General features: G+C 42.5%; 2 protein-coding genes across 4 annotated transcripts; one reads left to right on the forward strand and one right to left on the reverse strand.

Moving 5' to 3' along the window:
- The first annotated feature begins 105,429 nt into the window (after nucleotides 1-105,429).
- Nucleotides 105,430-129,414, forward strand: LOC126133437 (uncharacterized). The gene is made up of 2 exons (XM_049915187.1): nucleotides 105,430-105,642; nucleotides 128,791-129,414. The coding sequence occupies exons 1-2, from the start codon at nucleotides 105,430-105,432 to the stop codon at nucleotides 129,412-129,414; spliced, it is 837 nt and encodes a 278-aa protein (XP_049771144.1).
- A 21,902-nt stretch (nucleotides 129,415-151,316) lies between these two features.
- LOC126092509 (carboxypeptidase Q-like) lies at nucleotides 151,317-243,371 on the reverse strand. Of its 3 annotated transcripts, XM_049908139.1 has the most exons (7): nucleotides 242,622-243,370; nucleotides 240,598-240,748; nucleotides 228,448-228,697; nucleotides 218,294-218,534; nucleotides 202,614-202,796; nucleotides 181,860-182,130; nucleotides 152,158-152,292 (listed from the first exon to the last, which is right to left on the reverse strand). In XM_049908139.1, exons 1-6 carry the CDS (start codon nucleotides 243,059-243,061, stop codon nucleotides 181,878-181,880), a joined length of 1,518 nt encoding a protein of 505 aa, XP_049764096.1. In that variant the 5' UTR covers nucleotides 243,062-243,370; the 3' UTR covers nucleotides 152,158-152,292; nucleotides 181,860-181,877. The 3 variants fall into 3 exon arrangements, with proteins under 3 accessions (XP_049764109.1, XP_049764096.1, XP_049764102.1); XM_049908152.1 differs by lacking the exon at nucleotides 181,860-182,130 and having other exon boundaries at nucleotides 151,317-152,292; XM_049908145.1 differs by lacking the exons at nucleotides 152,158-152,292; nucleotides 181,860-182,130 and adding an exon at nucleotides 187,323-187,663 and having other exon boundaries at nucleotides 242,622-243,371.
- Nucleotides 243,372-252,819: the final 9,448 nt, after the last annotated feature.

Here is a 252,819-nt window from a genome sequence, read left to right on the forward strand (position 1 = left end):
ATATCTCAGAATCAATCTTTGGAACGATCCCATCCGCTGCCTGACAAAGTGCTAGGCGTGACAAACTCCATGAACTCCGTACGTTTCTTAGTATTGTCAACTCAATCGTCGCTACCTTAAAGATACGGTGCAAACGCAGGCTGTATTGCATGATTGTTTTAAGAGAGCAAAGAGGAAGGATAACAGACAAACTCAGTGGACTGAGGAAGCGAAGAGAATGTTCGAGAAATTAAAAACATTGTATTGCGAATACTGCATTATTTGCCTTTCCTAACTGGGAGTTATCCCTAGTGCTATGCAAAGCTGCTTCAGATGTTGCTATCGGTTCTGTACTCCAATAAACAATTACTAGAAAAGGGAAAGTGGAAACCGCTTGCCTTCTTTTCACAGAAGCTGAGTCAGTCACAGAAGGTTTACAGTACCTACGACCGAGAACTGTCGGGAAGTTACCTTTCTGCAAAAAAAAACTTAAGTATTTACTGGAAGGAAGAGGATTTATAATCTTCACTGATCATAAACTTCTCACATTTGAAGAATCCAGGAAAAGGAAGAGCTAAGTATTCATTATTCTATAAAAGTACCCGCCAGGGTAGCCGAGAGCGCTAATGCGCTGCTTCCTGGACTCGGTTAGGCGCAACGGCCCCGGATCGAATCCACCAGGCGAATTAACGACGAGGACCGTTGTGCTGGCCAGCCTGGATGTGATTTTTAGGCGGTTTTCCACATCCCACTAGGTGAATACCGGGGTGGTTCCCACGTTCCACCTCAGTTACACGACTCGCAGACATTGGAACACGTTCACACTATTCTATTGCTTACACTAGACACAGACAGCTGGGGTGCACTAATTCCATCCGGGAGGGGGGGGGGGGTTCGGGGTGGCGGCAAGAAGGGCATCCGGCCACCCTCTGTAACCAACACTGCCAAATCAATAGTAACACGGCCGTCCCCGCGTTGCAGCGGGACAAAGGCCGCTATAAAGAAAGAAAACTAGTTTATGAAAGTATGGAAGAGACTCAATATTTCCTACTGTAGTAAGTGAGGGGAAAAAAACTCAGTCATAGTGTAAATGAGCTTTGAAAAGAAGGTGCAGGGGGAAAAAAAACAGAGCTCAGCCCATAAGAAACCGGTGAAGAAAAAGGCTTAGTACATTAAGTGCTGGACTTTCAAGTAAATAATAACGTTGGTCACACCCCTGACAAACAGTTGCTGTCAAATATTGTTGTTATTCTGAGCACTGTTAGCATATTAATCTTTAGTGTGTAGGCCTTTGCATATTGCTCAAAATTTTCTGTAATTTCGAAAAATTTTGATATGAGAGGTGCGCCATTTAGTGATGGCTGTAATGAAAGTGTGGAAGGAGGTCAAACTAACGAAGGAATGAAAAGAAAACATGACTGCTTATCTAAATAAACAAAAACTTATTATCCCATTAGAAGGGAGAATTTTGACAACGTCCCTGAAGATACGATAAAAGTATTTATAAAGATTTCAAGTTAATGGAATGTGTGGATTTGCAGATTACTTATTTATATGGTCTGTGCTTCCAGTACAACGTAGAAGACTTGGGAAAGATGAATGTGAAACAAGCAGTATTCAACAATGCAGCTTTGAAGTGTAGAGTTTGAGGACAGACAGCGGATGGAGCGAAAGAAGTTGTAGTTCGTAGTAAGGCATTTATGGCAATGCACACCATATCAGAATGTAAGATTCAATATTTAGTGTCTAGTCTTCAAACTACCGCTAGAGCCCCTACTGATAAGAGAGGGAAACACGGGAACAGGCTCTGGAAATTAGGTGATATAACCGATACTACCATTAAGCAGCATATTGTCTCCTCTCTGGGTAGATAGAGTCAATATGGATTAAAACATACAACTAAAGTCTACCTCTCTGAGGAACTAGATATAAATAAAATGTTTATTTTGTTCAAAGAGGCTTACCCAGCGATTAGGGCATTTATGAAACATATAGAGATATATTTAATACGAACTTCAGTATTTCCTTTGTGGATACTCACATAGACACTTGTAATGACTGTGATGAAAATTACAGCCAAAGTGCAGTACTCGGAAATGGGAAAAAGAGAAATAAACTAGCAGAAATAAGAGGTATTGAGCCCCAATTTAAGAATCTGAAAAACTTAAAACTATTTTCACAGATTGGCTGCCAACGCGTTTTATGAGAGCAATAAAAAAGCTAAGAAGGAATGCTGAAGGAGCGTGGAAAAGGAAGCCGTATGTATGGATTTGTGCAAGTACTTGTCTTTGCCTAACATTACAACTAACACTGTATACCGCAAACAGCAATTATCTATATATGCTTTCAACATCCACTGTTTATCAAACGCAGACAGTATTTTCTCGTAATTTTTTCCGTTTTCCGTCGTTACTTTGTTGCTTACCTTGACGGGAAATGCCTGACATGGCTATATTTTATCGTTTATCATATATGTGTTGCCATAAAAAGTAGTGATGATGTATGTTCAAGGATTCATACACTTTGTTAAAATTACTTTCACATGGCCGCGAAAAATCTTGATATATTTTGTAATTCATTTTCCGACCAAAATAAGAACTATACTCTAATTCGACTTTTGCACGATTTGGGTACAGTAGAGTGACGATTTCACACTGTAAAAATGGCATTTTCAATAAGAGGACACTCATATTTGGAATGTGATAAAAACATGGGGCGTATAAACCAGAAATATCACACAGATTTCTCTAACGACTGGCCAGAGGTGCTTATGTAAAAAAAAAAAAAAAAATGGCTCTGAGCACTATGGGACTTAACTGCTGAGGTCATTCCAGACTGTAGTGCCTAGAACCGCTCGGCCACTCCGGCCGGCAGTTCATGTCAGCTCGATCAAGGCCTTCACCATTTAGCGTTGTTGAAGCATTATCTGAGACTTTACACCAATGGACAGCATTCTCGAAGGCATTCTGCAAGCAGAACTGTCCCATTTCTATGCGTCCAGTTAGAGAACTCACCGTAGACAGAACTCACCGCGGCTTATCAAATTCAAGACGAGTTATAATGCAACGTGGGAGATTGCTGCTTTGAAATCAGCTCATTCAGCTGTAAAATCTAACGACTAGTTTGCCTGAATTTTCTTGCCCTCGAAAGATGTCGATAATTTCCAAAACTTATATAATTTTCGCTAAGATGTGTCTCCAAAGTCTAAAATGTTCTGCTTTGTATTTTCAGAACTAATAGATATATCTCATAAAAAATATCAGGATCTACAGGTTTTGGAAAAATTCTTGTGGGGAACAAACACAAGAAAATATGACTGTCTTCCTTCTGCTTAAAGTTCTCAGAACAGACAATTTTGTACTGGTTTTCAAATACAGTTCGATTCCTCTTGCAAGTAATAAAGGAGCATGCTATGCTTATGCTACTCTGAATTCATGGACTCAGCCCCTTCTTTCACTGAAAAAGTTATTCTTGCTCAGCTTCTTAACTTCTGCATTAAAAGTATGAGTAAATACGCATAACATTGTCATATATTTACAGAATATTACTGAAGGTTTGTAATCTTGCAAAAAAGTGTAAGTGTTATAGAATTATAGAATCAAGAAAATATTTAAAATGAAATATGAATCTCTTCTTCCCCAGGTTTTGGAAAAATTCTTGTGGGGAACAAACAAAAGAAAATATGACCGTCTTCCTTCTGCTTAAAGTTCTCAGAACAGACAATTTTGTACTGGTTTTCAAATACAGTTCGATTCCTCTTTCAAGTAATAAAGGAGCATGCTATGCTTATGCTACTCTGAATTCATGGACTCAGCCCCTTCTTTCACTGAAAAAGTTATTCTTGCTCAGCATCTTAACTTCTGAATTAAAAGTATGAGTAAATATGCATAACATTGTCATATATTTACAGAATATTACTGAAGGTTTGTAATCTTGCAAAAAAGTGTAAGTGTTATAGAATTATAGAATCAAGAAAATATTTAAAATGAAATATGAATCTCTTCTTCCCCAAGAACCATAGTCCTTGCCGTTGGTGGGGAGGCTTGCGTGCCTCAGAGATACAGATAGCCGTACCGTAGGTGCAACTACAACGGAGGGGTATCTGTTGAGAGGCCAGACAAACGTGTGGTTCCTGAAGAGCGGCAGCAGCCTTTTCAGTAGTTGCAGGGGCAACAGTCTGGATGATTGACTGATCTGGCCTTGTAACAATAACCAAAACGGCCTTGCTGTGCTGGTATTGCGAACGGCTGAACGCAAGGGGAAACTACGGCCGTAATTTTTCCCGAGGGCATGCAGCTTTACTGTATGACTAAATGATGATGGCGTCCTCTTGGGTAAAATATTCCGGAGGTAAAATAGTCCCCCATTCGGATATCCGGGCGGGGACTACTCAGGAGGACATCGTTATCAGAAGAAAGAAAACTGGCGTTCTACGGATCGGAGCGTGGAATGTCAGATCACTTAATCGGGCAGGTAGGTCAGAAAATTTAAAAAGGGAAATGGATAGGTTAAAGTTAGATATAGTGGGAATTAGTGAAGTTCGGTGGCAGGAGGAACAAGACTTCTGGTCAGGTGACTACAGGGTTATAAACACAAAATCAAATAGGGGTAATGCAGGAGTAGGTTTAATAATGAATAGTAAAATAGGAATGCGGGTAAGTTACTACAAACAGTGTAGTGAACGCATTATTGTGGCCAAGATAGATACGAAGCCCACACCTACTACAGTAGTACAAGTTTATATGCCAACTAGCTCTGCAGACGACGAAGAAATTGAAGAAATGTATGATGAAATAAAAGAAATTATTCAGATAGTGAAGGGTGACGAAAATTTTATAGTCATGGCTGACTGGAATTCGGTAGTAGGAAAAGGGAGAGAAGGAAACATAGTAAGTGAATATGGATTGGGGCTAAGAAATGAAAGAGGAAGCCGCCTGGTAGAATTCTGCACAGAACGCAACTTAATCATTGCTAACACTTGGTTTAAGAATCATGAAAGAAGGTTGTATACATGGAAGAACCCTGGAGATATTAAAAGGTATCAGATAGATTATATAATGGTAAGACAGAGATTTAGGAACCAGGTTTTAAATTGTAAGACATTTCCAGGGCAGATGTGGACTCTGACCACAATCTATTGGTTATGAACTGTAGATTAAAACTGAAGAAACTGCAAAAAGGTGGGAATTTAAGGAGATGGGACCTGGATAAACTGTAAGAACCAGAGTTTGTACATAGTTTCAGGGAGAGTATAAGGGAAAAATTGACAGGAATGGGGGAAAGAAATACAGTAGAAGAAGAATCGGTAGCTCTGAGGGATGAAGTAGTGAAGGCAGCAGAGGACCAACTAGGTAAAAAGACGAGGGCTAGTAGAACTCCTTGGGTAACAGAAGAAATATTGAACTTAATTGACGAAAGTAGAAAATATAAAAATGCAGTAAATGAAGCAGGCAAAAAGGAATACAGACGTCTCAAAAATGAGATCGACAGGAAGTGCAAAATGGCTAAGCAGGGATGGCTAGAGGACAAATGTAAGGAGGTAGAGACTTATCTCACTAGGGGTAGGATAGATACTGCCTACAGGAAAATTAAAGAGACCTTTGGAGAAAAGAGAACCACTTGCATGAATATCAAGAGCTCAGGTGGAAACCCAGTTCTAAGCAAAGAAGGGAAAGCAAAAAGTTGGAAGGAGTATATAGAGGGTCTATACAAGGGCGATGTACTTGAGGACAATATTATGGAAATGGGTGAGGATGTAGATGAAGATGAAATGGGAGATACGATACTGCGTGAAGAGTTTGACAGAGCACTGCAAGACCTAAGTCGAAACAAGACCCGGGAGTAGACAACATTCCATTAGAACTACTGATGGCCTTGGGAGAGCCAGTCCTGACAAAACTCTACCATCTGGTGAGCAAGATGTATGAGACAGGCGAAATACCCTCAGATTTCGAGAAGAATATAATAATTCCAGTCCCAAAGAAAGCAGGTGTTGACAGATGTGAAAATTACAGAATTATCAGTTTAATAAGTCACATCTGCAAAATACTAACGCGAATTCTTTACAGACGAATGGAAAAATTAGTAGAAGCCGACCTCGGGGAAGATCAGTTTGGATTCCGTAGAAATATTGGAACACGTAAGGCAACACTGACCTTACGACTTATCTTAGAAGAAAGATTAAGGAAAGGCAAACCTACGTTTCTAGCATTTGTAGACTTAGAGAAAGCTTTTGACAATGTTGACTGGAATACTCTCTTTCACATTCTAAAGGTGGCAGGGGTAAAATACAGGGAGCGAAAGGCTATTTACAATTTGTACAGAAACCACCTGGCAGCTATAAGAGTCGGGGGCATGAAAGGGAAGCAGTGGTTGGGAAGGGAGTGAGACAGGGTTGTAGCCTCTCCCCGATGTTATTCAATCTGTATATTGAGCAAGCAGTAAAGGAAACAAAAGAAAAATTCGGAGTAGGTATTAAAATCCATGGAGAAGAAATAAAAACTTTAAGGTTTGCCGATGACATTGTAATTCTATCAGAGACAGCAAAGGACTTGGAAGAGCAGTTGAACGGAATGGACAGTGTCTTGAAAGAAGGATATAAGATGAACATCAACAAAAGCAAAACGAGGATAATGGAATGTAGTCGAATTAAGTCGGGTGATGCTGAGGGAATTAGAATAGGAAATGAGGCACTTAAAGTAGTAAAGGAGTTTTGCTATTTGGGGAGCAAAATAACTGATGATAGTCGAAGTAGAGAGGATATAAAATGTAGACTGGCAATGGCAAAGAAAGCGTTTCTGAAGAAGAGAAATTTGTTAACATCGAGTATAGATTTAAGTGTCAGGAAGTCGTTTCTGAAAGTATTTGTATGGAGTGTAGCCATGTATGGAAGTGAAACATGGAGGGTAAATACACTCCTGGAAATGGAAAAAAGAACACATTGACACCGGTGTGTCAGACCCACCATACTTGCTCCGGACACTGCGAGAGGGCTGTACAAGCAATGATCACACGCACGGCACTGCGGACACACCAGGAACCGCGGTGTTGGCCGTCGAATGGCGCTAGCTGCGCAGCATCTGTGCACCGCCGCCGTCAGTGTCAACCAGTTTGCCGTGGCATACGGAGCTCCATCGCAGTCTTTAACACTGGTAGCATGCCGCGACAGCGTGGACGTGAACCGTATGTGCAGTTGACGGACTTTGAGCGAGGGAGTATAGTGGGCATGCGGGAGGCCGGGTGGACGTACCGCCGAATTGCTCAACACGTGGGGCGTGAGGTCTCCACAGTACATCGATGTTGTCGCCAGTGGTCGGCGGAAGGTGCACGTGCCCGTCGACCTGGGACCGGACCGCAGCGACGCACGGATGCACGCCAAGACCGTAGGATCCTACACAGTGCCGTAGGGGACCGCACCACCACTTCCCAGCAAATTAGGGACACTGTTGCTCCTGGGGTATCGGCGAGGACCATTCGCAACCGTCTCCATGAAGCTGGGCTACGGTCCCGCACACCGTTAGGCCGTCTTCCGCTCACGCCCCAACATCATGCAGCCCGCCTCCAGTGGTGTCGCGACAGGCGTGAATGGAGGGACGAATGGAGACGTGTCGTCTTCAGCGATGAGAGTCGCTTCTGCCTTGGTGCCAATGATGGTCGTATGCGTGTTTGGCGCCGTGCAGGTGAGCGCCACAATCAGGACTGCATACGACCGAGGCACACAGGGCCAACACCCGGCATCATGGTGTGGGGAGCGATCTCCTACACTGGCCGTACACCACTGGTGATCGTCGAGGGGACACTGAATAGTGCACGGTACATCCAAACCGTCATCGAAACCATCGTTCTACCATTCCTAGACCGGCAAGGGAACTTGCTGTTCCAACAGGACAATGCACGTCCGCATGTATCCCGTGCCACCCAACGTGCTCTAGAAGGTGTAAGTCAACTACCCTGGCCAGCAAGATCTCCGGATCTGTCCCCCATTGAGCATGTTTGGGACTGGATGAAGCGTCGTCTCACGCGGTCTGCACGTCCAGCACGAACGCTGGTCCAACTGAGGCGCCAGGTGAAAATGGCATGGCAAGCCGTTCCACAGGACTACATCCAGCATCTCTACGATCGTCTCCATGGGAGAATAGCAGCCTGCATTGCTGCGAAAGGTGGATGTACACTGTACTAGTGCCGACATTGTGCATGCTCTGTTGCCTGTGTCTATGTGCCTGTGGTTCTGTCAGTATGATCATGTGATGTATCTGATCCCAGGAATGTGTCAATAAAGTTTCCCCTTCCTGGGACAATGAATTCACGGTGTTCTTATTTCAATTTCCAGGAGTGTAGTTTGGACAAGAAGAGAATAGGAGCTTTCGAAATGTGGTGCTACAGAAGAATGCTGAAGATTAGATGGGTAGATCACATAACTAATGAGGAGGTATTGAATAGAATTGGGGAGAAGAGGAGTTTGTGGCACAACTTGACAAGAAGAAGGGACCGGTTAGTAGGACATGTTCTGAGGCATCAAGGGATCACAAATTTAGCATTGGGGGGCAGCGTGGAGGGTAAAACTCGTAGAGGGAGAGCAAGAGATGAATACACTAAGCAGATTCAGAAGGATGTGGGTTGCAGTAAGTACTGGGAGATGAAGAAGCTTGCACAGGGTAGGGTACCATGGAGAGCTGCATCAAACCAGTCTCAGGACTGAAGACCACAACGACAACAACAATGAATGTCTTGGAAAATTTATAGAACTGGACTTACATCATTCTCCTCCTGGACCATTCATTTGTTTTTAAGCAAATCAGTGAAAAGGCATCTCCTCGATAGATGAGACAGCTGCAGTACATTTCACAATTTTACGTCAGTGGCCATGTCTTTTATTTATTTATTTATTTATTTATTACAGGACCGTCTTGATCACACAAATTTTTACACTTCACCATTACCGGTTTCGGGTACTGCCATCTTCAGATCACAAAATATTCTGATGTAGTATTAACGTAAAGCTAAACGTGTGGGTACATACTAAGTGCTTACTATGTACTTACACTATCTGATCAAAAGTATCCCGACACATGGCTGAAAATGACTTACGAATTCGTGGCGCTCTCCATCGGTAATGTTGGAATTCAGTATGATGTTGGCACACAATTAGCCTTGAAGACAGTTTCCAATCTCGCAGGCTTACGTTCAATCAGGTGCTGGAAGGTTTCTTGGGGAATGGCAGCCCATTCTTCACGGAGTGCTGCACTGAGGAGAGGTATCGACGTTCGTGGTGAGGCCTGGCATTAAGTCGACGTTCCAAAACATTCCAAAGGTGTTCTATAGGATTCAGGTCAGGACTCTGTGCAGGCCAGTCCATTACAGGTATGTTATTGTCGTGTAACCGTTCCGCCACAGGCCGTGCATTATAAACAGGTGCTAGATCGTGTTGAAAGAAGCAATCGCCATCCCCGAATTGCTCCACAAACAGTGGGAAGCAAGAAGGTGCTTAAAACATCAATGTAGGCCTATGATGTGATAGTGCCACACAAAACAACAGGGGGTGAAAGCCCCCTCCATGAAAAACACGACCACACCCTAACAACACCTCCTCCGAATTTTACTGTTGACACTGTACATGCTGGCAGATGACGTTCACCGGGCATTCCCCATACCCACACGTTGCCATCGGAGCGCCACATTGTGTGCCGTGATTCGCCACTCCACACAACGTTTTTACACTGTTCAATCGTCTAATGTTTACGCTCCTTACACCAAGCGAGGCGTCGTTTAGCATTTACCGGCGTGATGTGTGGCTTATGAGTAGCCGCTCGACCATTGGAATTCCTGTGTGATGGTCTGGATAGATGTCTGCCTATTACACATTACGACCCTCTTTAACTGTCGGCGGTCTCTGGTAGTCAACAGATGAGGTCAGCCTGTACGCTTTTGTGCTGTACGTGTCCCTTCACGGTTCCACTTCACTATCCATCGGAAACAGTGGACTTACGGATGTTTAGGACCGTGGAAATCTCGCGTACAGACGTATGACATGCTCGTAAGTGTCATCCAATCAATTAATTACGTTCGAAGTCCGTGAGTTCCACGGAGCGCCCCATTCTGCTCTCTCACGATGTCTAATGACTACTGAGGTCGCTGATATACAGTACCTGGCAACAGGTGGCAGCACAATGCACCTAATACGAAAGACGTATGTTTTTGGGGATGTCCGGATACTTTTGATCACACAATGTACATGTTTAGCTTGTAAGTGCTTACTATGTACCTACATGTTTAACTTGATGTTGATACTACATCAGAATATTTTTGATCTGAAGATGGCACTAGCTGAAACCGGTAATAGTGAAGTGTAAAAATTTGTGTGATCAAGACGGACCTGTAAAATAAAGTGCCAAAAATATGATCACGGACTCATTTTTAGACTTTATGTCTTCAATTGACATGACAATATTGTTGCGGATGTCCTATCCAGAGCTGATGAAGTAACAATAGTGAATTATGATGAAATTGCCAGTAGCCATCCGCAAGATCAAGAACCGCAGCATCTTCGAACAAGGAACAGCTTCTTAAACTTCATGTCGTAACAACTTCCATCAGGAGAAACACTGTGATGTGACACTTCAACTTCAAATATTATACCTTACATCCTCAAGTGTTTCGTTATCAAATATTTCTCCGTTTTCATGGCTTAATTCATCCTGGCATAAAGAGTATAGTGAGAATACTAACTAGTAGAATTATTTGGTCAAATATAAAAAGTGATGTGCGACAATGGACTAAATCCTGTGTTAGCTGCCAGAAAACCAAGATCACTTGCCACACAAAATCGCAATTCGAAAAATTTGTAGAATCTGATGTGAATATGTCAGTGTTTTACACAATGACCTTATCGGACCTTTTCCACCTTGTAATGGCATGACTTACTGCATGGCTTGTATTGACGGTGTACATTCCGGATGGAAGTCATTCAACTCGAAGATGTAACAGCTGAAAAAGTAGCAAAGTCCTTCTACCAACACTACAGTGTAAGAATCGACGTTCCACCGCAATTAATCACTGACCAAGGAGCACAGTTTAGATTGAAATTGTTTAATAATATGCACATAGTCTGTGGAATGAAAATTCAATACACAACGTCGTATCATCCTCTACGCAATCACAAGATTGTGCGAATACACAGAACTCTGAAGTCTTCAGTCACAGCTCATAACACTTATAACTGGGCAGAAACTCTACCTACCGTTTAATTGGGGTTGCACACACTGTGCGAGAGAGATCAAACCATTCCATTGCCCATACGGCGTATGAAAAGACTATAAGACTTCCTGGCGTATTTTTTGAAGGGCCAACGACCAAGATTGATCCTGATTCGTTTGCATCTAATTTGCAAAAGCAAATGTTACATCTGAAACCTAGTAGACCTCACAAAGCATACCGAGATCAGTATTTGTCCCAAGAAAGCTGCAGACGTGTTCCCATATCTTCTTGAAATGTGGTGGGGTTAGAAAACCATTAGAATCTACATGTGGTGGTCCTTTCTTGTGATACTGTCACAGCAAGGCATGATAAATATTTCACTATCAAGAACGCAAACATACAAATGTATCAGTGGGCAGTCTTAAACTAAACTATCTCTTTCAAAAGAGAAGGGAATCAGAAAACGATCTTCCAGACTTTTCCCAGTACATCAACCACAACATTCCCCAGAGAACCCACCTCCAGATATCATCAGGTTATCGAAGTCAGGAGGAAGGTTTCCACCTCGATTCTTGAAGCAAGTTATCCCTGTGAAGAGTACACTGTAAAGAGTTTCTTGTAATTATGTTCTATCTTCATCACGTTCATAGCATTTGAACTTGGTATTTTTGTATCTTTTTTGTCTTTGCAGTAAGTTTCATATTTGTTTCGTTTTAATGTTGGGTTGATCTTCTGTAAGAAATTATCATCACCACTATGTATTAGTTCACAAGTTCGGTGACGGAGGGGTGGGAGGGGGGTGGGGGGGGGGAGGGGTGTAGAGACCTCAGTGGCAGAAGACAGAAATCGGAACAAAACATTTAAGCTTTATGAAGTTGCAAGAAAAGAAAAAACGGCAAAAGATGTTTGAAAAAAAGTAACATTGTGTGATTAGCAATGTACATCGGAAATTGTCAGTAAATATTTTTGAGTAATATTTTTTTGGCTTCAGTAAATCACGTTACAGGAGTTAAAGGCTCATGAAAGAAACAGCTATGCAACAGATGGTTGCTTTTGGAAGAGGTCGAATTTCCTTCAGCGATACCTACTGTCATGAACAATTTCGACAGCTATTAGTTGCAGGCAGACTTACAAATGGAGTATGCTTGTGTTGTTGGCGTCTGTTATGCCTGCCTGTTGCTATCATTATCAGTATTTTGTGGTACATTTCCAACTACTGCACCTTTCTATCATCATATTGCAAATAACCCACTATGAATATTATATTGTTTTGCTGCTTCCAGAACTTTTATTCCATCTTGAATTACACTATTCATAGCTTCTATCGTTTGTTCAGCAAGAGTTAGAGCAAAAGTAGTTTTTCCCTCTCTGTAGCAAACCATTTATGTTTTCTGCATATATGCTCACTGCGCCCCAGAAAAAAATTGCTCTCTCTGCCTCATACCCCATCAACACAAAGGCATTTCTTCTGCAACAGATAGACATAATTCCGTATTTCATATGGTATGAAGAGGCATTACTTATGATAACTGCGTTCCTTCTCACTATCTTGTTTCTACAAAATGAAGAAGTACAAATCCTTACTACAGACGTAGCAAAATTTGCATAGAAAGGCAGTAAAACACAGTGGTTAGAGTTTCAATACTCATTCAGCCACCTACTTTTCGCTGTCTGCTGAATGCTCAGAAAGTTTACAGTACATGTGCAAAACTATGATGGCATCCTGACAGTCATAGATTTTATATAATCAACTACTCATCGTGCCCCAGTCTCCCCTGTACCAGTCGCCTCATTATAGGATCTGACTGCGGATTAAAAAACAGGGATTACAGCTAACTTCACACACAGTTGACAGACTTTAACGTACTAATACACTGAATATAGGGATTTTTGTGCTGTTGTGGCCGTTGAATGGCCTGCCACCCGGAAATTTGTGCTGCTCTACAATATAACTCGCTGCGCCTTGGCAACAGGTACGTGATGTATACGCTATTCGCTTCGGCAGCCGCTGTCGTTCAGGCAAGAGATCCATCATCAGCTGCGTGCTGTCTTTCGGAAAGTTAACTGAAGTGCAGTGGAACCACTGTCTACGTAGATCAGGCTTGTTGCTTGAATTTTCAGGAGTGCCGGTAAAGTGCCATTTAGGAATGATGCATTGGTCGACATGCTCTTAATGTCAACATGATGCAGCAAGAGGAACAAAAATGTGTGCAGAACGGTTCCATGGAAGACGCTTTCCAACTCTCCCACCATCATTAATTTCATCAAAATACTTTGTGAGACTGGAAGTTTTGGCCCAAGGAAACATGTGGGAAAGAAGACTGCTATTAACGAAGCTACAGAAGCAGCGACTCTTGCAGTTGCTGCAGTAAATCCGTATGCCAGTTCTCATCAACTATAAAGAGAGGTCGGTGTCAGCCAAAGATGTATGCTCCGTATTCTTCATAGACACAAATCTCACCCGAGCCATTTTTCTCTAAATCAGGAGCTGCATGGCATTTATTTTCAACATCGTTTTTATTAATATCGTTGGGTTCTCCACCAAGACAATAGTTTTGTGGAAAAATATTGATTAATGATGAGTCAAGTTCAGATATCAAGGGTATGTAAATTTTAGAAACATGCCTAACGTTCGACGGAAAGCTCTCATTGTTTTCGTCAGGTATTCCAAAGAGGTGGATACGAAGAGGCAGTCGTATTCAGACGTACGCCGCAGGATTGCCTGATCGGGCGTTGTTTAGTCTTTCCTCTGTCGTTATGTACAACGTGTAGTCTATAAGGAGGTTCCAACGACCGTGGAAGCAACAAGAGAACGAATTACTGCTGAGTGTAAAACGATTACACCAGCTATGTTGACAGCACTGAGTTCATCACTGATGCAGCCTGTAGCGAAGTTTCACGATGCAAAGCTTCTCATTCTGAAGACACTCTTAAACAAAATCCACCAACAGTATGTGATGACACATAATAATGTATTGATGGTTTCATTTTCACTATCTTTAGTTTCACGTATATGATGTATTATTTTGGTGTAATGCTTTTTTACCAGTGTGTAAATGACTATGTTTGCAACAGGAGAAGATCCAACGGAGAGCAGCACGCTTCGTTACAGGATCATTTAGTAATGGCGAAAGCGCTACGGAGATGATACATAATCTCCAGTGGAAGACTATGCAGGAGAGACGCTCAGTAGCTCGGTACGGGCTTTTGTTGGAGTTTCGAGAACATACCTCCACCGAGGAGTCAAGTACGCATATCTCGCGAAGAGACCATGAGGATAAAATCAGAGAGATTAGAGCCCACACAAAGGCATACCGACAATCCTTCTTTCCACGAACAATACGAGACTGGAATAGAAGGGAGAACCGATAGAGGTACTCAAGGTACCCTCCGCCACACACCATCAGGTGGCTTGCGGAGTATGTATGTAGATGTAGACCGAAAAATTACTTTGATTTTCACTTCAAATAATAAATTCCATCCTTACGTTTTCCAATAATGCTATCACTACCAAATATTCCCTTGCAAGCAGCAGTTGTTCTCATGGAACATATGTTGAACATCGTGGGAGGTAAAAAAAAGAAAACTTCATTGCCGCATCTTAATGCCGGCTGAACGAGTTTCTAGCGGTGTAACATATTCGTTGGTACAAAACATGTTTATACGCGCACAAGGATGACATTGCATCCCAGCCTGGCGACCCATGTTTCCTTGGACAGTGACGCAAACTTCCAGGCAGCGAGTCATTCGACGGTCGCAAAGCCGGCCGGTGTGGCCGTGCGGTTAAAGGCGCTTCAGTCTGGAACCGCGTGACCGCTACGATCGCAGGTTCGAATCCTGCCTCCGGCATGGATGTGTGTGATGTCCTTAGGTTAGTTAGGTTTAATTAGTTCTAAGTTCTAGGCGACTGATGACCTCAGACGTTAAGTCGCATAGTGCTCAGAGCCATTTTTGACGGTCGCAAAAACAGCACAAAAATCCTTAAATTCAGTTTACTTTTATTCTGTGATTTCCTGTTAGATATACACTTACTTTGTCCCATCTAAAGCTGCTATTCTAGCGGAAAAGATAGCATAGTTCCAATAAAAACAAAAAAGACAGAGAAGTAATGAAGCTGCGGCCGGTCGGAGTGGCCGAGCGGTTCTAGGCGCTTCAGTCTGGAACCGCGAGACTGCTACGGTCGCAGGTTCGAATCCTTCTTCGGGCATGGATGTGTGTGTTGTCCTTAGGTTAGTTAGGTTTAAGTAGTTCTAAGTTCTAGGGGACTGATGACCTCAGAAGTTAACTCCCATAGTGCTCAGAACCAATTGAACCAGTAATGAAGTTGCGAGAAAGCGTTTCTCTTTTTTTTTCCTGAACACGTGCTCACTATCCGTTTAGGTGAAAATGTACTACAAATGTCTTTAAGGATCAGAATTAATTTGAGGTGAAAACGTTAGGTGCCAGAACCTGTCTAGCGAATGTGTTGGTTTTGTTCACAAGTATACTATACTCCGAGGTGACAGGTCGTGGGATAATCATGGGATAGCGATGTGCACATATACAGATGGCGGCAGTATCACGTACAGAAAGTATAAAAGGGCAGTGCATGGGAGGAGCTGTCATTTGTAGTGGGCTGATGCATGTGAAAACGTTTCCGACGTTATTAATGCAGCACGATGGGAATTAACGGACTTTCAACGCGGAATGGAAGCTGGAGCTACACGCATTGGACATTCCATTTCGAAAATAATTGGGAAATTCAATATTACGAGAACCACGTGTCAAGAGTGTACTGAAAACACCAGATTTCAGGCATTACCTCTCACCACGGACAACGCAGTGGCCGACGGCATACTTAACGACCAACAGCAGCGGCGTTTGCACAAAGTTGTCGGTGCTGACAGACAAGCAATACTGCGTGAAATAAGAGCAGAAATCGATGTGGGACATGCGAAAAACGTATCCGTTAGGAGAGTACGGCGAAATTTGGCGTTAATGGGCTGCGCAGCTGACGACGGACACGAGTGCTTTTGCTAGGAGGACGACATTGGCTGCAGCCCCTCTTCTGGCTGGTGACCATATCTACATCTACATCTACATCTACGTGATTACTCTGCTATTCACAATAAAGTGCGTGGCAGAGGGTTCAATGAACCACATTCATGCTGTGTCACTACCATTCCACTCTCGAACGGCACGCGGGAAAAACGAGAACTTAAATTTATCTGCGCGAGCCCTGATTTCTTTTATTTTATCGTGATTATCGTTTCTCCCTATGTAGGTGGGTGCCAACAGAATGTTTTCGCAATCGGAGGAGAAAATTGGTAATTGAAATTTCATGAGAAGACCCGGTCGCAACGAAAAACGCCTTTGTTTTAATGATTGCCACTCCAATTCACGTATCATGTGTGTGACACTATCTCCCCTATTTCGCGATAATACAAAGCGAACTGGCCTTCTTAGTACTTTTTCGATATCATCCGTCAGTCCCACCTGATGCGGATCCCGCACCGCACAGCAATACTCCAGAATAGGGCGGACAAGCGTGGTGTAAGCAGTCTCTTTACTAGATCTGTTGCACCTTCTAAGTGTTCTGCCAAAGAATCACAGTCTTTGGTTTGCTCTACCCAGAACAATATCTATGTGATCGTTTCAATTTAGGTCATTTGTAATTGTAATTTCTATGTATTTAGTTGAATTTACAGATTTGTTTGACTTACCGCGTAATCGAAATTTAGCAGATTTCTTTTACTACTCGTGTGAATAACTTCACACTTTTCTTTATTCAGGGTCAATTGTCACTTTTCGCACCATAGAGATATCTTATCTATATCATTTTGCAAGTCGTTTTGATCAACTGACGACTTTACAAGACGATAAATGACAGCATCATCTGCAAACCATCTAAGACGGCTACTCAGATTGTCTCCTATGTCGTTAACATAGATCAGGAACAATAGAGGGCCTATAACACTTCCTTGGGGAACGCCGGATATTACTTCTGTTTTACTCGATGACTCTCCGTTTATTACTACGAACTGTGACCTTTCTGACAGGAAATCACCAATCCAGTCGCACAACCGAGACGATACTCCGTAGGCACGCAGTTTGGTTAGAAGACGCTTGTGAGGAACGGTGTCGAAAGCCTTCTGGAAATCTAAAAATATGGAATCAATTTGACATCCCTTGTCGATAGCACCTATTACTTCATGAGTATAAAGAGCTGCTTGTGTTTCACAAGAACGATATTTTCTGAATCCGTGCTATGTGTCAATAAATCGTTTTCTTCGAGGTACTTCATAATGTTCGAATACAGTATGTGTTCCAAAACTCTACTGCAAATCGACGTTAGTGATATAGGCCTGCAATTCAGCCGATTACTCCTACTTCCCTTTTTGGGTATTGGTGTGACTTGAGCCATTTTCCAGTCTTTAGGTACCGATATTTCTGTGAGCGAGTGGTGGTGTATAACTGATAATTATGGAGCTATTTTTATCAGCATATCCTGAAAGGAACCTGACTGGTATACAATCTGTAACCGTAAGTGGGAAAACCATGGCCTGGTCAGATGAGTCTGGATTTCAGTTGGTAACAGCTGATGATAGAGTTCGAGTGTGGCGCAGATCCTACGAAGCCATGGACTCTAGCTGTCAAAAAACGCACCGTGCAAGGTGGTGGTGACTCCATAATGGTGTGGGCTATGTTTATGTGGAACGGACTGGGTCCTCTGGGGCATCTGAACCGGTTACTAACTAGAAATGGTTATTTTCGGCTACTTGGAGACCATTTGCAGCCGTTCACAGACGTCATGTTCTCAAACAACGATGGAATTTGTATGAGTGACAATGTGTCATGTCACCGAGCCACAATTTCCGCGACTGGTTTGAGGAACATTCTGGGCAGTTCGAGCGCCCACCATAAATCGCATCGAACATTCATAGGACAAAATGGAGAGATCAGTTGCTGGACTACACCGGACAAAAGGAGGTCCGAAACAATATTAGCAGGTATCCCGCAACTTTTGTCACCTCAGTGTAAGAAGGTTGAACTTACACAATTTGGAGACACATTTGGTTCAAATGCCTCTGATCTCTATGGGACTTAACATCTGAGGTCATCAGTCCCCTAGAACTGAGAACTACTTAAACCTAACTAACCTAAAGACATCACACACATCCATGCCCGACGCAGGTTTCCAGCCTGCAACCGTAGCGGAGACACATTTACTTTGCTCAATACAGACAGGAAATGTAAGGACGTCAACATTAAGATTGGTAAAGCGAGGTTACTGTCAAAAGCAGGGGAGAGAGCGGATAGGCAAAAAAGGTCACTACCGCGAGGAACTGTCTGCTGACGTAATAGAGGAAGAAACTGGAGTCGATTTGGGAGATTTAGGGGATCCAGTGTGACTAGGACCTCCCGTCGGGTAGACCGTTCGCCGGGTGCAAGTCTTTCAATTTGACGCCGCTTCGGTGACTTGCTCGTCGATGGGGATGAAATGATGATGAAACTTCCTGGCAGATTAAAACTGTGTGCCCGACCGAGACTCGAACTCGGGACCTTTGCCTTTCGCGGGCAAGTGCTCTACCATCTGAGCTACCGAAGCACGACTCACGTCCGGTACTCACAGCTTTACTTCTGCCAGTACCTCGTCTCCTACCTTCCAAACTTTACAGAAGCTCTCCTGCGAACCTTGCAGAACTAGCACTCCTGAAAGAAAGGATATTGCGGAGACATGGCTTAGCCACAGCCTGGGGGATGTTTCCAGAATGAGATTTTCACTCTGCAGCGGAGTGTGCGCTGATATGAAACTTCCTGGCAGATTAAAGCTGTGTGCCCGACCGAGACTCGAACTCGGGACCTTTGCCTTTCGCGGGCAAGTGCTCTACCATCTGAGCTACCGAAGCACGACTCACGTCCGGTACTCACAGCTTTACTTCTGCCAGTACCTCGTCTCCTACCTTCCAAACTTTACAGAAGCTCTCCTGCGAACCTTGCAGAACTAGCACTCCTGAAAGAAAGGATATTGCGGAGACATGGCTTAGCCACAGCCTGGGGGATGTTTCCAGAATGAGATTTTCACTCTGCAGCGGAGTGTGCGCTGATATGAAACTTCCTGGCAGATTAAAACTGTGTGCCCGACCGAGACTCGAACTCGGGACCTTTGCCTTTCGCGGGCAAGTGCTCTACCATCTGAGCTACCGAAGCACGACTCACGTCCGGTACTCACAGCTTTACTTCTGCCAGTACCTCGTCTCCTACCTTCCAAACTTTACAGAAGCTCTCCTGCGAACCTTGCAGAACTAGCACTCCTGAAAGAAAGGATATTGCGGAGACATGGCTTAGCCACAGCCTGGGGGATGTTTCCAGAATGAGATTTTCACTCTGCTAGTTCTGCAAGGTTCGCAGGAGAGCTTCTGTAAAGTTTGGAAGGTAGGAGACGAGGTACTGGCAGAAGTAAAGCTGTGAGTACCGGACGTGAGTCGTGCTTCGGTAGCTCAGATGGTAGAGCACTTGCCCGCGAAAGGCAAAGGTCCCGAGTTCGAGTCTCGGTCGGGCACACAGTTTTAATCTGCCAGGAAGTTTCATATCAGCGCACACTCCGCTGCAGAGTGAAAATCTCATTCTGAAATGATGATGATTAGGACAACACAACACCCAGTCCCTGAGCGAAGAAAATCTCCGACCCAGCCGGGAATCGAACCCGGGCCCTTAGGATTGACATTCTGTCGTGTTGACCGACTTTTCTTTCATTTTGTTCGTTATTGATCGTTGTATTTGGTCGTTGCGGGCGTCACATGAATCAGTTCAAGTTCGTTTGTTGATCCTTCCACTCAGTTTTTTATTACAGAGGCCAACCAGCTCTCCGACCGAACACGCTGAGCTACCTTGCCGCCTTCCACTCAGCTACCGGGGGCGGACAGGGGATCCAGTATTAGAGTCAAAGATACAAAAAGCTTTGGAAGCATAGTGAAACGTCCCCTTTGAAAAATAATACAGGGCTGTGCTTAAACTGACACACAATATTTTTTAGCGCAACGCAATCTGACTTTCAAAAATCCCTACAAAAGAATAGCCCTGACTAACATTAACCTATACCTTTCACAAATCACTTACCTCACCAAAAATCTTCGTTACTCGAACTACTGCAAAACAGCGAGCGCCACTACTGCCAGCTAAATAACAGATTCAAACTACGGAAGGCACTAACTACTGATAGGGGTAGTTAGCAAATGAAAGATTTGAATAGAGAACAAACAATGTATTTTCCTTAATATCATCAAAAGTCATAATATATGTAATTTCAAAACTCCGCCATTTCCTTCCACACATCCACCACTGCTGGCGGCTCACCTCCAACTGCGCAACGCTACGCGCTGTTCACATCCAGCTGCCGCTGCCAAACACTACAATGGCAGACAACAATGCAAACTAGCCACAGACTGCACACAGCACAGCCAGTGATTTTCATATAGAGCGCTACGTAACGTTGCCAATAAGAAAACATAAACAGCCTACTTACATAAAGAAAATAAAAACAGCCTACTTACAATAGTCAAAAAGGGCATTCCTAGCTAGATGAAGTCTACTAGTATCAGACGCTGGTCTTAATTTCAGGAAGAAATTAATGAGAATGTATGCCTGGAGAGCAGCATTGTATGGAAGTGACTGATGGTTTGAAGGAAAAATGGAAAAAAGGGACTCGAAGGGTTTAATATTTGGTGCTGCAGACGGACGAGGAAAATTAAGTGGACTGAGCCCGCCCGGTTAGCCCTGCGGTCTAACGCACAGCTTTCCGGATTTGAGGCAGTTTTCCATCTGCCTCGGCGAATGCGGGCTGGTTCCTCTTATTCCGCTTCAGCTACAGTACGTCGGCGATTGCTGCGCAAACAAGTTCTCCACGTACGTGTACACTACCATTACTCTACCACACAAACATTGGGGTTACACTCGTCTGATGTGAGACGTTCCCTGGGAGGGGGGGGGGGGGGGGGAGGGGGTTCACCGTGGGCCGTGGGCCGAACCACACAATAATCTTGAAAGACTGGTTCGGTGTGGGGCGGCGGAGGGGTGAAGTGGACTGCGGTAGTCGTCGTGGGTTTGTGGACCACAATACAATACATGTGGACTGATATCAGCGAGGAAAGGACTTTGTGGAAAACACAGACTCATACATGTTCATGTTCTTATGTGTGTGAAATCTTATGGGACTTAACTGCTAAGGTCATCAGCCCCTAAGCTTACACACTACTTAACCTAAATTATCCTAAGGGCAAAGACACACACACTCATGCCCGAGGGAGGACTCGAACCTCCGCCGGGACCAGCCGCACAGTCCATGACTGAAGCGCCCCTAGACCGCTCGGCTAATCGCGCGCGGCAAAACACAGACTAAAAGAAGGGACACGTGTTAATACTTCCATGGTACTAGGGGGAGCTTTAGAGGCCAACAATTGTAGGCGAAGAAAGAGTCTGGGATAGATAGAACAAATAATCGACGACGATGGATTAAGTGCTATTCTGAGACGAGGCGGTTGGCACAGGAGAGGAAGCTGTGCAAGACTGCTGCAAACCAGGCAAAATACTGATGGTTCCCGCCTCACCCTCCCCCTCGCCCCACCAAAAAAAGAAAAAAATGCGATTGTCCCCTCATCTCCGGGTTATGAGCGGCAGTTGGCAGGCGTGTCTCACGAACGCGTTCTGTATTGCGTGCAGTCAGTGTTAAGACGCGTCGCCAACATAGTAAGGGTGAAAGGTGGTTCTGCACGATACTAAATAGGCGTCTCCAATGAAATTGAACAAGAGGGTGTGCCTGAAATGATTAATGTCTTCAGGTGAGTGCGCTCTCCCGGGTAGCCGTGAGTGTTAAAAGGGCAACTTCCGGCCCCGGATCGAATCCGTCCAGGGCATTGACGTACAGCCTGTCTGTACATTTAGGCAATTTCCCACACTCCACTGAGTTAATACAGGGTTGGTACCCAAGTCCCTCAGTTTCTTCTACACGATTCGCTAACTGTTCGAAGACTTTCGCCCACTTTCACATGAATAGCACTACACACAGTTGGTGTACATATATTCCGTCGCAGGGGGGGGGGGGGGGGGGATAACGGGGTAGTGACCGGAGGGGCATCCGACCACCCCGTTAAATAACCATGCCGAATTTTGCGCCGATGTGTGACAAAGGCACAAGAAAATGATAAAAGTGACGGTGAAGTCTATAGGTGAGCGCTATCAGAGAACAAGCAACGTACGAGCTACACCAATAGTGGTTCTCCAAAACTAAGGGCCGGCAGTTAGTGATGCCTACGGGAACAACGTAGTAAAAAACATAGCAGCAAATAATGGTTGAAATGGCTCTAAGCCCTATGGGACTTAACATCTGCGATCATCAGTCCCCTAGGCTTAGAACTACTTAAACCTAACTAACCTAAGGACATCACACTCATCCATGCCCAAGGCAGGATTCGAACCTGCGACCGCTGCGGTTGCGCGGTTCCAGACTGTAGCGCCTAGAACCGCTCGGCCACTCCGGCCGGCCTAGGTCACAAAAGTTTGCGGTGTTATTCGTTTGTTTGCGCTATTCGGGAAACTATAGGTTGTCTTCGTATGGAACCCATACAAATTCAGACGACATCGAGTATATACAAAGAAAGGCGGTGCGAATTTTCACAGGCTTCTCTCACTGACGACAGCGTATAGCAGAAACGTCCAAAATCGTTAACTGGCAGCCACTCGAACAAAACTCGGAAGAAACAAATCAAATGTATTGTGAAACAATTCGTCTAAAAGTAAGAAATTAAAAAATATTAGAGAAACAGTTGATGCGCCTTTAAATGATGCTCGAAATCTTGGACAGCAGATGAGATGACGACTGTGAATGTTAAGTTAGAAGCTTTTAATTTAAAGAGTATTAGAAGATGTTTGTCTGGTGGAATCGCCATCGTTACCTCATTTGCTATACACTACTGCGAGCGTAATTCAAAGGCACGACAAATTTATCTCTAAAATATTTTATTTCTTACCTATTCACATTTGATCGTTTTCTTTTTCCAATTTCTTTTTATTTTCAAGTTTTGTCCAGAAAGTATGAAATGTAATATATTTAAATATCAATCGGTATTCTATTATTGTTCAAAACTAGAGCGTACGCTGGTCAATTTGATTCCCCATTTGTCCATTTCCTAGCCTTCATTTGGTTATCAAAATTCGGACAAGAATCCATTGTGTAATTTCAAGGGAGCCCTGTTTTCGCTCGGCTCAAAGTTTCGTTGACAGTAAAAATATTACACCAACGTAATTTTTATATGCAAAATAGCTAGAGCTTGAAGAAACGAAATTATTGATTCTTCATTTATTTAGCTAGTGGTAGCTGTTCAATTTTAACTCAGATCACTAATTTCCTTTTTCTTTATGCCGTGATTACTTTCAGGCAACAAAATCTTTTTTTTTTCCCTTGTAAGCTAGACCTCATCCTGGACAACTTGATAGAGAATTTGTCCATTACCCACTTAGTGATTATCTATGAAAATTCGGACAAAAATCCATTGTGTAATTTATAGGGAGTCTTGTTTTCGCTTCGCTGTATCATTTGACCAGAAAAGAAGCCATACATTTTGCGAGAACCTGCAGTACTTACAAAACTTCAGGAATTATCTGTCAAGGCAGAAACTACGAATATTCCTCAGTATTCTACGGTATCTGCCCTATAGAGGGCGTGGAGATAAAATCAGCTAATGACGCCTCTCACAAAGAGGCACAAGTAGTCTCTTTCCTCGTACACTACCTGTGAATGGAGCCAGAAGAAATGGTAATGCATAGTACAATAAAAAGTGTCCTGTGCCACATACTTCGCACTGATTCCCACAGTGGAGATGTATTTTTTTTTTTTAAATAGAGGTGGAGCCCCTCCACGCCCACACCGGCATGATGGCCAACACAAAAGGTCTACTGCCATCTCTGCATGAGGGTTAGTATTCACTAAAGTGAGGTGTCGCAGGATGTGGGTACTGCGATGTTTGCGTACGTCTGGTTAGGATTAACCATTAATACGCGCTCATCTGGAGATAGATTGGTCGAAATCTGACGAAGGGTAGCGGTTTGAAGGGCAGAGGAAAAAAAGTGCCAAAGCAAGAGCCAAGGGAAAAAAACCTCTGCGAAAGTTAGGTCGGGCGGCAAGAGCAGTAGCGGTTGTCTTGCTGCCTGCGATAGGTTGTGCAAGGATAGGCTTTGTTAGTAGTGGGAATCATGCATGTCGATACCTTGACGTTGTGCGTTTGTGCTGCTCGGCGGCTGGCGCTGGGTGCTGGTACAGAGTCCTCGTTCAGCGTCCTGCAACCTGCAACAGTTAGGTTTGTTATCGGTCTTGTGTCCGATATGTCATATACTGGAGGCACAGTGTGAGGGAGTGTTGGCAGATTGTTCGTGCGTCTGTGGGCGAGCTCGTCGGTGTCCCTGCTGTGGCCTGTTGGTCGGCTCTAATAGCAGCTGGTAGTTGCCAGTCAGTGTTGCTGATATGCAGGGGCTTACCGACGTTTGTCGCTGTTTGCGTATGTTAGTTTACCATAGGTGGTTATGCCCTAGCTAGCAGTGTCTTTGGTCGCTTGTGTTCCCACCTGTGGTTGTGGAGATGTAGGTGTGTCGATTGTATAAATATTATGGGAGAAGTTATATTTATTCTTTTCGTGACGCCACCACATTGCTGACCAGTCATTTCCATCATTTTCAACTGCAGTCCTTCCCACGTCTGCAGGCTCAAATTGCAGGGTGCAGCGAGGGTCGACTCGACGAGCAGGTAAGCTTCTAGAAGGTAGCGGGCAGAGCCAAACAGTGTACGTAGGCGTCAAGCAGCAGGGGAACAGCTGAGAACTGTCAGGCGGCACCTCTATCGATCGCCCCGGTGCCCAATCTGCGAGCGACGTCCGCCCGGGGATGAGCGCGCCCAACAGCTGTCTCGCTGATGTATCGACCGCCGCCGGTCGAAGGGGGCGGGGCTGGCCACCTACGCGCACGCGCTAGACGCACGACGCATGCGCGAAGCAAACGACGCATGCGCTTACCGGCGGCGCATGCGCGCTACAGCCGGTTATCGAGCGCCCGGCCACAGCGCTGGACTTGTTGCTGGTGGGACGCCGACCGCAGCGCGTGTCCCGGCGGCGAGCGCGTCGTGCGCGTCTTTGTAGTCCTGCCGTTCCGTGCCGAGCCGAGCCTCGGCGGGCCCGCGCCGCGAGGACTGGGGCGTGGCCACCGGCCGCTAGCGACCACTCGCCGTCGCACGTGTCGTCCCCTGGAGCTGAGGCGCCGCAGGATCTTCGCGAGGATTGACTGAAAAGGTGCACTCGGCCCAAACCGGTGCTTCTTTCTCCATCCAGATGTGACTTGGGCGCCACGCGTTTTCCGTTTCTGTCTCAGCGGTGACTCGACTACAGTGTGGTGACTATCAGCTGTCACCGCCAACTAGACTTCGAAAGTGTACGAATGGACACTTTCTACCTCATCTTCGATAAGTCGCTGCTCAAGTTCGAAGACATTGCTCGTACACTGATCCATGCGTCAAATGCCGGCTAGTTAGAAAAATCTCGTCTTTCCGCCATACCTCTGCCAAACGCCCAACGACCATTTTGGCACAATCCAGTTTTCCATCAGTAACCGAGCCTCCGTAGTGACGAAGGCTCTTGCAACAACAGGGGGCTGATTACACCTCGATCTTCCGTATGGCCTGCTCCACAGTAGTGGGGCCGTATACAGTTAAGTCGTGATCAGCTATTGTCACTGCGTTCGCTTCACAGAGCCTGTCAGTCACGGCGTTGGCTAAAGTCTTACCTCAGAGACTGATTCTCCATTTTCGCCAGAATTGACTGATGCTGAGCTATCGAGACAGCCATTTTCTCTAGTCGTCAAGCAAAAAGTCACCTTCCTCTGCGGTTCACAGCACTTACGGATTCATTTCCAACTGGTCAATGTGCTGCTGTGTATTTGCATGACGCTGGTTAATACCACAGTGACGGACATTATTTCTCACCACCCAGACATAAAATAGCTTTTCGCGTGCATATCCTCGAGTTTCGAGGTATGAAAAGACTCCATACTACTTCTGTTACCAACATTCTGTCTTCTTGGACTGAAGAAGAGCTTTAGGTATGAAGCTTTCGCATATGGCGAGTCGTAAAGAACACTAGCGCCAACACACAAAGAGATCAGCCCATATTGAAATCTGCCATATCGATTTGTACCTGTGTTGCATCTGTAACGGTGTTTATTCCTCTGTGTCTCGTGACTGAAGACATTATCATCAGTTCTTGTGATCACCACTACTGTATACTACAGGAAGTGAGTGTAGCTGCTCTTATTTGGGCTGGGATAACGAACAGTTGACCCTCTTACAGCGTACTTGATCCACGCCCTGCGGAAAGACTACCGCGCACAGAGAAAGACAACTGACAGTGGAGATTTATGTGTAGCAGTGAGAACTGCGATATTTTTGCTGGAGGCACTACCAGTACCTGCTTGAAGTTGTAGAGGCTGGATTGTGTTAGAATTGTGTTCAACACTGAATGGCCACACACAACATGCACTCTTAACTGCACAGGAATAGCCTAAATGGTGAAACGAGAACTAGAATATACCACTGCCTGAAATGTAGCAGCAAGGACATACATGTGAAGACGGAAACACTCTTCAAAGCTATAATCACACTCGAGAACAGAACTTGGTTGAAAGGCAGTGAGCGAACATTAATACTAATAAAAGCTTTAATCATTACTGCCGACATAATCTTGTTATTTCAATTGGTTGAACAATACTCGCATCTTTGCGTGTATCTTTGAGGAAATGTTGTACCAAAGACAGGAACTTCCTTAAGCGAAAACTCTGGAGGTAGGAAGAGTTTATACTGCTAATTCAACTACTGTTCGACTGTTTACGAGCCACGCTCGGGGACCTACAGAAAACTACTTATATTTTGATATTTTGGACTACTGCTGAAGCTACTACAGAGAGTTTCTGTGTATTAGCAGCCCAGTTCCTTGTCGAGTATCTGAGTCCTCTATTACGATAACTCGACCTAAAACTAGTGCTCAATATAAATGGTAGATTTACTGGAATACATGTGAAAAGTTAATTATCCATCAAATGCTTTCTGCCAACTAATATAATTCTATCAGTAGGGGTTATGAGACAGTGAAGGACATTTTGCAACAGAGAGCACGATTATAAATCCCAGCGGGACTTGTTGCTGTCTATCGACGACAGTGTAATAACTGAGATCATAATTTCATAACACAAAGCGCATGGTCTACCAGAACATCCTTTTGGAACATTAACATAGCGTCAACTGAACAGTTCAACTCCTTCATTGTCTGTAGCATCCTCAGAACGTTTCCGGTACTGAATCTGACATAAGACGACTTTTAAATCTGACAAAGAATTACGTGTTTCGTCGCCTGTCGATAATAGCACTGTTTCCGACTGAAACAAGCCAACTAATATAATTTTGTCAATAGGAACTGCGAGACAGTGACGGACATTTTGGAACAGAGAGTACAATTGTAAAGTCCCAGCGGGTCGGGAGCTAAGAAACCGACACCCTCGAGTTTTGAAGTGACTGAAATATTTACACTGATGGAAACTCCGTGCTGCAGCTGTCACCACAAGATGGTTGCTCTCAGTGATTAAGCTGAATGAGTGTCACCAGGCCCCAAGCTCTTGTTTACTTTTTATACAGGCTTCCACTGGGGCAAAACTCGGAAATAAAAAGATTTGGAGGACACCTCTCGACAAACGTCTCTCGGCGGAAATATAACGTCTTGTTTATCTTAATCAACAGCCTTTTTGTCATTTCTTCAGTACTTCATCCAACGAGGATTTGTTACTAAGATAATCAACAGAACATTCATTATCTCATCGGGCAAAGACTAACGTGAGAACTGTATCGCAAGGCATTCACATTTATTGGATTACTGAAATATCTATCCGAAATAAACTGTTATACTTGGCACATTACCTTCACTGCCTCTGCAACTGTCTGTCCAGACCTCGTTGGGACCATAGGCTCAAGAGCAGTTCTCTTCGATCTAATAGAGCGCTTTTGCCGTCTATGTTTACTCATCCTTGGAACACTGGTATTTGCTCTGACACGTGTCAGCGTGTTTAATCGCACTTTTTCGTGTATCTTCAGGGCGACTGCGTAGTTATTGACTCAATCAGACAGGGAGCTGAAGTCAGGTTGTCTGTTTGTTTAACTACCTGCAGTATTTCCGCTTCCAAACTGATAATCTAAATTTTATGACCTTCCTGGTGCATTTTCATGGCGACTACCAACTCGAGAAACTGTTGAGGTGTACAAGAGAATCCAGGTTTTCCTGTTGTACGAAAAACGACTCTAGGATTAGTGCTTGCAATACGTCAAACTGTGTTCTTTAACTTCTTGTATCCTCACAGTGAGCGGTTCTGTCGTATCAGTCAAGGTACTCAATTTTACTGGTTCTGTAAATGTGGAAGAATTAGATGCTCCCAGAACTGGATTTATCTCTTCAAGTTTTCTGTGGTTGCTTGCTGAATCGAGTATCGAGGTAAACAAGTGCTGCTTCGTAATACGTAGAACCGTATTTTGCGAGCTTTTGTGGTATAATCGGTGCATCTCATTTCTAGATAGAGGGTATCTGCTTCTAAGCCGTCGATCTGTTTATTTAAATCTTGCGGTGTCATTGTTTTCCGAAGTGACTATCAAGGGAAGAAGAGAAAGTGTTACTGGGTGGTGCAATCTATAAGTCGACTTGTATTTTGCAGCCACCTGGCTGTGGTCAGTGAAGGGAGGTTCGGTTGTAAGGCGGTGCAACAAACGAGTGAAGAATTTTTGATCTTTAATTTGCAGTCGCTTGGGATACCCTCTGTGTGACTTACCCTACAGTGCTCGTGGGGTCAATGAAGAGAAGTGTGGTTTTCTGATTGTGTAATAAGTGAGTGGTGTATTCCTGCGCCCAATATTTCGACCTTTTCTCGGTATTCTTTGGGAGTAGACACAGTGCGACTCGTTTCTGGGCTAACTGTGAAGCGGGTAACGAGAAGTGAGGCCCAGTGATGATGCAACAAGGAATCGGCGCGAGCGACGGGGCGGGCGCGATGTCTGCGGCGACGGCGGCCCCCGACGCCGCGTGGGCGTCGGCCGTGTCGGCGGAGGCGCTGACGCGCAACGTGTGGGTGCAGGCGGGCTTCATGGGCGCGCACCTGGCCACGCTGGTGATGGGGCTGGCCAGCAACATCGTGCTGCTGCGCGCGCTGCACCGCGGCGGCAGCTCGCTGACGGCGGCGGGCGACGTGTGCGCCGTGGGCACCGCCACGGCCCACTGCATCCTCATGTGCGTGCTCGTGGTGCACGTGCCCGCGCTCAACCACTTCTACGGCGTGTCGTCGCTGGGCCGCGACACGTGCCGCCTCGAGGACGCCACCTTCCTCTTCGTCGCCATCGTCACCAGCCTCACGCTGTGCGCCTCCTCGCTGCAGCTGCTCGTCGAGTCCGTCGGCCACTCGGCCACCGACGACGCAGAGTCGCTGCCCTACCGGTGCATGCTCTGGTTCCTGCAGGTGCGTACGCCACCTCACTACTCCAACTCTACGTCTACATCTTGTAAGGTGCCTCTTACGTGAGGAAGACATTTTTACCAGTTTTAATAAATGATTGTCTCTTATTGATGTATTCACGATAGTTAGGAAGTTCTGCAGTCCGTAGCCGGCCACGAATCGGAGAGCATTTCCCACGTGGCTGGCTACATCTACATCTACATCCATACTCCGCAAGCCACCTGACGGTGTGTGGCGGAGGATACGTTGAGTACCTCTATCGGTTCTCCCTTCTATTCCAGTCTCGTATTGTTCGTGAAAAGAAAGATTGTCGGTATGCCTCTGTGTGGGCTCTAATCTCTCTGATTTTATCCTCACGGTCTCTTCGCGAGATATACGTAGGAGGGAGCAATATACTGCTTGACTCCTCGGTGAAGGTATGTTCTCGAAACTTCAACAAAAGCCCGTATCGAGCTACTGAGCGTCTCTCCTGCACAGTCTTCCACTGGAGTGTATCTATCATCTCCGTAACGCTTTCGCGATTACTAAATGATCCTGCAACGAAACGCACTGCTCTCCGTTGGATCATCTCTATCTCTTCTATCAACACTATCTGGTACGGTCCCCACACTGCTGAGCAGTATTCAAGCAGTGAGCGAACAAGCGTACTGTAATCTACTTCCTTTGTTTTAGGATTGCATTTCCTTAGGATTCTTCCAATGAATCTCAGTCTGGCATCTCCTTTACCGACGATCAACTTTATATGATCATTCCATTTTAAATCACTCCTAATGCGTACTCCCAGATAATTTATGGAATTAACTGCTTCCAGTTGCTGACCTGCTATATTGTAGCTAAATGATAAAGGATCTTCCTTTCTATGTATTCGCAGCACATTACACTTGTCTACATTGAGATTCAATTGCCATTTCCTGCACCATGCGTCAATTCGCTGCAGATCCTCCTGCATTTCAGTACAATTTTCCATTGTTACAAGCTCTCGATATACCACAGCATCACCCGCAAAAAGCCTCAGTGAACTTCCGATGTCATCCACAAGGTCATTTATGTATATTGTGAATACAACACTCCCCTCGGGCACACCTGAAATCACTCTTACTTCGGAAGACTTCTCTCCATTGAGAATGACATGCTGCTTTCTGTTATCTAGGAACTCTTCAATCCAATCACACAATTGGTCTGATAGTCCATATGCTCTTACTTTGTTCATTAAACAACTGTGGGGAACTGTATCGGACGCCTTGCGGAAGTCAAGAAACACGGCATCTACCTGGGAACCCGTGTCTATGGCCCTCTGAGTCTCGTGGACGAATAGCGCGAGCTGCGTTTCACACGATCGTCTTTTTAGAAACCCATGCTGATTCCTCCAGAGTAGATTTCTAGTTTCCAGAAAAGTCATTATACTCGAACATAATACGTGTTCCAAAATTCTACAACTGATCGACTAGGTGACGAAGCAACCATATGTCGCGCGTAGTGGGGTGGGGCTCGGCGCTGGACCGTAGCAACAAGCGGCAGCCTGGGAAATATACGTCACGGGAAGTACCGCCATCTTGGCGCCAGAGTCATCGATTTTGTTTATTTATATTTAATAAATAAACTCATTTATCACAACATGAATACTAGGAGGAGCCTCTGGATGTTTATAACTATTTATCATAATTTTCCTCGTTAAAATTCACACCCGTTCATTAACAAATGCGTATCTTAGTAAGTACGAACTTGATCGGAAATCCACGGACTGTGACGAAACTAGTAAGAGATACGAACTGCGCGCCAAAGTCAGCAGTCGTCGTTAAGAGCTCTTCCTGTCTTTTTCGTTGGTAGCCATGCTCTCAGTTTGTGACATGAGTGTTTCATTATTGATCTAATAGGAATAAAAGTGATATTACGGCATTCTGAATGTTAATTTCGAGTAAATAGATACCCCAAAGTTGATCGACAGCAATTTCAGATAATTAGCTTCCACCGACAGAGACATCCAATGCGCCAATGAAGAATCTGCACGGGACGACATTTATGAGAGCTGCACCGCGCACAGGTAGGAGGAAATCCGACGACACGACCCACCAAGGCGCATCAAGGAAAGTCCGACTCACACTCGCAAATTCCGGTTGGATATGCTGACCAGTCATACTGTACGTCACATATACCACCCTCTATGGACTCGCGCTTAAGATGAGTAATAACAGTATCAGTTTAGAAGTGAGGGGATCTTGCAATCTGCACCCTGCAAATCACAATGTGGTGTGTAGTGGAAGGTACCAGGGGCGTTAGAGAAGTAATGCAACACCTTTTTCTTTTCTAAAAGCAGGTTGGTTTTATTCAGCATTCCAGTACACAATATTATTCCCCACTCTTTTGGGTACAAAAATCCTAGTTTTCAACATAATCTCTGTTCAGTGCGACGGCCTTAGACCATCTTACTGGGAGGGCGTGTATCCCCGCATGGTACCACTCTAATGGTCGGCGTCAGAGCCAACGTCTTGCTGCATCGATATTCTTCCCATCATTCGAGTACTGCTTCCCGCGGAGTGCGTTCTTCAATGCGCCAAACGTCGGCAGTTCGTGGTCTAGTGGCTAGAGTTACTGCCTCTAGATCACGATGTCTTGGGTTCGATTCCCGGCCAGGTTGGGGATTTTCTCTGCCCGGGGATTTGGTGTTTGTGTTGTCCTCATCATTTCATCCTCATCATCATTCGTGAAAGTGGCTAGATTGGACTGTGTAAAAATTGGGACCTAGTACGGGCGCTGATGACCCCGCAGTTGCGCGCACCACAAACCAAACATCGCCATCATTGAGCCAAACAGATGGAAGTCGGAAGTAATGAGACTCGTGCTCTAGGGTGGATGAGGAAGAAGAGTCCACTGAAGTTTTGTGAGCTCCTTTCGGGTGTGCATACTTGTGTGAAGCCTTGCCTTGTCATGGAGAAGGAGAAGTTCGTTTGCATCTTTATGGCGACGAATAGGCTACACTCATTTATTCAGTTTCCTGAGAGTAGCACAATACACTTCAGAGTTGATCGTTGCGCCATGAGGAAGTACATCAAACAGAAGAACTCGTTTAGAGTTCCAGAAGACCGTTGCCACGACTCTACCGCCTGACGGTGCACCATTGAACTTTTTCTTCGGAGAAGAGGTGGCGTGGCACCGCCTTATGGATTGCCGTTTTATTCCCAGTTAGAAGTGATGAAGCCATGTTTCGTCGCCTTTGACGACCTTCGCCAAAATATTGTCAAGATGAGCCTCGTAACCACAAGCATTTCCGCACAGACGGTCCTTCAAAAAAATGACTCAAATGGCTCTGAGCACTATGAGACTTAACATCTGAGATCATCAGTCCCCTAGAACTTAGAACTACTTAAACCTAACTAACCTAAGGACATCACACACATCCATGCCCGAGGCAGCATTCGAACCTGCGACCGTAGCGGTCTCGCGGTTCCAGACTGAAGCGCCTTGAACCGCTCGGTCACTCCGGCCGGCGACGGCCCTTCGTTGCTCCTTACGGTCTTCTGTTAGGACGCGAGCAACCCACTGGGCACACACCTTTCAGTACACAATTGATGGACGATTGCGTCAACGCTACAGAGACTTCCAGTTGTTCAGCGAGGTGTTTAATTGTGATCTGTCAATCACCTCGAATGAGAGTGTCCACATGTGCAAACACTGCAGAAGTGGCAGCTGTGTCCGGCCGGCTGGCCCACGGGAGAATGGACGTGTTTGCGCGACCTTGTTACGCTGATGACAAACGCATCGCCCAGCGACTCGCCGTGCTTTTCTTTGTCAGGTCTCCGTAGACATTCTGCAAGCACCTATGAATGTCTTCGGTGCTCTAGTTTTCCACCAAAAGATACTGAATGAGAGTACTCAGCTTCGAAAGCACCTCCTTTGCAGACGCCATTTTGAAGGCAGCGCCGCCATCTGTCGGAACTTCATGGAACTATAGGGGCGGAATCAGGTATATTCCACGAAGTACCAAAACAAATTACACATTTCTTAAACCGAAACTGGACGGGAAAAAAAGTGTTGCATTGCTTATTGAAAGTCTCTCGTACGTCGTATACTAGTATCATCCTCCCCCTTCCACCTCCTGCTCCAGTCGTGGATTGTACATGCGAGAAAAGACATCGGACAACGCTCATTTTTATTATTTTTGTTCTTTTTCATTTTATTTTTTATTTTTGTATTTACTTACATATTTTGGAAGGGGAGGAGCTGTTCAGTCTTCAGACTGGTTTGGTGCTATCCACGAAGAGTTCCCCTCCTGTGCCAACCTCTTCACTTTAGAGTAATACTTGCCCCCCTACATCTTTAGTTATTCTACGTCTACATAAATACTCCGCATCTCACCGTTCAGTGCATGGCGGAGGGTTACCTTCTACTACTACTAGCCATTTTCTTTCCCCTTCCACTCGCAAATAGAGCGAGGTATAAGACTTTCTAGAAGCCTCTCCACGAGCCCTAATTTCTCTTAGCTTGTTTTCGTCGTTCCTATGGTGAGAGTAGAATCATTCGGTAGTCAGACTCAAGCAACGATTCCTAAAATCCCCTCGATAGTGCCTCACGCAAATTATGTCGTCCTCCCTCTAGAGATTTCCATTCGAGTTCACGAATCATCCCCATAGTACTTTAGTGCCAATCGAACCTACGCTTTTGAACTGCTTCGATGTCTTTCTTTACGCCGACCTGGTTGGGATCTCGAACACTTGAGCACTACTGTTGAGAACAGTGGGCCGCACTAGTGTTCTTTAAGCGTCTCCTTTACAGATGATCTACATTTTCCCGAAATTCTCTCAATAAAACGATGGCGATCATTCGCCTTCTCTAAGGATTGTTTCTCCTGCTCGTCTGCATTAACTTATATTTTTCTACAGTGAAAAAAAGCTGTCATTCATCACACCAATTAGGAATTCTAAGTCATCCTCTGTTTGATTTTTTTCAGATCTCAATTTTCTTCTACAACATTACTTGCTAAAGCCGCATTTAGTACCACGGGAGTTATTCCCTGATGTCTTAACACATGTCCCATTCTCCTATCCCATCTTCTTGTCAGTGTTTTCCATATGCTCCTTCCTTCGCCGATTCTGTGAGAACCTCTTCATTCCTTATCTTATCAGTCCACGTAATTGTCAACCTCCCTCTATAGCACCACTTCTCAAACGCTTCGATTCTCTTGTGTTCTGCCTTTTCCACAGTCCATGTTTCACACCCGTACAATACTGTACATCTAACTTGGTTCAAATGGCTCTGAGCACTATGGGACTTAACATCTATGGTCATCAGTCCCCTAGAACTTAGAACTACTTAAACCTAACTAACCTAAGGACAGCACACAACACCCAGTCATCACGAGGCAGAGAAAATCCCTGACCCCGCCGGAATTTCTTCCTCATATTAAGGCCGATGTTTGATACTAAAAGACTTCTTTTGATCAAGAATTTCCTCTTTGCCTCTCCCAGTAATCTTCTTGTGTCCTCCTTGCTTCGTCCGTCACGTGTTATTTTGTTTCCAAGGTAGCAGGATTCTTACACTTCATCTGCCAGATAATCATTAGTTTTGATTCTAAGTTTACTGTTAATCTCATTTCTGCTACTCGTTAAGACTTTCATTTCTTTTCGGTTTACCCTCAATCCAAACTCTACACTTATTAGACCTTTCTTTCCTTTCAAAAGATCCTGCAATTCTTCTTTACCTTCTCTGAACACAGCAATGTCATTAGTGAATCTTATCATTGGTATCCTTTCACCCTTGTAATCCCTTTGCTGAGCCTGTCTTTTATTCCCATCGTTACTTCTTCAATGTCCAGACTGGAAAGCAGGGGCAAAGACTACAACCTTGCCCTACACCCTTTTTAATCCAAGCACATCGTTCTTCGTCTTCCATTCTTGTTGTTCCGTCGTGGTTCTTCTATATATCGTACATTACCCACCTTTCCCTGTAACGTATTCGTATTTTTGAGAATTTCGAACACCTTGCACCACTTTACATTATAAAACGCTTTTTCGAGGTCGACAAATCGTATGAACGTGTCGCATTTTTTAAGTCTTGCTTCCATTATCAAGCCCAGCATAGGAACGGCCTCACTGATGTCACTACCTTTCCGAAAGCCAAACTGGTCGTCATCTAACACATCCTCAATTTTTCTCCATTCTTCTGTATACTGAGGTGACAAAAGTCATGGGATAGCAATATGCACATTTACGGATGGCTGTGGTATCGCGGCCGGCCGCAGTGGCCGAGCGGTTCTAGGCGCTTCAGTCTGGAACCGCGCGACCGCTACGGTCACAGGTTCGAATCCTGCCTCGTGCGTAGATGTGTCTGATGCCCTTAGGTTAGTTAGGATTCAGTAGTTCTAAGTTCTAGGGGACTGAAGACCTCAGATGTTAAGTCCCATAGTGCTCAGAGCCATTTGAACCATTTTTTTGTAGTATCGCGTACACAAGATATGAAAGGACAGTGCATTGACGGAGCTGTCATTTGTACTCAGGTGATTGATGTGAAAAGATTTCCGACGTAGTTGCGGCCGCAAAGAGGGGATTAACAGACTTGAAACGCGAAATGGCACTTGGAGCTAGAGCCATGGAACATTCCATTTCTGAATTCGTTAGAGAATTCAGTAGTCGCAGATCCACAGTCTCAATGGTGTGCCGAGAATACGACAGTTCAGGTATTACTTCTTTCCAGCTATAACACAGTGGCCGACGGTCTTTACTTGACGGCCAAGAGCGTGGGCGTCTGTACAGATTTGTCAGTGCTAACAGACAAGCAGCGCCGCGTGAAATAATCGCAGAAATCAATGTGGGACGTTCAACGAGCGTTTCCGTTAGGACAGTGAGGCGAAATTTCGCGTTAGTAGGCTATGGCAGCAGGCGACCGACGCAAGTGCCTTCGCTAACGGCACGACACCGGCTTCAACGCCGGCCGCGGTGGTCTAGCGGTTCTGGCGCTGCAGTCCGGAACCGCGGGACTGCTACGGTCGCAGGTTCGAATCCTGCCTCGGGCATGGGTGTGTGTGATGTCCTTAGGTTAGTTAGGTGTAAGTAGTTCTAACTTCTAGGGGACTTATGACCTAAGATGTTGAGTCCCATAGTGCTCAGAGCCATTTTTTTTTTTTTAACCGGCTTCAACGCCTCTTCTGTACTGGTGACCATATCGGTTGGACCCTAGACAACAGGAAAAACCATGGACCCAAGTTGTTAAGAAGGTACTGTGCAAGCTGGTGGTGACTCCATAATGGTGTGGGCTGTGTTAACATAGTATAGACTGTGTCCTCTGGTCGTGCTGAACCGGACATTGACTGGAAAGGCACGTGTTCGGCTACTTGGAGGCCATTTGGAGCCATTCATGGATTTCAAGTTTCCAAAAAACGATGGAATTTTTATGGACCGAGTGCAGTGGCGCAGTGGTTACTACACTGTGCTCCGTCTCTAACGGCCTCGTTGTCGATGGGTCTTTAAACACTTGTCTCCTGCTCCTCTAATGTTTATGGTCGGCAACGCGCCACGTCACCGGAAGGGCAATGATTCAAACCCGCGTCCGGCCACCCCGACTTAGGTTTTCTGTGATTTCATAAAATCACTTCAGGCAAATGCCAGGATGGTTCCTTTGAAAGGGCACGGCCGGTCCCCCCTCCCCCCCCCCCGCCCAAAAATCCTTCCGTAACCCGAGCTTGTGCTCCGTCTCTAATGGCCTCATTGTCGATGAGTCGTTAAACACTTGTCTCCTCCTCCTCTAATGTTTATGGTCGGCAATGCACCGCGTCACCGGAAGGGCAATGATTCAAACCTGCGTCTGGCCATCCTGACTTAGGTTTTCTGTGATTTCATAAAATCGCTTCAGGCAAATGCCAGGATGGTTCCTTTGAAAGGGCACGGCCGATTTCCCCCCCCCCCCCCCCCAATTCTTCCGTAATCCGAGCTTGTGCTCCGTCTCTAATGGCCTCGTTGTCGATGACTCGTTAAACACTTGTCTCCTCCTCCTCTAATGTTTATGGTCGGCAATGCGCCACGTCACCCGACCACAATTGGTATGTAGAACATTCTGGACAGTTCGAGCGAACTACTTGGCCACCAGATCACCCGATGGGAATCGCATCGAACATTCATGGGAGTTAATCGAAAGGTCAGTCCGCGCACAACATTCTGAACCGGCAACACTTTTGCAATATGGACGGCTATAGAGGCAGCATGGCTCAGTATTTCTGCAGGGGACTTCCAATGAGTTGTCTCCAAGCCACTTCGAGTTGCCGCACTATGCCGGGCAAGAGGAGGTCCGACACGATATTAGGAGGTATCCGATGACTTTTGCCACCTCGGTGTGTATTATTCCTATCAGCAACTTGGAAGAACGAGTTGTTAAACTAACTCTGGGAGAATTCGAGCATTTATCTGCGCTTGCTGTTTTCGGAACTGTGGGGATGATAATTTTTGAAAGTCTGATAACATGTCTCTAGTCTTATACATTACACAAGTCAACTTGATTAGTCCTTTGTTTGCCATTCCGAAGTAATCAGCCGAAACTTGTGAAATGTTAGCAATATGTGAGATGCATGTTGGGAGAAATGTTTGAGGATGACCGAAGCTGGATTGTAGTAAGCAGGTCCAAATAGATGCAATTTGCAGTAGTTATGCAGAGATGAAGGATCTTACTGAGGATACAGTAATGTCAGATCAGTCTTCCACCTGAAGGCCACAACAACAAATGCTAGAGGATGAAATAATTTCTTGACGCATTTAGCAAAGTGGGCACTACGAATTCTCTGAGTAAGTGTCTATACGTTGCACAACACGTTTTCTATAGCATCTCCCTCCGCGATCTTTTTGAGCATATCTGTATCACTCTCACATCGACTAAGAAAACCTGTGACGAACCATACAGCTCTCATCTGAATATTTTCTTTCTCTTATATTAATCCAACTTGGTAAGGGTCCCAGACTCACGAAAAATAAGCAGGAATTGGTCGTACAATATTGTTGTAATAATTTTTTGCCCCCGACATTTTGTCACTGATAACCTTAGAATTTCAAAGCTTTTATCCCTAACAACATTACAGAAGCTATGTCAAATTGTAAAGTACGACCTGTTTCCGCTTAATCCTCCTCTTATCTGCTTTCAACTGTTACCTCTCCTGTGTGAAGTCTCGTCTCTTAACTTTGGTGACCTTGCTACGACCTTCGGCTGCTACAGACGCATGAACTATGCGCATGTAGCCCAGTCAATGAAGGACAACTAAAGAAAAAGATCATTTAGTAGAAAATTTTTGTACAGTAGCAGGATGGAGTGTCGTGAACATCGTATTTAAAATCCCAACCGGTGGGATCTGAGCGTGGGAGTGGGGGCGTGTCTAAAGGTCACTTTTTATGTTGTGCCTCAATAACTCTAAAACCGCGGCCTTTAGCGCAAATATTTCGCAGTACAAAATTAAACTACATTAAATTTCCTAGGCCCTATTATTTTTTCCTGTAGGTATAATAGCTTCCGCGTTGCAGGATATAGGGTTTTGATGGTACAAAATTTATGTTTATTGTTGAATGAACTGGGTTAAGAAAAAAATATTAAATATATGTGAGTGCCACTTCTAAGTGCAGTAGAGCCTTATTAAGGGATAAATTATGTTTTAGTGGTGTAAGAGGGGTGGAGGACAGAAGTGCGATGTTGCCAGATTGAGGTCATGCGGTTCCCTCCTTCGTAGGACTCCAACCTCAATAGTGAGTACGTAATTCTCCACTCTGTCTAGACCACTATCTCACAGGAAGCAGTTAAAAAAAAAGTTTGCTTCACGAAGTTATACCGCCCCTCCGCAGTGCGCCTTATGAACCACTGGCGATACAGTGCTCGTAAAAACTCGGGGGGTGTTTATTTTCCATAGAGCGGGTTAAAAAAATGGCTCTGAGCACTATGGGACTTAACATCTGAGGTCATCAGTCCCCTAGAACTTAGAACTACTTAAACCTAACGAACCTACGGACATCACACACATCTATGCCCGAGGCAGGATTCGAACCTGCGACCGTAGCGGTCGCTCGGTTCCAGACTGAAGCGCCTAGAACCGCTCGGTCACACTGGCAGAGCGGGTTAACCCTGCATGGAATACAGATATAAGTTACTAATAATAGTAACGAAAGAAACGCATATACACAGAATCTATGTAAATCTCTGCACACGTTCTACACCGCTAGAGAAGAAACTGATTCTTAGTCATCCTATGTGGCAACTCAAGCGTTCTTCTAGGAAAGGCATATTTCCCCAGAGCGAGCACTGCTCGCTTTTCACTTTACACTCAAACTATGTCTCCCGGGTATTTCCTGTCCAGTTCTCTTATGCGAGCGGAAAAGGTAAATCCACTGATGGTTGGTTGTTTTGGGAAGGAGACCAGACAGCGTGGTCATCGGTCTCATCGGATTAGGGAAGGAAGTCGGCCGTGCCCTTTCAGAGGAACCATCCCGGCATTTGCCTGGAATGATTAGGGAAATCACGGAAAACCTAAATCAGGATGGCCGGACGCGGGATTGAACCGTCGTCCTCCCGAATGCGAGTCCAGTGTGTAACCACTGCACCACCTCGCTCGGTAAATCCACTGAGCTCTAGTTTATACAGTGTATTTATTTTCAGTTTATTAAATGAGAACTTATATGAAGGTGTTAAGCGAGCTTTTATATTAAATACGTTTCCCATACACAATGACCGATAAGTGTATAATTTGTAAGTGTGATGTTGACTGCGACCTTTTTAGTGTTAGTGGGAAACGGACTGCATTGGTAAATGTGGCACCTTGTTGCTGTTTGTCGTTACATTGTACTGTAAGGCCATGAGCTGTAGTCACTTGGTGGTAAATTACCGAATGACCAGAAAGTTCTCTCACCATTCATTGTGCTGGTGGTAGACGGCATAAATCTCTTCCGTTCAGGAGTTGCTGCCAATTGTAGATTGGGCTGCACTGTCTGGAGCCACTTACCACTCATTCACAGTGTATCTACCAAGGTGGGTATGAATGGGCCTGATGGAGCGAGACTGATCATATTGAAGTCAAGAACGGTAACTGCTATAATGGTTTGCTTGACTTACGTTGAAATATCTGAAGTTCCTTAATGGCTAAGTTATCTACTTGTGTTGCAGAAGGGGACAGTTTAAACCTCTGGACCTCTCTAGGTGTTGGCAGATCTGAGGCTGGGCTGGAGCTTTTGAGACGCCTCATGATATGAAAAGTATCCAAGCCAGTGATAGTGGAGGCAGTGAAATCGACATTGTAATGGCATGTGGCACTCGGAACAGCTCTTTCATTGTGGTAGATGGTTGACAGCTCCAGCTGTAACTCCACTATATAAACACGAGCTCATTTTGTCCACTCACATAAGAGAACTGGACAGGAGTATGCTGATACAACAGCTCCTTATTTAGCAATAATACATAACAGCTCGCTCATAGAAAAATCCGTATCTAAAGACTGGAAAACTGCTCAAGTCGTACCAATACCCAAAAAGGGAAATAGGAATAATCCGCTGAATTACAGGCCCATATCACTAACGTCGATTTGCAATAGGGTTTTGCAACATATGTTGTGTTCGGACATTATGAATTACCTCGAAGTAAACGATTTATTGACACATAGCACGGATTCAGAAAATAATGTTCATGTGAAACAACTAGCTCTTTATACTCATGAAGTAATGATTGCTATCGACAGGGGATGTCAAATTAATTCCATATTTTTAGATTTACAGAAGGCTTTCGACACCGTTCCTCACAAGCGTCTTCTGACCAAACTATGCCTATGGCATATCGCTTCGGTTGTTGCGACTGGATTCGTGATTTCCTGTCAGCAAGGTCACAGTTTTTAGTAATAGACGGAAAGTCATAGAGTAAAACAGAAGTAATACCCGGGGTTCCCCAAGGATGTGTTATAGGTCCCCTATTGTTCCTGATCTACGTTAACGACATAGGAGACAATCTGAGTAGCCTTCTTAGATTGTTTCCAGAATATGCCGTCATTTACCGTCTTGCAAAATCATCAGATGACCAAAACGGATTGAAAAATGAATTAGATAAGATATCTGTACGGTGCGAAAAGTGGCAATTGATGCTGAATGAAAAAAGTGTGAAGTTATTCACATGAGTACTAAAAAAAGATCCGCTAAATTTAGATTACGCGATAAGTCACTCAGATCTGAAGACTGTAAATTCAACTAAATACTTTGGGGCTTAAAATTACAAATGACCTAAATTTGAACGATCACATAGCTAATGTTGTGGGGTAGAGCAAAGCAAAGACTGCGATTCATTGGCAGAACACTTAGAAGATGCTTACAACACGTTTGTGCACCCTATCCTGGAATATTTCTGTGCGGTGTGGGATCCGCATCAGGTGGGACTGACGGATGACATCGAAAAAGTACACAGAAGGACAGCTCGCTTTGTATTATCGCGAAATAGGGGAGATAGTGCCACAGACATGACAATGAATTAGAGTGACAATCATTCAAAAAAAGGCGTATTTCGTTGCGACAGGATCTTCTTATGAAATTTCAATCACCAATTTTCTCTTCTGATTGCGAAAACATTGTGTTGGCACCCACGAACATAGGGATAAATGATCATCAGGATGAAATAAGAGAAATCAGTCCTCGCACAGAAAAATTTTGTTCTCGTTTTTTCCGAGCACCGTTCGAGAGTGGAACGGTAGAGAGACAGCTTGAAGGTGGTTCATTGAACCCTCTGCCAAACACTTTACTGTGGGTAGCAGAGTAATCACGCAGATATAGAAATTCTAGGGAAGTACAGTCTGTCTGCATAATGAAAAGAGAGCAGCGCTCATGGTGGAGGAAGTGTCCTTTACCGGAAGATCGCTACAGCTCCGTACATGATGTCCAAGAATCACTTTGCCCTCTGGCAGTGTAGAACAGTGTGCAGACAATTACGTAGCTTTTAAGCGTATGAGTTTCTTGTAGTGATAACACAGTTTACCTCGTGATGCCACTTGAGGAGCCACTTGACCAGGTAGTAGCGGCTCCAGGTCACGAAAACTGACGACGGCCGAGCAGTGTGCTTGCCCCATGCGTCTCCATACCACATGCAATGATGCCACTGGCAGAGAATGACGCGGTGGTCGGTCGGTACCCATGGGCCAGCCACAGCCTGTAGTGGGACAGAGAGAGAAAGAGACAGGGAGAGAAAGAGAGAGAGGGGGGGGGAGGGAGAGGCGCAGAGAGAGACAGATAGAGACAGACACAGAGAGAGAATGTTAATGCACTTTGTGGAAAATAAACACTTCTCCGGGCATGTCCACACTGTGTCCCCAGTGGTTCACAAGCTGTGCTGCTGAGTGTCAAATCAAATGGCTCTGAGCACTATGGGACTCAACTTTTGAGGTCATTAGTCCCCTAGAACTTAGAACTAGTCATACCTAACCAACCTAAGGACATCACACACATCCATGCCCGAGGCAGGATTCGAACCTGCGACCGTAGCGGTCTCGCGGTTCCAGACTGCAACGCCTAGAACCGCACGGCCACTTCGGCCAGCTGCTGAGGGTCAGCATAACTTTGTGATACACCCTGTAATCGCATCTTGGGACATAGTGGGGTAGATAGGGTGAGGAATCATCTGTTCTTTCTTCGGCTGCAGACCTGTGAAGGAGGGAACTGCAAGACTACAACGCGGCGGCCTACCTTCTCTCGCACTTCTACCCTCAACCCCTTCCCCCTCCACCCTGTTACACCCTCAGAACACAATTTATCACTTAATACCTTTATACAGCAGACAGACGTGGTACCCACATGTAATATTTGTTCTTAACTCACTTTCTGAGGGTATACAGTAATTTTATACCACTGATGCCCTTTTTAATACAGTAATCATCGATTTTTCCACTCTCTGCAACGCGAAGACTGTTAGCCCAAGAGAGAAAATAAATAGCACCTTTTTTAGGAGATATAATGTACATTTATATTTTATGACGAATTACAGTTTAAAATATTGAAATTTATTCCTGGAATTCAACTCACCGTAATAGGTATAGACGAACAACCTAAAGCGACACATCAAAATCTGTACACCAGAATACTCGTACCTATTACAGTGAGTTGAATTTCAGGAATAAATTTCAATATTTGAAACAGTATTTCGTCATTATATAATATATATTGCATGTAGTACCACCATACAGCGAGACCTTCAGAGTCGGTGGTCCAGATTGCTGTACACACCGGTACCTCCAATACCCAGTAGCACGTCCTCTTGCATTGATGCATGCCTGTATCCGTCGTGGCATACTATGCACAAGTTCATCAAGCCACTGTTGGTCCAGATTGTCTCACTCGTCAACGGCGATTCAGCGTCGATCCCTCAGAGTGGATAGTGGGTCACGTCCTCCATAAACAGCCCTTTTCAATCAATCCCAGGCTTGTTCGATAGGGTTCATGTCTGAAGAACATGCTGGCCACTCTAGTCGAGTAATGTCGTTATCCCGAAGGAAGTCATTCACAAGATGTGCATGATAGTTCACGAATTGTCGTCCATGAAGCCGAATGACTCGCCAATATGCTGCCGATATGGTTGCACTATTGGTCGGAGGATGTCATTCACGTATCGTACAGCCATTACGACGCCTTCCATAACCACCAGCGGCGAACGTCGGCCCTACATAATGCCACCCCAAAAACAGCAGGGAACCTCCACCTTGCTGCACTCGCTGGACAGTGTGTCTAAGGCATTTAGCTTGACCTGGTTGCCTCCAAACACGTCTCGGACGATTGTCCGGTTGAAGACATTGCGACACTCACCGTTGAAGAGAACGTGATGCCAATCCTGAGCGGTCCATTCAGCATGTTGTTTGGCCCGTCTGTACCGCGCTGCATGGTGTCGTGGTTGCCAAGATGGACCTCGCCATGGACGTCGGGAGTGAAGTTGTGCATCATGCAGCCTATTGCGCACAGTTTGAGTCGTCACACGGCGTCCTGAGGCTGCACGAAAAGCATTATTCAACATGGTGGCGTTGCTGTCAGGGTTCCTCCGAGCCATTATCCGTAGGTAGCAGTCATCCAATGCAGCAGTAGCCCTTGGGCGGCCTGAACGAGGCATGTCATCCACAGTTCCTGACTCTCTGTATCTCCTCCACGAGGCGAACAACAGCGCTTTGGTTCATTCCGTGACGCCTGGACACTTCCCTTGTTGAAAGCCCTTCCTGGCACAAAGGAACAATGGGGACACGATCGAACCGCGGTATTCACCTCTACACATTGTTGAACTACAGACAACACGAGACGTGTACCTCCTTCCTGGTGGAATGACTAGAACTGATCGGCTGTCGGAGCCCCTCCGTCTAATAGGCGCTGCTCGTGCGTGGTTGTTTACATCTTTGGGAGGGTTTAGTGAGATCTCTGAACAGTCAAAGGGACTGTGTCTGTGATACAATATACACAGTCAACGTCTGTCTTCAGGAGTTCTGGTGGGAACTGGGGTGATGCGAAACTTATATATATATATATATATATATATATATATATATATATATATATATATATATATATATATTTTTTATATGCCTGGACCCAAAAACGAGTGCAAAAGCCGGCCAACGCATGGCGCTGGACAGTGTCGCCACATGAAAATCTTGTTTAAAAGGGCCAGTAGTGAAGACAGGGAGTTAGATGTACTAGCAAACGCAGCACGTTGACTTTACCAGAAAAGGCGCTGTTAGTGAAGCTTTACTATCAGAATGGATATTCTGCTGCTGCAGTTTTATTGTCCTATCGCCATAAGAAGGGTATTAGAACAGGTAGAGGTCCTGTGACAGGCATCGCTGTGGAGAAAATGATCACGAAGTTCGAAGTTGCTTAGACGATTGATCCTGTATAGGGCGACCTGATATAAGTGTTACTGTTCCTCGGACAGTTCTGGAAGAGATGGAGACTTTAGCGGGTTCGTCTAAGCATGGTAAAGTAAACGCTCGTGAAGACTCTCGTCTCATCGACATTCCGTGTACTACTGTTTGGAGAGCACTAAGGCTTACCGTCCAATGCTATCCGTACAAAATCCAGCTTCATAATTAACTGTTAGCCATCGATTTTGTGACGCGGAGAGCATTTGAAGTGTAATCATTTCAAAAGATGGAGGAAGACGACGATTGGTTGTCTGACGTGTTGTGGACCGATGAAGCCCATTTCACACTCCAAGTGTCTGCCAAGATCCACAGCTCCAGAATTTGGGCTACCAAAAGTCTTAGCACTGTCGTGGAAACCACGGTGTGGTGTAGATTTACTACATTACTACATTAGTCTTGATCGTACCCTTTTTCTCAGAGGAAATACGGGATGCTGCTTTTCAAACGATTAGCGTGACGGGTGCGAGGTATGCCGATGTGTTACAGAATCGCACCATCCCTAGCCTGACTCATAAACACTGCTGGAAGGTGGGACTTTAATGCAGGATGGCGCTCCACCCCATATTGCTACCAGTGTGAAAGAGCTCTTGCGCACATCGTTTATTATGCTAGTTATTGTTTTGCATCTTATGAAGCGCCAGTTATTGGTCACTTTGAGCACTTTTCACTTTTATGTTTCAATAAAATAATGTCAATTTTCGCCTCTCTACCTACATTATTTCTTTGTGAATTTTCAATGTTTTGGGTCTCTCAGCAATAGGGCGAAGAAGGTACCTCTCACAAAAATGACAACGGTAATGCATGACTTCTCGTGGTCTGCATCCTAAAAACTTGCACGGGAATCACGAGCTGTATGAGTGTACGTAAATGAATTAATAATCTATGAGAAGAAATAGATAGGTGTGTGACATACGGAAGTTTGGGTTGCTGTGGGAAATATGCTCGGATAGCCTACGCGCTTATACGACCGCTCGCGATAAGCGGGAAACCCGGGTTTAAGTCCCGATCGGTCATAAATTTTGTTGTGTAGCTTTAGGCAGTATAACTATACTTACCACAGTGAGTTGCATTTCTGGCATAAATTTTAAATTTTATGCATTTTAATTTTGTACTGGGAAATATTTTCGCTAGACGCCATGGGTTTCGAGTTATTCGGGAAAAAGATTAAAAAGTGGCGTTTAAACGTGGCCCCGCTCCCATGCTCACACACCACATGACATTCCATCCTACCACTGTACAAAAATTTGCGACCACACAGTTTTTCTCCCTATTCAACCTGTTTTGGTCTTCGTTCACTGGGCTAATGAAAAGTCTAGCAAAGTAAAGCTGTTCATTACTATGTATAAAACTGTATCTGACTTAAGAAATACTTTAATGATATTAATTTTGAAGGGAAGATAGCCATTTTCTAAAACCTATCCAAACTGTTGCAAACGCTATCGTATTTTTCCTCTGCGTCTAGTGGATACTATTCATGTTTTTCACTAAAGCTTCACTTCTTACCTGGGTTATCTTTCAGGCAACTGCGTATTATCCACAAAATAACAGTGCCAGAATTCACAACGTGATTAGGAACCAGTACAATTTTAACTCGTGCCTTTTCGTTCTGAAAAAAAAATGCTATTAGCTGAAGAAATCAGTTGACAGTCCTGAAGGGACAAAAACTGACAAATATCTTGCTGTTTACATTTCGAATCACATAACTGAATTTTTCTTGAAATTTTACAACTTGACTTTAGAAAATATTTAGCAAGCAATGAACAATTTTGTTGAACTCTACTTTTCCCACTAACATTACCGAACTTATTCAAAGAAAAATAATATCAGTTGATAACCCTGCTGTTTATTGTAAATTTTCCAAGATCCTAAAAATCAAATTAACCATGAGCTATCACAAAACAACCATTCCAGTAACTGAACAACATTTTTGTTTAAGAAGTTAAATAACCTCTGAATGGTAGCCATTTCATTCACACTTGTGATACGTCACACTAGAACTATCTCACAAACAAGTATACTGCCTCCTCTTTGATTAACAATGTGTCTTTGGAAAATGGCGTGTGAGGAAAGCTAGGGTAAGCTTTGGCGCCTCTGGAACCTGTAGCATCGCCGGGGAGCTCTGATGCCACTGCGCCCTCGGATTCGAACGTCCCTGCTGTTCGACACTTGCCTGGCGGTGATTGGCGAACCGTGGCGGGGTCGCGAAACCCTGGGTGGAAGGTGAAAGTTGGTGCTGGCCGCAAGGCTGTACCCTTACGCCTCAGTAACGGGTTTGAGGTACTGCCCACTGCTGAAAGTACTTCTGAGCCAGCAAGGGCGGCCTCGCCTGTTGCGGCAGTGGCGGGTCTTCCTGAGAGATCCGGACAAGCGCAGATGGCGCGATTGCTTGTCATTGGGAGCTCCAATGTTAGGCGGGTAATGGGCCCCCTTAGGGATATGGTAGCTAAGGACGGGAAGAAAGCCAGTGTGCACTCCGTGTGCGTACCGGGGGGAGTCATCCAAGATGTGGAAAGGGTCCTTCCGGATGCCATTAAAGGTACAGGGTGCAGCCAACTGCAGGTGGTGGCTCATGTCGGCACTAATGACGCGTGTCGCTATGGATCGGAAGAGATTCTCTCTGGTCTCCGGCGGCTATCTGAGTCAGTGAAGACTGCCAGTCTTGCTAGCGAGATGAAGGCACAGCTCACCGTTTGGAGCATCGTCGACAGGACCGATTGCGGACCTTCGGTACAGAGGCGAGTGGCTGAATCAGAGGCTCAGACGGTTCTACGACCGTGTAGGGTGCAGTTTCCTCGACTTGCGCCATAGGGTGGTGGGGTTTCGGGTTCCCCTAAATAGGTCAGGTGTCCGCTACACACAGGAGGCGGCTACACGGGTAGCAGGGGCTGCGTGGCGTGGACTGAGCGGTTTTTTAGGTTACACATTCTCGGTAAAGATCAAAAAGGACTCCAGTCTCAAAGGGTACAGGGCAAAGAAATGACAAGAATCGACCAAGCAACAGCCGGTATTGTAGTTGTAAATTGTCGTGGCTGTTGGAAAAGTACCAGAGCTTTAAGCGCTGATAGAAAACACCAAAGCTGAAATAGTTATAGGAACAGAAAGCTGGCTAAAGCCGGAGATAAATTCTGCCGAATTTTTTAGAGGCGCAAACCGTGTTCAGAAAGAATAGATTAAATAAAGTAGGTGGTGGTGTGTTTGTGTCTGTTGGTAGTAGTTTATCTTGTAGTGAAGTTGAAATAGATGGTTCCTGAGAATCACTATGGGTAGAGGTTATATTCAACAGCCGTACCAAAATAATAATTGGCTCCTTCTACCGATCCCCCGACTCAGATAATATAATAGCTGAACGGTTCAAAGAAAACTTGAATCTCATTACAAAGAAGTACCCCACTCATACACTTATAATTGGTGGAGACTTCAATCTACCCTCGATTTGTTGGCGAAAATACATGTTCAAAGCCGGTGGTAGACAGAAAACATCTTCCGAAATTGTACTAAATGCTTTCTCTGAGAATTACTTTGAACAATTAGTTCATGAGCCCACACGAATTGAAAATGGTTGCGAAAACATACTTGATCTCTTAGCCACAAATAATCCTGAGCTAACAAAAAGCGTCATGACGGATACGGGGATTAGTGAACAAAAGGTCATTGTAGAGAGGCTCAAAACCATATCAACCAAAACCACTAAAATAAACGCAAAATATATCTATTTAAAACAGCAGATAAAAATTCGCTTGATGCCTTCCTAAGAGAGAGTCTCCATTCCTTCCAAGCTAATTATGTAAGTGTAGACCATATATGGCTCAAATTCAAAGATACAGAATCAACAGCAATAGATAGATTCACACCGCATAATTTAATATGATCCACCATGGTACACAAAACACATCAGAACACTGTTGCAGAAGCAACAAAAATGCATGCCAAATTCAGATGAAATGAAAAATCCCCAAGACTGGCTAAGTTTCACGGAAGCTCGAAATTTAGTGCGGACGTCAATACGAGAGGCTTTTAATATTTTCCACAACAAAACACTGTCTCAAAATATGGTAGAAAACCCAAAGAGATTCTGATCATATGTAAAGTACACCAGTGGCAAAAAACAATCGATACCATCACTGCGCGATAGCGATGGAAATGTTACTGATGATGGTGCCACTAAAGCGGAGTTACTGAATACAGTTTTCCGCAATTCCTTCACGAAAGAAGACGAAGTAAATATTCCTGAATTTGAAACCCGAACAGCTGTTAGCATGATTCACATAAAAGTAGATATCTTTGGTGTTGCGAAACAACTCAAATCACTTAAGAAAGGCAAGTCTTCCAGTTTAAATCGTATACCAATCGGGTTCCTTTCAGAGTATGCAGACACAATAGCGCCTTTCTTAGCAATCATATACAACGGCTCACTTGACGAAAGGTTTGTTCCTAAAGACCGGAAAGTCGCACAGGTCACACCAATATTCAAGAAACCCATTGAATTACAGACCCATATCACTGACCTCCATTTGCAGTAGGATTTTGGAGCATAAACTGTACTCGAACATTATGAATCACCTTCAAGAAAATGACTTATTGATACATAACCAACACGGATTCAGAAAATATCGTTCTTGTGTAACACAGAAGTAATGAGTGCTGTCTACAAGGGATCTCAGATCGATTCCATATTCTTAGATTTCCAGAAGGCTTTTGATACCGTTTCTCACAAGAGACTGTTAATCAAATTGCGTGCATATGCAGTACCGTTTCAGTTGTGTGACTGGATTCGTGATTTCCTCTCAGAGAGGTCACAGTTCGTAGTGATAGACAGTAAATCATCGAGTAGAACAGAAGTGATATCTACCGTTCAGCTAGGTAGTGTCATAGGCCCTCTGCTGTTCCTGATTTACATAAATGATCTAGGTGACAATCTGAGTAGCCCCCTCAGATTGTTTGCAGATGATGCTGTTCAAATGGTTCAAATGGCTCTGAGCACTATGGGACTTAACATCTATGCTCATCAGTCCCCTAGAACTTAGAACTACTTAAACCTAACTAACCTAAAGACATCACACAACACCCAGTCATCACGAGGCAGAGAAAATCCCTGACCCCGCCGGGAATCGAACCCGGGAACCCGTGCGTGGGAAGCGAGAACGCTACCGCACGACCACGAGCTGCGGACGATGATGCTGTAATTTACCGTCTAGTAAAATCATCAGACTGCACAAAATAACTACTCCTTGTGCACATCAGCCACTGACGCACTGTACCACTTTCCAGACAGAATGCCTGATACTCATGGCTCTAGTCTCTTTACGTGTTGGTAGGTTTGCAGGGTACTTCCTGGAATCAAAGATAACACTACAGGGTATGATGTTTTTATCTCCAACGACACCGACACCGCCCCCCCCCCCCCCGCCCCCGCAGGAACAACTCACCCTGCCCAAGAACCTGAGGCTATTATATGTGGTACATTCTTCACCCCTCCTCCTCCTTCCGTGAACCAATAAGAATCAGGCTCCTCTCTCCCCCTCCCTGCTTTTATTATTAGAGAAATCGCGGGGGCTTTGTCATTCTAAGTCTCTACGCTGCAGTGAGAGAACCATCAGCAGCAGAGGTCAATCAGCTTAAGAAATGATGGTAAATATTACTATAATTTATGCGGTGTGGTTGAATTACTATAAATCAATGGTATTATGCAACCGGAAAACAGCGATTCATACTAACGTAATTTTAGAGGTAAGATAGTTTGATATTACAGTGTGTAGCTGAATTACTATAATTTAATGAAACCATGACATCTTCGGCAAAAAGGCGGAAAATATTATTCCAGCCACTCCTCTAGGCAAATTGTGTAACGGATACTTATTTAAAAACGATAGCCAATATTACTGTAATTAATGGCCCCACACGGCCACCTTAAGGTTTTGTATCTTTATCACCACAAGCAGCAGCAAAGTATTAGACAGTTACTGCAAGCACTCCACCTCCTACTGCTATTTACAATTTCGGTCGATTTTTTCACAAATACGCACTCTAAGTACGAGAGTGAACAATTAACACAACGCAACAAATAAAACTATTGTTACGAGGAGCATGTCCCTGCATTATTAATGTCATAGTAAGTTATAAACATGGCATAAGCAATACATGTCTCACTTGTACACTACTGGCCATTAAAATTGCTACACCAAGAAAAAATGCAAATGATAAACGGGTATGCATTGGACAAATATATTATACTAGAACTGACATGTGATTACATTTTCACGCAATTTGGGTGCATAGATCCTGAAAAATCAGTACGCAGAACAACCACCTCTGGCCGTACTAACGGCCTTGATACGCCTGGGCATTGAGTCAAACAGAGCTTGGATGGCGTGTACAGTTACAGCTGCCCATGCAGATTCAATACGATACCACAGTTCATCAAGAGTAGTGACTGGCGTATTGGTGAGAGATCTGGAGAATGTGCTGGCCAGGGCAGCAGTCGAACATTTTCTGTATCCAGAAAGGCCTGTACCGAACCTGCAACATGCGGTCGTGCATTATCCTGCTGAAACGTAGAGTTCCGCAGGGATCGGATGAAGGGTAGAGCCACGGGTCGTAACACGTCTGAAATGTAACGTCCACTGTTCAAAGTGCCGTCGGTGCGAACAAGAGGTGACCGAGACGTGTAACCAATGGCACCCCATACCATCACGCCGGGTGATACGCCAGTATGGCGATGACGAATACATGCTTCCAATGTGCGTTCACCGCAATGTCGCCAAACACGTTTGCGACCATCATTATGCTGTAAATAGAACCTGGATTCATCCGAAAAAATGACGTTTTGCCATTCGTGCACCCAGGTTCGTCGTTGAGTACACCAGCGCAGGCGCTCCTGTCTGTGTTGCAGCGTCAAGGGTAACCGCAGCCATGGTCTCCGAGCTGATAGTCCGTGCTGCTGCAAACGTCGTCGAACTGTTCGTGCAGATGGTTGTTGTCTTGCAAACGTCCCCATCTGTTGACTCAGGGATCGAGACGTGGCTGCACGATCCGTTACAGCCATGCGGATAAGATGCCTGTCATCTCGACTGCTAGTGATACGTTGCCGTTGGGATCCAGCACGGCGTTCGGTATTACCCTCCTGAACCCACCGATTCCGTATTCTGTTAACAGTCATTGGATCTCGACCAACGCGAGCAGCAATGTTGCGATACGATAAACCGCAATCGCGATAGGCTACAATCCGACCTTTGTCAAAGTCGCAAACGTGATGGTACGCATTTCTCCTCCTTACACGAGGCATCACAACAACGTTTCACCACGTACGCCGGTCAACTGCTGTTGGTGTATGAGAAATCGGTTGGATACTTTCCTTATGTCAGCACGTTGTAGGTGTCACCACCGGCGCCAACCTCGTGTGAATGCTCTGAAAAACTAATCATTTGCATATCACAGCATCTTCTTCCTGTCGGTTAAATTTCGCGTCTGTAGCACGTCATCTTCGTGGTGTAGCAATTTTAATGGCCAGTAGTGGAATATAGACTGCGCAGCTTCAGGTGTGCCCCAGGGTAGCGTAATAGGTCCGTTGCTTTTTACGATTTACATAAACGATCTGGTTGATGGTATCGACAGCGGGATTAGACTGTTTACCGATGATGCTGTAGTGAACAGGAAAGTAGTATCGGACAAAAGCTGTGAAGAAAGCAATGAGGATTTGCAGAAAATAAATGCGTGGTGTAATGACAGGAGCCGGCCGGAGTGGCCAAGCGGTTCTAGGCACTACAGTCTGGAACCGCGCGACCGCTGCGGTCGCAGGTTTGAATCCTGCCTCGGGCATGGATGTGTGTGATGTCCTTAGGTTTAAGTAGTTCCAAGTTCTAGGGGACTGATGACCGCAGCAGTTAAGTCCCATAGTGCTCAGAGCCATTTGAACCTTTTTTTTGTAATGACAGGCAGTTATCTCTCAATATTAGTAAGTGTAAAAATGTAGCCTACTGCGTATAACAAGGCGAAAATCCCCATTAATGTACGAGTACAAAATAAATGCCCAGTCTTTGGAAGCGGTAACATCCGTCAAGTGTCTGGGTGTGGCTATTCGAAATGATCTCAAATGGAATGATCAGATTACACAAGTGACGGGTAAGGTGAACTCTAGATTGCGGTTTATTGGTATAATCCTGAAGCGATGCAGTCCATCAACAAAGGAAATGGCTTACAATACGTTAGTTCGTCCAGTCTTAGAGTATTGTTTGTCTGTTTGGGACCCTTACCAGTTGGGTCTTATTCAAGAGATTGAGAAGGTCCAAAGAAGAGCGGCAAGATTGTGACTGGTAAATTTAGCCATCGCGAGAGCGTTACAAATCTCATAGAAAATTTGTAGTCGACACACTTGCAGATAGACGGCGCGCTACGCGGAAGGGGCTGCTCACTGCAATTCCGAAATCTGATCTTCACCGAAGATGTAGAGCATATATTATAACCACCATCTGTCATATCGCGCAATGATCACCATTCAAAGATAAGGGAAATTAGAGCTAGTACTGAGGCGTTCAGGCAGTTGTTTTTCCCTCGCGCGATCGGCGAGTGGAACAGGGGGTAGGGGGGGGGACATGAATTTGGCGCTAATTGTGCCCTCCGGCATACACCGCTTGGTGGCTAGCGGAGTATATATGTAAATGTAGATATGAAGATGTAGATCTAAGGAAAGTTCTGGTAGAATGTTAATTGTTCTGTGGTTGCAAGTATTACAAGAGCTGCAGTGGGAGCAGAAATGATTTACCGATTAATTTTTAACTGACATATGTTTTGAACAAAATTCTCATAGTAGCTGACTCTGCGCGTGTTACCGTTTTTCTGGTCCTATTATGATGTCAGGCACAGAGATCGCCGCTAGATAGCGTTAAATTGCGTGATGCGTGACCGCGTGAAAAAGCAGTGCAGTGCATCGAAATATGCCGCAGGGCACAGCAAGAATAACTGCAGTTCGTATTCGAAACAAATCAGACCGCAGGTTCTAAAATAAATGATGTAACTAAGCATGTAGCAATACGCGGATGGCGTGGAATGATCACATCACCGAACTTATGCTTCACAGCGTAAATAAATAGCTAAACCACAGAATGCACTGATACATACAATTAATGATACATGGTGGGAATGTCTAATGACCATTTAGTCGTCGTATCTCGAAAATGTGGTTATTATTAGCAGTTAACTTAAGAATATGAATATGAATGTCTTACTTCTAAAAAAGCAGACGAGGGAAAGACGAGTCCGAAGGACTCGAAGGAAGCTAGTTTCGTCTTTTTTTTTTTTTAAATTGAATCGATGAAAATTAATATGAAGCATCCCCCCTCCCCTCCCCCCCCCCCCCCTTGAATGGCCATGACCAAGGTTGCAATAACTTGGAGTAGCCATACAAATGTACCATTAGGGGGTTGTTTCATGTGATACTGAAAAATTATACATAATAATTACCTTGTTGCAAGTACAACAAATTATAATAGACATATTATTCAGCAAACACTGATAACACTTATGGAATATTCCGTCGGTTCATGGTGGAACATAGATATAATAACAAATTGAATACACGGTATTAATGTTCCACAATAATATTTATTTAATAGTTCGTTATTAACTGGCTTTCGGCTTCTTCAGCCATCGTCAGTTATCTGACAATGGCCTAAGAAGCCGAAAGCCCGTTCATCAAGAACTATTAAATATTATTGTGGAACATTAGTACTGTGTATTCAAGTTATTAACAGCAAACATTGGTTAATGGTAAGTAATCAGAGTATAACTTTCTGTATGGTTGAATAACACAGCACTATTCTCTAATCTAGCTAGTTATTTGGGTAACACTGTCGCTTCATGTCGGATTACCCGTCTTTCAAATAAAGTTTGTGAACAGAAGTCATGAAAGCACTCGTTAATTACTGCCTGTAGTTAATATTTAAAACATTCGAGATCACTTCGTTACATAGTTCACTGCATTTTGCAGTTCAGAATGCTCGACATACAGCTTTGGTGATTACATTTTGCTGTAGTACGGTTAATAAATGCTCTATTTTATGAGGGGGAGAGTGTCAGGATCGAACTCGTGTTGCGGCAGATGATGATCACGAAAGTTGGTACCAAAGAAATGGCGCAGACAACGTCACTCGGCCGTGTTATGGTCTATCTTTGTAGCCAGCCTCTATACTAAAAATCATCGGCTGGAATAATCGACAGGAGCCATGAGTTCGTTTCGTCAAGCTTCTCAACGTCACCTCATTCAGCTCGTCAGTTGCGGTGTGCATGAAATAGGCATACGACAAAATTACTGTCACGTGGAGCATGTCCCGTACAGGATATAGAAAGCACGGGTCAGTTCAAATACGTAGATAATAAACATTTTTCGAAGGCTACTGTCAACAGCCGTTAAGTAATGTATAAAATGCATATCTGAACCATCAGCTGCTTTCATTTTAAACCCAAATATCAACCAGGTTAAAATGGTTTAAGCCACCAGTTACATTAGTCATTACTGAAATAATGTGTAGTGCATGCCATGAATATCAGTATACGACACAGGACTTTTAGAAGCAAACACACGAATTTTAAACGTACACAGTGCAATACTGCTCTGTGTAGATTTAGTATTCGTGTGACAAGAGGCGAGGGAAAGAGAGATGAGGGAAAATTTGGAAATTTGTGGTAAGTTCCTATGGTACCAAACTGCTGAGGTCATCGGTACCTAGGCTTACACACTACTTAATCTAACTTAAACTAACTTATGCTAAGGACAACACACACACCCCTGCCCGAGGGAGGACTCGAACCTCCAACAGGGGGAGCTGAGCGAACTGTGGCAAGGCGCCTCAGAACGCGCGGCTACCCCACGCAGCGCAGATGGACAGAGAGAGGGAGAGAGGGAATAGATGGACAGAGATGGAACGAGAAAGAGGAGATGGGCAGAGAGAGGGGAAAGAGGAGATGAGCAAAATTGGGGAGGATATGGGCAGATATAGTGTGAAGGAGGAGAGGTAGGTGCAGGAGGCAGGAGGAAGGTGTAACAGGGCAGTGGGCAGATTGAAGATGACAGGAGCAGAGGGGGACAGAGAGAGGGGGAAGAGGACATGGACAGAGGGAGAGAGATATGATCAGAGAGAGGGGGTGGAGTAGATAGACAGAAATAAGAGAAAGGAGGAGACAGAGAGACAGAGAGAGTGGGAAGGAAGAGATGGACAGATATGGCTGGGAAGACGAGGTGGACAGAGAGACAATGGAAGGAAGGGATGCCACAGGAGAAGGGGATGTGTTCAGTATATGTGTGGACGCATTTGCGAACGAAGCTGCGGGGAAGAGTATAATATAGTAATGTTGTGCTTTATTCTTCTCTGACCCAGTTAAATTCAAAAGAGAACGATGCAGCTATTGCACCTCCTAGTAGGGTTCATTTTCAGCTTGTACTGTCCATGTCTCTCTTGCTGCTATAATGTATGAATAGTACTGCAATAGTTTTGTACAACACTATTTGGCATCTTTCCTCATACTTTTATTTAGTGTACCGCGTGTCGTTCCACTACTACCACCAAATTTTCCAATTTTACTACGATCTGTTTTTGTGGTCTTCAATCCGAAGACTATTTTTATGCTGTTCTTCACAGTAGACTGCCCTGCATATGTCTCTTCATCTCGGCACAAATACATTCATTTGAACTTGTTGGCAGCTTGCTCTAAACGTGGAAAAATGTAAGTTAATGCAGATGAGTAGGAAAAACAAACCTTTAATTTTCAAATACAGTAGTAGTGGCGTGCTGCTTGATATAGTCACGTGGATTAATAACTAGGCTTAACATTGCAAAGTGGCATGAAATGGAACGAGCACGTAAGGTCGGTTGTAGAGAAGGCCGTGGTCGACTTTGGGGTACTGGAGAATTCTAGGAAAGTGTAGCTCATCTAGAAATGAGGCCGCGTATAGAACACGGGAACGACTCATTCTTGAGTACTGTTCGAATGTATGAAGCCCCTACAAGATCGGATTAAGGGAAAGCATCGGTGCAATTCAGAGGTTCACTGCTAGATGTGTTATCGGTAGGTTCGATCAACATGCGAGTGTCACGGAAATGATCCGTGAACTCAAACTGGAACTGCTGGAGGGAAGAAGATGGTCTTCTCACGAAACACTGTTGAGAGAGTTTAGAGAATCGGCATTTGCAACAGACTGCAAACGATCCTACTGTCACCAACGCACATCTCAAGTAAGAACCGCGGAGACAGGATAAGAGGGGGCAGGGTTTGTGTGGAAACGTATAGCAAGCATAAAGGGAATAACCAGTAGTGATACAAGGTATCCTCCTGTATGCACCGTATGATGGATTGCGGAATATGTACGTTGATGTAGAAGTATTCTAATCGAACGTCACATTTTTTCCATTACTAAATTAACTATATATATGAAGATAGTATTTGTTCTCGAAAGAACAGGTACCACTGATGACCGTGCAGATTCTCTAGAATAAATGGTAATTAATTGAAATCCTCAGCTGCCGACAGGTGTTGTTGATATAACTCGATGGTGACAGCTGAAAAGTGTGCCCCGACTGGGACTCGAACCCGGGATCTCCTGCTTACATGGCAGACGCTCTATCCATCTGAGCCACCGAGGACACAGATGAACAGCGCGACTGCAGGGACTTATCCCTTCACGCTTCCCGTGAGACCCACATTCCCAACTGTCCACAAGCGTGTAAGGGATAAGTCCCTGCAGTCGCGCTGTCATCTGTGTCCTCGGTGGCTTAGATGGAGCCGGCATGGAAGCTCAGCGTGTTCGGTCAGAGGGCTGCGTGCTCTCTGTAATAATAATAATAAAAAAAAAAACTGAGTCACTGGGTCAACTTGACCGGATGTCTTGTCACGTCCGCCCTGACCAGGCACAACAAACAACATCGAACAAAATTAATTTAAAAAAAGATGGATAAAGCGTCTGCCATGTAAGCAGGAGATCCCGGGTTCGAGTCCCGGTAGGGGCACACATTTTCAGCTGTCGCCATCGAGTTATGTCAACAACACCTGTCGGCAGCTGAGGATTTCAATTAATTATTACTAAATTAACTATTCCTTGGTGACTAAGAATGGAAAGCGATAGTTTTTTTCAGTTAAAATAGTATAGTTGACAGTTGTATTCAAACTATACATACTTTTTTCGTGGGTGTTCTCAGTATCAGAAATCTCAAGCTGATCGTCAGCGAAAAGTGTTGTCAACATATAAATTCGCAGAGTAAAATAGTATAATTGTAATATTTAGAAAGATATTACATATTCATTGGACAGGTAAAATATAATGACGAGGAAAAAAAATTTGCAGAATAGTGCTACCAGACGGATACATTGATAGGGCATGCAAGAAGACTGCTGGGAGTAGCTAACATAGCAAAAGAGCAGAATAACGGGAGAAGTTATAATAAACTTGAAGTGCTTAAAACACGTTAATGTGGACACTGGATATTTTAGCTTTGCACAGAGTAAAACATTATTGTTAGACAGAGAGAGAAAAAAAAGCGGTATTGAATTTGGAAAAACAGTTATGATTACTATGAGAAGAACTACGTAATTAGCCGGCTGCGCTCACTGGAGTTGTCAATGCGAGCAGAAGGTCTCTTTCCTCTTTACGCTTGTTAACCGGAAGTCTACATAGTCGTGACAAACGCCATGGATGGTTACCTCCTCCGTTCTCCTAATGCTTGTTCCGCACGTATCTAGAAATCTTAGCATTTAGAGAGCTTTCTCAATCCCCCTCTTTTAAAAGAAGTAAGCAGAACGCAAATCAGAGATCAGGGCCGATGTTCGATCTAACAGATCGATTTTGACCTAAAAGTTGCTCCGCAGACAACATGAAAAACCCGAGAGACTTGTCATGCAACACGAAGTCAGCTCTTCCTCGTGAAAACTTCTTTTATAGTTGCCCTACCGTCGTACATGAGCAGAAGTACAGTGCATTCATTATACGGGTGCACCAAAACTAGCTTCCACTATTTGAAGTGCCATAAATATGTCCTCAGTCGTTTACGGATACGGTCCTATTGTTCAATTCTCACCTCTGAACTGACTTGACCGGCCAGTTACAACGGAATCTACAGTAATATGCAATTTTTTACATACAAAACTAGTTGCCACAGGTGAAAGGAAGAAGCGATAAGTAACAAAAAATCATCAAATCCCGAGTGCATGTAATATCAATCCATCTGTTTGATTGGAGCGAAGAGTTTCTAGCAGACAGAGCACAGCAAGTAATTCACAACGAGGGAAATCTACAGGCGTAAAATTAACTTCTGGCGTACTCCAGTGGAGTATTACAGGATCATTACGTTTCTCAGTATATGCAACCGACCTACTGATAACATCTGTGATGATGCTATTGTATACAGAGAAGCCGCAACGCCATTAAATTGTTGAGATATGCGGGAAGAACTGTAGAGGAACGACGTTTGGTGTTGGCACTGCTAACTTTTCCTCAACGTAAATAAATGTAAGGTATACCTCACAAACAATCAGACAGATACGTTATTGTATGGATACGCGATTGCAGAACAATCACTGGAAGCGGTCACGGCTATTAAATACACTCTAAGACTAAAGAACAACGCAACACGAGACAGTTATCCGATGGGACAGAAACTGGTAATGTAATGCAAGTGTGCAGACCAGCAAATAGCTACAGTTTCAGAAAAACACGATGATTTATTCAAGAGCTTCAGAAATGGAGCAAGTCGATAACGCTCTGGTCCACTGTTGGCCCTTATGCAAGCAGTTATTCTCATTGGCACTGATTCATAGAGTTGTTTGATGTTCTTCTGAGGTATATCGTGCCAGATTTTGTCCAAATGGCCCTTTGGATCGTCAATATACCGACATAGTTGGAGCGTCCTGCCCATAGTGCTCCAAACGTTCGCAATTGGGGAGAGATCTGGTGCTCTTACTGGCCAAGGTAGAGTTTAGAAAACACGAAGACAAGCAGTAGAAACTCTTGTCGTATGCGGGCGGGCATTATCTTGCTGAAATGTAGGTCCAGAATGGCTTGCCATGAAGGGCAACAAAACGGTGCCTAGGATATTATCGACGCACCGCTGTGCTGTAAGGGTGCGGCGGATGACAACCAAAGAGGTCCTGCTATGAAATGCTGACTGGGGCGTCTCCAGGCACGTCTTCGGCATGGAACGTCATTGGGTGGAGTAGAACTGTCTTCACTGATGTGTCGCTCTTCGAACTGAGCCCCGATGACCAGCGAAGACGCGTCTACAAAGGCAAGGGTATAAAGTCAAGGGCTACCTCCTAATATCGTGTCAGATCTCCTTTATTTATTTATTTATTCATTGTTCCATGGTACCAAATTAAGGAGAAGTCTCCATGGTCATGGAACGAGTCAATACATGAAATTATAACACGATAGTAGAAACAGATAAAATGAAATATAAAAAACATATTTAGGCGATAAGTCTTAAGTTTAAATAAAGAAAATCAATAATGTAACACTGGAATTTGCTTAATTTTTTTGGCTCTTCCAGGAGCTCCTCGACAGAATAGAAGTAGTGAGCCATGAGGAAACTCTTCAGTTTGGACTTAAAAGAGTTTGGGCTACTGCTAAGATTTTTTTGAGTTCTTGTCGTAGCTTATTGAAAATGGATTCAGCAGAATACTGCACTCCTTTCTGCACAAGAGTCAAGGAAGTGCATTCCACATGCATATTTGATGTCTGCCTAGTATTAACTGAGTGAAAGCTGCTAACTCTTGCGAATAGGCTAATATTGCTAATAACAAACGACATTAAAGAAAATATATACTGTGAGGGCAATGTCAGAATTCCCAGACTATTGAATAGGGGTCGAAAAGAGGTTCTCGAACTTACACCACATATAGCTCGAACAGCCCGTTTTTGAGCCAAAAATACCCTTTTTGAATCAGAAGAATTACCCCAAAAAATAATACCATACGACATAAGTGTATGAAAATATGCGAAGTAGACTACTTTTCGTGTTGAACTGTCACTTTCTCCGAACGCCTAGGAACTTGAACTGTTCCGTCTCGCTTATAATATGCCCATTCTGTCTGATCAAAATACCGGTTCTTGTTGAATTGTAAGTTAGAAACTGTAAAAACTGAGTCTTACTGTGATTTAGCATCAAATTATTTTCCACAAGTCACGAACTTATTTCATGAACTACATTATTTGATACTGTTTCAATATTACACACAAGATCCTTCACTACCAAGCTGGTGTCATCAGTAAACAGAAATATTTTTGAATCACCTGTAATACTAGAAGGCATATCATTTATATAAATAAGAAACAGCAGTGGCCCCAGCACCGATCCTTTGGGAACGCCCCACTTAACAGTGCCCCATTGGGACTGAACATCACTACCACTCTCAATATTGCGGAGAATTACCTTCTGCTTTCTGTTCTTAAAGTAAGAGGCGAACCAATTGTAAGCTTCTCCCCTTACTCCATAATGGTCCAACTTCTGCAGTAATATTTTGTGGTCAACACAGTCAAAAGCCTTCGTTAAATCAAAGAAAACACCTAGCGTTCGCAACCTTTTATTTAATCCGTCAAAAACCTCACAGAGAAAGGAGAATATAGCATTTTCAGTTGTTAAACCATTTCTAAAACCAAACTGTACATTTGACAGCAAATTATGTGAATTTAAATGCTCCAGTAACCTTGTATATACCACCTTCTCAATAACTTTAACAAACACCGATGGCATAGAAATAGGTCTAAAATTGTCAACATTATCCCTGTCTCCCTTTTTATAAAACGGCTTCACTATCGAGTACTTTAATCGGTCAGGAAACCGACCACTCCTAAAGGAAAAGTTACAGATATGGCTAAGTACTGGGCTAACATATATAGAACAATACTTCAGTATTCTGCTAGATACCCCGTCATATCCATAGAGTTCTTGGTCTTTAGTGATTTAATTGTTAACTCAATCTCCCTCTTGTCAGTATCATGGAGGAGCATTTCAGGTAACAGTCTTGGAACATTTTTTTCTAAGAGCGCTATGTGATTCCCTGTTGGGCCTAGTTTTCTATTTAGTTCACCTGCTATATTCAGAAAGTGATTATTAAATACTGTACATATACGCGACTTATCAGTAACACGGACATTCCCACTACGCACTGATTCTATATCCTCGACCTGTCTCTGTAGACCAGCCACTTCCTTTACGACTGACCATATGGTTATCCTGAGACTTAGCTATTCTATCTACATACCACATACTTTTTGCCTTCCTAATAACATTTTTAAACACCTCACAGTACTGTTTGTAATGGGCTGCTGCATTTAGATTTTGCCTGTTTCTAACGTTTTGATATAATTGAAACTTTGTTCTACAAGATATTCTTATCCCTCTAGTAAGCCACCCAGGCTGCCTGTTTGTGGTAGTACCGTGTTTTGAACGTTCTAACGGAAAGCAACTTTCAAAGAGCACGAGAAAAGTCTTGACAAAAGCATTATATTTATCATCTACTGTATCAGCGCTATAAACATCTTGCCACTCTTGTTCCTTGATAAGGTTTACAAAGGTCTCTACAGCAACTGGATCAGCTTTCCTAAACAGTTGATAACTATATTTAACATGTGCTGCAGCACAAAAATCTTTTAGAGTTAAAATTTGTGCATCATGATCTGAAAGGCCATTCACCTTTTTGCTAACAGAATGCCCTTCTAGTAATGAGGAATGAACAAAAATGTTGTCTATGGCCGGCCGAAGTGGCCGTGCGGTTAAAGGCGCTGCAGTCTGGAACCGCAAGACCGCTACGGTCGCAGGTTCGAATCCTGCCTCGGGCATGGATGTTTATGATGTCCTTAGGTTAGTTAGGTTTATCTAGTTCTAAGTTCTAGGGGACTAATGACCTCAGCAGTTGAGTCCCATAGTGCTCAGAGCCATTTGAACCATTTTGTTGTCTATGGTTGTTCTACTGTTCCCTTGCACTCTCGTTGGAAAGAATACGGTTTGCATAAGATGTTTATGATGTCCTTAGGTTAGTTAGGTTTATCTAGTTCTAAGTTCTAGTGGACTAATGACCTCAGCAGTTGAGTCCCATAGTGCTCAGAGCCATTTGAACCATTTTGTTGTCTATGGTTGTTCTACTGTTCCCTTGCACTCTCGTTGGAAAGAATACGGTTTGCATAAGATTATATGAATTAAGGAGGTCTACCAGCATCCTTTTCCTTGCACAATCACTTACACAATTAATGTTGAAGTCATCACATATAACTAACTTTTTGTATGTCCTATAAAGTGAACCAAGAACCTCCTCTAGCTTTAGCAAAAATGTTTTGAAGTTTAGCTCCATTAAATTTAACCACACCTGCACAACATTTTAACACCTATTCAGTGCAGTATTTTGAAACATCAATTGACCCAAATGGGATGCCGTTTTTCACATACATGGCTACTCCCCCACACTGCAAACAGCTCCTAGAAAAGCTGTCAGCCAACCTGTATCCTGGTAAAGGAAGCCTCTGAATTATCTCCTTATTTAAGAAGTGTTCAGATATACCAATAATTTCAGAGTCAACATCCTTAAGCAGTTCACTAACTTTATCTCTAATACCTTGTATATTTTGATGAAATATACTAATTCCCTCATTACTCGGATACCTAAGCTTTGTCAAAAGTGGTTCCTTTGTTAGAGAGACTTCCCTTAAGCAGGAATACCTATCAGCTGATTTCATTCTAAAAAAGGTGCAGCTCTAACACCCACTACTGCAGGAATTTTCCCATGAGTGATTCCACCACCCCCACCTATGCTGTCACCTATAAGCTTTGCCAACCTCCCCTTCCCATACCTGTTGAGGTGCAGGCCATGTCTAGTGAAACCCGTCCTGCTGATAGACTCCACCGACACCACTGAAATGTGACTCATGCTTTCTGTCATCAGCGCACCCCCAAGTCTGATGTTATTACGCCTGACAGCTGTATTAAGATGAGGCCGATCGTGACGCTGAAACAGTTCCACGAAATGCACATTCGTGTTGCCAGTCTGAGTGGCTATCTTTTCCAGGTCACCATCTATGTCATACTCCCCATCCCTATCAATACTACTACCTGATCCTCTTTAGTAAAATCCCTACATAACCCCCCTATGTTAACAGTCACCTGAGTCAATCCTGCATTAGGCTTCACAATGCTGGTGACCTGGTACTCACTCCCCAACACTTCCTACAACTGCTGGCCTACACCTCTGCCATGAGAACTACGTAACAGCAGAACCTTCTTCTTCCTCTTCGACTTTGCAACTGTCCTAGCCACCGTAACTGCTGAGGTCTGCTGCATACTTCCCACATCTACAGCTACTAGAGATTCCTCTCCACTAGACTCTGACAGTTGGTCATATCTATTGCAAACACCAATAGTAAAACTATCTGAAAATCTTCTTCTCCTAGCAAATCTCTTGCCAACAGCCAGCTCTCATTCCCCAACCCCCTTCTCCCTCCTCATCCTATCTAGCTCCTCCTGTGCGTTTTTCAACTGCACCTGAATGGCACACATCTTACGCTCCTGCTCCTCTTATCAACTTACTCTTGCTACATAACCTGCAGTTCTAGGAGAGGATCTCGCCAGAATGCCCACTGGCTTCCCCACTGCATTCCCCCCAGTGAAAATACTTCGAACAAGTCTCACACCGCAATCCACTACTCACGAACCTACGGCAAAGCCCACACTTCTCACTCATGGCAAAATTTTACACTTATTGAAACAAGAAAACTACTTATCTAAGTTCCGCTACTACAATAAGAAGATGTTAAAAACCTGACTACAATAATCACAGACTTACTCTACAAGGGAAGTAACTACTATTATTAACAGTATTAATCAACAACAAATGAGAATATAACAAAAGACTAATACAGAAAGAGAATCAAACGTCTAATGACACAGTAACGAAACTGAAAACAGTTCCCAAAAGGTTCTTCGGAAATTATTTCACAAGAAAACACCAAGAACACCGGTTGAAGACTACTAAAGTTCTTAAATAAAACCATTATACACACACAATTAATTAGTACTTAGCTGTCGATGCGCCGCTACAGCTGCAACTGGTCAGCGCGGAATGTAAACACAAGTAAGAGGTTAAGTTGCTCGATACGAAACACAAATATCGGGTCACAACACAAGAAAGGCAGAGGTGAATGAACAAACCACTAATAAGTCACTTATATAGCAAATAATGTCACAAAAACCGTTAAAATATGTATCTGAAACCTAAAAATATATAAAAACTTAGAGAGCGATGTCACACGCAGTCACCCGCTTAACGCGTCACTCGCGTCCAACGTAGTGCATCAGCTCGACGTGGCATAGACTCAACAAGTCGTTGGGTGTTCCCTGGACAAACACTGAGCCGTGGTACCTCTACAGCCGTCCATAATTGCGAAAGTGTTGCCGTGCAAGATTTTGTGCACGCACTGATCTCTCAATTATGTCCCATAAATGATCGATGGGATTCATGTCATGCGATCTAGGTGGTCAAAGTATTCGCTCGAACTGTCCAGAATGTTCTTCAAGCCAATCACAGACACCTGTGGCTCGGTGACATGGTGCGTTGTCATCCATAAAAATTCCAGTGTTGTTTGGGAACATAAAGTACATGAATGGCTGCAGATGGTCTCCAAGTAGCCGAACATAACCATTTACAGTCAACTTTCCGTCTAATTGGACCAGAGGATCCAGTCCATTCCATGTAAACACAGCCCACACCATGATTGGAGCCACCATCAGCTTGCACAGTTCCTTGGTGACAACGTAGGTCCAAGGCTTCGTCGGATCTGCACCACAATCGAACCCTACCATCAGCTCTTACCAACTGCACCTGGCACTCATCTGAACAGCCCACGGTTTTCCAGTCGTCTAGGATCCAATCGATATGGATACGAGCCCAGGACAGCCACTGCACGCGATGTCGTGCTGTTAGCAAAGGCACTCGTGTCGGTCGTCTGCTGCCATAGCCCATCAACGCCAGATTTCGTTGTACTGCCCTGACGGATACATTCATCGTACATTCCTCATTCATTTCTGCGATTATTTCACGCAGTGTTGCTTGTCTGTTAGCACTGACAACTCTACGCAAACGTCGTTGGTTTCGGTCATTAAGCAAAGGTCGTCGGCCACTTAGTGGTCCTTGATGAGAGGTAATGCCTGAAACTTGGTGTTTTTGGTACAAAAATGTTCAAATGTGTGTGAAAACTTATGGGACTTAACTGCTAAGGTCATCAGTCCCTACGCGAACACATTACCTAACCGAAATTATCCTAAGGACAAACACACACACCCATACCCGAGGGAGGACTCGAACCTCCGCCGGGACCAGCCGCACAGTCCATGACTGCAGCGCCTTAGACCGCTCGGCTAATCCCGCGCGGCGTTTTTGGTACACTCTTGATACTGTTGACATCAGAAAGTTGAACTCCCTAACGATTTACGAAATGGAACGTTCAATGCGACTAGCTGCAACTACCACTCCGCGTTCAGAGTCTGTTAATTCCCGTTGTGCAGCCGTAATCACTTCAGAAACCATTTCACACGAATCACCTGAGTAATGACAGCTCTGCCAATGTACTGCCCTTTTATACCTTGTGTACGCGATACTACTGCCATCTGTAAACATGCATATCGCCTTCCCATGACATTTGTCACCTCAGTGCACAGGGTGTTTCGAAGTCTTTGCATGAAATGTCTGTGGGTGATAGATCATGTCATGGGGAACACCGACAGTTCCTGGAGACGCTAGACAGCCTTTAGTATTCATCGGCTCCAAGAAGACGAAATTTCACCGTTCTAGCAGAGTCTACTGACCAGATATGCTGCCTAACACCTACCCCAGTAAATTGATTGAATAATTTTCAACAAGAAAACCTAAAATTACTGACTCTAAGCAGAGAAAGATGGGTTAGAAGTGAATCAGGGACTTTTAATTTGCTGAGTTCACCGCCTTTCATGAGGAACAGATGAGTGGATTGCTGGCAACAAACAAGGCATACATGTGCCACAGAGTGCCTATGCAGCACCGTTTCTCAGGAGCATAAGCTACACAAAAGGACTGCTAGCGTCAGTAAGAAGAGTTAGCTAACATATCGTCTCTAACAAAAGTTACTCCCCAGAATGTAATCTATCACCCCTAGATGTTTCGCACAAACACGCGCTAAAATTACAGATTTTTTTTAGATTTTATATATATATATATATATATATATATATATATATATATATATATATATATATATTCCATGAATTTTTAAGACGTCAGGAAAAGGAATATAGCAGTCAGGCTAAAATTCGAAATTACTATCAATTACGATTATATTGATGAGAAAAGAAATAAGTTTAGAGACCATGTCATTCGAATCACTCAAAATAGGGCCCCCAAAATAATAATCTAGTATTAAACAATACAAAAAAAGTCGTTTAGGTAGACAAAGATTGAGGTCGAGAGATCAAAAAACGAATAAACCACGTATGATAGAGGCAAGTAACAAGAGCAGAAGGCAGAAGCTTAAAACCTAAGACAAAAAGAAGAAGAATTCCAATACTTCCACTTTTTTCAGCACTTGTTTTCCCATTTTTCACGTTTCACTTCCATAGACCACTCCACTCCAGACAAACATCTACAAAATCCCCCCCCCCCCCCCCATTGTCAGTATTTGATACCCGTGGAACACTTTTGTTGATGAACACATCCCTCTCCTCACTTTCACAAATTTCCTTATATGCCTCCCTCGCTCTGGTCCTCTTGCGTAATCCTGTATAGAAGCTCACGTTATACGAGCCCAGGTAGCGTTACGTCATGAGGCAGCTTCGCATGTCGTAATTCATCAGCACAATGAGTTGACCATGTGGCAACAAATCTGTGAACTTATTCGGATAATGATGCTTATCACCCTTTCCCTAGCCTATACGTTCATCTGACTTGTATGGGTTATGGTTGGTCAGTAAACTCAATCTTCGTGAGTCTAGATTCACATACGAACAGCGGCAGGGAGAATCCCCAGGAACGTATCCTACCCAGGTCCCCTTTGATTCTAATTTACAAAATTTAGAGTGTCTGGTTGCTGTCCAAACGAGCTCCACACCGTACCGAATTCTCGTACTGAGTTCTCAAAGGCAGGGATCATGTATACCACAGAATATTTCAAAAAGATTCATCCAACTTCAAACGACCATATCGTCTATGTGAATGAAGTTAGAAACCTGGGGTACATTTTAACTTATCCGAAGAACTAAAAAGTTCTGTTCTCAAGAAAACAGCATCTGACTTCACAAGGGAATATGTTACACATGCACGCATGTACAGGATTGGGGCACTTCTTAATAATTTCAATCAGGGTCAAATTTTTTATTTAGGTTTCACAAATGTTCAATGAGTCTTCTATCAGGTCTGCGACTAGCATCCAGACGATATTCACATTCATGCCATACGAGGTGTGTGCAAGTTCGGAGGTATCCTTTTTTTTCTCCCTTCAGGACTAGGAGCAGACAGAAACATGCGGTTTGCTTTAAAATATGCGAGCAGTCGTTGTATATGCGTGACACTGCTGGCAACAGCGTACGGCTCACAAAACTCTAGCTGCTAGCTGCTGCGGAGGAATATTACCGATGCTAGAAATGGCGACGCTTTCGTTGTAGAAACAGCGAACAATGTACGTCTTCCGCAATTAAGTGGTGTGACACTCTTTGAAATTTATCACCAGTTGAATAATACTTGTGGTTATTATGTCATGAATGTGAAGAACATAGATTCTTGAGTGCGACATCTCAAACAAGGCCCTAAGTTGTGAGACAATGAACCACAACATACACTCGAAGAGAAAAATAACGACGCACCACGAAGGAATTACCCGAATGGGGCGTAGGCGTAATGCACTTGTACAAGTAAACAAAATATTACAGTTTCAGAAAAAAATGTGTGATTTATTCAAGAGAAAGAGCTTCAAAAATTGAGCAAGTCAATAATACTTTGGCCCAAATCTAGTTCTTAGGCAAGCAGTTATTAGGCTTGTCATTGGCTGAGACGGAGTAGCTGGATGTCCTCAAGAGGGATATCGTGCCAAATTCTGTCCAATTGGGAGGTTAGATTGTGAAAATTGCGAGCTGGTTGGAGGACCCTGGTAAACCCTACCTAGGTCAGCAAGGTAGCCTGATCTGTCCCCAATTGGCAACGTTTGGAGTATTATTGGCAGCGCCCTCCAAACAAATGGGGATTTTGACGATCTAACGCGCCAGTTAGAAAGATTTTGGCACGATAGCCGTCAGGCACCCATGGTGTAGAAGTGGCTTCTTTGATTAGTAATCAAAATGTCCTCGGTCGCGGGTTAGAACCACGCCACCGCTTAAATTATGAATAAAAGTCATCAGCATTGACGACCTAAGTCTTCCATCACAAGAAGTCACCTCCATTCTGCCAATGGCCTTGTCAGAGAAGGTAGAGGAGCCGACAGAGGTTCAGGAAATTCTCTTGCCCTTCGGGTGGAAAACTACCCCTAAAGGCCAATGAATCAGCTGTCGTATGAGGCTGCAGAAGGCAATGAAACCACTACATCAAACACACATAATGTGTATCTACAGGACATATGGGCTGTAACCGAAAAAGTGTCACGATGATCTCTCCATTCCCAAAAGATTCCAGAATCGTCTCCCATTCGGATCTCTGGAAGGGGACTTCCAAGACGGATGTGGCCGTGAGAGAACGACTGAATAACCAAAGGAAGGCTAACGTTCTACGTGTTGGAGCGTGGAATGTGAGAAGTTTGAATGCGGCAGGAAAGCTAAAAAATCTGAAAAGGGATTTGCTAAGGCTCAATCCAGATACAGTGGGAGTCAGTAAAGTGAACTGGAAAGAATATCATGATTTATGCTTATATCAGCAGCAGCAGAAAATGGCATAACTGGGGCAGGATTCGTTATGAATAGCAAGGTATAGCAGAGAGTGTGCTACCTGGAACAGTTCAGAGATAGGTTGTTCTCATCAGAATCGACAGCAAACCAGCACCGACAATGGTAGCACAGGTATACATACCGAGGCCACAAGCTGAAGATGAGAATGTACACTACTGGCCATTAAAATTGCTACACAAAGAAGAAATGCAGATGATAAAAGGGTATTCATTGGACAAATATATTTTACTAGAATTGACATGTGATTACATTTTCAAGCAATTTGGGTGCATAGATCCTGAGAAATCAGCAAACAGAACAATCACATCTGGCCGTAATAACGGCCTTGATACGCCTGGGCATTGAGTTAAACAGAGCTTGGATGGTGTGTACAGGTACAGCTGCCCATGCAGCTTCAACACGATACCACAGTTCATCAACAGTAGTGACTGGCGTATTGTGATGAGCCAGTTGCTCGGACACCATTGAACAGACGTTTTTAACTAATGAGAGATCTGGAGAATGTACTGGCCAGGGCAGCAGTCGAACATTTTCTGTATCCAGAAAGGCCCGTACAGGACCTGCAACATGCGGTCGTGCATTATCCTGCTGAAATGTAACATTTCGCACGGATCGAATGAAGGGTAGAGCCAAGGGTCGTAACACATCTGAAATGTAACGTCCACTGTTCAAAGTTCCGTCAATGCGAACACGAAGTGACCGAGACGTGTAACCAATGGTACCCCATACCATCACGCCGGGTGATACGCCAGTATGGCGATGACGAATATGCGCTTCCAATGTACGTTCACCGCGATGTCGCCAAACACGGATGCGACCATCACGATGCTGTAAACAGAACCTGGATTCATCCAAAAAAATGACGTTTTGCCATTCATGCATCCAGGTTCGTCGTTGAGTACACCATCGCAGGCGCTCCTGTCCGTGATACAGCGTCAAGGGTAACTGCAGCCATGGTCTCCGAGCTGAAGTCCACGCTGCTGCAAACGTCGCCGAACTGTTCGTGCAGATGGTTGTTGTCTTGCAAACGTCCCCGTCAGTTGACTCAGGGATCGAGACGTGGCTGCACGATCCGTTACAGCCACGCAGATAACATGCCCGTCATCTCGACTGCTAGTGATACGAGGCCGTTGGGATCCAGCATGGCGTTCGGTATTACCCTCCTGATCCCACCGATTCCATATTCTGCTAACAGTCATTGGATCTCGACCAACGCGAGCAGCAATGTCGCGAACCGCAATCGCGATAGGCTACAATCCGACCTTTATCACAGTCGGAAACGTGATGGTACGCATTTCTCCTCCTTACACGAGGCATCACAACAACGTTTCACCAGGCAACGCCGGTCAACTGCTGTTTGTGTATGAGAAATCAGTTGGAAACTCTCCTCATGTGTGAATACTCTGAAACGCTAATCATTTGAATATCACATCATCTTCTTCCTGTCGGTTAAATTTCGTGCCTGTAGCACGTCATCTTCGTGGTGTAACAATTTTAATGGCCAGTAGTGTACGTATATCATTTATTGCCTTTATAACTAAGAACGAAAGGGAAGAAGATAGAAGAGTGTGTGTTTTTACTAGCATTCCAACTTGCTGACACCTGCTTATCATTTATAATGCCCTTTTTCTTTTCACCAGCTCTACTCCTGACACTCACTCTGTCTCACTCCCCCTCCCTCTCTCTCTCTCTCTCTCTCTCTCACACACACACACACACACACTCAAACACACACACACACACACACGCACGCACACTGCATTGAACAGCTGTGTAGTGATAGCCTAAGTCATAGCTTTGTAATTTAACACCCTTTGTAATCCGTGATAAATGGTTCAAATGGCTCCGAGCACTATAGGATTTAACTTCTGAGGTCATCAGTCCTCTAGAACTTAGAACTAATTAAACCTAACTAACCTAAGGACATCACACACATCCATGCCCGAGGCAGGATTCGAACCTGAGACCGCAGCGGTCGTTCGGTTCCAGACTGCAGCGCCTAGAACCGCACGGCCACTCCGGCCGGCATCCGTGTTATTGAAGAATGATTATTGATGATAAAATTATTGAATAGCTGGCAAGTGTTTCTTGTTGATAAATGTGTTCTTAAATGTTAAACTATTTTCAGTGGGAGGCGGGGGGGCGGGAGGGGCGAGGAGGGACTTTGTTGTCAGTTCCGCCCCTTTCTGTAGCTGCTTTCATATGACTGCACTGCTGTGATGATAAAATTGACCTCATTAAAGATGTAAACAGTTATGCTTACAGTCCAGTTTAATTCCCCTAATAACACTCTGTTAACTCTCAAGCAGCTTTTTCACCTTGGTTACCCAACCAGTAAAAAATCAGTGTTGTGAAACACCTTTTCCAATAAAAAATATCAGCTTAAATTTTTTTATAAGCGCTGCTTATCAATCAATCTTTAAAATGCATAAATGCCCACGCATTTGTGAATTTTGGGCATTTGCTCAGGCATTTATCCTAGGCATTTGCCCAAACTTATAACCGCCCAGGCATTTTACACCACTAGTCACAAATGTATTTCTTGGTGTTGAAATTTTCAAATACACTTACGGCGGAGCGGGTTATGTACAGTTTTTCGTTCGTCGTACTGCTCAACGCTGAATGTCCACCTACCTCATTACTGCTTCTGTTCGATATCCCTTCACTCTGCAAGCGTAGATACTTACTATACGGCGAAAAACCAATTTGTACTGCAAAGTCCGCCTAAACTCTAGTAGTATTTCAGTTCCTGCAATCTCACATATATCAAGATTTCGGTTAGTGATATTATGCATTTTTTCTCACAGTAAATGTTTAAAAAATTTGTAGATAAGCCTTTTTATTGCTTCTAGCACACATGAAAATGGGTTATCAAGTCCGCATTTACCTAACTAACGTATCTCGAGTTCTCCGTTCACAGTTCATAGAACCAATTTCACACGCAAAGCAGCCAGAAATTTACACAAGACCGACCCGATTGAAGACGCGATCTCACAGTCACAGATCCGCTACTATAAGTGAGTTTCACATTCGGTCCTTTTCAGTGGGTTTCTTTAAAAGAAACTACTCGCCAAATACTCCATAACTGAATACAGAATACGCCTCACGGAATTCAAAATATTCCCGAAACTCCAAACTTTTATCAAACTGTTCGTAACTACATCAGCGTTAGTCACGACAGGTATTAAACATGAGGAACTTCATATTCCTTCATTTTACACATAATGAGAAACATCACATTTAACGTGTCCCGCATCCGAAGCTGGCGAGCGACTCTCTCGATACTGCCTCACTCACAGCATATCTAACTAGCTGTGCGTGGGAACTATTTAATTCTGATTGGCTCAGCATTCTGACGAACCAATCAGAATGATCCTTCGAGCTCATTCTCACGGCAAAACTCGCCTAAGCCAATAACTGTTCAGAAAAAAATTTATGTCATCCCAAAATGCAAATACTAACACAATGTTTAATAAAACAAAACGAAATAAAATTAATATTGAAAATAATTTAGAAAACGATTGCACTTTAAACTAATATTCTGGCTGCCTTCTTAGAAAAGCAATCACCCATAGGCATACGTCATCAACAATGTGGGTAAATTACATATTTCCCACGTTCCAATTACGTAATGTTGGACATAATATAATACAGAATTTATTCGTATGTCCCACATACACACTCTCACTCATTCTCATTTATTCACACAGCAACATAATAAACAGATACTAATTTTTTCTGAATTTTTATGCAAAAAAATGAGGAATAATGAAAGTTTTGAAAATAAAAATCCATTTGATATATTGAGAACTCTGTGAATGATTTCAAATGGTAACAAAAGACAAACTGTAATCGTTCCTAACTGAAGTTTTCACCCTGAGTGTCGGTTTGGTGGGTTTTAGGTAATTTTCTGAATCTTCGAAACTATTTACAGCTCTGAAATTTGGAGATCTTCTTCTGAATAACGAAATATAGTATTCGAAGTTTTAAAATAATCGGTTAATATTTAATATGTCATTATAAGCGATACAGGGGCCCGTTCTCATGCTGGCTAGCAGCGACAGATGTGCTTACGAGTTATGGCTAAGACACAAGTTTGCAGTCTCCTGTACGTTCACCGGGCTCGACGTCTAGGTATCTAACTGCGATAAATGTTATCCTGTAAGAATTTGCGATGTCACACACAGTCTGACAAAAAAAGGTGAACACCTAGAAGCCACGGTCAGATGTCAGTGTAACTTGGTACACGTACACACCAACGGCGAGTGCGTAAATGACCTGAGTTGCAGTTATCTGTGACAGGTAAAACGGCTACAACAGTGCAGTAGTGTTGTTCGTGTTCACTCTTGTTCACAGCTCTGGTAGAGTACATAAAGGGCGTGAACAGTGTCAGAAGCTGACTGATCACTGTCACGGAAACGGAGATGCTGCATACTGGTCTGAGACCAAGTTATCAGCAGATGACAAAATTTTAGAGGGACTACATTCTGGGTCTCCATTTGGCCGGCAGGTCGAACAGTGCAATATCCAGATTTGTGGGTCATCCCGATGTGACAGTGGCCCAACGTTGGACTTCTTCAAAACATGGGGACAGATCTAATCGTTGTCAAGGTTGTGGTCGAACACGTCTGACCACCACTAAAGAGGAATTCCGTGATGTGCTCTAAGCACATCGTAATCCTTTCACACATACACCTACTGTCCGAAATCAATGCTGGACAAACTCTCATATGGCAAGAGGAGGGCATACGTAATGCACCCAGAAATACTGTCGAACATGATTATTTTTTTGGTCCAACTGTTATAGTGTGGGTCAGCATAATGTTGCATGGGAATAGTGACCTCCAGATCTTTGAACACGGTGCATTCGCCAGTCAACGTTATTGTGGCACTGTACTCCTTCTCCACGTGAGTCTTTTCGTGGATGTGTTAGGCCCTGTCTTCATTTTTATAGATGACAATGCGCGACCGCACCGAACAGCGCAAGGGGAGGAGCTCTGGGGATCAGAGGATATTCGGGGAATGGACTGGCGTGCCCATTCCCCCAACTTCACTCCCATCGGGCACGTGTGGGATGCTTTGAGGAGCCGGCCGGTGTGATCGAGCGGTTCTAGGCGCTTCAGTCTGGAACCGCGCGACTGCTACGGTCGCAGGTTCGAATCCTGCCTCCGGCATGGATGTGTGTGATGTCCTTAGGTTAGTTAGGTTTAAGTAGTTCTAAGTTCTAGGGGACTGATGACCTCAGATGTTAAGTCCCATAGTGCTCAGAGCCATTTTTTTGCTTTGAGGAGACGTACGACAACACGTCCACATGCACCAACAACCATCCAGATACCGTCAACCGTGGTATTGGAGGAATGGGACGCCCTACCATAAGAACTCTTAACCAACCTCGTGACCAGCATGGAATCGCGTTGCGTAGCATGCATTGCCGTCTGTCGTGATGACAGCCCCTATTAAAAACCATGTCCCACCTTTTGTAATGTCTGGGGGACCAAAACGAACCGCGATAAATTCGGTGCAATTACTGTCGTTGGATAAAAGTGTCCTTTCTGCTCATCTGATTGCATATTTCATTCAGTCACTTTCTGTACTATATCGTAGCAGTTCTTTCTGTTTATGGGGCAGGTTTTAGCGAGCTATGTTACTTGGCAGTGACACGTCATGTGAAAATTACACTACTGGCCATTAAAATTGCTACACCACGAAGATGACGTGCTACAGACGCGAAATTTAACCGACAGGAAGAAGATGCTGTGATATGCAAATGATTAGCTTTTCAGAGCATTCACACAAGGTTGGCGCCGGTGGCCACACCTACAACGTGCTGACATGAGGAAAGTTTCCAACCGATTTCTCATACACCAACAGCAGTTGACCGGCGTTGCCTGGTGAAACGTTGTTGTGATGCCTCGTATAAGAAGGAGAAATGCGTACCATCACGTTTCCGACTTTGATAAAGGTCGGATTGTAGCCTATCGCGATTGCGGTTTATCGTATCGCGACATTGCTACTCGCGTTGGTCGAGATCCAATGACTGTTAGCATAATATGGAATCGGTGGGTTCAGGAGGGTAATACGGAACGCCGTGCTGGATCCCAACGGCCTCGTATTACTAGCAGTAGAGATTACAGGCATCGTATCCGCATGGCTGTAACGAATCGTGCAGCCACGTCTCGATCCCTGAGTCAACAGATGGGGACGTTTGCAAGACAACAACCATCTGCACGAACAGTTGGACGACGTTTGCTGCAACATGGACTATCAGCTCGGAGACCACGGCTGCGGTTACCCTTGACGCTGCATCACAGACAGGAGCGCCTGCGATGGTGTACTCAGCGACGAACCTGTTGCACGAATGGCAAAACGTCATTTTTTCGGATGAATCCAGGTTCTGTTTACAGCATCATGATGGTCGCATCCGTGTTTGGCGACATCGCGGTGAACGCACATTGGAAGTGTGTATTCGTCACCACCACACTGGCGTATCATCCAGCGTGATGGTATCGGGTGCCATTGGTTACACGTCTCGGTCACCTCTTATTCGCATTGACTACACTTTGAACAGTGGACGTTACATTTCAGATTTGTTAACGACCCTTGGCTCTACCCTTCATTTGATCCCTGCGAAATCCTACATTTCAGCAGGCTAATGTACGGCCGCATATTGCAGATCCTGTACGGGCCTTTCTGGATACAGAAAATGTTCGACTGCTGCCGTGGCCAGTACATTCTCCAGATCTCTCACCAGTTAAAAACATCTGGTCAATGGTGGCCGAGCAACTGGCTCGTCACAATACTCCAGTCACTACTCTTGATGAACTGTGGTATCGTGTTGAAGCTGCATTGGCAGCTGTACCTGTACACGCCATTCAAGCTCTGTTTGACTCAATGTCCAGGCCCGTTATTACGGCCAGAGGTGGTTGTTCTGGGTACTGATTTCTCAGGATCTATGCACCCAAATTGGGTGAAAATGTAATCATATGTCAGTTCAAGTATAATATATTTGTCCAACGAATACCCGTTTATCATCTGCGTTCCCTCTTGGTGTAGCAATTTTAATGGCCAGAGTGTACTTTCGTCGTTAATTTTTTTTTACACCAGAGTATTTACCTTGATCTATCAGTAGTGTTTTCAGACATTTCATTGGCTGGCTTTTCCGTAAGAGGCTGGTACTACTTTGCCTGTATATGTCATGGAAATGCACCGAAAACCACCACACTTAGCAGCTGGCATTGGGAGTTATGTGTGCGTTTCCATTAGTTCACCGAGATTGAGGCTAATGCATCATAAATCAGTTCACTGTTGGGTAAAAGCAGCTGTGCCAAACAGCGGATCCTACCTGGCGATTACATTCAGCTCTCACGGTCGATAACGTACAATATAAAATGGGCAATCAAACGCCACGCATGCTGTCCATAAATAATACAGCGGGTTCGCAAAGTGGATGACAGGAGGTCACCGGAAACGAAAAACAGTGTCCACTAACTTTGTAGGAGAAGCAGATTAGTTATAAACTAGGTTATCAGGATGAGTCGAGAGCTTTTATTAAATAATTTAGTGATTCATAGCTGGGTCATCCCGCTATTTAAGCAGATGGGAGGCCCACATTTAGATACTGAAGAGCGTAACCTGCAAGTAGGGGCTTCCGCGGAAATTTTGTCAAGGGGAGTAAGATACTAAAATTGCCAGTTCTGATATACGTTATTGCATAAGTCTGCAGACGTTTCGTATCTTAAGAACTAAATTTGATAAAAAGCGAACAAAACTTATTCTATCTCAGAATACTGATATACATTTTGTATTTTTAAGGTAAGTTACTTTGATACCTGAACAGTGACCGTACTTAAACAGTATACACAGATTACAGTTTTGTATGTTATTAATATGAATACGGATGTCACATTTTTTATTCAGTAGTCTGAAATTACATTCTCGTGTGATTAAATTCACGGTATCCAACCAGTTACAAAATAAAGCTAGAAGATACTACAAAAAAATATTTTCATATTCCCATAACGTTAGTTTGAATCTGAGCATTAAATCCTTGATATAGTAAAACAGGCCAGAACAATAAGAAATCGACAAGACTAACTAACAGAAGATACTTCTCGAAGTGGAGAAACAGAGACTTTGAAAAAGACTTGTCCAACTTGAACGCCATTTACAACACTTTGGCTAAAGAACTTGACATTTGATCACGTCACTTGATTTATTGAAGTATTTTCATGCGTTCCTCTTTTTTTGTCGTAAGGGTCCTGGGGACAGATGACGGCAACGAATACTGCTGCCGTGTTTGAGCTGTGCTGGGGATCCGCGCGTCACAGTGTCGGATCGGCCCTTTCTGGCAGCTCGATAAGGGCGTTACGAGGAAATGCCAGAGAAAAGATTGAGGGCGCTATTTCTGCAGTGTGCTGTAAAGGTTCGCTTCCTCCTTGACACTGCAGGAGAGAGCCAAAACCGCAGTCGCACCAAAGAATCCGTGTAATTTCCAGTGTGAACAGCTTCACGATCAAACAAAAACCAACATACAAGGGGAATCACCTAAAACGTGCCCCGCAAATATTGTGGAAATGGAAAGTGGTATTGTTTTGCAGTTTTCACGGAATGGACCGGTAGTCAGGAGCACGTATTGTTACCAAATAAACTGATTGTAATAATTCTTACAAGCGTATTTTTTGTGAAAATATACACTTTTTGAAATGGAACAATGCCTATTGACATTAACAAACTAAAAGCAAGGTAAATTAGAATGGCAGTGGTGTTTGTTGCAGGATCCTAGTGCGAGTCGTTTACGAGATATCGTCTTTTGAAAAGTTCCCCTTCTCGCTTTAAGCGAGCGGTCGCTACTATCACTTCGGCTACCTGGGCCCACTTCCAGGACCGATCCAAATCTCCATAATATGGACATATTACGTCACTGACTGTCCACATCATGCACTCACACAATTGCTGTGATCCTCGTGCAGGAAAAGACTTTATTGTTATTGTGACGGGTTGCATTCATGCCTGAAACACATTGCATAGTACATCGAAAATCACAGAAACTGCAAACAGTATTAAATGCCTAGACAGCCCGCAACAATAATAATAATTCCCCATGCGGGAATCACAGCAATTGTGTGAGTGCAGGACTGGACACTTAATGACATATGGGGACTTGGGTAGGTCCTGGAAGCGTGCTCGGATAGTCGAAATGGTTAAGCCAATCGCTCGGATAACGTGGGAAATCCAGGTTCGAGTTCTAGTCCATCACAAATTTTCATTTGCCACTAATAAATTGCGCAACTGCAGTCTAAACGTACTCACAGTTCAGATTACATTTCTTCCATTCTGATTTAAGTTTTTCTAAAATGCTGTTAGGTGAAGGGTCTGACAATAAGTTATCGAATTTATGGCCCCTGCTCTAGACATGAAGTCCATGAATTCACAATTCCGAATGCATTTCTTCCATCCTGATTGAGGTTTTCCTAAAATTAATCCAAGTAAATTCCATGACGGTTCCAGCTGAGAGACCACGGCTGAATTCCTTTCCCATCCTTGCCAAGGGCCTGTAAGGATAAAAATGCTTGTATGTATGAATGAAGGTTTCTTTTGTTCTTATAACGTACGAGGTTCATTCTAAAAGAAAATAACATTTGTTTCTCCAGACATGTATGTTCAAAATAATAAAAAAAACTTATTGTACAGCAAACATTGATATCTCAGCTATTTTGTAAGTTGCCACCTTTCAAAACTAAGCATTTGTCGTAGCACTCCACAAACAATCCTGTGCCTTCTGCATACTAAGTTGGCTTCAGATTTTTGAATCAGTCACCAACCTAGTCTTTCAGTTAGTAGTCATTTGCATAGTGTCCTTCGCTCAAAAACATCCTTCAATTTGGGAAAAAGACTGTAACTGCTCAGATTCAAGTCTGAGCTATAAGTCAGATTTTCAAAACTTCCCACTCAAAGCCGCCAAAACAAAACAAGCAGCCCCCGTCGGAGATTCGAGTCCTCCCTCGGGCATGGGTGTGTGTGTTGTCCTTAGTGTAAGTTAGTTTAAGTTAGATTAAGTAGTGTGTAAGCTTAGGGACCGATGACCTGAGTAGTTTGGTCCCCACAGGACTTATCACAAATTTCCAATTTTTTCAAAATCAAGCAAAGAACCGCGTCTTTGTTTCGAACGGCGCGGCATAGGCGGTGAAGGGTCTGACAGTAAGTCACTGCATTTAAGGACCCTGCTCCAGACATAAGGTCGATGAACAGGACACCCTTTTGATGCCGAAATACTGTGACACTTTATCGGTGCTCAATTTTTTTTGCATTCTTTGGTTTTTTGATACCATTCCATTGACTGGCGCTTTGTTTCTCGACTCACGTGTGAAATTTAGGTGACGCCGCAGAGTAACGATGTGGTTCAATTTTTGTCCAGCCGAGTGAAAAGTCAGTGCAGCTCCCATTCGTTGTTTTTCGTGTTATCTGTCAAAAATCGGGGAAACCATCTGCCACACGCTTTTCTGCAGCCCAAAACACCAGTAACAATTTGGCAAAGAACTAGTCGTCAAATTTCAGGAAAGTTCAAGCTCGGACTATCAACAGTGCAACGACTATCCTGTTGAATTTTTGCTCAGTCCTTCATTGAGTTCGTTAGTCACAACTGAAAGTCGGCCTGATCGCCATTCATCGTGATTATTCATACGTCTGCCATTAAAATGACACACCATTTCCTAACCGATGCATCATTCATCGCATTTTCAAAAATTTCGGTTATATGTCGGTAAATTTCAATATGGGAGAATTTTTTTGCTTACATAAATCGTTACACTACAAACCTTATTCTCAGTGGAACAGTTAATTTTGTCTCACATTTTAAAATAGCATAAATAAAAAGTAAACGGTTGTTCCCGTTCGCTGTTAGCGTCCTACAGGCGCGAATGATTTCGGGGGTGTACGACACGGTGGTAGGGTTGGAGACAGAATCGTGCGGTTCGTCGAATCAATACATTCTTTCTTTCTAAAAATGACCTTTGTAGCACCAAACTTGATCCAAGGACGAATAAAACTACTACAAGTTTTCTCCATAATTGCACAAAACCACAGAAAACCTAGACCTGGATGGCTGGAAGGAGATTAGTAGCCCCCTTTAGCGTCTTAAGCATTACGCCACCTCGCTCTATATAAGTTAAGAGCTAGCAAGTAAAGAAGCGAGAGCGAGATGCAGAGTTGAGGTCAACTAAAAACGACCGCCGCAAAAGACTAATGAATAATACATCAGTCGATAGCGAAGTAAAGAAACTGACGCGATTGATTTATTGAGGCCCCTATTAAATCGCCGAGGGAACCGAGTACCGCTGTGAGGCGAAAGAGACAACACCATCCTGCACTTACCCCCACCTATTGTATCATTAGACGGCTGAATTGTAGGGGCGGTGGTCAGTACAGCGGTCTCCAGTAGTTCTTAACGAAGAACCGTACGTCTTCTTCTAATGGTTTCTCATCTCTTTCAAATCCCATGAGAGAGCGTGTAATCTACCCCTCCCTTCTTTATTTTTGCTGCTGTCCGCTATGGTAAAGTCTTTTCAGAAGATTCGAGAAGAGTAAGATTTACAATAAACTTTTTACTTATCTTTTCTCGGACAGCTGGTTCCAGTTCTTCATGTCTAAGGGTCTGATTCTTGAAGCTGAAATTCTCACATTGTAGGTTCTCATGGTTCAATTGATCTAAATAATTTTGAAGAATGGCGTTGCAGAATTTTTGTTTTTACGATAATTTATTGTCTCAAATTTTACTATTCACACTGTCTTTTGAATTTTCGCGTTAACAAAGCCGAAATTACATTGTTCGTGCAAAATACAAAAATTCGTCAGATCACATCAGAGGAATGCTCACTACTCCTTCACTCTGCGGTAATAACAATATTCCAAAGGGTTTACAATTTTTCTTGACAAATGAATTTCTATTAGTTTAGATTATTGTTTCATAAATGAATCCAGCAATAAACATGTAAACAGTGCTAGATCGCGTAATTAATAATAGAAATTTTAAGTGTGCCAAATATTTCGTATTTTCAAATTTTCTAAAAAACACAATTTTAGCTTGAAATATAACATATGGTGCATAAAATTATATGAAATTTTTTAGTAAAGCAGCTGAGGTAATACTGACCTGTCTAAAATTCAAAAAATATTACTGGTATCGACTACTACTGTTGAGGAATAGTAATGCTAGAGGAGGATGTCCCTTTACAAGCGGCATTCCAGTTGTGCAGTACACTACAAAATCACTGACTCAACTCTTTTTTTTTTGTAACAAGAATATATTTTTTATTTATTAAGAGACTTCCTTGCGCTGTGCAGAGGGCGTGCCTAGATAGGCATCTGCCAAGGGCGCGTGCACAGAGGAAAAAAAAAAACTAATCGCGAAAAAACAAGAGAAGGTTGACTCAAATGGCTCTGAGCACTATGGAACTCAACTGCTGAGGTCATTAGTCCCCTAGAACTTAGAACTAGTTGGACCTAACTAACCTAAGGACATCACAAACATCCATGCCCGAGGCAGGATTCGAACCTGCGACCGTAGCGGTCTTGCGGTTCCAGACTGCAGCGCCTTTAACAAGAGAAGGTTTAAGAATTAAACGGAAGAGGTACACAAGTTTTTATACCCTCCCTGTTCCTACCTTCTGTCTAACAGAAGAAGCGTTCCCTCGACCCGCGATTATAAACGCACGCTATTGTCACAGAGTCATTTCTACAGTGTCATTTCGACCAAGTAGCGTCATGAAGAAAGATAACAGAGGTCTGTCGCCAACCTGGTTTGCTGTGGCAGCAGTGCGTTGGTTTACACACCTGCCGCCTACACAGCTCGTTCATATTCAACAACGGAGTCCTTGCTGCTGCTTCTCCATGCTACTTTATGCTCACAAAGGCCGACGAACTACCGAAGCAAATAGTAGTTATGCTTTTTGACCGAAGGCTTCAGATTTTTGCCGATTTCTGCCAACTGGGGACTGGAACGAGACGTGAAGGTGGAGGAAACAAACAAAAATGTGAGACGATATGTAATTACTGCCCCGTCCAGCCAGTACTTTAACTGCTCCCAAGTTTCGATTGGTACGATCTGCTGTATAAAAAATCACGAATACGCGTTCTGTAGCTGAATAATACAATCGCGGGACTTGTTACTCACTATGCTTATAGTGAAGAGGTTTAACCCTTTAACTAACAGTTTTATTTCAAAAACATTAATGTATGGTTATTTTGATTAATGTCTTAGTCAGAGGTAACAATATGAAAAAAAATTTCCCGCCGTTTCGATTTACAAGGGGGGGTATAGGGATGGAGGTAGGACATACAGGATTAATCATAAGTACCTACGTGGTTTCAGAAGACCACTGCATAGAAGCTACAAGACACACTGGAAACAGGCAAACATCAGTAGACAGAGCATCTCGCCAAGTTTGTAACTCATACTACATGCGCTCAGTATGAGCTTCGTTTGTGATACGACAAGCATCAATTCGTGGGTGCAAGTCGTCTACACTATGAGTCCGGGAAGGCGCCTATCTGCAGGTACGATCTAATTCGATGTGACAGTTCGGAGATGGGGGTTAACAAGGACACTTAAGGACAGCACGACCTATGGGTGCAATCTGTAACTATAATAATTCTGCTAACCATTAGTAGGCCTATCTCTACCAGTCAACATTTTGTTGACCGGGAACCAGTAACTTTATGAAATTCCTTAAAGCATGTTTATAACGATTCTGTCAGCATTTGCTGTAGTTATATTAGACGACTGGTTTCGAACCTTAAAGGATCATTTAAAAGCCTGGCCTACTCAGACTGATACTCTGATCTCAATAATAAACCTCAAAGAGGCAACACACGCTTTATAAATGTTTGTAGAATGAATTCCACAATCCACAAATGCCTCTTACCAAGTCAAAATCAAACTCTGCCTCTTGATAAGAGGCACCTGTGGATTGTGACATTCATTCAGCAAACATTTATAAGGCGTGTGTTGCCACTTTGGCGTTTATTATTAAGATCAGGCACTATCAGCCTCAGTAGACCAGGCTTGAAAACTAATGTATAAGGTTCGAAACTAGCCGTCTAATATAAATACTGCAACTGTTGACAGACTCGTTTTAAGAAACTCCAACCGGTTCTCTGATAACCTAGTGGGACACATACGTCCCGTTGATAGTCCAAGGGCTAATCCTACAACACTGTGCGACTGGTCCCGGCGGAGGTTCGAGTCCTCCCTCGAGCATGGGTGTGTGTGTTTGTCTTTAGGATAATTTAGGTTAAGTAGTGTGTAAGCTTAGGGACTGATAACCGTAGCAGTTAAGTCCCATAAGATTTCACACACTTTTGAACAATCCTACAACAAGCATCTGTTCCGAACGGAAGTGACTCTGTGCTGCAGACGCCATATTTATTTTGGCATATTTAGCTGTTCTGTATTATAACTAGCGTACGCTGTTTCAAGGTAATGACACAATGAAGGTCTACACAATCACGTCATCGTTGACATTAAATATCAGTTAATGGCGCATCAACGATTTAAGACCTCCAGAAACACTATGACACCCAAGACAAAAGACCAGAATCGTGCAACTATGGCATAACGTAATGGATAATGTCGTGGATTACAGTGCTTAAGGTAGTAGTAATATATTTTTCATTTTAAAATTGTCAACGTATTCTGGTACCTTCTTATGAATGTAAAACAAGTATGTTCTACAGTATTCGATGTTACTTATACTTCTGTCAGATTAGAAAATGAAGAATGAAATAAATGAAACTTGAAACTTCCTGGCAGATTAAAACTATGTGCCGGACCGAGGCTCGAACTCGGGACCTTTGCCTTTCGCGGGCAAGTGCTCTTCCAACTGAACTACCCAAGCACGACTCACGCCCCGTCCTCACAGCATTACCTCTGCCAGTATCCCGTCTCCTACATTCTAAACTTTATAGAAGCTCTCCTGCGAACCTTGCAGAACTAGCACTCCTGCAAGAAAGGATATTGTGGAGACATGGCTCAGCCACAGCCTGGGGGATGTTTCCAGAATGAGATTTTCACTCTGCAGCGCAGTGTACGCTGATATGAAACTTCCTGGGTAGCTCAGTCGGTAGAGCACTTGCCCGCGAAAGGCAAAGGTCCCGAGTTCGAGTCTCGGTCGGGCACACAGTTTTAATCTGCCAGGAAGTTTCATATCAGTGCACACTCCGCTGCAGAGTGAAAATTTCATTCTGGAATGAAATAAATATTTGACTATCAGTTTCCGAATACGTGAAGATTTCCAATGTGTGGTTCGGCAGGAACCTAGGAGGACGGCTCAAATTGCTGCGAATGAAACGAGCAGCAACGACATGTGCACTGAAGGAAAAGAAATCGCAACACCAAGAAGAAGTTGTGGGACATACACAAAAGATGGTAGGAGTTTTCCTACATCTGAAATATCTAGATCTACATATTTACATATATACTCCACTAGCCACCAAGCGGTGTGTGGCGGAGGGCACAATTCGCGCCAAAGTCATATCCCCCCCCCCCCCCCTCTGTTCCACTCGTGAGGGAAAAACGACTGTCGAACGCCTCAGTACGGGCTCTTATTTCCCTTATCTTTGAATAGTGATCATTACGCGATTTGAAAGTTGGTGGTAATAGTATATGCTCTACATCTTTGGTGAAGATCGGATTTCGGAATTTAGTGAGCAGCCCCTTCCGCTTAGCGCGCCGTCTATCTGCAAGAGTGTCCCACTTCAAACTTTCTATGAGATTTGTAACGCTCTCGCGATGGCTAAATGTACCAGTCTCGAATTTTGCCACTTTTCTTTGGACCTTCTCAATCTCTTGAATCAGACCCAACTGGTAAGGGTCCCACACAGACGAACAATACTCCAAGACTGGACGAACTAACGTATTATAAGCTATTTCCTGTGTTGAAGGACTGCATCGCTTCAGGATTCTACCAATAAACGGCAATCTAGAGTTCGCCTTACCCGTTACTTGTGTAATCTGATCATTCCATTTGAGAACATTTCGAATAGTCACACTCAGATACTTGACGGACGTTACCGCTTCCAAAGACAGGGCATTTATTTTGTACTCGTACATTAATAGGGATTTTCGCCTTGTTATGCGCAGTAGGTTACACTCACTAATATTGAGAGATAACTGCCAGTCATTACACCACGCATTTATTTGATGTCCCTGCAACAGAAACAAAGGAGTAAAACCTTAAAAGCCGCATCACATTCGTTTGAAGGTCACCTAAAATAGAGGACTGATCCGCCGGTAAACCTGCCGCTGCCCTCTCGTTCGAAAATAAAACACGATCTAGTGAAATGTGGTGCACAGTGCTCTGTAAGGCGCAAGCACCACGCACTGGATGGTCCTCTCGCCGGAGCAAGAAGCCATGCGTCAGAGGAGTGTGGCTCTGCGGAGACGAGTGAGGAGGACCTCATCCCGTCTTCCTGGCTGAAAGGAAGACGCAGCTTATTATCGGTCACTTCGAGTCACTCGTCTTCCCTTCGACGCATGACTGTACCTCAACAGCGAGCTGACAGTGTGCAGGGGAATAACACACTGAAATAACTAAGGATCGCTACACGCCTTCTTGGCTGCCATATCCGCTCTTTCGTTCCCTAGCCCGCATCTCGTGGTCGTGCGGTAGCGTTCTCGCTTCCCACGCCCGGGTTCCCGGGTTCGATTCCCGGCGGGGTCAGGGATTTTCTCTGCCTCGTGATGGTTGGGTGTTGTGTGCTGTCCTTAGGTTAGTTAGGTTTAAGTAGTTCTAAGTTCTAGGGGACTGATGACCATAGATGTTAAGTTCCATAGTGCTCAGAGCCATTTGAACCATTTGAACTTTCGTTCCCTGCAGTACCCACGTGCCCTGGTACCCAACAGAAAGCCACCTCCTTCCCTAGTTGCTGTAGTTGGAGGAGAACGTCGTGGATATTCTAGATTACTTTATCTGATGGGCACAAGCACTGGAGAGAGGGAAGGGCACTCAGAGAATCGGAACCGACAAGGAATTTTGCACTCGAAGTACACCTTGTCTGCTCCAGCGCCCGCAAAATCGCACATAATTCCGCGTCAAAGAGATGGAAGTATTAAAGTCCCAAGGCAGTTGGATCTTGAGGACACAATCAGGAAAAACAACAGAGTAACGAACGAAGTCCCCCTGTTTCGAGCCATCGATAAAGAAAGCAGTGGAGTTGTGATGCTCATTTAAAATGTCATAAAATAATGTATTAAAAACATATGCAGGAGTGCAATCTCTACTGCACTACACCAAATCTAAAATTATTCTATGTCTCCGCAATAATCAGGGGGCAGATGGTTAAAACATTGGATTTAGGATTGCGCTTGCCCCACTCCAAATGACTCGAGAACATGCCTCACGCGGATCCCAAGTGGCCTTGTTGGTCGTGAACGACTGGAGAAACAGCGTTCCAGAGGTGGACGAGCAACAGTATGGTATGCAGGCGAATGCGGAGCCGCCGAGGAAGTTATATGCATGACGCATCATGATGAGTTGCCGTCGGAATGTAAGTAGCAGTTCACTACCTTCTGCACAGAGACTGGGTATGGGGCTGGTCCTATAAGCACCCATCGCCAGCCTGATCACTTCATGGCGGGTAGCGCCAATGATCATCAAATAAGGAGGCCTCGCCGATCCATACACCGCGCACCCGTAGTCTGGCCGCGAACGAATGAAGGCCCTATAAAACTGGAGCAGACGCGCCCTGTCCGCTCCCCCAAGACCTGCGGCTAATCGCGCTTTATGATGTTCAATGCCTTTAGAGTCCTGGCTTTCTCGTCTCTCAGGTATGGCAATCACAACAATATAGAGGCAAAAACGAGGCCCAGAAGCCTCACCGAGTCTCTGAATGTTGAATGGTATCTCTCATATGCAAGTCAGGCAAATTAAAGATACGACAAGAACGACTAAAATGAACACACAAACAGTTATCTCCAGAAAATTGAAAAATCGTCTTTGCAGCCCTCTCCTCAAACCTTTCTGCAACTGACAGGTCGCAGTTGCAACACAGGACGAGGAACAGAAAACAGCAAAATCGTCCACAAATAAGGAGCACTGTACAGGGCTCCATACTGTAGACATGCTGCTGTTTATGGCTATGGTAATGAGAGTAGCACTTAAAACACTGCCCTGAGAGACACGATTTTCTGCTCAAAACGATCTGACAGCGCGTCAAAAACTCGGAGCCTGAGACCGGAGAGACCGAATGAAGATGGGGAATTGCCCACGAAAGCTCTATTGATGCAGTTGCGCGAGAATACTGTGTCTCCAAGTAGTGTCGTACACATTATTGATACCAAAGAATGTGCCGATACAGAGATGTTTACATAGACTGCTAAATAGCCGCCTCTAACAGGGTCAGGTTGTCGACAGTGGACAGAAATCTCCGGAATTCACACTGAGAATGACTGAGGAATGGACTGGTCTCTAACAACCAGACCAGACGACGGTTAACCATTTGCTCCAGGGCCTTTCGTACACAGCTCGTTAAGGCGATACTCCAGTAACTACTGAAACTCGAGCAGTCCTTTCCTGGTTTGAGGAGAGGTATCAGAAGTGCCTCTGTCCACGAGTTGGGAAAGTGACCTGTCTGCCATATCAAATTAAAACATGTAAGGAAGATTTTCTTTTACACTGCTGGCAAATATCGAAGCATGCAGTACCAGATTTGGTCGTCGCCGTGTGCACTATCACGAGTCTCAGAAAGCGCCGATTCCTGCTCCCACATGGAGAAAGGTTGTTGTCAGAATCTTTGGATCTGAAGTCTAACTTGCCCCTCTCTATAGTCGCACGTTAGTGACGAAACGCCAGATCCCGGTTTCATTGGCAGTACATTTCGCAAAATGCTCTGTCAATGTTTGAGCGATGTCTCTGGTTGCTGTTTGAAGAGAGACGCCCCTGTTTCAACACTCCTGCTATTGGCAATCGACTGCATTTGGTGAAAATCCTCCGGATGGCTGCCCATACTTTCGCAAAAAAAAAAAAAAAAATATATATATATATATATATATATATATATATATATATATATATAGAGAGAGAGAGAGAGAGAGAGAGAGAGAGAGAGAGAGAGAGAGCGGTTGATAGAGTCCAGGAACGCTTGCATGACCTTTTCTTGCTCTCCTTAATTACACGTCGAGCCTTGGCCCTCGAGACTCGAAAGGCTGTGAGGTTGTCTACTGTTGGGTGGCATTTAAACGACTGAAGAGCCACACGCCTGTCCCTGACTGCTGAATCACATTCACCTGGTACAGGTTGCCTCTGAAGATGAACTAAGGACTTTGGGACTGATAGGTCAGCGGCATGATGGATCACCCGTGTGACGTGCTCCACCCATTCCTGGACGCTGTTGTGGCGTTCAAACACAGCCAGCTCGCTGAACAGCGTTCAGTTATCCCTGCTGATCATCCATTTCGGTGGCTTCTGTTCAACCAATCCTCCATCCGGTAGGTGGATCCACAGATGAAGGTCATCAGTTGCTTCCCACTGTGCTTAGTCTGCAAGGGCTGGAGAGCAGAAAGAGAGATTGATGGTTGAAGATGACTCAGTAGCAGCTCAGAAGTGAGCGGAACTACCCATTTTGAGGATGCACAGCTCCTGAGACATCGTTTCTCCAATACTCGAATCCTGGGGCAAGTATAGTTTGAGCCCCACAATAAATTATGGGCATTGAAATCACCCAGTAGAAGAAACAGGCAGGAGAGTTCAGTAAGGCCTGTAAGGGCCTCAGAGTCTATTGCATCCTGTGGAGGAAGGTACTAGAAGCAGATAGTAATCTTCTGACCCACATGAACTGCAACTGTTGCTGTTTGTAGGTCAGTAACCAAGGAGAGAGCAGAGTAGTGGTGTGTGACATTGACAAATATGGCAGCACCACCCTTGGCTCCTTCCCCTGTCAGATCATCCTTTCTATGGAGTGAATAGCCCAGTAGCATAGACACACCAGTGGCTTTGAAATGTGTAAACACAAGCAAAGGGGTAGAGCCTGTGCCAGGAGTTTCAGTTCCTCCACATGAGTGCTGAACCCATTCATGTTCTACTGTCGTATGGGAGCCATTTACCTTATGCACTTTCACCCTGTCTTTCCACTGGGGTAGGGAGCCCACAATGGATGGAGGGTCAGCCTTTGGGCAAGATGGTTGCCTTGGGCTGACTTAGAATTCCATTGGCTCTGAAGTAGAAGCAGCAGAACCGTCATGTCGAATGACATCGACATGGTCTGACTATCTACTGCCTATTTGGCCTGTGGTGGTAGCTTCCCCATTCCTTTCTTGGCCTGGGAGGCCTTTGTGAGAACCACCACAGCAGCGGCAGAGGCAGTACTGGATTTTTTACAAGAGTCTGCCTTTGGAGGTACCAGGAGCTGCACAGTGGTGGCAACTGTGGCTTTCTCTGATGTTCTCAGAGGGGCTATGGGCTCTGAAAGAACTTTTTTTTTGTCATCAGTCTACTGACTGGTTTGATGCGGCCCGCCACGAATTCCTTTCCTGTGCTAACCTCTTCATCTCAGAGTAGCACTTGCAACCTACGTTCTCAATTATTTGCTTGACGTATTCCAATCTCTGTCTTCCTCTACAGTTTTTGCCCTCTACAGCTGCCTCTAGTACCATGGAAGTCATTCCCTCATGTCTTAGCAGATGTCCTATCATCCTGTCTCTTCTCCTTATCAGTGTTTTCCACATATTCCTTTCCTCTCCGATTCTGCGTAGAACCTCCTCATTCCTTACCTTATCAGTCCACCCAATTTTCAACATTCGTCTATAGCACCACATCTCAAATGCTTCGATTCTCTTCTGTTCCGGTTTTCCCACAGTCCATGTTTCACTACCATACAATGCTGTACTCCAGACGTACATCCTCAGAAATTTCTTCCTCAAATTAAGGCCGGTATTTGATATTAGTAGACTTCTCTTGGCCAGAAATGCCTTTTTTGCCATAGCGAGTCTGCTTTTGATGTCCTCCTTGCTCCGTCCGTCATTGGTTATTTTACTGCCTCGGTAGCAGAATTCCTTAACTTCATGGACTTCGTGACCATCAATCCTGATGTTAAGTTTCTCGCTGTTCTCATTTCTACTACTTCTCATTACCTTCGTCTTTCTCCGATTTACTCTCAAACCATACTGCGTACTCATTAGACTGTTCATTCCGTTCAGCAGATCATTTAATTCTTCTTCACTTTCACGCAGGATAGCAATGTCATCAGCGAATCGTATCATTGATATCCTTTCACCTTGTATTTTAATTCCACTCCTGAACCTTTCTTTTATTTCCATCATTGCTTCCTCGATGTACAGATTGAAGAGTAGGGGCGAAAGGCTACAGCCTTGTCTTACACCCTTCTTAATACGAGCACTTCGTTCTTGATCGTCCACTCTTATTATTCCCTCTTGGTTGTTGTACATATTGTATATGACCCGTCTCTCCCTATAGCTTACCCCTACTTTTTTCAGAATCTCGAACAGCTTGCACCATTTTATATTGTCGAACGCTTTTTCCAGGTCGACAAATCCTATGAAAGTGTCTTGATTTTTCTTTAGCCTTGCTTGCATTATTAGCCGTAACGTCAGAATTGCCTCTCTCGTCCCTTTAGTTTTCCTGAAGCCAAACTGATCGTCCCCTAGCGAATTCTCAATTTTCTTTTCCATTCTTCTGTATATTATTCTTGTAAGCAGCTGTTAAGCTGATTGTGCGATAATTCTCGCACTTGTCAGCTCTTGCCGTCTTTGGAATTGTGTGGATGATGCTTTTCCGAAAGTCAGATGGTATATCGCCAGACTCATATATTCTACACACCAACGTGAATAGTCGTTTTGTTGCCACTTCCCCCAATGATTTTAGAAATTCTGATGGAATGTTATCTATCCCTTCTGCCTTATTTGACCGTAAGTCCTCCAAAGCTCTTTTAAATTCCGATTCTAATACTGGATCCCCATCTCTTCTAAATCGACTCCTGTTTCTTCTTCTATCACATCAGACAAATCTTCACCCTCATAGAGGCTTTCAATGTATTCTTTCCACCTATCTGCTCTCTCCTCTGCATTTAACAGTGGAATTCCCGTTGCACTCTTAATGTTACCACGGTTGTTTTTAATGTCACAAAAGGTTGTTTTGACTTTCCTGTATGCTGAGTCTGTCCTTCCGACAATCATATCTTTCTCGATGTCTTCACATTTTTCCTGCAGCCATTTCGTCTTAGCTTCCCTGCACTTCCTATTTATTTCATTCCTCAGCGACTTGTATTTCTGTATTCCTGATTTTCCCGGAACATGTTTGTACTTCCTCCTTTCATCCATCAACTGAAGTATTTCTTCTGTTACCCATGGTTTCTTCGCAGCTACCTTCTTTGTACCTATGTTTTCCTTCCCAACTTCTGTGATGGCCCTTTTTAGAGATGTCCATTCCTCTTCAACTGTACTGCCTACTGCGCTATTCCTTATTGCTGTATCTATAGCGTTAGAGAACTTCAAACGTATCTCGTCATTCCTTAGTACTTCCGTATCCCATTTCTTTGCGTATTGATTCTTCCTGACTAATGTCTTCAACTTCAGCCTACTCTTCATCACTATTATATTGTGATCTGAGTCTATATCTGCTACTGGGTACGCCTTACAATCCAGTATCTGATTTCGGAATCTCTGTCTGACCATGATGTAATCTAATTGAAATCTTCCCGTATCTCCCGGCCTTTTCCAAGTATACCTCCTCCTCTTGTGATTCTTGAACAGGGTATTCGCTATTACTAGCTGAAACTTGTTACAGAACTCAATTAGTCTTTCTCCTCTTTCATTCCTTGTCCCAAACCCATATTCTCCTGTAACCTTTTCTTCTACTCCTTCCCCTACAACTGCATTCCAGTCGCCCATGACTATTGGATTTTCGTCCCCTTTTACGTACTGCATTACCCTTTCAATATCCTCATACACTTTCTCTATCTGTTCATCTTCAGCTTGCGACGTCGGCATGTATACCTGAACTATCGTTGTCGGTGTTGGTCTGCTGTCGATTCTGATTAGAACAACCCGGTCACTGAACTGTTCACAGTAACACACCCTCTGCCCTACCTTCCTATTCATAACGAATCCTACACCTGTTATACCATTTTCTGCTGCTGTTGATATTACCCGATACTCATCTGACCAGAAATCCTTGTCTTCCTTCCACTTCACTTCACTGACCCCTACTATATCTAGATTGAGCCTTTGCATTTCCCTTTTCAGATTTTCTAATTTCCTACCACGTTCAAGCTTCTGACATTCCACGCCCCGACTCGTAGAACGTTATCCTTTCGTTGATTATTCAATCTTTTTCTCATGGTAACCTCCCACTTGGCAGTCCCCTCTCGGAGATCCGAATGGGGGACTATTTCGGAATCTTTTGCCAATGGAAAGATCATCATGACACTTCTTCAAATACAGGCCACATGTCCTGTGGATACACGTTACGTGTCTTTAATGCAGTGGTTTCCATTGCCTTCTGCATCCTCATGTCGTTGATCATTGCTGATTCTTCCGCCTTGAGGGGCAATTTCCCAACCCTAGGACAAGAGAGTGCCCTGAACCTCTATCCGCTCCTCCGCCCTCTTTGACAAGGCCGTTGGCAGAATGAGGCTGACTTCTTATGCCGTAAGTCTTCGGCCGCCAATGCTGATTATTTATCAAAATTTAGGCAGTGGCGGGTATCGAACCCGGGACCGAAGACGTTTTTGATTATGAATCAAAGACGCTACCCCTAGACCACGGGTACCCTGTTGAAAGAACTACAGCTTGACAAATACACTGACAAACGCAGATACTAGTGCTGTTATCGGCAACCTCCATTTGTGTAGAGGTATTAGCTTTCGAAATAGGTTTCGTAATGGCCGAAGCAAGGGATGCAGTAAGTGAGGGAGGCTGCATAGCCTTATAGATCTTCTTGACCTCACCATACGGGATGCGTTTCGATGTTTCAATTTCCTGTATCTTCCTATCTTCAAGAAAGTCACTGAAGTACCTACTCTTGACAGGGTGATCCCCAGTTCAATTTACACACTTTGGAGATGAGCAGCAACCAACTCCATAATGGGCAGCCTTGCTACATTTGCTACCAGTGGAGTCACCCTTACATCCTAAGGCGAAGTGCCCAAAACGCTGGCATTTAAAACAAAGCATGTGGTTGGAGACCTAGGGTCGCACACCTGCCTTCATATTCTCTGGGAATTTCATGCTATTGAAGGTAAAGATGAAGGTGTCAGATTTTACTAGATCCTATCCAATTTTTTCAATATATGTTGCACATCAACAATCCCTTCCTGACCCGCTCATCTTTCACCTCCTCCACGTGCAATCCCTGAGTCTAGAGAACTTCCTACACGTGCCCCCTTATTTGACTGAATGTAGTACCTACCCTTTCCGATGGAAGGAGAAGGAGAGAACTTCGACGGTTCCATTTCTGTCCCACGAGCATCTTGGGAAATAAGTGTCCACTCAGACAGAGCTCCGCATGCCCGAGTAAGCCTTATACAAATGAAGTGTAGCAGGTTCCCCAGAGGTTGCTCGTTAATGACTGTTGCATCTCAACAGCCATGCATCTCACTGGCGCGTAGCGCTCCTTGAGACTTACAGAGATTTTTACTATCCTTGCGATCCGGGCATATAAACCAAGAACCCCATTCCCTGTGTCACACAACATTCCACTGCCATGCCGTACAGTGGTCGCTGAAGCATGCCCAGTGCTTACGGTGAAAAGGGACTGACGGCACTTACCAGTGCCCAGCATAGGAACCCGCATTCAGCAAACGAATGTTAAGTCCTAAGGGCACCTCAGACAATGGAATACGTGTACCAGTACTGTTGTTGCTAAGACTGTAGGGTAGACAACTTTCAGAGGTTTATAGGTTTATGATCGACCAAAATAAGAAAAAAATTTCTAATAAATATGGCCTCTTAAATGCATACCTTAAGAGCTATGAGCACTTGTTCGACAGAGAAGCTGTGTTTCACACTGGCGAAGATGAACAAGTGGTCATAGCTCCTCAGGTATGCATTTTAGAGCCCATGTTTACTAGACATTTTCATGTTTTGGTCCATACTACCACCTCTGATAGTTTAATACCCTACAATCTCAGCAACAGCAGTACATGTGCGTGTATTCCAGTGTCAGAGGTATCGGAATGATTTCGCTTGTAACTTTCGAATAGTTCGTTTCTGAACCAGGGACCTGTAGCTCAAATTTATACATTTATCATTCTCCATCATCCTTGAAAGTTTGTAATTTTGCATTAATATACAATCTGTATACGTCTCAACATTTTAACAACACGTTAAAAAACACAACAGCAAAAAATGAAAAATAGTAACTCCTTTTCATGGTAGTTACAGAACGCATATAGAAAGAAACATAAAACCTGCAATTCTATCTTTGATGTGAAAAGGAAGGAAAGAAAGAAAATATGTTATACCAGATTATAGAAGTATCTTCACACAGTCCGTGGATTATCACAAAATGAGGTGCTGCACTGGTAAAATGTAAATGTCATGTGACTAGGGCCTCCCGTCGGGTAGACCGTTCGCTGGATGCAAGTCTTTCCATTTGACGCCACTTCGGCGATTTGCCCGTCGATGTGGATAAAATGATGATGATTAGAACAATACAACACCCAGTCCCTGAGCGGAAAAAAAAATCTGCGAGCCAGCCGGGAATCGAACCCGGGCCCTTAGGATTTTTTTTTTTTTTTATTCGATATAGTTCGTTGCGTTTGGTCTGGGCGGACGTCATGTGACATCTGTTCACGTTGATCGTTGGTGCCTGGACTCAGTTTTTTTATTACAGAGAGCACGCAGCCCTCTGACCGAACACGCTGAGCTACCGTGCCGGCAACCACTCAGCTACCGGGGGCGGACGCTGCACTGCTAAGACAATGGACTTGTATTAGGTTTTCTGTGGTTTGCCTTAACAGCTTGAGCCTAATGCTGGGTTGGTTCCTTTGCTTTCCCTTAACAGCTTAAGGCTAATGCAGGGCTGGTTCCTTTGAAGAGTTATGGCATATTTTCCCTCCCCAGTCCGATCTTGTCCTCCGTCTGTAATGACCTCGTCATCGCCGGTATGTTAAACCCTAATCTTCCTCTTTCCATGGACTGTTGTTTCGATTCCGGTTTAACAATAGTCATCCAAGTTTCGTCTATATTGACACTCTGGATTAAAAATGCACACTTTCATTTCTGCACATCTTGCTTGGCCACTACTTTCGGCAGTTTAAACAATTTCTGATATTTTCATACACAAAACTTCTTGAAACTTAAGGGAAGACATTAGGTAAGGAAGAAATTTTAAACCATCTCTCTGCTAGAACTTTCTCCACCAAGTCACCAGACTTGACAGTGTAGTGGTAAAGTGTGTATCTGGAAACCGGAAGACCATGGGATCGAAACCGATGAGACCGAAGCATTTACAGTCTACGTTTAATCTCGCCTTAACCTCTCAGTGATGAGTGGGCAGGAATGACGCGTGGTTCAGTTTCCAGATTAAACTGTAGGTCCCCTTCCCGCGGTCGGTTAACAGGGGTAGTTTAGGGGAAAAAATGGTTCAAATGGCTCTGAGCACTATGGGACTTAACTTCTAAGGTTATCAGTCCCCTAGAACTTAGAACTACTTAAACCTAACTAACCTACTGACATCACACACATCCATGCCCGAGGCAGGATTCGAACCTGCGACCGTAGCGGTCGCGCGGTTCCAGACTGTAGCGCCTAGAACCGCTCGGCCACCTCGGCCGGCAGTTTAGGGGACACACAAGGCTTGCGCCAGGCTGTTGAGCCACAGACAGTTAATTATTGCAGCAGGAAGTCTTCAGTGATGACAGATGATTACTGACTTCTCACTTAAAAGAAGTTAGTAGAGCCATCTTTAAACTCTATATCCCATTTTCTTCTCGTTCTATTTGTCATAGTTTTATTCTCCGTAAGTTTTATTAATATTTACTGCAGGAATAAGTATTGTATCGACATGCAGTGTCGTCTAATGCAAATGAGAAATGTGCTGGGCATTCTTTTCCACGACTTACTGCAACGAAACGTACAGCTCGATACGCTACACTGATATTGCTTGCAAGGTTTTTGACGTTCCTCCTAGCCCAAGATTGTCCTGCTGTTTGCGATGGAGCTTGGTGTTTGGGCGGCCACTAGCGACGGATGTCTGCAAAGTCACAGGTCACAGCGCGTATTTCACACTGGCTGTATTTTATTTTACGATAAATCGTACAGTGGTGAAAGTTTGTTATTGTACTAGCTGAGTTCCCGGCATTGCCCTGGTATATATTTACACTGAGGAGATGAAAGACATGGGATAGCGACATGCACATATGCAGATGGCGGTGGTATCGCGTACACAAGGTATAAAAGGGCAATGCATCGGCAGAGCTATCATTTGTACTCATGTGATCCGTATGACAAGGTTCTCGGCGCGATTAGGTCGCACGACGGGAATTAACAATTTTAAAAGCGGAACGGCAGTTGAAGCTAGATGCATCGGTCAGGCCTTTTCGGAAATCGTTAGGGAATTTAGTATTCCGAGATCCACGTTGTCAAGAACGTGTCGATAATACCAAATTTCAGGCATTACCTCTCGATACCGACAAGGCAGTGGGCGATGGGCTTCACTTAACGACCGAGAGCAGCGGCGTTTGCGTAGAGTTGTCAATCTACGAGACAAGCAACAATGCTTTAAATAACCACAGAAAATTAGTACACATGGAAATACGACATCGATTTTGATCCGATGACGCCGTATACTACCTGGAGGATAGTAGATGTACTGATAATTGTTTCAACGTCGTCCACCAACAGAGAGCACAGTGGCATAGCTACGAGAGCTCCATCTGTGCCTACCCTTCAACACGGAATGCTCACAGCCAGAAGGCTCAGTGTGATGCAGACATCTGAAGCAAGCAGGCAACCATGCCACGCAGACGCATGCGTACTTTCTAGAGCTCCTGAGCGAGTTTGAAAGAGATCAAATTGTGGCGAGGTGGTCCTTTCGGAGAATTGCCACACAAGTTGGACGTGCCGCGTCAGTTGTGCAACGATGCTGGTATCAGTGGTCACGTGAACATTCTCACACCTGTACAGGAGATTGTGGACGACCACCGAGCACAGACGCCCGCCAGGATTGCAGTGTTGTAACGACAGCAGTGGCGGATCGTACTGCTACCACAGCACAGGTAAGAGGGCTTGAGAGCCCAGACGTGTCAACACGAACTGTTGCGAACAGGTTATTAGCACATGACGTACGGGCACGCACACCTCTAGCCTGTCTTCCAGTCACGCCACAGCATCGATGTGCACGGCTCGATTGGTGCCGTCAGAGGATCACTTGGAAGACGGAATGGCGCATCGTGGTCTTCAGCGATTGTACAGGGTGATTCAAAAAGAATACCACAACTTTAAAAATGTGTATTTAATGAAAGAAACATAAAATAACCTTCTGTTATACATCATTACAAAGAGTATTTAAAAAAGTTTTTTTCACTCAAAAACAAGTTCACAGATGTTCAATATGGCCCCCTCCAGACACTCGAGCAATATCAACCCGATACTCCAACTCGTTCCACACTCTCTGTAGCATATCAGGCGTAACAGTTTGGATAGCTGCTGTTATTTCTCGTTTCAAATCATCAATGGTGGCTGGGAGAGGTGGCCGAAACACCATATCCTTAACATACCCCCATAAGAAAAAATCGCAGGGGGTAAGATCAGGGCTTCTTGGAGGCCAGTGATGAAGTGCTCTGTCACGGGCTGCCTGGCGGCTGATCCATCGCCTCGGGTAGTTGACGTTCAGGTAGTTACGGACAGATAAGTGCCAATGTGGTGGCGCTCCATCCTGCTGAAATATGAATTGTTGTGTTTCTTGTTCGAGCTGAGGGAACAGCCAATTCTCTAACATCTCCAGATACTGTAGTCCAGTTACAGTAGCACCTTCGAAGAAAAAGGGACCAAAAACTTTATTGGCTGAAATGGCACAGAAAACGTTCACCTTAGGCGAGTCACGTTCATACTGAGTTGTTTCCCGCGGATTCTCGTCGATTCACTTCTGCCGTACTCAATAACACAAAAAGCTTTCTGTTGAGCGGTCGCCATCTTAGCATCAACTGACGCTGACACCTAGTCAACAGCGCCTCAAGCGAACAAATGTACAACTAAATGAAACTTTATAGCTCCCTTAATTCGCCGACAGATAGTGCTTAGCTCTGCCTTTTGTCGTTGCAGAGTTTTAAATTCCTAAAGTTGTGGTATTCTTTTTGAATCACCCTGTATAATATCCACTCTGTACGCAAGTAACGGTCGTTTGCCCGTACGACCCACATCTACATCTACATCTACGTTATGCTCCGCAAACCACCTAATGGTGTGTGGCGGAGGGTACTTTCAGTAACACTATCTGATCCCTCCAAACCTGTTTCACTCGCAAATAGTGCGTGGGAGGAATGATTGCTGGTAAGCCTCTGTATTGCCGACTCCTCCTGAAAAGTGCTGTCCCGAAATTTCAATAGTAAATCTCTCCGTCATGCACAACGCCTCTCTTGTAACGTCCGCCAATGGAGTTTATTTAGCATCTCCGTAACACCCTCTCGTCGGCTATACGATCCAGTGACGAAAAGCGCCACACTTCGTTGGATCTTCTCTGTCTCCTCTATCAGTCCTACCTGATAGGGATCCCAGATAGGTGAACAATACTCAAGAAGCGGGCGAACAAGCGCCTTATAAGCCACTTCTTTCGTAGATGGGTCACATTTCCTCACGATTCTGCCGATGAATCTGAGTCTGGAGTCTGCTTTTCCCACTATCTGTTTTATATTGTCATTCCACTTAAGGTCGCTCTGAATAGTTACGCCTAGATATTTCACGGCAGACGCTGTCTCCAGCTCTTTGTCATCAATACTGTAGCTATACAGTTGGATTTCTTTTCCTATGTATGCGCAATATAATACATTTATTTATGTTCAGGGTCAACTGCCAGAGCCTGCAACATTCATAAATTCTCTGCAGGTCTTGCTGCAAATTCTTACTATCTTCTGGCGTTGCTACTTTGGTATAGACAACTGCATCATCTGCGAATAGCCTTAAAGAGCATTCGACGCTTTCTATTAGATCATTTTTTATATATATTGTAAACATCAACGGTCCTATCAAACTTCCCTGTGGTACTCTGGATATTACCTTCACATCTGTCGATTTAGTTCCGTGAAGAGCGACCTGTTGAGTTCTCATCTGCAAAAAAGTCTTGAATCCAATCGCAGGTTCGCTCCGATACTCCGTAATCTTGTATTTTTTTTTCGTTATACGGCAATGCGGGACGGTGTCGAATGCCTTACTGAAATCAAGCAACACGGCATCAACCTGAGCACCGTTGTCCACGGCGCTGTGTATCTCATGGAGGAACAGAGCGAGCTGAGTTCCGCAGGATCTCTGTTTGCGGGATACATGTTGATTTTTATAGAGATGTTCATTTTCCAAAAACGTCATAATTCTTGAGCATAAAACATGTTCCATAATTCTACAACATATTGACGACAACGATATATCCTATGTGATCAAAAGTATCCGGACACCTGGCTGAAAATTACTTACAAGCTCGTGGCGCCCTCCATCGGTAATGCTGGTATTCAGTATGGTGTTGGCCCACCCTTAGCGTTGATGACAGCTTCCACTCTCGCAGGCATACGTTGAATCAGGTGCTGGAAGGTTTCTTTGAGAATGGCAGCCCATTCTTCACGGAGTGCTGCGCTGAGGAGACGTATCGACGTCGGTCGGTGAGGCCTGGCACAAAGTTGGCGTTCCAAAATATCCCAAAGGTGTTCCATAGGATTCAGGTCAGGACTCTGTGCAGGCCAGTCCATTACAGGGATATTATTGTCGTGTAACCACTCCGTCACAGGCCGTGTGTTATGAACAAAAAGATGCAGTCGCCATCCCCGAATTGCTCAACTACAGAGGGAAGCAAGAAGGTGCTTAAAACATCAATGTAGGCCTATGCTGTGATATTGCCACGCAAAACAACAAGGAGTGCAAGCCCCCTTCATGAAAAACACGACTACTCCATAACACCACCGCCCCCAAATTTTACTGTTGGCACTACATACGCTGGCAGATGACGTTCACAGGGCATTCGCCATACCCACACCCTGCCATCGTATCGCCACATTGTGTACCGTGATTAGTCATTCCACACAACGTTTTTCCACTGTTCAATCGTCCTGTCCTTACGCTCCTAACACCAAGCGAGGCATCGTTTGGCATTTACCGGCGTGATGTATGGCTTATGACCAGCCGCTCGACAATGAAATCCAAGTTTTCTCACCTACCGCCTAACTGTAATAGTACTTGCAGTGGATCCTGATGCAGTTTGGAATTCCTGTGTGATAGTCTGGATAGATGTCTGCCTATTACACATTACTACCCTCTTCAACTGTCGGCGGTCTCTGTCAGTCAACAGACGAGGTCGGCCGGTGCGCACTTGTGATGTACGTGTTGTCCCTTCACGTCTCCACTTCACTGTCACATCGGAAACAGTGGACCTAGGGATGCTTAGGAGTGTGGAAATCTCGCGTACAGACGTATGACACAAGTGACACCCAATCACCTCACCACGTTCCAAGTCCGTGACTTCCGCGGAGCGCCCCATTCTGCTCTCTTACGATGTCTAATGACTACTGAGATTGCTGATGTGGATTGCCTGGCAGTAGGTGGCAGCACAATGCACTTAATATGAAAAACGTATGTTTTTGGGGGTGTCCAGATACTTTTGATCACATAGTGTAGGTCTATAAATTGTGTGGATCTCTCTTACTGCCTTTCTTAAAAACGGGAATGACCTGCGCTTTTTTCCAGTCATTAGGTACCTTCTGTTGCTCAAGCGATCGACGATAAATTACTGTTAGAAGGGGAACAAGTTTTTTCGCAAAATCTTTATAGAATCTTATAGGTATGTCGTATGGTCCTGAAGCCTTTCCACTGCTAAGCGATTGTAGCTGCTTTTCAATTCCGATCGGTTATCTCAGTATCCGCCATTTCGATGTTCGTACGACGATTGAATGGAGGGACAGTGTTATGATCTTCCGCCGTGAAACAGCTTCGAAAGACCGAATTCAGTATTTCGGCCTTCTCTCTGTTATCTTCCGTTTCGGTACCGGTGTGGTAGCTGAGAGACTGAATAGATGATTTTGACCCACTTACTGATTTTACATACGAGCAAAATCTCTTCGAGTCGGTCCACAACGTCTTACTTTCAAATCATTGAACGCTTCTCTCATTGCTCTCCTTACGCTCATTTTCGCTTCGTTCAGCTTTTCTTTGTCAATTAGGATTTTACGTCTCTTGAATCTGAGACGAAGTGCTCTTTGTTTACGTAGCGCTTTTCTAACAAGGCTATTAAACCGTGGTGAATCTTTCCCGTCCCTTAAAACCTTACTCGGAACGTACTTGTCTAGGGCATATTGAAAGATGCCTTTGAATTTTTTCCATTTGTTCTCCACATCTTCGTCCTGATCACCAAATATTTGATGACTGCTGAGATTTTCTGAAATTTGTATCCCGTCACCCTTGCTGAGCAAATATGTCTTCCTACCTTTCTTAACATTCCTTGTAGGACGCGTCGTCATAGATGCTGTCACAGCCTTATGATCACCGATAGCTACCTCTACGTTAACTGATGCGATAAGTTCATGTCTGTTGCCAGGAGGTCTAAGACGTTGCCCTTACGAGTTGGTTCTCTAACTATCTCCTCAAGGTAATTTTCGTACAAGACGTCCAGAACAATGCCACAAGATTCCCTGTCTCTGGCATCAATTTTGATGACATAACACACCCAGTCTATACCTGGCAAATTGAAATCACCGCCTATTACAGTGGCATGATCAGGAAAATTACTTATGAAATTCTGCAAGTTCTGTTTGAAGCGCTCTACAAATACAGATACTGACCCAAGTGGTCTATAAAAGCATCTGATCACCATTTTTGACCGTTCTTTGATATTCAGTTTCACCCAGATTAATTCACGTTCGGAATCCGTGATAACCTCGCTAGATTTTATCGAATTCTTTACTTCAATAAACACGCCGCCACCATTGACGACTAACCTATCCTTACGATAAACATTCCAATCTGAATTTAGGATTTTGTTGTCATCGATGTCCGGTTTCAACCAACTTTCTGTTCCCAATACTATCTGTGCATTATAACCTTCAGTAAGCGATACTATTTCTGGGACCTTTCCTTGAATGCTCCTGCAGTTTGCGAAAATGATAGTAATCTTTTCTATCTCTGATCTGCGAGGACCAAGATTCACTGAGGTCGCTGTGGCTGATTTAACAGGTAAATCGTCTGTGATCCCAAGGAAGGAGTTCTCTAAACTAAAAAAGCCCCATGTGCACGGCACACGTATTCCGCTAACCTAGTAGCCGCTTCCTGCGTGTAGTGCACGCCTGACCTATTAGGGGGAACCCTACAATTCTGCACCCGACAGCGGAGGTCGACAAATTCGCATCCGATACCGTCGCAAGGTCGTCTGAGCCTCTGGTTTAGACCTTCTACTCTGCTCCAAATCGGAGGACCACGATCAACCCTGGGTACGATGATAGAAATAGGTAGCTTAGCCTGCACCCTGCGTGCGTTGCTAGTTGCCTTCACCAAATCAACCAGCCTCCGACAGAAGCCGAGGACGGCTCAGAACCCAAACAGCAGGCGTCATTCGTGCCGACATGAGCCACTACACGCAGTGGGTTGGACCCAGTGCGCTCGATAGCCGCCGGCAGGGCCTCCTCCACATCACGGGTGAGACCTCTCGGCAAACATACCGAATGCACACCGGAATTCTTTCCCGCCTTCCCTGCGTTCTCCCTGAGGGGCTCCATCTCCCGCCTAACATTGGAGCTCCCAATGACGAACATACCCACCCTTTGTACTTGTCCGGACTGGGCAGGAAAATCGACCGCAGATCCGACAGGAGAGGCACCCCGTGCTGGCTCAGAGTTATCATCAACACTGGGAAGCACCTCGTACCTGTTGCTAAGACGTAGGGGGCCAGCCGCACGGCCTGCTCCCTCTTTCGCCTTCCACCCAGTGAAACGCGAACCCAGCACTGTCTGCCAGCTACTCTGGAGTCAGGACGGTCCGGTCAGGTGTTGCATATCAGAGGCCGCAGCGACGTCCGGGTCACTAGGGGATTCCAGTGCCACCAAAGGCGTCGCAGGTCTCGTCTCTGGCGCCTCGACGTTACCGCAACTTTGAGCATTAGCTAGAAGCTTGTCGACGGTAACCAACGCAGCTACCAGTCGTTTACGGACAGCAGCCAACTCTCCTTGTATCCGCTCACAACAAGCACAGTCCATAGTCGTATCGTACTGTGTATAAAACAGATATAAGGTCTCAAGTGACGCTACTGAGATTGAAAATATACCAAGGGAGAATAAAGTAACACTAAAGGTTGCTGTCCAGATTTCTCACTGTACTCTGAGATCGCAAGCTATTTAACAGAAATAAATGTCTCCACTGAAGTTGATGTATTTACAGATACCTGTTATTAGAAACCCTGTTTGCCGAAAAAACTAGAATGCACTGATGTAATGCGAGGGTCAGCGACTACATTGCCGCCCGTGGAGTGTACACCACGTACTAATATGGGTGTTTCAGTGCGGGTCGACACCTGGTACTTCAGAACCGCTCGTGCTACTGATCTGTGAATGTAATCATTTCATGTACTCCACATGCACTGTTGCAACGATAAATCTTGAGTGAATGGGAAACCTCTAAAAGGGTTTACTAATTTTTTTCCGGCAGGGTAGATAAAAAGACAGCTGTCAAAGTTTGCCAGTGATGAGTTGGCGGCGGCGATGTTGCAGATCGGGCTGTGGGTGGTGGCGGCGCTGGTGACGGTGCTGAAGATGGGCGCCATGGAGGAGGGCAAGGGCCGCGGCAGCTGCTGGTCGTGGCGGCCGCAGGACGAGGACGGCGAGCGCGTCGCCACGCCCATGCTGGTCGCCGTCCTGGGCGGCCCGCTCGCCGTCGTCTACCCCTGCTGCCTCACCGTGCGCGCACGCCTCGAGGTGCGTCACACCCTGCGCGCTGCGAATCTACGAGTCCGCCCCTCAGTAGCCTGTCGCCTGCCGACTAGAGATGGGTAGTTCGCGAACGAATGGGCGCAAAGGAACGGTTCACCAAGACGAACGAAAGGACCGAGGAACGAATTCCAAGGAACGATCGGTTCATAGTTCACTTCGGTCGCGGCGGTCTACTTACAGTTCCCGGGAACGAGGAACGATCGGCCGCCTCTCCTGGACCCCCCACCTCCGGACAATCCGAGCCGAGGCACGCTCACGGCTCCGTCTCCTCGAGCTCCTTTCTGGCCCTACGTGGGGTCTGGACCCCTCCACCGTCCTCCACACCTATAAATCCCTCATCCGCCCTATCCTCTGCTATGCCCATCCGCAGGATACGGATCCTATACACCTCCCATAAATTCGATCCCCCTCGCCCACTTGTCGCCCACGTCCTCTCCCACCCCCGTCCGCTGCTGCGCCTGTATTCCCACGTCCCACCTGCTCTCCATCCCTCCACCCTCCTTACCCTCTCCCAAGGTGGCTTCCGCCAGCTCCCCCTCCCTGATGATGCCCTCCTCCCCTCCATCTACCCCTCCTACCAACTTTTATCCTCCCTCCCTCTTCATGTGTTTGTTCCTATGGGCACCCTCTCTCCCTTCTTTCCCCCTTCCCTCCCTCCTCCCTTTCTCCCCTCCTCCCCCGGGCTTCCCCTACCCCTGTACCTCCATTCCTCCTACCATATCCTCTGCCATTGGCATATTTGTTCTCCCCTCTCCCCCCCTCCACCCCCTTCCTCCCCCCTCGGCAGGTCCCCGGACTCGCACACGCTAAGTGGACATTCGCGCGCTGGAGATCGTCGCCATCAGTTTCTCGTGTGTGTGCCACCATGATTGTGTTTAGTGTTCTTCGCCGTCACGCTCCTTCGTTCACCTGTGCCGTCGAAGTCGTCAGTGATTGTGTGCCGTGCCGACAGTTTTTAGTGTTTTTTCTCGTCGAATGTGAACGGCTTCGTGCTATTTGTTTCTGTGTCTACGGTTTTTTGCCCACCGCTTTGTATCGTATCTTCTGTGTCTCCTTTGTATTTTCATTGTCCAACTTGAGGCTGAAGAGCAGCGTAATATGCTGCTACCAGCCCACCTTCTGTAAGGTGTTTAAATAACAATAAAGGGAAAAAAAACGATCGGTTCATAGTTCACTTCGGTCTCGGCGGTCTACTTATAGTTCCCGGGAACGAGGAACGATCGGTTCATAGTTCACTTCGGTCGCGGCGGTCTACTTACAGTTCACTGGAACGAGGAACTATCGGTTCATAGTTCACTAGTTCACTTCGGTCGCGGCGGTCACTTCGGCAGTTCTCGTTCCAGCCTCGGTCGCGTGCTCGTCTCAGTCTCGGTCTCCCTAGGCCGCACTCGTCGTTCTTCACGTGACCACCTGTCTCAGTTCCGCTGCCGACGGCTCCTAGTTAGTTCAGCATCCGGTTGTTCGTTTCATTCACTGCGCTCGCCTATTTTACATATGTTCCAAACTGTTCTTGCACTTGGTTCTGGCTATTTAGCGTCCACGACCGGTAATCGAAAAGTATTTTATACTTACGTAAATTACATAAAAATTACTTTGTATGTAATAGGTACGTCTTTTCAGGTAAAAAAAGGGCATATCAGCTCACTTCATTATATCGACGAACAGCAGAAGACATACTTATAACAAGGCAAGTTTTTTTTCTGTTATTCATATATTTTTTGTTTCATCGACTTGATTTAGCAGCTAACTTTCAATAATTTGCTTAATTTTTAGTGTAAGAAAATTCATATAAAACTATTTTCGTGTATCAGAACATTACATTTAGGAAGGCTCTAATTATTTTTAAGTTTGGTTGTTTCCAATTTGCATTACCTGCTAGTTTGCTTTCTTTGAAAAAAAAAAAGTGGGTTGTGGGTCATTTTGGCTCAGTAGGAAAAGCGGTGCCTATCCATTTGAAAAGACATAGATTGCCTTAAAATCGTATTTACTTATTATCTCAAAAACATTTGTTGAGAAGGAGCTTTCAAACCAAAAACTTTACTACTGCGAACTTAATTATTATTATTATTTCTGCATTAATTTTAATAATGCAACATAAAAAGCTAATTTTTAATAAGCGTGTGACGCAAATATGACAAAACCACATTTTATTTTATGCTTCCATAAAGTCTCTACTTCGCCTACGAACTCAGAGACAACGTGAAGTATATATAGGGTGTAAACGATTATTGTTTACAACGTAGCATAGCTATGTAGTGGAAGTCGAAACGAAGAATTTTATACAAGACACTTGTGGTCTATTAAGTTGGGAAACAGCCACCAACAGGTTTACAAGACTATATGAGCTATAGCCAATGCGCGTCGCGTGAGATTTTCATATTCTCTTCTCCAGCTCTCTACACATCGTCATCGATTGTTTCGCAATTGTTGCTTGCATTAGCTTGTTATTTCTTCACTGCCTAATTATTACATGTTTGTCTCTTTGTTGTATCTGCTCGTAACGGGCAACACATCGTCCGTAATTCGCGAGCAGTCTGTACTCGGGGCCGGTTTTCCGTGCGCCACCCTACATATATCAGCCACACAAGGCTACAGGTGGCTAAACGAGAGGTTCTGCAGAATCACAAAAATTACTTCTAAAAGTGTGTAAGAATTCTGTAATGAATAAAAACTCTATACTCCAGGGGGGAGGCAAGTGCCCCCTCTTGGTGCCCTCCATCCTTCAGTCACTTACACTACTAGTTTTCAGTTTTTCATAAGAACAATATACCAAGCACAAATGAACGGTGAACGAGTAAAAATGAATGGTTCCCAAAAAAGAATGATCAGCTGCAGATGTAATCCAAATCTGAGTGACACTAGCAATCATCTTAAAGTATGAAACTGAAATTTGTACATAGTAGGATACCAGTATTTTCCATCTCCTTTCGAATGCGTTAAAGATGAATTTAATTAGATTGATGATGTTACAGAATACGTGCAATGATCAAATAAAGGCATAAAATATCCAGTTACCGGTTTACAGCAGACTGACAGACACAAAAGTTAAAACTTACATTAGCTTTCAAATTCCAGGGTCTAATTACCTAGAAAAGTGAAGCAGGGTGATTAAGGAGGGCTGAGAAAATGTAACAGAAGAATGGCCAATATGTGATAAGAGCTCTTTCAACTTCAGATTGAAAAAATAAATATCGCCTATTAGCTGAGGTCACCTTTTGTCTCTCTCTGCTTCTCTTGCCCTGTCCGTGTTGCTAGTCTTTCCTAGATATTTTCTAGGTGGAGTCTGGTAAGAGGAGGGCGCTATGGGATGTATGTCCCCTCGTTGCACTCTGCTCTCTCGGGGGCTTACGAGTGCTACCTAGATGGGGCACCTTGCCTTCCTTTCTTCCTCTGTCTCCCTTTCTTCTTTTTGACCTTTATCTCGTTCTCGTTGTCCTTTCGTAGATCTTCGAGTTTTCTTCCTCTTGTTTTGCGCTGTAGGCTATCTCTGATCTACAGTCATGTAGAACTGACTGTTGACTGTTCGAGGAAAAAGGGACTGATGGGGACTTAGTAGTTTGGTCCCTTTAATCATCCAACCAATCAACCGACCAGAATCTCAAGTAGAATGATTTAGGGAAGTTTGGAAATCAGTCAGAAAAAGATGAGTCACTCTGCAAGGTGATGTTTTCATTGACAGAACCCAGTATATTGGCCTGGATGGCTGGTATTCATTAGAGGCAAAGTTAATACCAGGACTACCCCAAGGAGGCTTGATAGACTCACGCCTGTCCTTTGATTAGGTTGGGCAGCAATCTGAAACTGTTTGCTGTCACACTGTTGTATATGGGAACATGTTGTCGTCGAATGCCTACAGGGGGACTCAAGTTCACTTGGAATGAATTTCTGTGTGGTACTTAGTTTAAATGTAGATAAATGTAAGTTCATGCTTGTGAGTAGAAGAAACATTCCTGTAATGTTCGAATACAGTGTTTACTGTATTCAACGTGAATTAATCATATCACTTAAATATTTGTGCATAACATTACGAAGTGATTTGAAATGTAACAAGCACATTATGCCAGGTGTAGGAAAGGCGAAGGACTGGCTGTAGCTTACTGGAAGAGTTCTGTGAAAGTGTGGTACGTCTATACTTGTGAGACCAATTCTTGAATACTGCTTGAGTGTGCAGAATTTCCATTACGTCAGATTAGAGGAAGACATCCGAGCAATTCAGATACATGCCTATCAATTCGAACAGTGTGATAGTCTTTTCAAAATGCTCCAAGAACTTGGATGTGATCCTAGGAGAGAAGATAATCTTTTCGTAAAACATTGTTGAGGAAGTTTAGAAAACCCACATTTGGTGTTACTGCTTCTAATGTTCCTCTCACATCAGAGCCGTCAGGACAAAATAAAGGAGATTAGAGCACTCACAGAGGCATATAAGCAGTCTTTTTCCTCACTGAATTTGCACATGCATCAATTAAGGGGAAGATTAGTATTAGTAGAAAATACCCTCCGCCATGCATTCTACAGTAGCTTACAGAGAAGTTGTAGTGTAGTGGTCTTCAGTCCGAATATTAGGTTGATGCTGCTCTCCTTGGCTTGATGCTAATCTCCACGCAGCTCTATCCTGTGCAATCCTAACATCTCCGAGTAACTATTGCAACCTACATACTTCGAACCTACGTACTGTACTCATCCCTAGTCTCCCTCTACAATTTATTTTCTATCTCCCCCCCCCCCCAACCCATACACACACACACACACACACACACATTTCCCTCCAATACAAAACTGATAATTCCTAGGTGCCTGACGTTGAGTCCTATCAACCGATTCCTTCTTTTAGTCAAGTTCCGCCACAAATTTGTTCTCATCCCAATTCTACTCAGTACCTATTCGCTAGCTAAGCGATCTACTCATCTAATCTTCAGCATTCTTCTATAGTACCACATTTCAAAAGGTTCTTTTCTCTTCTTTCCTGAAATGTCTACGTCCATGCTTCATTTCCATACAAAGCTACACTCCAGACAAATACCTTCAGAAGATACTTCCTAATACTTAAATCTATACTCGATTTTAACAAATTTCTCATGTTCAGAAACGCTTTTGTTGCGATTGCTAGTCTGTGTTTTGTATCCCTTCTACTTCAACCATCATCAGTCATTTTATTGCTCAAATAACAAAACTCATCCACTACTTTAAATGCCTCGTTTCCTAATCTAATTCCCTCACCATCAACTGATTGGATTAGACTATGTTCCACTATCCTTGTTTTGCTTTTATTGATGATCTACACCTGCAGACAAACTTCGTAAGCCACCGTACAGTGCGAGAGGGACGCTACCCCTGCACCACTACTAGACATTTCCTTTCCTATTTCGCTAACAGAGCGAAACAAAAACAACTATCTATATGCCTCCGTATGAGCCCTAATTTCTTGTATCTTATCTCCATGGTCCTTACGCAAAAAGTATCTTGGCCGCAGTAAAATCAATCAGCAGTCGGCTTCAAATGCAGTTTCTCTAAATTTTCTCAATAGTGTTCCTCGAAAAGAGCGTCTCCTTCCCTACAGGGATTCCCATTTGTGTTCCCAAATCAACTCCATAATACTTGTATGTTGTTCGAATCTACAGGCAACAATTCTAGCAGCCCACCTCTGAATTGCTTCGACGACTACCTTTAATTTGCCCTGGTTCAGAGCCCAAATACTCGAGCAGTACTCAAGGACAGGTCGCACGAGCATCCTATGTGCAGTCTCCTATACAGATGAACTACACTTTCCCAAAACTCTCCCAATAAACCGAAGTCGACCATTCTCCTTCCTTACCACGGTCCTCACATGCTCGTTCCATTTCATATCCCATTGCAATGTTACGCCCAGATATTTAAACAACATGACTCTGTCAAGCAGGACACTATTACACTACTGGCCATTAAAATTGCTACACCACGAAGATGACGTGCTCCAAATGCGAAATTTAACCGACAGGAAGAAGATACTGTGATATGCAAATGATAAGCTTTTCAGAGCATTCACACAAGATTGGCGCTGGTGGCGACACTTACAGCGTGCTGACATAAGGGTTTCCAACCGATTTATCATACACAAACAGCAGTTGACCGGCGGTGCCTGGTGAAACGTTCTTGTGATGTCTCGTGTAAGGAGGACAAATGCGTACCATCACGTTTCCGACTTTGATAAAGGTCGGATTGTAGCCTATCGCGATTGCGGTTTATCGTATAGCGACATTGCTGCTCGCGTTGGTCGAGATCCAATGACTGTTAGCAGAATATGGAATCGGTGGCTTCAGGAGTGTAATACGGAACGCCGTGCTGGATCCCAACTGCCCCGTATCACTAGCAGTCGAGATGACAGGCATCTTATCCGCATATCTGTAACGGATCGTGCAGCCACGTCTCGATCCCTGAGTCAACAGATGGGGACGTTTGCAAGACAACTATCTGTACGAACACTTCCACGACGTTTCCAACAGCATGGATTATCAGCCCGGAGATCATGGCTGCGATTACCCTTTACGCTGCATCACGGACAGGAGCGCCTGCGATGGTGTACTCAACGACGAACCTAGGTGCACGAATGGCAAAACGTCATTTTTTCGGATGAATCCAGGTTCTGTTTACAGCATCATGATGGTCGCATCCGTGTTTGGCGACATCGCGGTGAACGCACATTGGAAGCGTGTACTCGTCATCGCCGTACTGGCGTATCAGTTGGTGTGATGGTATAGGGTGCCATTGGTTACACGTCTCGGTCACCTCTTGTTTGCATTGACGGCACTTTGAACAGTCGACGTTACATTTCAGATGTGTTACGACCCGTGGCTCTACCCGTCATTCGATACCTGCGAAACCCTACATTTCAGCAGGATAATGCACGACCGCATGTTGCAGGTCCTGTACGGGCCTTTCTGGATACAGAAATGTTCGACTGCTGCCCTGGCCAGCACATTCTCCAGATCTCTCACCAATTGAAAACGTCTGGTCAATGATGGCCGAGCAACTGGCTCGTCACAATACACCAGTCACTACTCTTGATGAACTGTGGTATCGTGTTGAAGCTGCATGTTCAGCTGTACCTGTACACGCCATCCAAGCTCTGTTTGACTCAATGCCCTGGCGTATCAAGGCCGTTATTACGGCCTGAGGTGGTTGTTCAGAGTACTGATTTCTCAGGATCTATGCAGCCAAATTGCGTGAAAATGTAATCACATGTCAGTTCTAGTATAATATATTTGTCCAATGAATACCCGTTTAGCATCTGCATTTCTTCGTGGTGTAGCTATTAAATTTAATGGCCAGTAATGTAATACTGCATGCTCCTTTGAAGAGACTGTTCATTCCGTTCAATTGCACTTCCAAGTCCTTTGCTGTATCTGACAGAATTACAATATCATGCGTAAACCTCAAAGTTCTTTTTTTTTCTTTTACTGCTTGCTTAGTGTACAGATTGAATAACATTAGGGATACGCTACAACCCTGTCTCACTCCCTTATGAACCACCGCTTCTATTTCATGCCCTTCTTATAACTGGCATCTGGTTTCTCCAAAAATTGTAAATAGCCATCCCTCCCTTTGTTTTACCTCTGTAAGAGAAGTCGCAGGGTCAGTATTGCCTTACACATTTCTACAGAATTCAAACTGATCTTCCCTGAGGCCGACCTCTACTAGTTTTTCATTCTTCTGTAAAGAGTTCGTCTTAGTATTTTGCAACTATGACTTAATAAACTGATAGTTCGGTAAGATTCACACCTGTCAGCGTCTGCTTGCTTCGTAATTGAAATTATTACATTATTCTTTAAGTATGAGGGTATTTCTTCCGTCTCATGTACCTCTCAAATCCGTCTCGATAGCTGAGTGGTCAGCGCTGCTGAATGCTGTGCTAAGAGGCACGGGTTCGATTCCCGGCTGCGTCGGAGATTTTCTGCCCTCAGGGACTGGGTGTTGTGTTGCTGTGTTCATCATCATTTAATCCTCGTCGATGAGCAAGTCACCGAAGTGGCGTCAACTAAGAAGACTTGCACCAGGCGACCGGTCTACCCGACGGGAGGCCCTAGCCACACCAACAGGAGTAGCTATGTGATGGGTGGCTCCCATCAGGATGTCAGACGTTCTGAGAAAATGTCGCCTACTCCAGAGCCCTTGTTTCGACTTAAGTATTTCAATGCTTTGTCAAGCTCTTCTCACAGTATCTTATCTCCCATCTCCCTTCACCTACGTTCGCTTCTATAACATTGCCTTTAGGTTCATCTCAGTCATATGGCTCCTCGATACACTCTTCCACCTTTCAGCTTTCCTTCTTTGCCTAGTATTGATTTTCCAGCCTGCTTCTGTTTTCTCCAAAGGCCTCTTCAATTTTCCTGTACGCGGTATCCGTCTTTGCCCTAGTGAGATATGCATCTAAATCCCTACATTTGTACTCTAGCCATTCCTGCTTAACCATTTTGCACTTCCTGTCAGTCTCAAATTTTAGACGTTTGTATCCGATCTCGATTGCTTCATTTTTATATTTTCTCCTTTCATCAATTAAATTCAGAATCTCTTGTGATATCCAAGAATTTCTACGGGGTATTGTCCTTGTACCTATTTGATCTTTTACTGGCTTCGTTGTCTCCGAAAGCTACCCATTCATCCTATATTGATTCATTTTCCCAGTTTCAGTCAATCGTTGCCTCATACTGCTTCTCAAACTCTCAACAATGTCTGGTTCTTTCACATTATCCAGGTCCTGTTTCCTTAATTTCCTACATTTTTGTAGTTTCTTCTGTTTTAGTCTGTAGTTTATAACCAATAAAATGTGGTCAGAGTCCACATCTGCCCCTGGCAACGTCTTATAGTTTATCTTCTGGATCCGAAATCTCTGTCTTACCATTTTATAATCAATCTGAAACCTTCCGGTGTCTCTAGATCTTTTCCGCGTGAACAACCTTCTTTCATGATTCTTAAAACGCTGAAGTGCAGTGTTACGTGCAATGTAATGCTACGCACAAGTGATTATTACTTTTAATTACTATCTTCGTCAAGCCGGCCGTGCTGGCCGAGCGGTTCTAGGCGCTTCAGTCTGTAACCACGCGACCGCTACGGTCGCAGGTTCGAATGCTGCCTCGGGCATGGATGTGTGCGTTGTCCTTGGGTTAGTTAGGTTTAAGTAGTTCTAAGTTCTAGGGGACTGATGACCACAGCTGTTAAGTCCCATAATGCTCAGAGCCATTTGAACCATCTTCGGCGCAGCTGACTTAAAATTTCTCCTTGTTTTTAAACAGAGTCATATGGGTTAGAATTTACTCTTTATGTTGCAGTAAAGTTAATTCATCTAGTCCCGTAAAAACTGGTGAACCCGGAGTAATCTCTGATGGTCACTGGTGTGAAATTCGACGGTCACCACGGCTTCGCATCGTGCCGCATCGCGCTAAGCACGAACATCCGCCTCAACCGCGTCGCGTATCTTCCGCGTCCCACTTCACCATAACTCCATAGTGTCAGACCCACCGCCAACTGTAGACTTGTCTAATTGCGCAAAAATTAATCACGTGACAGTAAAACCGCCACCTTTTTGGTAACAGAATGCCGTGCTGTGTTTTGCGCAACTAGAAAGTCAAATGATTCAAATGGCTCTGAGCACTATGGGACTTAACTGCTGCGGTCATTAGTCCCCCAGAACTTAGAACTACTTAAACCTAACTAACCTAAGGACATCACACACATCCATGCCCGAGGCAGGATTCGAACCTGCGACCGAACTAGAATGTCAGTTTGAACTGGCGCACATAACCGTAGACGACACGAAGTGCAGTTATGTAGTTGCTGCCCTCAATGACGATATGTCAACAGACGTGCAAGACATTCTGGCGTCACCAGCGAGTACTGATCGTTACATAACCATCAACAGCGCCCTATTACCCGGCTCTCACAGTCCGAGGCGAAAAGGTTGGAGAAGTACTCCGAACTGAAGAGGTAGACGATCGCATCTACTGCACCGATTGCTTATACAGGGTGTTACAAAAAGGTACGGCCAAACTTTCAGGAAACATTCCTCACACACAAAGAAAGAAAATATGTTATGTGGACATGTGTCCGGAAACGCTTACTTTCCATGTTAGGGCTCATTTTATTACTTCTCTTCAAATCACATTAATCAGGGAATGGAAACACACAACAACAGAATGTACCGGCGTGACTTCAAACACTTTGTTACAGGAAATGTTCAAAATTTCCTCCGTTAGCGAGGATACATGCATCCACCCTCCGTCGCATGGAATCCCTGATGCGCTGATGCAGCCCTGGAGAATGGCGTATTGTATCACAGCCGTCCACAATACGAGCACGAAGAGTCTCTACATTTGGTACCGGGGTTGCGTAGACAAGAGCTTTCAAATGCCCCCATAAATGAAAGTCAAGAGGGTTGAGGTCAGGAGAAGGTGGAGGCCATGGAATTGGTCCGCCTCTACCAATCCATCGGTCACCGAATCTGTTGTTGAGAAGCGTACGAACACTTCGACTGAAATGTGCAGGAGCTCCATCGTGCATGAACCACATGTTGTGTCGTACTTGTAAAGGCACATGTTCTAGCAGCACAGGTAGAGTATCCCGTATGAAATCATGATAACGTGCTCCATTGAGCGTAGGTGGAAGAGCATGGGGCCCAATCAAGACATCACCAACAATGCCTGCCCAAACGTTCACAGAAAATCTGTGCTGATGACGTGATTACACAATTGCGTTCGGATTCTCGTCAGCCCACACATGTTGATTGTGAAAATTTACAATTTGATCACGTTGGAATGAAGCCTCATCCGTAAAGAGAACATTTGCACTGAAATGAGGATTGACAGATTGTTGGATGAACCATTCGCAGAAGTGTACCCTTGGAGGCCAATCAGCTGCTGATAGTGCCTGCACACGCTGTACATGGTACGGAAACAACTGGTTCCCCTGTAGCACTCTCCATACAGTGACGTGGTCAACGTTACCTTGTACAGCAGCAACTTCTCTGACGCTGACATTAGGGTTATCGTCAACTGCACGAAGAATTGCCACGTCCGTTGCAGGTGTCCTCGTCGTTCTAGGTCTTCCCCAGTCGCGAGTCGTAGGCTGGAATGTTCCGTGCTCCCTAAGACGCCGATCAATTGCTTCGAACGTCTTCCTGTCGGGACACCTTCGTTCTGGAAATCTGTCTCGATACAAACGTACCGCGCCACGGCTATTGCCCCGTGCTAATCAATACATCAAATGGGCATCTGCCAACTCCGCATTTGTAAACATTGCACTGACTGCAAAACCACGTTCGTGATGAACACTAACATGTTGATGATACGTACTGATGTGCTTGATGTTAGTACTGTAGAGCAATGAGTCGCATGTCAACACAAGCACCGAAGTCAACATTACCTTCCTTCAATTGGGCCAATTGGCGGTGAATCGAGGAAGTACAGTACATACTGACGAAACTAAAATGAGCTCTAACATGGAAATTAAGTGTTGCCAGACACATGTCCACATAACATCTTTTCTTTATTTGTGTGTGAGGAATGTTTCCTGAAAGTTTGGCCGTACCTTTTTGTAACACCCTGTATTAGTGAGTAACGCAGTCAGGAGCGACATTCTGAAGAAATTGGGTTATCGCGCCTGTTACCCGAAGTACAGAAGGTACGTACAGTGTGCAACCAGTGATCTAGATGTAATCGAGTAAACCGCGGATTGCATAGCAGAAATGTATCCGTCAACATGCTTCACAACAGTTTGCCCACAGCCTTAGGCAGATAACAACCTCTCCGAGCTACAAGTACAGGTTGCCGAGCTCACCGTGCAAGTTGCTGCATTATGCATCCGGACTACCAATCGCCAATCCCGTCACAATCACCCACTAGGAAAGCGCAGCCACTCCCCTTCATTAGCAAAAGTCTGCTGATACCACTGACGGTGTGGTTCCGACACGTGGTAAGAGTAGCCCGCTGTGCGAACGGGGAAACTCAGCAGGAAGTCAGTGATGACGGCCATTGGCTCTTCTGACAGCAGCCGTCGACTGTCTGAAAAGGAACTTGGCACAAAGTTACGGTTTTTGGTAGACACCGGTTCTGGCATGTGAGTCTATCCATCTGCCCATCTGCCGCGTTACAATTGCGATGATTGTCATCTTTTCGCCGCCAATGGATCTACGATCGCAGTGTATGCTCGTGTCACATTAGTGTCGACCTTACACTTCGGGACAAATTTGAATGGCAGTTTATCGTAACAGACGTGGCGTACCCTCTTCTCGGAGCGGATTATATGGACTCCGCCTGACCTCCATCACCTACACCTTGTTGACACTGCTACCAACCTAGCGAGCCAAGGGTGAGTGTGTTGTTTGGGAGACACAACAGTATGGATGATTACCGGCGATTCTCCTTTCATAGAGCTCCGCAGGCACTTCCCAGAGTCACGTGCCAGACTCCCACACTAGCACCTGTGCAGCACTCGATGTTCCATACTCTGACTACACGTGGACCACTACTCCATGCCAACCACACCGCTTGACATCCCAGAAACTGAAGATAGTGAAGCAGGAATTCTCGTTCATGCTCGCACAAGAAATCTTCTGCCTGTCGAGTAGTAGTTGGTCGTCTCCACCATATGTGGTCCCGAAGAAAAATAATGGATGGTGTCCACGTGACGACTATAGACGGCTCAATGCCACAACCCTTCCAGATCGAATTCTAGTACCACATATTGAAGATTTTCCGTTCAGTTTCCATGGTAAGAACATCTTTCCTACGTTAGACTTAGCTCGCGCATTCTACCAGATGACTGTGGCACCGGATGACGTTGCTAAGAGCGTCGTATGTTTGCATTTGTCCGAATCCCTTTCGGACTTTGAAATGCTGCCCAAACATTTCAGTGGTTCCCGAATGAAATCACACACGACTCAGACTATTGTTATGTGGTTATCGATGGCATCCTGGTCAAGGCAGAACACCTGTCAGACTTACACAGATCGTCACTCATCCACGTGTACGTGGCCTGCTCATTAGTCCATTAAAGAGCCTCTTCAGAGCAGCTGAAGTTCAGTTCCTGGGCTGTACGATCAATGTGCAAGGCATACGGCCACCACAAGAGAAAGCAGAAGCTCTGCTTAATTTTCTGCAGCCTACGACAGTTAAGTTGTAATTATGATGATTTCTTGGTATAACCAATTTTTACCATCGGTTTGTCCGCAATCATGCCCTACTAGCTGCACCACCGAATAATTTCTTGCATTGTTCGCCGAAGCCGAAGGAAAAACTTTAGTCCAATAATGAAGCCGAGCTGGCATTTACCAAGCTGAAGATTAAAATCGCGGAAGATACACTGTTAGCGCATCCAGTTCTGTAGGTGCATCTCGCCCTGATGGTCAACGTATCTGCCACTAAATCAGTGCTACACTGCAACACCAAATACGTAGACGAGCACTGGCAGCCCTTAGTCTTTTTCAGTAAAACGATATCGGTATCTCAACAGAATTGGTCCACCTATGAGAGCGAAATGTATGATGCTTATGCTGCTGGAAGGACAGCAGTTCACTCTCATCAAAGATCACAAGCCACTAATATACGCTTTCCTCAAGCGTCCGTAGAAAGCGTCACCACGTTAGCTGTGATATTTCGACTGTATAGGACAGTTCGTTACCAGTATTGTTCACACTGAAGAAGAACTGAATGTGCCAGCTGATGCTCTCTCCCGGCTCGAAGCGATCACTGATGCAGTTGATTTTGAAGCTTTCGCTGCAGTGCGACAATCAGATAGCGTGCTGCGAGATTTGTTGGTGCAACGATCAGACCTACAGCTTCGCCACATTACGTTGCCACCGTCAACTGTATTGTGACGTTGCCACTAACAAACTGCGACCGTTTGTGACTACTAACTTTCACAACTGACAGTTGCCTCTTTACACAACTTGTCGCACCCTACAGTACGAGCCAATACCAACATGACGAAGCGAGCTTTTGTCTGACCACACATGGACAAAGAGTGCAAGCGATGTGTGTGACAGTATGTGGCCTGTGGACAGAATAAAGTTTGCCGGCACTTTAGGTCGCCTCTTAGCGTGTTTCTTCCTCCGAATCATAGACATCTCTATCTAGACCTCGTTGGACCTCTTCCACCGCTGGGAGGATACACCTACTGCCTTACAGGCATTGATCGTTTTACATGCTGGCCCGAGGTATTCCCGATCGCTGACATTATCGCCGAAACTGTCACAACTGGACTCTGAAGGGGATGGATCGCCCATTTTGTTGTGCTGCTATGAATTACAACAGACCACGGCGACAATTTGAGTCGTACTATTTTGCAATGCCTGTGTTATTCCGAATTACGATCCAAAGTTCCTTCGGACACGCATGCATTTCCAAAGGAAGAGGCAGTGCGGCGACTAAAGCCGTTATGAAATAAATTAAATGTATTCGCTGCGCGAATGTAGACAACGGTATTCCTAAGCGACACAAATTTTGTATGTATATATTTCGGAAACATAGACAAAAAACGCACTGGAGATGACACAATTGTAGTCGAACATGTTCGGGGACTAAACAAAACAAAAAATTGTGCTTGCAAGAAGGCAGACCCTCTTTAATTCATTATTATTTTCTTCAAGCACTGGAACAGAGCTAACAATTCCATTAAGATAACTATTAAATAACTCGCGACATTTAGTGCACTGAAGCCTTTAGCCCATTTTAAATCTAATTTTCACCTCACCACTAAATTCACTTTTAGAAAGATTCTTTGATAGATTCAGTTCATAAATCTATATTACTATTACTCTTTCGCATTATTGCTATGGCTTACATGGTCATTTTTATTCGTATTTAAGTACTTCGTATATAAATGGTAAAATATACATAAAATATATAATATAAACAAACACACAAAAATTTTATAACTGAATATCTAGGTCTCTTAAGGACGTATTTAAGTACTTCGTATATAAATGGTAAAATATACTTAAAATATGTAATATAAACAAACACACACAAATTTTATAACTGAATATCTAGGTCTCTTAAGGAGTCCACAGATCTTGGTGTCACCAAATGCAGTTCATTTGATCCACCAGGAAATTTTAGTATCGGACACTTTTCGTCAGGTGCTGCATAGTTTGCACAGCAGCTGCACAGTAACATTCTGGGGCGTATCTGAAGTTCGAACCCCAGTCTATACAAACAGGCACAAAACCTCTATGTCCTGTGATTAGTAGAATCAGTAATAAGACGAGAATATGTTGCCAGACACTTTTGGACCCCCCCCCCCTTACAACTGCTCCTTCTCGTCTAATTGATGGTGCTGCAATACAACACAGGATAAAACTGGCACAGGATAAAACTGTCACTCACTCCCAGTAGCAAGTTGCCTATCTGACAGCTTCCAGGGACTACAAAAATGTGGTTTTCAGTGTTTCCTATAATTACTGAACGGATTTAAAAATTTAAAACTCTGTTATATGCTACCCATTATGTGGTATAGCCTTACGTTAAAGGTTTAATACAACAAGTCAAGTATTAAAGTTAGAAACTGTGTATATATCTCAACAAACTTAACATATAATTTCAAACCTTTTCAGAACTTTTCCTCGTTGGCACTCCCGCAAAATAATGAAAGGAAAAAAAGTTTATCGTCTACTACATTTACGTTGTTCGTGTGGTAAGACTTCTTTACTACCAACTCCATACGTGACACATTTTGTGGACAGTTTCCACCTGTAAAACCGAAGATATCTACAAAATCATATTTTGTAGGACAAACACTACCTTTACCATGTACATTTTCAACTTTTCTTGCGACTTAACTTTGAAGATGGCCGGACGATGCATTAGTGGAAGAAATTTTATTTGCGCGGCTGCATGACCGAAATTTAATAGTTTTGGTTTTGACTTTTTCATTAGTCTATGGATGAATAATCCGAAACTAATGAAACCAACTTAGTTAGGGTTTTGCGTCTTCAACCATAAAGATTTTACATGCTTAACGTCAAATATTTGACGCATTAACTCAGGGTTTGGGTTGTTTGGGGGAAGAGACCAAACTACGAGATCATCGGTCTCATCGGATTAGGGAAGGACGGGGAAGGAAGTCGGCCGTGCCCTTTCAAAGGAACCATCCCGGCATTTGCCTGGAGCGATTTAGGGAAATCACGGAAAACCTAAATCAGGATGGCCGGACGCGGAATTGAACCGTCGTCCTCCCGAATGCGAGTCCAGTGTGCTAACCACTGGGCCACCTCGCTCGGTGCATTAACTCACTCGTAAAGTAATCGGTTGTTTGAAGCTGTTGTCAAAATGGGACTTCGATTCTCTAAAGAGCTGACCGTGGGGCTAACTGGTCTCATCTAACAGGTCTTCATTTGTGATATCTATTGAAACACTTTATACCGTGAGTGGGAGCCTGCGCCGCTTCTTCGAGATCACTTTCCTCTTCTGCCTTTACCTGTAGTTTTTTTCAACCTTTTTCATCTTCTGTTTCAACAATGGTGACGCTGTTAGCTGCCATGATCGATTTCATTGTGATTTTATCCTCCCTGTGGCTTGTAGCAGGTGGCAATTTATTTTTTACTCCCCTGGTGTCTTCATTGTCCACTAGTCTTATGCATTTTATTTTCTTGTTGAACGACTGTTGGCTCTTGACAGCTGTTGTCGAAATCTGCTTTTGGTATGCGGCTACAGCCGCAAATCTAAAGGCCGCATTGCTCACTTCGTTCTTCATACTGTAACTACTTCTTCTAATAGTTCAACGTGTCCTTATAACACCGGAGCATCATTTTTGGAAAGGTGATCGCGTAAGCGTGGATTCTCTGTCTGTATCCCCTTAAGCCTGCCCTTATGTTTGTCTTGAAACAAAGCCCATTTGTGTGTCTTAACTAATTGGCTAACTTGTTTCGAAGTATCTCCTCTGAAATTTTTCCTTGTAAAAAGTCTGTGATGCCATCTGGAAAATCTTCAGGCGTACTGGGACCACCTTTAGAGGGTGAGTAGTCATTGTCCTTTGCCTCACCCTGTCGCTTGCCCTACGACACTTTCACACTGCTTTGTGTACGTAACATCTGCAGTATTACACTGCTGCGTTTGCTGCTGCTCCTGAGCCAACGGCGCTGATCTACATCTATGTCATTACTCAGCAGTTTACAACTAAGTGTTGGCAGTGGGTTCGTAGAACCACTTTCGGACTATTTCTCCACCATTCCACTCTCGAATAGTACTCCTAAATTTTTCCGTGCGAGCTCTGATTTCTCTTATTTTATTACTAAGGTCATTTCTCCCATGTGGGTGGAAGTCAACAAAATATTTTCGTATTCAGAATATAAACTTAGTGTTTAAAAATTAGTGAGAAGATCTCAGCACAAGGAAAAACGCCTTTGTTTTAATGATTGCCTCCCCTGCTCGCTTATCGTATCCGTGACACTCTCTACCCTGTTTCTCAATAATACAAAACGAGCTGCCCTTCTCTGAACTTTTTCAGTGCCCTCCGTCAGTCCTCTACCTCGTGAAGATACATAACCGCGCGGCAATACTCTTGAAGAGGATGGACATGTGTAGTATAGACAATCTCTTTGCTGGATTTGTTGCATCTTGTACGTGTTCTGTCTATAAAACGCAGTCTCAGCTTCGCCTTACCCATAACATTTTCTATATGATTATTCCAATTTAAGTTGCTATTAGCTGTGACCACTAATTATTTATGCTGACTGACAAAAAAAGGTGAGGGACCGAGAAGGGGAGGAGGAAACGAAAGGAAATTTCACGAGTTGAGGGAGAACGTTTCAACATTTGAGTGATTACAAAATCAAGTCAAATTGACAAAATACTTGGGAGCATGAGCCCTCTTATCAAAATGGCGTTGCACTCCCTCTGGCTTGGATACATGCACCGATTCGTTTGGGAACGGTATGATCTCCGGAGGCAAACTGGCCCACAGCTGTTGTAACTGGTCCTTGATATCTCGGATATTGACACTTGGACGGAGCTGATGCCCGAGCTGGTCTCACACAAGTTCTAATTGCTCTGAGCACTATGCGACTTAACTTCTGAGGTCAACAGTCGCCTAGAACTTAGAACTAATTAAACCTAACTAACCTAAGGAAATCACACACATCCATGCCCGAGGCAGGATTCGAACCTGCGACCGTAGCGGTCGCTCGGTTCCAGACTGTAGCGCCTAGAACCGCACGGCCACTCCGGCCGGCCTCACACAAGTTCTGCCGGAGACAGATTTGAATTGCAAAATGAATTGGAAACTATTTACACAACACTGTGTAATTAGTTTTCAACACGTTTTGATCTTCTGATGACTAGAGGGTAAACGGCAGCATCATTTGGAAACAATCTACTTCTACATCTACATCTACGTGATTACTCTGCTATTCACAATAAAGTGCCTGGCAGAGGGTTCAATGAACCACCTTCATGCTGTCTCTCTAGCGTTCCACTCTCGAACGGCACGCAGGAAAAACGAGCACTTAAATTTTTCTGTATGAGCCCTGATTTCTCTTATTTTATCGTGATGATCATTTCTCCCTATGTAGGTGGGAGGCAACAGAATGTTTTCGCAATCGGAGGAGAAAACTGGTGATTGAAATTTCATGAGAAGATCCCGTCGCAACGAAAAACGCCTTTGTTTTAATGATTGCCACTCCAATTCACGTATCATGCCTATGACACTATCTCCCCTATTTCGTGATAATACTAAACGAGCTGCCCTTCTTTGTACTTATTCGATGTCATCCGTCAATCCCACCTGATGCGGATCTCACACTGCACAGCAGTACTCCAGAATAGGGCGGACAAGCGTAGTGTGAGCAGTCTCTTTGGTTGACCTGTTGCACCTTCTAAGTCTTCTGCCAATGAATCGCAGTCTTTGGTTTGCATTACCCACAATATTATCTATGTGATCGTTCTAATTTAGGTTATTTCTAATTGTAATCCCTAAGTATTTAGTTGAATTTACAGACCTCAGATTTGTGTGACTTATCGTAGTACTCATGTAAATAACTTCGCACTTTTTTTTATTCAGGGTCAATTGCCACTTTTCGCACCAAACCGATATCTAAATCATTTTGCAATTCATTTTGGTGATCTGATGACTTTACAAGACGGTAAATGACAGCATCATCTGCAAACAATCTAAGACGGCTACTCAGATTGTCTCCTATGTCGTTAATATAGATCAGGAACAATAGAGGGCCTATAATACTTCCTTGGGGAACGCCGGATATTACTTCTGGTTTATTCGATGACTTTCCGTCTATTACTACGAACTGTGACCTTTCTGACAGGAAATCACGAATCCAGCCGCACAACTGAGGCGATACTCCGTAGGCACGCAGTTTGGTTAGAAAACGCTTGTGAGGAACGGTGTCGAAGGCCTTCTGGAAATCTAAAAATATGGAATCAATTTGACATCCCCTGTCGATAGGACATATTACTTAATGAGAGCTAGTTGTGTTTCAAAAGAACGATATTTTCTGAATCCGTGCTGACTATATGTCAATAAATCGTTTTCTTCGAGATACAATCTAAGACGACTCGTAAGTCTTTTATATAGAACTAGTTGCGCCCCCAGGTGTTAAATGCGGGTAAACAGTTATTTATAAAGAAATGTTAATGCCGAAACTCACTGTTCACATCTATGTGCCATCACAAAAGTTATCCACTTGCGGCCCAGCAAACCGCGCGAAGGGGGGCGGAGACTCAAATTTTAAGACGGTGAGAGACGCCAGCAGAATACATGTCGCTCATAACTCACTCGTTAACTTAAAGAAAAAAATTTTATATGACCGAGTAGTGAATTAAAAACTTTTGCCACGAAAGAGAGTAAATAATTTTACTATATCTGCAACATGCCTAGCACGGAAAAGATCATAATTGTCTTTGTGTAAATGGAGAGCCAGAAATCTACTGTATTACGTCTCTGTAAACAAGGTTCTGAGACTTCTTGTTCTCTGCACACATGTTAAGATTTCTGGCTCTCTACACACACGAGTAGCCAACGTAGAGCTGTCCATGCGAAAACCATGGCGTGTCCAGATGAATACCTCTCACTTTTAACGTTTGTCAAAAATGGTTCAAATGGCTCTAAGCACTATGCGACTTAACTTCTGAGGTCATCAGTCGCCTAGAACTTAGAACTAATTAAACCTAACTAACCTAAGGACATCACACACATCCATGCCCGAGGCAGGATTCGAACCTGTGACCGTAGCGGTCGCTCGATTCCAGACTGTAGCGCCTAGAACCGCACGGTCACTCTGGCCGGCTAACGTTGTCCTTGGCTTTTATTTATAGTGATCGAGAAGGCCAGTTTCAAAGGGAACTGCAAGCATTTGAACTGGAAACCCAAGTTTGTATGGATGGTAGAAATTCATGGTACCAATAAAGTCTCTCTTTTGGCTCCACTTGTCGTGACAATGGCCTGCAGGATGCGCCTTCTCAGCTCCATAACGTTTAAACTGGTGCCATTGTACAATCTTGGTGGATCCAGGTTATGTATCAGTATGACAGGAACACCCATGTTCAGCTCCAACTTCTGGGATGGCACAGCCGTCAGCTACAATGAGTTTAGAGACTCTGCACTTTATGTAGTTGCATCATCTCTGGTCATCACTGTATTCACTGACATGTAGGTTGTCACCTCACCAGATATTTGATGAATAATTTTTATTGATGATTCTTTGGCGCCAATATCTCTATGCAAAATTAAATGCGTTTATTTGATAGTTAACTTTCATGGATGCCTTTTTAGTAATATTACCCATCCCATGTGAACAGTTATCACGTTGACCATCCCACGGATACGGTGAGGTTTTTCTTTTTTTTAGGAATAAAAGGCAGTCTACGTGTTAATTCACAACATAAGCTAGATCCATTCCAAAGTTCATCCAAATCCGTCCAGATGCTTCACCGTAAAGGAGTAACAAACATACTAACTCGACTAAGAAAGAAAATAACCACTTTCTAATTGGGCGCAGCGCAAATTTCATAATATTTGTAGGTCCAAGAAAGTCATCTGTCCTCGTGTGCTGGCCGCGGTGGCCGTGCGGTTCTGGCGCTGCAGTCCGGAACCGCGGGACTGCTACGGTCGCAGGTTCGAATCCTGCCTCGGGCATGGGTGTGTGTGATGTCCTTAGGTTGGTTAGGTTTAAGTAGTTCTAAGTTCTAGGGGACTTATGACCTAAGATGTTGAGTCCCATAGTGCTCAGAGCCATTTTTGTCCTCGTGTGCGTGCCTGTCACCAGCAGATACGCTCGCATATCATAATGAGATCCAGTCTTACTAAAAACCTACCCTATCACACATGTAAAGGAGCAGCGTCTCTCTGTGGTACAGCATTTAAATGACATCGTCGTTGTAAGTCTTCAAGCGTCTCAGAAGCTACAATATAGCCTGACGCTCAGTGGCTAAAAGGCAACTGGCTTGTATGGAAGTACGGATTAAACACATTGAGGATGGTATAAGCATAGTATTCATTACGTTGAATCGTATTATGTAGGACATATTAAGCAATAAAGACAGTTTCACAAATGGGATACAGTTCAAAAGTCAAAGAGTAAATATCTTTTTGTATATATAATCTTTGTATATATAATATATAATATACATAATATATATATATAATCTTTGTATATATAATCTTTGTGTATATAATATCACATTTCGTGTTATATTCTTCAAATCAATTAATACACTACTGGCCATAAAATTACTACACCAAAAAGAAATGCAGATGATAAACGGGTATTCATTGGAAAAATATATTATACTAGAACTGACATGTGATTACATTTTCACGCAATTTGGCTGCATAGATCCTGAGAAATCAGTACTCTGAACAACCACCTCTGGCCGTAATAACGGCCTTGATACGCCAGGGCATTGAGTCAAACAGAGCTTGGATGGCGTGTACAGGTACAGCTGAACATGCAGCTTCAACACGATACCACAGTTCATCAAGAGTAGTGACTGGTGTATTGTGACGAGCCAGTTGCTCGGCCACCATTGACCAGACGTTTTCAATTGGTGAGAGATCTGGAGAATGTGCTGGCCAGGGCAGCAGTCGAACATTTTCTGTATCCAGAAAGGCCCGTACAGGACCTGCAACATGCGGTCGTGCATTATCCTGCTGAAATGTAGGGTTTCGCAGGTATCGAATGACGGGTAGAGCCACGGGTCGTAACACATCTGAAATGTAACGTCGACTGTTCAAAGTGCCGTCAATGCAAACAAGAGGTGACCGAGACGTGTAACCAATGGCACCCTATACCATCACGCCGGGTGACACGCCAGTATGGCGATGACGAATACATGCTTCCAATGTGCGTTCACCGCGATGTCGCCAAACACGGATGCGACCATCATGATGTTGTAAACAGAACCTGAATTCACCCGAAAACATGAGGTATTGCCATTCGTGCACCCAGGTTCGTCGTCGAGTACACCATCGCAGGCACTCCTGTCTGTGATGAAGCGTCAAGGGTAACCGCAGCCACGGTCTCCGAGCTGTAGTCCATGCTGCTGCAAACGTCGACGAACTGTTCGTGTAGATGGTTGTTGACTTGCAAACGTCCCCATCTGTTGAGTCAGGGATCGAGACGTGGCTGCACGATCCGTTACAGCCATGCGGATGGGATCCAGCACGGCGTTCCGTATTACCCTCCTGAAGCCACCGATTCCATATTCTGCTAAGAGTCATTGGATCTCGACCAACGCGAGCAGCAATGTCGCGATACGATAAACCGCAATCGCGATAGGCTATAAGTCGGAAACGTGATGGTACGCATTTCTCCTCCTTACGCGAGGCATCACAACAACCTTTCTCCAGGCAACGCCGGTCACCTGCTGTTTGTGTATGAGAAATCGGTTGGAAACTTTTCTCATGTCAGCACGTTGTAGGTGTCGCCACCGGCGCCAACCTTGTGTGAATGCTCTGAAAAGCTAATCATTTGCAATCACAGCATATTCTTCCTGTCGGTTAATTTTCGCGGCTGCAGCACGTCATCTTCGTGGTGTAGCAATTTTAATGGCCAGTAATGTATCATGTAGTGCAGTCTTTTAAAAGTAACCTACGTATGTGGCATAAGTGTACTCGTTACCACTTGTGTGTATACTTGGGCGGCGGCCGCAGGAGCAGCAGCAGTGGAGCGCGGCGGCGTCGCCGTCGTCGCCCGAGTCGCGGCCCCGGCCGCGGCCGCCGCTGTCGCCGTGGCCGCTGCGGCGGTGCGCCGAGCCGGAGCGCGTGCGGCGCACGGCGGCGGCGCTGATGGCGCTGTCGTCGGCGCTGCTGCTGTCGTGGCTGCCGCACGCGGCGCTGCGCCTGGCGCGGCCCGCGCTCGCCGCCTGGCCCTACGCGTCGCTGGCCTACGCGGCCACGCAGGCCGCCGCGGCGCGCTCCGCCTGCTACAACGCGCTGCTGCTGGCCTGGCTGGACGCGCGCCTCCGCGCCGAGATGGCCGTCGTGCTCGACACTCAGCCGCGCCACCAGCCCACCTGCTGCGGCGGCGGCCGCCCCGAGGAGCCGGACCGCCCGCACACCGACGCCGAAGACGCCGCCGACGCAGACCCCGACGCTGCCGACGACTACGACGTCGAGGGCGACGTCGCCGACGACTACGACGCCGACAGCCTGGACGACGAGATGGGCGCCGGCGGCTCCATCGCGCTGTGCCGGTTGGAGCACGGGCGCGAGCCGCCACCCCCCTTTTCTGTCGTCGACATCTACAGCCGGCCCACGGCCGTCTCCACGCTCTAAGCGGGCTGCTCCGACGCTACGGGCTCTGCTGGGGGCAGGCGCAGCCATTATAAGCTACCCACCAGAAGGAACCAGTTGACCGACCCCGTCCGCGTCTGTTTGGCCGGTGCAGAACTGTCGCACAGATTACGGGTCGCCAGCGTTACCGCACGCGTATCTGCAGTCTGGCAGACCCTGCTCGTCTGTGCCCGTAGCCGTTCGGCCGCCCTTCAACGGGCACGCGAACAGCCAGCTCTAATGAAGTCTCGCCCGATCCCTTGCACTGCATCTACTGATCGCGCACTCCGAGAGAACACTCGGTGCATTGCTCGATGGGAGTAGCAGAACGGACTGAGGCCAAAAGAATGATATTCAGTTTGGCGTCGTTACGAAAATTATGGCCCCTTTACACGATCGATCTTTCAGTCGACTACAGTGTGCTAAATGCGCGTCGGGTGATCGCCAGAGCGAGTTGTGCGGAGCGACGCTGGCAAGCCCACCTCCCACATAGACCGCCACGGGGTGAGGAGCCTGCGGGAGGAACAAGTCCCTCCTTCCTCCCGCAATTCTGGCACCTGAAGCCCCTGTAAACGATCAAACTTGTTTATCAGTTTAAATGATGGCTTTCGAATGGTTTGTCAAACAAGTGCACCGACGTACCGGCAACGTTTGTCAAATTTACTTTACTTTTGAAACAGCTGTCACACTGTTCTTTGACACTAGTGGCAAGGGCGTTCATAATACACCCTTTTAAATGGTATACTTGAAGGAAAAACACCTGCTCGCGCTATATTTTTCTCCTTTCCCTGAGCGCCCGGGGGAGTGGAGAAGGGGAGGGGATGGTTGCCCCCCCTCCCCCCCTCTTGCCACCTACTAATGGCGCCCTTGAACAGTGGAGATGCCTACCAATGCCGACAAAGCATTTCTTGCATCGATTTTATTACTGTGTATAAAGAAGAAGAAGAAGAAGAAGAAGAAGGAATAAAATAATATTTTGGTCCAGGGAATGTTGAAATTGGGAGATAAATATACTCATGAAAACATAAATATAGTTCATTAAAACACCACAATTTGGGAACGTATATACATCTCTGAAAGAACCAGAGAGCTTCGATTTGTTTTTCTTATTTTACTGCACTCTATTGCGCATAGAATATTGATTTTCTTCTTGATGTCTTCCTGCGTAATATATAGTTAGAAAAGGAGCAACACCTCAACCATTTTGGTAATTCCCAAAGCTCTTTTGTTTTTATCCATATACTCTATTGATCATAGTTTCCACAATTGTGGAAACTCACAAAAAAGTGAGAAAACCTCTTTCTCACTAAATATTTGGGACGAAACATCAGCACAATCAACGGCTGACAGCTTGGAAATCCGCTGTCGATTAAAATTTCTCTCTCTCTAGGTTTGTGAAACACTTGAACAAAGACTCAAACTGTCAAATAATTTGACAAACTAGTGAAGAAAAGCTGCGTTTCATGCTTTCATGAAACCACAAGTCATGCACCTAGGTGGAAATCGCTTAAACGTTGTTCGCAATCGAAACTGAAATCGTCTTGTGTACCGATATTGACTTGTTTAGTAAAGGTGGTAACTGCTACAACAACAACTATTCATCACAAGGAAAAGGGCCAGCACGACGTAGACTAAAATACAACACAAAAACGTAGCACACAGCAAGTGAACATACAACTCTGATACGTTGGTTGAACGAAGACTAGTGACTACCGCCCGAAGCCTTCCGACTTCTACCGATTCAGGACTATTTGTAATGGGAGCTGATCGGCTAAAGTAATAATTAACACAGTATACTCGTGGCAAGTCAGCCTACTGCAACGCCCCGTGATGTTTTACTCCTGTATTGTCTTACCTGTCGCGAATGGTCGCTTTCGTTAACACGTATGCGCGAAAACTGCACGCGTTGTGACAGCTTTCATAGTTACGGGGTGTAGAAACTAACAATGACCAAAACACAATTCATAGTGGGCTGTTTTGACAAAGGTCGTATGACATATGGCAAATTCTCCACACTTTACAAACGCATCATTCAATATTTGGAAGGCAATAAATATCGCCTTTTTACTTTACTCTATATATCTTGTTTTCCTTCTAAAATTATTTTTCTTGGTAGATAGAGCTGACTTTTTCGGTGTTAAAATAAATTTCATTTACAAACGTTTATCTATATAGGTTCTTATTTATTCATTAAGTAGACTTTTTTATCCAAAAAAATATCAGGCCGGGCAATCTTTATAATCTGTTACAAAAACGAAGTTAGCAACAAAATTAAAATTAAGAGGCCACAAAAGCACAAAATCCATTATTATATCAGGAGTGAGCTCAAAGAGAATAATCTTTACTTTTCAGACGTCGCCACAGTCTCCTGTTTATCCACAAATGTGGATTTTAAAACTCTTCACTTGGCACAGTCAATTGAACTTCAACATCACAGACTCACTTGCAACATGGTTGGGGGGCTTGATCTACATGCAAGAACTTGACATGTACCCACAATGTGTAGTCAATTTTGACTGGGAAATTGATCATGTAGAACACCCTTTAGCTCAGCATACGATGCAGTTTACAGTGAAATTATTGTCACCATCCTGTGTCACCTCTACCATGTCGAGTTTTGTTTCGTGTGTCATTAACCTCCATATATCACGTCTGCTTCTGTACACAAAAGCAGACGATATGCTGAACTCAGAGCCAACTATTAGTGCCAATCAATTTGTGTCATTTCAGTTAGCCCCGATCAGCCATCACTCCACTAATCTTACTAATCACATTCTCACAATCCCCAAGTGAAATACGATGGAGGTAGCAAAATTGTCGCAGTCTTCTTCAAATATAGATTCTCTAAATTTACCCAACAGGGTTCCGCACGAACAATGTTCTCTTTCCTCCAACGATTCCCATTTAAGTTCTCTCAGCATTTGTGTTACTTTTGTATGGGTTATTGCTACTGACTTGTTACAATCCTAGCATAATTATTTTGAATTTGTTCTGTATCTGTTGTCAGGTCTACTTGATAATGGCTCCAAAAACTCAAACAATATTCTAAAACTTGTCACACTAGTGCCTTGCATGTGATTTCCTTTACAGATACACTGCACTTTCTGAGAACCCTTCCAATATATCACATTCTTCTATTTGCCCACCTGAACCCTGGTTTTGAATGATTATCCCATTTCATATCCCTTCTTACCATTTAGCCTAAATACTTTTTTGATCTTCCACACTCAAGATGTCAACATTAATGTTATTATCATATACTATGTTTTTATCTCTTTTTTATAATCATTATCTTTTCTTTATCCATGACAGTCTTTAAGACCACTACAATCTGTGTACAGTATTCCAACTTTGAAGGTATTTGTTTAATGGGCTTTAGGGCATGGTCTATGGCAAGTTTAATTTCCATCCATGTGAAACATCCTCATAGCTATAAAGACTAGCTAGCTACAGACTGTGTCACCTGTAGTTGGAGATGCAAATAACGCACAGAAAGATGTCTTAGACCTTGGCCTAGTGTGAATAAAATAAATGTCACCACGGATTATGGCACTTTTCTACTTAGGCTGTATTCGTTTAGACTCCTTTGCTATACAACTACTGTCCCCTTCTTAAGCCATTATCTTTGCACTCTTTGCTAGCCTTTACTGCACAAAAAAAGAGAGATGATCAAGAACAGTAAAATTTGTAAATCAATATACACAGTAGTACATCATTTGATTACATTACCATCTGCTTGCCATGTGAAGAACCAACCAATTTCAGTCATAGTTACTACTAAGGAGTTACCTTCATGGAAAGAGTGAAACACTCCACTCTGCCTTCTGTGGGATATCTGAGGAGTCACTTGAAAGAAACATAACAGATTCAGTTACAAACTCTGATATTAATATTCAAGAAACCAATGTGCTTATTGCACAATCCTCCAAATCTGCCATTGGATACCAGCTTACACAAAGAATGAAACAATGGTCATATGCAGGTCAATATCCAATAGGACCATATTACTATACACAACAGACTATATGAACATTCCTCAAATATATTGGTACAGGTCAAGTTATAGCAGTGGCCAGCTAACCTGGACAGATCTGCTGTGGAGATAAATGGTAGATGATTATTGTGTGTACAAACAGTACAATTTGTCCAGAACAGTTCCCATTTCATCAAATGTGTGACTCATAGCTTTCATCCATATGCATTTTCTGTGTTAAGTACTTGAATCATTTAAATGTGCATAATCTCTGTACATCACATGTAGGTCTGCAGGTGGTCAGTATTACATACTTCAATCACATTTCATGAAGCTTACCTCAAACCCATTTTATTGTCAACTGGCTTTCTCCCTTCTCAATACAAATCCAAACAGCTTTGGAAATTTGCTGATGTGTGGAAATCAACAGAGGGTTGAGGCCCTGTGGTTTTTATACAGACATAGACCACTTCAGTTGACTGTCTTGTCCAAAAATGCTCAGGAGGAAATGTAAGAATGCTTTTACTTCAAGGTGGCTTGTCTAAAAAAATGCAGCCTAAAAACAAAAACCTAACTAGAATATGGTTATTAGAACACTTTTACCCAGAGTGCATTATAGTCTGTCATCAACTGATTGTGATACCAGACTGTAGCTTTCAGACACATTTCAACAGCAACTGTGTATATGGTAAATACATACAGTGTATAATAGTGACAAAACATTATAACCCTACAGGATAACAATATCATCTAAAATGAAACAAATTAACAATTCTAATATGACTGTATTCATAATAAAGTGTGAAGTTTCACATCACAATAAATTCTTGATGTATGCGAGTGAAGCATTTCTCCAAGCACAGTGACCTGGGATGTCTTCATAGGTTAACCACTACCTCCCTATAGCTGTAAATAATTAAAAACTTATGTTTAGGTTCCACCTGCAAGTAGAGTTATGTGTTGTTTGTCTCATGTATAAGCTAGTGTGCAAAAAATTTGTGTTGCTTCAGAATGATGTAAGAAAATATATTGTATTGATCTAGGTTGTAGAAAACAAGTTGACTCAAAGACGTCAATAATTTTCTGTATATAATGTATATTGATTAGTAATCATATATGTCTATTTCATTTATAATACACAAGTCAAATCCTACTGTGACTAAGACATACATAAAAGAATATGTCATGCATCAGCAACTCACACGAGATGTTTGAGTGTCACACATATTCCCAAGCCTAAATAGAACTCAATAAAATTTTATTTGACCCTGTAGGCCTATATTAATAAGTGTTTACTGCTGTGGGCACATCACCAACAGGACACCCACATACCACTCAAAGTATAGGTACAACAAGGTAGGGGGGGAAAAAAGTAATGCAAGACATACGGTTTCGTAAAATACTGGGCCTTCATACGTTTTCTACAGGTGTAATAAAATGTTCAACAGAAAACTTCAGGCATAACTTAAAAGTGCTTAGCCTGTCAATTTTATTTTTAAAGCTGAACCAGACCTTCATTTTTTTGTATTACAATTTGTTCAAACCCTTTCAGAAAAAATAATCACTTTCAATGAAAGTCAGTATCAATCAGTCCACACAATGGGGGACTGTGTAAAGTATACCTTGATAGTGTCCTCTCAGCATACCAGAATAAATGACTAATTTGAAAACTAATAAACTTTCAGTTTTGTTCTATGTGTTGAACCACATTAATTTGTGATAAATGGAATTATAAATATTTTTCCTTTAATTCACTGTAAAATATTTGTAACATGATAAAGTTGTTAATTTTTACAGAATTGTAACATTAGGTAATTCTTTACTGTATTTGTTTCCATATGCCTCATTTTGATACAACAGGGTACTAGATAAATGGACAACTCAGGTTAAATAACTGGTGTGTTAACTTGACATTAAACATGTAAGAAGAGTACCTATGGGTCGGTACACTGCTACATTTATCTGTCACATGACAGTACTGTTACTTTAAGGCACACAATAATGCTCTTGAATTCAATATTTATCGCTGTTTTGTATTTTCTGCTGTCCAAAAGTGTGACTTGTATATTTGTTCATGTTGGACCTTATGCAGTTGTTGGGGTTTGAAAGAAAAGCTATACAATTTCTCACTTGTACAATACAAAATTATCAAACATTTGTTATGCAAAATACTGTATTTTTTAATAGAGTACATTTTTCTATGAAACAGGAAAACTGTTGATGTTATCACACTACAATGAGAGTGTAACTCTATGGCTGTTATGCTGAACCAGAGCAGTAATACTGGAATGATACACATTTAGCTTTCCCTCAGTTCACTATTTAAAACATGAATTATATGAAATTCTAATCTAAAAGTAATAAAGTTAAAAATGAAAGAAAGATAAAATGTCCACACTAGAAAAAAGCTTTGTGGTGTGTAATCTCGCAGAGAATGATTGTAAAACTGAAAATATTCAGAGTGTAGACCTGGTGTTTCTTTCTTCTAGAAAAAGAGGAACACAAAGATGATAGGTATTACAAAAAGAGGGGCACAAAGTACACTGTGATCGTCATTTTACTTAAATGTGGCTATTTCTAACACAAGTACAGATGTTTACTGCTATTGCTATACATTTCGCTCTTCATTTGTCACTGATGAAGGTAGTTAATATTTGCAGCTCGATGGGATATATTTTCAAAATGTTTTTATGACAGCTTCTCATTGCTAAACTTCAGTAATTACTGTCTTGTTTTCTGGTTACTTTTTAGTCCTCCTACAATGCACATTGTTGTTTGCAAAATATTATGAAATCTGGTTTGTATGCTCTAAGCAATAACATCAAAAACTTGGAAGTTGCTGATCTCATTGTAGTATGAAAACAGAAATTAACAGAAAAAGTAGCAAGGGTGTCAGATTCTTCCTCTGCTCATCAGAAATCCTAAGCTTTATGCAGCTCTAACTGTACATAACCACAAAGCCAAGTGTACCTGCAAAAATACATCCCAAGCTAGTGAAAAGAAATGGTAAATATTCTGACCTGAAGAGTATGTTGGTGTTTGCTCAAGAATAATCTTTCTCTCCCCCAGTCGCCACCCCAATATCTGTTGTTCACTGTTGTATTTTTGGATGTATTGTTTATTGGTATGGTGTACAAAAATGATATGTATTCACCATATTCTATATGCAATAAAATATGCTATACATGTCAAGGAGTATGTTGCAAATCACTACTACAATAACATACCACTTCATTGTAACAGATTCCAATGATGGAATTTTTATTGATATTCCTTTATATGTGCAGTGAAAAATTTTACAGGCAATCTAAAAAGAAGAAATAAACAACAGGTGGAGTAGTAGTAATAACTTAACACGATTTCGAAGGTTGAAATGAGTTGAGCTTTATCTTCAACCACCACACCCACTACAGTTCTCATGTCAAATGCTACAAACAGGTGGATGGCATCACCATAAGAAGACCCTGCTTGCCATTTATTATTAACCTCTGCAGTTTGGACTTTGGAGAAAAGGTTCTGAGGTTGATAGTGTTGAAGCCAATGCATTTGTCCTTACACTTTGAAAAAAGTCACTATATGCAGTTTAGAACCTGCTTCCAACCAACATATACACGTAGACCCAGTTACACGCAGATTTGATATCTGCGTATTTGCATATATGCAATTTTAGTTTTGTCAGACGTTGCCACCTTTTAACAGTAAGCGGGAGCAGTAGTGCATTAGCACATCTGTCATGTTTGTCAAGATGGGAATCATCAGTTCAGGTCAGAGCTGTGAAGTTGTACTTGATAGGGTCTGTATTTAAAATGTGAGGTGAAAGGAAAGAAAGTGTGCCTGTTGAGTGAAAGAAGCATATTTGAAAGTAAGAAGCATATTTGAAAGTCGTATTCATCAGAAATTAAGTCAGAAGCTTTGGACTGTTATGAGAAAGATGTGAGCACTGTTGACATTCAATGTGGCTTGGGACTTAGAGAATCCACTGTGAGAACTATCTGTGAAAATATGGAATCAATTCAAAAAACTGCTCAATCTCCAACCAAGTGTGACTAGAGTGACCAAATACCACTTGGAGGCGATGGAAAGAATGGAAAAAATTGTAAGTCACTGGATTGAGCACCACAAGCAACAGCACATGCCTCACTCTCGAGCTGCTATTCAAGCTACAGCCAGTAGTTGGTTTGCAGATTTAATGAATACGGAGGACAATCCAGTGCCCTTCTTGGCCAGCTCAGGTTAGTTTGATCACTTCAAGCATTGTTTTGACTTTCACAACATTAAAATGACATAAGAGGCAGCTGCAGCTGCAGCTGAGGAGAAAAAGGCTATTGCTGCCAAGCAGGTTTCCAACTAGATGTAACATGTGTCTAAGGAAATGCTGCAATGGATTATAAATTAAAACCACCTGATCACCTACCTCTCTCAAAATCATGGGACACTAGGCTGTACACAGGCTGGAGTTCACTGGAGACAGAATAAAAGAGCCTAGATGACTTCTGCTATTTTCAGTGATTATTTCGTTAATGAACTGTAAGAAACAATATTCCCAGCATCCCACACACACACACACACACACACACACACACACACACACACATGCAAATGCAACTTGCACACACAACTGCAGTCTCAGGCAACTGAAACCAGTGTGGTTTCAGTTGCCTGAGACTGCAGTCGTGTGTGCATGTGTGTCTATTGTTGATGAAGGCTAATGGCCGAAAGCTTTAACTGTGAAAGTCTTTTTGTTGTGCCTATCTGCGACTCAGCACCTCCTCTATACTGTGAGTAGCAACTTCCCTTCTCATCATATAGAACTTACCATCAAGAGTTTCTTGCAACAGTTTAACATTAAGCAACTGATGTTACTAGAGATGCATGTACTGACATCGTTCCAATATGAGTGACTGATGTACGAGGAAACTGTGGCCCAATGCTTTGTCAGTGCTAGAATATGAAGTGATCAGAGATATCACTGTTGCAGCTAAGGAAACTGCAGAAATGGCGTGGATTCACTGATGTCTAAGAAAATAAGTGTGACCTTCTAAACTCACATTTTGGGATCTTGGCAACAAGATTTGACAGTTTCCAGTGACAACAGTAATAAAGAAGAAATGAAAGTCAAGGAAGTTCAGCATTTTAAAAAACTGACAGTGAAGAAAATGGCAGAGGCCTTGAAAATCGTCAATGCTGAACTGACAATAACAATTTCTGAACAACATACTCCTGGAGAAATAAGGAGCGCAATAGTGAAAAGAGAAGCTGACTATTCTCTTAAATGTTCCAGCTGTATAATCAACTGGCAAAAAAAACACAGCCAACAAACATTTCTTTGAGAAACAGTGTGACACTTCAAATGAATGTCAAATGCCTCGCAAGAACACTTCAACTGCAAAGAATTTGCATACAAAAAAATCCATCAGAGAAACTGAACTGCCTATAGAACCAACATGTATATGATCCAGGTTCTATTTATAGTGTAGATGGATTTGATGAAAATGATTTTAGTGTATTATTATTATTATTATTATTATTATGTGTTCAGTGTCAAATGTTTAAGTTTACAAATTTTGCATTAAAATGCATTTTGGGACGATAATAACAGATATTTTTTGTAAAAATACTAAGAAACTCTGCTGTTTTAAACTTACTATTGAGTAAACAAGAACCTAACCCCGTATCTTACATATAAAATGACTCTCGATTTACACAAATTTGGGATGCATGGCAATTTTGCAGAAAGTAAGATTTGCATATAACAAGATTTACCTCTACACAGAAGAGGTCGACAGTGTTAAATTCTTGAGGTTAAAACTTGATAAACTCAGCTGAGAAGAGCATACAAAAGATCTGCTGAAGCACTTAAATAAATATGAATGATGTCACTCATTAAAGACGTAAATTAAAAGAAGTTGGCACTGTCAATCTATAGTGTCATATGGCATCATATTTTGGGAAAACTCATCAAGGCAAGAGAAGAGTTCACTCTAAGTCCAAAAGAAGGTAATATGAATTAACTATTGTACAAATCCAAGAACATATTGCTGAAAGTTGTTCAAAGAAATTGGTATACTAACATTGCTTCACAGTACGTTTATTCCTTAATTAAATTTGCCATAAGTAAAATGTCTCTTTTCAACAAACAGCTCAGTCGATGGATCAAAAATTTAGCTACTAATGAAGAACAATTTGCAAACAATCTAGAGGATTTATTGATTGCCAACTTCTCACACTCCAATGTTTAATTTCTTAACAGAACCATATTAGAATATTACTAACACTGTCACATGAGATAAATGCTATGTATTACCTGACTTTGGTATAGCTTCAGTGCAGAAATCAATCTGTGAAGTAAACCTTGTAATATGAATATACCAGAGGGAAACATTCCACGCGGGAAAAATATATCTAAAAACAAAGATGATGTAACTTACCAAACGAAAGCATTGGCATGTTGATAGACACACAAACAAACACAAACACACACACAAAATTCAAGCTTTCGCAACCAACGGTTGCTTCGTCAGGAAAGAGGGAAGGAGAGGTAAAGACGAAAGGATGTGGGTTTTAAGGGAGAGGGTAAGGAGTCATTCCAATCCCGGGAGCGGAAAGACTTACCTTACGGGGAAAAAAGGACAGGTATACACTCGCACACACACACATAACGTGTAAGTAAGTCTTTCCGCTCCCGGGATTGGACTGACTCCTTACCCTCTCCCTTAAAACCCACATCCTTTCGTCTTTCCCTCTCCTTCGCTCTTTCCTGACGAAGCAACCATTGGTTGCGAAAGCTTGAATTTTGTGTGTGTGTTTGTGTGTCTATCAACGTGCCAACGCTTTCGTTTGGTAAGTTATATCATCTTTGTTTTTAGATATATAAACCTTGTAATCTGTTTGTTATATGGGTGCTTGGTTATAATAATCTAGAAATTATCCTAAAACTTTATTTCATATCTTTAAAAGTTTGTGGTAAGCTTTTTATTTAATTTGGAAATGGAAAAATATGTATTTTTTCATGCCCCTGATGCTTCCCACTTGGGATCTGTGGAAGGAGCATTACCATCTGGCTTCGTTTATAATTATGTGTTACGTATTTTCATTTAGCTGTGTTTTCCACATCCTCGAGGATTTGCTGACTATGGGCTGACAGAACAAACAGTGTATCATCATCTAACGTAATTTAATATCTTTTTTAGGTAAATCAGCTCTGCAGTGTAGTATTATGTAGTCAATTGGGACAATATACAGGGCTATTACAAATGATTGAAGCGATTTCATAAATTCACTGTAGCTCCATTCATTGACATATGGTCACGACACACTACAGATACGTAGAAAAACTCATATAAAGTTTTGTTCGGCTGAGGCCGCACTTCAGGTTTCTGCCGCCAGAGCGCTCGAGAGCGCAGTGAGACGAAATGGCGACAGGAGCCGAGAAAGCGTAAGTCGTGCTTGAAATGCACTCACATCAGTCAGTCGTAACAGTGCAACGACACTTCAGGACGAAGTTCAAGAAAGATCCACCAACTGCTAACTCCATTCGGCGATGGTATGCGCAGTTTAAAGCTTCTGGATGCCTCTGTAAGGGGAAATCAACGGGTCGGCCTGCAGTGAGCGAAGAAACGGTTGAACGCGTGCGGGCAAGTTTCACGCGTAGCCCGCGGAAGTCGACGAATAAAGCAAGCAGGGAGCTAAACGTACCACAGCCGGCGGTTTGGAAAATCTTACGGAAAAGGCTAAAGCAGAAGCCTTACCGTTTACAATTGCTACACTTCCATCATGATGTTCGGCATTTCTTAAACAGGAGATTGGAAAACACCGATGGATCGGTCGTGGTGGAGATCATGATCAGCAATTCATGTCATGGCCTCCACGCTCTCCTGACTTAACCCCATGCGATTTCTTTCTGTGGGGTTATGTGAAAGATTCAGTGTTTAAACCTCCTCTACCAAGAAACGTGCCAGAACTGCAAGCTCGCATCAACAATGCTTTCGAACTCATTGATGGGGACATGCTGCGCCGAGTGTGGGAGGAACTTGATTATCGGCTTGATGTCTGCCGAATCACTAAAGGGGCACATATCGAACATTTGTGAATGCCTAAAAAAACTTTTTGAGTTTTTGTATGTGTGTGCAAAGCATTGTGAAAATATCTCAAATAATAAAGTTACTGTAGAGCTGTGAAATCGCTTCAATCATTTGTAATAACCCTGTAGTTTGATGGTGTATGTGTATATTCATATGTAATGTCACCAGAAAAATAATTAAGTCACTCCCAGGAGACATCACACTAGTAGTGCTGAGCATTGCCTTAGCTTTAACGGTGGCTTAAATTTGATGACAAAAAGAGTCTGCAAGTTTTTTTCAGGCATGACATACCCAGCTGAATACACTTACTTACCATTAGATCCTCTAGTGCTCTCAAATTGCAAGGATGTTGATTGCTACATTTCACATGCTGTCCCAAAAGGTCCCTGAAATTTCCTATGGATTAAAACAAGGAGATTTACTCAGCCAGCTGCAGTGTGACAGAGTGACTGAGCATTTGTCAAACCAGAAATGTGCAGCTCTGTGAACATGGCTACTGTTACCTTGGAAGTGTTCACGGTATATTCACCACATGCAAAAGAATGTGAACACACTTGGTCACAGAGTGTTTGAATGTAAATTCTGGCTCATGTTCACGGTAACCAGAATGAGGCCCAAATCATGGAAAGAAAAACACACCCACATCATCACAGAAATACCTCTGGCCTGAACTATACTCTCCACACACTACGGATTAAATGTCTCATTGCTTTGTCAATGCACCTGATGCCTCAAAGTGTTTGAAAATATGCAAAATTACAATTTTTCAGTCCACACTAAATACTTCCCATTGGATACTGTTCAGTTTCAATATTGTTCTGCCCACTGAAGATGTGCAGTTTTATGTGCCATTATGAGCAATAGCCTTTTGCGAGGTACCCCGCTCCAGCGTTGCGTGTAGTTCCATTTGCAATGTTCACTCACGAATTGGTCGAGCCGGATCTGCATTCACTGACATCAGCAATACTCGTCACACTCGTAAATGATCATCACTGAAAGGTGTGACAATTATCTCTAATCCCTGTCAATTAAGATCTATTTACAGCCACAGTTTGCACGCCGTGTTATATGTCCGCATTTGGTACACCATTCCTTCTAGACACAATGGGCAGTCTGCGTTGAAATGCCAACAAAGTGGGCAACTTCATTCACAGCAAACACACCCCAACACAATAGCTCATATCTGCCATTTATCATGTTGACCTACAATACAATGATTTCATACAGCTAAGAAGCACACATTTCACTCCATGCCTGATGGCGATGGTAGAGGGTCACATGACCACCTGATTTGAGGTCTGCTCCATCCACAGCATTCCAAAGTGACCACTGTGCTATTTTATTGGAGATGACTACCATTTCATTCCCCCGTGTGTGTGTGGGGGGGGGGGGGGGCACGCTTTTACTGTACTCGTTTCTTCTTCACCTGGAAATTGTCCAAAGTCTTAGTAACGTTTCCACTATTTTTTACGTGTTGGGATTTCCTTTCTTTGCATCATAATATTCAGTTTACTGTGGTTGAGCAGAAAGGTGATTGGTTGTGGTTCCCAGATGTTTTCTTATGGAGGAGAATAAATTGTCCTTTTTTACATAGCATCTATTGCAAAGTGATGCCTACCAATCTTCATTTGTTAATATCCAGGTGTCACCACTTCTCAATGACGGAGTGCTGAAACAGTTGTCAGTAGGCCCCCCTGCCCTTTCCGACAGATGAAGCCTAGCTGATCAGTTATACCACATGAGGGAAATTTTCATGAAAAAAAGATACAGTGAATATCAAATCATATCCCACAGAAAATTGGCACAGAATTATATGAATAAAAAGAAATACCCAAAATAAATCAGATATTTCCCTTGTACTGGCAATGTAATGATTAAATTTAACAGTTTACTGCAGAAACACAGCACAAAGTATAAAGTAAACAGGCACCTAATAGTTCTGGGATTCAGATGCCTACATGCTCATAAACAAGAAAGAAATCATCACTAAGCTTTCAGACGAGATCATCCCTCATACCTAACAGACCAGGGGAGGGGACAGGGAGGGAGGGAGGGAGGGAGGGAAGGGGGGGAGAGAGAGAGAGAGGGAGGGAGGGAGGGAGGGAGGGGGGTGGGGTACACTGGGCTTCTACCCATCACCCATCAAGATTCTTCTCTTACTTCGTCTGGTTAAAAACGATTAGGGCCTACAGAAACCATGCATTTACCAAATTCCTGGCAAGTATGGTATAGTATTCAACGAACAATCAATTTCTACAGTCAAACAATGGTCCAAAAAACACCTGTGCCGTACATAGCTCTAACAACATGGCACATCTGCCATGGCAGAACACTGACTTTCTACAGACTATGCAATAAACTGCATTATCATCATCATCATCATCATCATCATCATTTAAGATTGATTATGCCTTTCAGCATTCAGTCTGGAGCATAGTCCCCATTATAAAATTCATCCATGATCCCCTATTCAATGCTAACATTGGTGCCTCTTCTGATGTTAAGCCTATTACTTCAAAATCATTCTTAAGTGAATCCAGGTTCCTTCTCCTTGGTCTACCCCTACTGCTGAACCCATGAGTCTCTTGGGTAACCTTGCTTCTCCCATGCATGTAACATGATCCCATCATCTTAGCCTGTTTGCCCTGACTGCTACATCTATAGAGTTCATTCCCAGTTTTTCTTTGATTTCCTCATTGTGGACACCCTCCTGCCATTGTTTTCATCTACTAGTACCTGCAATCATCCTAGCTACTTTCATACCCATAACCTCAACCTTATTGATAAGGTAACCTGAATCCACCTAGCTTTCGCTCCCATACAACAAAGATGGTCGAAAGATTGAATGGTGCACAGATAACTTAGTCTTGGTACTGACTTCCTTCTTGCAGAAGAGAGTAGATCGTAGCTGAGCGCTCACTGCATTAGCTTTGCTACACCTCGCTTCCAGTTCTTTCACTGCGTTGCCATCCTTTGAGAATATGCATCCTAAATCCTTGAAACCGTCCACCTGTTCTAACTTTGTTCCTCCTATTTGGCACTCAATCTGTTTATATCTCTTTCCCACTGACATTACTTTCGTTTTGGAGATGCTAATCTTCATACCATAGTCCTTACATTTCTGATCTAGCTCTGAAATATTACTTTGCAAACTTTCAATCGAATCTGCCATCACAACTAAGTCATCCACAAATGCGAGACTGCTTATTTTGTCTTCACATATCTTAATCTCACCCAGCCAGTCTATTGTTTTCAACAGATGATCCATAAATAATATGAACAACAGTGGAGACAGGTTGCAGCCTTGTCTTACTCCTGAAACTACTCTGAACCATGAACTCCATTTACCGTCAACCCTAACTGCTGCCTGACTATCTATGCAAAGACCTTTAATTGCTTGCAAAAGTTTGCCTCCTATTCCATAATATCGTAGACAGGCAATAACTTCTGCCTAGGAACCCGGTCATAAGCCTTTCCTAGATCTATAAAGCATAGATACAATTCCCTGTTCCTCTCGTAACACTTCTCCATTACTTGCCGTAAGCTAAAGATCTGGTCCTGACAACCTCTAAGAGGCCTAAACCCACACTGATTTTCATCCAATTTGTCCTCAACTAATACTCGCACTTTCGTTTCAACAATACCTGAGAAGATTTTACCCATAACGCCGATCAAAGAGATACCTCTGTAGTTGTTACAATCTTATCTGTTTCCATGTTTAAAGATTGGTGTGATTACTGCTTTCGTCCAGTCTGATGGAACCTGTCCCGACTCCCACGCCATTTCAATTATCCTGTGTAGCCATTTAAGACCTGACATTCCACTGTATTTGATGAGTTCCGAGTTAATTTCATCCACCCCAGCTGCTTTATTGCACTGCAATCTATTGACCATTTTCTCCACTTCCTCAAATGTGATCCTATTTACATCATCATTCCTATCCCATTGTACATCGAAATCTGAAACACTACTGGTCATATTTTCACCTACATTGAGCAACTCTTCAATATATTCCATCCATCTGCCCAAGGCATCAACAGGATTCACCAGCAGTTTTCCTGACCTGTCCAAAATACTTGTCATTTCCTTCTTACATCCCTTTCGAAGACTGCTAATTACACTCCAGAATGGTTTTCCAGCAGCTTGGCCCAAAGTCTCCAACCTGTTTCCAAAGTCTTCCCAAGATTTCTTCTTGGATGCTGCAATTATCTGTTTGGTTTTGTTTCTTTCTTCAACATAACTTTCTCTGTCTACCTGAGTTCTAGTATGTAGCCATTTGTGATATGCCTTCTTTTTCCTTTAACAGGCTGCCTTGACTGTGTCATTCCGCCAAGCTGTTTGCTTCATCCTACCTTTACACACTACTGTTCCAAGACATTCTTTAGCCACTTCTAGTACTGTGTCCCTGTACCTTGTCCATTCCCTTTCCAATGACTGTAATTGACTCCATTCAACTAACTGGTACCTTTCTGAGATTACTATTATGTACTTGCACCTGATTTCCTTATCCTGAAGTTTCTCCACTCTTATCCTCCTACATATGGACCTGACCTCCTGCACTTTTGGCCTCACAATACCAATTTCCCTGCAGATTAAATAGTGATCAGTGTCTTCAAAGAATCCCCTGAATACACTTGTGTCCCTCACAGCCTTCCTGAATTCCTGATCTGTTATTATAGAGTCATGACAGATCTGGTTCCCCTGCCTTCCCAAGTACACCGGTGAATGTTCTTATGTTTAAAAAAGGAGTTTGTGATTACTAAGCCCATACTGGCACAGAAATCCAAGAGTTGTTTCCCGTTCCTATTGGCCTCCATATCCTCTCCAAATTTACCCATAACCTTTTCATACCCTTCTGTTCAATTCTCAATGCTGGCATTAAAATCACCCATGAGCAGAACACTGTCCTTGTCCTTTACTCTAACAACTACATCGCTGAGTGTGTCATAAAAACTATCCATCTTATCTTGATCTGTCCCTTCACAATCGAATATACTGACACAATCCTAATTTTCTTGCTAGACACTGTCAAATCTATCCACATCAGTCGTTCGTTTACATACCTTATTGCAACTACGCTGGGTTCCATTTCTTTCCTGATGTAAAGCCCTACACCCCACTGTGCTATTCCTGCTTTGACTCCTGACAGGTAGACCTTGTATTCTCCCGCTTCCTCTTCTTTCTCACTCCTTACCCGAATGTCACTAACAGCTAAAACGTCCAACCCCATCTTACTTGCAGCCTCTGCCAGCTCTACCTTCTTCCCAGAGTAGCCCCCATTGATATTAACATCTCCCCATCTCGTTAACATTCGTTTGCCGCGTCGTATCTTAGGAGTCCCCGGTTTGTCAATTAGAGGTGGGACTCCGTCACCTCCAAAGGTCCATATAAATTACAATGGCACAAAATTTGTTATACATGAAACAGCTTACTCAGAGAGTGTTGTTAAAGGGTATGTTGAAATTCGAACATGCAGACAGTTTAATAAACTGAGATACAGATTCCAACTTGTCACCACAAGGAAAGCTCCTTTAGACTTACTAAAAACCAAATGGTGGGTGAAATGGCGCCTGCCACAGAACAAGAAATCAGCAATACCCAGGACCTGGACATAAGAACTGCAGTCTTTTTATCATGACCCAGCAATGTTTTTGTTTCAGTTGGTCTGGGCCTCTTGGCAGAGATTGTTATAGCTACAAATGCCTTAGTAGAGCACTGTGAGTCTAGCAAATTGTCACCTAATGGCAGCACAGTTTATTGCTGAAATACCATTTGCTCTACAATATCAATGAGCAAGGTGGTGCAGAGCATTGCACTGGAGTGCAGTAGCACACTGGACTCATATTTAGGAGAACAGCGATTCAGTGATCCTGCTGGCCACCGAGACTTACGTTTTCTGTAGTTTTTTTTCTGTGGTTTCCGTAAATTTCTTATGGCAAATGCTGGAATTGGTGCTTTGCTACAAAGAACATGGCCAATTCCATCGCTGTCCTTTCTCAGCCTCAGTTCTGCTCTGATTCTAATGACCTCACCATTGACAGAACGTTAAACTTAGACTTTCCTTCGTCCTACATCATGTTGCTAGATGCTCAGAAATACGTCCAGTATGTAGAACACCAGGGAAACATTAGACCACATGTAAGTTCATGAACAGATAACACAAAGGTGGGTTTACACTAACAGGGAGTAAGGCGATAGTGGTTTGAGAAAGGTTTTTTTTTTATTTTTTTTATTTTTTTATTCTTACAGACCTATGATTGTAACTTCCTGGCAGATTAAACTGTGTGTAGGTCCAGGACTCAAACCTGGACTTTGCATTTTGTAGGCAATGCTCTTACAAATTGAGGTATCCAGGCACATCTCACAACTCGCCCTAACAGTTTTACTTCTGCAAGGAACTCTTTCCTACCTTACAAACTTCACACAAGTTCCCTTGCATACCTTGTGGAGCTAGCACTCCTGGAAGAAACAAGTCTGTGGAGAAAGTGGAATATTTGCTTAGGCACAGCCTAAGGGATTGTTTTCAGAATGAGCATACACTGCCCTGTAGAGTGAAAGATTCGTTCTGGAAACAATCTCCTAGACTGTGGCTAAACCAGTTTTCCACAAAATCCTTTCTTCCAGAAGTGCTAGTCTCACACGGTAGGAAAGCGATATGCACAGATAACTCAATCTGTAAGGGCATTTCCCACACAATGCAAGTTTCCAGGCTCGAGTCCTGGACCTATATACAGTTTTAATCTGCCAGGAAACTTCAACAGAGTGCACGTTCCACTGCGGAGGATGACATTCAGTCTGGCACAAAGACTGTCTTGCCTGAGCTGGATGGGATCCTTGAATGACATAATGTGCCACACAACACAGTTTGTAATGTACACTGACAAACAGCTGGAAGATCACCACTTTAATTTCAAAATACCTCATGGCACCCAAATTGTCCCAGCTTTAACATAATTGAGCACTGTGGCATTATCTTGATATGACATTTGCACGTACACATATTCATGTATGCACTGACATGTATGGTTGAACATTTTTTGCAAATACTACATACAGTGTTCCTAAAGTATACAATGCAGAGCTCTCAGCACACAACTCAGCTATTTCCAAAACATCTAGCTGTCATGTGTTTCAAACAAATGCTTCTCTGTATACTCGAAAATGGTGATGAAAATTGGACTTACCAGTGTATTAAGAACATTAGATTAACTTCCGCGCTTACTTCACATTAACTGTTTTTTTTTTTATTTCCATCTGTAGTGAAGCAATGCTACCTGTAATTGACAAAACTTGTAAACATTTCTTACACAAGCATACTGGTAATTCAAACTGCTTTTTTGTGTTCTGAAATGGATGCCAGTACATGTTGCTCAGCTATTAAAATGTCTCCTGAACAACGATACCTTTCAAAAAGGATCAACAGTTCTTTTTAAATTTGATTTCAGTTTCTCAAATAAATCTTGACCATATAAAGGTGCCAACCTTCTCTCTCCCCAGCAATGTGGAGATGTGGTAAGACACTGTACTCTTACTCAGGAGGAAGCCAGTTCTCTCCATAAAAGCATTTCCCTCCATAGAGCCATATGGAATTATATATTCCATTATTCATTTAAATCACTCAAGACAAATGCCAGGATGATTTATCTCCTCCATCCTTCTCCAATGGAAGCTTGTTCTACATTTCTAATGAGATTTTAAACCCCAATCTTCCTACCTTTCCTGTCTTCTCCCCTCCACCTTTCCCTCTGTAAATGTGCATATATATTTTTAATGACATACATGAACAGAGAAAACATGCCCAAGTATAACAAATTGAAGGAGAAATAAATAACAAACTATAAATGACAAGGATGTAGTTTTCAGTTATATCAAAAATGTATTTTTGTGTTACATGAAGTCATCTGAATAAAGTTAACTTTAGACTTTTCTAGGTTTGCATGATGAAAAACAAACACAACTGACAAGAACAAAAGCAGTATAGGGGCAAATTACAAACATTAAAATTATACAAATATTAAATGAAGATACATCTATGAAATTAAAATTCTGAGTCCCACTACACATTTCATACAATTTGAGCTTTTGTCCCCCCCCCCCCCCCCCCAATCTCTCTCTCTCTCTCTCTCTCTCTCTCTCTCTCTCTCTCTCTCTCTCTCCATCTCACCCCTCCTCACTCATCTTACGCTGTGTTGTATGTAATAGAGCACAACAAAGATGCATCACCTGATAAGACCTAACTGTTGCTTTATCAACATTCCTAAAACTGATGCAATTTAACAAAAATTTTGTTTTCAGCAATAATTTTATAGTCGTCTCAATATGGCATTTCTGCTCAGTGTTATAGTTACTTTTTTCCTTCTTTTATTTTTCCATGTTTGCAGAGGTAATTTGCAGCACATAATCAGTGGTACTTCCAAGATATACACTCCTGGAAATTGAAATAAGAACACCGTGAATTCATTGTCCCAGGAAGGGGAAACTTTATTGACACATTCCTGGGGTCAGATATATCACATGATCACACTGACAGAACCACAGGCACATAGACACAGGCAACAGAGCATGCACAATGTCGGCACTAGTACAGTGTATATCCACCTTTCGCACCAATGCAGGCTGCTATTCTCCCATGGAGACGATCGTAGAGATGCTGGATGTAGTCCTGTGGAACGGCTTGCCATGCCATTTCCACCTGGCGCCTCAGTTGGACCAGCGTTCGTGCTGGACGTGCAGACCGCGTGAGACGGCGCTTCATCCAGTCCCAAACATGCTCAATGGGGGACAGATCCGGAGATCTTGCTGGCCAGGGTAGTTGACTTACACCATCTAGAGCACGTTGGGTGGCACGGGATACATGCAGACGTGCATTGTCCTGTTGGAACAGCAAGTTCCCTTGCCGGTCTAGGAATGGTAGAACGATGGGTTCGATGACGGTTTGGATGTACCGTGCACTATTCAGTGTCCCCTCGACGATCACCAGTGGTGTACGGCCAGTGTAGGAGATCGCTCCCCACACCATGATGCCGGGTGTTGCCCCTGTGTGCCTCGGTCGTATGCAGTCCTGATTGTGGCGCTCACCTGCACGGCGCCAAACACACATACGACCATCATTGGCACCAAGGCAGAAGCGACTCTCATCGCTGAAGACGACACGTCTCCATTCGTCCCTCCATTCTCGCCTGTCGCGACACCACTGGAGGCGGGCTGCACGATGTTGGGGCGTGAGCGAAAGACGGCCTAACGGTGTGCGGGACCATAGCCCAGCTTCATGGAGACGGTTGCGAATGGTCCTCGCCGATACCCCAGGAGCAACAGTGTCCCTAATTTGCTGGGAAGTGGCGGTGCGGTCCCCTACGGCACTGCGTAGGATCCTACGGTCCTGGCGTGCATCCGTGCGTCGCTGCGGTCCGGTCCCAGGTCGACGGGCACGTGCACCTTCCGCTGACCACTGGCGACAACATCGATGTACTGTGGAGACCTCACGCCCCACGTGTTGAGCAATTCGGCGGTACGTCCACCCGGCCTCCCGCATGCCCACTATACGCCCTCGCTCAAAGTCCGTCAACTGCACATACGGTTCACGTCCACGCTGTTGCGGCATGCTACCAGTGTTAAAGACTGCGATGGAGCTCCGTATGCCACGGCAAACTGGCTGACACTGACGGCGGCGGTGCACAAATGCTGCGCAGCTAGCGCCATTCGACGGCCAACACCGCGGTTCCTGGTGTATCCGCTGTGCCGTGCGTGTGATCATTGCTTGTACAGCCCTCTCGCAGTGTCCGGAGCAAGTATGGTGGGTCTGACACACCGGTGTCAATGTGTTCTTTTTTCCATTTCCAGGAGTGTAGACATACAGAACAAATAAAAATGGAAAAGGGGTTTTCAAAGGAAGGTAATATCACAAAGCATTATAAATAAATTGATAAGGACACCATTAAGTGATTCAGTGTATTGTGAAGAGTAAGAGACATTATTCATACTCTTAATGTTAATACAAATACAGCAACAAGGAACAGTCATTTTTCATAAATAGCATCACAAATAGGAATAAAAATATCACAGTTTCACCTGGTTAAATGTGTAGTAAACTAATGTCTAAAATAATCTTACTAATTCAGTTACTAAAATATTAAATAAACAAGTCAGAAACATGAAAATAACAATCAAAGATTACACTATACATGACAACAAAAACAGATAAACTAGTTGTACTCAACCAAGCAAATGGTTGTAATGCTGACAGCATTTGAAATAACTGCATCTTGATTTTCTTGAATGACAAAGATCTTTCTTCAGAAAAAGTTAAACATGGTGACAGCATAGCTACACAAATTTGAAGGGAAGTAGAAATGAAAGAGAAAAAAAACTTATAAAATGATTTTCAGAGAATGTCAAGCTCAGAGTCATATTTACAGGTATTTTGTTTTCTTCTTCCAACCCTACAGCAAACACTTTTAGTAGGTACAGCCAATCCCTGTCTTCACACTATAATGACAAATAATTTAAATTTTGGAACAGATAAAAGCATTGTACATTTCTCTGATTTCCATGGAGAAATACTACTTTGTACACAATGACTACCTTGGAAGATCTGTACTTATATCTGCAATTACATAAGCAGCAGCAGTCCAAACCGCAGTGCACAAGTCGAGAGCATGTGGGTCTTCCACAGTCATCATATCTGCTGCTGAATGATGGAACCAGTAGTAATGTTCATTTGCATTGAGAAGGCTTGAACCAGGTACGCCAGCATCTGTCCATAGTTTTATGTCTGGTCCTCCGTCTTGTGGAGTAGTATACTTGCTAGCATTCAGTGGCCTAAGAAGTCTGAAACAATGGTAAAACACCAGTTAGCAAACATAAAAGTTTCTCTAAAATAATGCATGTTTGTAACAGAAGTGAATGTCACTATTTAAATAAGAGAAAGAAAAGATAAAACCGTGTACGACAGTATGCAGTTGGTTTGTTAACATCCATTTTTTTGCTTTTCTCAATACATCAACCAGTCTTCCAGAATCTCAATCTCAATCTCTCTCTCTCTCTCTCTCTCTCTCTCACACACACACACACACACACACACACACACACACACACACACACACACACCTCCTACCTCCCCCTTCTCCTCTCTTCAACTGCATCAACAGCAATTACGGGTCTTGCACCCAGAGTCTAGATGTAGGACACTGAGCAAGCATTTTTCTATATGTTATTCACATTTGCTATTCAGCTGTGCAGAAAGTTATATACACTCCTGGAAATTGAAATAAGAACACCGTGAATTCATTGTCCCAGGAAGGGGAAACTTTATTGACACATTCCTGGGGTCAGATACATCACATGATCACACTGACAGAACCACAGGCACATAGACACAGGCAACAGAGCATGCACAATGTCGGCACTAGTACAGTGTATATCCACCTTTCGCACCAATGCAGGCTGCTATTCTCCCATGGAGACGATCGTAGAGATGCTGGATGTAGTCCTGTGGAACGGCTTGCCATGCCATTTCCACCTGGCGCCTCAGTTGGACCAGCGTTCGTGCTGGACGTGCAGACCGCGTGAGACGACGCTTCATCCAGTCCCAAACATGCTCAATGGGGGACAGATCCGGAGATCTTGCTGGTCAGGGTAGTTGACTTACACCTTCTAGAGCACGTTGGGTGGCACGGGATACATGCGGACGTGCATTGTCCTGTTGGAACAGCAAGTTCCCTTGCCGGTCTAGGAATGGTAGAACGATGGGTTCGATGACGGTTTGGATGTACCGTGCACTATTCAGTGTCCCATCGACGATCACCAGTGGTGTACGGCCAGTGTAGGAGATCACTCCCCACACCATGATGCCGGGTGTTGGCCCTGTGTGCCTCGGTCGTATGCAGTCCTGATTGTGGCGCTCACCTGCACGGCGCCAAACACGCATACGACCATCATTGGCACCAAGGCAGAAGCGACTCTCATCGCTGAAGACGACACGTCTCCATTCGTCCCTCCATTCACGCCTGTCGCGACACCACTGGAGGCGGGCTGCACGATGTTGGGGCGTGAGCGGAAGACGGCCTAACGGTGTGCGGGACCGTAGCCCAGCTTCATGGAGACGGTTGCGAATGGTCCTCGCCGATACCCCAGGAGCAACAGTGTCCCTAATTTGCTGGGAAGTGGCGGTGCGGTCCCCTACGGCACTGCATAGGATCCTACGGTCTTGGCGTGCATCCGTGCGTCGCTGCGGTCCGGTCCCAGGTCGACGGGCACATGCACCTACCGCCGACCACTGGCGACAACATCGATGTACTGTGGAGACCTCACGCCCCACATGTTGAGCAATTCGGCGGTACGTCCACCCGGCCTCCCGCATGCCCACTATATGCCCTCGCTCAAAGTCCGTCAACTGCATATATGGTTCACGTCCACGCTGTCGCGGCATGCTACCAGTGTTAAAGACTGCGATGGAGCTCCGTATGCCATGGCAAACTGGCTGACACTGACGGCGGCGGTGCACAAATGCTGCGCAGCTAGCGCCATTCGACGGCCAACACCGCGGTTCCTGGTGTGTCCGCTGTGCCGTGCGTGTGATCATTGCTTGTACAGCCCTCTCGCAGTGTCCGGAGCAAGTATGGTGGGTCTGACACACCGGTGTCAATGTGTTCTTTTTTCCATTTCCAGGAGTATATAAATGGTAGCATGGCTGATGGAATTTTAAAACAGTTAAATTCTTTAATACCAAATACTTTTCCTGGAAATGATACTTCAAAGATCCATCTCTTGATCCATCCATTTGTACTCATCCATTGCAACTGCAAAAATGCAGGTCCAAATACCTTCTTAGTGCCCCATTGTCAGCAGTTAGAATGAAACAGCACCAAGACTATTACCTGCCATTCTTGTAGTACTACCCCTCATTCTACATTTTATCTTTACTTAGGATTGGTTTCCTTATATAAGCTGTGTTTCTCTATAGTCCCTATCATTCTTCTTTCTTCCATATAAACTTCCAATTCCTTGAGGAAGAACATCATCCAATGTTTGTCAATATGTGTGACATTCTCTCTGTACAAAACACAAAGAAAATAACAAAATGGTGAGAAAAGATCGTATGGGATTAATAATGGCTGGGAGACCCTATCCAGGGTTCTTCTGCCATCTGAAGAAAGACTTCTATTTGACACAACTTGCAGATGTGTGCATCTGATGAAAACACTGAGTCTGGAGTGAAGAAAATTTTCAACTCAGCTGTGAACCCAACCCGTGAAAATAACTTCATACAATGCTTCATACTACTTCTATATACAATGGTGTATGTTGTCAAAGACAAGAAGATAATGCACGATTTCTCAAGATCTCAAGTGAGGGTAATATATTTTAAGATGAGGTCTTCCTTTATGTGTAGAATGAACTATAACCTCTTCCTTATGGGAATACTTAAAAGTTAAAAAATTAAGTTCATAGTGAGAGAGACAAATTTTGACATCAAAGGCTGACAAACCAGTTAACTTGATACAACCAGAGTGGTGAGTGTGCCCACCAAAACTTTTTTGCTTGTCAACAGTTCAAAATGTCTCAAAGGGTCACTATTTTCATTGTTTATTATGTTACTGATGTTTCACAAATATAGTACACTCTCGATTATCCACGGTACTTGAGGACTTGAAAACTGCAGACAATCTGCAATTCAAGCACACAGTGATGAATCAGAGTTGTTTGAAACAAAAAGTTAATTGCAATATCATAATTAAAAATCATTAACTAATGTTTACAAGAAATTCTTCTTTAATCATGATAGTACATGTGAAAATTCAGTACTTACAATGAATACAGTGCAATACAATTTCACATTACCTTAGACTACTTTGAAACTAAATACAGTCCAGCTCTTGCAGTGTTTGAGTAGCACATGGTTTACTTCACTTGTGTTCTAACATGAGATTACTAAAGTGTGAGAAATAGGCTGTGGATAATTTGCAAAGCAGATAATTGAGAGTATATTGTATTACACTGATTGCATGAAATATTTTCTGATAAGCCTCCAGTTGGGAAGAAACGACCACAATGATACATATTTCAATTACAATTTATTGCTCATAACATGTAATTTTACATGCATGTGCTTTTTCAACCAAGTATAAAGTTTTTACAATTACAATTTTTTTTGTTCACATTATTCCTTTTACATTATAAGTCATGATAAATACAAAGATATAAATGCATTCTCGGATAAGCCACTGCTTGACTCGCTTTTTAAAAGTATCCACTGTCAGTATCTTAACTTCGTTTGATAACAATCTTTTTGCAGTTAGAGTTAATCTTCTGTCAACCATATGAAAGTCTTTTCTATGCCTTGTTTCACAGTTGTGAATATCCATGCTTCTTTTTGTGATCTTAGTGTCTTCTTCCACTAGCATTATAGTTTCTAGTATATACATGGCATAAGCTGTCAGAATATTATGTCTATTGAATAGGGGTTTGCGAAAAATTCCTGTTTTACTTTCCTTTGATGCTCAAGGCTCGCTTCTGCAGTATGAAAACCCTTTTCATGTTAGTTTGGCATGTCTCACCCCACAGTACTATTCCATAAGACAAGAAAGGGTACACTAATCCGTAACATACAATCCTTAGGGTTTCAGAATTAAGATATGATGATAATCTTCTTAATACATACAGGCTGGGTGTTACAATATTATGAGAAGGAAAGTCGCTACTCACCATGTAGCGAAGATGATGAGTCAGAGATAGGCACAAAAAAATACTTTCACAATTGTAGCTTTCGGCTGTTAAGGCCTTTGTCAACAATAGACAGACAGACAAGCACGCGCAACTCACACACACGACTGCAGTCTCAGGCAATCAGGCAATTGTGTGGTTTCAGTTGCCTGAGACTGCAGTCGTGTGTGTGTGTGTGTGTGTGTGTGTGTGTGTGTGTGTGTACACACACGCACACATGTGTACGTCTGTCCATTGTTGAATAGGACCTTAATAGCCGAAAGCTATAATTGTGAGAGTCTTTTCGTTGTGCCTATCTGCGACTCAGCATCTCCGCTACATGGTGAGTAGCAAATTTCCTTATCATAATATCGTTACACTCCACCCTGGATTTTCCATTGTTTGTTTTAAACTGGGTGTTAGTTTTTTTATAAACATAATCGGCTTGCTGCTACCACGAAAGTTGATCATCTATGCATAAACCCAAGAATTTACAATCTGTACAGGTTTTTGGTAGAATTTAATCAATCATAGTATTTTGTCTGTTTGGACCACCTGGTTTAAAATGAATAATATTAGTTTTTTCTATGTTTAGTTTTAAGTTGTCTCCTTCATTGTCTTTTCAATAAAGTTATGTATCTCTTCAACTAGGCTTGGCTCATTGTCTGCAGACACCAGATGTATTGTCTGCATGCATAGTGATCAATTGCTTATTGTCAAGAGACTTAGGAAATCATTTACATAGCATATGAATAGGACTAGACCTAAAATGGAGCAGTGAAGAACACCAAACTGTATATTTCTTGTACGTGACCTTCTCCTCTCCAGTATTTCTCCATTATAACATACAATCTACGTGCACTGCTGTCTATCCTTTAAATGTTGTTGTTGTGGTCTTCAGTCCTGAGACTGGTTTGATGCAGCTCTCCATGCTACTCTATCCTGTGCAAGCTTCTTCATCTCCCAGTATCTACTGCAACCTACATCCTTCTGAATCTGCTTATTGTATTCATCTCTTGGTCTCCCTCTACGATTTTTACCCTCCACACTGCCCTCCAATGCTAAATTTGTGATCCCTTGATGCCTCAAAACATGTCCTACCAACCGATCCCTTCTTCTAGTCAAGTTGTGCCACAAATTTCTCTTCTCCCCAATCCTATTCAATACCTCCTCATTAGTTACATGATCTACCCACTTTATCTTCAGCATTCTTCTGTAGCACCACATTTCGAAAGCTTCTATTCTCTTCTTGTCCAAACTAGTTATCGTCCATGTTTCACTTCCATACATGGCTACACTCCATACAAATACTTTCAGAAATGACTTCCTGACACTTAAATCTATACTCGATGTTAACAAATTCCTCTTCTTCAGAAACGCTTTCCTTGCCATTGCCAGTCTACATTTTATATCCTCTCTACTTCGACCATCATCGGTTATTTTACTCCCTAAATAGCAAAACTCCTTTACTACTTTAAGTGTCTCATTTCCTAATCTAATTTCCTCAGCGTCACCCGACTTAATTTGACTACATTCCATTATCCTCGTTTTGCTTTTGTTGATGTTCATCTTATATCCTCCTTTCAAGACACTGTCCATTCCGTTCAACTGCTCTTCCAAGTCCTTTGCTGTCTCTGACAGAATTACAAAGTCATCGGCGAACCTCAAAGTTTTTACTTCTTCTCCATGAATTTTAATACCTACTCCGAATTTTTCTTTTGTTTCCTTTACTGCTTGCTCAATATACAGATTGAATAACATCGGGGAGAGGCTACAACCCTGCCTTACTCCTTTCCCAACCACTGCTTCCCTTTCATGCCCCTCGACTCTTATAACTGCCATCTGGTTTCTGTACAAACTGTAAATAGCCTTTCGCTCCCTGTATTTTACCCCTGCCACCTTCAGAATTTGAAAGAGAGTATTCCAGTTAACATTGTCAAAAGCTTTCTCTAAGTCTACAAATGCTAGAAACGTAGGTTTGCCTTTTCTTAATCTTTCTTCGAAGATAAGTCGTAAGGTCAGTATTGCCTCACGTGTTCCAACATTTCTACGGAATCCAAACTGATCTTCCCCGAGGTCGGCTTCTACCAGTTTTTCCATTCGTCTGTAAAGAATTCGCGTTAGTATTTTGCAGCTGTGACTTATTAAACTGATAGTTCTGTAATTTTCACATCTATCAACACCTGCTCTCTTTGGGATTGGAATTATTATATTCTTCTTGAAGTCTGAGGGTATTTCGCCTGTCTCATACATCGTGCTCACCAGATGGTAGAGTTTTGTCATGACTGGCTCTCCCGAGGCCATCAGTAGTTCAAATGGAATGTTGTCTACTCCCGGGGCCTTGTTTCGACTCAGGTCTTTCAGTGCTCTGTCAAACTCTTCACGCAGTATCTTATCTCCCATTTCGTCTTCATCTACATCCTCTTCCATTTCCATAACATTGTCCTCAAGTACATCGCCCTTGTATAAACCCTCTATATACTCCTTCCACCTTTCTGCCTTCCCTTCTTTGCTTAGAACTGGGTTGCCATCTGAGCTCTTGATATTCATACAAGTGGTTCTCTTCTCTCCAAAGGTCTCTTTAATTTTCCTGTAGGCAGTATCTATCTTACCCCTAGTGACACAAGCCTCGACATCCTTACATTTGTCCTCTAGCCATCCCTGCTTAGCCATTTTGCACTTCCTGTCGATATCATTTTTGAGACGTTTGTATTCCTTTTTGCCTGCTTCATTTACTGCATTTTTATATTTTCTCCTTTCATCAATTAAATTCAATATTTCTTCTGTTACCCAAGGATTTCTATTAGCCCTCGTCTTTTTACCTACTTGATCCTCTGCTGCCTTCACTACTTCATCCCTCAGAGCTACCCATTCTTCTTCTACTGTATTTCTTTCCCCCATTCCTGTCAATTGTTCCCTTATGCTCTTCCTGAAACTCTCTACAACCTCTGGTTCTTTCAGTTTATCCAGGTCCCATCTCCTTAAATTCCCACCTTTTTGCAGTTTCTTCAGTTTCAATCTGCAGTTCATAACCAATAGATTGTGGTCAGAATCCACATCTGCCCCAGGAAATGTCTTACAATTTAAAACCTGGTTCCTAAATCTCTGTCTTACCATTATATAATCTATCTGATACCTTTTAGTATCTCCAGGATTCTTCCAGGTATACAACCTTCTTTTATGATTCTTGAACCAAGTGTTGGCGAAGATTAAGTTATGCTCTGTGCAAAATTCTACAAGGCAGCTTCCTCTTTCATTCCTTCCCCCCAATCCATATTCACCTACTATGTTTCCTTCTCTCCCTTTTCCTACTGACGAATTCCAGTCACCCATGACTATTAAATTTTCGTCTCCCTTCACTACCTGAATAATTTCTTTTATCTCGTCATACATTTCATCTATTTCTTCATCATCTGCAGAGGTAGTTGGCATATAAACTTGTACTACTGTAGTAGGCATGGGCTTTGTGTCTATCTTGGCCACAATAATGCGTTCACTATGCTGTTTGTAGTAGCTAACCCGCACTCCTATTTTTTTATTCATTATTAAACCTACTCCTGCATTACCCCTATTTGATTTTGTATTTATAACCCTGTAATCACCTGACCAAAAGTATAGTTCCTCCTGCCACCGAACTTCACTAATTCCCACTATATCTAACTTTAACCTATCCATTTCCCTTTTTAAATTTTCTAACCTACCTGCCCGATTAAGGGATCTGACATTCCACGCTCCAATCCGTAGAACGCCAGTTTTCTTTCTCCTGATATCGACGTCCTCCTGAGTAGTCCCCGCCCGGAGATCCGAATGGGGGACTATTTTACCTCCGGAATATTTTACCCAAGAGGACGCCATCATCATTTAATCATACAGTAGAGCTGCATGTCCTCGGGTAAAATTACGGCCGTAGTTTCCCCTTGCTTTCAGCCGTTCGCAGTACCAGCACAGCAAGGCCGTTTTGGTTAATGTTACAAGGCCAGATCAGTCAATCATCCAGACTGTTGCCCCTGCAACTACTGAAAAGGCTGCTGCCCCTCTTCAGGAACCACATGTTTGTCTGGCCTCTCAACAGATACCCCTCCGTTGTGGTTGCACCTACGGTACGGGCATCTGTATCGCTGAGGCACGCAAGCCTCCCCACCAACGGCAAGGTCCATGGTTCATGGGGGGATCCTTTAAATATGTTTCTAGCAATCACATGAGTTTTCCGTGACTCTTCGCAATTTTTGATAAGATTATGTCATGATGTACTCTATCAAAAGCCCTTGAGAGGTCCAGGAATACTCCTGCTGCTTCGGATTTTTCATTTATTTTTTCAAGTACATGATGGACAAATTGTACTGCTGCTAAAATGGTACTTTGACCTCTTCTGAAACAATGCTGACAACTAATCTGCTAGGATTGTAGTAATGTTCCAGCATTTTTTTAAATATTATTTTCTCTATCAGTTTGCTGGAAGCTGAAATTAGCGCATGGGTCTGTAGTTCTGTACATGCTTTATTTCCCCCTTTTTGTATATTAGTTTAACTACAAGCAGCTTCAATTTGTCAGGGAACACATAATCTTTGAGAACACAGTTTATTAGATGAACTAGTGGTTTCATCAGTTCATGTTTGCATTTCTTCAATAGATATGGAGAAATTTCATCTAATCCCGCTGATCCTTTGTTTCTAAGACTATCAATAAGCTGCAGAACATCGTATGTGCTTACTGTGGGTAGTGAACGGAAGTTCTGTTTGTTACTGAACTCAAATGCGCGTTGGATATCCTGTTTCATACACACATCATTTTCGACAGTATCTATGAAGTAATAATTAAAAATATTGCTAACCAAAATGGGATCAGGGATATCATTATTCACAGTTAATTGGACATTATTAATTTTAGTTTGTTTCATTGTTTTTGATTTTATTTACAATTGACCAGCAAATCTTTGAAACATTAACTGAACCTCGTATCTGTTGGCTGACTCTTTCTGCTTTCATCTCCCAACTTATTTGCGGTACTTATATTTGTACTGCTTGCAGAGTTCTTTATGTGACTAAGTTAGTCAGTCTGTGTAAGCTATACATGTTTTCCATTTTTTCTTTCATATCTTTTTTTTATTTAAAATCTAACGGCACGTTTTCAAATCCAGTGGCACTGTTTTTTATTTTAAAGGTTGATTTTTTCTAAATAATCACTTTTTTTAATGGCATGGCTCTATTTAAGTGCTCAGTCAGAATTTCTCTGGGTGTGGCTGTTGGAATACCCCTGAGTTTGAGAAATGTTTCACACCAAACAAGTTCTATACGACCAATGTTTTTTTCTTTCTCTCTATGGAAAAGAGAATAGACAAGGAACAAATGGAGATTGGGGTTTAAAATTGCATCAATGATGAAATCATTGAGCACGAGTTCAGATGTGGGAAATATGGGAAGGGAAATTGGTCGTGTCCTCTTCAAATGAACCATCTTAGCATTTCCCTTATTTGAACTAGGGAAACTGCCAAAAGCTAAATACAATCACATATACTAATACAAAGATTGAATGCAAACATGCTCTCATATAATAGGAAATGACAACACATTTCTTTGCCACGGAAAATGGTGTAAGATGAAGATATTACTAAGGCTCTCAGGCATTTCACAGAAAGTCACTCAGGGACAATACTGGCACTGAAATGGAAGATGACAGCGAGAAGGCCTAAATACAGAATTCAGTCTTCCAAAATTGTTTCACTAGTGAAGATCATAATATAGTCCCTCCTTTCAATCATTGTATGAACATCGAAATGATAGATATTGGAATAAGTGACCGCGGAGCAGAAGAACAAATGCAATTGCTTAACAGTGGAAAGGCAGAAGGACCAGATGAGATACCTGTAAGATTGTACAGATATTATGCGAAAGAACTTGCTCCCCTACTAGAAGTAGTTTGTCATAGGCCACTCAAGCAACGAAGGGTACCTAGTGACTGAAAAGGTCCCCTACTAGCAGTAGTTTATCATAGGCCACTCAAGCAACGAAGGGTACCTAGTGACTGAAAAGAAGTGCAGGTCATTCCCATTTTCAAGTAGGATCATATGACAGATGCAAATAATCACAGATGGAAACCTGTTGTAGAATTATGAAACATATTTTATGGTGACATAATATTACTTTTTGGAGAACAAAAATGTCCTCCATAAAAATCAACATGAATTCCACAAACATACATCTTGTATTCATAGACTTTAGGAAGTCATCTGACACTGTCCAGCATTGCCACGAAAAAAATACAAACTCACTGAGCATCAGACCAGATTTGCAACTGGATTCAAGCCTTCCCTGAAGAGCAAATTCAATATGTGGGTCTTGATGGAACAAAATCAACAGGTGTAAAGGTAATTCCAGGATCACCACAAGGAAGTATGTATATAAATTATCTAGTAGAATACATTGGAAGCTCTTTAAGGCTATTCCCAGACAATGTGGTTATCAATAAGAAGGTAGCAACAACAGAAGATCGTATCAGTTCACAAAAGGACCACAAGAGGATTGATGAATGGTGCAGGGACTGGCAGTTGACCATGAACATAAATAAATGTAACATACTGCACACAAATTGGAGAGGAAATCCACCACTGTACAACTACACCACTGATGACAATTGCTGGAAACAATATCTACTGTAAAATATGTAAGAGCGACCTTAACTGGAATGACCACAAAAAACAAACAGTAGAAAAAGCAAATGATAGACAGATTCATAAGAAGAATCCTAAGGAAATGTAATTTATCCATGAAAGAAGTAGCTTAGAGAACAATTGCTAAACTCATTCTTTATTACTGCTCATCATTCTGGGACCCTTAGCAGGTAGAGAAGAGACAGAGACAGAAAAGCAGTACATTTCATTACAAGACTGTTATTCAGCATTAAGAGCATTACAGAGATCCTCAACAAGGCCCCATGGCAAATGTTACAAGAGAGGCATTGGGCATTATGGAGTGGTTTACTATTGAAAATTTGAGAGAACACATTTCACAAAGAGTCTGACAATATATTACTTCCTCCCACATACATCTTGTGAAATGACCACGACAACAAATTTTGAAACTCAGAGCTAATAAAGAAGTCTATCGACAACAATTCTTCCCATGCACCATTTGTCGATGGAACAGGAAAAGAGGATCAGACAGTGGTATCAAATGTTCCCTCTGCCACACACTGTCAAGTGGCTTGTGGAGTAGTGATGGAGATATTTTTTAAAAATTTTGCAGTCTTTCTCCCAAGTGTTTTTTTCACCATCTTTAGGTTGTTATGTTTACTGTAGATAAAAACATCTATATACACTGTGGCAAAACACAAAGAGATCACAGTGAAAAAAGTCAGAAAATAAAGGCAAAGCAATGTAAATTAGTTTACTCATACTGAATATCAAGGGGCATTCTGTTTCTACTTTATAGATCATCCCCCTTTATACTCAGTATGAGTAAACTAGACATTATTTGTATAGTGTATAACAGTTTGTAGCACCTTTTGTAATGTTATTACAGATCTGATTATGGTAACATAGTTTTACTGAAACTGGTTATCTACAATACAGTGTTTTATTGAGATCTTGGCTAAGAAGTTTTTCTTCTCCTCAGAAAGCAATGAAATATTAAGTAATTGTTTTGTAAATTCAAAAACATCTTGTGGGAGCCCGTGCAGAGAACTGCATATACTAACAATTACTTCCCCATATAATTATTCATTAATGAAATGTATTATATATGACATATCACTCTTACAAACAACAGTTCAGTTCACATGATCAATATCAGGAATAATAACATCTTCATGAAAATTAAAAGTAATTTACTTTGGTTCATAAAGGTGTCTATTACTCAGTAGACACATTTTCAATGGCTTGCCAGATATTATAAAAAATAGCTACCACGAAACAGAGTTTTAGAGAAGCCTAAAATACTTACTGGTAGCCAACTTTACTACTTGATGACTCCTGACAAGCACTTTTATTATTAATTTGTACATACACTGATTGAATGCTACGTAACACATTATTCTGAGATAGCTTCAGTGCAGTAACGCAATCCGTGTAAGTAAGGCTCATAAATAGTTCTTGTTTGATACGCTTGTGAAATGGTCGTACAGGAAAATTACCACTTCATTGCTACCTCAGAGATGCCATGTCCCATTGCACATGCACCGACTATAACCCCATGCTCAAACTAACTCAAATCTTGATAAAGTGCCATAGCATCAGTAACTGATCTAACAACTGTGCCAGACACTTTTTAATCTTATACGGCGTTGCTGACCTCAGTGCTGTATTCTTGCTGTTTACATATCTCTGTATTTGAATATGCGTGCCTATACTAGTTTCTTTGGCGCTTAAATGTATAATCTATATGGAACCTGGTATCTCCACATCACTTCCACATATACAGTCTTCTTTAACGATACTGGAACCAAGTAATAGGATAATTAAGCTGTGCCTTGATTTCCCTCTTATCCTGTGCTGCTTGTCTGCACTGACCAGGATAGATTGAGACTATGTTATATTATTGTCTTCTATTGACTGGTGAGTATAAGTTTTCTAGCTGTATCAAATTTAAGTAAGATCTAGCTGACATTTGAGATTATGGAAATGAGTAACTGATTTTGTTTCTTTCACTTTTAGTTCCCCTTGATCTGACACTCCTACCCTTGGCTTGTTTTAAGCACAAATGCTAGACCTTCACCGTGACAGCTACAGTGTGATTCACTAACATAATGTTTACACTCTATAGCAATTTTTCATCAAAAGTTAACCACAAACTATTTTAACATTTAAGAGGAATGTTAAATTGTTTATAACCAAAAAAAGTCTTCACATTCATCCATAACCAATGTAAGTCAATCTAATAAAAGCAAGTTTAATCGTACAGTTATCTGCATCTCTCACAAACTGACATTACTTTTCTGGCTAACTCCCAAATGTGAACAGACCAAAACAACAATCAGCTAGCATTTTCTCTTGCATTTCCAGTGTGTCATCGCTCATCTTGCCTGCCCCCCCCCCCCCTTTTTCCCTCTCTTCTACTTTATTGTCATCCAGTAGTGTCTTCTTTTGTACTTTTTGTGAGTGCTAAAGTTCAGCATGCTCAATATGCTAAATAGGATGGACTACCAAACAAAATCTGATGAATACGGGAGTGGGGCATTCTTGGCATTCAGCTTTTGATATTTACAAAAAGCAACTAAAACTTGAACCAGGCTCATCCACATCCACTGACTCCCTGCGATACCATCTCATTTCTTGCAACTCCCTCATCACTTAGTTTTACTGCCTCTAACAGTGTAAAGTACTGTGCCCCCAGATAAGCAGCTAATACAACACTATCTAACAGTTTGGAAAACAGATGTGTTAGCAATTCAACATGAAATTATCAGTAACAACAGCAGAGCACTATATAATATTAGCTAAAATTTTAAACAACACAATACTGAAACAACTAGTTAAGCGACTATACATCAAAAATCATGTGTCATCTCTTTGGAAAATTTAGAGAGCTCTGAAGAGGCACACATCCTGTGCCTATCTGAGCACCTTATAATCACAGTGTTAGATAACTTACATATCACACTCAAGCAGCTTACTTGTGCAGAACTAATATGGGGGAAGGAGGAGCTGTTACATATATTATGACTAGACACAAGTTCAAAAGCACTGAGACAAGTAGAGTTTATAGTGAAAAGCTTACAGAAGTGTGTGGTTCTGAATTAATATTGAAAAATAGTTCACTTTTAATTGTAACTATACAGAGATCCCCATCGGGAAATTTTGAACAGTTTATGAGGAATCGAGATTCTTTTCTATGCTACCTGTCAGATAATAGCAAGCAGTTAAGAGTCAGTGGTGATTTCAATGTACATTTTCCAAGGGATTCTGATAGGAAAAATTGTTTGGAAATCTTATTTGGACCCTATAATTTGATCTCAGTCATTAACTTTCCAATCCAGGTGGATAACGACTATAGGATCCTAATTGATAAAGTTTTCTTTGGTGAAGCTCAAAGCAATAAAATAAATGTTTATTCAGTAACAAATGCTCTGTCTGATCATGAGGTACAGTTAGTTAGGATAAATAACATAGGGTCTTATAACATTGGTACTCCTCAGTGAAAATAGTTATTATAATTAATGACTTAAGGACAAATGTTTAAGAATAGTTTACAAAAAATGGCCTGGGATGAAATTCAAGTGCTAACATTAAATTTAATCTGCTTCATGATATATTCGTAATATTATTTGAAAATAACTTTGCACATAAGCTGATCGGAAAAGACATCAAGTAGCCATGTAAAAAGCCTTTGGTAACTAGATGGATCACAGTACCTTGTGAAAGGAAAAGGGAAATGTATCTGCTGGCAAGAACAATTAGATATCCCACAGTAGCCGCACTCTGCAAAAACTACTCACAATATTTCGAAAAGTTATTAAAAAATCAAGGAACATGCACATAAAGCCAGGAATCAGTAATTCCAACAACAGACTTACGCTATACGGAAGGTAGAGATTTGGGACAGAGGACAAATGGCCACAGAACAGGATAACTTTACAACTTAACTGAATGGAAGGGCTATTAATGATGAGTGACAGGTAGAAAATATATTTAATAATCATTTCTTAAATATAGTAGAAAGCATACAAACAGTTCAAGGAAAAAAGCACAGCAGCATGTTTTGAAAAAGCAACTTCAATAATATTCAATCATCTGAATGTATCACCAAATTCTCCTTCTGGAATTAAGAAAATTATACATTCCCTCAAAAATAAAAGTTCATCTGGTTTTGATTGTTTTTCCAATAGCATACTAAAGATTTGTCCCATATAACAAGCCTGGTCTTATCTGAAATACATAATGCATCACCTAACTTGAGGCATTTTTCCAGAGAGACTGAAATATGATGCCAAACCACTATTTAAGAAAGGTGGTAGGAAGGTTGGCTAAATACTGACCTGTCTCACTGCTAACGTCATTTTCCAAAATTTTTGATAAGGTGATGTATTCTATCTCACCAGAGCAGCAATTATATCCTCAGCAAATCACAGCCTGGATTTCAGAAGAGTACTCTGCTGACAATGCCATTTACATGTTCATTCACATTTTACATGCATTAGATAATAAAATAGCATCAGTTGGCATTTTCTGCAACTTATCTAAGACATTTGACTGTGTGAATCACAGTATTCTCCTTGACAAATTGATGTTTTATGGTACTGACAGTATAGCCAATGGATAATGTCATATCTAACCAGAACAATGCAGAAAGTTGTACTTAGTAACTCAATCAATGTAGTTCAGGGACATTATTCTGGCATGGGCGAAATCATGTACGTTGTCCTCAAGGTTTAATTTTAAGTCTACAATTGTACCTCATATATGTAAATGATATACCGTCTCATATACAACAAGCCGAATTATTTCTTTCTGCAGATGACACTAGTATTGGGGCCAATCCAAGCACCCACACAGAAACATGTTGTTGTTGTGGTCTTCAGTCCTGAGACTGGTTTGATGCAGCTCTCCATGCTACTCTATCCTGTGCAAGCTTCTTCATCTCCCAGTATCTACTGCAACCTACATCCTTCTGAATCTGCTTAGTGTATTCATCTCTTGGTCTCCCTCTACGATTTTTACCCTCCACACTGCCCTCCAATGCTAAATTTGTGATCCCTTGATGCCTCAAAACATGTCCTACCAACCGATCCCTTCTTCTAGTCAAGTTGTGCCACAAACTTCTCTTCTCCCCAATCCTATTCAATACCTCCTCATTAGTTACGTGATCTACCCACCTTATCTTCAGCATTCTTCTGTAGCACCACATTTCGAAAGCTTCTATTCTCTTCTTGTCCAAACTAGTTATCGTCCATGTTTCACTTCCATACATGGCTACACTCCATACAAATACTTTCAGAAACGACTTCCTGACACTTAAATCTATACTCGATGTTAACAAATTTCTCTTCTTCAGAAACGCTTTCCTTGCCATTGCCAGTCTACATTTTATATCCTCTCTACTTCGACCATCATCGGTTATTTTACTCCCTAAATAGCAAAACTCCTTTACTACTTCAAGTGTCTCATTTCCTAATCTAATTCCCTCAGCATCACCCGACTTAATTTGACTACATTCCATTATCCTCGTTTTGCTTTTGTTGATGTTCATCTTATATCCTCCTTTCAAGACACTGTCCATTCCGTTCAACTGCTCTTCCAAGTCCTTTGCTGTCTCTGACAGAATTACAATGTCATCGGCAAACCTCAAGGTTTTTATTTCTTCTCCATGGATTTTAATACCTACTCCGAATTTTTCTTTTGTTTCCTTTACTGCTTGCTCAATATACAGATTGAATAACATCGGGGAGAGGCTACAACCCTGTCTTACTCCTTTCCCAACCACTGCTTCCCTTTCATGCCCCTCGACTCTTATAATTGCCATCTGGTTTCTGTACAAACTGTAAATAGCCTTTCGCTCCCTGTATTTTACCCCTGCCACCTTCAGAATTTGAAAGAGAGTATTCCAGTTAACATTGTCAAAAGCTTTCTCTAAGTCTACAAATGCTAGAAACATAGGTTTGCCTTTTCTTAATCTTTCTTCTAAGATAAGTCGTAAGGTCAGTATTGCCTCACGTGTTCCAACATTTCTACGGAATCCAAACTGATCTTCCCCGAGGTCGGCTTCTACCAGTTTTTCCATTTGTCTGTAAAGAATTCGTGTTAGTATTTTGCAGCTGTGACTTATTAAACTGATAGTTCGGTAATTTTCACATCTGTCAACACCTGCTTTCTTTGGGATTGGAATTATTATATTCTTCTTGAAGTCTGAGGGTATTTCGCCTGTCTCATACATCGTGCTCACCAGATGGTAGAGTTTTGTCATGACTGGCTCTCCCGAGGCCATCAGTAGTTCAAATGGAATGTTGTCTACTCCCGAGGCCTTGTTTCGACTCAGGTCTTTCAGTGCTCTGTCAAACTCTTCACGCAGTATCTTATCTCCCATTTCGTCTTCATCTACATCCTCTTCCATTTCCATAATATTGCCCTCAAGTACATCGCCCTTGTATAAACCCTCTATATACTCCTTCCACCTTTCTGCCTTCCCTTCTTTGCTTAGAACTGGGTTGCCATCTGAGCTCTTGATATTCATACAAGTGGTTCTCTTCTCTCCAAAGGTCTCTTTAATTTTCCTGTAGGCAGTATCTATCTTACCCCTAGTGACACAAGCCTCGACATCCTTACATTTGTCCTCTAGCCATCCCTGCTTAGCCATTTTGCACTTCCTGTCGATATCATTTTTGAGACGTTTGTATTCCTTTTTGCCTGCTTCATTTACTGCATTTTTATATTTTCTCCTTTCATCAATTAAATTCAATATTTCTTCTGTTACCCAAGGATTTCTATTAGCCCTCGTCTTTTTACCTACTTGATCCTCTGCTGCCTTCACTACTTCATCCCTCAGAGCTACCCATTCTTCTTCTACTGTATTTCTTTCCCCCATTCCTGTCAATTGTTCCCTTATGCTCTCCCTGAAACTCTCTACAACCTCTGGTTCTTTCAGTTTATCCAGGTCCCATCTCCTTAAATTCCCACCTTTTTGCAGTTTCTTCAGTTTCAATCTGCAGTTCATAACCAATAGATTGTGGTCAGAATCCACATCTGCCCCAGGAAATGTCTTACAATTTAAAACCTGGTTCCTAAATCTCTGTCTCACCATTATATAATCTATCTGATACCTTTTAGTATCTCCAGGATTCTTCCAGGTATACAACCTTCTTTTATGATTCTTGAACCAAGTGTTGGCTAAGATTAAGTTATGCTCTGTGCAAAATTCTACAAGGCGGCTTCCTCTTTCATTCCTTCCCCCCAATCCATATTCACCTACTATGTTTCCTTCTCTCCCTTTTCCTACTGACGAATTCCAGTCACCCATGACTATTAAATTTTCGTCTCCCTTCACTACCTGAATAATTTCTTTTATCTCGTCATACATTTCATCTATTTCTTCATCATCTGCAGAGGTAGTTGGCATATAAACTTGTACTACTGTAGTAGGCATGGGCTTTGTGTCTATCTTGGCCACAATAATGCGTTCACTATGCTGTTTGTAGTAGCTAACCCGCACTCCTATTTTTTTATTCATTATTAAACCTACTCCCGCATTACCCCTATTTGATTTTGTATTTATAACCCTGTAATCACCTGACCAAAAGTCTTGTTCCTCCTGCCACCGAACTTCACTAATTCCCACAATATCTAACTTTAACCTATCCATTTCCCTTTTTAAATTTTCTAACCTACCTGCCCGATTAAGGGATCTGACATTCCATGCTCCGATCCGTAGAACGCCAGTTTTCTTTCTCCTGACAACGACGTCCTCCTGAGTAGTCCCCGCCCGGAGATCCGAATGGGGGACTATTTTACCTCCGGAATATTTTACCCAAGAGGACGCCATCATCATTTAATCGTACAGTAGAGCTGCATGTCCTCGGGAAAAATTACAGCTGTAGTTTCCCCTTGCTTTCAGCCGTTTGCAGTACCAGCACAGCAAGGCCGTTTTGGTTAATGTTACAAGGCCAGATCAGTCAATCATCCAGACTGTTGCCCCTGCAACTACTGAAAAGGCTGCTGCCCCTCTTCAGGAACCACATGTTTGTCTGGCCTCTCAACAGATACCCCTCCGTTGTGGTTGCACCTACGGTACGGCCATCTGTATCGCTGAGGCACGCAAGCCTCCCCACCAACGGCAAGGTCCATGGTTCATGGGGGGCACAGAAACATAAGAAATGATAAACAACATTCTTAAAAGTGTCAATGACTGGTTTTCTGTAAACTGTCTCGCCCTAAATTTTAGAAAGACACAACATATTCAGTTCTGCACATGTAGGGATATAACACCAAATATAGATATAACACATGGCGAGGAAATTACAAATATGGTGGTAACTTCAAAATTCTTAGGTGTCCATACTGATGAGGATTTAAACTGGAAAAAGCATATTTTGGAACTGCTAAAACACTTTAGTTCAGCCGCATTTGCTCTTAGAAACATTGCGAATCTGGGGGAGAGACAAATCAGTAAAATGACACATTTTTCATATTTTCATTCACTAATGTCATATGGAATAATGTCCTGGGGAAACTCATCTTTAAAAAAGAAAGTCTTCATTGCTAAAAAAGTGCTGCAAGAGTAATATGTGAGGCTCATCCACAATCTTCTTGCAGACACCTGTTTAAGCAGTTGGGCATTCTGACTATTGCTTCACAGTACATTTAATAATGTCTACTTACCATGCAGTCTTACAAGGGAAGAGAGATCAGCGTATTACAATAGATAAATAAAAATAATTATAATCGTATGGAAAAGGTCCCAAATAAAAGTGAATGATTGAAAGAAAAAGTGAAAACAAATAAAAAATATAATATAATGATTAAAATCATATTGACCTACATAGATCCACACCTGAGATCTGGGTGCAGTCATAAGACCCCATGCCACAAAAGTTGCTAGACAGGCATACATTCAGCAACCGTCAGAGGCTGCCACTCGAGGATACACGTGCAGCCTCTCATTCATGCACTCTACCAGCCAGCCGACAGCTTTTAGAGTTGAGCCCATACAGCTATAACTCAGTTACATGTTTACCTCTGATATTTATTATCAGACTGTTATTGTGATCCACTCGGTAGCTATTGAACCCATTGTAATATATTGTTTTCTAGACTCAATAATGTTTATTGTGTCAGTCACCATGTGGTATTCTCTTGTGGGATCAGGACACATTGGCAAAGAGTACGGTCATGTCTGCATGTGTTTTTCATTGTGCAGTTCCTTTTTGCGTTTTGTCGTGGTACGAAGTCTCTGATTCAAACATTAGTACAACAACAGAAGGACTTCATCACTGTCATGCAACAGGCTCCACCAGCATCACTCTCCAAAAATTCATCTCCAGCACCGTGTTTTCCTCAGTTCCCGCCATTCAACAAGGTGGTGGAAGAATACCACCTATGGCATCATTTTCTTGCCTCTTGGTTACTGATGTGGAAGTATGTCGGGCACTGTTTTTGTCTCAAATTTCTCCCACCTTCTACTGAGTGCTGCAGCAGTTGGCCCCATTGCAGTAACTTTCTTCATTGTCATTTGACATCTTATGTTTGTTATTGTCTTTCTTTTCTTGCCATTGCATGCACTTTGTGGTCACTAGGGTTGAATTTTACCAAAGCAAGATGCAGCCCCATCAGTTTTAACATGCCTGGGTTACAAATGTTTGCAGCATTAGTCTCAAGTGCCATTTTGTCATTGGCACATGAAAAGAGTCACATGTGGGCTTCATGGTTTGTGATGTTGTCATCTGCTCTGCCCCAGAGAAGGAAGTCTGGCAACGGGTCCTCCAGTTGGAGAACACTGACATCGAAGAGGTTTTTTTAATTGCCCAGTCATATGAGATCTCACAAGCTAATATCTTCTGATCCCACAAGAGAGCACCACACAATGACTACTACAACAAAATATATTATGTCTTTCTTATTATAATGGGTACAGTAGCCAAAGAGAGGCTCACAATAACAGTCTGACAACAGATATCCAGAGGTAAACATGTAACTCAGTTAGAGCTGGCTGACCCCATCTCTAAAAGCCGTTGGCTCGCCGGTAGAGAATAGAGACAAAAGGCTGCTCATGCAACCACAACTGGTGGCCTCTGACAGCTGTCGGACTCCGAGCTCCATCTGCGACTCCTGTGGCGTGTTTTATGACTGTGCACACAGACCGCAGATGTGGATCTATGTGGCTCACTACAAAATGACACAGCAAAGGATTAGAAATTAAAAAAAATACATTTAAAACAATAAACTGAATACAAATAATGATCAAAGTCATTTCGGCAAAGATTTTAAAATAAAATTTTATAACCACCAGACAACAGTAGAACCCTCAACCTTTTGCATGTTGGAACTGTATCTTAACCACCATGTTAAAATCACTCTGGATAACATTACTATTTTTAAGGTTCTAGAGCAGCAGTTCCCACTGGGTGTGCCAAGGCACAATACTGTGCCATAAAATTATCTAGGTGTGTCACATTACTTCTGAGGGTTTATGATATTACTAAAAAAAGTAACTGAAGAAATTTCATTAAATGTTTATTTTTAAGAAAGAACAACAGAATGTATAGCAATATTTCAGAACTTAAAACTTATTTACAGGTTATTTACTAGTTTACACCTTACAAGTCTTAGTTCTCAATGAGAAACTTGAGCCTGTTGTTTCTTAAACAAAAGTTCAGTTCGTGGTGAAATTGAAAACAAACACACAGACAAGTCTCTCACATTTCTTGTTTTTTATGTTGTTGTTGTGGCCTTCAGTCCAAAGAGTGGTTTGATGCAGCTCTCCATTCTACTCTATCCTGTGCAAGACTCTACCTCTCCAAGTAACTACTGCAACCTACATCCTTCTGAATCTGCTTATTGCATTCATCTCTTTGTCTCCCTCTACAATTTTTACCCCCCATGCTTCCCTCCAGTACTAAATAGGCGATCCCTTGATGTCTCAGAATGTGTGCTACCAACCGATCCCTCCTCCTAGTCATGCTATACCACAAATTTCTCTTCTCACTAATTCTGTTCAGTAGCTCCGCATTAGTTGTGTGCTCTACCTATCTATTCTTCATCATTCTTCTGTAGCACCACATCTCAAAAGCTTCTATTCTCTTCTTGTCTAAGCTGTTTATTGTCCATGTCCCACTTCCATGCATGGCTGCACTCCAAACAAATACTTTCAGTAAGGACTTCCTGACACTTAAATCTATACTCAATGTTAACAAATTTGTTTTCTTCAGAAACGCTTTTGTTGCTACTTCCAGTCTACATTTTATGTCCTCCTTACTTTGACCATCATCAGTTATTTCGCTTTCCAAATAGCAAAACTCATCTGCTACTTTAAGTGTCTCATTTCCTAATCTAATTCCCTCAGTGTCACCTGATTTAATTTGACTACATTCCATTATCCTCATTTTGCTTTTGTTGATGTTCATCTTATATTCTCCTTTCAAGACACTGTCCATTCCTTTCAAGTGTTCCTCCAAGTCCTTTGCTGTCTCTGACACAATTACAACGTCATTGGCAAACCTCGAAGTTTTTATTTCTTCTCCCTGGACTTTAATTCCTACTCCAATTTTTTCTTTTGCTTCCTTTCTGCTCGCTCAATATACAGACTGAATAACATTAGGGATAGGCCACAATGCTGTCTCACTTCCTTCTCAACCACTGCTTCCCTTTCATGCCCCTCGACCCTTATAACTGCCAGCTGGTTTCTGTACAAATAGTAAATAGCCTTTCGCTGCATGTATTTTACCCCTGCCACCTGCACAAAGATAATCGCAAAATAAGTAAGGTCTCCTATTTTTTTATAAGTACATAGACCTGTTCATTTCTACAATGGTTTACATCAGTTTACAGCTTGAACATTTAGCTATTTTTTGACATATTCATCATTTCTGTCGATGCATTTTTGTAGACACTGTGGCAGTTTTTGTATTCCCATGTCACACCAGCTCGCCGCCATGCTGTTCAGAAAGTTATGAACCCCTTCTTTCAACTCGTCGTCAGAGCTTTCATTTAGAACTCTTTGTTATTTATCATTAACAGGCCTTCTGCCCCATGCACTACCTGCATTTTTGTTTGTGACTGTTTTCACACAGACTTCAATGTAGGAAGACTGTGTTATCTTGACTAAAAGAAATTACAAATTTGTTGCATGCTTGTGCCTTCCTTTCTTGACCATCTGCAGTGGATTTTTAAAAATCCTTTGAATCTTCCAGTCATTGCTGTTGCACACTCTGTGCAAACACAATGGCAACTTCTCCAGGACAGCCCATTTGGTTTCAAAGTGCTGAATATAGAATTATTCACATCTAAACCAGTTGATGTTGAGGGCAGTTCAGTACATGAAAGGAATTGTTCAACAATTTAATCCACATCAAAAAATCATATGTAACTCAGTAATTGACATTTCTTACTTTATATCAGTTGACTTGTCAAGCTTCAGTATACCGTATTTACTCGAATCTAAGCCGCACTTTTTTTCCGGTTTTTTTAATCCAAAAAACCGCCTGCGGCTTAGAATCGAGTGCAAAGTAAGCAGAAGTTCTGAAAAATGTTGGTAGGTGCCGCCACAACTAACTTCTGCCGTCGAATATATGTAGTGCTACACATGCATGCTTTGCAGGCAGAAAGATAAATACTAGAGCCAAAACCTCTGCGTCAGTAAATAAATTTAAAAAAAGGTGGAAGACGAGCTTTTTTCTCCGCCCCGAGTTTCGACCATTGCATTTTCAGACATTATCCAACGAAGTAAATACAAATGCCGTATTGTTCATCTTCGAATGTGGCAGCATTTCAATGTACTACAAAAATCCGACTGGCAAAACTGTTTGGGATGTTTGTCAATATGGCCAAGTCTACGTTCTGAATTTTTTTCCTACATGTGAAAAGAGATGGTCGCAAATAGGAACTTTTATGAATTGTGAATCACATGCAGTATTCTCTTCACTATAAGAATAATACGAATATAAACATTTTGCCATGTATTCTTTCGTGATTGCTGCTACCTCATTTAAATTCTGTCTGCCTAATAAACTACGAAACTAGAGTGAGACAACAGCAAACGTGGAAGGATATACATATCATGTCATGTTTATATTCATATTATTCTTATGTCTAATAGTGATACAGTCAGAAATGAAGCACGGCAATTGACTAGATTTTTAAATCTAAGACGACTCTAATTTCTGTGCAGAATGTAATGTACGAAAGAGGCGTCTGCAAAGATTTTCAAACGGAGAAAAATTTTCACTAAACTCTCGTTCAGAACATCTTCTATCATAAGCAATCTATTATTTGGTTCTTGCTAATCATTATCAAAGAAAGCAGCAAAGAAAACAAAGAGCAGTCTCTTGCCATTGTTTTGCTGATGAGACGATTCCCGTAAAAAAAAAAAAAAAGAAAGAAAGAAAGAAAGAAAAAAAGAAAAAAAAGAAAAAGAAGAAGGCGGCAGTAGCGCGCACAAAAGCAAGCCATGCCGCGAGCGGCGGCAGGTCATAAACACTCATTATCAGAATGCGACAAACAATGTATGACATAGTAAAATAATGCATTTTCAGCTTAGAGTGACGTAAACACCTATAACAAAGAGAACGGCACTTATCAGATCAAAGAAAAATAAGCAATCAATTCAAACCAGACGAAGCACGTGAAAAAGGAAGGGTACCCGTATAAATACGGACGGAGCGCCTGACGCATAGCAATGGCTACCTGGTAAAGCTTAACTGCTAAGCTTACGACTCGAACCCAACTACTGTAGCTGTACCGTCATTCATTCAACCTAAATTGTCTCTCATATTAATATGGACCAACTTTGTTTCGATTTGGAGGTGCAGCCTAAAACTTTTCTCTCCCCTTGAATTTCGAGTCTCAAATTTCAGGTGCGGCTTAGATTCGGGAATTTTTTTTTTCCTTGATTTCGAGTCTCATTTTTCGGGTGCGGCTTAGATTCGAGTGCGGCTTAGATTCGAGTAAATACGGTAAATGCGAGGGTGTGCTGAAAAATACAGCCTCCCAAGTTTTTACTTGAAAACTCAAAGCTTTTTACATAAGAATCAACTTTATTGACACACGGCATCTTTATTCTTCACGTCTACATACTTATTTCTCAACAGTTAGCCTGGTGATGAACACATTTCTTTCAATGAGAGACCAGTTTGTTGATACCATTACAGCAGAACATTTGACTTTGTTGTTGGAGCAACAACCTCACATCAGGTTGCACCACTTCATCACTATCGAAATGAAGTCCTTGAATATAACTTTTAAGTTCTGGAAACAGATTGAAATCAGATGGGGCCAAGTTGGTACTATATAGAGGATGACTGATGACCATGAACCCAAGGCATTGGACTGTTGCAGATGTCGTAGGGCTTGTGTGTGTTCTGGTACAGTCATGCCGAAGGAGAGTGTGCTCCATGTGGGGATGAACTCTTTGAATTTGTGCTTTCAGTTTTCTGAGCTGTTTCTCACACACTAATATAGTTACATTACACACCACCACATTGAATTGAATGAAAAGAAAGTTCTACAAGAGCCCCTACTCCTACATTCATGAGTAATAGGAACTGAAAAAAATTAAAGGTGCATTAGTGCGTAATTGTTTTCCAACCTCGATGTGTCCCTATGTTGAAAGAAGTTTAATCGGAATTAATAAGTCAGTGCCAGTACATGAGTAATCTACTTCTGCTTGAGTGCAAAATTGTTGAGCTTTTGTGCAGTCTCGTGTACGGATGACATGCAGATATGTGTTGATCAGGAGAAAATGCATGCACATGTGTAACCTCAAATGGGACCTACTTTGAAGGCAATCACTACTAACAGAACGTATTTGGTAAGGACGAAAATTTGCAACACTGGATTCTTTTCTTTGTTAATATGTCACACACAACATTTTTCAAAGGAGCAAAAGATCTTGTCTGCTCTTCCACTGCTACTGAAACGATACATTCTGGTGAAACTTGTCAAAGCAAAAAAACAAAGTTCAAGGTTTCTAATAAGACATGAAAAATTGTTCTTAGTAATGTTACAGTCTATTCCTTTTGTATCACAGTATAATTTATGAGCTTTCAGAATTTGTGTTTGATCTTACAGTCAAAATTGGAAAAAGATTGGTATAGATAAGACATCAGAAGAATTCAATTTCAATAAGAAACCCAAATGTGGCATTGCTCTAGGAAGACACTGCAGGACATAAATAAGAAGAAAATTAACAATGAGATGCCAGCAGCTGGCAAGATTAGGAAATCTGTGAAGTTAGACGTGGCACTACAGACAAGTAGGGAGACCAGCAGTAAAAGCCCAGCTACAACAGTGGTGAACAAAAATGTTGACAACAGTGAGACAAAACAAACATTGTAGGGCAACAACATATCCGAAATCTGCTCCATGCCACTCCCAACTTTTTGTGTTTCAAATCTCTTATTTTGCTGGAATCAGACTGTTGTCTCCCCTCTGATCTCATCCAGTTTCTTCCTTCATCTAGAGATTTCACACGATTTTCTCATCATATTGTTGAAAAATTTCAATTTCACAAATGCTTTCTTCTCAATTTTGTTCAACAATGGTGTGGCGGTTATCGACTGCAAGAGTCGACTGCCTCATCTTTGAGAACGAACTTCTTTGAAAACTGTTGATCGCAGTGTGTTCCGAACTCTGCATTCGAGCGGATGGGTTTGTACCGACATGATCAAAATAAAGTTAATTCATTATAAATGAGCAAATGCTTAATGTTGGGTTCGATATTACCATACGTAACATCTCGATCCCCACACTGGTGACCCTGACGCTTACGAATGCCATTTATGACGCCAGAAATGCATCGGTAATTTCACTTCCGGACAGTGCAGTGCTCCTTCGCCGATTAATTTGGACAATTCTGACTTGCTTTTGTGTAATGCATTAACTTTGTGCAGTGCTTCGACATTGGACAATCATGCCAAACAATGGACTGCAACAAACGGGGACTATATTGCAAATCCCAGTTTGCACGAACTCCGAACTACAGCTAAATCACATGCCTAGTCGAATTCACAGGAACAATTTCATCAAGGACATCCTACCGATCAACAACAATGTACCAATTACACTGATGACAATGCCGGCTGTTTCTCAGTGCAACATTGGACGTGCCACACCTCCCTCTACACAGCACCCGAGCCTCACAGACTCTGCTCGACCGCTACCGACAGCAACGTCCCGGCCGCTGCCTGCTGGCTCACTGACCTCGACCCAGTCAAAACAAATAGCTGCGCAACATACAATCCCGCCACGGCTACCGTACCCGCATCTTGTCAACGACTCGCTGACACTATGCACGCTTACTGCCCGGCCGTTCACTACTCGATCGCGCCTGCAACTTGTTCACCCACCCCAGAAGACAATTTCAGCCGTATCAATGCTTCATACAGCAGTGAACGTGTTCTCACTCCGCCGCCGCCGAGTACTGAGTTTCACATTCATGATCGCACAGACGATCTCTTCTACTCAAACTGTTACGTCAATACTGTGCCGCAGACCTTGTCTTGTATGCCAGGTTACCCTTTGATAGTGACAGATTCTGATTTAGACCCCATCTTACTCAGTGATACACAGCGGATTGCTTCAAGACATACATTTTCGCCTGAACAACTGCAACAGCTAGGTGAGCAAATTGCGACATACAACTTGTTCGTACAAGATCAGTTACACATGCTGCAGCCAACACCGACTGAGCATGACGTGCAACGAGATGCTCCTGTCATTGTTCCGCCTCTGACTGCTGACGATCCTTTGCCGTTACTACCAGCTACAACTAATATCCTGATGATCACGCTACATGGATCTATGTCCAAGATGTCACAACTGTCATCATGCCGCCTCAAGTGGGAATTCTACATTACTGATATGATACAAGCAACTTATTTACGCTGCTGCCACCTTTCCTTGGTAGTTCCAGACACTTCGTTTCTGTACCACGGCATAACCAGCCACATTCCAGTGCGGCTTGCTTTGCCGCCCTCTTCACTACCTCCGCAATGTACAACCAACACATCTGCCATTTCTACTTCAACAGTGAACATCTTTCTGCTCCGACACACGACCGTGCAGCAGTTTCATGTGAGCAGCTTGCAGCCTTACGACTCGACCACAGTGCCGACAGCGACAGCACACATGCAGCTCCAGTTCCACCAAACTGTGTCGCCTCTCCGCCACAGACCAGTAGTTCATCCGCCGATTCGACTTCTTCACGTTCACATTACGTCTCATGGCCTTCCTGCTCCGACCATGGTTTCGCCAACCACGTCCGCCTTCCACCACCTCTCGCCGTTGCCATGCCTCATGCCCAGGGCTCACGGCCATGCCCCCCAACCTTCGATCACGGCTGTTTCACACATCAAAACACCGACACTGTCAACTCCGCTTGCAACATCCTGCCATCTACCGCTGTAACACACTCACCGTCCACAGACTCTGAGGTGACGCTTCCGTCTACACCGAAGTCATTTGCCACCAAGGTCAGTCATGTAAAGCTTGTTGTTTTCTCCCTTGATGCGTCATCAAGCGCCTCTATAACTCCGTCATTACCGCGAGTGTAGCTCATCCGGCGTCTCTTACGCAACCTGTTAAGCCACAGCATGCTTGCTCCTTTATGTCATACGGCCAATAACAAACTGTTACCGGACACGTTGCACTTACTGCGGCTCTTGCCAGCAAATACTTCGGCAATACATCACATCGCATCTTCGACGCACTCCGCATCTTTGATCGGATCAAAACCCCACTGCGCTGCACGGCCTCAGCACGACGATGTTCTCTCCACTGACACGCCTCCGCCTTCTGCTTCCACTGTGCCATCAGCAGCATGGCACGGTCAACCTGTGGACGCCTTCCGTGCCTCCTTCCCTCCGCTGGTCGTGCCCACCAAGACATCGAGAAACGGTCCGATCGCGCCTCGCACTAGCGCCTGCCACGACACGATCGGTCACGCGCACCTCCGCCATCAGCCGACCAGGTGCACACACGCCTCTCATCATCCTTACCATGCTCCACACTACCGGCGGGGGCTCTGTGGTGGTTATCGACTGGAAGAGTCGACCGCCTCACCTTTGAGAATGAACTTCTTTGAAAACTGCTGATTGCAGTGTGTTCCAAACTCTGTATTCAAGAGGATGTGTTTGTACCAACATGATCAAAATAAAGTTAATTCATTATAAACAAGTGAATACTTAATGTTGGGTTCGATATTACAATATGTAACATCTCGATCCCCACAAAGGTATCTCATTTTAGGCATAAATGTCCTGAGCAGTTAATCATTTAGAGACAGAAATTTATCCAGATAAATAAAACTTACAACTTACTAATTTTTGTATGAATGTTGCTGATTTTCATTAGAATCAAAAATTGTTACATGTGAGTAAAAAGTAAATTACATATGAGAGACAGCTTACTATTTGGCATTACAATAAGTGTATATAAGTTTATTCAAGTAAAACTTCCTGAAATCTATCATTTTATACAACTTTTCTGACACTAGTAATACTGACATGACCAATTTTAGTCAAAAGCAACAACTGTCACAAAAATTAGCAATTTGGCCAGTATTTGAATAAAATACTTTGTAAAACAGTCTCAGACTCTGGACACTTTAGAATCTCTTAGCATTTTTACACATGGGCCAATCTGCTGTCACGTGCAAGTAAACATTTTTATCTTTACTTGGGTGGAGTTTCATTCATGGCTGTTTTATTCCTTATAAATAATACGATGCATGTTCTGCAGCAATAGTGATATCATAATAGAAAACAGTTTGTTGACTAAACATCAGACTATAAGCTCCATAGACATTCAATACTCCTTTTACACATATGAAAAAAGGCAGACAAATGTATAGGCTTTTACACCAGTGTAATAATGAATAAAATACCTTTGAGTATCAGATTAAATCATACTGTAAAATTAAATAAGAATTGTGAGACATACTGTTTTCAGCTCTTATGTCATTTTACAGTACAACATAGGGTTTCATTTAAATTGAATCAAATATAAAAGACAATATTTGTTGAGCTATCTGCTGGTCTGTAAAAATAATATCTAATCTTGCCTGTGACAGGAAGTTTCCTCAATGCCTGGGCATGTCTGCACTCAAATCTGCAACTACATAAGCAGCTGCTGTCCAGATTGCAGTACAAAGGTCAAGAACATGTGGATCTTCTACAGTCACCATATCTGCTGCTGTATGGTGGAACCAGAAATAATGCTCATTCGCATTAATTAGGCTCGAGCTAGGCACACCAACATCTGTCCACAAGGCTATGTCCGATCCTCCTACTTGTGGAGTACTATATCGGCTTGCACCAATTGGTTTAAAAAGTCTGAAATAATGGGTAGACACATCTAATACATCCTAATATCAAAGTCATTAAACCACATTAATATAACTCACAGGGGTGTTACACAAAGTAATGATTGTGTTACAGTACAGATGCAGTAGGATAATGCACATTCATGACAGTCTAAAACTTAGTGCTTGTTATTTGTTGTGGTGCTGATACTGTTTGTAATTCAATAGAAAACTGCAGCAGCAAAAAAAATTAGAGAGTACTATTTGGAAGTACTGCACGATTTGCATGGAAGATGCTCATTCTGCAATTACACTGGCACTTGTCACCAGCATGTAAGCAGCAGTATGACAGAAAAGAACAAATCAGTATGAGCAATAATGCCAAGTAGTGAATAATATTATTTTTGCACATTTGACTACTAAAACTACAAAATTGTTTGAAATTAAGGCAACCCATAAAAATGGTATGTGGAAAGACTGCAATGAAGGAGAAATACATAAGATTTTACTAATGTAAAAATTTTCTATATAATACATTACATAAATGGTAAAAATGTGGCAGGGAATGTAAAGACAATTTAGATCTGTCAAAGCAGTTCCATCAGGATCAATTTCCTCATTTACACAGGTCTCCACATGGATTCCTCCATATTCCCTGTGAAAATGGAGGGGGTACACTACTCACTGCTTGCAAGCCTGCACTCAGTGTCTGCTTGTGGAGTACTTTTGCAGTGAAGCCATGCTCTGTAGCCAATCAAGAGCAAAAAGAATGACTGCAGAGTGAATTGTTACAAACACAAATAAGGATGCCAAATAGAGCACAACATGGAGTTAAATAACAATCACTAAATCTGGTTCAATAAGTTGTCTTCTACAAGAAAGGGAGAGCAAAAGGAATCTGAGTAAAATCAGTCAGACCCCCGTAACAGAACCAGTAATCTCTGACAGCAATGAAAACATTGTTTTTTTTATGCAGCACTACACAATAAATACTGAACAATATATAGAAAACATGTCAGCCACACTACAGCAAGTGTGTTACATTCATGATGAGTGTGATTCATAATGTGAGAAAACCACATTTTAGGAGAAAGAGAAGGCATACAATAGTATCCATTCAATTGGATGCATATTATCACTTGCTTGCCCTGGGTAACATATACGATGAATACTTAACACAAATTGATTAGCTTCAGACAGTCATCTCCTACTCATTTTACAGAATGTGGTAAAGTATTTTACAAGCAAGCAAACATATGCAGAGTGTGGCAAATAAAAGTGCCCCTGATGACTGGATACGATTGTATGTGAATGTATGCATATAATCACACCCCATAACGCGCACACCACATGTACACCCGCCATGTGATCCACACCGGTTCAGAGCATTGTGTGGACTGTGTCAGTGAGAGTGGAGCAGTGCAAAGGGGACGATGATATTCACAGTGGAGCGGCAGGTGTTTGTTGGAGAAAGTTATGTGAAATTACATGAAACCAAAGTCATGGAAAGGGTGTGGTCAGTTGTTTGCTGAGAAGTTCAATGGTGTCAAAGTGCCAGAAAAGAGTGCCACGCAACAGTGAGTCTGAAAATGATGTCAGACAGGATCTGTTCTGAAAAAGTCAAAAAACATTCTGAAATGTGCTCAAACTGGCGTCAAGAGATGAATGGTGGTCACTTTCAACATCTGCTACAGGTCTTAATCAGGTTAGTACTGTACTTCCTTTCCTCTGTGATTCTTTGTACCCTAGAACTCTGTTCTCCAGGCCACTTATTATTTGCTCCACCCTGTAAAACGTATTTTCTAATTCATTCACATTTTAGTTTTCACTATGTACAAACAATAGAGTAAAAATTAATAAACAACAAAAAGAAAGAGAAATGAAGTTACAATGCACATCCCCTAAAGAAAATTTGCATCTACAACTGCTGTAATCATCTGTTTAGCCAAGAAACAAACACAGAAATTCCAGAACTAAACACATGTTCCCCCAAGAAACAATATTACTTGGTGCAGACAGACAATCCAACACAATGAACATACACCCACAGAAATAATACTCTCCAAATGAAATGTAGATCATGTTTTTCCATTCACAAGCAACCAAAAATTCTATTCAGTGCACATTGTACATTATCCTTCAGATTAAAAGAAATAACATTTCCTATTTTGAAATATGGAAGGATGTTCATCACTGTAAAGGAATAGCCAAAGAGAAATTTTTCAGTGCATGAGAAAGAAAAAAATAAGAACATTACATCAATTTTACAGACAAATGTGTGTGTGTGTGTGTGTGTGTGTGTGTGTGTGTGTGTGTTCCATACCTCCTCCTAAGCCACTGAATCAATTTCAACCAAATTTGGTATGCATACGATTTATTATCTGATATGAACCACTGTTGGGATAAAAACCACCTAGCTCCAATGGGGGGAGGGGTTTGGGGGGGGAGCAGATTGAAAGGGTTGATAACCTCTGACATCAAGGCTGCCAGGGGCTATACGTGTGGATGGCCACAACTGAGTGGAGGGAGGAAGCAACAGCCAGAAAGAGGGGGGAGGAGATGGACAGAGAAAGAGGGGAAGAGGAGATGGACAGAGAGGGGGGAGGGAGGAGGTGGACAGACAAAGAGCAGGAGGAGGATGGACAAGTGGAGAGGAGGGAGGAAGAGATGGACAAGCGGAGAAAAGGGACGACGTGGAGATGGACGGAGAGGAGAGGGGACAAGGAAATGGACAGAGAGAAGGGGAAGAGGAGATGAACAGAGGGGGAGAGGAGAAGGTGATGGGCATCCAAGTGGTTATGTGCAGGTGTAATACTCTTACTAATGAGTCCGAGGCATTTAACGTCAAGGGCGAAAATGTTGTTCTTATCTAACTGACAATGTAAATCATTTTCAAAGACACACTCGAAAAGGGATTCACGGTTCCTCTGGTGTTCCACATGCATCAGTCCTGTGGTGATGATTTTGTCTAAACAGTTAACACAATGAGCAATACCCTAAACCAACCGTCCCAAGTATATTTTTAGAAGACGGCAACACCAAATGGTAAATGATTATAGTGTTCAAGCCAAACAGGATATTTAAGATAATCAATTGTTTTGATTCGCTGGTTAATGGAAGTTTTAGGTAAACATCTTTTAAATCTATTTTTGAAAAATATTGGTCCCTTCATTAATAAATCCTTTGGGTAAGGCATAAAATCAATGTTGGACAGAGCATTAAGAGAACTTGCTTTGAAATCATCAAAAATGTGTAATGACCCATTATATTTTTAATGACAACCATAGGTGTCCCTCATTCACTCCAATCTCTGCCTGAGCAGCAAATCTGGCAGCAAACAGTAGTGGGTAAGTTCCACAAAATTTTGGCACCATGTAATCTTCCACACAACTTGGAAATGTTTTCTCTTTGCCTGTATGTATCACAAACTGAATAGAGATCATAAAATGGTACAGAATTGATGTGGTCCACTATTTTGAAACCAAATGTCATGAGGGCATCAAAGCTGAAAATGTTAATAGCATTAGGTGACATCACTACTAATAACGTTAGTAAACACTCGACATCTTTGTGCTTAGCTGTAAGCAAACATAGTCCAAGGAAAGGAATTGTCTGTTGGCAATAAGACACGACCCGCTTCCGAGTCCTTTACAGCAAAGGTGAGCTGAGCCACTGATACATGTCCTCATTCATGACTGACAGGAAGGCTCCTGTGTCCACCTGGAACTCAACTCACAGGCCAGAAATATGAAGAGCCAGTGTCAGTTTCTGGGCACCGGTGGAACTGCTGGATCAGCTGCTGTGACTGCGATGTGTTGCCACCAGACCATGATGTGACGGGTTGCTGATGAGCCACTTGTTGACACTCAGCTGCCAGGTGTCCCAGTTTGCCAATTGCCAAACATTGGGTGGTGTGGTGTGGGCAACAGTGGTGTGAATGATAGCTACTGCGCTCTGAACAAAACTGTATCATCCTCAGGTTGTGTGGTGAATGCTTCAACATTGAGAGGAAAAAGGCATTTCTGAACCATCTGTTTAGTATTTAAAAAGGGTTTACTCAATGCTGGGAAAGGGGGAGGGGGGGGCGGGAGGGGTTCATTTAAATCAACGTACAAAGTCTCTCAAAACACCGATGATCCAGACAACCACAAACAACTCAGGTGAGACACATAGGGGTGTAAAAAGATGATTATGAATCAAAATCTTCAGCTGCTGGCAGTTTCAATGGTAGCCTACTATTTTTGACACATGAATTTTGTCAGTAAAAACGCATTGAGCATCAGAAGCAATAGCAAAAGACTTAGCAATCTCAAGAATGTCACTAACACTACAGTCAGATGTTGCCACTGCTTTAGTCATAACTTCCCTGTCGAGGGCTACATGCCCAACCACATCACGAATCAATAATTTTGCATAGGACTCTTTACATTCTAACGAGTGAAATTTCACTGGCAAATGAACCCCTGAAAAGTGCAGCCAATGGTGTGTAAGACTGTCCACTTTGTTTGTGATTTATTAAAATGGAGCTTAGCTGCAACAAGATGCACTTGATGACACTAATATTTAATAAACAGAGTGCACAGTTCACCGAGAAACAAATCACTAGGGTTTGAGAGTGGTCACAACTGTTGCTACACAAGAAGAATAAAGTACTTTGCTGGTCACTGGAAACACTAAAAGCAAGACAATGTATTTTAAAACATCAGAGAAATAATTCCCGTGTCTCTGGAGCCTCATAAAAGTATGTGAATGGTGGTGAGGGCATAGCAGTGACCATCTTCACACACGGAACCTCATCCAGCATGTGCCCACCGACCCTTATTTCTGGTACCTAAAGGATCCAGCACACTTGAATGATCTATTATAATCAGTACATAAACATGTACACATCTGATGATTTTATGTAATGTGGTGTCCTTCCCAGACAGCTTGATTTTGTGATTCAGGTACTACATAGTAAGTTCCACTCAACATTAATTGTGGGAAGATACAGCAAAGAAACTGCAATTCCTGCAGAATAAGATGTTTGCCTGAAATACAAAAAAAGCTGTGAAACCCAAAACCCAAAGATTATACAAATTATTCGACCAAGAGGACATGCGCACGCGCGCCCGCCTGCTCACCCCCCCCCCCCCCCCCCCCCACACACACACACACACACTTTCCAAATAACAAGACCAACAACAGTGACAAGCACAAATATTCAATAATTTATTTACACATTTGAACATTAAACAAAATACAACAACTTGCACCAACATTTGTTATGGAGTTCGCTAGTCTTGTCCTGTGTGTGACCAGACACACAGGATTATTGTCGGGGAATGTCTGTGCTCAAATCTGCAATTACATAGGCAGCTGCAGCCCAAACTGCAGTGCACAAGTCAAGAACATGCGGATCTTCCACAGTCATCATATCTGCTGCTGAGTGATGGAACCAGAAATAATGGCCATTTGCATTAATTAAACTTGACCCAGGCACCCCTGCATTTGTCCACAGGGCTATATCTGATCCAACATATGGCTGAGTACTAAACTGGGTGGCATTGACTGGCTTGAGAAGCCTGAAATTATGGGAAAAACACTTAATAACTGTAATTCAACAAAACATTATTAACTTTCAGTATGATGCAAAAGTGTCACACAGGCAGTCGAAGAAGTAATAGAAGGGTCGACTAAACAAAACACACACATCATGCAACAATAGTGCTTTGAAACCAGATACTATCCAAGTATAGTTAGTTTGCATACTAGGGGAACTGGTAATATTATCTGAACATGTGCTTACTGATTTTAACTATAAAAATTTAAAACTTCATCACAGAACAAAATATGGAGATCACACTCAAATATCACAAGCCAACACGTTTAAAGAACATGAACAGTGTGTTTCATAATGTATTGTTACAAGGCCTTGCTCAATGAAGCATTTGTTCACAAAAATAGAATGATTTGGAAACTTGGTTAAGTGGAAGAATAAATCTCTCAAAACAATATCCAAATCAAAAAGAATAGAACAAATCCAAAACAAATCAGCCCCAGCGACTTTCCAAATTTCCTCTTTCTCCACCACTCTTTCATAGTTTTTCCTGAAGAGTGATATTCTGACTACAATAACAGAAAATTTCATGAAAATTTTTTGTTGTGGCTACCATGAAGGCTTTTTGTGAGATTGATGGATTAGCTAAAGCACAGATTTATGTCACCAATTATGTTTTCAGGCTTGTCACAAGTTTCCCCAAGTGAAATTCCCTGATATTTCCCTGATTTCCAGACAAATTATAGTATTTTTCCCTGACAAATTTTGAGAGCTCAAGGATAAGTAAAGACAAAAGGTGACAAAAATGTAAATACTTCTGTATTTCTAAACATGTGACCAAAAATCTTAAGTACTAGCATCAACATCTTTTGAAACAAACTGCTTTTAGATGGCGAAAGCAAGCCAAGTGGTATATTTGTTTCATTAAGTCCACTGATGTTATTTTATTTCAATAAAACAAAACACATTTGGTGACAAAAATATGCATTTCATTGGAGTTGCAAGGCAGATTTAACCCTTTAGTTACCAAATTATTTCCGGAAGTTGTAGACTTTTTATGAACACTTTATTGGGCTAAGAAACCGTTCATAAAATCATAGTTTAAATCTTGAAAGTGAGAGTTTAGCCTATGAGTATAAAAAAATTAGTGGGAATAGTTCCCACCAAACTCTGGAGTAACTTCACTTGCTAATTTAAAAAAAAATGTATTTCCTTTATTTTTTAGTACAAAAACATGTTAAACATTACATTTATATTTGTATTAGTTCATACTGTCCTTTGAGTTCGCTAATGTGATGTACTATGGAACTTAGAGAAGCATGGTGCTACACAAAAAGGTACACGGCAGTTGCTACACATTATTTTTGTTCTCTTTCCTTTGTCCTTGGTGCTACATTGGCAGCATCTTCTCTTTGTTGTACCTTTTGTAGGGAAATGAGTTCCAACTTTCTCCAGACAAACTTCATCTGGTACTTCAGACACACCTCTTTTTGGTGTTTGAAAATGAACAGGCCTTCCTCTTCTCTTACGACTTGAGAAGCCAGAGATAAGCTGCCTTGCTAAGTGCAATCTAAATGTTAGTATACTCTGCTACAGCCAATGGGCAGAATACTTCACTTCTGCTTCCACTAACTTAACTTGTAATATTTATGTAATTTTCTGTCAAATCCAGCAAATATACACGAATACTATCTCCCTCATAAAAATAAAAGTAGATAAATACAACAGAAGTCACTTCACACGCAAAAGGAAAGCACACTATCCAAAAAACGCTGTAGCGGTCGAAACAGTGGCTCGTTTTCACGCGTGAACTGTGCTTCTGCATTGATTGACTCACAGGGTAGAAATACAACAGTTTTCGCCTAACCGTTGACAATCTACACATAGTTAGCACACTCTAACAGAGATGGTAGCACAATTTAGAAGTGGGAACATGGATTACCACTGAACTTACAGCGAAAACAAATAAGTGGGAACTATAGTTCCCACTGGTCACTAAAGGGTTAAAATACCTTCACTGATTTCAGAAATAACCTCAGAAAAAGAAGTGTAGAAGGCAGGGAAGAGTTATGTAAATCAACACTGTAGGTGACTGCCAATGAAATGTTGGTTCTACTATGTTGGTTACTGCCAGTTACAACCCATTGTGTTACATCTATTATTTTACAGGTATTGTGTGGCTTTCCTTCAAAAAGTACATGAGTAGATAGTGTACAAACTTCCAGCAACTGCCACAATTTTCTTCTTCCTATTGTTCATACTTTCTAATACACAAACTACTTTCAAAGTGCCAAAATGTACTAGAATAAATAAAATGTCTATAAAATGTCGCATCGTACAGTGTGCTTGTGGTGAGACAGTCGCAATTTTTGAAATCCATCGCCCATTACCTCTGGCCTGCGGGAGGAGTACCGCGGTCCTGGGTTCATAGATAAACCACAAAAATCAGCCACATTACACTACACACAAACGGACCTGGCCTGTTGTCAGATTGGTGAGACTAGATCCGACGGGCAGGGCCTGCACATTATTGGGAAACGATGGGCTTCAGATTGGCAGGCCCTATCCGTTAGAGATACCCACAGAAATAGCCTGCGGTTCTGGCCTGTCATGGCAGTCCAATTGTGAGGCCAGTTATTCAAATGTCGCAGACACTATATTGATGAAATAAGACTGTGGTGATCAATCCATGCAGTAGATAACTTGCACGAATACTCTGAGAATCAATACTAATGAGGATAGGTAGCAATTTGCTGTAAGGATGATCGCTGAGCTGCAGGCAGGCACACAGAAAAGAGAATCAATCTCTCACAACTAAATTTTTGGCCATAGCCTCTGTCACAAAACGAGAGCACACACATTCACGTAATCACTCAGACACTACTCATGCGCACATGACCATCATCTCTGGCTGTTGCATCAACAGACTCTGAGAATCAGATCCAAAAAAACCACTCCTCACGCCTCCCTGCCTCTCGTCAGCAGCTGCTAGGCTAGCAGCAAGAAGTGGTGGTGGTGGCACTGAGTGAAATCTGAGGGGAGTGGTAGACAGAGGAGAAGGAATAAGAAGGAGGGAGTAGGGAAGTGGCGCATGTACTCAGCTGCACCCAGCCAGCGATGATGTATGACATCTCAGTATACAAGCCATTTCATCTACTGAGACAAAAACGAGATTCTTCCAGTGTTTTTTTTTTTTTTTCCTTCAAATTTCCATGTTTCCCTGACACATTTGAAGTTCACTGATATTCCCTGATTTCCAGAGCTTTTGGAAATCATGGTTTTTATACACCAAACTATAATATTCATTACAAGTAGCCATCAAAGATTTTGTAATAACTAATTGTATTAACAAATAACACTTCATGTAGTCGTTGGAAGCTCAGAATGTCAAGCATCTATTCCTACACTCCAGCTGTGGACACAAGAAATGCATGGTATTGAGGACAAACAAACAACAGCCCAACATAACTTACACATATATTTCCAGTACACGTGATTCCTTTTCTATTTGTTTAAAAATTCGATGTTAGAGACATGTGTGTTACAATGGTTCACATTCTCAAAACTGGCATTCAACAATTAAACCAAACAGCCATTCACCGTCATTATTACTCACCAAGTATGCAATAATCACCACATGACTACTAGTGTATAAGCAGTTGTTCTGCCTATACACCAGTAAAGTCATATGCTAACATGTACTGCTCGAGTTTGTTGGATAGTAACTCAAGTCAAATGCACTGAAGATGGCTATCTATAGCTGAAATCTGGATAAGCAATAATAATAAAAAACAGTATGATTCTGACTGATTCCTCTATTCCTATCCTTCCTTAGTTAACCTACTACTGCAAAGAGATGGTGGAGTTGTTATACTGAATGATGAACTATCAACAGAGTTCCTCGCTCGGGCAGGAAGAGACTGAGCACACTCCCGGAGTACACAGATCTTGTTTCGATGGGAGACCAACTTCCTTAGTATCAGTGACACACTTCACTGAAGGCTGGGGGAAGTTGTACAGCTCACATAAAGATCTGCTGTGTAATGGGAACTCAGTGAGGAAAATGTTTTACACTGGATGGTATTCACATAGCTCCATCTGAATAGGAGGTGGGAAAACATAAGTTTCACAGGTGAGGTGTTTTCCATTAGCAATGACAACCCAACAAAGGTTTACTGACTGTGTGGGACAAGAATATCTAGCAAAGAAGTGGGAAGCTCTAGGATTCCTGCACAGGCTGCTTCATAGAATTGAGGGAAATTTGACAACATGCAATACACTCATATGGTGAAAAATGTGATGCTGTCTTCAGTGTTAATGCTATACAGTGAAAGAGAATTCACATTACAGGAAGGTCATTCTTCTGTTCCTAGGTCCACATTTGTTTAGCAGCAACTGTCCATCATGGACTGGTCGCCCCAAGCTGCTGATCCAATGGGAAACATTTGGACTCAGATAGAAGAGTCGTCGTCAGATATCTGGCCACGATACCAACCAGCTACAGCTGATGCATTTTGGGACTGCATTCTTGAAGGCTGCGACAAAGTTGCCTCTTTTGGCAATTATATCTGATGCCTCATAGATTCCATGCCAAGATGCATGACTGAAGTTAGAAGTAAGGGGGGATCCTGGACAAGATACAAGAGCTTTATTTTCTCAAATTAAAGTCTGTCAGTCAGAGCCAGCGGAAGATGACTTGGCTACAGAAAAGTATTGAATCAGATAATACAGTATCAATTAGTTCTCCTTTAAATTACATTTTTAATTGAAATAAGTTCCTTTTAAATACATTTTTTAAATGTTACATTTCTCTTTTATTTGCTCCCTGCCTACATTCTTGAAAAAAATAATAAATTAAGAGGGATTTTTCTACAGCTGTCTTTTGTTATTTTTCCTCTATTTCTACTCCTTGCATCCTCTCAAAAACATGTAAAAGATTTCTTCTAATATTTATTCAACTCCCAAGTCTCTTTCTATTTCTCTCTTTCTCTTGCACTCTCATCTCACTTGTATGTCACTCCATCCTCACAAAATTAATAAACAAATCTAGCTGTTATCATTGAATCAAACAATGGAAAATCCAGGATGGAATGTAACAATACGAGAGAAGGAAAGTTGCTACTCGCCATATAGCGAAGATGCTGAGTCACGATATGCACAGTAAAAAGATTCACACAATCATAGCTTTCAGCCACTAAGGCCTTTGTCAGCAGTAGACACACATACACACACGCACACACACACTCACGCAAGCACAACTTGCACACACATCTGCAATCTCAGAGAGCTGTCTACTGCTGACAAAGGCCTTACTGGCCGAAAGCTATGATTTTGTGAATCTTTTTATTGTGCCTATCGCGACTCAGCATCTCCACTATATGGTGAGTAGCAACTTTCCTTCTCTCGTATTAGCATTGAAATTACACTTTGACTTGTATAATCCCCTCTGCATCATTCCCCTTTTACCTTTCCCCTCCTTCATTTCTCCCAATACTTATGCAACAGTTCCTTTTTTAATCCCCAGTTTTATTACCCATTCTTCATTCTGAGAACATCCTTCCCTTATCTCTCTCTCTCTCTCTCTCTCTCTCTCACACACACACACACACACACACACACACACACACACACACACACACACACACACACACACAGCACGTAGTCTTCATTAATTCATTCCTTTTTATTTTTATTTCACTTTATTTTATTTTTTTAAATATTGACAATATTCTGTGAATGGCAATACCCTGACTTAGAACACTAGGTTCACACATGATGGATTAATGTAATAATTTTTAGTTGCACCTGAAGCAGAGGCTGCTGGTCAATTAAAACCAAGCTTTACCTGGTGTCTGCGGTGTCTTCACTCATTAACAGCATATCAGTTTCTCCACGCAGCTATTTGAGACTTGTGGAGATTGGACAAGCAACATTTCGAGTATGGAAGGGCTGAAAGAATTACATGCTATTTCCCTGTGCCTGGGCATGGATGTTCATCAGCAGTTTTCGACTTCAGAAGTTATGTTGTGAGTAAGTGCAGAAATACGAGACATCAATGTAGTAGCTGCCACCTGTGATGGCTGCCAAACAAACAGTGCCACCTATCGAAAAGCATAAATCTTAAAAATATTACAGGGGCTGCTAGGAACTTGTGGAATCAACAAATTAATTTTTGTCCCTCATTGGGGACAGAAGTGAGGTTCTAGCAGCCAAATGGATGCAGATTTTTTTCAGTAGTATATCATTTTATAAAAAATTGACATTTGGAATTCTTAGCAACCGACCAAAGTCATTTCGGGTATTGAAAGACAACAAGAATAAGATCTGTTTCTATGTGAGGGTGTTGAGTTTCATCATCAGTATTCGTCCCCTGAAGGCAAGTGTAGTTATTTAGTGCACAAGCACTGGACTTGACAAGGGAGCTACTGGTGTTGATTTGTAATCAGAAGTTTTGTTTTTCAAGGCTACCGCAGAGGTGGAATACTACATTCAAAACACGTACTGGAAACAATCAATCTGTCTCCTCATACTATTGCTTATTGGCTCTCGCTTAACTGAGTAAATACCGGTTGCATAAATTTAACATAAGAGAATGACAAGTAGATAGAGAGACTAGCAGTCCCCTAGTTGGAATTGCCATGGAAGAACTTGAGAAAGCCATCAAGAAGTTGAAAAAATGTTAAAGCAAAAATTTTAAGTGATATGTGAATGGAACAGATTAAACATTCAGGCACCGCAGGAAGTTCATTTCACCTATTAGCTGATTTACCCTTAAGTGACAAACAAACATGTAACAGACATTTCCTACATTTGCATCTTCTGGTCCTGTCACAAACATCAATGCCCACCCAGTGAGCCACAAGACTATGAAAGGCAATTACGCTATTACAAGAAAAATTTATCAGCATACCTGGAATAACTCCCAACACTTGTGTTTCCCAACCTCAGCCTCACGCATCAAACAAAGGTAAAAGAAATTACCACCTTCATACTACTATCAACTCTGTAATAACCTGCATACATTAATTTTCCAAATTACTACCACAATACTGAAAACATACATTATACAGGTCTCCATTTCACTGTCTCTATTTAACTCCCAGCTAAAACAGTAAAAGTCATAAAAAATGTGAGCAACAAAAAATTCTGAATACCAATGTTCAAAGCACGAAAGATCCAAGAGTCACGCGAAATCAAGGATATCAGATCTCATTCTCCTTTTGACCACTAGTTATTTTCATGAAGTGCTGCCTTCAGCTAACAACAAAAGCTGCTTCTACATACAATTTTCCACATCTCTATCTTGAACTACAAAATTGGCAACCACCCAGTCACTGCTGGACAGCTGCCTGCACTCAACTTCAGAAGTCGGAAACTGCTGATAAACATCCCTGTCCAGGCACAGGGAAATTATTTTTAGTTCCTTTGTCCTTCTGTACTTGAAATGCAACTTGTCCATTCAAATCCATGATATGGACAATTTTGTCTTGCATACTTGCATATGTGCTCGTCTACGTGTGTCCCTGAATAATCATTTTTGACCTAGTTCTTAAGACACTTGCTTGAATTTGAACAAATAACTGATAGCCATAATGTAAAGTTGCTAAATGCCAGAAGTTAGTGTCAATAGCAGGCATGTATCCGAGACCAAAGTCTTTAAAATGCATATACTAAATAAAAAGAAGAAATCTGGCTGACCTCTGTTAGCAGATGGAACAAAGGTGGTATGACAATGGTAGCAGATTTGATTTTGGTCCAAGGCATGATGATTTTCAGACAGTGTTTGTGTTGTCTTTTTCACATACTCAGTGAGTAATAATGGCTACAATAAAACACAGTTAATGACAGTTTGGCCTAATAGTCGAATGCAAGTCTTGAGAATATGAACCACTGTAACACGTGTGTCTAACACTGAATTCCTTAAACAAAAGGAAACAGAAATCATACGTAATGGAAATGTCTGCTGCAGACATATATGTAACGTATGTCAGGCTATTGTTGTTGGTCCTAAATATCTTGCATTTATTGGGTCCAGAGCTCAAGTCTAGCAATATTCCCACTTGATTGCTGGCTAGTGGATAAAAGATACCAAAACTCATAAATGTGCCAGGTAGGTGGCTTGTGTGGACAGCATGTCACCTTATCAGCACAGCTAGGCTCACATTGGAGGACCGACCATGTGGTTGACACCTTCGACATCATCAGCTCAACAAGAAATATAAATCAATACCAGATCAACATGATATGTCTGACATAAATCATAAACCCCTTTGAGAACACCTCAGTTACAATCTGTCAGCACCACAAGCATATTACAGTTAACCATAGATCAACGGTTCGAAATTAATCCACGCAATGAGCAATGACATTCAGTGATGTGCTAGTTTTCTTCGCCTATGTTTATCTGTTATGTTTGTTACCAGCAATTAGTGTTCCACTATTTTTAAAAGGTCTGTCAAGACTTCTTCCACAGCTCTGTGTCCTGTACTACTGTTGTCATAAGGGCTGACCACATGATTGCATCTCACCTCATCTTCTCCTTCATCTTCCCCTTCTGGTTTTTTTCTTCCATGAGCAGTGAATCTGTTGTCAATTCATTTGTAAATAGCCCCAGACACATCCACACGATATTTACTATGATGCAGAATTCCCATCAAGATATAAATCGTGCAGGCTCAAAGCCTGCCACAGATGTTTTTGTCAAACTCCATTTCACAGCATCAACATTTGCACTGGATCCTACACAAGCATTTTAATAACAGGACTGTAAAGTCTGTCTTTTTTAGTTAACTCATCCAAAAGATAAAAAAAGGAAACATACGGCATTGAACTCTGTATCTTCAGATTATCAATCCTCTCTTCTAACTATCATAAATAGACAGAATAATAATCTCCCTGAACACACAAGACCATACACTCATGAAAGGTAATTTTGTGGCTTTAATCTTCATCTCAAAATGTGCAAAGTTATCATTTCAAGTTGCATAAGACTTAAGATATGTGATCTTAAGGGGGGGGGGGGGGGGGGTTGGTAAAATTGGTGCCTCTTTCTTAGTTAAGCCTGAATGGCCCTTATTAGCATGGTCTTGAACTTTTACAGCCTTTGGGTCTCATATTTGTTGTAACCAAGTGCTGTTTCTGCTATTTGAACATTCAATCACGCCCTGGCCTGGTTTTTCTGCTGTTATTGCCAAATAGTCCAATTTTTCTGCTGTTTTGTCTACAGTGGCCCAGTTTTTTTTTTTTTTTTTTTTTGCTGTTGAGTGAACATAGGAAGTACAGATTTTTTAGGTTTTTAGGGCCAGTGTCTTCTTCGCAGCAGGAATTTAAAACACAATTACATACATAAATATCTTATACTGGTACACTGTGACATTTCCCACCTCATCAGTGCATTAACTTCTCCTCAAATCAGATAGCAAATATCAGTATAAATAAGATTAGTATCTGACATTCCATTGACTATGATGTCTTGGGAAGAGGAACATGACTTGAGTTGGAGAAGGCTGGCGAGGGAAGTCAGCAATATGGCTATTTCTTTTTTTTTTTTTAACCATCCTGTAATTTGCATTAAACAATGCATGGGCACTACCACAAATCTAAATCTGAATGACCACCTTACTCATACCAAATGTGAGTCCAGTGTCTTAATCACTGAGCCTCCTCATTCTCTCTCACTCTCTCCTCCCCCCCCCCCCCCTTTTCTCCCTTTTTTAAAAAGGAAAATTCTGAGGTCAACATATGGTTAACGACATATAGAAGTTTGGGTCTGGCCATGAGTCATGCACAGATAGCTAAATGGTAAGGCGATCGCTTCCGATATGCAGGAAATACGGGTTCGAGATCCTGTCTGGCACAAGTTTTTATTGTCGTCACTCCATTCTACAGCTGATTCCAGTCATTATTCACAATTGCGAATTCATCTGATGTGGTTAGTAATGGCTGTGGTTGCCGCAGTGCATAGTCATCAGAATAACACTGGCACTGCAATATCGTAATTTTGGTGTCTGTTAATGTAGCAACATAATGTTCAGTTTATTGTTTTCCTGTATCAAAATTAAAATCTCATTTGAATAAACTGTAAAATTACAAGGACTTTTAACACTGGCCAGTACCTTCGAGAAACGAGAATCGAAGTATTTCTGAGAAGACACATGTGACAGTAAAACTATCCTAGCTTTCAGAACTGTTAAATCCATCCTCAGGAAGGAAAGAGTCTGACAGACTTGGCGCTTGTTTCTAATGTTACCCAAACTATCCTTGTACCTCCCCCATAGGAGGAACTAACAATCCAAAAGCTATGATGGTTTTTCTACTTTTATGTATGTCTAAATATGACTAGCAGCCATGGAATTTTGCCCCTTCAAGGTAAGAAATGCCCAGATATTATGTTTCCTTGCAATTATAAAGTTTATAGATTTTTATATTTGTGCTATGATCACCATCTGAAAAATTAGTAATATGACTGGTTTCCTCTGTAACATCACAAACAATACAACTCAAGGCATCACAAAACAGAACAAGAACCTCAAGCACTTGTTGCTGTCAATAATATTGGTATAATTGGCATTCTTTGCTGTAATAAGTGAGGACTGGAAAGGCCAGGGTGTATAAACAGTTAAAAATGATCTATATTACTAAACATCTAACTCACTTCATGCTTCAGAGTGCACGGTCCCAGTTGAACATTTTCTATTTAACATCTTCCAGGGTCAACAAATTTGGTTTTCAATATCTCATATAACTGGCTGGGGTACCAGCTTTACTACGGGAGCTGATATGAGATTGTGTGATAGTTGGAATAAAAGAATAAACTGAAAAGTATAAGAGGTAAAAAAAATATTGAAAACATATTCTGTTTACAATACTTGTTTATAAACAACATTTTGTTATCTGCAGTATATACGTACAAATTTTTTGAATTTTCTTTTCAACACAAAGCTACGTATAGTTGACTGTGAGCGAAACAGGAGTCTTTGAGGTTGATGGCACAATATTTTCAAGTCTGTCCTTGTGCTTTGTTAATTGTCAAATGGTAGGCTAATTTGATTGGAAATTGCAGTCTTTTAAATTGGAATGGCAGCTCAGTAGAGATCAGTGGTTATCTGGGGATAAATAGTATGTGTCCTTTGCACTTTCCAGTTACAAGCTTGGCTTCGATGATGTTATTCGATAGCTGTTTGACGATCATCCTCGTTCCATTAGATAGTTTTAGTGAGTTGAGATTTCTGAGTAATATGATCAGAGACCTAATTTTAAGTAGAAGTCAGTGTAATGGCATTCCTGGTACTTGCAAAGAGTTTAGAAATTCTGTAGGGAAGTTCACAGTTTCTTCAATTTTTAGCATTGTATCGATCAATTTGGATATTCTCTCCTCATCAGGAATTTTCTTTTGAATATTGAAGTTGATATCATCAACAAAGTTACTTTTAGTTGCCAAATACAGATGGCCAGGATGAATAGCAGCCAAACAACAAGGAGAATGTAATTTAGATTTTAAGAGCGTGAATGTGAGCTCACAGGCCAGTGTCCACAGAAAAGAAATATTCTTGTGGAGGAAATTGGCCAACGCAGTCATACCCAGAGTAAATTTGTGATAGTAAGTAATATTACCTAAAAACTCTTAGATTTCTTTGACATTTGTAACGTGTGCCACAGCTGTGGCAGCAGTCACAAGGTGATGTAAATGCTTAAAACCATCCTGAGAAATCTCAAACTCCAGATACACAATGGATGGTCGAAAAAGTGTGCATTTCAACCCTGCAGTATTTAAGACCATGAACAAGGTGTGTAAGTTATGTAAATGCTCTTCTGTGGATGCACCCATCATGATAATGTCATCAAGATAGTTGATGCACCCCAGTATGAACATGTCAACTATTCCAATATATACTGTAAAGTCACATGGGCACTAGCCACATGGAATGGGAGGCACTGATATTGGTAGAAGGTAAAGGATGTGTTAATCACAAGGAGCTATTTAGAATCCTCATCCAGCGGAACATGTAAATGGGCTTCAAATAAATCAGTTTTGGGGAAAAAAGTTCCCTGGTGAGCTTAGCAAGTAACTCATTCAGAGGGGGCAAAGGGAAGGTGTCAATGATAGATTGAGCATTAACTGAAACTTTAAAGTTTCACAGAAGCGAAGCTGACCAGTTGGTTTTTTAACAATCACAAAGATCTGGGGGTAGAGGCAGGGGGGGGGGGGAGGGGGGGGCAGTTACACCACTTACTTGATGTATTAGGCTTAATGAGCCCTGACAACATCAACCTATCCAGTTATGGTTTCACTTAATCACGCAAAGCCACCGGAATAGGGCATGCACAGAAAAAGTGCGGCCACACCATAGGTTTCAGGCTAATGTGGGCCGCAATATTAGTGCCACAATCTAACCCACCCAAGAAAAGAGACGAGAACTCAGAGTAAATAGAATCCAACTGCTCTTAAGGGACCTAGTTGGAAACTATGTGCACCGTTTCCGAAATGGATAAACCAAAGCATCCAGACCGAACAAATTTGCAGTACCAGCATCTTGCACTACTAAAAAGTCAAGGAACGAACCACAGATTTATATATGGTGGGAGCTGTAAATTGCCACTAAACTGGTATATGCTGCTTGTTGTAACTCACTAAACATCAAGTAACCGGAGACAATGCCAAAGATCCCAAATCCACCTAAGTTTTCGAGTTCAGTAAAGTCGCGTCTGCACTCATGTCCACTTGTGGTTGAGCACTTTGTCCATCACTAGCATCTCAATAAACAGTTTATTATGATACGTAAGCACTGGAGATACACAATTAACATCCACGTCCATATCTGCAGGAGGGGGGCTGGGAATGACACATGGATGCTTTACATCCTTTTTTTCTACAGTTGTTGCAAGTCGCTCAGTGCTTAGGGCACGTAGTCCAGCCAGATTGCTCGAAACAGTATGGTCAAGATGTGAGCGCAGAGCACTGCTGTTGCTGTGGTTGTCATGGCTACTGCTTTGAATGTTGCAGTCCAGCATGGCATGGAAGCCATTTTTGTATGGCTGCCATATCATCCTCCCACTGAGAAATGACCAATGCCTGATGACCAGGAACAGGCACTACCACGCTGATGTTGCACCAAGCCTCAATCTGATCACCAGCAGCTTGAGATGCCTCAAAAGACTGAGCAATACTTAACGCTTCAGCCAAAGATGGATTCTTGCACTATAGCAGGCACTGATGCACCTCCTTGTCAGGAGCCAACTGAATGATTTCACCATGGACCATAGAATCAGCATAGGAATCAAGATGAGCATCAGTAACAATCCGACATTTCCAAACTGTGACCATGGAGTTCAGATGTCTGGACCCAGTAGGAATGGTGGACTGTTTATGACATTAGAATCTACATAAGCTGCAATGACATGCACACATTTATGGCGATAAGTGGATATTTCCTTGAACAAAAGCAATGCAGGTTGCTGGAGTAGGGATGGCGAAACAACTGTTAGATGCAAGGCGAAATTTAAGAAAGGAAAAGCCATTTCTTTTAAGCTTCCCAGTCCTTGGCCAAATCAATGTAAGGGGGAAAAGGTGGCGATACACAGACAGTGTGGAAACCTGTGTATCAATGTGACCAACAAGTTCACAATAGCAACCGTTAGAGCCTTCTGCTGCTTGAGGAGAGATCAAAGCACTGCCTCTGTGAATAGAAGACCTGAAGGAACAACCGAAGAGACTTAGCACACATGAGTGAACACCACACTCATTGCCAATTGTGTCATACTGTAAGGCACAGAAATGGCCACAATGAACCTAAGTTTTTTCTTCTTCCACATACAAACAAACCATAGTTGAGAACATAGACACAAACATAGAAACAATGCAGATAATGGTACAAGCAGTTCCTGTCAACAAGTAAGAATACAATACAAGGGCGAGTGCCTGCTGCACTGTGTTTATAAATAGGAGGGCTCTGGCAGACGGCTTTGCGGGAGGCACAAGTACTGTGGCCCAACACAGGGAGCCTCTGGTGGCATACCCGCACAAATGCCATTGGCAAAATATTCAAACTGTAGCACGCCAGTGGCCTGGTGCTGCGGTGTGTATCCAAGTTTTACGTACAGGGTATTAGCATCCTTGCTCACTGGAGTGCTACAAAAGAGTTTCATTTGATGTTGCAAACCAGGAGGCAAGTACTGACAAAATTGAAATACTGAGGGTCCCAAATTGTGCCTGGATAGCTGAAACAGTGAGAGTATTGTCCGCAAAAGGTGAGGTTCCGGGCTCAAATCATATTCTGCCACATGGCTTATCACGCAAAAAATTTCAAAATGTCACACACTCTGCTACAGAGTGATAGTTTCATTCCGGGTTTCTATCACATTTATGTGATTGTCAGCTGCTAAAAGCCTCAGCTACATGGTAATAGATTACCTTTACTCCTTCCATTAATTGTGAACAAAGATTTACATGTTGTGGAACACTATTTTTATTTTATGTTTTGCAAAGATGACAACATATATAAAGGTAACACAGCAGTAGTTCAAGGTCAGGCAGTTCTTTTTGCCATGTGCTGCAACACTACATTTGAAGAATCGTACTTCAGCTGAGCAAAAGCAGTTTGAGAAATGCTGCAGGGACAGCAACAGGAAAGTAACAGCAGAAGTAATATACATGGAGAACATTGAGATCTGACCCTCATTCTCAGAGCACATCCCCAGTCTGAGTATATCCTCCCTCAAGACCAGGGTCACTACGGAGTACAAGACAGGTTCAAATTGCAAACATCTCAGCTTCTGACTTCAAACTTCCTACTCCAAAGAAGCACTGGAGTTTGACAACCTCACATTTGTTTAATGTTCTATCTTTTCCCCAAACAAGTTGGGTACCAGCTTATCCTTTCAACCATGTATAATGTTTGTTAGTAACACAAGACAGAAACTCAATTAAAACATGAATAACCTACATTCTATTCCTACTTACAATAAGAGACACTTACTTCAGTACTTCTTGAAGAATGCATCCAGCTTTTTCAGAACCAGAAAACGAAAGTCCCATTGGTAGGAATGTGCCTTCATCTGATTCCATCACATAATCTAAGTTTCTAGTATCATTTTTGTGGGCTTTAACATAAGCTTGTGCTCCTATCAGTCCCTCTTCTTCAGCAGTCCACAATATACACCTGGAGAAAATTCTAAACTAAAGCCATAGCAGTTATACACAGTAATACATTTTATGTAAGCCACGTTTACTAATCAAATCAATGTGCAAAAACAATAGCATCTATAATTTTTCCCATGTTAATTGAATTAACTTCACTGGCATGAAATGAATAGAGGTAATGTAGACAAAATCAACAAAGATGCAACAACAACAGCTAAGTCCAGCTACTTTTGCACTTTGTATAATTGCTTATCTTGAACAAATGTATCTACCTTCTGATAAATTTTGCACATTTCCACTCAATAATTCATACAGAATAATTTTCTCAGGTAACTCGTCACTTAGAAAAAAAAGTACTGATTGCACAAAAGCAAGCAATAAGAATAATATGTGTTGTTCATCCAAGAACGTCATGTACATACCTCTTTTAAAGGAGCTAGGTATTTTAGTTGTGCTAATAAAATTTGTGTTTTCTGAGAAAATCGTAATAAATAATCTGTCACCATTTGAGAAGGACATTGATGTACATACCTACAATGCCAGAGGGGAAAATTACCTTCATTACCCATTGTTAAAGCTGCCAGTGGCTCAAAGAGGAGTTCAATATACAGAAATAAAAATTTTGATCATTTGCCCAATAATATAAAATGTCTGACAGGCAGCAAAGCAAGTTTTAAATCTAATTTAAAATCATTTCTCCTGGACATCATCTATACCAATGACAAATTTCTACTTAAAAAATTAGCAGCCAGTAAAAAAAGGCACAGAGAGAACTAATTTTTAAGTTTAGTTGCATGAACAGGAATAAAATGGTAATGTGTTCATTAATGTTAACACTAATCATGTGTACATATCCTGTAAACTGACTCATTCCGCATAATTTCAATGAAAGAGTCATTCGACAATCAATGGTACACGTAACTAACTGACATGAAATGATAGCAAAGTAATCCTCAGAAATGTTGAACTCCAATGTAATGAATGTGTTGTGACTAAAGAATATTTGTGCCAGACCAGGACATAAACCTGGATTTCCTGCTTTTTTACATGCAGTTTACAGAATATTATGCTCAAATGAATGAACGAACTGAGAACATGAGTATTCAGTTGTACAACCTATATCAAATGAAGTGACAAATGAGATATGCTGGGAAAACAAGTCACTTAGTCAAGAAAAAAATACCATTCATCATTCTCAAACCTACAACAGAAATCAGGCTGTGGCCATAAACGAGACATACTGCATCTAAAAGCAATTAAAGCAGAGTAAAATACGGATGAAAGAGGCAGCTGACAAAGGAGGTAGAGTCAAGAGTCCCACACACCCAGTAGGCAGCAAGAGATGCCCAACTGTAACTACCCCACCATTTCCACAGAGCAAATGAAGAATCAGTTCAAGTGTCTGTGAAACAGTAGAGGCAAATAATTCAGAAGTTCATGCTTGGCATTGAGGGCTAGGAGAAGGTGGCATTCCATCAGAACACAGGCTACTGTCGGTAAGGCTCCATGATCACAATGTCACGGTGGCTCTTTACATAAAATAAAACTATGATTTACTGTGGAATGACTGATGCAGAGGCAACATAGGATAGTGGATTCCTTCCATGAAGAACAGGAGGAGAGCCATGCACCAGTAGTCTCCTTGATAGTGTAGTGTTTATTAGAGGGGTCAGTAAGCTACCACATACTGTTCCATCTGCAAGTGAGCAGAGGCCTTATTTGCACCCTCAAATCCATGCTTGGGATCATCAAAGTGAATGTGGGGGGAATAATCACTTCTCCTGCCAAACGGTTAGCCAGTTCATTTGCTGGGATACTCACATTACCTGGGACCTAGAGACAGATACAGTATTTACTCAAATCTAAGCCACACTTTTTTTCCGGTTTTTGTAATCCAAAAAACCGCCTGCGGCTTAGAATCGAGTGCAAAGTAAGCGGAAGTTCTGAAAAATGTTAGTAGGTGCCGCCACAATTAACTTCTGCCGTCGAATATATGTAGCGCTGCACAGGCATGCTTTGCAGGCACAAAGATAAATACTGGCACCAAAACCTCTGCGCCAGTAAATAAATTTTAAAAAAAGGTGGAAGACGAGCTTTTTTCACTGCCCCGAGTTTCGACCACTGTATTTTCATACATTATCCAACGAAGTAAATACAAATTCTGTATTGTTCATCTTCGAATGTAGCAGCATTTCATTGTACTATGAAAATCCGACTGGCAAGACTGTTTGGGATGTTTGTCAATATGGCCAACTCTACGTTCTGAATTTTTTCCTACCTGGGAGAAGAGATGGTTGCTAATAGGAACTTTTATGAACAGTAAACGCGGAAGAATATACATATCATGTCATGTTTATATTCGTATTACTCTTATGCCTAATAGTGATACAGTCAGAAATGAAGCACGGCAATTGACTAGATTTTTAAATCTAAGATGACTCTAATTTCTGTGCAGAATGTAATGTACTAAAGAGGCGTCTGCAAAGATTTTCAAATGGAGAAAAATTTTCACTAAACTCTCGTTCAGAACATCTTCTATCATACGCAGTCTATTATTTGGTTCTTGTTGATCATTATCAAAGACAGCAGCAGTGTAAGTAACAACAAATAGCAGCCTCTTGCCATTGTATTGATAATGAGACAATTCCTCTCTTTTTGTTTATTGTAAGCGGCGGTAGCGTGCACAAAAGCAAGCCATGCCGCGAGTGGCGACAGGACGTAAACATTCATTATCAGAATGCGACAAACAATGCATGACACAGTACAGTACTGCATTTTCAGCTTAGAGTGACGTAAACACCTATAACAAAGAGAACGGCACTTATCAGGTCAAAGAAATATAAGCAATCGATTCAAACCAGACGAAGCACGTGAAAAAGGAAGGGTACCCGTATAAATACGGACGGAGCGCCTGACGCATAGCAATGGCTACCTGGTAAAGCTTAACTGTAAAGCTTACGACTCGAACCAAACTACTGTAGCTGTATCGTCATTCATTCGACCTAAATTGTGTCTCATAATACAATGGACCAACTTTGTTTCGATTTGGAGGAAAGTTGGAGGGGGGGGGGGGGGGGGGGGGGGGGGACATTAGGACCATGGAACATATCAGTCGTAATTAAAGGCTGGTAATCCCAACAGAGGGCAGCCATCAGCAGCTTGATGCCCTTCATATGAAAAATAATGTGAAAAGTTGCGTGATGAGATTGAATGGTGACTGCCAAGTGAGCAAGAGTTGATACAGTCAGAGCTGAAGAGGGAAGTTTCCCACTTCAGTAAGGAGACTGTCTATGAGAATAGTCCAGAAGGCTCCAGTGACCAGTCAAACATCATGATGATTGCCTAGGATTAGCAATTTCGAAGCTGAAGTTGTTGCCAAATCACAAACCTGGCAACCATAGGCCAGTCAGGATGAGACTAGAAATATGGAGAAGAGTAACATGATCAGTACCACAAGGGGTATCAGCAAGGAAGCAAAGAGCACAATGTTTCCACATGCAGTCAGTTTTTAGTTGACAAATACAGGCAAGTCTAGTCAGCTTTTTATTAAAGAGGGGGCCCAAAAAATGGGACTGCGCAACAACGTCCAAGCAATGCAAACTCAAGTAGAGTTCTGGGTCAGGATGGAGCAAGGTACAATGGCAGAAATGCATGATCCACATTTTTGCTGGAGAAAATTGAAACCATATTAAAGGGCCCAAGTTGAGGCCCTTCGGATGATGCTTGGAACTGGCATTCAGTGGACATCCTTAGCCCATCGATGGCGATATGGTTCTGTGGAGAGCTGAGTGAAGAACCAACCCTAACGTGGGACAACCAGTGGGATAAAAACTGATGAATAAAAAGCAGCAGGGAGCCATGAAAGCCCCAGTCATGGATGGTAAGTAAAATGTGAGGGTGCCAAGCAGTGTCGAATGCCTTACGTAGGTCAAGAAAGACTGATAGGTGTTGGCATTTAGGAAGTCTGTCGGTTTGCCATTTTCAACCTAACCATAGGGTTGATTGTGGATCATCCCTCCCAGAAACCACAATGATAGGGGGACAAAACACCCTGTGATTCAAAAACCCAGCATAACCTGTGGTCAATGATCCTTTCAAGCGGTTTGCAGAGCATGTTGGTGAGGTTAATCAGTCAATCGCTGACAACAGATGTGTTTTTACATGGCTGGATTGGGACAATGATATTATCTCACTTTTGTGAAGGGAATGCAGCTTTGAACCAAATACAGCTCAAGACTCAGGGTAGATGTAGCCTTCGAGTAACATTCAGATGTTTGATCATCTGACTGGACAGAATCAGTGCCTGAGGCCACATTGTAGAACCTAAAGCAGTTCCCAGTCAGTGAAAGGTTTTTTGGTTTTTTTTTTTTTTTTTTTTTTTTTTTTTTTTTTTTTTTGTGGTTTTAGGGCGCAAAACTTCTATGGTCATTGGCGCCCAGACAGTAAAAAAACCGAAATTGAAAACCAGCAGCAATGGGAACAAAGTCATAAAATTGGAGAAACTAAAAATAAAAGGAATGCTTAAAAATCCACTACAGAAAGGGGGTGGTTGTCCCCAAAAAAGCTTCAAATGACTGACGTCATTTCACTGTCACTAATAAACTGGAGAACGCGGTCGGCTGAGCGCGTGTCATCTGCTAAAATCGACGATAGATCAGGCGAGAGCTGTAGACGGGAGCGTAACGGATTAAAATAGGGGCACTCAATTAAAAGGTGTCTAACCGTCCACAGCTGAGAGCAGTGGGGACAGAGTGGGGGAGGATCGCCGCTTAAAAGATGTCGATGGCTAAAAAGACAGTGCCCTATCCGGAGTCTAGCTAAATTACCTCCTCCCGACGACGCGTTTGGGAGGAAGAGGTCCAAGCGCAAGGAAGGGCTTTCACTTCCCGCAATTTATTACGGGGAAGTGCCGACCAATGCGCATGCCATAAATGAGCAACTTTGCGACATAAACCGCTCCGTAGATCGGTGAAGGGAAGCGACTGAATAACTGGCCGAGGAAGAGAGACTGCAGCCTTGGCCGCTATATCGGCCGCCTCATTCCCACAGATACCAGCGTTGTCCCGGGAGCCAGAGGAACGCCACTGAGACGCCCCCCAGGTGGAGCAAGCGCAGACAGTCCTGAATCCGGTGGACCAGAGGGTGCACAGGGTAAAGAGCTTGGAGACTGAGGAGAGAGCTGAGAGAATCTGAGCAGATAACGTACTGTATCCGCTGATGGCGGCGGATGTAGTGGACAGCCTGGAGAACAGCGTAAAGCTCCGCAGTATAAACTGAACACTGGTCGGGAAGCCGAAAGCGATTTGGGGTGTCGCCAACAATATAGGCACTCCCTACACCTAACGATGTTTTCGAGGCGTCGGTGTAAATAAATGTGGCGTCCGTCATTTGTGCACATAGAGCAGCAAATGCCCGACGATAAACAAGTGTAGGGGTACCATCCTTGGGAAATTGACAAAGGTCACGGAGCAGGCAGATCCGGGGACGGAGCCAAGGCGGTGCTGTACCCCAAGTTGTCAAAAAGGTTTTAGGAAAGCGGAAGGAAAGAGAATGGAGCAGTTGACGGAAGCGGACTCCCGGGGGCAGTAGGGAGGAGGAGCGGCCTGCATACCCTACATCAAAGGAGGCGTCGAAAAAAAGGTCATGGGCTGGATTAGCAGGCATGGAAGACAGATGGCTAGCATAACGACTCAGGAGGACTGCTCGCCGATTGGACAGCGGAGGTTCAGCAGTCTCAGCATAAAGGCTTTCCACAGGGCTAGTGTAAAAAGCTCCAGACACTAAACGTAATCCACGGTGGTGGATAGAGTCGAGACGCCGAAGAATAGACGGCCGAGCAGAGGAGTAGACTATGCTTCCATAATCCAATTTCGAGCGCACTAAGGCGCGATAGAGGCGGAGAAGTACCACTCGGTCCGCTCCCCAGGAGGTACCATTCAGGACACGGAGGGTGTTAAGCGATCGCAGACAGCGAGCCGAAAGATAGGAAACGTGGGAGGACCAGCACAGTTTTCTGTCAAACAGAAGACCTAAGAATTTAGCGACGTCTGAAAACGGAAGGTTGACAGGACCTAGATGTAAGGAGGGTGGAAGAAACTCCTTACGTCGCCAAAAATTAACACAAACGGTCTTACTGGGTGAGAACGGAAGCCGGTTTCGATGCTCCACGAGTGGAGGCGATCGAGACATCCTTGAAGACGCCGTTCAAGAAGGCTGGTCCGTTGAGAGCTGTAGTAGATCGCAAAATAGTCCACAAAGAGGGAGCCCGAGACATCAGGAAGGAGACAATCCATAATTGGATTGATGGCGATGGAGGGAGCCCGAGACATCAGGAAGGAGACAATCCATAATTGGATTGATGGCGATGGCAAACAGTACAACACTCAGCACAGATCCCTGGGGTACAGCGTTTTCTTGGGAGAAAGTACGGAAGAGAGTAGTGTTCACCCGCACCCTAAAAGTGCGCTCTGCCATAAATTCACGAAGAAAAAGGGGCAGCCGGCCACGAAAGCCCCAAGAGAACAGTGTGCGGAGGATGCCTGTCCTCCAACAGGTATCGTATGCTCTCTCCAGATCAAAAAATATTGCTACCGTTTGGCGTTTCCGGAGAAAATTGTTCATGATATAAGTGGAGAGAGCAACAAGATGGTCAACTGCAGAACGATGCTTCCGAAATCCGCATTGGGCTGGTGTTAAAAGACTGTGGGATTCCAGCCACCAAGCTAAACGGTAATTCACGATACGCTTCAAAACCTTACAGACACTACTCGTGAGAGAAATGGGGCGATAGCTAGAGGGGAGATGTTTGTCCTTTCCAGGTTTCGGAACGGGAACGACAACAGCTTCCCGCCACCGTCGGGGAAAGATACTGTCGGTCCAAATTCGATTATAAAGGCGAAGGAGGTAACGCAGACTATGGGTTGATAAATGCAGCAACATTTGGACATGGATACCATCCGGTCCTGGGGCGGAGGAGCGAGAAGAAGAGAGGGCATGTTGGAGTTCCCGCATGGAGAAAACAGTATTGTAGCTTTCGTGATTTTGAGAGGAGAAAGCAAGATGTTGCTCTTCCGCTGCACGTTTCTTTGGGAGAAACGCTGGCGGGTAATTTGAAGAGCTCGAAATCTCAGCAATGTGCTGACCCAACGAGTTAGAAATTGCGACGAGGTCCACTACGGTATCATGCGCGACAGTAAGCCCAGAGACCGGCGAGAAACTTGGCGCGCCTGAGAACCGTCGACGCCGACTCCAAACTTCCGAGGAGGGAGTGAAGGTGTTAAATGAGCTAATAAAGAATTTCCAGCTTGCCTTCTTGCTATCGCGGATGACGCGACGGCATCGCGCACGGAGCTGCTTATAGCGGATACAGTTGGCCAAAGTAGGATGGTGACGGAAAATGCGAAGAGCACGTCGCCGCTCATGTATTGTGTCACGGCATGCCTCGTTCCACCAAGGAACTGGGGGGGCGCCGGGGCAATTCGGAGGTGCGTGGTATTGAACGTTCCGCAGCTGTAAGAATAACGTCGGTAATATGTGTAACCTCAGCGTCGACGCTGGGAAAGCGACGGTCATCGAATGTTGCTAGAGACGAAAAAAGTGTCCAATCGGCTTGGGCAAATTTCCAGCGTCGCGAGCGCATATATGGCAGTGGAGGCTGCAGTCTAAGGATACATGGAAAGTGGTCACTCAAGTGTGTATCATCAAGGGCGAACCATTCGAAGCGCCGAGCTAGCGGAACAGTACCGACCGCAAGGTCCAAATGAGAGAAATTTGTCGTGGAGGCAGACAAAAATGTGGGGACCCCAGTGTTGAGGCAAACTAGATCCGCTTGGTGGAAGACGTCTAGCAATAGAGAGCCACGTGGACAAGGATGTGGAGATCCCCAAAGCGGGTGGTGGGCATTGAAGTCCCCAACCAGCAAATAGGGGGGTGGAAGCTGACCAAGAAGATGGAGGAGATCAGCTCGTGCCATTGGTGTGGACGATGGAATGTATACAGTACAAAGAGAGAACGTGTAACCGGAAAGGGAAAGACGGACGGCGACAGCTTGGAAGGAAGTGTGTAAGGGGATTGGGTGATAATGGAGAGTATCATGGAGAAGAATCATGAGTCCTCCATGGGCTGGAGAGCCTTCAACAGAGGGGAGATCATATCGGACGGACTGAAAATGAGGGAGAACAAAGCAGTCATGGGGACGCAGCTTTGTTTCCTGAAGACAGAAGATGACCGGCGAGTAGGATCGTAAGAGGATCGACAATTCATTCCTATTGGCTTGAATGCCGCGGATATTCCAGTGGATAATGGACATGGGGTGAACAGAAAATGGAGGAATGTGACCAAAGTTGCTGTCAACTCAAAGACTGCTCGGAGCTAGCGACCGACAGCATGGAATGGCATTCAGCCGAAGGCAGAAGATCCTGATCCATAGGTTGGTCAGGAGCAGCTCCTGCCACCAGCGATCGGCCGGTTGACCGGCCACCAGCAGTGCGCCTCGGCGACACAGAAGACGGCCGAGGGCGATTTCCGCCAGGTGGTGCTGTAGATGGGACACGCCCTGGCGGAGAAGGAGAGGAACTGGGTTTCTTTGTAGCCTTCTTGGAAGTATGATGTTTAGATGAAGGAGGAACCGATGGTTGTGAAGTTACGGTACGTAAAAACTCTTCACGAGTATGCTCTTTTTTCGAAGACTTGGCGTCTGACTTTTGGGCTCGAGATTTAGCAGAACCCGACGAAGGGTGAGCCATAGAGTGGGCAGGCGAAAGTAGTGAGGTTGAACGGGCGATCTTGGCGCTGGCCGATCGGACAACCGTGGTACTAAAGGTGAGGTCGCAAGTCTGCGTGGCCGCCTCCTTTGTTGGCGGAGGAGAAGCCAGGACAGTGCTGTATTTTCCTGTCTGAGGCACGGTGGGCTGTCGACTGGCGAATAATTTTCGAGCAGCAAAGGTAGACACCTTTTCCTTCACTCTTATTTCCTGGATGAGCTTTTCGTCCTTAAAAACGGGGCAATCTCGAGAGGAAGCAGCGTGGTCACCCATACAGTTGATGCAGCGAGGGGATGGAGGTGGACAAGCACCCTCATGGGCATCCTTGCCACACGTAACACATTTGGCCGGATTAGAACAGGACTGGCTGGTGTGATTGAACCGCTGACATCGATAGCAACGCGTAGGGTTGGGGATGTAAGGGCGAACGGAAATTATCTCATAGCCTGCTTTGATTTTCGACGGGAGTTGAACTTTGTCAAATGTCAAGAAGACAGTGTGGGTTGGAATGATGTTCGTGTCAACCCTTTTCATAACTCTATGAACAGCCGTTACGCCCTGGTCAGACAGGTAGTGCTGAATTTCTTCGTCAGACAATCCATCGAGGGAGCGTGTATAAACGACTCCATGAGAGGAATTTAAGGTACGGTGCGGTTCCACCCGGACAGGGAAGGTGTGGAGCAGAGAAGTACGCAGCAATTTTTGTGCCTGGAGGGCACTGTGTGTTTCTAACAACAGGGTGCCATTCCGTAATCTGGAACAAGACTTTACAGGACCTGCAATTGCGTCGACACCTTTCTGAATAATGAAAGGGTTGACCGTGGAGAAGTCGTGACCTTCGTCAGACCGAGAAACAACAAGGAACTGTGGCAACGATGGAAGAACCGTCTGTGGCTGAGACTCAGTATACTTACGTTTGTGAGCAGACATAGTGGAAGGTGAGGAAACCATTGCGGAAGAATCCCCCATGATTACCGGCGTCTCCAATGGCGCGCTCCTCCCTTGTGGGGGCCCTCTCTGAGGGCACTCCCGCCTTAGGTGATTGTTCACACCTCAGGTCACACCTCCCGACAAACGGACGGAGGGACCAATCGGCACTTTCTGAAGGTATCAGCTCGGGTAATCACCCCTCCCTGGGCCTGGCCGTTACCAGGGGGTACGTACGTGTCCTACCTGTCTACCCGGGGCGGGGAATTACGCGTTACCCCGTCACCGGCTACGCACAAAGGGCGTGGGTCGGCCTTCAGACACACACAGGGAGGAAGAAAGAGAAAGGGAAAGGAAATAAGAGAGGTCTCAAACGCCGCAGCGGAGAAAAGGGTAAAGAGAAGAGGTAAGGAAAGGAGAAGGACAAAGGAAGGAAGAAGACAGAAAAGCAAGGAAGGCGAAGAATGCAGTACATTTACGAGCGTCCGTCTCTGGACGTAGGCACAAACCATACTCCCAGATGGGGAGAAAGGGAAGGAAAGAGCCAGAGGTGAGGGGAGGAGGGGCGAAGAGAGGGATGGGGAAGGATGCGGAAAGGGAAGGTATGCAGCCCGGAAAGGAAGGAAGGCCACATTAGCTCGGTGTCCCGTGCTCGCTACGCACGTATCCACAAAAGAGTTGTGGACCCCCTGGGGGGAGCGAAAGGTTTATTATACACTGCCCCACCACATTAATGTGACCACCTGTCAGAAGCCTCAATAATCAACTTTTGCACTGCAGACCACTGCGAGATGTGCAAGAAGAGAGTCAATCATGTTCTGAAAGGTCCCGACAGGGTTGTGCAGCCACGCCAACTCCAGTGCCACAGCCAGCTGCTTTAGGTTTCTTGATTGAGGATCCATGGTGAAAAGACCTGATCAAGGTGGTCCCACAGATTCTCGACTGGATTTGGTGGCCAGTGGAGTACGGTAAATTCATCCTGGTGCCCCTCAAACTACATACGTACATTGGGAGGTAAGTGACATGTTGCACTGTCCTGTTGGTATGTACCGCCATTCGAGGAGAAAACGAACTGCATGTGTCGGTGGACATGGACCCCCAGGATACATGAATACCTGTGTTGATCCACTGTGCCTTCCAGAATTATGAAAACACCCAGGGAATGCCACGAAAACATTCGCCAGACCATAACATTCCATGCTCTGTCCTGTAACCGTTGCTTTCAGGCATTTTACATAGTAAATACCAATGGCCTGTGCGGTGGAGCATAAAATGTGATTCATTTGAAAAGGCCACCTGTCGCCACTCAGTGAACATCCAGATGCAGTGTTAGAGTGCATATTCCAGCCTTCATTATCAATGAACAACAGGCAGCATGGGTGCATGAACTAGATGCCTAGTACAGTGTCCATATGCAACAACATTCACTGAATGGTCGTTGAGGAGACACCGTTGGTAGGCACAGTATACTTTAACCATGGCAACACATAAATAGTTTGCAAACTTAGCTGTCTTGATAACACTTCTACCCTCAGCCCAAAGGCCAATGATAATGTCCTTTTGAATTTCACATAAATCACTCTGTTTCCACATTGTGACAATGACTGCACTGTTTTCCACGTCTCCCCCCCCCCCCCCCCCAAAGTGCTTTATATATCTTCCAATGCTAGTGTTGCCACTTGCCATCTTTGAGTAGTTATTGAGTTATTGCACGCATTGATACCGAACGTAGGTGGTGGTCACTTTAGTGTGAGTGGACAGTGTATAATTCAGCTTAGCAAGGGGTGAAACATAGATGGTTGTCTTCAACTTGTCTTTGAGCTGTAAGATGTTCAAGTAAGAACTGATACATCAGTACAAAAGATCAGCCTGAAGGACAAAACCCGGAACAGTTGCTGATCTTTGGAGGCCCAGAAGATTATGGACTTGGCCCACATGGGGTGGAAGAGGCATAAATTCCTGAAGAGGAGACATAAGCGTTCCCAGCACTCATTCTTACCATGCTTAATAGGATAGCAGGCCTTAGCAAGAAGTTGTTTAAAAGTATACACGGCAGCCTGTGCAGGATACTGCTTAAAACATTGCAGGGTCCTACAATGATCCTAAATAGCTGTTGCAATGTCTTCCATCAGTCAGGGTAGTGCCCAGTCACAGAGTGTGTTTGCAGAAAGAGGAAAAGCAGTTCCAGCAGTGCGGGTGATTGCAATGGAGACATTGCCCACTATCTCATTGGTGCTATCTCACAGACCTAGATTGAAAGTTACAGCAGATGTACATCACTGGCAATTGGCTCTAGGACGAGCCCATTGTGGTGGTGACAGGAAAGTGATAGGATGACCGAGAAGTGTTCACTATCACAATCATCATCATGAAGCAACCAAGGCAGCAAAGCCGCAACATCTGCAAAAGAAATTGTAAGGTCGATAGATGGAAAGGTGCTATAGGTGGCACTGATGTGGGTAGGAGAGTACTGCAATGGAGGAGGCACAGATCAATATTGGAACAAAGCTGGTCAATCACAAAGCCCCAACCACAGAAAATATTACTTCCTCACAGGGGTGGTGCGCCTTGAAATCTGCAAGTAGGAGAAGAGGAGGGAGAGCTGTTGGATTATATCAAGGGAAATAAGGGCCCCTTCCTAGAGACAGACAATTATTACAAATGGTGATGGGTGAAGTAGTTTGCAGTCACCCTGCAAATCCCTCCAGTTGCCCTACAGGGCCAAAATGATTCCGACATCCTCGGTAATCACAAAACATTTGGGAATGGTCATCAGTGATGCGAGTTTCTTGGAGGGCAATATAGACTGCAGAATAAGACAAATTAGTATGAATTACAGTTCCATTGGATCATCACTTTGAGGGTGTCCTGGTTAGGGGTAAAGAGGGCAGAAGGGCCGCTCACATCCTACGACTACTGTCTGTCACCAGTTCAAGTGCGACAACATCAACAAATGTTAGCTTAGCATCCAAGGCACGGGGGGAGGGGGGGGAGGAGGGGGGGGGGAGGGGGGATCTGGCAACTTCGGAGTCACCACAATAGCCTTGTTGTTGTTCTTCCTCTATTTTTTGCAAATTATGGTGGTCCAGACTCCTGCAAGTGCTTACCTACTTTAGGTCTGATGGATAGATGAAGAGGGGGCAGCTCTGGGACTCACAAGCTGCAGCTCCCTCAGTCACTGGCTAATGCCAGGATTCTGATCTGTGAGTTTTTGGGGAGAGAGGTCCTGAGAAGGAGCCCCCGTCACCAGTAGATGCAGAAGTGGTAGAGTGTGGGAGAAAATGATGTGGCAACCACAAGAGTGGAGGGCAGTTTTATATCTGGTTTGGAAAAAATGGAGGTTGGTGGGGAGGACGGGGTGTGGGAGGGAGTGAAAACAATGACTTTTGCAGAATTGTTCATCAAGTTGACAAATACAGGCATTCACTTTTTTTTTTCCTTTTTTTGCCTCAGTACATTATTCTTATATTGACACACAAACATGATGTTCATAAGGACAACCTTCGTGGAGTGGTCATGTAGTTTCCACATTTTGGATTTGCTGTGGAGCGGGATGACATATGATTAAAGTGTAAACATTGGACACACCTAAACACCTCATGGGTGGGGACATTAAGTTTCATGTGCACCATAACTTAAGCTTTATCTGGAAGCACATTTCCTTCAAAGGCTAACATGAAAGTGCCTATACGTGTTCAGTTATCCTTGGAACCTTTCAGTAAGTGTCAGACAAAATGCACACTCACCATTTGAGATTAGCTTGCAGCTGCTTGTCTGTCTGGATGCAAGGTCTCTGTGAAAGGTAACTCATTGTACTATATTCAGATTTTATATAGGGTAAGTCACTGGTAGATCACCTGTCATTCATACGTCCCAAGAGCTTGAGATTGTGTAGCGGAGGAGGCCTTGATCAATAGTGATGCATCGTGCATTTTTCCCAATCAGTCAACTTCTTCAAATTTGTCTTCTACCCGTAGCACAGAAAATAATGGCTTTGTCACCATAGAAGTATCTCTATCTGATTTAGTACACACCAACTACTAGTAAACTGTTAATTCCCAGTCATCTGGTTTGTTCCTCTTCCCATGGAATAGCCATGGTAGGGAAATCAGTAAGACTGTAATTTTCCACAATGACATATGCAGATTTGTCTGCTGAGATGGCCAAATGAGAACGGCCATTGTGTTGGTCCTGTTTGATATGATTCATGTGCAAAATGTCTGGCCTAATACCACACAATCTGATCAAGGGTTCTCCCATGTCACAGCATTGATCATCTGGCATGATGGCTACTGCCGGGAGTTCTGATGCCCCAGTATGACCGACATCTTTTCCTTGGCATGCATGGAGTGCCAGCAGAAGTGTGATCCCTGTGCCATCAGGAGCCTCTTCCACAAGGGTACGTAACGACCTCACCACTTTGGATTGGTTACTGTGTTTGCTTTTAATTGCATATATGAGTCTATGGAGTTATTGTGCAACATTGTAGGCATTATATGCTATTTAAGGCATTCTTCCCAGTCAATAAATACTAAAGAAAATAATTTTAAAATGTTTGTCAAACCCAGGATGGGAGCGAACTTACTTTGACCAAAAAGTGGTGTGAGGGAAGTGAATGGGGATGTCAATGAAAGAAAGCAAAACCGAGGACATAGCCACGTCAACATCATACTTGAGAAAACGAGAAGTAAAGATAGTTTGGGATAGGAGATTCCACCACAAGAAAGAAAGTAGGTGCTGCAATAACTACAGGGCTTGTGCTTGCCACACACTTACAAAAGAGTCTTTAGCAACCTGAGGAGCACCATATAATGAAATGCAAATATTTCACATAGCATTAGTGTCAGAAGCAATCTGTGTAATGAGAACTGTTGCATCTGATTAGTAGGAAATGAAATGTAGGGACGTCAAGCAAAATAAAAACATGGAGATGTATTCTGATTAGTATAATGTAAGGTTATACCTATGTAGGAGAGCGATTTGGCCACATGGAGGTGATGTAAGGGGAAGTGAAATTGTTGTACAACTGAATGCTAGCAGGTCCAGGGCTCAGGATTTAGCACATGCCACAGTAGGCCCAGCCAGGTGACCAGTATGGGCAAGTCCAAGTACAAAGACAAGCAGTGTCACCAGAAATAGGTAATTTCTTGATGCAATAATTTACCAACAGCCATATGTATTGTAGAAATTTATTTTATGAAATAGGTAAATCCCAAAGCTGGGAATGTGAACAGCTGTTGCTCGATTGGCCTTTCTGTAGAAGTTGCACCAAAAATGGCAGAGTGTCAGACAAGCTGAGAGAGAACTTTTTCAGCTCTCTGAGAATCTATAATAATTTAGTCAAGTATTAAATCAAATCTGAATATATTTGTATTAGCTGTGGGGCATGAAAGCAGATGTATGCGGCTCAAGCCTATGACTACCTTGAGCCATTCTTTTAAAACAGACGCTTGAGTAGCCCATGTACCTTAAGAACAAGTAACCACCGGTAAAGATGCCACTGGTTAGCTTGTATGGGATGCTGATAGAAAGAGCAACTACACTAGCTTTAACTGTTAGGTACCATCACAATAATGAAGTCATCCCATTCTTGATTGGTGGTACCGGCATAATCCCAGCTACAATTTTGAACACAGTTGCATAAGATAGTCCACCAAATGTCTTCTGTTAATGCAGGAAAAAAATTTCATTCCAATATGACAATTACTTGAGTGTAACAACAAACATTTTATTATTGAAATGACTGAATTTTCAGTTCTGAAAATCCCTTAAATTAATTACCTGTTATGTCTTGCATTTAAATTCATCAGTAATACCTCTTGCATACCTGATTGTCCTCCTTGGTCTCAGACCAAGCTTCTTTAGTATAACAAGAGTATTCCATGAAATGAAGGCTCCACCTCCATCATCCATGGCGCCCTGTCCTACATCCCAACTGTCAAGATGACCAGAGACGACAACTACTTTCTCCGGCTCTGAACTGCCAACTATCTCTGCAATTGTGTTTCGTGATATAGCTGGCTTAAGAGTGTGTGCTTCCATCTTGAGATGTATCACCAATTTATCACCTAAAAGCAAAACATTATATAGAGAGACATCACTGTAACTTTTGGCAAGTAAACTATAGAAAGACAATATTATTGGATAGATAAAAAATTATTCACCAAGTAGAAGCAGAACACACACATAAAAGAAGGTTATAATTATGCAACCTTTCGAAGCCAGTGGCTCCTTCTTCAGGCAGAAGGATTGAAGGAGAAGGAAGAGGGGTGAAGGAAAAGGACTGGAGAGGTTTAGGAAAGGGGACAGATGTTGGAAAAGTCACTCAATACTGTGGGTCAGGGAAGACTTACAAGACTTCCTTACCCTTCAATCCTTCTGCCGGAAGAAGGAGCCACTGGCTCTGAAAGCTTGCCTAATTATAGCCTTCTTTATTGTGTGCGTTCTGCCGCCACTTGGTGTGTAGAATTTTTATCTGTCCAATTATATTATTTTGTCACAAATTGATTGCCTTTGTTGTTAAATTATAGAAAGTTATTCTAGTTACAATATCCGAAAGGAAAGAAAGGACATAACACAAGTAAGCAGCCATTAAATGTTTTTGTCTGAAATTCACACAAACATAAAGGTAGAAATAACTAAGATATATTGGGCAATTTTTTCACAGATCTCTTGCCATGTCAAATTTGTTTACATATAAAGCAAAAAATCCCTGAAATGTTTATCCAAGAATATCACCACAGAAAATCATTTTTTAAATATATCTGGTGTAGTCATAATATTGGTAGACCTAGCACTATATTTTTGTGTGCAGAAATTATAGAAGAACAGCATCTCATATTCTCAATTCTCATCTCAATCCTAAATTTTCCAAAATAAATTTCTTCATAAACAACACAGAGTGAAGTCATCAATGAAGACATTTAAGACAGAATGCTATGAAATGATTACCTTCACAACAATTCAGAGAGCAATAACATAAGTAACAAGTGACATGTATACTAATTCTTTATAGTACTATCATTTCTTGTAGAGTCACAGCTGACTTCCCATTTCAATACGAAAGGAAAGGGATATCGGTATTTAGTTACAAGTTTGTAAATTTTACAAAAAAAAGTCCTTTTGGGAAATAATTAGTTATTTTGAGACTGTTGTTGCCGTGGTGATCTTCAGTCTGAAGAATGGTTTGATGCAGCTCTCCACATTAGTCTATCCCGTGCAAATCTCTCCATGTATGCAACCTACATTCACTTGAACCTGCTTAGTACTGTAGGAGTTAAGCCTTGCTTGATCTCCTGAATTTTTACCTCCTACCTCGCCTTTCATTATCTAGTTAATTATTTCTTGGCACCTCACAATGTGTTCCATTGAATTATACATTATTTGTAACGAGAGGCAAGGCGCCAGATTTTTAGTCCATTATTTAGTTTCCTTTCATTGCGCGTAAGACTACCCTGGACTACTTGTAAGTGTACTGTCTGAGAGCAAATTGTGGATAATCTCCAATGTGGTAGGGCATGGGGCGACTGATCAACTTATGTAACAGCCCTTCTTTCCACACTGTATCATAAGTGGCAGTCAAGTCAATAAAGACTATTTATATCTTCAGTTTTCTTCTTAAGCCAAGCTTTAATGTGTACAGTTAGGCTTAGAACCTGGGTTGTACAGCTGCTGTTTGGTCGAAACCTGCTTGTTCTACAGGAATGTTTTCCAGGATTCTAGTGGCTGTCCTATTTATCAGAAGTATCTCCAGAAATTTATAGCAGCAGATGAGAGGTGCTTTTGGATAATAACTTTCTACTTTATCTGCAGGTTTCTTTGGTTTCAGAACAGCAATACATTTAGTAATTTTGAAAGCTTTTGGTGGACGTCCCAATTTTGGAATCGATGTAAAAATATTCGTGAGCCATACCCTACCTAGTCCTCTTACCGCAGCTGTAGTAACCAAATAATACACAAGAACGATCCAATTAAATACGGTTTTACTCACCAACCTCTGAGCAATAATGGAAATAAGCCTCTCATGACTCCACACATAACAAGACAAAAGAATCATACAGAAGGTGCAACTAAGCAATACACAGAACAACTGATATGAATGGTGGAAACTAAGATAACTTAATGAGAGTGAGTCAATGCTGCTCTGTGTGTGTATATGTGCGAGCGCTGGTAGAAGGCATGGTGGAGCAGCCTCTGGTGGGCAGCCTGCGCTGATACAGTTGATGGTTGATTTAACAGCACACCACTCCCTCATGTGAAGAGCGCAGCAGGTGATGGAGGAGACATCGATGGCCTGATGAGAGACACTTTCAACAGATCTTGAGTGGTGGTAGCTGGTGCCGATGGTGGAGGCAGGACGATGTGCTGGCCGGGCACCAGAGCATAGGGCCAGAACACGTGGAGATGGGGGTACGGCCAAAGGTGGTGAGCCTGTGCAGTGTCCGACGATAGTGCTGGGGAAAAAATTCCATCGCAATCTCAGCGTCGTCATCAGCAGGCAGGTCCCGGTGCAGAGGATAAGGGGTTGGACGCACCAGCGATGATGGCTGAGGCGATGGTGACGGGTGACCGGTGGAGGCAGCCCAACCAGAGCAGCAATCTGTGGCAGTGGACCTGAGGCCAGAGATCGATCAGATCCTGGCTCCGGGAAGTTGGAACCACAGTGCACCAAACGTAGGGTGCCTCTACAGCAAGTGACGGTGGTCTCAAGGTGAAGGGCCACACCCGTGAACAGGTAATTTTTGGCAGTGAATGGGAGCGCAAATGATCAAACTGTCGAGCCACCAGCACGTCGGCCTTATGGACATTGCGAAGACGGCATTCCCGGCGGTGGACAGCAGTGGCCGGTATCCACTTGGACCAATGACCAAGCCCCCGTGCCCACACTGGTGATCCCAGTTCAGAGCAGCTGGATGAACCCATTGAGGCAGTTGCGATGCAGAAGATGGAGGAGCGTGCATGCCTGTAATCATCTCAGCTGGGCTCCACTCCCCCATAGCCTGAAGTGATAGGTGCTCAGGAAATGGAGAAGGGTGTCATTCTGCACAGAATCCATAACAAACTTTTTCATTTGAGGCTTGAATGTACACACTAATTGTTTTGCTTCGCCATTTGAATTAGGGTGGAACAGCGGAGCCATAATATGACGATTGCCGTGACGGGAACAAAACAACTGGAAGGTGTGAAAAATGAACTGGGCTCAATTATCGGAAACTAAGGTACAAGGCAACTCCTCAATAGAAAAAACTCTCAGAAGCATATGAATTGTGATCTCAACCGATGTTGACACACACCGGAGAATTTAAGGAAACCGGGAAAATGCATCCACAACCAAGAGCATACTTTTAGAAGGGACTTACAAAGTCTACATGAATGTGTTTTCATTGATGGCATGTAGCGGCCACGGCCTGGGGGACAGATATGGCCTGGAAGCTGCCTGTTGTCAGGCATACTGCTCACAAGCTGCAACAAAATTAACAATTTCACCACCAGTCCCTGGTCAAAAAAATGTCTCCTAGCTAACAATTTGGTGCGCGAAAGACCCCAATGGCCAGGTGGAGAAGATGTAGAAGACGATGCTGTAATGTGATGGGAATGACTAATCTGGGAGAGAGGGCTTCTGTACACAACAGCAAAACACCATCAAAACCACAAGAGGTAATAACATACGGAAAAATAGTTTCGCAGTGGGTCTGAAGGCTGACCTGGCAGTTTATCTAGCCAGCCTTGTCGAAGAAACCGAACCACCTGGTGGAAAACCAGGTTGGCAGCAGTGGCAGCTGCTATGTGCAAGCTTGTGATTGGAAAACCCTCAGTTGCGGTCTGCATCTCAGTATCAGGATGGAAGCAAAGCAATTCTTCATTGTCAGTATTAGTCCCTATGCTTTTCAACCTTTATATTTCTGACAAAGAAGTTTTGTTATGCTGCTATCTAGCACTTGCAGTTCAGCACAAAGATTTCAGAAGTGCTGGAAACACACTAACTGATGATCTCAACAAACTAAATAAATATTTAAACATGTGGAGATTAACATCCAATCTTTCTAAAATCAAAGTCCGCAGTTTCCACTTAAACAATAGAGCAGTGGACCATATCTGGAGGTGCATACGAACGGTACAGTGCTTCCCAAGCAGTCATCAAAGTTATCTTGGAAAGACTCTAGATAGGATATTATCTTTCAGGAAGCACCATGAAAAAACTTTTTGGAAATTAAGCACATGACACACCCTCATTCCAGAAACTCTACAGTCTAACTGAGGAGCATCAGCGGAAACACTTCTAATCTCTGCACTCTCTTCAGTGATGTCTATGGTAGAACATTGCCCTCCAGGGTGCTTGAACAGCCCTCATGTAAATAAGATAAGATACCCAGGTCAATACAACCATGATAATCATATTTAAATATGTAAGAACTAATTCACTACAATGGCTTCCAATACTCGGTCACATAGCCTGTCCTCTGTTAAGAACGCAAGAAGTCCCTGTTGAAATAATATTCCAAAATAATACATAATCAACTTCCCATCCATATTCCCATGCTGACAACAAACCAACTTTGCTCCAGAAATCCACCTCTGTGACTGGCGCAACAGCTTGACAATAGGAGCTTCAACACTGTCAGCAAACGGCACGAAACCTGAACAACGAATGCGCCAACTGAAATACTTCTTATAGACCCTCTACACATGCCCAAGAGCTTTAAGCTCCCACGGCATAAATGAAAGACTATAAATTCCATCTGAACATGACACAAAGTGTATGGGTACAAACTGCACAAATGGGCAGCCCAGCCCAAGCTGTGATTGTGGATCACTGAGCCAGACCATCCAGCGCATTGTTGAGGATAGTAATTTGAAAGGATGATCCAAAATGACTTTTTGTGACTACACCATCAAGCCTTGACTGGATGAGGAGGCTGGACATTAGCATATAATAACTGGTTTTTAATGTATCATTTATATTTAACTCTTATTTATTTTTGTATTTTTTACGTATTCTTGAGCGTGTTTCACATGTAGTGCTATACACTAAATAAAATAAGAAATCCCTTCTTTTAATCAAGTTGTTTCATAAAGTTGTTTTATTCTTGAATTAATTCAGTACTTCCTCATTAGGCATTCAATCTACCTATTTAATCTACAGCATTCTTCTTCAGCACTAAATATCAATAGCTTATATTCTTTTCTTGTCTGAAAAGTTTACATCAATATTTCACTTCTGTACAGGGCTACACTTCAGGCAAATACTTCCAGAAAAGGGTTCCTAACTTTTAAATTTATATTTGATGTGAACAAACTTATCTTTTTCAGAAATGCTCTTCTTGTTATTGCAGTTCTGCATTTTACACTCTCTTTGCTTTGGCTATGAGCTGCATTTCTCCCCAAAAATACACCAGCATCTCTGACAAGTAAAAATACAAGGTCTAGTTGAACTTGTATAATACAGGAGACGATGAATTCAACTGACGGAAAATGCGACAAATGAAGCAGGTGAAAGGGAATACGGATGTCTAAAAATGAGGTTGTCATAAAGTGCTAAAGGCTATGCAAAAAAGGCTAGAGGACAAATGCATGGCCATAGAAGAATGCATAACTAGGAAAAAGATAGATGCAACTCTAAGAAAATTAATAAGACCTTTGGGAAAAAGAGAAGCTGCTGCATAAATATCAAGAACTCAGATAAGCCAGTTCTAAGCAAATAAAGGAAAGCAGAGAGGTGGAAGTAACACAGACAGGCTGTACAAAGGAATAAACTTGAAGAGAATATTACAGAAATAGAAGAAAGTAGATGAAAATGAGGCACGAGATATGATACTATGAAATGAATTTGACAGAGCACTGAAAGACGTAAGTGGAAATGAGCCCTTGGTGTAGATGACATTACCTCAGTTATTTAGATCTTGGGAGAGCCAGCCATAACAGAAACATTCCTTCTGGAGTGCAAAATATCAGACAGGCTTCAAGAAGAATGTAATAATTTCAATTCCAAAGATGAGAGGCACTGAAATATGTGAATATTGCTGAATGTTCAGTTTAATACATCATAACTGCAAAATACTGACATGATTTGTTTACAGAATAATGGAAAAACTGATAAAAGCTGATCTCAGGAACAATTAGTTTGGATTCCAGAGAAATGTAGGAACACTTAAGACAACACTGAACCTACGAATTATCTTAGAAGATCAGTTAAAGACAGGCAAACCTACATCTTGTTCCAATGATTTTACTGATGCCGTCAGAAGGGAAGAAAATTGACACTAGTTGACAGATATTAAAATACATTGTCAGGTAACTATCAACACAGCAGAAACATATTGTAGGAAATAGGAAATGCATGACACAGTGCTGCATTGTAAATTCCTTACCGGTTTACCATCATCTGTTCAGAATAAATATGAATTTACAATACAGCACTGTGTCAAGCATTTCCTACAATGAAAGGTATTCATTTGTCCCTGAGCACTGCCAACATTAAGCTGGCCCTAGACACGAAGTATTACTGCACATTATGTTAAGGGTAATGGTGGCAGCACTGGGGAAAGCAGCTGACACTGCCTTTCCGTCACCATTCCTCTCCCCTCAACAGTCCTAATGCAGTGGGAAGACACACCTCCTCCCTTTATCACCAACTGCCACGCCAGTCATCAACTTATCGTGGACAAGTTGTATGTTCATAGCATTTGCAGATTGAGAGAAAGCTTTTGACAAAGTTGACTGGAAGGCAATCTTTGAAATTATGTAGGTATCAGGTACAAAATACAGGAAGCAAAAGATTATTTACATCTTGTACAGTTTCCAGACAGTAGTTATTAAAGTCGAAGGAGATGAAAGGATAGCAGTAGTTGAGAAGGAAAGAGACCAGGTTGCAGCCTATCCCCCATGTTATTCTGTGTACTGAGCAAGCAGCAAAGGAAAGCAACAAAAAATTCGGAGAAGGAATTAAATTCCAGGGAAAAGCAAATACTTTGAGATTTGCCAATGACAAATGTTTCTCAAATTACATGCAATTTGTTTTACCTACATTTAATGTCAACCTATTTGCACAGAACCAAGAGTGTACACACTTGAGGACTATTAGTAGTCATATACAGCAATAGCTTCAGCACTCTTATTATACACTAGTGTCAAATACAAATGGTGTGACATTTGATGCACTACCTGAGGTGTGAATGCCATTTATATAAACAATAAATAATATGGGACCTAGACTACTGTCTTGTGGTACTCCTATTTCCATAATCTTCTTTTTTTTTTCCTCTGATGCAAAATTAATTTTGTGATGGGGGTAAGGTGATGTCAGTCCTACAGTCTGTGTTCAATTTCGTAAATATTATTCAAACCTCTTTTTGCCTGTACCTTGAATACATGAGGATTCCAATATGATAAACAGCACCAAATACAATACAACAGATATAACCTAAATTAACTCAGCTGTTTCTATGTTTTTACCTACCTGCAAGATAGGCTGATTACTGTTCAGTAACTTATTATCAGTTATATATTTGTTGATTTTTTTTTATATTTAGGAGTAAGGTGCAAGGAGTGAATTGGCTAACAGTTTTCTATCTTATATTGTCACTATTTTTAAATAATTGCTTCACTGTTGAGAATTTCAACCTTTCTGGAAACATTGATTCACTAAATAATATGTTGGCAATGTATGCCAAGAGCTCCGCAATTTGAGAAGCAGCCTTTATTATGACAGACACCAGCACCTCATCTACAAATGCCAACATTTTATGTTTCAACCCTTTTAACACTTCATGTTCATTTATTGCATACATCCTCATGCTGCAAGCAGCTTTTGAGGATTCTGGCTATCCCTTGATTTGTGAATTTCAAACTTAATGAAGTTGCTACATTTATGAAATAGTTGTTTATATAATTTTGCAAATCATCTTTTTTTAGTAGTGACTCTTCTGTATGTTTGATAACAATATCCTGTTTTTTATCTGTCTTCTCTGTTTCAGTACTCACAATTCCCCATATAGCTTTGACTTGTTATCAGACTGTCTTATTACTCAGAAATGTGGCCTTAGCAATTAAGTTTCTTGAAGGACCATCTTGAAATTCCAAACACATTCTCTAAATTGCGGATGTTTTCATTTTAGTAATTGGCCTTTTTAGAGTTCCACAAGAATTTTTAATGCTGGTTGTATCCAGGAATTATTGTGGTGCTAAAAGAGAATGCTAAAGATTAGATGGATAGGTTGAATAACTAATGAGAAGGTACTGAATCAAATTGAGAGAAAAGAAATCTATGGCAAAACTTGACTAACAGAAGGGATCGGTTGATAGGATATCATCTGAGTCATCTAAGAGCTGGCAATTTTTTAATGAAGGGAAGTGTGTGGGGAGGGGGTAAAATTGTTGAGAGAGACTACGAGGCTAAGGGATGAATACAGCATGTTCAAAATATGTAGGTTTCAATAGCTATTTGAAGTTAATGAGACTTGCATAGGATAGAGAAGTGTGGAGGAGATCAGCATCAAACCAAAGTAGGGCTGCATCATCCTAACATTCAGACTGAAGACAACAACTAAAACTATTTTGCACTTTGTACCACTGCTAATAGTCCTCTTTACTACTCCATATGCATGTTGAATAAGGAAAAAAATGATTATTCATATGCCTCTGTGCGTGCCTTAATCTCCTTTGTTTTGTCCTGACAGTTTTGATCTGACAGGAACATTAGAAGCAGTAACACCATTCTGCAGTTTTTCACAAATATGGGTGCTCTAAACTTCCTGAACATTGTTTTATGAAATGACTGCCTTTTTCCCTTCAAGGATTCACATTTAAGCTCATGGAGTATTTCCATAACACTCTCAAATTGACTGAACTGACAGGTAACAAATCTAATGGTATGTCTCTGAATTGCTTTGATATCTTTCTAAAAGCTGACATAATGGTAATCACAAAAACTCATTCAGTATTCAAGAATGGATCACACCAGTGTTCTGTATGCAGCATCCAGTGTACCACACTTGCACAAAACTTTGCCAATAAGTCAAAGCCATCCTTCATCTTTCCTACACCTGACCTTATGCGTTGTTGGATTTCATATCACTTCGTAATGTTATGCTTAGATATAGACACGGTTAAGTCACACTGCATACAATAAACACTGTATTCAAACATTACAGGACTGCTTCTCCTACCCACAAACATTAACTTACATTTATCTACATTTAAACCAAACACCACACAGAAATTCTGTCCAAGTCAACTTTGCTCCCACTATAGGCAGTCAACGACATGTTCCCATACACCACGGTGTAACAGCAGTCACAGATTGCTGCCCACGCTAACCTAAGGACCGTTTAGGTGTACAGAGAACAGGCGTGGTTCTATCACGCCTCCCTGGGGCAGTCCTGGCATTAACTTTGTGTCTAATGAATGCCAGCTGTCCAGGCCAATATACTGGGTTCTGTTAATCAAAACCTCATCTTACAGAGTGACTCATCTTTTTCTGCCTGATTACCAAACTCCCTAAATCGTTCTACTTGTGATTCTGTTGCAAACTGCTTTTGTCTGCAGCTGGAAAGGGTCTTCCTCTCTTACCTCAGCTAGCAGGTGATATCCATTTTTTCAATCTGAAGTTGAAGGAGCTCTTACCACTTTCTGCCCATTCTTCTGTTACATTTCCCCAGCTCTCATTATATTAGCTGTCCTTAACTATCCTACTTCAGTTTTCTAGGTAAACAGACCCTGGGATTTGAGAATTAATGTTTGTTTCAATGTTTCTGTGTGTCAATCTGCTGAAGACCTGTGAACTGGTAATCAGATTTTTTATGTCTTCATCTGATCATTGTTTGTATTCTATAACATCATAGATCTAATTAAATTTATCTTTAATGCATTCAAATGGAGATGGGAAATGCTTGTATCCTGCTGTATACAAATTTGAGTTTCATATTTGAAGATTACTGATAGCTACACGCAGACCTGGATTATATATGCAAGTAATTAACTTACCCCTCTTGGCCATTCTGTGCAGCATTTCAGCATCCTCAATAGTGATGCAAGCAGTTGGAATGTGTGTAACATTGTCAGCATAATCCTGTTGTCCAGTGTGAGGAGTAGCCAGTGAGAATGGAGTAACAGATCGAATCAATGTCGCAACAGCACCCAGGCGAGCAGCTTTGCTTGCACCCTGGGTACGATACTGAACCGTTTCACCGTAAGATTTAAAGGGTTCATTAAATACAACAATTTTTCCTGGAACCTGCAATGTGTATGATTATAAGTCAACAAAGAATGGTAGCAGGAGGGAGGAGCGCGAACACACACACACACGCACACACACACACACACACACACACACACACACACACACAAAGTCACAAAAGAGCTAATTGTTTTAACTAGACATTGCTTCATTGGTAAACAGAGAATAAAAGGCTGGAGAAAACAAAACTAACAAGAAATTATCTCAGAAAGTTGCCATCAAGTCTAGCTTGTTTAAAGTTTGACATGTGGCAAATTAAAAAAGATACAAATCATATCTAAACTGCATTCAACAATTTGTTGTTAAGGTTGCCATCTTCCTCCTGACAGTCCTGATAACAAAATACTGTACTTCAGTTTTTCCATTGGATGATTTTTACTTTTAATTTATTACAGAATGTTTGGCATTGCTTTCCTATATAGATTTAATTAGCAGTATTTACTCTTCCTTTCACCTGCTGTCACCTGCTTCAAGTTATGACTCCCAGATTCTTATTAACCTTTAGCAGTTTGCTTTTCAATATGCACTACATACAAAAATTAAACTACAAAGTTCTAAGACAAACGTGTGAAAGCACAGGCAGAATAAGGGTCATCCAAAAATTAAGTTTCACTATTTTTTTAAAAAAAATAGTTAATTTATTTACCCAGAAATACAGTGTATGCCCAACAGAGTAACAACAAATAATTATATGTAGGCTGGTCACGACTTGACAGTTGTCAGTAGCACTGCAGCAGTGGCTGCAAATCGCTTTTTTTATCCTCTCTTCTGCCAACTGAGAAGTTCAGTCAAAATTCATTATCAGCCATGTAAAGTTCCTGGGGCAAGGTCCATGAGAAAAACAGATGAGAAGTCGCTGGCCAAGGGAATGTTCTGAACGTTGCTGAACTTTTAACATTGAAGACGGCTATGGACACCCTCATCAATGACAATGCTGTTGCAGCAGCACATTATGGAGCATCGCCACTCCACAATTTTGGATCTCAGCAGCCATTCTGTGCAGATATTGTCACCCTTGTTGCATGAAACTGTCACCACACACCTGCTTATAAAGAAAGGCCATCAGGTGTGTGCCATAAACTCTGACCCTAAACACTTTGGAGCAGGACTGACATTTCTGCAGCAGTATCATAATGGCAGTAACAAGAGCCTTGACAGGATCAACATGGGCAATGAGACGTACGTTGCTGACCTCAGCCCAAGAACCAAGCAGAAGTCAATGCACTGGCTTCAGAACACGTCAGTGCAGAAAGTGACGTGTGTGGTTTTCTGGTGCAGGATGGGCATTCTGTTCACTGACTTCCTCCCCAGAGGTGCTACAGTGAAAGCTGGCCACTACTGTAAAACACTCCACAAATTGTAGCAAGTCATTCAAAATGAGACAAGTGGAAGGCTCAGCATAGGTGTTATGCTGTCCCATAACAATGCCCAGCCATGTACGGCTTAGTGTACAACTGTTCTGAAGGGGTTTGGTTGGGAGCTGTTCGATCATCTACTGTGAACAGTGTCGAGTTTGCTCTCTCAAGAAATTCCTGTCCTCCATCTGCACCTTCACAATGATGAAGAGCTGAAGATGGCAGCCACAAGCTGGTTTCATTCCCAGGTAGATGACTTCTATGACACAAGAATATGAAAGCTGCTCTCACAATATGACAAACCTCTCAGCTCTAGTGGAGATGATGTCAAAAATAGTTCAAATAATGCTGTATCTATTGTGTAATTATGATTTCATTAAAAAATAAAAATTAAAAATGGGAAATTTAATTTCTGGATTACATTCATATATGCTTAAATTGGTTAGGCTTCCGCAGTCTGGTAAATAATTCAAAAACTACATTTTCAAATTGTTGTACTGTCTTAAACGAGTATCCAGCACTTCCAAAGAAAAACTGGTCTCGATTATCTTCCAATAAAAATTTGCAACTGGAAGCTAACTAAAGGCAGCAAACAACTATTTTATGGAATGCTCTCTCTCACTGATAAAAAAATTAGCACATACTAACATTAAATAACGATGTAAAAACTAAAGACATCAACATAAAAATAAAATCACACAAAGTTTGCTTGAAAAAGCCATATAATTTTCACAGACTTCGAGGAAGAACTTGATAACTTTCACTGGAATTAATCAAAAATTTTAAGTGAAAATTGGTGTCAAATGAATTAAATGCAATAGAAAATAAATTACATAAGATATTGATTTGCATAATCCAGAAGTAAAGTGAAATTTCGTGATATTTCCCTGATTTCCAGACAAGTTTAGCATTTTTCCCTGACAAATTTTAAGATCTCAAGGATAAGTAGACATAAGTTGACAAAAAATGTAAGGAATTCTATATTCCTAAATGTGTGAGCAAAAATCTTAAATACTAACATCAACATCTTTTGTAACAAACTGTTTTTAGATGGAGAAAGCAAGCCAAATGGTATAAATGTTTCATTAAGACCACTGATGTTATTTTATTTCAATAAAGCGAAATACATTTGCTGACAAAAATTTGCAATTCATTGGAGTTGCAAGACAGATTTAAAATACCTTCAATGCTTTCACAAATAACCTCAGAAAAAAGTAGGCCTCTTGAAAGAAATGTATAAGTTCCACTATGTTCATTATTGTCAGTTATTACCGACTGAGTTATGTCTATTATTCTACAGGTATTGTGTGACTTTCAAATGCCACACTGTATAACGTACTTGCGGTGAGACAGTTGCAATTCCTGAAATCCATCGCTCATGGCCTCTGGCCTGCCAAGGAGCAGCATAGTCCTGGGTTCATAGATAAACCATGAAAATCAGCCGCCTTGCGCTGCACACAGACAGACTTGGCCTGGAGGCAGATTGGTGTGACTAGATCCAACAGGCAGGGCCCACACATTAGTCAGAAACTATGGGCTTCAGATCAGCAGGCCTGATTCATTAGAGATACCTGCAGAAATGGCCTGTGCTTGTGGCCCATTGTGGAAGTCTGCTCATGTGGCCAACTATTCGCGTGTCACAGACACCATGTTGATGAAATGAGACTGCAGTGATCACCCACGCAACAAGTAACTTGCGCAAAAATTCTGAGAATCAATACTAATGAGCATAGATGATCTCTTAGCCACAGACAGGCAGATAGAAAAGACAATCACACTCTCACAACTAAATTTTTGGCCATAGCCTTTGTCAGAAAATGAGAGTGCACACACATTCACACAATCACTCAGACATAACTCCTGCACACATGACTGTTGTCTCCAGCCGCTGCGTCAACAAGCTCTGAGAATAAGATCAAAACAAACCACTCCTCACGGCCCTGTCTCTCAACGGCAGCTGCTAGTCTAGCAGCAAATAGTGGTGGCAGCACTGACTGCAAGCTGAGGTGAGGGGTGGAAAGGGGAGAAGCAGTAAGAATGAGAAAGTAGGGAAGCAGTGTATGTACTCAGATGCGCCCAGCCAGTAACAATGCATGACATCTCAGTCAACAAACAATTTCATGCTAGTGAGACAAAAAACTGAGATGTTTCAGTTTTTTTTTTTTTGTTTTGTTAATTTCCCTGATACATTTGAAATTCCCTGATATTCCCTGATTTCCAGAACTTGTGGCAATCCCAAAAACAGATAGGAGACAAAATGACAGCTATGTTGTCTTCTGATGGTGTGGGAGGGGAACAATGAAGAGGAAGTCCACATACTAGACTGAGATGAGTGAGAGAGAGTAGACCACCCACAAAAGGATGTAGCTTGCAAAATTGTCAACTGACCAATACTTGAATACTGATCATCAGTCCCTGATCTATACCACATAGGACTGATAGAGAAAATGGAGAAGATACAAAGAAGAGCAGTATGTTCCATCACAGGTTTATTTCGTAAGTACAAAAGTGTCACAGAGATGCTCAGCCAACTCCAGTGGCAGACACCACAAGACAGGCGTTCTGCATCACAGTATGGTTTACTGTTAAAATTCTGAGTGTATGTTCCTAGAATAGTCAGCCAATATATTGCTTCTTTCTACGTCTACCTCGCAAGAAGATCATGACAGTGAAATTGGAGACATTTGAGCTCACACAGAGGCTTACCAACAATTGCTCTTCCTGCAGACAATTCACAACTGGAACAGGAAGAGGGTGAGGTGACAGTGGTGCCGTGAGGTGGCTTGCAGAGCACAGATGTATATTTAGGTGAAACAATCAACTTTTTGTTAATAAGCTGTACAAAATTTAATGCAAAGAAGTGTGAGCTCATGGTCATAACAAACAAAAAGAACAGATCCGTAATGAACGTGATAATGGATGGATAACAGTTGAAAACAGGAAATCTACAGTAGCATGGGATATAGTAAAGGAAAATGGAAGCAATGCCAAAGAGAAAAGTGAATATATAAGACCAACTGATAACTTCATAAGAAGTGTAAGAGGAATGACTTGGACAAGTAAGAATGTGACATAACAACCACTGATCTATCATTTCCATAATACTATGCAGGAAGCTGGGTCATGAAAAGGGGGATGAAAATAAGGTGCAAGCAAGTGAAATAAAGTTTTTGAGATGTTGGGTAAGTGTAATAAAAAGGGAAAAGATGAAAACTGAAAATGTTTGGGAGGTGAACACATGGGAAATCAATATGAATAAGAAAAGAAGGAAAAAAATTCACTGCCATTCTGGCCAGATATGGGCCAATTGGGCCCAACCTTTCATCATGTTATTCTCAGCCAGAGGCATAAATGATATGCGGGATGGAAGAGCACAGTCAACTCGTTACTCTCCCGGCCATTGCTGGTGTAGCAGACCTGGTGCCACTACTGCTCGGTTAAGTAGCTCCTCAATTGCCATCATAAGGCTGACTGCACCCCATTCCGGTCCTCCTACCAAGAAAAAACTCTGGCAGTACCAGGTATCAAACTTGCATACCCCACATTTCAGTGAGCTGTGCTGACCACTCATCTGTGGAGGGGGACATCACTGAACAAGAAAAAGGTTAAAATGATTTGGGCATGTAAGAGATAAGATACTTTATTGTCACATAACACGTTTTTATACAATCATTTGATTGAGAACATTGGTGACTCGTCAGTCTTTAACCTAAGTTGTTACAGTATTTTATATACTACAGGAAATACGTCATACATACATTGCTTATAATAATAAAAATACAACATTATATTTTAAATCTTTTCATAACTCATTGAATCATTACTATAGCCTTCACACACCTATATGAAGTATGGATGTACTGAACGGGATACAAACTGCCATATAATACTATATATAAACAGGAATATAATAGAGGGAAACATTCCACGAGGGAAAAATATATCTAAAAACAAAGATGATGTGACTTACCGAACGAAAGTGCTGGCAGGTCGATAGACACACAAACAAACACAAAATTCAAGCTTTCGCAACCAACGGTTGCTTCGTCAGGAAAGAGGGAAGGAGAGGGAAAGACGAAAGGATGTGGGTTTTAAGGGAGAGGGTAAGGAGTCATTCCAATCCCGGAAACGGAAAGACTTACCTTAAGGAGAAAAAAGGACAGGTATACACCCGCACACACACACATATCCATCCGCACATAGACACAAGCAGACATTTGTAAAGGCAAACATGAATATACAGTGAGCGTGTATACTTCGTATCTATATGGCTTCGAAAGTATACCATTTGTACTTGCATCTTTACTCCCTATTCCTATTTATAAATTCTTCTAAATTATAACATTGCTTTTTATTCATTTAGAAATTCTTCTAGACTATAATAACATTTGCTTTTTAGGTATGTGCCAATGGTCTCCAATGTGGATTCCCCAAATATTGACCTTATCTTATTTCTGATCTTCAGAGCCATGTAATATGGAGTATTTTCATATACTGTGAGTCGGTGACAAGGTAGCATGTATTTCAATTTATGTCTTAGTTTCATAGGCATGTGTGAATGTATTTCCTTCAAACAGATGTGAGTTTTTCTGTTCAAAGAGAAGTATTTCATATATGAAGATGGAAGGGATTGTCATAAAGTCCAGGCTTTTGAATAGTGGTTTGCATGAATGTCTACTATTGGTTCCTGTCATTGCTCAGATTAAAAAAAAAAAAAAAAAAAAAAAAAAAAAAAAAAAAATTATTGTTTGAAGATTCGAAGGAGGTTTGTCTTTTCAGCACCCCAAAATATTATTCCACATCTTATAAGTGTTACGAAATATGCGTGGTATACAGTTTTCTTCACTGTTAAATCCGTTACTTTGTGTAGTACCCTCATTGCATAAACTAAACTATTTAATCTCTTCAGTAAACTGTCCACATGGTTGGTCCATTGCAAGTTTTTATTTAAAGTTATCCCAAGAAATTTTACAGAATCAACTGTGGTCAGTTCTTTACCTGAATATTCTATTTGTGATATACATTCAGTAGTTTGTTTGGTCATGAAGTGTATGATTTGGGTTTTTTCAAAATCTAATTTCATAGCATTATCTTTTATCCATTGTTCAAGTTCTTGTAGAGTTTGTTTCGTGGTCCTTACTAATTCGTCAGTGTTTTTGCAGCAGACTACAGCAGTTGAGTCATCTGCGTAAAGTATTGTATCTGTATTTACTTTGCTAGGCATGTCATTTATGAAATATAAGAACGGAAGTGGTCCTAATATCGAGCCCTGGGGCACGCCTGCTTGAGGACAGTTTTCTGTCCATGGCTGAAGGTTACGACAAGCAGCAATTGAAATGTAGACACATTTTCTAGGGACAGTGGTCCACACAGTTTCATTACAAACTAAAAAGGTAGTCTTTAACGTTGCCTCGAAGATGCTCACTGTAAAAATGTCCATGAAAGCCTTAATTGGTGATGAGCCTTAGAATGCCAAGGATGATTAGCAATAGGGTCCAGCGAGTTTGTGGGCTCATGCACGGTTGAGACACATGTTCAGCAAAGCATATACTTAGGAGCAGCTAGCGGAAGTCCAGTGAGCATCCATCAGCCGGCGGTCAAAGCAAGGGCAAGACGACTCCAAAGGATGGGTTGCAGATGCTGCCTGCATTAAGCTCAGAGAGTGCACTGGCTGCAGAGTGGTCGAGTGACAACGTAATCACCCATATGCAGATGGAATATTGCTGTGGCATTATATGGACATGCGACCTCAGAGAAGCAAAAAGATGCCTGCAACTTAGTCACTGTTTACCAAGATATGCACGCCGCATATTTGTGGCACTTGCTGCCCCCTGATGCCATGGTGGTTGCATGGGGTTTGGAGGAAAACAATCTAGTAAGCTGTGTTGACATCTATTGTTTTCATGCAATCTCCTGAAGTACAATACCTAGCAGTAGTGTCCACTGCTTACCTGCAGTACGTCTGTAAGAGCAGTGGCCACATCACATGGGAGGAGCTTGGCATATACAATAAAGAAAGTACCTCAAAGCGGCATGTTAAGTGAGTATGGAGGGCAAGAAATAAAGGGGAAGGCCAAGACACAATTGGGTTAAAGGAGTGCCTGAAAGCATTTGGGGGAGAGGAGAAGACTACATCAGAGTAGCAACAGACAGGTGATGGGAAGTGCAGAGAAAATGGAGAGATGTGTGTTCCATGCAGACCCTGACACTGGCAGGAAACTATGCAAGATGCTGACGATGACTGAGTCACTGGAAGCTAAAAGGAAAAAATGGAAAGATGTCTCAAGAACAAATGGTAGTGAAGGTCTCTGGACAGTGTAAAGGGACACCATCCTCTAGCATTACCTTTCTTTAACAGAAGCAGTCAATACCAGGAATATTTTCGACTCCTATATAAGCAAACATTAACTCAGCTGTTTAACTAAATGAATTTCATATGATTTTGTATACAATGTATTAAATTTCGGGCTGAAATGTATAAAAAGAAATTACCTCATTACAATCGATATGTATTAATTCTGTATGTACAGTTAAAATTACTCTTCTTTTAGAAACATTTGAAATTACGAAATACCTGGCACACTTAAAATTCCTATTATTAATTGCACAATCTGACACTAATTATTACATTTATTTCTGGATTTATTTACAAAATAAGAATATAACTTGGAGCAAATTCTTCTTTTGTCAAGAAAGTTTGTAAACTCTTTCTGTTTTGTAAAATCTTTGGAATGTTGTTAGTATCGCAGAATGAGGGAGTAGTGGGCATGTCTGTGATGGAATTGGACGTGTTTTTATGTTTGGCAATAACAACATAATTTTTGTTTTCATGGGAGTGGAAATCATAAAGACAGTTTGATACAGAAGAATGTAACATATTAAAAAAAGAAACAAAACAGAAATTACACAGCAGACTTACTTAACAGTTGTCAAATCATCTGGAAGCCTCAAAGTGAAAAATTTCAGCCTCCGAATCTACCCCTAGAAGTGACGAACTGCAGCCAACAACGAGAAAATGAAACTAAGTAAAAAAGTTTATTTGTAAATCTTACTCTTCTCAAAGCTTATTAAAAGAAATTAATTATTATGAAGAGACTGAAAATCTACTGGGGATGTGTGGAAGGTTAAGATTCCAATAGATAATTTATATCATATTAATAAAGAATCCCAACAGTTGACGAGAAAAAACATCAAACAAAGTAAATAACAGCTAGTATGAACATAAGCTCAGAAACAACAGAAAACAAGCAACTGGAAAAGACATCTGAACTGAGATGACAGACAAAAAAGTATTAATTAATGCGAAGATAGGACATGTTCTGAGGCATCAAGGGATCACCAATTTAGTATTGGAGGGCAGCGTGGAGGGTAAAAATCGTAGGGGGAGACCAAGAGATGAGTACACTAAGCAGATTCAGAAGGATGTAGGTTGCAGTAGGTACTGGGAGATGAAGAAGCTTGCACAGGATAGAGTAGCATGGAGAGCTGCATCAAACCAGTCTCAGGACTGAAGACCGTAACAACAACAACAGGTGATATTCTGTAACCAAATTAAACTTCAAGTGACGAAATATAAAAAGAATAATGCTGATAATACTGTAATTTTTTTTTCAACCCAATCTATAGTAAAAATACCACATTAATTACAGATGACCATTTCAAAGAAAAAATTAATACTACAAAAAGAAAATAGGTGTTATTTTGCAATGCTGAATGTAATAAAAATCAACTTTAGAAGTTCAAAGTCAAACATATTTAAGACTCTTATCATACTTCTCATAACGTATGCTTGTAAGATTTAAAGATCAACAAAATCAGAAGAGGTGAAATAAAAAATCTTTGAAATTTCTAGAAATACATTTGGAGGAACCCACGACAACCACAACAGAATGGAAAACATTAAAAACACAGAAGTATACAATTTATATGGAGAGTAAAACATCATACAAAAAACAATTAATTAAAAAACTAGGACACTTCACTGGATTTCAAACGCATTTCATGCTCCAAAAAGAGAGGGAAGTCCACCAACTGTGTATGGAACACATTCAAGGATTAAGAGGTTCTGACTACCTAGACTACATGTCTCTGTCAACAATCAGAGAAGATATGAAAATCCTGTAAGTGAGGAACTGGGAACACCTATCTTGATACTAATTAACACTTTTTTGTCTGACAACTCAGCTCATATGTGTTTTACCAGTTGATTGTTCTCTGTTGTATCTGATCTCATGTTCACTACTAGCGGTTATTTTCTGATTTTTTTTCTTTTAAATTGTTGTTATTCTTGATAAACTTAATCTAAGACAGAACTACTAGGCAAAACAGTGTGATATCAGCAGCAAAGAGTTTTCGTGGTTTGTGAAGCTTCTTATAACAATATAGTAAGAAAGGGATTTTATGGGCCCACTAGTGAGCACAACAATAGAGAGCAAGAGGTTGGAGAGAAGTATGAATGTCAAAAAAGTTTCATATCAGCGCACACTCCGCTGCAGAGTGAAAATCTCATTCTGGAAACATCCCCCAGGCTGTGGCTAAGCCATGTCTCCGCTATATCCTTTCTTTCAGGAGTGCTAGTTCTGCAAGGTTCGCAGGAGAGCTTCTGTAAAGTTTGGAAGGTAGGAGACGAGATACTGGCAGAAGTAAAGCTGTGAGTACCGGGCGTGAGTCGTGCTTCGGTAGCTCAGTTGGTAGAGCACTTGCCCGCGAAAGGCAAAGGTCCCGAGTTCGAGTCTCGGTCAGGCACACAGTTTTAATCTGCCAGGAAGTTTCATATCAGCGCACACTCCGCTGCAGAGTGAAAATCTCATTCTAGTATGAATGTCACCAAGTGTTCAACTTAACAGGACAGTCAAGAAGACAGGACAAGAGAAGACAGAGTACCAGTAAGCCAGATTACCCTGAACACGGGACTTCTGGTGGGGAAATATGGAAAACAACGGCGGAAAATGAAAAAAAAAAGCCATAGGGCAGAGCGGAAGCCTACAATAAAGATACTATAGAAGCTGGCTGTGGTATTGTCCAGAAATCACAGTGCAACACCTAAGCTGGCAATGCGGATCGATATCACAGACATTAGCAAGGGCTCGCTGCAATACACAACAATCAGTGGGAGACCTCCCTCTACCCCAAAATACATGCCCTCCCTCTCAGTATAGCGGCACCCTCAGCCCACTTCATGACCTCAGCTACACTGATCAACATCATAGTCTAAGACCAACACATTGCTAAAGTTTCAGATGAACTTGTACTGTTGTAAATGTTGAACACTGTACCTCAAGACAGTATGTTACTTAGTCCATCAAGTGATGCTTTCATAGTCAAAGACAGTTGTAAATTATAAAGCAATACTGTAGCAAAGAACTGTGTCAAAGTTAAGTAAATCTTTTACTCATTTATGTAATAAAGTGAATTAATGTTTCGTGTATTCAAGTTTGATGTGCCTCATATACGAAATACTACCATCATCTGTATAGGTGCATATTGCTACCATGACTTTTGTCACCTCAGTGCAGTGTGTAACTGCCCTTTGAAAATGAACCTGCAAGGCCTGAGACCAAATCAGTTGAGTTTTGAATCAACAGAGTAAATCTATGCACACGTATTTGATAAACTATCCACGCATATCAAATGTCATGTGAAAAACATAAAAGGTTTTAAGAGTGAATTAAAGAACTTTGGTAGGCCGTACCCACTGTCATTGAACCACACCTCTATGAAGATCCTTAAAACATATATAACTAAGTCATTTTGATGAACTGCACTTGTAAAAAAAGTACTTGTACGTATATCACTTCATTCCATAGCCCCGATACGATTCATCATATCCTCTTTTCTTCAGAATATAATTCATTACTCACAATGTAATTCACGGAAAATAAATATCGCGGCAAAAAGATAGGATGCAAAGTAAAACTGGCAGAAATCAAACAATGGCAAGAGTTATTAGCATAAAGTATGCCTAGTAAGTGGTACAAACAAGTGTAGGCTGCATGGCAGGTTTCCCTCAGTAAAGTCCTGAGGTGGTGCTAAAAGAATTCAAATTGCTTTTAACACGAAGAAGTTGTAGAGCTTTTTATGTGACATGGTATTATGCATCACAACCTTAGATACTTTTTCTATGTCTGTTCATACTAAATAACAGTTCAATTATGCAGAAAACAGGACAACAGTAGCATATCATCTGCAGTATGAGACAGATTCTTTCACAAGTGATTTAGTTCTTACCACTAAATGTCTTAAATATGAAGCCTAGAGCCACCAAAGCCCATAGCATAAGCATTGCTCTGAGTCTTAAACACTCAGATGAGCCAACCCCGCAGGAAAGGATGGAACTGATAATTTTCTTCAAATGACATACCAAATCAGAGACTTAAGATACTTGCAAAGGAACTAAAGTACCTTTATATATTGACATGCATTAAAGCTTCCACCAGACAGTACTTCACACCCTACATCTATTTGAATAAAATCATACAGAAGTGTTTCATGAACATCTGCAATGGGATAAATTTTTAAAAAATTAAGATATATGGTACTCACCAGAGCAGCTTTCTCTTGAAGTTCATCAAAACTTGTCACAACAAGAACCTCTGCTTTAATTCCTTCTGGTGGTGTCCCAACACTTGAACCAAGACCGAGCATAGGCAGTTTCTGAATTCTTGGAGATACCAAGACAGCAGATTCATTGCCCCTATTGAACATGACACACACTTCAGAAATTCAAAAATAACTGGAGACAGGATTGAAAAAACTAACGCTTCAGTGTATTATAAAAACTGTTAGATATCTTTTTAATGATACAAAAGTTTATAGTGATTTCCTCAACACTTTCAGGCCACGCAATTAAACATCTGGTTCACTTTCAGATGCACTATAAATTTGAAATTTGATTTGTATAACAGTTCAGAAGAACAAGTAAAGCAAAAAAGCCATTTTTTGTGTTTACTCACTTCATGTGTGCAGATGCAACAAAGTATATCGAACAACGTGGAGTAAACCTAACCTAGGTTTATATAATGCTGAAGGGAAAAGACTGGTGAGATAAAAACAGCATCAGCTGTTTTGTGCAGTACTGGTACCATTATCCTAACAATATGTACAGTAATACTTCGCATCTAGGGTCAGCTTAACGTTGTCAGGGCCCTGATATATATGAAAATCCTTTAACTAGTGCCAACTTCCTTCACTTTTGGTAGCACCAGTAAAAACACCAAGTTATCATGGATAAGCTGTAACTTCATAGACATCACAGCAATTAAACATGAACTTAAGGGCTGACCAGTAAATATGTGGGATTACACTAAAACTTAGCAAGAGAGTGCAAACTTATCTCACGTAGTTATAATATAACATTTGCTATGTGTGTTTTTCTTTACTGGGTATTTGAAAGTTGTGCTTGTTAGCAAACAATATTGAAATAGCACTAGACATCATGTGAAATAAGTTAGAATACATCCAACACAAGGGATTAACATCTGTGTTGATGAATCACTTACATGAATATTTAACCGCATAATATGTGTGTGTGAAAAGGTATATATGTTTGTACTTTTTTTTTCTTTTTTTTTTTTTTGTTTGAGTAGTTACATGTATAAATGTGTATACATGCATAACTCTAGTGAGTCCAGTAACATTATACCCTGCCTATTATAAACTGTTATGTCTGATATCATGTAAAACAACCTAAGAAAAAATAAATAAATGTTCTACTGTAAGTGCCAAAAACTTTCTACTTGAGTAAACAGAGATTATGATATAGTCTGAAATGCCTGTTATTTGAAAATGATCACCAGTTTAAAACTCTACCCAGTTCACAACTATTTCCTCTATTTCTTATTTGTTTCCTTCAGCACACTGATTTCAGTTAAATAACGTACTAACTTAACAAAAAACTTGACACTGCACAGTATAAACACTTGTGAGAAAGAAGAAGACTAATGTGCACTAAATGCTAAAAACTGGACTCTGTCGACCAACAGATACATAAAATGACAATAAATGAATCTGTAGCTTTTGGAATTATTCAGTTCTTCCCACTGCAAAAATTGCTGACAGGAAATAAATACACCATACACAGTACCAGTACAAGTATCACACAGAAGCAAGGCTACTCAAAAAATATACAACATATTGTTTAGTTAGTTACTTTCAAGTTCCATGGAATATTTTGCACGATAAAGCGTCATGATGTGGAACAAGTCATTTTACATTCACATTGCAAATTAATGTGTACATCTATTTGTACTCTAAACATCACCATAAATTATTTTTCCCCCCAATGAAAACAAGCTATACAGATTGAGTTAGCAATTGCTACTCACTACTTTTTACGCAACACAAATATAGAAATTCTTCTACGGTACATTTATCTATCACAAACTGTGTGCAGAAACATTCAAGCTTGGTCCACTGTGCTAACACTTCCTTGTTTTCTAGCACTGTAGTACAGAACAGTATATACTGGTTAAAGTAACACAAAAAAAAAAATCATAGAGGTAACACATAAAAGAAGATCTAAAACACATTGCATATACTGTAACTGTAGGCAGTACTTCTGTACTCACCTGACCCAGTGAGGAACAACAGCTTCTTCACCATGTACATTTTCTAAACCAAATTGTGAGGACTGGTTTAGCATGAAGTCAATTGCATTTTCTAGATTTTCAGAACCCGCTATTCTACTTCCAAATTTGTCAACGAAATACGCCAGTGTTCTCCACGTTCTACCCCGAAATCTTCCATACACGATACTATCAATTATTTTATTCACAACAGGTTCATAATTCTTTATCTCCTGTCGCAGTGTTTCTGGGACAGCACATGTTACGTCGTTGGTATCACGCACTTCATTATCTAGCACTGAACAGTCGACAGCGCAAGAAAATGCAATAATGATGAAAAATAAAATATACATCATCATCTTGCGCGTAACGTCTACCGCCAGTACGTGCTTCGGACTAAATCGGTTACACGGCGGAGACATGATTATATGAACAGCGCCCATGCAAACACCCTGAGACTAATATTAAGTTAGTCCATGATAGTATCTGACCCCTAAACTTCTGATACTTTAAACAAATTGTGGGGTTATGTACAATCACGCAGCGGAAAAACACTTCCGTCTTTAGCCGATGGAAGACTTCGTACTATGCTGGTAGATAAAACTACCGAAGCACTGTCAAATATTACGCGTAATCTCATTCAGTGTCTCCTCGTTATCTACGCACAAGCGCTGAAACACAGCTTAATATTCCCGCGTCCGAATTTGGAACATACTGGCCCAATCACAAGCGTCGCAGAACCGCGGCACTCGAGTTTTTTAGTAATATCGATAAGTGAAATGAAACGAGAAACAGGTTTGAAAACCTGAAATTCAGAATACTAATAATCACCTGTTTGCTTTAGAATCTTAAACAGTCTGCACAATAAACAATCCCCTTTGTCACCAGATGTTGCCAATATTGCAGATAAAGGAAACATTATAAGAAACAGCGTAATTGCTGTTCTTTCCTCATGAATATTATGTTAATATTGTGCCCGTAAACGGAAAAATTGTCTGTACCTTTGTATTTTACGAAGCATGTGTACAAGTACTCCTTGCTAAATTAGACAGTTTACAATTCAGAGCTACGCGCTCGACTCCAATAAATCTGCGTCTACATCTACACTCTGCAAAACCACTGAGAAGTGCTTGGTGTAGGGTACGTCCCATTGTAACAGTTATTAGGGTTTCTTCCCGTTCCATTCACGTATGGACTGCGGGAAGAATGGTTGTATGAATGCCTCTGTGAGTGCTGCAAATATTCTAATCTAGTCCTCAAGATCTCTATGAGAGATCGATCCGTAGGGGGTTGTAGCACATTCCTAGAGTCATCATTTAAAGCCGGTTTTTGAAACTTAGTTAGTAGAATTTCTCGGGATACTTTACGTTTCTCTGCAAGAGTCTACCAGTTCAGTTTTTTCAGCATCTCCGTGGCGCTCTCCCATGGGTCAAGCAAACCTGTGGCTATTCATGCTGCCCTTCTTTGTATACGTTCAAACCCCTGTCAGTCCTATTTGGTATGGACCTACACAGTTAGCAATATTCTAGTATTGGTGGCACAAGTGATTTGTAAGCAATCTCCTTTGTAGACTGATTGCACTTCATCAGTATCATACCAGTAAACCAAAATCTACCACCAGCTTTACCCATGACTAAGCCTATGTGAACAGTCCATTTCATAGCCCTACAAAGTGTGACACCCAGGTATTTGTATGAGTCCAACTCTGTCTCATTGATATTATGGTCACAGAATACTATGTTTCTTCTTTTTAGGAAGTGCACAGGTTTACATTTCTGAACATTTCCAGCAATTTTCCAATCTTTGCACCACTTTGAAATCTTATCAACACCAGCTTCTTTCAGACAGTACTCATTATAGATAACTGCATCATCTCTAAAAGGCCTGAGGTTACTATTAATATTGTCCACAAGGTCATTAATATACAGTAAGGGTCCCAATACACTTCCCTGGGGCACACTCGACGTTACTGTTACATCTGTCTATGACTCTTCATCCAATATAACATGCTGCGTCCTCCCTACCACAAAGTTCTCAGCCCACTCACAATTTCACTTGCCATACGGTCGTGCTTTTGACAATAAATGTAGGTGTACTGTTGATTCAAATGCATTTCGGAAATCAAGAAATACAGCATCTACCTGATTGCCTCGATCCAAGGCTTTCATTATGCCATGTGAGAAAAGTGTGAGTTGGGTTTCACAGACTGACGTTTTCGGAATCCAAGCTGTGTGGCATGGAGGGGGCCATTCCGTTCGAGACACCTCATTACGTTTGATCTCAGAATAAGTCCTAAGGTTCTACAACAAACTGATGTCAAGGATACTGGACAATAGTTTTGTGGATCACTTTTACCATCCTTCTTGTATAAGGGTGTAACATGTGCTTCCTTCCAAGTTCTGGGTACGGTTTTGTTCGAGGGATCTATTAAACATTTAGAAGAGGGGTTAACTCAGCCGCAAATTCATTACAGAATCTGATAGGGATTCCATCAAGTCCTGGAGGTTTGTTCAGTTTTAGCGTTATTAGTGGAGGCAGGGAGATGTCCCTTAACAAATAAGACAAATGCTTGTTGACAGATTTTATATTCAGGGCATGGCTTTTACGAAAAGCTCAGTCTATAAAAACAAAGACAGCATTAAATGTATCAGGATGGCTTCTAACAGAAGAACTAAAAATCCAGCCATCTACTCTAGTTTCAACACATAGTATTCTACCACCTCAGACATTAAATGTTTCAGTCTATTACCAATGTTTGAGTACGATACAGAAATACTCAGCTTTTAACTACCATCATACTTTTCTAAATGAGTCGCTTGGGATAAACATTTAATAAAATCAGCTTTCAATCGTGCATTACAGAAAATGGACAGATTTCAGTTATCTTTATACTGATAGATCAAAAGTTCACAAGAGGTATGTACTAGATGCACTTATATTTGTTCCCAGCTTCCAAGTCCTAAAGATAAACTGATTACCCAAGACAGCTTCTATATTCACAGCAGAGGCAGTGCAATTTTAGACCCCTTAAATTCATATTTCCAGCTTCATTCTCTAGGACCATAAACATATCAGATTCCCAGATCGTCCTGAAAAACGACAAGTATCAGCATTGGGATAAATCAACTAATTGATATACTCTGGTTGTGATTAAGGAAATTCTGTCATAAGGAAGACCAAATTATTAATCTTCTATGGGCACTTTCGCTTGTGGGTATAAAATTTAATCAAGAAGTGCACCTCTTAACTAACCAAGCGATATCAACAGGCAATATACCTGACTACAAAACACCGTATACGGATTATATGCATGGCGTCAAGGATCTTGCTCTAATCCTTCTGCCAAGGGAAGAGGAATGAATCTAAACAACAGAAATGTAATTATTATGCAATGCTGCAACCTCAAGTCATCTTCATACTGTGGTTCAAGAGGGCTCAATTGAACCATTTCCTGACGTCAACCACAATTCGATTCTGATCCAACCATGCATCCGTCCCGCTTCATTTATCTCAAATAAACATTTTACAGTACTGCTGCATGTGAGTGTAACTCCGATACAGTCACTGATGTAAATTACATCCTATTTTCTTGTTCCAAATATGACAACGAGCAGAAGGATTTTATTAAATTGATACAGTGACTGGGTTATCAACTTCCTCTAGGAGCTATTGACCTAAAGAAAGTAATTGGTAATTTCATTATGAAGATTGGTGTAAATATATATCACTGATATTAGTAATATGATCCTTTATATTTTATGCTGTACGTGATATTGTTATATTCTTTCATAAAAATTGTATATTTGATGTCTAAGTAGAGAAAATCCTCCAAAGGTCAAGTAAATAAATAAAAAATATGTACATATTGAACAATATTAATATATTGTCTGTGAATTAATAAATGAAATGACATCAAAGATTGTCTTCACCTGGAGTTATCGATCATTTAAAACAAAAAAAATTCGTCGAGCTGTTAAGAACACATACTGCTAGGTTGCATTTGCACATAGACTTTCAACCTGATTCACGCCATACTTTTCTTTCAGAAACATCTGAGTGATGCTCCACAGGTATTGTTTACTTGTAATAGGAGGAGAGCTGGTGCAGCTCAGAGCGTTTCTTGTTGGATGAAGGGCCACAGCACTGCAGAAGAATGTAGATTACTAGGAGATGTAACATTGTATTGTTACCATTAATAAAGATTGGTATTAAGAAAAAGCACATTAATCTTGCCAAAAGCGGAGAAATGATTCTTGTTGGTGTTGTAGATCTCTGGATTGTCCTGGGACAGTCACCGACCTTGGGTGACTCAGTAATGACACACAGATCAACGGCGTGATTGTGCAACATAGAGCTGCTGTTATATAGCACGGCCATCATGACTATCAGTCATGATGTTGAATGTAGCCCATCTTCGCCAGCACATAATAATTTACGATTTTCTTTTTCAAGAGGACGCTTTGTGAACTAGAAGTGCATCCAGTTTCTTTCTTTATATCACACCCCTGGAAACTTTCTGGTCAATTTATTTTACATCTAAATGGTATTTTGTCCTGCATCCAACCAGTGTGATGATCCCACTCATTTTTAAATGGAATCTTCAACACAGATGCTTATTCGATATTATAGTTATATATTTATGAGACTCGAAAATCTACAAGTACGTACCAAAATAATACGCAGAAATGCTCACAGAACGCTGAATCAGTGACTGTAGGTGTGGCATGTATAGAGACAAAATCAGTAAAATTAAAAATACCATTATGTGTACAGTCATGATCGTTGTACAGTGGTACAAAGGAAGTGCAAATAGTTCACACAGCTTCAAAATTATACCTAAAGCTTTATAGGCAATCCAATATAATTTTCAGTTATTTATTTAAGAAATATCAACTTTCTACAAAGATGAGGATGGATAAAGAAGACATTGCAATAGCAGTATTAAGTCTTTTGCATTACATTTGTTGTTTTCCGTATGTTCCATAGAGAGTGGTCTCTGAAATGTGGAAAGAACTAAAAGATACACATTTAAAGTAAACGTAAAACAGTGAAATGACGTTACGCTATTATATTACAGTACTGGCTAGAACTCAGCTTCGTACCTAGATTAGTTTTCGGCACCTGGCGGCAGGTACACGACAAGAGACAGCTCGCTGACTGTTTTCGACCGCGACTTCGAGCTCCAAGTTCAGAATCACTCAATGAAATAAATATCCGCCGTCGCAGTATGCCACTTTTAGTATGCTTAGTTCACGCCAACTTCAGTCAAATTACGAAATATGAAGCCAGACTAACCGGCCGATTTCGAGATAACGGCAACTGAATATTGCAGAAAATACGTGATGGTCGCTAATTTCGGATGTCAGTAACTAAATAAATATCTGACATCGCAATAAGGCAGTTGTATTATGCCTAGATCAAGCCTACTTCAGTTTAATAACAAAACTTGAAGCCCAATTGACTGTCCTATTAATTGATATGGGCGGCTACATTGGCAGAAAACACGCGGTGGCGCTCATGGCTAATCAATTTGGATGCAAGTAACTCAATAAATATCCACAGTCGCAATTCATCACTTACAGCAACGAGGGAACACTCCTTCATTTCAATAACGAAACATGAAGCCAGATTATGCTCCGACTTGGAGTTATTGGCAGCTGAATTTGACAGAAAATATGCGCTTGGCACCCTACGTATCGTGTGTCAACAACTCAGTAAATCTTCGCCGACAGAACACACCACTTGGAGCATCCAGCGAACACCCCTTGTTTGGTTTAATAAAGACAAATGAAGCCAGGTTACGGACCGACTACCGTACATGAGCATGGAATATGGCGGAAAATTACGCCAATGCGGCCTCGACTTTGGATGTGAATAACCCAATAGATATTCACCGTCGCAATGTCCCTCTTGCAGCATTCAGAGAACACTTCTTCTTTAGTTCAATAACGAAACATAAAGCCAGATTAAAGGTTCGTCTAGGAGATATGGGTAATTGAATATGGCAGAAAATACGTGTTTGGCGCCCTCGAGTATTAAATTTGGATATCAATTGATCAGTAAATATTCGCCCTCGCAATTCCTTTCTTACATTAACCAGAGAACACTCCTTCATTAATTTAATAACGAAATATGATACCAGATTAACTGTCCGACCATGAGATATGGCCATATGAATATGGCAGAAATCCGTTTAGGATATCAGTAACTCAATAAATATTCACCATCACAACATCCCACTTGCTGCATCTAGAGAACACACATTCTCCAGTTCAATAACGAAACATGGAGCCAGATTAACGCCCCGACTAGCAAATATGGGCAGCAGAATACAGAGAAAATCCGCTCTTGGCACCCTAGGCTCGTAAATTTGGGTGTTAATAACTCAATAAATATTCGCCATCGCAATTCCTTCCTTACGCCAACTGGAGAACACACCTTCTTTATTTCAATGACAAAATATGAAGACAGATTAAATGGCCGACTAGGATATAGGAGCAATTGAATATGCCAGAAAACACAACTCAATAAATCTTCGTTATCTCAATATCCCACCTGCAGCATCCAGTGGAGACCCTTTCTTTAGTTCAAAAACGAAAAATGAAGCCGTAATAAAGGTCCGACTAGGGGATATGGGCAGCTGAATATGGCAGAAAATGCGCTTTGGCGCCCTAGACGTCGGATGCCAAAAACTCAATAAAAATTCGCCGAAGCAATATACCACTCGAAGCATCCACAGGATACTCTTTAGTCGATAACAAATTATGTAGCCGTATTAACGGGCCGATTACAAAAAGCGGCCAGCTGAATATGGCAGAAAACAAGCGCTTCGCGCCCTCGTCTGCTAACTTTGGATGTCAGCAACAAAATAAAATTTCGCTGTGTGCGGGACAATACGTTGAGAATGTGGGTTTCGCGAGAGGCGTACCAGAGATAAATCCCTGCACTCGCGCTATTCTCTGTGTCCTCGGTGGCTCAGATGGATAGAGCGTCTGCCATGTAATCAGGAGATCCAGGGTTCGAGTTCCGGTCGGGGCACACATTTTCATCTGTCCCGTTGACGTATGTCAACGCCTGAAAGCAGCTAAGAGTGTTCATTTCATTGTAATTTCATTCTCACGAGCTGCTTGGTCACCGATGGTATCTATTCTTTCAGAAAGAACAGATGCCATCTTAGTAAATATGTAGTTAAGGCACACCGGCTACTTGAGCATCTTCTTCTTCTGTGCGAGTGCACAAACAGTGCCCGAACTCTTACAGGAATCGGCAACGCGCCGCGAGTAATGAGTATAATGGGCGAGGGCACTACGAATGCAGTGCGGAACAATACGTTCAGACGTGGGTTTCGCGGGAGGCGCGCTATCCTCTGTGGCTCAGATTGATAGAGCGTCTGCCACGTAAGCAGGAGATCCCGGGTTCGAGTCACGGTCGGGGCACACATTTTCATCTGTCCCCGTTGACGTATGTCAACGCCTGTAGGTAGCTAAGGGTGTTCATTTCATTGTAATTTCATTCTCACGAGCTGCTTTCTTCTTCTTTAGTTCAGCGACGAAAAATGAAACGAGGTTACCTGTAAGACTAGGAGCTATGGGCAGCTAAATATGGCAGAAAATACGCGCTTAGTGCCCTCGGCTTAGCTTGTGAATAACTCAATAAATATTCGTCCTCGTGATTTCCCACTTGCAGCATCTAGAGAAGACTCATTCTCTAGTTCAATAACGAAACATGAAGGCAGATTTACTCTCCAGTTTGGAGACATGGGCAGCTAAATATGGCAGATTAACGGCCCGATTAGCAGCGAACGTTTGAGTTATTGATATCGGAAGTTGCAGACGAGGGCGCGTATTTTACATCTACATCTACATCTATACTCCGCGAGCCACCTTACGGTGTGTGGCGGAGGGTACTTATTGTACCACTATCTGATCCCCCCTTCCCTGTTCCATTCACGAATTGTGCGTGGGAAGAACGACTGCTTGTAAGTCTCCGTATTTGCTCTAATTTCTCGGATCTTTTCGTTGTGATCATTACGCGAGATATATGTGGGCGGTAGTAATATGTTGCCCATCTCTTCCCGGAATGTGCTCTCTCGTAATTTCGATAATAAACCTCTCCGTATTGCGTAACGCCTTTCTTGAAGTGTCCGCCACTGGAGCTTGTTCAGCATCTCCGTAACGCTCTCGCGCTGACTAAATGTCCCCATGACGAATCGCGCTGCTTTTCGCTGGATCATGTCTATCTCTTCTATTAATCCAACCTGGTAAGGGTCCCATACTGATGAGCAATACTCAAGAATCGGACGAACAAGCGTTTTGTAAGCTACTTCTTTCGTCGATGAGTCACATTTTCTTAGAATTCTTCCTATGAATCTCAACCTGGCGCCTGCTTTTCCCACTATTTGTTTTATGTGATCATTCCACTTCAGATCGCTCCGGATAGTAACTCCTAAGTATTTTACGGTCGTTACCGCTTCCAATGATTTACCACCTATGGCATAATCGTACTGGAATGGATTTCTGCCCCTATGTATGCGCATTATATTACATTTATCTACGTTTAGGGAAAGCTGCCAGCTTAATTAATCCTCTGCAGGTCTTCCTGGAGTACGTACGAGTCTTCTGATGTTGCTACTTTCTTGTAGACAACCGTGTCATCTGCAAATAGCCTCACGGAGCTACCGATGTTGTCAACTAAGTCATTTATGTATATTGTAAACAATAAAGGTCCTATCACGCTTCCTTGCGGTACTCCCGAAATTACCTCTACATCTGCAGATTTTGAACCGTTAAGAATGACATGTTGTGTTCTTTCTTCTAGGAAATCCTGAATCCAATCACAAACCTGGTCCGATATTCCGTAAGCTCGTATTTTTTTCACTAAACGTAAGTGCGGAACCGTATCAAATGCCTTCCTGAAGTCCAGGAATACGGCATCAATCTGCTCGCCAGTGTCTACGGCACTGTGAATTTCTTGGGCAAATGGGGCGAGCTGAGTTTCACATGATCTCTGTTTGCGGAATCCATGTTGGTTATGATGAAGTAGATTTGTATTATCTAAGAACGTCATAATACGAGAACACAAAACATGTTCCATTATTCTACAACAGATTGACGTAAGCGAAATAGGCCTATAATTATTCGCATCTGATTTATGACCCTTCTTGAAAATGGGAACGACCTGCGGTTTCTTCCAGTCGCTTTTGTGCCATGTTCAGCTGCCCATATCTCCTAATCGAACCTTCAGCTGTGTTATTGAACTAAAGACTCAGTGTACTGTGCATATTGCAAGTGGCATATTGTGACGGCTGATATTTATGTAGTTATTGGCATATGAAATTTGCGACCAAGGGCGCCCTTCACGTATTTTCCGTAGTATTAATTTGCTGTTAAAAACATTGAACCTTTAATCTGGCTTCATGTTGTGTTATTAAACTAAAGGAAGGGTGCACTACACACATTGCAAGTGGCATATTATGACGGCGGATATTTAATTGTTGGTTTCTGAAACGTGGAACCGAAGATGCTGTCAAAAGCCATCAGTGAATAGAGTCTTAATCGCGTACATTGGCACCACTGCGTCCAGGCCGCGAAAACAAATCTGAAAACGAACAGCCGGTTATTATAGTACAGTGCTAATTCTAATTATACATTAACCTAAAGCATGAAATTTGGGAGTTTCTTTGAAGATACTCTTAAATGGATCAGAACGATTTCCCGACAGAAAGTTTTTGAATTCAATCTTAACTCCACGACATTCAGGGCCAGTTTATCGCCCAAGTGACACACACGCAGCCGTTCGAGATAAACAAGAGGTTGAGAGGGGCGCTATCGGCGTCCCTGGCGTGCAGTCGGTACACAACATGTATCGTAATTAGTAGCGGAAGAAAACCACTTCCACATTCATTAGATTTAGGTTTATATCCGTAAATTATACTATAAGCCCAAGGAATAGCAACTAATGTGTGTGTGAGGTGAACAAAAGGGGAGTGGGGGAGGGGAAAGGCACCAATGTTACTCGTGTGGAAAAATGTTCTCAGCCCTACCCTGAGTGCATTGTGTTCATGACATTTATTGTGCTACCAAGATAAGTTACTGAATGTATGTGTACCCATGTGTCCGACTTTTCTATACTAATGAGGTCTTTGTATAGTTTGTTTTTGGTCTTGATGTTATATAGGATGATCAGGAAGAATGGTCAGTAT

The sequence above is a fragment of the Schistocerca cancellata genome, chromosome 1 (assembly GCF_023864275.1).
Source record: "Schistocerca cancellata isolate TAMUIC-IGC-003103 chromosome 1, iqSchCanc2.1, whole genome shotgun sequence".
NCBI lineage: Eukaryota > Metazoa > Arthropoda > Insecta > Orthoptera > Acrididae > Schistocerca > Schistocerca cancellata.

Coding starts and splice junctions, on each gene's coding strand:
- LOC126092509 (XM_049908139.1), bottom strand. CDS start 243,061: ATGGGCGCTGTTCATATAATCATGTCTCCGCCGTGTAACCGATTTAGT. Junction 218,535..228,447: donor GCACAGAATGGCCAAGAGGG/GTAAGTTAATTA, acceptor TTTTGCTTTTAG/GTGATAAATTGGTGATACAT. Junction 202,797..218,293: donor AGACCAAGGAGGACAATCAG/GTATGCAAGAGG, acceptor AATTTTCTCCAG/GTGTATATTGTGGACTGCTG.
- LOC126133437 (XM_049915187.1), top strand. CDS start 105,430: ATGTTGCAGATCGGGCTGTGGGTGGTGGCGGCGCTGGTGACGGTGCTG. Junction 105,643..128,790: donor CCGTGCGCGCACGCCTCGAG/GTGCGTCACACC, acceptor CGGCGGCCGCAG/GAGCAGCAGCAGTGGAGCGC.